Source organism: Neodiprion fabricii, chromosome 5 (assembly GCF_021155785.1).
Source record: "Neodiprion fabricii isolate iyNeoFabr1 chromosome 5, iyNeoFabr1.1, whole genome shotgun sequence".
NCBI lineage: Eukaryota > Metazoa > Arthropoda > Insecta > Hymenoptera > Diprionidae > Neodiprion > Neodiprion fabricii.
This window is the reverse complement of record NC_060243.1, coordinates 19,963,512-20,182,005: the sequence shown is the minus strand read 5'-3', so window position 1 is coordinate 20,182,005 and position 218,494 is coordinate 19,963,512. Positions and strand designations below refer to the sequence as shown.

General features: G+C 37.5%; 11 protein-coding genes and 4 long non-coding RNA genes across 34 annotated transcripts; 7 read left to right on the top strand and 8 right to left on the bottom strand.

The window, feature by feature from the left end:
* Positions 1 to 3,489: 3,489 nt before the first annotated feature.
* Positions 3,490 to 7,164, top strand: LOC124183465 (elongation factor 1-alpha). Its single transcript, XM_046571996.1, has 4 exons — positions 3,490 to 3,672; positions 4,267 to 4,875; positions 5,489 to 5,764; positions 6,351 to 7,164. The coding sequence occupies exons 1-4, from the start codon at positions 3,529 to 3,531 to the stop codon at positions 6,705 to 6,707; spliced, it is 1,386 nt and encodes a 461-aa protein (XP_046427952.1). The 5' UTR covers positions 3,490 to 3,528; the 3' UTR covers positions 6,708 to 7,164.
* A 12-nt stretch (positions 7,165 to 7,176) lies between these two features.
* Positions 7,177 to 9,829, bottom strand: LOC124183467. The gene is made up of 4 exons (XR_006870984.1): positions 9,716 to 9,829; positions 9,070 to 9,350; positions 8,580 to 8,959; positions 7,177 to 8,416 (listed from the first exon to the last, which is right to left on the bottom strand). It is a non-coding gene; the product is annotated as an uncharacterized LOC124183467 (long non-coding RNA).
* Positions 9,318 to 17,229, top strand: LOC124183464 (integrator complex subunit 9). Of its 2 annotated transcripts, none has more exons than XM_046571995.1 (10): positions 9,318 to 9,449; positions 9,824 to 10,018; positions 11,665 to 12,069; positions 12,982 to 13,228; positions 13,387 to 13,567; positions 13,954 to 14,189; positions 14,739 to 14,950; positions 15,421 to 15,606; positions 15,699 to 15,899; positions 16,004 to 17,229. In XM_046571995.1, exons 1-10 carry the CDS (start codon positions 9,441 to 9,443, stop codon positions 16,121 to 16,123), a joined length of 1,992 nt encoding a protein of 663 aa, XP_046427951.1. In that variant the 5' UTR covers positions 9,318 to 9,440; the 3' UTR covers positions 16,124 to 17,229. The 2 variants fall into 2 exon arrangements, with proteins under 2 accessions (XP_046427951.1, XP_046427950.1); XM_046571994.1 differs by having other exon boundaries at positions 15,687 to 15,899.
* Positions 17,230 to 18,613: 1,384 nt separating this feature from the next.
* On the bottom strand, positions 18,614 to 24,839 carry LOC124183466 (FUN14 domain-containing protein 1A). Of its 5 annotated transcripts, none has more exons than XM_046571998.1 (4): positions 24,686 to 24,839; positions 22,952 to 23,122; positions 21,535 to 21,730; positions 18,614 to 19,716 (listed from the first exon to the last, which is right to left on the bottom strand). In XM_046571998.1, the coding sequence occupies exons 2-4, from the start codon at positions 23,113 to 23,115 to the stop codon at positions 19,534 to 19,536; spliced, it is 543 nt and encodes a 180-aa protein (XP_046427954.1). In that variant the 5' UTR covers positions 23,116 to 23,122; positions 24,686 to 24,839; the 3' UTR covers positions 18,614 to 19,533. The 5 variants fall into 5 exon arrangements, with proteins under 5 accessions (XP_046427954.1, XP_046427957.1, XP_046427955.1 ...); XM_046572001.1 differs by having other exon boundaries at positions 24,770 to 24,838; XM_046571999.1 differs by having other exon boundaries at positions 24,681 to 24,837.
* A 7,734-nt stretch (positions 24,840 to 32,573) lies between these two features.
* LOC124183849 (polyadenylate-binding protein 1) lies at positions 32,574 to 44,110 on the bottom strand. 2 transcript variants are annotated; one of them, XM_046572925.1, is made up of 5 exons: positions 43,150 to 44,110; positions 39,810 to 40,120; positions 38,480 to 39,044; positions 37,601 to 37,981; positions 32,574 to 36,165 (listed from the first exon to the last, which is right to left on the bottom strand). In XM_046572925.1, the coding sequence occupies exons 1-5, from the start codon at positions 43,352 to 43,354 to the stop codon at positions 35,723 to 35,725; spliced, it is 1,905 nt and encodes a 634-aa protein (XP_046428881.1). In that variant the 5' UTR covers positions 43,355 to 44,110; the 3' UTR covers positions 32,574 to 35,722. The 2 variants fall into 2 exon arrangements, with proteins under 2 accessions (XP_046428881.1, XP_046428882.1); XM_046572926.1 differs by having other exon boundaries at positions 43,162 to 44,109.
* Positions 44,111 to 44,692: 582 nt separating this feature from the next.
* On the top strand, positions 44,693 to 65,389 carry LOC124182150 (tudor domain-containing protein 7). Of its 2 annotated transcripts, XM_046569033.1 has the most exons (17): positions 44,693 to 45,044; positions 50,824 to 51,004; positions 51,636 to 51,850; positions 52,022 to 52,140; positions 52,393 to 52,513; positions 54,553 to 54,918; positions 55,473 to 55,625; positions 55,841 to 56,212; positions 58,717 to 58,884; positions 59,020 to 59,277; positions 59,356 to 59,595; positions 60,145 to 60,498; positions 60,785 to 61,008; positions 61,229 to 61,448; positions 61,685 to 61,803; positions 62,093 to 62,244; positions 62,980 to 65,389. In XM_046569033.1, the coding sequence occupies exons 2-17, from the start codon at positions 50,911 to 50,913 to the stop codon at positions 63,204 to 63,206; spliced, it is 3,402 nt and encodes a 1,133-aa protein (XP_046424989.1). In that variant the 5' UTR covers positions 44,693 to 45,044; positions 50,824 to 50,910; the 3' UTR covers positions 63,207 to 65,389. The 2 variants fall into 2 exon arrangements, with proteins under 2 accessions (XP_046424989.1, XP_046424990.1); XM_046569034.1 differs by lacking the exons at positions 44,693 to 45,044; positions 50,824 to 51,004; positions 51,636 to 51,850; positions 52,022 to 52,140 and adding an exon at positions 53,617 to 53,654 and having other exon boundaries at positions 52,416 to 52,513.
* A 985-nt stretch (positions 65,390 to 66,374) lies between these two features.
* Positions 66,375 to 86,598, top strand: LOC124182149 (adenylyl cyclase 78C-like). Of its 9 annotated transcripts, none has more exons than XM_046569027.1 (21): positions 66,506 to 66,605; positions 66,903 to 67,034; positions 68,016 to 68,182; positions 70,847 to 70,924; positions 74,370 to 74,647; positions 74,760 to 74,917; positions 75,305 to 75,494; positions 75,888 to 76,075; positions 77,070 to 77,262; positions 80,091 to 80,249; positions 80,490 to 80,719; positions 81,195 to 81,331; positions 81,827 to 82,163; positions 82,251 to 82,460; positions 82,570 to 82,667; positions 83,134 to 84,054; positions 84,526 to 84,763; positions 84,905 to 85,031; positions 85,098 to 85,204; positions 85,548 to 85,856; positions 86,151 to 86,598. In XM_046569027.1, the coding sequence occupies exons 4-21, from the start codon at positions 70,863 to 70,865 to the stop codon at positions 86,361 to 86,363; spliced, it is 4,155 nt and encodes a 1,384-aa protein (XP_046424983.1). In that variant the 5' UTR covers positions 66,506 to 66,605; positions 66,903 to 67,034; positions 68,016 to 68,182; positions 70,847 to 70,862; the 3' UTR covers positions 86,364 to 86,598. The 9 variants fall into 9 exon arrangements, with proteins under 9 accessions (XP_046424985.1, XP_046424983.1, XP_046424982.1 ...); XM_046569026.1 differs by having other exon boundaries at positions 66,903 to 67,182; XM_046569028.1 differs by lacking the exon at positions 66,903 to 67,034 and having other exon boundaries at positions 66,512 to 66,605; positions 68,060 to 68,182.
* Positions 86,599 to 88,755: 2,157 nt separating this feature from the next.
* Positions 88,756 to 92,409, top strand: LOC124181999 (ionotropic receptor 21a). Its single transcript, XM_046568775.1, has 9 exons — positions 88,756 to 89,175; positions 89,491 to 89,690; positions 89,794 to 89,916; positions 89,990 to 90,151; positions 90,322 to 90,563; positions 90,639 to 90,779; positions 91,234 to 91,426; positions 91,508 to 91,712; positions 92,025 to 92,409. Exons 1-9 carry the CDS (start codon positions 88,756 to 88,758, stop codon positions 92,331 to 92,333), a joined length of 1,995 nt encoding a protein of 664 aa, XP_046424731.1. The 3' UTR covers positions 92,334 to 92,409.
* Positions 92,410 to 92,618: 209 nt separating this feature from the next.
* On the bottom strand, positions 92,619 to 93,743 carry LOC124182151 (28S ribosomal protein S14, mitochondrial). The gene is made up of 3 exons (XM_046569035.1): positions 93,527 to 93,743; positions 92,970 to 93,110; positions 92,619 to 92,889 (listed from the first exon to the last, which is right to left on the bottom strand). Exons 1-3 carry the CDS (start codon positions 93,599 to 93,601, stop codon positions 92,707 to 92,709), a joined length of 399 nt encoding a protein of 132 aa, XP_046424991.1. The 5' UTR covers positions 93,602 to 93,743; the 3' UTR covers positions 92,619 to 92,706.
* A 1,579-nt stretch (positions 93,744 to 95,322) lies between these two features.
* On the bottom strand, positions 95,323 to 96,964 carry LOC124183963. Its single transcript, XR_006871097.1, has 3 exons — positions 96,770 to 96,964; positions 96,317 to 96,320; positions 95,323 to 95,782 (listed from the first exon to the last, which is right to left on the bottom strand). It is a non-coding gene; the product is annotated as an uncharacterized LOC124183963 (long non-coding RNA).
* Positions 95,776 to 152,959, top strand: LOC124183960 (histone demethylase UTY). Of its 4 annotated transcripts, XM_046573187.1 has the most exons (16): positions 95,776 to 96,142; positions 98,120 to 98,388; positions 98,510 to 98,618; positions 134,910 to 135,088; positions 137,132 to 137,260; positions 139,914 to 140,097; positions 140,340 to 140,555; positions 140,786 to 140,947; positions 141,272 to 141,458; positions 142,076 to 142,390; positions 143,883 to 144,285; positions 148,913 to 149,251; positions 149,901 to 150,625; positions 150,896 to 151,151; positions 151,919 to 152,256; positions 152,339 to 152,959. In XM_046573187.1, exons 1-16 carry the CDS (start codon positions 96,075 to 96,077, stop codon positions 152,549 to 152,551), a joined length of 4,092 nt encoding a protein of 1,363 aa, XP_046429143.1. In that variant the 5' UTR covers positions 95,776 to 96,074; the 3' UTR covers positions 152,552 to 152,959. The 4 variants fall into 4 exon arrangements, with proteins under 4 accessions (XP_046429143.1, XP_046429145.1, XP_046429144.1 ...); XM_046573189.1 differs by lacking the exons at positions 95,776 to 96,142; positions 98,120 to 98,388; positions 98,510 to 98,618 and adding exons at positions 107,058 to 107,394; positions 110,626 to 111,125; XM_046573188.1 differs by lacking the exons at positions 95,776 to 96,142; positions 98,120 to 98,388; positions 98,510 to 98,618 and adding exons at positions 107,058 to 107,506; positions 110,626 to 111,125.
* On the bottom strand, positions 111,269 to 113,857 carry LOC124183964. Its single transcript, XR_006871098.1, has 2 exons — positions 113,560 to 113,857; positions 111,269 to 112,300 (listed from the first exon to the last, which is right to left on the bottom strand). It is a non-coding gene; the product is annotated as an uncharacterized LOC124183964 (long non-coding RNA).
* On the bottom strand, positions 128,087 to 128,809 carry LOC124183962. Of its 2 annotated transcripts, none has more exons than XR_006871096.1 (3): positions 128,527 to 128,809; positions 128,246 to 128,407; positions 128,087 to 128,152 (listed from the first exon to the last, which is right to left on the bottom strand). It is a non-coding gene; the product is annotated as an uncharacterized LOC124183962 (long non-coding RNA). The 2 variants fall into 2 exon arrangements; XR_006871095.1 differs by having other exon boundaries at positions 128,644 to 128,809.
* A 4,971-nt stretch (positions 152,960 to 157,930) lies between the features above and the next one.
* Positions 157,931 to 164,055, top strand: LOC124183961 (very long-chain specific acyl-CoA dehydrogenase, mitochondrial). The gene is made up of 8 exons (XM_046573192.1): positions 157,931 to 158,126; positions 159,150 to 159,360; positions 159,453 to 159,671; positions 159,787 to 160,218; positions 160,411 to 160,674; positions 161,273 to 161,629; positions 162,747 to 162,959; positions 163,501 to 164,055. Exons 1-8 carry the CDS (start codon positions 158,056 to 158,058, stop codon positions 163,636 to 163,638), a joined length of 1,905 nt encoding a protein of 634 aa, XP_046429148.1. The 5' UTR covers positions 157,931 to 158,055; the 3' UTR covers positions 163,639 to 164,055.
* A 19,735-nt stretch (positions 164,056 to 183,790) lies between these two features.
* On the bottom strand, positions 183,791 to 218,064 carry LOC124182460 (putative uncharacterized protein DDB_G0277255). Its single transcript, XM_046569773.1, has 6 exons — positions 217,292 to 218,064; positions 215,742 to 215,961; positions 187,755 to 188,011; positions 187,321 to 187,384; positions 185,524 to 185,772; positions 183,791 to 185,063 (listed from the first exon to the last, which is right to left on the bottom strand). The coding sequence occupies exons 2-6, from the start codon at positions 215,940 to 215,942 to the stop codon at positions 184,704 to 184,706; spliced, it is 1,131 nt and encodes a 376-aa protein (XP_046425729.1). The 5' UTR covers positions 215,943 to 215,961; positions 217,292 to 218,064; the 3' UTR covers positions 183,791 to 184,703.
* Positions 218,065 to 218,494: the final 430 nt, after the last annotated feature.

The window sequence follows — 218,494 nt, the reverse complement described above, 5'->3', positions numbered from 1 at the left end:
CATACTGACAAAAATTTTTGTATCAGGTGAGAAAAAAATAAAAGGCTCAGAGTCTCTACAGCCCCCACGTGCCTCATGAAGGGTTAAAAAGACAGATTTTATACGATAAGAGATGAGTTTTATTACAATTTACTACCACTTATCACAAACACTCAGAATACTTCATAAATCACATAAGTATACCTATGCTTATCAGAGAACGGCTGGAAAAGTCGATTGATCTAAAATTATTATTATTATTACTGTCAATATTATTAAAATTACTACTGTATACAATAGCCTGTATAAAATCGGTTAACCTTATCAAATATTGGACATCGATATCGTGCAGATAAATGTTGTTTACTGAATACAGAATCTGTATTTTTTTCTCTCTACGCAAAATTATAGCATACATAATGCTTACGTACGATGAAATTCATCTCTTTCTCCCTCTCTCTCTTTCTCTCTCTCTCTCTCTCTCTATATCTGTAATACATTGTTTTATTGTTTTTCCAAAGACAAGCCAAAGCATAATATGAAATCAATCAATTAATAAATCAATCAATCTGTCTCTCTCTCTCTCTTACCCCCTGTCATTCTCGTTGATCTCTTGCAAGACGTAGTTGGAGATGTACAATAAACTAATTAATTATATCACGTGAATTTTGCGGAAAAGTGAGTGTGTATGCGGGTACTCAGGAAATAAATAACGAAACGAATAAAATTTATAAGTAAACAAAATAGATAAATGATTAAATAAATTGAAACGAAATAAAAAATAATGATTCATATAAATTTAATATATATATATATATATATATACATGTATATATATATATATGTCTGTGTGTATATGTATATATATATAATTATATACATAGTTGTATAGTAGTCATGTATAATAATTTGTTTATAATGAACTTCGAACGTTATCGCGACAAACCTGATTATGGGTTTTGTATATATACATTAGTCATTCAATGCATATACGTACCAATAAAAAATATTTGAAATACATCATATAAATGAATAAATAAATTAATGTACATAACATGTGACCGTATTTAATGTAATATACCTATACAACACATAATCCGAACTGCATGTATAACATTGTGCAGGAGTAAAATAGAATATGATTACTGCATATTATATAATTAAAAACCAAATCCGCACGTCGATTTATAGATGTATTCGTTATCATACTTTTACTGGATTGAAAAGGTAAAATAATTACAAATTTTTTCCTGATTTTTGTCTTGACGCTGTATCGACATATCTCGCTGAACTCGACATCCATAAGATGCCGTTAGATTGACTTGCAGAAAACGAAAACAAATGAGCATTGTAGGTATGCAATCAAAAAAAAAAACAAATAGTTAAGTAAATAATTATTGGTTTCGTTGCAGCGGAGTCACGATATTTCACTCTTGTGAATTTCTGTTTCTTTAGTTGAAGTTTCGAATTCAGCGGTGAAAAATACTTATTTGAAGCCGTGCTCTCACAACATTACGAAACATCTTGGTAAATTATTTTAACGGAAATCCAATAAGTTTCTTTTCATTTCAAACTCTACCATTTTAAACACCGTAATCTGGAATTTCTCAATTTGAACTCCACATTAAAAAATCATAGCCATATTGTGAAGAAGATGAAGTAAATATCTCATTGTAATATACGCTATCTGAAATCTGGCCATTTCGAATCAGTGGCCTGGAAAAACGAGACAAACTGGTTCTTCTTTTCACCGTTATTGATCAGACGGCCCTCCGGCACGATCCAAGCCGCCGATGACTTACAATACACGACTGTAACGCTAGTTGCCTCCCTTAAAAATTTTACGGCGTGGCATTCGTGACACGCCCGCATCTCGCGATCCTTGAGCCCCGGGAATTTGCAGGCATGTATTGCGGTTCAACGAAGAGTAAAAGAAAGTACTGTTATTCTACAAAACAAATGCAAATCCGCAGTTCATGAAAAGCTGGATAAAATCTGTTAAAATGCGTTAGAACAGTCGAATAGCGTCGTTATTTATCCTACAAAAATCAGACCAGACTAACGAGAACAGTATAAAACTGCACTATTAGTTCAGATAGATCAATCAAGATCTGGCCCTCAAATCTGGAGTAAACAGCCCGGGTCATGCGTGTCATCTCGATAACAATCGCGAAAGACTGCCAAGGAAAAGCGGGGAACGACGATTGCGCCCCGGAAGACACTGGCCCCAAACGTCAGCCATGCAGGTGTAGATTGTATGCGCCCGAAGCCGGCGGTAGCGGATACGCACCTGAAGAATCGAAGGAATCGAAGCCTCGAACCCAAAGCCGTGCCGAGATTAACGTCCAATTGAAAATTCTCCAGAATCGAATGTTGCAGCGAAAAGTGTCGATCAATTGGCCATTTAAGACCACTGTAAATTCCGTAAGGTAAAAACTCCAAATGGTGATAATTTTTAGAAAAATTCAGATCGCACAAGGAGCGAGGGATCGATAGTCGGCTGTCGCTGGGTTCGAGGCTGCGTCGGTGAAGCCGTGTGCGCATGTCACTTTCCTACAACGATCTCTTTCTGTCGTGGCATCTGGAGGTGAGTGGTCGTACGTGCGTGCTCTCTGTTACCGTTCAGTAATCCGTCGAAATCACAAACAAAGTCCAGCCATCGGGGCTCGGATTAAGGCCAGAACTGAACCTCAAATTCCCGGCAACGTCGCCCTCGGTGTAGTTTAACGAAATATCGCCTACTTCGGTGAAAAAAATTTAACGATCCCGACCGGCTGCTGCTTCTCACCCTCGGCCGCATGCCGACTTCAAACTCTCCCTGTACTAGACACCCGGCGAATTCCCGGTACTTCGGGAAATTTGAACACGATTAAACGCACCCACTTCTTCATCCTTGAGCCCTAGACCTCTATTTCCGTGACATCCAGCCCTCATCGGCTTCTCTGCCTCGTTCATCGTTCCACGTAATGGCGGTGAGTTGTCACCGCAATTCGGGTTCCCCTAGGTCACTATACAACCTTCTCACTTTTGCGTCATTCGTTCATTTATTCAATCTTCCTTCCAGGCGAAGAGCTTCGAAATATACCACAATGCCCGTTTCCTTTCCGAATTCTCGTAACGAATCACTGCGTAGTCTGATACACCTAATCAAATATGTACATATGTTGCAACGTGACGCAATCGCATATCGACGTATCCTCTCATAGTTTCCAACTATGTTCATCGAACTGCCGTTATATTGTTTGGAAGCAGGACTCGCCGCGTTGTTACCGGGTCGGTATTTAGCTGCAATGCTTTCTTCCCTTTCTCTGTGATTCTCTGAAGAAATGTCCTCCATCTGCAGTTCCAAAATGGCCGCGCGATCCCGTAAATCCCGCAGGGCACAAGCAGCAGTCGGTCTTTTTCCTTCTGAAATCTGGACGCATGACTTTCGGGGTGGCCACGTGGTATAAGAGTTCATGTTGAAGAGCGGATTTTTTAACGGCTTCTTTTGTTTGCACTGTGTTTCAGCTCTTTTGACGAACTCTTTAGCAACGAAACGACGCAAACATGGGAAAGGAAAAGGTTCACATCAATATCGTTGTCATCGGACACGTAGATTCCGGTAAATCGACCACCACTGGTCACCTTATCTACAAGTGCGGTGGTATCGACAAACGTACCATCGAAAAGTTTGAGAAGGAAGCTCAGGAGGTGAGGTTTCTACTCTGTTTTTTTTGGATTTGCTTTTTCTTGATATGTATTCCGAAAATCTTTATACCTGATTCAATAGCTACACGTAACTTAAATTTTTAAATGGAGAGCTCTTTAAGCTTGTTTAATCATATCTCTCAACATATTTTTCCATAAATGAAAGCTTAAATCTACATCAAAACAATGAGCATGTGTCTATTTCTGAACACTTTTGAACCCAATTAGTACAAAAGATTGTGATTTTTTTTCTTTGGATAATTAATTTGCTTGATGATCGATATATTTCATAAATTATGTAAAATATGCATTATCTGCCCCAACAAAAAAAATTCTCGTTAGCAATCTAAGTTTGAATACCAATTGAAATATGTATTGATCAGCAATTCGATATTGTTATAATCTTATGATGTCACTGATAAAAACAATCTGGATTGGCACAGTGATGATAACCCTACAACTTCATTCGCGGTTTCCACCGGAGGACTTGAAAAAGTCCATTGATGGCTGAAGGCGTCTGAGTGTCAAATTAATACCATCTGGAAATTGAATCAATGGCTGATGAGAGCACAAAATTAATATTCATATTATTTGCAGATGGGTAAAGGTTCCTTCAAGTACGCATGGGTCTTGGACAAGCTGAAAGCCGAACGTGAACGTGGTATCACGATTGATATCGCCCTTTGGAAATTTGAAACTGCCAAGTACTATGTGACTATCATCGATGCTCCGGGACACAGAGATTTCATTAAGAACATGATCACTGGTACGTCTCAGGCCGACTGTGCAGTGTTGATTGTGGCTGCTGGTACGGGAGAATTCGAAGCTGGTATTTCCAAGAACGGTCAGACCCGTGAGCACGCACTACTTGCCTTCACCCTCGGCGTCAAGCAGCTCATCGTTGGTGTCAATAAAATGGACTCCACTGAGCCGCCATACTCGGAGGCTCGTTTCGAGGAAATTAAGAAGGAAGTTTCCTCCTATATCAAGAAGATTGGTTACACCCCAGCTGCTGTCGCTTTCGTTCCCATCTCAGGGTGGCACGGAGACAACATGCTCGAGCCCTCGAGCAAGATGCCATGGTTCAAGGGATGGGCCGTCGAACGCAAGGAAGGCAAAGCTGATGGAAAGTGTCTCATTGAGGCACTCGATGCCATCCTCCCACCCAGCAGACCTACCGATAAGGCTCTGCGTCTTCCCCTGCAGGTAAATTTTGTCCATTCGCTTCATTCCGTCCATTCAAAATTGAAAAATAACTATTTCGATCAAGAAACTCTGGCAGAGAAATTTCAACCATTGTCAAAAGTTTTGTAAAAAGGTCTTCTTAACTGTTCCTGGGTTTATATATTTACAGGACATCTACTGCTCCTTAAGTATCCTTAAATTCTACAATTATTCTGGAAAACCAAAAAATGTCCCTGAAGTCCTAGAAAAGTTCTGAGATATTTTGACTTATCCTGGAAAAATTGACATAATATATTTTTGAATGAAAACTGCGACATTTCATTTGTAATACTTAGCGTTCAATGCGTTAAATTTTAGTAGACCATGCAGTCGTTAAAAAGTCTATCAATCATTAAATTGGATCACATACTTACATTCGAAATTATTGAGATAAATTATCCAACAATTAAAAAATCTTACAAAATAGAATAATTTAAACTCAAACATATTTTCTATGTTCCAACATGTTTATTATATTCTATTGATCGTCATTTTAATTCCTTTTTCGAAAGAATTGAAGGTGAAATTTCAATGTATATTTCGCTCTATTTTCCATTACTGAAGGTTAACTGATGCTTGTTGAATTTGTTTACAGGACGTTTACAAGATTGGAGGTATTGGAACGGTGCCCGTAGGCCGTGTAGAAACTGGAGTTCTGAAGCCAGGTACCGTCGTAACCTTTGCTCCAGCAGGTCTCACGACTGAAGTAAAATCCGTCGAGATGCACCACGAGGCTTTGACTGAAGCCGTGCCCGGCGACAACGTTGGTTTCAACGTAAAGAACGTTTCCGTCAAGGAACTTCGTCGTGGATATGTTGCCGGTGACTCTAAGAACAATCCGCCCAAGGGCGCCGCCGATTTCACCGCTCAGGTAACCACAGATTCATTAAATTTCGATAAAAATTGTTATATGTTAATTCATGTACTTTTCGTTTGTGAATTATTCGACACTATGATGAGACACTTTAATCTTCATTCGCGGTTTCCACCAGAAGACTTGTGGGTCTGTTGATGGCTGAAGCGTCTGAGTGTCTTGAAAATTACGCTCTTCTAATATTCACAGTGTCCTTGATTTTTATTAAATTGAAACCGTGTATAGTAGGTAATTAAATATTCGTTAGGCATTCTGAAAAGTTACCGAAACTTTATTTTTTATCGTAAGTACTAAGTTTCTCTTTGCTATCTGAAATTCAGTAGAGTTGTAATTCTTTTCATATTTGTTTGATACAGTGGTCATTAAAGTTCGTTGGACTATTATCATGAAAATTCATGGAATAACTAGAAGCCGTTTTCTTAAATCATTACAACTGCAATTGAATTTTGTATTTCCGATTTTTCGTGGTTTCGATTACGTAAATTTACGAAAAATATCTTCCAACTTAGCAATTTATCGCAGTAAACTATATGAACAAAATTATTTTCATTGATAACTAATTCTTGCTTATTACGTATTGCAGGTAATCGTTTTGAACCACCCCGGTCAGATCAGCAACGGTTATACGCCAGTGTTGGACTGTCACACGGCACATATAGCGTGCAAGTTCGCCGAGATTAAGGAGAAATGCGACCGACGTACGGGTAAAACGACTGAGGAGAATCCAAAGGCGATAAAGTCGGGAGACGCGGCCATCGTGACTCTGGTGCCGAGCAAGCCGATGTGCGTCGAAGCCTTCCAAGAATTCCCGCCATTGGGGCGCTTCGCTGTGCGTGACATGCGTCAGACTGTCGCTGTCGGTGTTATCAAGGCAGTCAGCTTCAAGGATGCCACAGGCAAAGTCACCAAGGCCGCCGAGAAGGCACAGAAGAAGAAATAACTAGCTACTATAACGGATGACCACCGTGAGGTGGCGCCGCCGCCTCCCTGTCCCGTGTCTCAATTAATTGATTATTATTATTATTATTGCGATAGTAATAAGTCGGCTACTGCCGCTGCTGCTTCTGCTACCCTCATGGTAGTTAACGTTGCTGAGATTATGATATCCATTATTATGATTATTATGACACGGAGGACTGACGTCGCGCCATGCTTATTATTCACGAAACGTTGTTTATTATTTCTTTTACTATCTAAATCCGAATGGCTGATACAGCAGCACTGTTGTTTCCACCGCAAGGAATTTCGCAGGAAAAAATATTACCTATCGTAATAATGTAATAATAACTTTTTAAAGATGGCAACCGAGCAACATGAATTACTATCAGCAAAAAACATAACAACAAGGTAACTAATTGAACAAACTACAAGTGCTGATTAAATTTATGTTTCTTTTCTTTTTCTTTGTTTTTATTTTTATTTGTAATGAGAAACCATCTGGTTAATTGAATGATTGATTACATTGGTACGGTGAAAATTGAAAATAAAAAAAAAAAGATTTTAATTTAATCAAGCAGCAGCGACGACGACGATATATCTTTTACCACCACGTGAAATATTACAAACAACAATATCATTGAATTTTAATGATAAGAAAAACAAATATTGTCAAACTTCTCGAAATAGTTGATAAAAAAAAAACCGTCTCATTGGCAACTTTATTATTCCGACTTGCATAACGTAATTATTTACTACCTATAATAACTATTATTATTATTAATAATACTAAATAGCAACAGAAACTTCACCCCTCCTCCTGTTTTCACAACAAACAAAACTAGAAACGAAAAACTTATAATTATTTAGCTCGGCTTAATTATATTTTCTATCTAATTATTTACGGAAATAAATTCTTATATCGTGCGATATTCGAGAAAATAATGTTATTATTATTTTGAATTTTTTTTTTTTTTTTTAACTAAACTTTGTACGTTGTGTCGCAATTAATGATTTTATTTTTCTCAACGCGAGAATCACGATGCATAATTTTATTTATATTTAAATGTACTTATTCTTATTATTTTAGCCTAATTTTGCTAAGCGAGTATTTAATCAATTTTCGTGGTAGTTGATAACGAACTTATTTCGCTCAACAAATTGATGTAGGAGATGATTGAATATATATTTTCTAGAGTTGAGGTTCGAAATGGAGGGCTTTCTTGGAAATGAAATCTTGATTTGCTTAATTATATATTATAAATGACAATTGGTTGAACGGTTGATTTTCAAAAAAAAAAAAAAACGGACGTACCATCGATGAGAATAAGAAAATGCAAAAGTGGAAATTGCATCATGCTGCAGAATTGGATGAATACGAAATACAGCAAGGTAAGTGCGGTCTTAATCAATTCTAGTATAGTCTTCGATTAGAATTATTGCAAATAATAAGCCTTTACAAATTCAATATTTATATAAATTTACGGTTTTGTATGTAATGTACTTATATTTTATTCCTGACATTCTAATTATGTTCAAATGTAGTCCAGTTGATGGGGAGTAAAACAAACCTTTGCACTACAAATGGTGGGATAGTAGTGATTGTCGTGTATGTATTTTCGGCCTTTGAAGAGAAGGGTCCGTGCGATTCGCCATCCTGGATTAAAGTTGCAAAAAATTGGTCTTGTTATAATAATTCCTAAACGGTTGATCCTGCAACAAAGAGTTATTTTAAAAAAAAAAACAAATTTTTGTACGTTTGATCCGAAATAGCGGATCGCGCGACCCCTTCCCCCTACTCAGGAACACACAGTTACAATTATTTTGTAATCAAACAAATAAATTGTCATTATAAATACAACGCTATCGAACTCACTCTCGCATGAAATTGATGAATAATGATCACCTAGGAATGTAATTCAGAAAGGGATAAGAGAATCAGGCATTCGCAATTCTTAGAACTTTGACGTCACCGAGCGACTGCTGAACGCTTGACGATCCGCCAAACCGCCTCTTATAAAAGCGCTACCACGGAGCGAGCGGCAGATCTCGTCCGACCAGTGCGCCGGGTTCACGTTAGCTACACTAGTTAATTCTAGCGTCTTTTGAAATACGATAGAATTTGATGGAATACGGTGCTGACACACGGTGCTAAATGTGGTTCGCAAAATGTCCCTCGATTCTGCCCCCAATTTCCACCACTAGTGGCGCTAGTAGTTAGTTGCCCAGCATGTTTAAAACACCGCCAAAAACGAGCTGAAAAAATACAAGGTTAATCTATTTTTTAGCAAAAAATCTTTAGTCTCCGAATCAATTTGTATGACCCTTTTTTGACTAATTGGACCCCCAGAACACAGAAAACCCACCAAAAAGAGCGTAGGACCAGCAGCAGAGAAATTGCCAAGGAAATTTTCGGTTTTTGGCTGTAACTCTTGATCTACCCTGGAACCTGTCTAATATCCTCAGTCAACAGCTGTCTGGAAACGAAGTCTCATTTCAATGAGACCGTGCACGTGTGCCAATCAGAAAGCTTCAAGCGGAGAATCTTCCCTACCACTCAAATTAGGTCTCATGCTCTCTAGCTAGTCTTCTGCAGCATGCTTGCACCGTGTAGCCGAGTAATACCGAGGATTCGGAAAGATTATGCCTTGTTTTGACAGCAAGATTGTGTTTTGGGTTAGAAAAATTGAAAAAACACCGGGAGAAAATTACGATATCGTCAATTCAAATCATTCAAATGAAGCTGGTAAGAATGATTGTAATTGCGTTATATTTCCTTGATAATAAATATGCCATTGGCATAGAATTTCAATCTTCGAACGGCTTTCTAAGCTTCTAATTGAACATAACTTGACCTAGCCCCATAAACTTACAAAAATCCAATTATTGAATTATGTATCACGTAAAAAGATATGATTTCGATAAATAAAATACATAATAAATTTCAGAAATTCAATTATGACAAATAAAATGGTTTTTCAGAAACAAATTTCACCAGATAATCATAAATACCTTTTTGTTCTTATATTTTCTTGACAAATCGATACAACTACTAAGTATTCATCATGTGTTTTTCTTTCTACATTTATTTCAATTTTATTTATTTCATTATTATTCCAGTACTGCCTGTCCAGCGAGCCGACAAAGCCATGCCTGGTCTTGAGCTTCAAAGGCATAACGCTAATGTTGGACTGTGGTCTGAACATGCAGTCAATTTTGAATTTCATGCCGATGCCCATGGTGCCTAGTGCCAAGTTCAACTCCCTTCCCAGTTGGGTTCCCAGGGATAACAATCAGGATTGGCAAATTGAAGGGGTAAGACCTACATTATGTCACTGTCTCGATTTTCAATTACTATTATAGACTGATAAATAAGAATTCTCGACCTCGCATTTAATCTATTATAGAATCTTGGTGATCGGTCAATTAAGTAAACGTATTTTTAGTTAACGTTTCGACCCGGATATGGGCCCTCCTCAGAACGATTTATTTTTTTAACTGTCAAGAACAACAAAAAGATTTTTTATAAAATAAATAATAGTACTAGAAGTAATCAGACTTAAATATTGTAGATGTAATACTCTTAGAGCTATTATATATTATTGATTAGTAAGAACCTTTTGATTAATTAATATAAGAATGTCTTTAAGTGTTATTTACCTTTTTTTTTTGAATTAAGTAAGTGGACTAAGATGTAGTCGAATTCACAATTACAATTGGTGAAGACAGTATTCTTTTGAGTGACGGCAGTCAATGTCAATCTTCAAGTTATTTTACATGTGGGAGTTAATAGTTGGAAATCATTAATTAAAAAGATTAAAGAACTATGTTTCTTCACAGTCAGTATGTCATTGTGTTAAAAGGTTTTTAAAGAAGGTCTTTTTAGCAATAAAATTAATTCGCAAGTGTCAAAGAAGTGGAGGTAGGCTCTTTATAATTAAGTTCCACATGTCTAACGAAAAATTATTGTTGGTTGAACCGATTGAGTCAACAGGTGAATAACGACTGATGGGAGAAAATAAATATAATCCAGAGTGAAGGTGAACCGATTATAAACAATTATACAGAAAAACAATAAATATTTTGTGAGAAAAGCTATGTAGAAAGGACTGTGTAATGTGGACAAAAAAAATTTTTTTTGTATGTAGTTAAGGTTAAACAATATTTGTTGTGTGGGCGGAGATTAGAGGTTTGTAAATATTACTTAAATGTTCAACATCTTGTCTAAGATTAACGGAATTGGTGTGACCTACAATATTGCACATTTCTAGTAACAGTCTTCTATAATAATTGTGTTCTTCACAAAGGATATTTGTGTTGTCCTAATTAAAAGTGTGTTGTTTATCGATACTATATTTCGTTAGAGCTGTGTGACGTTCTTCAATCTCATGTTGAAACTGTTGAAACTGAATTCCGATTTTTCCACCTTTCAATAAGTTTCCTTGGTTCTATTATTTGATGAGTAATGCTATCATTTTCCACAAAGAGAAAATTTGTAAATTTCTGAACATTTGTTATCAGAAGAATTGATTGATCCAGAAACAAATGAGCCAAGGTGAAAGGTTGTTCGAGTACTCGTAACATCAAATTAAAAGTATGAAATAATCAATTACCCAAAATACTGCAGATTTATCAAGGATACCGATGAATCGATTAATTGAAACAATCGATTGAGTGAGAACATCGATGATTCCGTTAATCGAAAAACTGGTCAATCAAAAACATTGATGAATCGATTAATCTGAAAACCAATTAATTAAGAATACCGATGAATCATTTTATTAAAAAACCAATTCATTGAAAATTTCGGTTAGTCGATTAATCGTTAAACTGAATTGAAATATGAGTGAATCGATAAACAGGGAGAAGAATTAATCGAAATGTCAGAAGAATCGTTTGAAAATTCTAGACCCAGATGCAAAAATTGCATTAATGAAATTGGTATTTGAACACATTGCCAGGAGCTGAAAGAGAACTGTGGAAGAGTATTCGTTGATTCAACGCCAGAGTTTTGTCCACCGTTAGAGAAGATCACGGATTTTTCTGAGATTGATGCGATACTGATATCGAACTACACTTGCATGCTCGCACTGCCGTTCATAACAGAAGGTACGGGGTTCAAAGGTATAGTTTATGCGACGGAACCGACCCTGCAAATCGGTAGATTCTTCATGGAGGAGCTGGTTGAATTTATCGAGCAGACACCTAAGGCTATGCTGGCCAAACACTGGAAAGAAATGCTCCATGTTCTGCCTCCGCCACTCGCCGATGCCATGAAACCCAAGTCTTGGAAGCACCTCTACTCTATGGCCGCTGTCAACTCTAGCCTTGCCCACATCCAGATGGTCGGTTACGATCAGAAACTGGTGAATATTAATCTATTTGGAGTCCATGGGACTGAATTAAAAGTTGGGAGCAGAGAAAAAACGTTTAGAAAATGTCCAGCAGTGTTGGTTGCACCCATAACGGTATCTACTACGTAATTGAAATGATTCCGGGCCGATTTGAATTGCACAAACTGGCATATCAACAATTTGCAAAAACGGTTTCATGATTAAGACGTTCAAGGTGCTCAAACTCTTGTGTTTTAGATCTGATCCCAATGTTTTTGGGTTGAGTTTATTCACTATAGAAATCTACGGTGATCCCTTAAAAAAAATACCGCTAATGGTTATCTCCAAAGTCGATAAAAATAGATTTTTGTAAGTACGTTTCCTAAGATTTTCGTCCATAATTACATTTATGCGTTATAACTATTCTATATTATAAAATTTCTTGAATGTTTTTTAAACGAATTGTAAGGATCTGGTCAGTGAGTAAAATATCCTCAAAAACGTTAGAATCGCATTAAAAACAACATCAAAGTTCAAATATTTCGAACGTTCTATTGTAACATCTTTTTTCAACTGGTTGATAGCTTATGTTATTCAAATTCACTCAGAATCGTTTCTATCACATGGTGAAAATGTTGTTTCATTCGTCTTCACTATCATTAGCACCAATACCACTTGTGGAAATTTTTTGAACTATTTTTCCTCTTATCCAAACTTTAGACTCAGACATTACAGTACAATTAATTGCTCAATTATGAGGCCAATAAGCGTCAAACATTTGAATCTTAGTATAATTAAAACCATCCCACTATTGTGCAAAAATTTAAGAATTAGAATGAGTTAAACTCCGATTGATAGCAAATGTACCAAAAAAGCACAAGAAAATTGAGAGTACAATACTTGATAAATAAGGGAGCAAAATGTGATTATACTTTTTCCACTCAGGATATATACGGCGCCTTAACGGTGACTCCGATAAGTTCAGGTTACTGCTTGGGTAGCAGCAACTGGCTGATATCCTGTGACCATGAAAAGGTGGCCTATGTGAGCGGCTCCTCAACACTGACGACTCATCCACGACCGATGGAGCAGACGACACTGAAGCATGCCAACATGTTGATACTCACGGGCCTGACGCAAACGCCGACTGCAAATCCGGACACGATGCTTGGCGAGCTTTGCATGACCGTCGGTAAAAAAAATTGAGAAACGAGAAAAAAAAAACACAGATTAAGAGTCCTTGCTCAGATATTGAAAGTATAGAAATTTCTGTAGTTTGAAACCTTTTTTGTGCCTCTGCTGAGTTCTTCCTGATGTTTTCTTTGTTTTTTTGTCTTCTCAATCTTACAGCGATGACGCTCAGAGCCGGTGGCTGTGTTTTGATTCCCTGTTATCCGTCTGGTGTTGTTTACGACCTCTTTGAATGCCTCAGCACACATTTGGATAAGTCCGGCTTCTCTCAGGTTCCACTTTTCTTCATATCGCCGGTCGCTGAAACATCTTTGGCATATTCAAATATTCTGGCCGAGTGGTGAGTCCATTTTGACGATTAACTGATAACTTGGACAAAGTAAGAAAGTAGAACTATGCTTACATCATTAGGGTGCACGAATAGTTGTTGAATCGAATCGAATCGAATAGTTACTACCAGTTCAAACAATTCCGATTTTGAAAAAATCTGTATAGTTTAAATTATTTTAGTAATTCAAACAGTTGAAATACCTATTGCAATGAGTTAAATACTCTGAATTGTTCAAATTAATCGATTCAAACCGGGAATTTTCCGTTTTGTTTCATCTGCTGTGAAAGATACTTTAAACACTTCGCATAATTTCAGTAATTTAAATAACTCAAAAACTCAAATTATTCGGTTTATGTCGAATTGTCGAAAATGTTTAAAATCCCTTTGGTTTTAAGGTTGTCGACGAACAAACAAAACAAGGTTTATCTCCCCGAGGAGCCATTCCCTCATGCTTTCTTGGTCAAGAACGCCAGACTGAAACACTTCACGTCGACATATGCTGAAGGATTTAGTTCCGACTACAGACAGCCGTGCGTTGTTTTTTGCGGACATCCGAGTCTCAGGTTTGGAGATGCTGTACACTTTGTACAGATGTGGGGAAACAACTCTCAGCACACAATTATTTTCACCGGTCAGTCACTCTGTTCCCTATTTTTTTTTATTCATTATCTTTTAAGTCGAGATGATTCGAATTTTTCGAATAATTTAGTCACAATCGCGAATCTTTGATTCTTATTTTATTCGTCCCTCGCGTAGACTCATTGGAATTTTGTCGATAAATGAACGTGCCATGAACGAAAACGTGACTATGCATCTGAAAATTGAACAATTATGTATTTACTAAAATGACATTTAATATAAGTTGGAAATTCATCAATTTCTGTTGATAACGATAATTTTTGAGAAAATTACGCTTGCATATCGTGACTTTTTCTCGAGCTCTCCACCCTTGTAACAAAGCGTGACGATTGCACAGACCCTGCAGCATCACATGTTTTATAAACGGTCCTGAACTACTTGAGTTAACAAAACGATTCAAACCATTAAATATTACCAAAATGATTCGAATTAATTTGGAACATTCAATTCGATCTTCAAATTAAATTTCATTGTTCGATTCTACCTCTATTCACACATTGAAACTTGAGAGTAATTTTTTTTCGTCTCTGGCTTTTCACAGAGCCAGATTTTCCTTATTTGGATGCCTTGGCACCATTTCAGCCGCTAGCCATGAAAGCTGTCCACTGTCCAATAGACACGTCGCTGAATTTCACCCAGGCAAACAAACTGATCCGTGATTTGAAGCCTGATAATCTCGTTGTGCCTGAATGTTATACCCAGCCGCCGATGACTGCGCCTCACAGGTCTGATTTGGTCATCGAACCTGTTGGAGTAAGTGATGCAAAACTAATACTGAAAAAGAGAGGACAATAAGACAGAGAAAAGAAACTAATACCTGAAATAGCCACATGAACAAAAAAATTTAGGTTTCGGTTATTTATTTTTTAATTTTTAAGTTTTGCGATTAATGAAACGTATTTCGAAATTTTTCTTTCTTAAACAGACGTTTTTGTGATACTGTATACACAAATTTAAGCACTTCGCGTTATGATCTCGTCCGAAAATTAATGGATAATAAGACGAAAAGAAACACAATAAATCAAAAAGAAAATTCTACGTCAATAATCAGTTTTCATAATTATCCTGTAGGTCATTTGGTGATTAATTAGGCGAAGTTAAATTTGGATTACTGTGCTAAAATTCTGACTGCATCGATATTGATTGTAGATAATTCATCTGGCTAATATGATCCTGACGAAACAGTAATAAATGTTCGAAATTGCGTTTATTCAACATTCCAGGAAAGACCTTTGATAACTTTCAAACGAGGCGAGGTAATAAAGCTGCCCCTGAAGCGGAAGAACGGTCGAGTATTCATAGAGCCAGAATTGGCAGGAAACATCGTGCCGAGCGAAGTTAGACCAGGACTAAGTTTGGCAACGGTTAGTGGCGAACTGGAAGTAAAAGACAACGTTTACACGATAAAGGTGAGCGCGAGTTTTTTTCTCCGGTTTCAATGTCCCCATTCACCAAGACTCATTGTCAGCATACTCGAAACGCTACCAAGACTTATTTTCAGACTATCGAGGACCGTCAAAGCGCGAAACGCAAGGCGTCGATTGTTTCGGGATCAGGTGCGCCGAGTAAGGAGGAAGTTCTACGGGAGCGCAAACACGAGTACGGAAACGTCGACCCACAGGAATTGATGCAAAAGCTGAATCAGGAGGGAATTCACGGCGCGAAATTGCAGCACAGTCCGACTTCGACGAATATTCATTTGGTAAGATATGGGGAAAAAAACATGTTAACGTTTCGAGAACTAATTGAAAAGGTTCTTTCCGATATCAATGTCTACTACAGACGCCATATGATCTAATTTTTCAGCAAGATGAGGACACTTTGATACAGATAGGCGACAATTCGACGCACATATTCTGCAATGGTGATCAAAAACTTCGAAGAAGATTGAGAGCCATCATTATGCAGTGTCTCAAACGATTTTGACTCTAATCAACTACCGGAAACTTTCAAAGTCTACGTTGAAAAAAGCAGAAGGAAAAAGAGAATGTGTAAAAGAATTCAACTCCTATACATGGTTTCTTTTTCCCCAGCGTTTCCCGTTTTTTCGACTGATTGAGTATACTTATAATTAATTATTATCCATGCGTTATTTGTATATAATAAGTATGTATATAAATTTGAATGTAAAATCTAGGGTCATGCAAGATTCGATTTTTGTCGTACAGCAGTAGTACTATAATTCATTTTATTGCTTCATTCTTTCTTTACCATACATAATATTACAAAAGAGTTTAGCGTATATTATAAATACTCTTGAATTATTTCCAAGCTTACTTGTGCATAGACTGTAACGTGAAATCAATCAATCCATCCATTAACATGGATCTTTAATTATTTTAAACTTTGGTATCGCTAAAATTTGAAAGAGGTCAAGTTTTCTACATACCTTACAAGGTAATATCATTCTTTTTTTTCTGTATAAACGCAGTCAACGGGCATATGTATCAATTAGTAGAACACTCATTTTCATTTATTTTAATGATAATTCTAATTTCAGATAGGTTTGTACACTTACTTAGTTCGTAATAAATTATTGGACCACGAATTCGGGGTTTTCTCCAAATCCAAAATTTTATTGAAAAAACACATAAGTGTAGTACCTAGTTTGACAGGGCGTGAGATTCTTTAAGAATTCGTTGCTGACATGGTTTTCACCAGACACCTTGTTGGGGGATGCCCTGGTCGATTTCGATGTTGACGTGTATACTTGTTTCAAACGCGAAAAAGGCTTCACAGTCCCATTCTGTCCGCAATTATGAACAAAAATACACTAATAAATTTTCATTTGATGCAGAAATACAGAAATGCAACGGACTTTACAAAATCGCAATAGTAAATTCATAGATTGAATAAGAAGTTTCTTCTCTGCAAGCACTGTGTATAAGGAGACTCTAATGTGTAGATGTTGTGTTTACCCTTTTTGAATCCTTGCTTCCGATGAGAAGCCACGTAAGACAAGCAATGCCGTCTAATGAATGATATGCGGATGTGCAAATCATTTATCTACGAGAGAATATTTGTTGAAAGAATGTAAATTCGAAAAATTAACGACGGAGCCAGGAATCGAACCTGGCGTCTAGAGATGCTTGACCGGAGCCTTACTCCACTAGACCACCTAGCCGCCCTGACTCTGTTGTCGTTAATATCTCTCATCACCAGTGAGTTCGAATTTGTTTTCCTGTCCCCGGTTTATGTGTGAATAAGAAGTATCAAGCATCTCTAGACGCCAGATTCGATTCCTGGCTCCGTCGTTAATTTTTCGAATTTACGTAAATTCATAAAATTCGTGCCATTTTTTTCATTTCTGCGTCAAATGAAAATGCATTGGAGTATTTATGTTCAGAATTATGTATAAAATGGGATTAAGCCTTTTTCGCGTTTGAGATACGTGAATTTCAATATTTGGCGATATATACATCAAACGTCGAAATCGACCAAGCCCCCCTTTAAAAAGAGTAAAAACAAGGCGTCTAGTGAAAAAAAAATCCGCAACGAATTCTTAAAGAATTTCCCATATAAAGAATCTCCCACCCCCTTAAGGGGGTGCCCTGGTCGATTTCGACCTTGACCCTTATATATATCACCGAATATTAAAGTCCACGATCCGAAACTCAAAAAAACCTTAATGGCTAAAAACTTAAAAGCTCTCAACTTAGCGCACTACTCACAAGAAACCCTAGGTCAGTTGAACCCTCCGATTTTGAGCTAGTTCATATGTGTTGTAGTGCATAGAAAACTAAGAGACACGTATTTTTTTTTATCTGTCAATCAACAGGTTAATGGGGTGAAAGTGACTCCCAAAGCTGAGCACCCAACAGGGTTCTTTCTTGATGCGCTTGACGTATTTTAATGAACCCGGCGCTGAAATGTTTCTATTGATGAATGAAACTTCAACATTGATTTCCATTCAAATACATCAAGTGCTTCTAACCGAAACGGAAAAACCACCTCACTGGGATTCAAATATTTGTCGAGGATTCAATTTTTCCACACATGGATTTCAATATTTGATACGCATGTGTAGTTGGATAAACGGACTCATCGTAAAAGGAAAAAAAACAAATAAACCAGAAAAATTCAAACAAATTCATCGGCAATTAATTTCTTTTTTAATGATCTCGCTAGTTAATTTACTTTTTTTCAATTTTCATAATAAAACGTGATATTAACTATTAACTTTCTTTTTCTCTTGTTTAGAATCTTTCTAAATCATTCATCGTTTACGAACAATTTTCAGACTACATATATTTAAATAAAAAGTCGTTGAATCTGAAACTGCAATCGGAAGAATTCAGGGATAATTCACAGACATATGGTAGAGAATAAATTGGGTGAATGTCGTATGTGGTAGAATTAAAAATAAATAAATGATAACAATAATATTTCCAATATAAATAATAAATATAGGAGAGATCAAATGACGATGTATATTTTAATATAATATAATATTTGAAGAACAGTATTTTTATTCGTATTCTTCATTTTATACGCTCGTTTCACAAAATCGTAAGACTTTCACGATATAAGTGGGAACGAACGACTACCGCGCCGTAATCATAATGAATTACTGTGTCACAAACATTATACAACAGCAACAACAATATAGCAATCATAGTAATGACAATAGTAACAATACTAATAATACTATACTATAATTATGTGTCAATTGATAATACACATATTTTTCTTTGTTGTTTCACTGTTAGTTGGTTTGTTTTTTTTCCTCCTTGTAAACTTAATACTCGCGTAAATGCGATTTCTAAAAGCTATAGGTGAAGTTGTAAACTACTTGACATCTGCGTCTTTACCAGTCTAACGATGACTTCCGTGTGTGTAAACATATATATATATTGAACAGTTTCTCGATATTCATTTTTTCTTTCTTCAGGTATATACTATATATTACTATTAAGTAATATTCGACGTACTTTCTTCCACTTGCATTTCGATTTTTCATCTGATCAAAAATTTTTACTTGCTGTATTCCAAGGTGGTGGAGAAAAAAAAAAGAAATAATAGTTTCAAAGGGTTTTGTTCACGCCGATCGCTCTTCATCTCGTCGGAAATAATCGAGTATCAAAATACTTCCGGAATCAATGATTTTTTATATCGTCAATGAACCGACTAAACTTTTCCAAAGCTGGCTGATAAAGATCGTTGTTAAAAGATCTTACGACGTCGTCCAAGAACTCCTGAGAGAATACTCTCGAGAATAATTCTCTGGCGGCGTCGGTGCTGAATTTTCTTCTCGCACCGTCAACCTTTCCGCCGTTTCTGGGACTGAACGGAATTTCAGCTTTGTTTTTTACCCTCGGCATACAGCAAGTTGCTACCTAATTGGCGGTCGCAAAACCCAGTGCTAAACCGGCCGCGAACGAGGCAAGGAAAAAGTGTATCTCTTTAGGCTTGAATGCGTCGTTATTCGTCATGACATCGTACCAGCGACGCGTACGAGACTCGCCGTTCTTCAACAACTGCTCCGCTTTGTCCAATTTCTTGTCAACAAACCTTTCCACCTGCAACAAAAATACTTTTATTCAACCACTATTACACCACGCATTTTTCTTTGCCATGCTCGTGTTGCCACGTACCTCATTTGTTATAACAATTGGATTTGTTTTCCATCTCATTTATTTGCACAAGTTTACAAAATATGTTAGAAGTTACGTCATGTCTAGCTTTTTTTACTTGTTAACATGACTTTGTGTAACGTAGGTTCTTTCATTATCTTTTATTTTTGTTTTGTAGAATAGTCAAGCAAATCTTTTTGTATTTCTATTATTATTATTCTTTTCAAATATTTTTTTTTCATTCTGTTTCTGCATTCACTACAGATTTTTTGTCACCCTCATAAATCGAAGCATTTTATTTATTTGTTTTTATTTCTGACAACGTCTGTCTTTGAATATAAATAATAACGCTAAATATCTACCCGATAGATTATTATAGATTCAAATAAAATTCAAGGCAAAGAAGAAAAAAGCAATTCCATGCGAGGTAAATTATTTTTTTTGTGGGGATATATTTTTTCCAATTTTTCTTTGTTTTTTTTATTGGGTTTAAAATTGACGTGATATAAACCAAAATACTAAATTATAATCAACTAATTATCGAGTACTTTTGCAGGTCATATGATATTTCTAAGTAGTATTATATTTACACATTACACGTATATTTCTCGCATTATATACGCACATATTTCGGTGCTTTTTCTTCTATTTTTTTTCTCGCGTAGGCAAAGACTATTATATAATTATTAATATAGAAATAAAACACAGGAGTACCGTATTATATATTTTATCGACAAAGTGCAGATGTGAAGAAAATACGCAAACGAATAAAATATCAGCGAATGAAAAGAGGAAACAGTCACAAGTCAAAATAAACTTAATACGAAATTACGAAAAACGTTGTTTTTTCTGTCATAAAAAAAAAAAACAATGCAATATAATATCTATTCGATGCAAAAGAAAAAGCATGGAACAATCCTGAATGAATCCGCAACTCGCAGTTTTTATTCTTAGTTTAAATTTAGAACAGAAAAAAGGGCAAGAACGCAAAAAGTGTCGCGAAAAAATGATTTCTATACACAATATAATGTATATGTACCGATGCACAGTTGAAAAAATAACAACGGCCAGAAACAAAGCAGGATAATCCTGCGGATCTATTCCAGATTATTTCATTGGTTTTCTTTTCTTGTTTTGCATAACTTGAAAAAAGAGGTGGGAAAAGAATCAACAATAAAAGAAAAAAAATGATCAACACGATTTGAATTAAGACGCTAGACCGATAAGGAAACCACCGACGAAACCTGTCGCCAGATATGTGTTGTTTCGAGACCATTGCCCTACCTGCGAACAAAAACGAAACGATAGACTTTACTTCAAATTTAATTCAGAGTTTAAATTTGTGCTGTGAATGTTGAATTTTGAAAAAATCTTCCTTCATTCCTTCTTAATTATTTCTAGATATATTCTAATACCGATTGAATCCTTATCTTCCTATTAGTTTGTGTAAAATATTTTTTTTCTTCCCTCCCTTTTCTTCATCGTTATTCAATTCTTGCCTCGTAAATTTTTTTTTAAATTCCGTATTTTTAAATTCCGTATTTCTTTGTTCAGGAGTTGCTTTCTTTTTTACTCAGCTCTTTCCAAGCTTTTTTTATAAATCTTTCCAGTACCTGTTCTTTTTTTTCACTGTCATTTATCTTCTCAGTCAAATTGAAATTAGCATTCATAAAAGTTATATCAATCGTCATTCAAGTTCTATGATTCTGTTTGAAGAAAATTCAATTTTTGCTCGTCTTCTTGCGTTTTTCAAAGTTTGCTCACCTTATCCATGAATTTGGGTCCTTCGCCGGTTACTTTTTCTTCCACCTTGTCGGACAATTTTTCTGCTTTCTTCTGTATCTTATCCCAATTTACTTTTATGTATCCCTTATGTGCGGCTATTTGAAGAATGATAATTCCTCCACCCAAAGCGAACGCAGCCACCTTTCCCACCTTCATTGTGAGGAAACCGGTTGTCCTATTCGAAAATTGAAAAAAATGGATCAAATAATGCAACATCAATTTTTGATGTCCATTATCGAATCAAAAGAAAATGGAACAAACAGGAAAATTAATAAAAAGAAGTTTCAATCTTTACTATTAAAAAAGAGTAGAGAATTTTCAAAGTTTCATTTTATGTACCTGAAGTTTTCTTTTTCACATAAACGCTACCTTTTCGTTTTTACTGTAACACTAGAGTATTTAGCAGTGACGTCAACGCTCAAGGATTTTAAACACCTTGGAAATAAACAAAACTGTTTGCAGTAGTGATTGACAATGATGACGCAATTTTGGTCTCAAAGCGTCGCTAATCATGCTTTTGCGAGAAAGATAGCAACAATGTTGCTGGAGGAATGATTTTTAGTGGAAAAGATGATTGTGTAATAGACCGTTACCATGATCCAGTTGTGGTGACGGTCAAATTAGAGACTTGGTAATTCTGACACAGTCTATAAGTTATGAATTTCTCGTGTGAGTGTTTGAATAATATTAAACATGAATCAAAAGTATCGGAAAATAGAGAGTAAATCGTTTAAAAAATCTCCAGCGGTGTTCCTTGCGCCAATGACAGTGAACACGATTGACATAATACTTCTAATATGTAGTAAAACCGGTTCTAAGCTACTTCGAATAACAGAAGTTAAGATATCAACAATTTGAGAAAAGTTCAGTGTTCAAAATGCTTTTAGCTTTGATGTTTTTGATTCGATTCTAATGTTTCTGGGCTCATTTTGCTCCCCACACAGATCTCCAGAGATCACCTGATGGAAACTTCACAAATAGTTATCTCCAGAGTGGATAAAAATAGATTTGTGCAAGTATTACACAACACATGTTAGTCGATTATAACAATTACATTTGCACATTATAACTACAATATAATTTAAGATTCTTTGAATGTTTTTAGACAATTTATGAGGATACAGTCACCGAATTAAATGAGAATCAAATTAAGAACACCAGAATTTAAAAGTTTATAGCATTCGGATCATAAAACCTTTTCTCAAAGTATCATTGATATCTTAGTTTGCGTTATTTAAATTTTTTAAGATTTGTGTCTGTTAGAGAGAAAGAAATATTGTTCCATTCGTGTTCACCATCATTGATACGAACAACACCCCTGACGATTTTTTGAATGGTGTTTCCTCTTTTCCTAATTCTTAATTCAGGATATCTATTTTATTCATCCCCAACTTACCATCCTGAAGCAGTGCCGATGACGATTTGCTTAGTAGCCGAAGTCTTGCTAACGTCACCCAAAATTTTTTCAATCATACTCTTCGCCTCTTTGGAAACGTCCTTAAGATCGATAATCTCTTTGTTAGCGTCGTCTTTGCCTCGCTTCGCAACAGGAAGACTCATGTTATTTCTGTAAAGAAGAAACAAAGTGAAATTAAATTGAATTGAACGAAATTTGATCAGCTTTTGATTTAAGGAACATAAAATTTTATTCTACTTCTCTCTCTTGTAAGATTAATAACAGAAGTTCTGTTATTTTTATTCTTCTTATTCTCTCTTTCATTTCCAATAATTACAAGTGTTCGCCGACAAATCTGGTTGCATAATCTACTTTATTATTGCGAATTTTACAAATAACAATTGGAGGAGGAAATGAAAAAAGAAAGAAGTAACGTAAGAACTGACGGATATATAATGAACATAATGACGTGTTATAGTAATATGCAGATCTATTTTCATTTTCGTCTATCAACGTGTATAATATATTTGTGGATATTTGAATGACAAATGTTTAGGTGGGAGGGACAAAATATATCTATGATGAGATAATTTCTATTATAGATGCGAAGGATGTATAGAACGTAAGTAAACTGACTATGCAGATTGTAATCGCTTATCTATACCTATGCATCATACATATTTGTACTGTGAGTTGTATGATGCATATACAAATTAGAAATACGTGCAATAATAGAACTGCTATTTTGTCAGAGTTTATTTTAGTTTATTATAACGAGCAAAGAAATATTCAGCGAAAAAAAAAAGATGACAATAATAATGTTTAATCACAAAAATGTGAGTATATTCACGAATGAATGAATAAGCAAATGAATAAATTATTTGTAATGAATGAAGAAATGAATGATTAGTAACTGGATGCATGAAATAAGTAAATAATGATTAAATGGACAATTGAATGAATTAATGAACGAATTAATTGAATAATTAATGAATCGAAGAATGATGAATGGATAAAGGAATTATTAATAATGAATGAGAAAATAAGTGATTACGTGATAACTGGGTGAATGAAATAAGCAAAACAAATTAATATTTGGATGATATAATGAATGAATAAACTCAAATTCTTCGATTGATGAATGAATGAGTGAATAAATCAAATGAACGAATCAAATTTATAGAAAATGAACTTACAGATGAATGATCAACGAATGAATTGATAACTAATTGATGACTAGTAATAACAAAGAAATGCTGCTAAGTGCTATACATGAAATTAAAAAAGCGCAACGTAAATAAATTAATGAATATATGTATATACAGAATATAAAATGTATAAAAATAACAATACCGTTGTAAAAAAATTTGCAGTTCACGTCGGTACGGCATATTTAAATGATAGTGTGATTTGACCTATAATATTTAATATACCAGTTGCCTTGCCGAGATGAAAAAAGAAATGATTTTCAATATATTGCGTAATTAAAAAATAAAACTTAGCGAAAAACAAACGGAAGAAAAAAAAATTGGCAACTGCAAAAAATATATCCTAAACTACCAGCTACAGCGAACGATGAGCGAGTATGGCAACGGCAAGGCGCGCCCGAGCGAAAAGTAAACGGAAAAGAGGTGAGAATAGATAGTAAAACAAAAAAAAAAGAAACAGATGACAATTGCGTAATTAGACCGAATTATAAACGAATTAAGATAAGCAGCGTCCCTCCTACCTTACCGTTTACCCGATTTGTCTATCGAGTAGCGAATAGCGAGGTCTGCGATTTTTTCTTTGTCGCGCCTTTGATTGTATCTTAATCACCTGCGACGTCGAATCTGTCTCTCCTGGCTGACAGCTATGAAAAATCTACACCGCTGCGCCCTCCCCGCTCATTCGTTCTCTCTCTCTCTTCCACTCGCCGATACCATAGACTTCTATATAACATAGACTGAGCATTAGGTCGGAGCAAACGTCCCCTGAACGTCGATTCCACCGTTGTGGTGCTATCCTTGTCTTACACCCGCAGTTGATATAGCTATCTCTGTCTAGCGATCTCGGGGTGGGGATATGTAGGATGGCACAACCTGCAACTGCCCCTCACTTGCTTTTCTCTTTTCCTCTGGCGCTTGGTTTCCGTGCCATGGCCGGCATTGAGGGAAGAGTAGGACGAATACCTCATAAGAGAGAAAGAACAGCACCAAGAACGATAGGCGTTCAGGGGACAAGGGAAATCGCCGGCGTACACAGTCTATTTTATATATAAGTTTATGGCCGGTGCCGCTCGCTAGTTTGCTAAAGAACCGCCGCGCTGTTACCCACCACCCACACCACGGAGTAGAATCATAGACATATAAGAATAGACCACGTGAGCGGGCTGAGAAGGCGATAGCGCGGTAGAAAGAGAAAGCTGCATATAGGCCCCCCCTCTATCCTTGTCTAATTGGGCATGCGCGGGACACGCGAGTCGTGTATGCCAGTATACTATACTGCGAGAGAATGCAGAGCGCGCATGCGCGCGATTGGACAAGGATAGTAGGATGGGCCCACATGTAGCTTTCTCTTTCTACCCCGCTATCGCATTCACCAACGGGTTACCTCCGAACTCGCGCGGTCTATTCTTATATGCTATGAGGAGAATACCCTACTCCGTGACACACACATCACACACACACACACACACTCAGCCACGCGCGCGCGCGCAGTGATTTATTCAAAGTGTTATACAATGCGTTGACTGAAGAACATAAAGACTGATGCCCCTGGGTAAATTTTTGTGACAATTTTTCGGCGGGTAGGTGGGCCCAGGTGGGCCTGGGAGCGTAGGAGAGTTCTGCTCTATCGAGTCTACCTATCGAGCTCGTACTCACATTCGTAGCAGCCAAAGTAGTGTCAGTATGAAAGCTTGAGATTGAGTCGGTACAAAGTGAGTCCGTAAGACTACTTGTAAAGTGCGACTTAGAAATGTCAATCAGCTCGATCATCCCCGTGAGAAAAAGCGTAACCGCGTCCACCACGGCCCACTCCGCCGAGTATGCATATGCGGTCTATATACGATATTGATATATATGATCCATTTAGGATTGATACGCGATGCATACTATAAATTTTATAATTTTCCAGGAGACAAACTAGATTATCTACGATAATCGGCTATAATATGAAAGTAGAAGAATTATTTATTTCGAAATGGGATTCTATTCGACACGCGCTCGATGTGTTCCGTAACATTATTATTCATAATTATTCCAGCAACTTTTCATCTCCTCTCGCGATCTTGAATTTTCGTAGGCATAGAATCGAAATGCTGTTTTAGCTAGTCGCAAGTGAAGTATCTACGTTGGGTAGAGAAGCAAAATTGTTTTTTGAAAAGTGTTCGAATGGAAAAAAATTTAGAGTAACTGTAATACACGGATGCGCTAATTTTGATCGAGATGAACTCGATGCTCCGTATATGAGACAGTATTTAACGCAGAGTAGTGATTTGAAGACCTGAAGACGTGATAGAGAGAGAAAGAACGAAGCGTCTTAAAACTTCAAGTGCATTTTAACACACATTTGAAAGGTACGAGCAAAATTTTTTATCATCTAACTGTCGCAGACCGGCAGCGTTATTAGCTGACCCGTTAACTGAAGAATATATCTTTAGGCAACGGCTGACTATCGAAGGGCCTGGCCGCTTGAGTCTGGAATCGGCAGCAAAGATAAAGTGAGTATTTCTTGTATGAAATGTGAAAAATAAAATCATTATACATCATATGATATCATCATACGTTATACATCATACACCATGATACATAGTATTAAAGTTCGAAACCAAAGATTGGATGTTCGGACGTTCAGAATATGACGTCACCCAAATTTTTTTTTCTCTTGACGTCTTCAATCTAAAGTCAGCTAGCCGAATTCCTCAGTCTGGATACAACCGCGCAGTAGAGCGGTCGGTTGAGAATCGCGCTCCGCAAATTTCGAGTACCGAGTTTGCGGTACCTCCTGGACCATGCGCACCGGATCCAGTTCCTGTTGCAACTCGACTTCATATCCGCTACCTGGTGAAGCTTGACTTCGGGGACAAGCGCTCCGTAGTTTCTGCGCTCAAGGTCCACTACCTGGTGAAGCTTGACTTACAGGACAAGCGCTCCGTGGTTCCTGCGCTCCAGGTACTTACCTGGTAAAACTCGACTTCCAGGACAAGCGCTCCGTGGTTCCTGCGCTCCATGTCCGCTACCTGGTGAAGCTCGACTTCGGGGACAAGCACTACGTAGTTCCTGCGCTCCAGGTACGTACCTGGTAAAACTTGACTTCCAGGACAAGCGCTCCGTGGTTCCTACGCTCCATGTCCGCTACGTGGTGAAACCTTGAATTCCAGGATAAGCGTTCAATGGTTCCTGCGCTCCAGGTACGCTACCTGGTGAAACTCGACTTCCAAGACAAGCGCTCCGTAGTTCTGGCTGTCCAGGTGCTTGACCTGGTGACTTTTGAATTTCAGGACTAATTTTCGGTAGTTCTGACTGTTCAGGTCCTCCACCTGGTGCATCTTGACATCCAGGAAAAGCGCTGCGAAGAGCTGGCTGTCCAAGTTCTTGATGTGGTGACTTTTGACCTAGCGCTGCGTAGTTTCTGCGCTCTGTGGTTCCTGCACTCCTGGTCCACTACCAGGTAAAACTCGACTTTAGGAACAAGCGCTCCGTAGTTTCTGCGCTCAAGGTCCACTACCTAGTGAATCTCGACTTCGATGGAGGAGGAGGAAAAGGACGAGGTGGACTAAGAGAACAGAGGTAGTCGAAGGTGATTGAAGGTAGTCGGAGGTGGCAGGAGGTGGTAGCGGGTGGTAGAAGTTGGCTGGCGATGGTATCAGGTGCCTGGGGGTGCTGAGGGGGTGGCTAGAGGTTATTGGTAGTGATAGGAGGTGGACGGAGATAGTCGAGGACGATGCGGTCGACGCGGGCTGGGGGGGGGGGGGGGCGGAGTAGAGGAGGAGAAAATGGCGAAGAGCGACGAAAAAAACTGCCGAAGTATTTAAACTATCCCTAGATGGTATGTAACAATAAGAATTATTAATCCGAGTTTAAAACCATATTACGAGATCCTCGCACTACCCCGAACTATAAAATTATTAATTTAGTACTATAATTAACTGTTACCATTATATGCAATCGTTGTTTAGCAATGCCATTCATGACACGCAGTTGGAGCCGCATTATAGGCAACTATGCTGCACCACATACCTTTGGAGATAGATTACACTACAATACAATAGACATGGGTATAATCGATACAATATAGAGCTAAACGGAATCCTTTCCGAAACGCGGTATTGTGGCAACGCGCACGAACGTTTGGGAGGCAATGTAGATCTCTAATGCGTAACCATGACTGCACTCAACTACACTAAAGTCTACAACAATACACGAAATATGGATACCGCGAGTGTGTGGGCTGTGGTCGTTGACAGGTGGCTGCCCTAGCATGAGCGGCGTTGTCGGTTAAGAAAATTAGAGGAAGGGATTAGAAGAACATGACTACCGGTTTCTATAAATAAGGGCATCGAGCGCGAATTTGCTCTCTCGGCTCGTACCCCCAGACTTGACATCTTGTACTCGATTCAGTCTTGCGGCATAATACCTTTATTTTCCTGCATTTAAAATTTTTCCTACGTGTTAAAGACTTTCATTTTATAGAACGTTACTCTTGACTCGTGCCTCAGGTCTCACCTCTCTCTCTCTCTCTCTCTACTCTCGTCTTTAACCCAGTCTCTGGTATTAAGCCAATTGCATATCATCGCTACGGTCTAGGATTGCTATCCGTTCAAAAATCCGCCATCGTTATTCTGAGCAAGTTTTCCCTGCCGTGCAATTAAAACACGCCATTTTGTGCATAGAATTTTGTTCTGGCCGAACAGTTAGATAATTTCACCATTCTAATTTTCAATTAATTATCTAGTATCCACTATTTGTATCTGGTCTATAGAGAGAATAAATACTTTCAAATATATCGCCCAGTTTTCTTGAATAAAATTAACCACGAGTAAATTCCAGCTCACTCTAGCATTGTAATCTCAACAGAAGAACATCTCGCCGGAGTTCGACAATCTAAAAGGTAAGTATCTATTATAGAATCTTGGTGATCGGTCAATTAAGTAAACGTATTTTTAGTTAACGTTTCGACCCGGATATCGGCCCTCCTCAGAACGATTTATTTATTTAACTGTCAAGAACAACAAAAAATTTTTTTTTTAAATAATAATATTAGCAGTACAATCAGACATTAAATATTGTAGATGTAATACTTTTAGGGCTATTATATATTATTGGTTAGTAAGAACATTTTGATTAATTGAAAAAAGAATGGCTTTAAGTGTTATTTACCTTTTTTTTATAAGTAAGTGGACTAAGATGTAGTCGAATTCACAATTTACATATAGTGGAGACAATGTTCATTGAGTGACGGTAGTCAATGTCAATCTTTTAGTTATTTTACATGTAGGAGTTAATAGTTGGAAGTCATTAATTAAAAAGATTAAAGAACTATGTTTCTTCGCAGTCAGTATGTCATTGTGTTAAAAGGTTTTTAAAGAAAGTGTCCAAGAAGTGGAGGTAGGCTCTTTATGACTATGTTCCACATGTCTAACCAAAAATTATTGTTGGTTGAACCGATTGGGTCAACAGGTGAATAACGACTGATGGGAGAAACAAATATGATCCAGAGTGAAGGTGAACTTAATATAAACAATTATACAGAAAAACAAACCATATTTTGTGAAAAAAATTTTTGTAGAAAAACTGTGTTATGGGGACAAAAATTTTTTTGTATCTAGTTAAGGTTAAACAATATTTGTTGTGTGGGCGGAGATTAGAGGTTTGTAAATATTACTTAAATGTTCAACATCTTGTCTAAGATTAACGGAATTGGTGTGACCTACAATGTTGCCACCAAAATATGGTTTGTTTTTCTGTATAATTGTTTATATTAAGTTCACCTTCACTCTGGATCATATTTGTTTCTCCCATCAGTCGTTATTCACCTGTTGACCCAATCGGTTCAACCAACAATAATTTTTGGTTAGACATGTGGAACATAGTCATAAAGAGCCTACCTCCACTTCTTGGACACTTGCAAATTAATTTTACTGCTAAAAAGACTTTCTTTAAAAACCTTTTAACACAATGACATACTGACTGTGAAGAAACATAGTTCTTTAATCTTTTCAATTAATGACTTCCAACTATTAACTCCTACATGTAAAATAACTAAAAGATTGACATTGACTACCGTCACTCAATGAACATTGTCTCCACTATATGTAAATTGTGAATTCGACTACATCTTAGTCCACTTACTTATAAAAAAAAGGTAAATAACACTTAAAGCCATTCTTTTTTCAATTAATCAAAATGTTCTTACTAATCAATAATATATAATAGCCCTAAGAGTATTACATCTACAATATTTAATGTCTGATTGTACTTCTAATATTATTATTTTTAAAAAAAAATTTTTGTTGTTCTTGACAGTTAAATAAATAAATCGTTCTGAGGAGGGCCCATATCCGTGTCGAAACGTTAACTAAAAATACGTTTACTTAATTGACCGATCACCAAGATTCTATAATAGATTATATACGAGGTCGAGAATTCTTATTCATCAGTTTAAAAGGTAAGTAACTATAGTTATTAATTTTCAATTAGGAATTAATCCCAGTTTATCTGGAACAAGTGATTGAACCGAAACCCAAACTACCGACTGCAGCGCGTCTAGCTGCATTTTCACCAATGGGTTCCAGTGACTATTCTGGAATTTTGGGGAACTGCCGCACTGACGTCACACTTGAAGAAATACGATGAGAAAGAGACACTAAATTTTCTGTCAGTACTGCCAGCTGATGATTAACTAGAATGCACAGCAAAGGTATATAGTCATTATTAAGACACTAATTAACGAGTTTTTACTTTGTGACAGTTGACCGTTTTATAATACTTTAAAAATTGAAAACTCTCATTTCAATTCACCGAATTGACACAAGTTTCAATTTTAATATTGATGGTTTCTGGTTATTTGTTTCGAAAATTTTTTCGCTATTTCACTGTAGTTTTCAAATTTTTCCGTACAATGGAAAGAATCCAAAAGTTATACAACGCATGCCAAAGTACATACATGCATACAGCGATGAATAAATTAAAGGAGACAAAGAAATATCATGAAAAATGATCCCATGTTACAAACATTACAATTCAATTACAGCGATGTATCGAACCACTAATAATAATGCGTTAAATATTCGACGTAGACTGAAAGAAAAACTTCGCTCTTCTGCAGACTTTCCGTTATTCTTCTCATTTCTTACCGCATCTTCAATCAAATAATCATCTTCTAGTTGGTTTTTCTTTCATAATTTCTTTCATCGCGGTAATCGTTATATCGCACTACTGACAATTATTATTCATAGCAAACAACCTTACCGTAGTTGAGAAGAAAAAATAAGAAAACCCGTGCAGTAATTTTAACGTTTTTTATGTTGTTGACTTTGCATACAATAATAATTGTTAACGATAGTAACCGTATGAACAACACAATAGTCATAGTATTAATAACGTTATGAAATATATGGTATTGTATATAATCAGTATTCATCATCAGGAGGCTATAAAAATTCAGCATCTGATATATTGTATTTGACCCGTTGAAATTGCGGCTTTCTCTCTTGTAAGGTTACAATTTAATTTGAAAAATTTCAAACAGGCGTGAGTAAATCAATAACAAATTAAAACGAAAAAAAAAACGCAGAATGAAAGAAAGTGAAACAACTATTTATCCCGGTTCTTTGATAATGTTTGTAATTCCCAGTAAACTCGTCTTGCTCACGTTTTTTTCATTTTTCTCTTTCCTCTTGTTCTTTTTAACTAAATTCTCATATCCTAACAAAGAATATACCATATTATTACGTAAGACTGAACCTGATAGGTGAGAAATTCATTGTTTCTCATATGATCTCAAATAGATAACTCATCACAATGTAATGTTGATGTGCAGTTTGGTAGTTTGTCTATCTTTTTTTTTTTAATTCTTTCTCTGTCTACTTTCGGTAGGTTTTTTTTCAAAATACAATCAGAGCGCGTAGAAAATTACACACTAGATACCCTCTAATATCTATGTAACGTATACTCAATATCGTTACTCAACACGAATTCTCGTATCATTATAATATATGATCACTAGATATATAACAAGTGTGTATAGCATATAAAGTAAACTTACGCGTGTGAACACAAGGAGTTTCATGAAAACAAAAAACCAAAGAAAAATGAAAAAATATGGGATGTTGCGTACACATATTTAAGGATTATCGTCATCATCATCGTCATTGTCATTGTTAAAAATGTGTGTATATAATATTCAATTTATGTATTTATATTTTCTTTGCGTAAGTTTTACGTTTACATTATAATATCTTACATATTACATTATATAATATATAATAATTGTGTGTGGTGAAAAATTCAAACGGTCGAATTTAATATTTTTTCCATGTATTATTTCGTTTCTGTTTACATTGTTTTTGTTTTTTCTTTTTTATATCAAAGATACTCGAATGCTGTAGTGATAGCATCATCAGCAGCACAAGGTCCACGTTTATATTATTATAATAATGTTATAGTTAACTTCTTTTTCAATTTTTTTTTCAATTTTTTTTTACTCCTGTTTATCAAATTCATCTTTATACTTATTAAACATCGTTCATCACGTTTGCCAAGCGCGTATATTTAATTAGTTTCTTTTTTTTATTTTAGTTCTTATTTTCGTAACAAATTTCAAAAAGGTGGTGAAACTATAATCGAATACACATAGCAAACGCGTTTTCGACGAACGTTGACAATTATGAACGACATTTTACTTTTATGGTTGAAGGTTTCTTTTCTTCGTAAATGAAGAGTATTTCTGCAGAAGGAGAAAAAAAAATTTCAACCATTATCATCATCATCATATCATCATCATCATTTTCAAGTAACCCGTGCGACCAGCGGTTGTACAATTATACCGGAACCCAAGATGCTGAGCAACGATTTTATTTGTTCCTATAATATGCTCGGAGTTTTTGTTTTTCCTCTTTCTTCTCGTTTTTATCTACAAAAATACCTCATTTTCTCATTATTTATCTTTTACGAATTTTTTGTTACCTTCTTCCTCTTTTTCTTGGATACTCGTACTTCGGTTTTGGTTTCTTTATGGACCACAACCAAAGAACACAACCGGAACCGAATTTAAAAAAAAAAAAAAAAACAGAAATGATGGAACCAAGAAGGAACGAACGTTCCTTCTCGCTGGCGCACGGGATTTAAAAAAGCAAAGAAAATAGAACAAAACAAAAAAAAAAAAAACCACAAGTTGATAACTCAATTATAAAAATAATGGCTATTCTGTAATTAAGAGAATAATAATACTACAGCGTAACATAGATAGAATCGCAAGAATATTATTCACGCATATACAGGGTTTTTACTTTTCAACTGATGATAATAATAATAATAATTGTTGTTGTTCTTACTTGCGTGTTTTCCTTCCTTGTCACGAATTATCAAGCAACGAAATTAAAATGATGTAAAACTGCTTCGCTGTCGCATAAGCATACATATTTACTTGCGTACTGATTGTGCAACAATCCTCGTACAACAAATTGTTAGAAATGAATTGGGCGAAGCGTTTGGGGGAAAACAGAAAAAAAAAATTATAATAAATGATCGAATTAAGCATTATTATTATTACACATTAAAAAAAACCCTGTACATTTGAAACCTCCATTTAGTTAATATTCTCGATAATATAATGTTACACGTCATGCTGAACGTGAGATGTTGTTTCAATTCATCATAATCTTCAATAAGAATAATAATAATAGTGTTACAATAACGTGGTGTTATTAGGATAATAATAATAATAGTTACAAGTTTGTTTCTTGATCTTTTTTTTCCTTTTTCGTTTTACATTTTTTTGTTTCTCTATCTCATTTCTTCATACTTATTCACTCGCATTTACGCTTTCTCATTGTCGCACTCTCGACTCTATATTAATTTCTCTCTTTCTCACTTTCACACTCATTGATCTTTAACTCACATACTGCGAAGAGAATTACTTTTCTGATGCGTACATTCATTTTTTTTTTTTTTTTGTTTTATAAAAAAATGTTCAAGGAAAGCGAAAAAGCAACCCTAACAAGACAATAAAACAAGCGATCTCGAACGATTCTCTTCGTTTTGAGCACGGAACTTTCGTTTGCACACACGCGTATACACACACACACACATGCACACAAGTGGTGAAATTTTCATTATTATTCAATTTTTTTTTGTTTTTATCAGTTTTATTTTTTTCCATTTACTCGCTTTCCGTTTCTTCTATAAGTTGCGTATGTTTTTGTTTCCTCTTTGTAAGAAAAAAAGGTTTTTCTTTTTTTTCTCTTTTTCTCGTTTTCACATTATCTTCAATTTTTGCTGTCGTGTTGAACATGGAATGAACAAAAAAAAAAAAAGATAAAACAGTTTAAAAGCAAGAAAAAGAAATACTAAGAGAGACTATTATTAACGAAATTTTCAATAACAGTTTTCGTTAATAATAATCGTCTCTCACCGTATTTTCGTTTTTTTTTTTTGTTTTTAAACCAGTTTTTCTCGTTTTTCGATGAGCTTTTCGTACCGCGTTTCCATCTTTTCTTCACTTTTCTCTCCTCTGTCTCTCTCTGTACTTGATAATACGTATTCACGTATAATTATTTTACACAGATTCTTTTACGATTTTTCGCATCTTTTCTTTGCATATCTATCAAGTTAAAATTATATTAGGTATATTGCATGTATCAGAAAAGAAAGACAGAGAAGAGAAAAAAAATCCGAAAAACAAACTAGACTGAAACAAGTTGAAACAGTTGCCAATGGAGACAACAATCGGACGAGAAAACTCTGAAAATTTTATAGGAAAAGATAAGGCATATTTTTCATTTTCAAAATGAGGGAAATTAAAAACAATGAGTTGCAGAAATATCGTCTATTTCGTTGTTCAGACGATATAATTTTCTAATATACTCAGATCGACCAAAGAGAAAAAATGACCAAACAAAAAACAAGCGTGGAACAAAAAGAACAAATCATGTACAAATAGAACGAATAGTTTCAGTGCAGTTGAAAATCTACCTCGGGGATAATAAACTGTTGACAACAGTAGTTAATAAAAACGATACTCGTCGACGTCGCGTTATCATTATTGTTTTTGTTGTTCTAAGGAAAAAAAAGAATAGTAATAATAGTAATAGCAATAATAATCATATTAATAATAATAATTGTAATAATTGTGAATCGTATTGAATTGTGAATCATAGGAATTATAGAAATATCGGTAATGTTACAAAAATATGAAGGAAAAAAAAAACAGAAAAAAGTACATATATAAGGAATTAACAAGCCAAAATGACCAAGGCAAAAATATTGAATATAATAGCAAGAGATTATTATTATTTTTTCTACGAACAGTAGAAAAAAATGACGGGGTATTTTTTTTCTTTAAATGATGTTCGATTTCTATTTTCATTTATTATTTTTGCGCCCTTTCGAAGGCGTCGTCGTCACGTATCCGTAATATAAAACAGAGATTTAACCACCCCGTTATCGTATTTTAATATTAACGACAAAAACCGACGACGTCAAAGATAAGATAGCGACGAAAAATAAAAAATACAAGAAATCTCGCATTTCTCCTCCGTCAAAGTTTTTGCGACCAAGAAAATCAGCTCTACTCCTTTTTGGTGGCAACTGCCTGTTTCGCCTGGTGAGCCTGAAGCACCGCGACGGCCTCCTCGACTTTCGCCTTGAGCGACTCGTTGTGCTCGAGCATGTGAAGCAGTTCTGAATTGTCAATTTCCAAAAGCATTCCGGTTATCTTGCCGGCAAGATCGGCATACATTCTTTGGATCAACGGGAAAAGCCGTTCTCCCAGCATCTGTTTCTGTTCTTGAGGTGGAGCTGCTGCCAACATCGTCGCAGTCAGAGGCTCTTGACCCTGGATGTGGACCGCTTGCTGAACCGGAGCTGGCGCTGGTATTGCCATCGCTTGTGGAGGGTTTCGCATGTTAGCCGTGTACTTGTAGTTCGAAGGGCGACCCTGAGGTGAAACTCCCACTGCTGGTCCAGTCATAGTGCGACCCTGCATATTGGCTCCGCCGACAGCTTGTTGCCCTGCAAGAATTTTTTTTTGTTTTTTATATAATACAAGCATTGCGCTGTAGGATTTTCAGTTATTTTTATACAACAGTAAAGATCATTATTGAAAATTAAAGTAGAGAAAGAATTAAATCCATCAACTGTTGATTTGAAGACTAATTTAAAATGGATTAAATATAACTTTAGATCAGAAATATGATAAACTGATTGAACAAAGTGTTTAAAAACCTTGACGGAGTCATTGAGAAAAGAGCAAAACAGTAAAAACAGAGGTAATCCAACGAAATTAATCAATAGGAAAATAAGTGTGAATGGAAAAAATGATTTTGCAGTTATTTAATTTTTTTTCATCATTTACTCGTCACTCTCAGATTTTCGACTATATTCATACATCTGCGAAGACGTTTGTTGAAAATTGAACCGGAGAAGAATTTAACTGGGTCGAAAAAAAAGAGGTTCAAATTAATTGGCATGATCTTAGATTAGAAGTATGGTTACTGATTGAAGTGCTCAAAAACATTGACAAAATTAATGAGAGTAATACAGTGAGATCAGAGTGAGTTTGATGAAATTGATCAAAATTTGGTGCCAAAGCCACGGTCCACAATGAAGAAGAAAACTTAGAAATCAATTGAATGTGTTTGGTCCCATCAGTAGGGATATTGAATTAATTTTGTAGTATTAAAAATTAAACTGTCGATTCTATAAAATATCTCAAAGAACTCTGATAGAGTGAATAGGAAAACAGAAAAATATTGATCATAGTAACTGATAAACGTTTCGCCCAATATCAAAGTAACATATTTGTCGTTTTAAACTCTGAATCTCTGATAACCAGTGGCAATCAACTACACACGTCATATTCTTACTAGTAATGGTCTAAAATTGATTTTTCTTAGGTTGAATAAAGTATCAAATCAAAGTCTATGTGAAGATTAATAAACTAGGAAACCAGTAAATTGTGAAGCGAATTTTATAGAATTGATCACTCTGACAGTGCGGACAACCCAAAATCCGTAAAACCTTTTTTTTTCCCCACAAACAACGGATCTAAAGAGAATTTTCAATTATAAAAAAAATCTTCGATTGAATAACTTTGATGAAACAGTAAAAAATGAAAAAAAAAAAAATTTTTTTAAACTGGGAAATACCAAAACTAAATAGAAAATTTTGTAAAACTGATGAATTCAGTGGTGAAAATACACCAAAAAGGCATTTCATCGGTGTCAAAAGCAGCAAAACAAGTATTTTTCTAAGCAGAAATGGATCTAACAATAATTTTTAACTCGAAATCAACTCTTTCATGGGATCAAGTATCCCATAACAATCAATAGCTGAAAAAAAAACCAGCAAATTGAAGCAGATTTTGTGAAATTCATCAATCCAATGATGAGAAAAGACCAAGAACATTTATAAGTATAAAAAATAACAAAACAAGTTTTTTTCTCACCAGTAATTGGTCTAGCGGAAAGAGCATTGCGCATACCGCCAGTGGGAGCAGTCGGTGCCCTAGGTGCTGCACGGAATGGACCCTGCATAGTAGCAAATCCAGAGTTTCCGGTTTGGGCATTGGGTCGAACTTGATTCGGCTGAGCAGGCCATCGAGGAGTGGCACGTATTTGGGCCATCTGAGCAGGGCCGTAGAATCTCTGGGGCTGAGGGATCGTGGGAACAAAGTAGCTGCCGGCTGCGCCGGGCTGGAAGATCTGGCCCATCTGTTGCATCCGCATATTTGCCATGCGCTGCATGTACTGCGAAGCCAAATGTGCCTTACGGTCTTCCTTGCGCTGCGCCAATGCCACATAGAGTGGCTTTGTACCGACGATGCGACCTGCGGCAGGGTAAAAAGCCTGAATATCTTTCTGAATTTGATATCGGGGACAAAACAATTATACAATAGTACAATTGATTACAAATGATTCAACAAGAATCAGAGTGATATATTGAACTTCTTTCTTTGGATCTTGTGACAGATCCAGACTCATAAGACAGAATGTGGAAGTTCAAAAAATCTAGGGATTTTAGGACCGTTAAGGCCTGAACTTTTAAAGTAACGGATAACTTGAATTCTTAATTAAATTCGAAATTATAAAACATAATTATATGAAAAAGGATGTACAAAAGAACATGAACTATTTTCCAAGTTAGAAGATGAACGTTACATAAATCTTATTTGCATAAATAACAATATTCGTTCCATGAAAACGCTCCTTAAAAATAGTAGGAACGATATCCCAAGTTCGAGAATGCCTGTTACTATTGCTTATTAAAATTAATAACATGTATTGAAAAGTATACCAACAATGGATAGAAATTCTCAACAACATACCATTCATTTCAGTGACAGCTTTGGTCGCTTCCTCTGGAGAAGAGAAACAGACAAATCCGAATCCCTTGCTGCGTCCCTCCTCCATCATAACTTTGGCAGAAGTGATAGTTCCAAAGGGGGTGAATTCTTTGCGGAGGCGTTCGTCGTCGATGGTGTCATCGAGGTTTTTCACATATAAATTGACCCCCTGGTAGCGATTGAGTCGTTCAATTTTAAGCTGTTCAAACTTGCGCTTCAGCTCCTGCTGGCGCTCCGCCTTTTTCTGCGCTCTGCCAACGTACAGACATTTACCCTCAAGTATCTCCTTGCCATTTAGCTCGGTGACGGCCGTCTCAGCTGCTTCAGGATCCTCAAAAGCAACGAAGCCGAAGCCTCGCGACTTCCCGTCATCTTTACTCATCACCTTGTGGCTGTTTATCGGTCCATACTTTTCGAACATCTCGCGAAGCTTCTCGTCGTTCATATCCTCTCCAAAGTTTTTGACATAGACGTTCGTGAACAATTTTGCTTTTTCTCCCAATTCCTTTTCACGCTCTTTTCTTGGGATGAATTTGCCGACGTAAACCTGAAGAGGATATTACCATAGAAAAATAACCCAATTGAAATCGTGGTCGAAATGTACAATCAAGTGGACAGATCCAAAAATGGTCGGAATTTTCAGAGTCAATATCTTGGCAACCAGTGATTCGATTTGGATTTAATTTATTCAAAATTATGCAAACCGAACATTGTTTACATATTTTTTTTTTTATTTAGTTTCGGGTTCGATGGATAGGAAGCACTGTTATTTAGAATTAACGACAACCATGTTTAGCAGTGATGACGATGTCTTGAAAATGGCAAAACCGATTTACTTCAAGTTTGCAGATATTTTTGTACAGCTAATCTTCTTTTCCACAATTCGAAACTCTTTCATTTGTTTAACTTGACAAGATGGGGACAATTTGAAATTGTAATTTGATTTTTCATACCAAATTCACTGGTATATTGAATTAACGAAATATATGGCAAATAAAAAAAAATAGTGGGATCATGGCAATAAGGATAGGCTATCTCAGAATACAGTCGCCAAATTTCAAGACAATCTGTCGAGTCATTTTTAAAGTACATAGGCACCACAAAATATATCACAAGTAAAAATTATTGAAGAATTTATTGCCAGTATTTTCATTCAATTGATTTTAATCAAAAATATATGTAAACGAAGCTCGATTTTCATACTTTTGAAGCACCACAAAACTCCAAACATTTTTAACAGCATTTTTTAGCAAACAAGCTAACTCTTCCCATTCGACATTCACTTTCAGTAATCCTTAAATTGTATACGTACTTTTTTTCCGTTGAGCAACATGCCATTAACTTTATCGATCGATTTGTTCGCTGCTTCTTCGGTTTCAAAATGGACGAATCCATATCCTTTGGATGCACCTGTTTCGTCCTGCGCGACCTTACAACTCAAAATATTACCGAAGGCAGAAAATGTGTCGTACATCGCTTTGTTGTCAATGTTCTTATCCAAGTTTTTAATGAACACGTTGCCCACTCCAGATTTTCTCAACGACGGATCGCGCTGTGACCACATTATACGGATCGGCCTTCCCTTTATCATATCGAAGTTCATTGTGTCTAAAGCTCGTTCCGCTACAAAATTAGAAAGAAGAAATCAAAAGTTACAACAAGCTTTACATGAATTATTACATTATTTTTTTACTACTACTTCGCGGGAAAAAACATTTGTTACTGATGGAGATTCAAATTCAATTCATTTGATCGAGTATATGCAGAGTATAAAGGAAAGGGTAAGCAAAAATATAATTATATTCTTTAAAAGCACTGAAATTGATGACTTTCTATAAACAAAGGTGAATTTTAGCGTAACCTTTTTCTCTCTCTTGGAAAAACTCCGAAAAAATGTCCGAATTAATTTTTAACAATGATTGAACGCTGTTGTAACAAAATTTAATCAGGCTTATCGAAGCCTTTATTTTAAACAGATCGCTGTAACTTTCACTATTGTGTAATACTGAATTACATTTTTAGTTCGAGAATCACAAAAAATTTTCCTAGTACAGAAGTTGGGTAGATCATAACAAATAATTATAAACGAATAATTTCGCACTTATTTCACATCATATTCTGAACGAGACAAATATTAAGGGAAAAATTTGTAAAAACTTTACTTGTTCATTGTACAACTATATGTTTAAACAGATTATCGCAGATCCATTGCGGGACTCTCAGGCCTATGTTAATAAAATGCAATGGATCGATTTCTGGGTCTCCAAGTTTTACCAAAGAGCGTTGAAATCATGAAAATTGATTGTATGTCACCATTGGAGAGTAATTTAAATAAACTGTAATCAGGGTAATTTTGATCAGTCAAGAAGGAGTGAAGAGATACTTCAAAAGAAATCGCCCGTTATTTTCCAGATGTTTGAAAAAAACTTGTAGAAAAACAAGGAAAACTTTCCAAGTTAAAAAATTAGTGCTGATACCGTTGGAAATAAGAAATTAATCATCTATCAGACGTTCAAATGGCTGGGCATTAGTGCTTAATGAATAAGAAAAATAATAATAATAATAATACAAGATCCAAGGCGAAATGCGGAAAAGAAATAAAGGAAAAAAACCTAAGCATCTGTTCACACAGTGTGTGCAACTTATACATATGGAGCATTCCACATACAATTAGCCTGTACCTCAACCCCTTTGATTTTAATCATTTTCGAGTATGATATTCTTACCGACTCAAAAGGGTCTCCGAATTTTGTTCACATTTTTTTAGCATAATTTTTTTTTTACACAATATTGAAGAAAGGGGGAAAAAAAAAAAAAAAAAAATCTAAGAACGCCAATTTCAAAAATCTGAATAAATTCATAGATTCTATTATTGGAAATGTGATTTTTAAGTACCACATGAAAATCAATATATACTATTTTTGTCGGAAGGCCCTACAACTGATGACTGGGGTCTGAACGCACCTCCAGGCGAACTTTGAACTGCGCTCAGCGCCACTATCGCTACATGGTTATCAGTTTTTGAATATATATATAATCTAATCTAATCTAATATATATATATATATATATATATTAGACTGTATAAAAAAAATCGACTATTTTTTTTGAAATTGAAGCCGAAAATAGATACTGTTTAAGTATCGGCTCTTAATATTAATATTCAGATGAGCCTCATTGCAATTTTCCATTTCCCATTTAAATAACATGGGAAATTTTTTTTTAAACTCCAAAATTTTATGACTCATCAACACATTAGTGTATTGCTAAGACCAAAACGTATGTTTGTAAGGAATTGCACGTTTTACAAACAAAGGTCTCTTATCATTTTATGATAAATTTACTCTGTCAAAAGTTATTTAATGTCAAAGGTCAATAAAGGACCTTATATATACTTACAGTTACATATGCACACACAAACACATATACATGCAATATATGCATATATATATATATATAACAATTTCGACATGGAAAAACTAAAAACTTGCGCAAAAAATAGTAAATATTGAGATCCCACAATCGTGTGGTGCTTAAAAATCACATTTCAAATCATGGAATTTCTGTGAATTTTTTCAGATTTATAAAAATGGCTTTTTTGGAATTTATTTTGCAATTTTTTGTAAATATCACCAGTGGCTGTAGTAAATCAAAAAATTCCCGAAACTCTTTTGGATTGGAAAGAACATCACATAATAATTAAAAATGATTAAAATCGAAGGAGGTGACATACGTTGGCTGCTAATTTAACGTGGAATGCCCCATATACATGGAACGTCTGTGGCATACACGAGTGGGTCACGTGACATATCCACCGGCGACCGTTCGAATTATTGTTATTCATTCCGCGACACACATCAGGCATTTCTCTTCTTTCTTTCTCTCGGATTATTCTCCTCGTCGATATCAAGCCGTGTTGTCGCCAGCATGCGAAGTGATTGCTGAATTAAGCAGCACGCATAATTATATAAGGCACAAGCGGGATACAGGGGCCATAGTACATCGCCATTCATTTCCTGCATTCTTGTTATGGCTTACGGAATTCAATCTGTATAAAACTCTACACTTCATGAACGAGAGTTCGCGATCGGATCTATTAATTTACCCGCAAAGTGTGGTTTTTTTCAATACTTAAACTGGAACCTCAGATAGAAAACTGCGATGCTAATTCCGCATTCTGCTTATGGCTTGTGGGATTCAGTCTGTAAAATTTTCATTCCGTCGGCACAGGTTTCGTAGTCCGGTATGCTCACGAAGTGTGAATTTTCGTGCATAATGAGACACTAGTGGCATAATTTCAGTTCTCTTGGACCGGTAAACGGTTGATAAACGTCATATTGATGCATCAGAAATGAGGACAGACCGGAAAAAATGGCGCAACGGCTGCTGCATCCTGCTCATGACTTATGGAATTCTATGTGCAGAGGCCGTAAGGAGGGAGAGTATAGGAGCATATAGGAGGTTAACAGGGAGGGAGGAATCGACGCCATTGTGGGAGACAGAATAAAATCCAATATGGCGGACGAAAACGACAGAATGCACGTGTCACGGCTTGGAGACGGGATGAGGACGCGAAATTTTCAGGAAATCTGGGACGGACGGATAGCCTCGTAGGTTCTACAAAACTACGAACAACAATCTAGCGTCAATTACCGAAATACTGACCGTCGGCTGGCTGCTGGAAGTTAACGTATGCGTAGCCAAGGGAGCGGCGAGTGATCATATCTCTGCACACGCGTATCGACAGCACTGGGCCTGCCGATGAAAATTTTTCAAACAGCATTGCTTCGGTTATATCCGAGTGCAGATCACCGACGTACAGCGATGCCATCGGATAATTAGGCGCTCCTGGATTCATTTCTGTTCACTTTCCTACTTATCACGATCGTACGATACTTCTCGTCTTCAATATGGCTTGTTATTTGCCCGTGTGATTTTTCCCCATGCAAATTCTCTCCAGACGTTTCTTTTCTTCCTTCTATCAGCAGCTGGTATCAATGATTTTTTCACCTTCTTCTATATGCTGTATCAAAACCAACAAGGATATTTATTAGGTGTCTATTTTATTAGCGACTTTTCTTGGCCTTGGTTAATCTTCTTGATTTTAATAAATTTAATTTCCTTCCTTTTGCAAATTTTGTATATTTTTAGATATTTTTAGATTTTCTTTTTCTTATAATAAAACGCAAATAATTGTCACACACACGTTGTCTTGTTTTATTTCCGTTTCCTTCTTCTTCTTGTTAACACCTTTATTGGCTTCTTCTTTTTTTTATTATTTTCAAATCTCTATTTTTTCCCTTCTTCACACAACTTGATATATCAAGGTGTTTATATCTTTTTTTAATATCTTCACAAGTTTCGCGATTTTCACACTACGGTTTTACGATTTTTTTGTTTTTTATTTTTAAAGATTTTTTATAGATTTTTTTGGGGTGGGGGATGAGGATGAGGGTTTTTTTAGTAGTGGATTTTTTGTTTTTTTTGTATTTTATGTTTTTTTAATATAGAAGAGTTAATTCACGAATGGAGGTGGGTTGTGTGACCTATTTTTTTTAGGAAAAAGGAGACACAACCACACGTGAAAACAACTCTACTCTTAATGACGAAGAGGCAGTAAGGACGTCTGCGGCACAGTTATATACGAAACCGTAGGACGCCATTTCCTACGCCGACAAGTAGTTCCCCGATACGCACAAACCTGGAATAGTACGGTATTCAACGGTAAAAATTTATCTCGATACAATTGTTAATGCAATTGTATTTGTTTTATCAGTTTTCCATTAACTCTACAAGCATCAATAAATATTTAATCCCATTTCAATCGACTCGCGTCGTATCCAAAATTCGTCGCTATTGGCCACGCGACTGTTACGCGCTTGTTTTCAGGCACTATTTTCATTTTCACCGGACGCTGTATGCTTGCGGCGCGGAGATAATTACAGTTTCCTACGCCTACCGACTTTATAAATGAATTCGGAATCATGGTGAAAATTCAGTCAATAAATAAAAAACATTGTAATTTCCATCGTCTCTGCTATATCAGCGAAAATTCGCCACATTAAATAAGCTGTTGAAGAAATTGCCCGATAATTTGTAGCCACCCTCAGTAATCTTCAGGCAGCTCACAGCTGTCGCGTCTAGTTAGGCATCGGAATTCACAGCAGTCATGAACTACGCAGTGACGCAAGAATGTCTGTTAAAGGTGTTCCACAACACCACGGCGAGAAAAAGAAATACCAAAATGGCAAAAAAAAAGCAAACGGAATCTAAATTGCGTTCCTCGCGAAAAAAAGGAATAACCTCATTTGAAATATCGCGATGGTGGGAGATCGAAACCGGAAATGATATGTAAGCAGTGGGAGCTGCTGCGAAAACGGTAAATACCGGGACGTGAGAATGTCAGAATCCTCGGGTGATCGCATTGTTTGACTTCTGCCAACTGTTACCACTGAACGGTTGATTGGATAAATTCTTGTTCTACTCGGACTACATCAATAACCGTTCTTCTGAACAGTGGACCAAATTAATTTATCACCCTGCGTTGTGTGAGTATTCATTATTACATACAATTGCCTGTTAACCTAATTCTCGCGGATTTCGGCTTTGCTTTCTATTTTCTCACCACCCTTCCGTGGATTTTATTCTACATATTTTCTACGTAGCCTATTTTCACGTGACCATTCGTTCCGTAGAAAAATTGGCGGCTAAAAAATACCTCTTGCCCACGGTCTCTCTTGCCATTTGCATATCGTAGTTATATTTTTCATCGTCAATTACATTAACGCAGACAGGCAGACACACACACAGATGTCGCTTAGAAAAACCGCCACACGGCAATAATAAAACTAGAAAAAGAATAACAAAGATGTGTTCTCAAAACCGATAAAAATGGATTGAAGAACGCGGGAAACGTGTTGGAAATTATTGCGTGTCATATTTTTTTTCTCGGATAGTTCGAAATTTCAATTCGTTCCATTCTTATATCTACTTTTTTTTTGCCGTTACGTCGACGATATGCCGCCTTATTCTTACACCGTGGCCGTGCGGAATTTCGTTCGTTGGGGAAAAAATGTTATAATCATAATCATAATGGCGATTGTAAAGCTATAATCAGAGTAGTAACGTTAATTTTCTTTCACTGTTCCGATTGGGCGCGAATTTCACTCCGTACTCTTACTTAGCTTAAACACGTTCGAATTTATACCTGCTGCTTACATATGGTAGCCGTGAATAGAACGGGTCTATCTTTTTCTTATTCTGTATTATTGTTGATTTCGACGTTGTATATATTTCTAAATATCGAAGTCGACGTAGCTCAAAAAGGGCCTAACCGCCCCATTCCTTATACAATTCTAAAGGAGAACACTCCAATACATTTTTATTTCAAGTAGAAATAAAGAAATGGCATGAATTCTATGAATTTACTATTACGATTTGTAATAAACCTTAAATTATGATTTATTTTCTTCGTTGCATGTAATATGGGATTATTCAATCGGAATATACTAATTGTTACTCATATTTTCTATACCATTGGACGAATTTTTCATCAGCACAATTATTGCTATCGTTACTGCCATTGTCATTCCAATTATTTGTATACTTGATGTTTTCGCTTAGAAAATTAATTATTTCTGTCATTTCTTGTCTTTTTCCTCTTAGGATTATTACTATAGATATATATATATATTATCACGAAAATTGCAACTACTTATTGAAATCAAGAATGAGAAAACCAAGATATAGCTTCTCATTCATGTATAGGTTTGTTTTATACTTTGTATTTTTGTTCTTTTTTTTCCCAAGTTACAAGAATATATCGAATGATTGTTCTCTCAATCACTATTATTAATTCATAGCATTATCGTTTACCAATGTTACCTGTTTGAATATCTGTAATGTTTAAAAAAAAACTTGTATAGAACTACTCAAAAAGAGAGAAAAATTGCATTATCACTTTCAATAAACTTCTCGACCAAACAAATATGAAATAAAAAATCCTTAGCAAGTGTTTTTTTTTAATCAGAAATCATCACCCTCTCCCCTATCTTTTTTATATATACAAAAATAGAAAGATGTCTTCTCGTTAAGTGAAGAATAAAAATACTTGATGCATAAAAAAAAAACGTCAAAATTTTATACCTACCACTAATGAGTATAATTCTGTATAGAATGCAATATTCACAGAATCCATTTCATATCCTCCTTGAAGAATCCCTTGGCCTTTGTCTAATTTTTTTTTACATTCTTGTCTTTCAAACACATTTGTATATGCATATTTAAATGATACCTAATATTTGTGTTATTCTTGTCGCAATGAATTAGATTTACTGTCTTGAGAAAGGAGAGAAAACTTTGAAATGGGACAGTCTGTTCCGAATGATGTCAAGATAATATAAAAAAAAAGGATTCAATTTTACCCTTGATGATGACTGAAATGTAATTAGAAAAAAATTAGACAGGATTGAAACTATTTTCATGATTGTATTCTGAGTCGTTGCGTTTTTGGAACAAGCTTTCTAATCGGATAGTTTTAAAAATATTGCATCCTGCATTATTTCAAGTTCTAGAAAAACGCAATGTGGGTTTTATCCCCTCCAAAAAAAAAAAATTTTAAACGAAAAATTTGGATTTTGTACATTTTGAGATCTATGATTAATTTTTCGCACCATGTTGGAAGTTTGCCATATTAATTTACCGATGCATTTTTATGAAAAATCGTTAATTTGCATTCTCACGAGTGTTCGAAATATAGTAAATTGTAAAAAAAAGTAAAATGATGTACTTGTGTATTGCAAATTCAACTTTGCACCTTGAAAATAGAGAAAAAAATTTAACTACAAGACTGTTGAAGGAAAATGGAGAAATATGCAGAAAAGAACTTCTTCCTCCCTTTCCAAAATGTACAGAACAAAGTGTTTTCTTAGGATTTCAAAAACAAGAAGGAACAATGGGTTGAGAAGGGACAGAGATGTCATAAATTTAACTGTTTCTTGGATTTTCCCCAGGCCTGCTTAACCTCAGGTACAAAAGATTTGGAATTTCTACTCTGTAGGGTCAGGAGGGGAAGGGAAACTGAAATATGCAAAAGGCCATAAAACTAATAAACGGAACAGCTCATTACTCACGTTTTCTGAGAATATTTGAGGGTCATGCAGTCTTGAAAAGGGACCGTTTATTTTCAATTCCTGCCCCTTATAAACCATTTCCCTAATATACTGGGTGGTACCACTTTTCCCTACAATATTTCTGACCAATTACCTATTTGCAAAACTTTTTCAGTTCTGTTCGAATTTTTATTTTATTGTTTTACTGCAAAAACACAATTAAGTGAAAAGATTATCACTTATTGAACACGACTCAATAATCGTGCAAATTTAACTACAATACTGTTGAAGGAAAATGGAGAAATATGCAGGAAAGAACTTCTTCCTCCCTTTCCAAAATGTACAGAACAAAGTGTTTTCTTAGGATTTCAGAAACAAGAAGGAACAATGGGTTGAGAAGGGACAGAGATGTCATAAATTTAACCGTTTCTTGGGTTTTCCCCAGGCCTGCTTAACCTCAGGTACAAAAGATTTGGGATTTCTATTCTGTAGGGTCAGGAGGGGAAGGGAAACTGAAATATCCAAAAGGCCATAAAACTAATAAACGGAAAAGCTCGGTACTCACGTTTTCTGAGAATATTTGAGCGTCATGCAGTCTTGAAAAGGGATCGTTTATTTTCAATTGCTGCCCCTTATAAACCATTTCCCTAATATACTGGGTGGTACCACTTTTCCCTACAATATTTCTGACCAATTACCTATTTGCAAAAATTTTTCAGTTCTGTTCGAATTTTTATTTTATTCTTTTACTGGAAAAACACAATTAAGTGAAAAAATTATCACTTATTGAACACGAATCAATAATCATGCAATTTCAAGCTAATTAAACTTCTCTTATGTAAATTATTTCGCAAATTAAAATTACAGATGTTTTATTGAATATAAACCAAATATGGTTGGGTGCAGTGGAATACCAAGATATTGCTGTGAATGTGAAAATGGACTTAGGACTATTGGTTGTTATTCACATGTTGCTGCAATAATTTTATATTTAGCACACGGACGATATCTGTCTAAAATTCCTAGACCTGTTGCAATAGTCACTACATTATTTAATAAAGACATGATTACAACCGTTATTGACGAAAATAGGGACAAAGATTAGTCACGAAGATTAAAACTAGTTTTATTATATAAAAAATGAAAATTAATCTGATTGGATCAATATATCGATAAATAATATTTATATTGATGTTTTCAAATGCAAAGGATATTTTGAATAAAAATATTAGCATCTCAATATAGTTTATAATTATTTTTTGAGTATTTCGATTTGTTAATTAAAAAAAAAAAAAATTTGCTTTCACATCATTGTTTTCGATATTTAATGTTACTTGCACTTATAAATTTATCAAATAAGCTTCGTCTCTGTTGTTTCAAAAGTATAAACATCGAAATAAATTCGCAACACATTCTTGAAACTTCAGTTATCGCTTTGAGCAGGCCTTGTGAAGGTACAGTATTTTTTTCAGATTCTTCAATCATGTCCTACATCGTGAAAATGACTCTAAAATAACGCTGCGACGCCACCGCGGGGTAGCGGTGGACGGCAACCGGCCGCTCGCCATTACGTAGAGACTCGGCGCGCCGCAATTACGTGTGCATCGACACCTTTAATGATTTTTTACTCGAAAACGAAGAAAAACACCCCTCTGGAATTAATTCACAGGTTGTAGTACAGTTCAAGGAACATGTCAGAATTTAAAAAAAATTTTTTGATCGTCTCAGTCACTGTTTTAAAAATCTTTGAAAAATTAATTGTTAAATAAACAATTGATAACAACTTTTTTTTACCATTTCGTATTTTTTTTAAAATTCTATGGAGCTTTCCGCGTAATTTAAAAAAAAAAATATATTGTATCTAATTTTTTGCCAAAGTTATGAATTTTTGAAAAAAATGGGAGTCTAATTTGTTATTGTTAATAAAAAATCGAATTTTGCATTATGAGGTTCGCGCTTTGGCACAAAAATCTAACTCTCCCTACACAATCCACATGCCAAATTAAAAAAATATCTGAGAGATGACTGATCCGGTTAACGCGGAATAGCCCCTATGCATTCCCGTGTTTGGCTGCCAACTTTGACTGCTTGCCAACTGCAGCGTCGTACTTAGTGCGTAAATTATGATTCTTTTCTAACGATATGAGATAAATGTTTATTTGTTTGAAAAGTATAAATTAAAAAATGTTCTTGACTGTAATGGGTTAATTTTAGTCTGATTCTAACAGTATGAAGCGAATTTAGATTATTATCAATCTTATTATATGATAAAATATTGAGGTTGAAATTTGCAATGATAATTTAACTTTGCAATGATAGTTTGGTCTTTGAGAAAAAATCGTTACTCCACGACTTTAGATCTGATTTTTATCTGAAATTTAGTAAACCAAACCGAAGGAATACAAACTCATAAACAAATTCTACAAAGTCAACACCTTCAAAGTCGATCGAAAGTTGGAAAATAGTCAATTATATACCGATTTCATAGAAAATATGATTTCATTGTCGACAGCAAAACTGGGATTGTCTGGCGAAATATTTTGAATTTTGGCGAATTTGAGTAATTTCAAATCTTGCGGATTTGCGAATGAAAAATTTCAAGCACAAAGACTTTTAAATAAACTGGAATATCTTATTAATTTCAATGGACATGAACGGTGTCTAAAATATAACAACTTTGAATCTGGAGTACGTAAAAAAAGTTGCAAAATCTTACAATTATCTAAAATGATTGAGTCACTGTGAATACGGACACCCTTTATGGTGAGAAAAATTTTTGTTTTGAAAAAAGCATCACCCTCATAAATTATGTACGTGCTTGTGGGCACATGTTTACATTTGACATAAGAGTGTAACTATGAGCAGGAGAGAGAAGAGGAGAGGAAAGGGAGGCAATCTCTGGGTGAAATAAACAGTCTGGTCCCTACTAGAATTACTGTTCCTCTTGACCCGTAGAAATTTGAGAGGTCGCAACTCATGCATACTGCTAAAGTAAAAGCATAAACACTTCATTTATAGCACTTCCTTCCCTCCCTATCTCCCTCCTTTTAACTCTCATATCAGTGAGGAAAAGAAATATTTTGCAGAATAAGCTGCACACTTGTTCTCCGCCCTTCCTCACGTCAAGTTACTAAAGTTCTGTGACTCAAAACACGACTCGACTCCTTGGAATTGTTAAATTTATTTCTGATAAACGCTTTTTGAAATTAATTTTCAGGAGAAATAACAAGACATATCTGAGAAAGAAAATCGGAGCCGAGGACAAGACGAGGGTTAAACAGAAAAGGACCATTTTCCTGAAATAATGGGGGACAATGCTGACTATGATGAGGCTGTAGCCAACTTACGGGCCTGTCTGTTGTCAGCTAAAGGCGGTGTCTCGCTGTCTGAATTAAATAGTAAGTTAATTCTTATCCATTTAGCTATTAAGAATGAATGGACCTTAAGAATTGTGACCAAAAGTTACGGGACAAGAGAAAAAATCGTTAAAAAAATTTCCAGCAATGTTATTTTTGCCAATATTGGTGAACCCGAAAATAAAAACTTTTCTACTATTTAATAGAAATAATTCTGAGCAAATTCAAATTACACAAGTTAAGATATGGACGATTGGAGAAAAAGTTTCATAGTAAGAACCGTCAAAATGCTTAAACTCAGATTTTTTTAAATCGATTCTGACGTTTTTGAGCTTATCTTCCTCGTTTATTGGATCCTGACAAATTGACTGAGGAATATTCCAGAAATCTTCCATTATATTATAGTATACTTATATAGGGGAATTGCAGTCATTGGAAGATACGGTTTTACATTTTACAAGATTTCGAAAACGGTTGTTTTATCTTTTCCTAACTTTTGGTTCAGACAATTCAACCGATTTATCCTTTCAAGAACCAAGATATCGTGGAGAGTCAATGAATTTCACTGAGTTTCAGATAACCGTTTTTCCTTATTTAGCTTCATTCCTTTATCGAAACAGAATGCCCGCTGTTGTTATCTCCAAATAACCCACCCCTCCTTCAATCATTTTAGATGACTATAAGAAAATAGTCGGGGAAAGTTTACCCTATAGAAAACTGGGTTATCCGTCCCTTGAAGAGTTCCTCAATGACATTCCCGGGCTCCTTATCACCAAGAGAGGGAACGATTGGAATATTATCGCCAAACCGACAGAAGACACGGTTCACCTGGCACAGATGATAGCAAGACAAAAGTCCTCGTCATCCAAGAATCGCACGCGAGGATTGGTGAGTGATTATCTTCAATTTTCACCAACAAATTTCCACAACGTTAGCGATCGAAAGTGGCTAGAAAGTAATGCCAAATGTTCGACTTTTGCTTTTCACTTTCGTTTTCTCCAGATAAGTTAATGGGGAATAGAAAAGTAAACTCAGTGTTTGTTTGTACAATTTTTTTAGACCGCCAAACGCAGAAGACCTGCTGCCAGGTCAGGCAGAACACCGTCGCAATTCGACATGCCGTCTATGAACTCGCAGCAGCGAAAAGGGTCTAGCACAAATTATCGAGCTGTCCAGAGGTACTAGATTTCAAATATCGCCACTGTTCTCATGTATGGGAGTTTAATTCTCCGATGATTATATAATTTGAAAGCTTGTTCATGGTCGAAAGATTCGTTGCTGTTTTTCTTCAGCTTCTTTCTTTTTGAAAAAATTATTTTAAATTCATATAAGTTTGACTATATATGTGTATCTATCTCTGAAACTTTTATATATTCTGTTTCTAATATTGGTTTTTTCGTGTTTTCGATGATCCATTCGCAATGCTTTAGAGTGCCGAGCTTGCCACCTTTGATGCAGAATCCACCAAAGAAAACTATACCACCGCTGATAGAGAAACCACCTCGATACATGCTACCAAATCCAGGAATTCCGCAAACCTCTCCGAGCAAGGTGAGCATCGTCATAACGATTTTTATTCAGGGTGTGTATACGATTAGAAGACTCAAAAGCGTAGGTGAACTTTGGCAATTTATATTTTGATAACCAATTATACAATTCGATTGGGGTTTGTTTTATTCGAAAGTACGTAGATTGATTTTCGTTTATTTAATTTTCTCATTAAAATCAAGTAATAGGTAGCATAGTTTCTCGTCACCATAACATTAGGCATTTTGCTCGGTGACATGTTTTGCGATGTTTGCGATTTCTTGAGAGGTAGTATTCTTGGGTAGTTTGTCTTTTCTGTCACGACGTGGAACTTCCTTTTCTCATTTTTTTTTCAACAAAATGGCAACCGTATCAAGCCGAATCATGATTTTTTGTGAAAAATCTATTTTTTTTACCTGATTAACAGAAGAAATATGGTGATTTGAATAAAAGTGAAAACGTGGGATAAAAATACTGTCTCTAAATTTGATGAAGTGAATTGATTTAGCCGTCTTCGAAATATCGTTGGGGCTGCAAAAAATGTCACTGAGGGAAATAGTTGATGTAATCATCCATAATATTACTTCCTGTAAATTAATTCTAACAAAAAAGTTTGGAAATGAAGTTTGATCTGTATACTTTTTAATAATACAAACCTGAAGCGAATTGAATGATTGATTATACGACATAAATACCCAAATTTCAATTTCTTTTTCAGTTTTTTTCTACTCCTATTCACACCCTATTATCACCTAAACTACAAATCGCTTAGCATCTTCAGCGACGCTAAGCTGTGTGTAGGAGACTTTTAATGACATATGTACAAGAGTTTTAGATTAATTATGAATCAGTTCCCTGATAAATCCTACCGTTTCTTTGGTGGATATCTAGTTTTTCTAATGATTTTACTTGAAAAGTTTTTTTCTCTAATCACATTTATCAAACTACAGTGTTTGCAGTTCTACAAAGTTGGCGTTTTGCGGTGTTGAAATATCTCTGGTTAGTTTTGAAACGATTGTATTTATTATCATGAGAACACAAGAATAATTAAGTTTAAAATCATCTCATTATCCGCACACAAGCGTCGTTTTTTCACTATTTAGAAACACTTTTTTGCAATTTGCCAGATTTTAGTACCGGGCAAGAAGACATCCTGCGATTTTTGGTAAGCATCGTTCCGTCGAACTCCGCCAAAAATGATCATCCACGCTATTGCAAATCGCCTCGTTATATCATTCCCACCGAATTTCATGTAACATCAGACTATTTTCTCTCTTTCACATCACTTTTCACCCTGTTTCTTGGGCTTTTGTATACTTTGATTCATTGGTTTGATTTTGTTTATCTGTCATCACCTGTCTAATAGGGTGCAGCAAAAGTGCAAAATTCTTACAATCAACCTAAACTGGTGTGCAAAATCTGTGCACATGTATGAAGTTGAGAAACGTCTTTGGAATCTTTTGTTAGTCAACATTTTCATCTCCGGCAAGAGCCTTTAAGTTATCACGGTTGAAGTGAAAAAACGCAAAATCCAAAAAAGATTTTCATTTGGCATTTGTAAGGCTGTCTAATTTTTAAGTCATCAACACAACTAATTAAACATATTTTTACATAGTTCGTGAGAACCCTCTGCTTTTTTTTCGTACTAGCTAAGGGCTGTTAGTAACAGAGTAATATTTTCTTTATAATTAAGATTTTCTTGTATCTTTGTTTAAGAATTTCTCTCTCGGCTTTGATGATATTTTTCAAAAATTTTATATTTTCACTCGATCCTATTGTTTAATTCGTATTTTACTCTTTTTACTAGCTTTAAGCATTCAAATTCGAAGTTTGAGTAATAAATTCGTTCCTGTTGTTCTTAAATTGACGAATTATAACTATTCATTCTATTTTCTCACTTATCCAATTCGTTCAGATTGCATTATTCTTAATTCCTGGTCCTTCTCGTTTACACGCACAATCACCTCTCTCTGTCTCTCTCTCTTTCATTATAAAAACCAACTTGCGACAAACTATTTGATTCCGCTCTATTCCATTCCATTTCGTTTCATTCTCACTTCCAGCAATTGTCAGACCGAATGGCAAACAAATCGGCGAATTTGAACACCAGAAATCAGCCGCCGACTGTCGCGTACAAGAATAAAGTTACGACGCAGAATTTGCTCAGTGAGAAACGCACTCCGCCAACACCGACACCTCTGATTCCACCGAAACCGGGCCTGTCCATTCAGGAGAGAAATTCCAAACCTGTTCAAACGCAGTCAAAAATTGTGAAATCGATCAGCGACCGGCTCAACTTCAAGCCTCAGACTAGCCCTAGTCCACCGACTATTCTTTCACCGCTCTCGCCCAGTCAACTAGTCGCAGCTGCTGCCGCAGCTGAAAGCATCGCCTCTTCGACCCCACCTGAAACACCAAAAACTTTGCAGGTAAAGAGGTTTTTTTTATGTCGTTTTTAAGTTTAGTCACGGCTAAAAGATGAAGGATTTAGTTTATGGTCCGATTTTTAAGTCTCGATCTGTCGAATTGTCGATCGTTGAGTTGTAAAAATGATGCTGTGTAAATTTGAATTTGGGAAGTTGAAATATGAACGATTTGAGGCATGGTTTTATAATTTGAATTTTATTATTTTCACAGAATTTGAAAGGGTCTGGTCAACAAGCAAAATAAGCTAAAAAATGTTTGAATCTGGTCGAGAACACAAAAGTTGATGCATTTTCAATATTCTGATCATAGATGGTTTCTTCAAATTTTTGATATCATAGTTTATGGGTTTATCGAATTCGCTTAAAATCATATCTACTGAATAACAGGAATGTCCTTTCATTCGTGTTTAGCATCAGTAACACAAACTGCACTTGTAAAAATGTTTTAAATAGTTTTAACTCCTTTGCCATTTTCATCTCAGATTGTACAAAACCCATTCATTCATATCAAAGCTTTATTTTTGATCGTCCGCTCAATCCGCGAAATGTTTTTACAGGTCAAGACAATGTGGCCTCTAAATTCTCAGCATCAGAATCCGTGCAAGCAGCTGGAAATCTACGCGCAAAGCATGAAGCTCCCGAAACCCTCGTACAAGGTTGTTAAGTCCTCCGCAAAACGACAAGGTTCCTTCTTCTACTGTAAAGTAAAGGTGAGGATCTCTCCGCTTCATTAATGTACCAATAATCTTTACTTCACCATTGTTATTGAAATCTTTTTTCATTCTAGAAACTAGCTTCAAAGATCTCCAAAAAATTCAAACTTAAGTCGATTTTGTTCTCCTCTCGCTTTAATGTGAATAATTATTCTGAAAACTACCCAATCCAAGATGAATAGGCGATTCGAGTGAAACAATTTGGATTTCAGATCGGTTCGTACGGCTGCACGAGTTATCCGGAAGAGATAGCCACATCTGAAGAAGCGACCCGAGCCGTGGCAGCCAAAGCGCTGCATGAATTGTTGCAGATAAACGGTCCTCTATCCAGCCTTACGGAGACGACTAACAAGAATCTGGTTAAGGATCGTGTGGTTGCGATAGTCGCTGAGCACTCGAACGGAGTTTTTATGCACCAAATACCGAAGTATTACCAGGAGCAGTTCAGGGAAAATTTGCCCGAAGACTGGGAGAAGATAATCGTCGAAACCTCGGAAATTTTCAAGGAGAAAGGCGCCCACGATTCGACGATTCTTTGCCTACCGTATCCGAGCCCTCGATCCAAACATCGCAGCTCAGACAAGGTATGCGTTTCAATTCGTGCTTTTATTTAGGGTGCAAAGAATAACAATGTCTCTGCTGTGCAATGTACAGTAGGACCTCAATTATCCAAACCTTGACTTGATTTATTCGAACTCTCAACTACCGAACTTTGGTTCAACAAATAAATTCTTGTGCATGAAATTCACATTGTTACTCGCTGTGCTTCTGTGAGAACAACGCATGTTCGAGTAAGCACATGCGCGTTTCTCATCTTCCAGCGTTAATCCACTTGTAACATTGCTTCTACCAATAAAATAGGCATTCGGTGTTTGAAAAAGGTTTAATATGTATTTGGATGTTTAATACAGATTTTTTGTGGATTCAAATTTGTGTTGTATGTGTTATCATCCCCTAAGATAAAAATTGCTATTCGGTTATCCGAACTAGGCTTGGTCCCAATCAGTTCAGATAATCGAGGTTCCACTGTGAATTATTCTATGCAAATTTGAATCACACAAATCAAGGAATCGACAGGTTGAGTTGAGTTTTTGTACTTCAAACGTTCGAAACAATTGTTGTTGGGAATTTTTTAATGGCTAACTAGATCCTTATGAAGTGTCTGAAAAATATTCTAGAAATCTTATATTGTAGTATAGGTAAAAAGTGCAAATGTGATTGTTGATGTGCATTTGTTCTACCATAAAGACACAAATTTATTTCAAATGACTCTCGAGATAAATATTTATTTATTTATTTGATATCAATGGTAGAAGCCCAATTACAACACTATATAAACTATAGTAATAAATGTGTTTACTCGCCACTACGGACGCACAATGCTTTAAATTCTTAGATTCAATTACTTAAAGCTTCAGTTGTACTCAAACGTACATTTATATTTCTTCTTAACATACTAAAGATTTGGCTCGTAAATGTCAAGCCAATCAATGTGTTTGTTACAAAAATCCCCGATCGCACTGATGGTGAAGCGAGCGAAGAATTGTTATCCGTTACACAAAGAAAAAAGTAACGATTATTATATCTTGAAGATCTGTTTGGAATGTGGCAAGTAAATTTTGATAACAATTTGCTGCAATAGACAAAGCTGTTGAGTCCTAAATTTATTGTTAAAATCTCTTCTATCATCTTCTTCAAACTGTTAATGACCTTGAATTCGATAGTTGGAGAAAAATTCTTCCACTCTTGTCTCCCCAATATAATTTAAAATGTAAGAAACGGAACATTTATTGTTAGTTCTGTTTAATATTACCCAGTGTAAGGGGATAGTCATACAGTTCGTTAAGTTATTCTTTCTTTCGTTTTATTTTTGTAGTCTGAAGACAGTCCACGGAGTCTGGTTACAACGTGTTGTAATAAATACTAACTTAATGACCATCTCCAATCGGAATTTCTGCTGTAATTTGAGTCGCTAGATTGTTGTCGATTATTTAATAGCTAACAAAAACATTTCAAAGCACTTATAAACCTGAAAGTTTGACAACTAATGCCGAAGGTCACCAAGTAAGTGTTTGCAACCTATGACCCCATACTAATGCAAATGCTTATGTTATTTCCAAAAAAATAATGGAGATCTTTATTGTTATTAGTGAATAACTAAGCCATCGAAAAAATGAAAGAAACAATTCACATATGAGGTTTATACTCTACCCTTAGCAGAACCCAACCGAGGGGATTATCTGTATGCTGACACAACCGCACAGGAACAATCTGCATTACAAACACACGTCAACATTAAAAAATTTATGATCACTAAAAAAAGCCCAAAAGCATTACAATCTGATCAAAAACACCAGAGTTGTAACTCCTAGAACTTTCCGAGTGTAAAAAAAATTTTCTCAAATTACTGATATCTTAGATTGTGTGTTAAGATTTGCTCAGTACCATTTTCATCTAATATTAAAGATGTCTTTTCATTCCTGTCCGCTATTACTGGCGTTAAAAACACTAAAAGAAATGTTTTTTCCCTCTGTTACTACTTTTCCTTTGGTTATTCGATTCGAATTTTGATTAACTACCGATCATAGTATCGCAGCATGTACTGTCTAAGATTGCGGAACAGGAAGAACTGAGTTCAAATTTCCAGCCTGTTCAGGAGAAGCTGAGCAGCAACTTGCATAAATTGTAAGACGGATCAAGTCTCTCAGGTGCCGAATCTGCGAGCTTAGGATTGAACTCGATCCAGCTACTGGGCAAGTTTGTCTGCAGATTTCCTTGTCCCTGATGTGAATGCAGGTGTTTTTGCCGAACATCTTAAGATGGCTGCAGACACATAATGTTGGTTTCTAATATATCCCTCCCTTAACCGCGCACAAGCTATTTACTTATGGGGACATACCCAAAAGGGTATGGCAGGTTTGGAAGTAATTATTATTACTATTATACTTTGGTTTGCCTTAATTTCATCTTGAAATTATTGCGTATGCGGTAAAACGAAACAGTATAACATGTTAGTTGTTTCAAAATACTGAAAATTAAATACTATTAAATTCTTCCCCCCTGTCTATTGTATATTTCTATTCCAAAGGTAGCAGAAGCGATATCACCCAGGGTGGAAAAGATCGAGCTAAATCCTATCGGTCCTCCAGTTCCTGGAGTTCTGAAACCACCTGTCGACGAGTACTGGGATCTTTGCATCACTTGCGTTTTAGACACGACAGACATTTGGGCGCGGCTAATAGGTGAAGAGTACAGCGTGAGTAGAGATATGAAGCATTTTGAGTGTCAATAAACATCCTTTAATCCCGAAAAGGAGAATAATATGAAATAACAATACAAGAAAAAAAGTCTTGTCGCACTCAATTTTGTTTCTGCTCCTTCTTCCTTTCAGGACAGAATTGAAACCATGCTGAACGAGCTGGAAAGCTACTATCAAAAGATCTCTAACGCTCCAGGAGTAAAAGACATCGAAGTTGGAAAGTATTACGCGGTTCAAGTTGAGGAATACTGGCACAGAGTTCAGTGCTTTGAGTATAACGCGAAAACTGGCATGGCCGTGGTTTTCTTCATTGATCACGGAGATGACGACACCTATCATTATAGCAAACTTTACCCGTTGGAAAAGCAGTTCTGCAAAATTCCTGCACAGGTAAAATATTTTGTTTGAACCGTTTTGAATTTCGTGGAGGTTTTTCACTTGTCGTTTGTTATTGTTTCGCTTTTTCAGGCCATCAAGTTGACGCTCGCCAACTTGGAGGTGTTCAACGATTGCGCCGAGGTGATCGAGTACTTGGAAGAAGTTTTACTTGGACAGATACTCGTTGCTGAGGTCCTGAGCCGAGAGCTTGGGGAGGAAGTGACTGCGTCTGTCATTCTTTACGACACTAGCAAAGAGCAGGAGGTTAATTTGAACGATTTTCTGTTCAACAAGATTAGCGAAAATATACTTGTTCCGAAGCTGAATCAGGTAAGGAGACATCGTTTTACATCGTTTTAGCCACATCGTGTGGACTGATCATCTCGTCAATTTTGTTATGTGTAGTACAGATTGTGGTGAATCCGAGTGATTTTTTTCAAACTTTGAATATCAACGCACTTGGAGATCCGAATTTTTCGAGAAACGAAACGCGGTTTTTTTTTTCAATTTTGCGGTTGTGGAAACAAAGAAAAATTGAATTTTCGCTACCAGACAATGTTGTCGATTTACCTGAACTAATTTTTCATTGATTGTGCAATCAATCACAAGAGTTTCAAGTCTAACGAAATTTGCACTTCAAAAAGTATGCAAGTTACGGATTTTTTTACCTACGCGCACGAAAAACTTGGATTCGTTCAACTTCGAAAATTCGTATCTCGTCGAGCTTAGTGACAAAAATCTGAAAAAAAAACTGAGCGTCCGTTTTGGTCCGAATTACAAGATGAAACATTTACGGAAAAAATGTCAGCGTAGATTTCCTGTTTTTCACGTTTTTCTGACCCTTTTCAAATTTCATCTGACGACTTTTTTCTCCACCAGGGTCATGTCTCCGAGGTTTACGTGTCCCACGTGACTGAGAGCGGCGACGTGTATCTGCATGTGAAATCGGACAGCATGAAGTACCTCGTGAGCCTAATGAACACGTTGATACAGACGGGTCTCACGAGTGAGGACATACAGAGGAGTGAAGTCAAGAATATAGACAGAAGCAAACTCTATCTAGTCAGATGTGTGGAGGACGGAAATTGGTACCGGGGAAGCGTAGCGAGCATCGAAGCTCACAACAGGGTCGACGTGTTTCTTGTCGATTTCGGTAAAACTATCATAGTCAAGAAACAGGACCTTCTCGCCCTCGATCAACTCTCTGAAGTGCTTCCGAAGTATCCTTATCAGGTGAGATTCAGAGTTTTAGATGTAGATTATATCGGGCAAACAGGATGAATTGGTCTTAAATCAAAGACGTTCAAGAATGAATGGGTCGCGCACGGTCTTGATCAAAAGTTAACTTAAGAGAAAAAAGCGTTTGATAAAATAAACACAAATTACGGTCGTGAAAATTTTTTGAACTTTTTCTTCTCCTGTTTCAATTTTTGATCCAAGCCCATTCAGCCTTAAACCCTTAAATTTATTTTTATACCTATATACATTATTTTTTTAATCCCGAATTTGTTTTCTTCAGGCCTTCAAAGTACGACTGCACAACATTCCAGAGGCAATGTTTAGCAGTGAAATGGCGACGAAACTGACTTTGCTTGCTCCACCAGATCAAGTGATCCTGGTGAAGATCGTCACCCCGGCTTTAGCGTCAAGTCCTCCGATAGTCGAGCTTGTCAAACGCTGTGAGCCGAACAACATAGTTGTATCAATAAACAGCACATTAGCCATGGACCCGAACTTAGCAGGGTGAGTAATACTATGTATAAAATATTTTTTCCATGTTTTAATCCTCTTCTATTTATATCACCAATTTCTTTTTGGAACTCAATTCGTGAAATCGATCATTTTAAGTCTAATTATGTAATTCATGTAATTTGCACAAAAACAGCAAGATACATTCCTTGGTTACAGCTTATTTTTAGTTTATTTTTATGCTTGAATTTTTCTTTCTGCATCTTTGTTACAGGTCCAACGGGGATGGTAATAACAATACTACGCGCCCTAAGAAACGACTCGAAAGATCTGTCTCGAGGCACAGTGCAGCCAGTGATGGAGAATTGGTGACGAGGAATTTGAAACCGCCAGTGATACCGGATTTCGGTCGCTACTTCGACGTTCATATCACGATGGCAGCCAGTCCTGGAAACTTTACGGTTCAACCTTATGACGACAGGGTGCATCTTGAGGTAATTGAAGTTATAGCATTTGAATCCTCAGTTATTGGAATTTAGTTGAATGTGAAAGTATATTTCAAGAGCTCTAACTGCCAAAATTGCAGGAAAAAATGGGTGTTGTATTTTTTTTTTTTTTGGGAGGAACTTCGTACTTCCTCATTTGCAGAATTCAGACCATGCAAGATCCAAAAAATACTTGAAACTGAAAGATAACAACACTAAATTCTCAATCTGTTCGTTTATCTCAGGCAATGATGGTCCAGCTTCAGGAAGTTTGCGTTAATTATATGGGATCTGCGCCACTGTCGGATTCAATCAAGGAAGGAAGTTTGTACGCTGGCAAGCATTTCGACGGTCATTTTTACAGGTGAGAAAAGATCGTGGGATAGTTAATAAATAAAACGCACTAATCTGTGATTCATTAAATATTGGCCTTTATTCAATAATTTCTGGCGCAATAACTGATACTTTGAATAATTTGACACGGAAATTGTCGGGAAGTTGTATAAAAAAAAGCTACATAGAGTGAATATTTTGCAGATAATTTTTCGACTCAGTGATGCTTTGGAAATGCTCTGAAGGAATTTTCCGAAGATAGTTTTATAAATTCCAACATCATCAAAAAAGTTAATCCCCCTGCTTATCCGTTATTTCAGGGTATGCGTATCCAAGATAATAAATGACCAAATGGTTACCGTCTACTTCTGCGATTTCGGGGACTTCTCTGTTCTTTCTACAGACAAGTTGCAGCCGCTGGGACGCCAGTTTCTTGATTTGCCATATCAAGCGATCAAAGCCAGACTTGTGGGTAAGTGAAATATGCGAATTGGATTATTTTGAGAAATTTTTTGACCCAGTCATTGAAAAAATATTCAAACGTATTAGAACAGATTCATTTTCGTACCTGTCAATCCAAACTTCATAAGAAATCAGTGATTTCATGATAACAGAATTAATCTGATTGAATTATTTTTATATGTTGTGGTTTCTTCCCATTATTTATTTTTACTCCTCCGAACTGAAGTGCAGTTCTAATTTGATCTAATCTGTAATTTACAATCCTGTCTATCCATTCTTGTTCGATTTTGTGGAACAAGTTTAGATCCACCTAGTATGTAGTTGTCATGCGTTTTGAAAAATTACATTTCTACCAATTCGTTTCTATTTAGATACCGCAACGTTCTCAATTCGTGTGACTCCGTGAATAGCATTCGCGCTTTTATCATGTTCAATTGGTTTCTTTATTTTTTTTTTTTCTATCTCAATCCATGACGCTTTCGTTTGAACTGCTTTCGCGATTTGAAATACAACCATGCCTCAAAACATTTCAAATCCACACTCTAGTCATAAATACTTGATTCTAAAAGCTGTTAGAATACCTATCAATTTATCCCTACAAATTCAGTTATACAGTCGGGCTATTGTTCGTAAATTCTGAATTTTGAATCCTCAAAACCGGATTCAAATTTTCCATTGTTTTCAGTTCTATTTCCGTGCAATTTCGTTGTTTTGAAATCTTCAATTTCCTGAATAAAACTTGCAGGAATTCAGCCACTGAACATAGATTGGTCGGTGGAGGATTGTCTGCGTTTCCAAGAACTTGTAGTCGAGAGAAACTTCGTCTCGATTGTTGTCGATTCTGGACCTGATCAACTATCTCCAGGTGACACGGTACTTGGATTGAAACTTATAGACGTCAGTGGGGAAACGGACATTTACTTGGACAAGCTTCTGATAGCCGAGGGGAGAGCGACAGCCATCGAAGGATGAGATAATGGGGTGACTGAAAACATTTACTCGACATGGACTATGTTCGCAATTTTTTTTTCTCGTGTTTTATTTTCATTGAACACGATGACAGAAGCGGTTGCAAGAAATTGCGAACTGTTACTAATGGTAAAAGGTGAGATCTTCATGCTAACAAAATATTAGCGTGTTATTGTATTTAACCATCGTGGTTTCACTATGCAAAGCTGTGATCGGAATTCGGAATTTTCGAATTTTTCTCTGTTTTTGAGAATCCTTTAGTGGCGCTATGTATTTTTATTTTTCCGTTCTTATCTCATCTGACGACTGACTCAATCAATAATGTTCCGTAATCGCGTTTATTGTCCTTTTAATTCCGGTGACGATTTTGTATTACGCACTGCAAACTTGTTTCTTACCCTGCTTCCTTTTAATTTTGCATTAATAGTGAATGAATAGTAACTCGCGATATGAGTGTGTTGTAAAAATTGACTAAAAAGACAGATGAGAGAGAACGAGGGGTAATTATATAGTGAATAAGATAACCTGGACAGACTGCTAACTCTCCCATTATTATTTTTGTTTTTTCTTTTGCGTTTCTATACCTATACGCTATATTGTATATGATGAACTGACTTTGTTATTAGCCTGGGTTTATTTCACGTTGCTTAACGTAAAACTGATAGTATCTATCGTGACTAAAGCCACGGCGAGCTTGAATAGCAAAAGAATAATAAAATCGTTAAATTGCCACAAAAAAACCAACGCTTTACACGAAGAAACGAAAACTTCCTCTTTAGTAGACTGTCGTGTTATACCTATATAACATTTAATACTAATAATAATAAAAATAAAAATTATGTATTATCTGTTGAATAAATATAAGCAGGTTAGGCGTTAGTTTTCGAAACAATATAGATATACGTATAGGAAAATATTTTTCTAAATACCGTTACTACGTTACAAGTTTTTTTTTGTTTTTTATTATTAAAATTTTTATATATATACATGTAGTTAGCTATATATTTATACAGATATGTGATGGATTGCATTGTGGAAATACATACACACAACATTCATGTGTATGCATAGGATAAAAGTAACTATGCTATTCGTACATGGTATAATTTTTGTCATACTTCGGGTATATTTTATTTCCTTCTCATTTTTATAACTGGCTACAAAATTGAGAAATATAAAAAAAAGAAGACAAAAAAAAAAACAGGATTTATGGGAAAACATCGATTTCTCCCTTGTCGTCATATTGTTATTATTTGAGGAAAAAAAGACAAGAAATCGTCCGCGACAGGTTTCCTAATTTTTTTTTGTTCAAATATAATTATGCTACAATGTTTTCTCTTATCGCTGCTTTTAAAATACATACAACCACACATCTCGTTCCATTTTTGTTACATAACATTCCTATGTAAAATAGTTAAATAATCAGATATTTTGATTTTTGCTTTTCTTTTTAAATTGTATTTTTCTCTAATTTTATTTCACTCTTATCACTTCTTACTAGTTATTTATGATGAATATATTTCTTTAATTAATACCTATTACTTGGTGATAATTAAATACATACCTATAATATCGCCTTGTAAACAGGGTTTTTTGTTGCGACTTTCGTATCTTTATTTTCTTATTTCCTAATTCTTATGTATGTATCGAAAATTTATGCAATAGGTACAAGCAATACTTGAAATATTTGTGAGCATTTCGATACAAGCGTGCCAAATTGTTTATTCCTATGTATTACGTATATCATTCCTAATAATCACATCCACCTAAATGTGGGGTGACAAAAATGAAAAAACAAATGCGAGAATGGCGCAGAGTTGTGAAATTCTTTTCCGTTTCTCTTCAATTTGACCTTTTCTTAGTTTTTTGTTTTTCCTACTTTAATCATTACAGTGTAAAAAATTGTTCCCTTATAATCCGATAATTACAGTGTTACAATTATAACGTGTGACTACTTTTCTTCCTTAATCTTCTAAGTTCATTCTCGATTTGTTTCCATATCGTGTTTGTGCATGTTAATTAATTGATAGAAGAATTATTATAGTTACAGTTAATATTACGAATAAGGCAAAGCAAGTTACGGTGAGACTACAACTATGTAGTTTATGTGTGCATACAATATAGGCATACAATATTAGTTATGATTACATCATATTGTTGGTATTAAACGAAAACGGAGAAAAGAATGAAAAAAAAGAAACGTATAGTAATAATAATTTTATTTTTCCAAGTGTTACAATATCATGTATTTTATATTACCTAACATTTGTTATAATACCAGTATTAGACTGGCGCGCAGGAGTCATGTAAACCGCCAAAGCTATTAATTAATTATAATAATGAATCCCTTTTTGCAAATTTTGTTGGTATAATGAGTTGACACAAGTTTTTATTGCTGTTATTATTATCACCATCATTACCATAATGAGTGATAATAATTTTTCTAACAATCGTTAAATGATATTCTTATCAATAATATTATACTAATTATCCCAACAAATAGCAAGGAATAAGTGATAACTTCCTCTTATTATAGATACTCAAAAATTGTTGCGATTCTGAATTCGACGTTATTATTTTTTAAGAGAAGATGATTGAAGAAAGAAATGAAAAAAACCTGTAAGTTTTCGGTAAATAAATAAAAACAATGTACAACGCCGTTAAATCACTGATCTGCATCGCATCAATATCAAGGATAATAACCTTCGAATAATCATAATAAAATTGAAGCAAAATAGTTAGTTTCCCGGTACAAAGTCAGTCGATTTTACTTTAGTATCCCGTTGCGTACATACACATTATACAAAATGTCACTGTATGTATTTTCTTTCGCCCTTGGGGGTTAGGAATTGACGTCAGTCGCGTAATTTCCGAAGGCTACCTCATACCTTATTTTTCTCACCCCGCCTATACACGGCAAACAGAATTTTCAGCAGTATGATCATGATTCACATGCGGTTGCGGATAAGTGGAATTCTCGAGTCTGATAGGCCAACGTGTGTGCGAGAGTGGCATTTTTTCTACAGCCAATGAGAGAGTGTGGCGAGCGCCGTTCGGCAGGCAAATCTGCCATACAGATACGCATCACGAAATGCGGTTGTGCAGGCGTCGAAGCACGTGAAAAGCGTGGAACTCGATCCTAGCCTCGGATCTTCTGCTCTTTTATACCGGACACATACGATTCGGTCGCTGTTGGGTGCGCGGCCGCTTTCAAGAACAACGACGCCGCCGCCGCCGCTGCCGCCGCCGTGGTTTAAAGTCTTGACTCTCCGATCACACCACGCTAGTTTATAGAGGTACGTGGTTCCGTCTATACGTATCCCTCTACCTATAATTCGCACGTCGAAAATCTTAACTCGCCGGTCTGTCCTGGCACATTTCCTCGTGTCGACACCGTGAATTGTAACATAACGAAAAATTTTGTTTCTTTTAATTTATCATGTATTTCAAGGACCAACAATTCATAGCGTGTAGTTTCGAATCTAATAAAATACCCTAGAAAGTTCACCGTCTTCACCTTCATCGTAGTTGTTTATTTTTTATGGTTTTTAGTCAGTTTCTTTCTCTTTTATTTACACTCTCAAGATCCTAGTTTATTTTTCCGATTTTTTTTTTTTTTTACTTTGCAATTTATTTTTATCTCCCTCATTTATTTACCCTCCTGCATGCCACTTGTAGTGTTTTTTCTGATTATACCAGACGTCTGTCTCATCGCGGTGCGATGTGTATTATACGACGTTGATGAAAAACGAAAACTTGAAAAGAACATCGATATTATATGAATGTTTGATTGATATTTGAATCATAATCACCGCACGTTTCATACAAAAGGTCTAATACAGTTAGTAATAATAAGAAATAACATTGATGATAATAACGACCATAACAATAATGATGATAAAGATCGCAACAACAATATAAAAAACTGATTCTATTAATTGACGTGTTATTGTAACGAGATATAATCACAACCGGACGAGTTAGTTATTTTGTCTCGTATGTTTATTTACAATAATTACGTGTCTATAAGCGTTTCTACACATTCTTTAGGAATGTTTCGGAACGTTATACAGTCTTATAGTTTGAAATGATATTATAAAATTTTTTGATCATGAAAACAATTGAGAACCAATATAGTTTTACCAATGTCATCGCTTCAACCAAAGAACAGACCGAGTATTAACAAATTTAGAGAGATTGCATAATTATACTACGGTTTTATTTATTTATTAATGCCAGCAATGTTACGCTGCGATTTTAATCAATTAAAGCTAATTAATATTGCTGGTAAGTTATAGGTGGGTAGATTTTCAACGAAAGCATCGTTTCTAAAATCGTACCACATTATATCGTTCAGAAACCAAAAAACATATGAATGTTTACACAAACCGATCTATCAATTAGGCGAACCTAATGAAACACCGACGAACAAAGTGAGTGTGTAAGGAGGAAAAAAAGTCTATGAAAAAAAAAAACTTGTGTTTCTTTAGTATTTCAAGCGGTGATATTGTGAAAATTCCATCAATCCTGGTAAACATCTGTGCGTAGTTGCATGGTTTTCAAAATTGTCGTTGTTCAGTAAAAATAACGATCGTTCCGTTCACGTTCATTGGAACATCGACGCGTATAATAAATTATATTACACTCATATTTCGGTTTCAAAAAAGTACGTCCCATACACTGCGCGTGCATATTGAATAACAGTCAATTGGATAATTTCACCCTCTTTGGTTTCGATTTTGACGCTGATTGCAATTAGTGCAATTCGATCGAATCAATTATAATTTTATAGCACACTTTAACGCTGTACAGAAAAAATAGTGAAACAAACTAAACATTTGATCAACCAATGACAGGAATTGTTAATGATATCGTTTTTTTGGCCGGTTGGACGTTTCAGTAAAACAGAGTTAAGTTCGTCACTATTCCCAAGTTACAGTGAAGTTGTGCTACCGCGGGCGTGAAATGTGTAGTACATGGTACGTATTACAATAGACCAATTATGTTTACCGTATACACATGTAAATACGCCGGCACTGCATGTATGTATGCACAGCAATATTATGTGAAACGTCGAGACGTTATACCGTAGTTTGTTTGAATGAGCGAGGATCGAGTTATGCCACTGGCGAGCTCTAATGACGCGCGCCCGTTTACAATGACATTCAACTCTCGCATTATACCTATGCCATGTATACATCACATCACGTTGGCTATTCTCTTTTCTCTTATTTTCTCTTGTTTTCTCATCCCGTTGACAAACGTTCTATATTTGTTTGTTGGTCCATCTCACCTAAGTATATTATTGTAATTCTATTTACAACTCTAGATTTTCTTGTACGTAATGCACGGTTCAGTTTCTCTTAATTCTTATTCTTTTTCTTCTATTTCTTCAGAATAACGTAACTAGTCAAAATTATAATACCGACTGTATCATCTTCAGCTGTTGTACATGTGTGTTATTACTTTATACTTATTAGTAATTAAACGATTCAAACACATTTAAATATACACTTAGGGTATATAGTATACATTATATACGTGTACAGATTGAACAATAAATACCAATTATACACGCTTGTATGCACAAGTGTACAATTTACATATTTCGAGTGTGTATTGTCATAACGAGCATGCCGGCGCGATGATATCTGCGATCCACACTTATTTATCTAACGTACATATACGGTATGCAGCTTTGACGAATGCGTGCGTAATTAAGTGTACATGGTTAGAGGCAATCAACGCGGTTACAACCATTTACTGTACTGTAAAGGCGAAGAAATAATCGATTATATCCATCGAAGATTGAGCTTGTCTTATACCGTCGATAAAAAGGATTAATTGATTTTGATTTGGACCTATGGAATTGATGAAAGGATTTAGATTCTCATCGACGTACAAAAGATTTCTACATTTTTCCGCAACTGATGTACGAAATATATTTTTAAGTTTATTGACACTTACTGTCGAAGCAGGGCTTTCGCTACTTTTCAAAACCGTCGATGCTACGTGTGTATTTTTGTTATTTTTGAAACGTCCTAATAAATTTCAACGAAGACACCGAGAAAGTGTTTGATCAATGTTTCGAAAAATGTCTACAAAGTACCTTCAAATTTTTGTTCAAGTCTTGTATTATTTTATAGATTTATTTGAGACGTCTGTATTTCTGTAAGTTTGTTTAAAAAAAAAAAAAATTACACACACGCGTCCATAAAGCGTATGCGGTAAAAGACTTTAAAGACGTAGACTTCCTACGATGCCCATAAATCGTTTTTGCATCGTTCAGAGGTGTTGAGTCAAATTGTTGAGTCGACACTGTACGGCTGACATGGACGTCTTATATTCAAGGAGTCTATAGACTGGCATTGAATTTACCTAAATACGTCTGTAGTGTGAATTTTTAGAATTTTTCAAAGACATCTTGTAAAGATGCAACGTGTTTTGGTGGCGTATAAAATGGCAATAATAATACAACGTGGCGCTTAATTATAACGATATATCGAAGTGATAGATATGTAATTGAATTTGCAAAAGCGTCGGTAGAGTAACTTGAGCATATTACGTGAAGAATAGTGCGTATCGTAGTAGTATGTTTGTACACACAGAGTAAATGCATTCCCGCCGCATTCATTTACTCGCAACTGACTGACTTGACTGCAGAGGATTATAAATATCTACTTTGTACGTAAGACGCGGTGCGCAGGGCACATAAACGTAGGTGTTCGCTGTGGCATCTTATGCTGACGGACGTGAATGAGTGCTAAAACAAGAACAGGAGTAGAAAAAAAAAAATAAAAAAGTAAAAAATAAATAATAAACTTATCCGCCGAGCCAACCGCACACTGCAGATTCAAGTTGAATAGTCCAGACGTCTTCATTAATCTTACAATTAAATTTGTCCGATAGAATTCCCTGAGAATTTTTACACGCGGAAAGACGTCTTGTCCGAAAATATTGCCAACATCAGTATTTCTGACTTGAGACGTTTCAGGGAGGTCAATAAGACGTCGGGACAGGTGAAATAAGACATTGACACTTTTGTATTTGAAACTCGTTTTTTTGGTACTAATGCGATAACTGAAAATAATCTTGCTAATTTTATTAATAGATCCCAATGATACGTTGTTTTTTTCTAATCAAACAACCCAGTTTTGCTATCTTATAGGTTAATACGTTGAGTTATTTGCATAATTGGCGCCTTTCCGAATATTTCAGCAACGTGTTATGTCAGGTTCAGAATAAGTCTTGCTAACTTTATTTATTTATTTATTTTTTTTCTTGGCGATGTCAACGAGACATCGGAATCGGTGACATGATAGTTTAAACTTTTTCGTTCGGAAAGACGTCTTGAGGACTAACGTACTAGCTGAAAACCATTTTGTATATTTAACCAGACTCCAAAACGGTTTTTCTAACTAAACAATATCGTTTGGTAGTTAGGTTAATATTTCGAGTTCTGTTGCATAATTGGACGATTCAAGACGCGGGCTTTCAGTACGTCTTAAGAACGATACGTCTTGTGTTATTAATTCAGAACGCGTACGCTTGTGACGGAGTGTACAATTTCTATAATACACCACTTAGGGATACGAGCAAGCCGACTAATTGAATCGTTGTGTACCTGTATTGTTCCATTACAGATATTCGAGTGGGATAATGATTACGGAGCAGACCTGGAGCATGATGCTTGACTGCAGTGACGGTTCAAGCGTTAGCGAGTGAGCAAAATTATACCTAATTACATCTTCATCCATTATTGACATCGTATTTAATATGCCCCGTCATTCATTGATCATTATGCAGTACGCGTGTACTACAAATACATACAAATTATTTGTAATATTAGGGATATTAAGGATGGTCTGGTAACAGCCTGGTAGGAAATGGAGAAACAGGATAAAAAAATTATAAATTCATTCCACGCAGGTCTTTAAAAGGCAATTATAACCGTCGCATTTTATCGCTTCGAGTTTAATTTGAACGCTATCTCCGGAACAGGGTAAAAAAGAAAAAAAAAAAAAAAACGAAAATGCTCAATTGCAGAATTGATCGACAACTTTGACGTAAATCGTGTCTCATTTTTCCATCATTCATTTTTCTAGAAATTTCGGGTAACAGATTTTTTCACATTTATTTTTGGCCTCGTTTTTAATTGTGCATAAATTTTTTATGCACAACGTAAAAAAAATTTGACACAAGAACGGTCTTTTCTTTATTTCCCACTATAATCAACCGAATTAAGCTAGAGCTAAAATGAAATTATCTATGTCAGACGATTTTTGGAAAATTTTGTAGTATCGATAGGCGTTAAAAAAAAATGATGGACGCGTTACCATATCTTGAAATTTCTCAAAGCATCGAACTTCTCGAGATGATATTCGCGGTACCTTTGAAACAAATTTTGCACAGCTCTTGCTTTTGCTCTCGAGAAAATATTGGTATGACCAAATTCAGCTGCGTTGCATATTTTTAAATTTTCTTACATTTTTTTGTTCCGTTTCGAGAGGATAATTTACATTATCCGTACGTTGTTCCCAGCTGCATATTTAAATTCTATTATACCTCGTCTTGTATACTCGCGATGGTATCTCGTCCTTGAACTCATTCCATGCTAAACTATATGACTTCGGTACTTATATTCCATGCATGGTAATATATATTATATAATTTCGAGATCATTCACAAAAGCAGACTGCACGTTTTCTCTGAATAATCGTTACTCTGCGCGACGATCTCCTTTTCGAAAGTCTTTAAAAAAAAAAAAAAAAAAAATTGCATAATACATCTGCCGCTTCTTTTCCACAATCCTTCCACATCATAAAGCATTCGTAGAATTTCTAATTTTCATGTATAATTTTCTCCTAAAATTCCTTCGCGTCAGTTTGTAGTTTTATTTCGTCTTCATTATTCTCTTTTCTTTATATCGTATAATTTACGTGAGGTGTTACCATAATTTTATATTATATTACAAGGAAAAAAGTATTTCGCGGTAAATGAGGTTGAAGACAAGACAAATGAATGTTGTAAGCGTAAGTGAATTTTTCTATAAACCCACGTTTTTCGTTTCTTTTTTACACACGCGCGCTTCACGGACGAAGTAATGATTTTTATTTTTGTAAAATATTCTCGACGAGATTCGTGATGTCTTTCACGCTGTTATTACAGACAAATGTATCACATGTCTCAATTGGGAATCGCGTATTTTATATAGTTACATAGTATACCGGTCATATCAGATTTATGGATGAATTTTAGATGCGCGGGATAAATAGACAAGCGTATAATCGGCGCACCTTGGCATATTTTTATACGTATATAGCTTCTTACACACACCGATAATATCCAAGTATTGGGGACCGCAGGCATTAAATGCCGAAAATAAATTCACTTCGGGATATGCTGGAGTGGCACCCCCCTGCGGGGGATAAGTAATGGGTTAAACAACCAAAACGTTATTTTAGCTATACAAAACGTGTAGGAGTATAAGTACAAGTATATGGGTGTAAGTATGTGAGAGCTGATCATGTCCATATATCTTCTTCATTTCCTTGTACATACATATACGCACATAGGATGTATGTTTGTATAATATACATGTTATGTAGTAACACCGTAAAAACTTTATACATACGTCGAACAACCAAAAATAAAAAATAGTCAGAGGTTAGTGTTATTTACGTACATGTATAATTATTCGCGGAAATTCCTCTGGATCGAAATTTTCTCCCCGATACTCAGTTATTATACATTCTGAAACTCTCGATTCTGCACGGTCAAAATCTAGGGGCCATTCAATTCGAAATGAAATGAACGCTTTTAATTGGCTGACAATGATTTCGAATGATTTCTACGGATTTCCGATGTTACTCTTGATTTTCAATCATTTGCGAGTATTCAAGACGATTTCCAGTGAATTCCGGATCAGGTAGAATCGCAAAACATCACTCGAAATCAGTGCAAATCATTAAAAACGCTGGAAAATCGTTGATTGTTGATTGCAGTTATCTCGACAGAATGTTCTTTATTTTGATGAATATATAAGTCCGTTAATAATAATAACAGTATTAATGATGGTGATAATAATAATAATGATAATTACTTCCGAACTCGCCATACCTTTTCGGATTTGTCCCCATAAACGACTAGCTTTTGCGGGGAGAGGGAGTGATGGATTAGTAACCATCATTATGGGGCAGCAGCCGACTCAAGATGTTCAATGAAAACATCCGTTTAATTCCTTCAATTTACAATTCGACTTACAACTGTTAGATTATTGATTTTTAAATAAACCGCCTATCGGTGCAAAATTTGCGTTTCGCAATTAATTGTTATTTCGATAAATTTTTAAGCTCGTATAAAGTAGTAACGTCGGAGATAACTTATAAATAAATAACTTGTTTATTTTTTTATTTTATTGTAAACAAAACAAGACAGACGTAGGTGCGACGATCTTTTAAATGGCCCGAATCAAAATTGTGCGTATACGATGATAAAGTCAAGCAACCGAACAGATTGCCATGTAGGTTGACAAAACAATGTTTTGTTTACTCACTGTAGTCGTCAAAAATGAAGTTGTCAGTTGTTTCTTTAAGAACGATGGCGCGTTAATATTTTTCAGAATCTCTGCAAAAATCGAAAAATCATGTTTTCAGCCTTTTCTGACGATAATTTGAAAATAAAATTGAAGGTAGATCTGAACGAAAGCTGGAAACGTATTGGGCTGACAGTTGTAGCTGCACTTCGAGCTGTGTTCAAAGTCTTTAGTTTACCATGTTCACCAATTATAGTATAGATACCGACTTTATCGACATAAAAATATATGGAAAATGTATATTATCAGCTAATTTTGGTATGCCAGAATAACACATTCAAGGGGTTCAAGGGGAATCTACGCGATCAGTGACGCGGTGACACAGAGGTCGTTAATAAAACTGATAACTCTCGCTAGGAGGTCGGATGTTAAAAAGATACAGTATCACGAACAGTTGCATTGACAACAAACCGATAGAGCTAGCTCTCGAAATTTTTCACAATAATTCGACACTGTTTTAATTTTGGGGTGATAAGAACAATAAAAATAATAATTATCAATAAACAAGGTTGAAACGGACCAGTCTACGTATGCTTGTAATAGTAATTCGATTTACTTCCGCACCGATCTAGGCTACAGGGAATATCGCCGAGGAAACAGTTGTGGATAAAGGCGGTGAAAAAATTAACGTCCGAACGATTGGGAAGAGAGGCTTTGGCTGCGTGGGAAGATCCGAAAACCATAAGAAACGAAGGAGAGGATGACGATGGAGCTGGGACAGCTGGTGCTAATAAAATTTATTCGCAATCAGCGCGTGGAGATCAAAATGATGCGGATGATGAATCGTGCAGTGAGACGAAAGCCGACGAAGCACAACCGGTCCAGGACGAAGAAGCACAGGCTGAAAGAGGTGTTTTGCATTTCATGTTGGATATTTAAACGCTAGAATTTTCACTGTTGTAATGAAATGGAATTGATCAAGAATTAATCTGGCAACGTTTCGTTCTTTTGCAATTCCACAGACGTCTTCAAACGCGGTGTTTTGTACAAAGGGATATTCTGCCCGTCATTGACAAACAGCTTTCACAATAGACAGCTGGAAATATCCTATTTAAACTACTCGAACCGTCAACGACAAAAGTCGCTGATAATGCTGAACGTCATAGATCTCAGTCTGAAGGTAAGAGACGCTGTAATATGCGTGGAAATACCAATTTTCAGACGCAAATCAATGAAAATCAGTCGCAGCATGTACAGAAAATCTTATTCGTTCAGAGCATTACAGATTCTCGACAAGCAAGCGTGTAGCGGAAATTGAGACGAGTTAAACGACATGTCACAAAGTGTGTTTTCGTCGAGGCAATCGCGTGTTATGCGCCTCAGAAGCTGCACAAGAATCTTGAACAACCCTTGTGCAGCATTCGGCGTTGACGATTCGAAATCGGTTCAATGGGAAGTATGCTTTGTGGCATATCGTTGAACTCGTCTCGACCTCTACACGTTGAATATTCGAAGAGCACTCAGTTCTGTAGAAAGAAATTATGCGTTTTGTTCATTGTGGCTCCAGATTGCTCTGATGACGATATGGCTGTGGCGTCGAAACAAAAATTCGGGCGGACTGATCGAGTCGCTCTCATGGATAATCTGTTGCGTAGTGGCGAACCTGGTTTTCTGCATATTGGGCTGGTGGCGGTGCTTTTCCAACAGATACCTCTACTGGGCATCGATATTCACGTTGCTCCTCGTCAACTCCCAGGGTACGAAGCTTCAGGTGCTCAATCCAAGACGGCATTAAAACTCCCCCATCACCTGCATGTCACCTAAAGTCATCTCCTGAGCTCAGAGTCGGAGTCGATTCACACTCTGGGGTGTTTCACTATCTCCTCTCGATAACTCATCCTACCACATTGCACTGCGGAGTGTAGACTGCATACACCCTGCGCTGGGGTTAGTAATTACTTGATAAATTGGACAGATATCCATTGGTATGTGACTCCCCCCTGCAGTTACGAACGAACTGACGTACGTTTTGAACTGTATCTGACATGATGCTGCGATCAATAAAATACATAGACATGCAGCCAGTTGTGCGGTTGAACCGTGTGCAGAGTTGGATTAACCATTGTGACAATATTGAACCTGATCGACAGGTTACATCGGCGCGAGCTTCGGGTTTTCGACCCAGCAACGACTCGTTTGGTACATTCTGTTCGTGGTCTACGCTCCTTACGCGATGCTACCGCTGCCCCTGAGATGGTGCGTTATAGCCGGTTCTGGTACCGCTTTGGCGCACACGATAATGTCCGTGATAACGCTGAAGAGCGACAGCGCCGAATACGTAAGTTCAAAGGTTCGCGTGGTGAAGCTGGTGAAAATAATTTCTACGATATTCTACGGAAGAACGGAGAATCGTGGCTATTCGTTATTTTCGCGACAATATTCGTAGAAGACGATTGAATTTTGGAAAAACTGCAATCGTCTGCAATTATCTACATCAAAATGAAAAATCAAACGCCTCGATCAAAAATTGAAATAATCAAAGCTCAGCGAGTATTTGTTAAAGGGTAAAAACTTTTTTAAGAAATTATTTCGATCGCTAGTCTTCTACGACGAAAAACACATAACCACTGCTTCAGTGACCTCTTGTTTGGATAACTGCACGAGTTCATACGCGAACCTATAATTGAATTAGAAACAGTTATAGTTTCGCGTAGATGATTAAAGAAAACTGAGAATTCTTACAAGTCTTGAGGACATTTACAACTCGAAAATAGAGAATTTTTTTTCTGCAGAATTTTGCAGAATTAGATGGGAATTTCTATGAATGATTCGCTATAAACTTAAAATATCTATGAGAAAGTTTGAAATATTATTATTGAAACGTCGCTCGATGTCGCATCTCTCTTAGAAGGAAAACCCATAGCAGATAATCTATATTTACAATTCAGAGTCACTGCTCATTTCTAGGATTGATTTCGGCGGATTTAGAAAATCTGTTGTATACTTTTGAACTCACCTTGTCTCGATAAGTGAGTATTGTGAAAAAAGAACATGAATATTAGTTGTTTCTCTAAGATACGAATTGGGCGATGTTCTAATGAAGTTGATATCCCTTTCATTGATAAAAAATAATTGCTAAAAAGCAAGCTAGTATGCAGCAACTATGTACGAAAAAACGTGTAATTCTACAAAAAATTTTATTCATACACTAATACCGTGTTCCAAATGTTTTAAAAAATTGTGGAGATTTTCGTAAAAAATCATAGGAATTGTTTTTCACCAAGGGAGTGTTCAGTGACGTTTGTGTTCATAGAGCAGAGTGTACGTTTCAGGATGAAGTCTGCTTCCCTCGTCTCCTCGCCACAAACGTCCTTTTATACGTGGCCGTAAATCTTGCCGGTATGTATACCAAGTATCTAACTGACAGGGGTCAGCGTCAGGCATTCCTGGAGACCCATCGCTCCCTTGAGACAAGACATCGGACACAAAACGAAAACAACAGGCAGGAAAAGCTGCTTCTTTCCGGTGAGCTGACACTTTTACCCATGTATTTTCACTCCGACTCATAAATCAGTCCGTTCTAAGTTCGGGGCTTATCACTCAGAGGTGTCATAAATTTGGCAACTGGACATAGAACTGTAAATCAAAGAAATTCAATCGTGACTTAGAAATTCTTTTCAAATCACAAGGAACCGATAGAGATTGTTTAAATTATTGGAAATCATGGCAAGTATTATTGCAAATCATATGATAAAAAATCGCACAGTCAGCATCCGGAAATCATCGAAACCGATGCAGGTCTTGCGGTAAACGATAAATACTTTCAATTCATAAATATTATATTCATTTATATCTTGTTACATGCTTTCATTTATTTTCAATTCATACAGCAATTTCTGACTAATTCCCAGCGGTGTAGGTGATTTCTGCTGATTGCATTAGTGATTTTTTGGAATTTCCCGTAATTTAACCGGTCCGAAAATCACTGAATATCGCATTGAGCGCTCTGAAATCATGGGAAGTCAGAGATATCATTGGAAATGAATGAAAATCGGTCGAAATCAATGTTGACAAATTGGAACCATTCACTTGATTTTCAATTGATTAGCCTTTGGGCCCAAGTAGCCAGAAATAGAAAGTAAAAAAGACGGCAAAAAGTAAAAAATCGACCGATCCTCGTATCCATTAGCTTTCCATCATCACACGACATGCCTGTTTACTCCTCGTCAATTTCATCCCTGTCACTATTTGACGTTTAATGTGATCCGCGTTTCGTTCTGCCTATATATAATCGTTGAATCGTTGAAAAACTGTTGGTTTAAACAAAAACGCGTCTCGTATGATATACGTACCCAATAGAGTTTCAGAATTCAACAACAAACTTTGGTATTATGATTCTCGTAGTTTGGTAGAAAGACTTGAAAAAAATTTCACTCTTTTCAAATTTCTCTTCAATTAGACTTTGTATTTTGTTTCAATAGATCTCTATTTTTGGGGGTGTAAATTCCAAACCACCGGCGCTTTACGATTCATTCGCTCCCTGATTCAATGTAGGAGGGTATATAATAAAAAGGTACGAGGGTGCGATCGTAGGGGGTAAAATTTCGATGAAACCGTAATAACAACTGCTAACAAAAAAAAAAACTTCTCTTTGCATAACACCCGAAGTGAATAATTTTTTTCCTCGATTTTTAAAAACATGCAATACACGAGTGTGGGAATATAAATTTTATACGTACACCGGCAGCACCGGTTTGGTCAGTATTCGCAAAATTGTGCGATCCCGCTTTCCACTTGGCTTAAAGTATCGTTGCACCACCGAAACTATTGATCTGTTTGTAACGAAATATCGGCCAGACCTTCCAGAAGATAGGCCAAGCCTGGCCAGACGTTTTAGCTATCCGCAGTAAAAAAATTTCGAAATCGGTTCAGCAGTTCTGGAGTTATAAGAGACAAACAGACAGAAAAACGTAGAGTTTTATACGTATATACGGAGAAAAGATAATAATCATTCTACGGTACCTGTAACTAATATAAATTTCAGAACATGCTTAATACGGAATGCATAATTAGGAAAAAATCGAAGGTGCACGCGGTTGACAGAATTCCTGTTATTATTTACGGTTGCATGAAATACCGATGCTTTGTTATATGCATGTATCGCGGAGATTTAATCCCCATAGTCGTGTGTATGTACGTATATACATATGGTGTATCGGTGGCTGAGCGGCACCCCTAACTTGGTCTCAACGTCTCGTTGGAGAGTTACGTGAACCGTGTGACGAGTTCATCGAGGTGTTCTTCAAAGGGTCCGGCCCTCTCTCTATGCATATAGCTATAGCATACAACATATTTTCACCCGATTGCTCAACTCCTTGATTTACATACATAAATACATACATGTATAATATGGGACAGTGTGCACACACAATGGTATGGATTGAAAAAAAATTTATATATGTATGAACCTCCCACATGTATTATACAATATGGATGCAGGAAAACAGGACTATGGACGATTTTCGACAAGAAAAATTATCTTTCACCTACCTAATATTGATCGATAATTTTTTAACCGATTTCCAGATTACAGGTTACTTCGATTTTCGCCGTTATCACGATTCTCCAACTTCAGATTATAACCGAGCAATTTCTTTTCTCATCGTTTAAAATTTTTAGAAATATCGTGTCTTTTCAATTCATCCTAGTCGGGAAATAATGTTTCACCCTTTGGTTATAGGGAATTCCATGCGAACCCAACTGAAGTCTAACTCTGAATATTATAGATTTTGTTAAAAAAATTTTCTACAATTGCCCCAACTCTCAAACAGTAACCTGAATTTTTTCAGATTTTCTATTCAACTGGTTGATTATTCATAATTATTGAGAGTGATTTCGAAAAGGACCTTTCTTAAAATTCTCAAAACGTGTATTTTCTTTTCAACTCATTTGAAGACCGGGCCCGTAATGGGCCAATTTTTTTGACTTTTTTTTTAGCACTTTTAGTGTTGCTGATCAACTAAAACATGAAGTTGATAAAAAAAAACGAAATAAAATGCGAAGATAAAATCAAAATGGCCGCCGTTTGCACGCCTGCGAATGAATTTAGGCGTTAAAATTGTTATCGGGACTCAAAGATGATATTTTATTGGTTAATCGAGAGCAGAAAATTGGCAAAAATAATTGACCCATATTGGTCCACCTCGAAAAAATGCATTAGAACCCAGAGTTTAACAAAAATCTTGTAACACAGCGGCGCTGTAGTTCACCGTTGCAATACCTACATTGTACTTTCTTGTAATGATAGGTTCTCATTCATCGAAAATAAATCAGGAACCAACATTCGATTTCAGTATTGCCGGACTTTGTTGCGAGGGAAATGATTCGCGACATCGCCAGAGAGGAGGAAAGGGGTGGAACCATCACGTTTACCCCGAATCAATTTCACAGAATATACATTCATCGGTACGAAAATGTTAGCATACTCTTTGCCGATATCAAGGGTTTCACAGGTAACGTTTTAAGCCGAAGTATATCATCTCATAGGTACACTTATATATTATTATCATCATTTAATTAAATTCACAATTTATAACACAAAATATGTACGTCCATTCAATGCTGGTGTTAAAATATCACATCGGAACGAGAGATTGGTTGTGCAAATATTTTCATCTAAATTCTTATTTCCCATTTCACCTGTTCACCTTTCCTTGCCTGATATTCGATAACTAAACTCTGAATTTCTTCAGCATTGGCAAGTCAGTGCAGCGCCCAAGAACTGGTCAAAGTATTGAACGATCTGTTTGCAAGATTCGACAGACTTTCGTCAGAGAATCACTGTCTGCGCATAAAGCTTCTTGGAGACTGTTACTACTGCGTTTCCGGTCTACCCACGGCTAGAGTAGACCACGCGCATTGCTGCGTTGAAATGGGACTCAGAATGATAAAAGCAATTCGCGATGTCAGATACACAACTAAGGTACGTTTTTCTATGAATCATTGATTTGAAATCGAATTTATGTAATCCTGAAGCCCGACGATTTCCCTAACAAAATACAAAAAATGGCTGGGACATTATTAAGAAGCGCTTAGATATTGATTTGTCATTTCAAATAGTTTTGAAAAAGAGAGAAAACCTGGTTTATGCGTAATTCGATTTTACTCTTCGCTGACAACGTTTATTATAAAAATTATCTTTCACAACATCATCATGTTGATATTGTCAAATATTTATATTTTCAAAATTGATATAAATTGTGGTAAACGAATATCAATGTTAAGTTGATTATTCATTGATTATTACGGTTACATTCATTTGACAGACATTCTATCTATAACTATTTATGACTTGAATTTAAAAAAAAGTATTGAATTTCGAACAGCCGTAATTAAAAATCGTTTCATAATAATATCAACACATATGGCATCGCGCTATAAATTTTTCCCGAATTCAGACTGATTTGAACATGCGAATCGGGATACATAGCGGTTCTGTTCTCTGCGGTGTCTTGGGACTTCGAAAATGGCAATTCGACGTCTGGTCCTATGATGTTACCCTCGCAAATCATCTTGAGAGCGGAGGAATACCAGGGCAAGTATTTTCGCAAAATTGTGCGAAATTTTGGGCGAACATGGAATACAATCTTCGCGCTTTATACCAGACTCTCGCGAGTTTGAATTTTGAATTTCGAATACTGTACAAAGAGTATATTACAGGGAAAAGCGAAAGCTGTTCAATAAGATTTACAGCGACACATGGTGAATAAGATCCTATAACTATTCCGTTTTTATTACGAGTTATTTATTAAATTCTACCAAATGTAATGACGAAAAAATTGTTCCAAAATCATTGCTACCTTGGTGAATTATCTTCTTCATTAAAAATGAGTAAGGGATCATCTAAAAAAGTTTCGGGGATCTGATACCTCATGGCACTAGTGAGAATGTTACGCACTTTTGCACGGACTCTTGTGGTAGCTTCCATTTTTTGTTTTACAGTTTTCACTGTACAATTAGTTAAATACGAAAAAATGAACCCGTCAAAGATCTGAAACATGTGAATTGAAATTCTTTCTTCAACCTGTAGCCGAGTGCACATTTCACTCGATACCCTCAAGTGTTTGAACGACGTCTACGAGGTGGAGCCGGGCTACGGAGCGGACCGGGACAATTACCTGAAGAACAGGAACGTCGAGACGTATTTGATAAAGCAAATCGAGCCGTTGAGCACAAGGCGACGCTTTTCGTCAAGGCCAAAAGCGAGCAGTAATTCGGAGGACGAAGGGGTGAACGGAAAGAGTAGGAAGAGCTTTAAGGGAAGCAACGCAGGGCAGCTGCCGGGTAGAAACAGCAACTCTTCGGGGGCTGCGAATGTCGAGGAGGAAATCGGGGTCGATTGGACACCGGAAATACCATTCGAAAATGTGAGAGCATGAGCCGAAAAAATTTTCCACACGCTTCCGACTCGTCGCCGATCACCTTTTTTGAATTCCGGTTATAAATTATTTCAGTTGAACAATGCCACTTCCATCAGCAATTTGGAGTCCGAATACCTCGAGGATGACGGCTCCGTTTCGAAAACCCGTAAAGCTGCATGTGGCACGACTGCGGAAAAATCTACGACCGATTTAGCGATAGAAACAGCGAGCAACAAGCGAATGAGATCGGCGAACGTCAACACCTGGACGCTTAGGTACAACGACGAAAGTTTGGAACTTAAGGTATAACAAAGATTTTTTCTTCAGCTTTTAACTGCACTGTTCGACGAGCTCCTTCATTTTTTAAAGCTACACATTTTTTATCGGACCATCGTTTTTACCCATGACACAGTTTGGACAATTGCGAGAGGACATGTTCAAGTCGAACATGATTTGCTGCTACGTGATATGGCTTTTCATCGCTGTATGTCAAGCAGTAATATCACCGAGGTGAGTGAATAGTGTTTATACATTTTCGATGAACATTCGGCTTGTCTATTATCAGAGATGTTTGATTACGACTTATTGTTAGTGTAAAATTAAGAATTCCGCAGTCCATGCAAGACTTAAAGATATGTCTCACAATTAGTGAGTGTAGAATCAATTATCCTAATACTTGAGGAATCTTTAAATAAAACTTACTCCCGTCCCATTTCACCCTATTGTTAAAATTAAATGTCCCAGTGCTCGGAAGATCTTTAAATAAGACTCGTAGTATCGAATTAGGTATCCTATTACTTGAATGAATTGACCGATGGTTGAGAATATTTTCGTAAACGTACGGATCGTGCTCACGATATTTAGTTTATGGTTTCATCAATTTCCTCCGCGACCAATCACCACCAACAACCCATTAAACAAAACCGAAGTAGATGATATGACTTTCGGCTAACGCAGTAAATTATTTGCGTTATAGTTGTTTACCACTTCTGATCTCCCTGGTTTTCACGACGTTCGTATTAACGGCGGCCTCGATACTGGTGATGGCCGAGGAGTTTAAGAGCCTGCCATCGATACTGCAGCACTTTTCCTCGGTACTGGCCCACGACAAACAGCGACGAACGGTCTTCATATGCTGCGTGATATCACTCATGGCGTTGACCTCAATGCTGAGCGTGATCGCGTGTCCTCGAGTCGACTGCAATAACGAAAAGACAAGTCCACTTCCGGTCCAGAAGAAGGGATCTCAGGAGCGACGTTCGGTGCCGGAAGCCGGTGGCTCGTCGAGGAGCCTGGATGAGCTGATCCTCAGCTTCCTTTCGGCGGCACTTCGAGACGACGTTGTGGCGAAGGATGACAGGAGCAAGGGTGACTCGAAAAACCACTCCAAGGGGTCTGAGGGCGACGAAGCCATTGAGACTAGCAACATCGAGGTTAAACTGACCCACGTCGTCGACGGCCAGGCGAGTCCAGCCCACCGCAGAACCAGGAAGGAGATTTACAGGTTCTACAAGTACGAAAAGTACTCGAGGGACAAGTTGAGGCACCTGCACCATAACAAGCGGCTCAAAAATCCCCCGAGTTTGTCGAACGAAAGTCCGTCTACCAGGGGAAGACGAAAAGTCCCAACGAGGAAGATCATGTCAATATTTTCCGACAATGAAACCTCCATGGCAGCCATGCGGTCATCGTGCGAACCTGGCACGTGGATCGACTGCATGCATCCCGAGTACGCCGTCTTCACATGGATACTGTGCCTTGTCGCTCTCGCCTCTGCTCTAAAACTTTATTACCTTTTCAAAACCGCACTCGCTACTGTTATTGTACTCGTTTACGCTCTTCTTATACTCGTGCTGTACCGAGACTTGTTCACCGTACGAATTGACGAGGAGAACACGTGAGTTTGCACTATTTTCTTACATGATATATTATACTCTTATTAGACTATGTTTGAATTATTATTACCATATTACTACCACGTTTGAAGGTCCGCAGACTTGTCAAAGTTTATTTGACGTCATCTTAAGTTGTATAGAATCGATTGAAACTAGTTTCGATTCTTAAAGTCGTGTGTCGTCTTTGTCCTAAACTTGTTGACATTTCTTTTTCTTATCACAGGACGACTCTTTTATGCATCTCCGCTTCCTCTGTCTCATCGTCGTGTTCATTGTATCCATCATTATTTTCTTCAAATCATTCTCAACGCGTTCTTGCTGATCATGTCGTTCGTCATCGTTCTCAAGAACTTCTGCGACGTGTTCTAACTCTAGACGAGATCCTTCGTCATGATATTCCAACCTTTCTATCGTCCTGCATATCATCATTATGATAATCGTCTTCTTATCTTTGTTCTTCATAATTTTTTCAGCCGCGCTATACCGTTGTCAGCGCAGATGCTGATATTCCTCGGTGTCTTTCTTGTGATGGTCACGTATCATGGAAGGCTAGTCGAGGTGACATCGCGGTTGGATTTCCTCTGGAAACAGCAGGCTGAAAGGGAACTCTCCGACATGATCGAATCCCGGCACAACAACATGCAGCTGCTTAAGAATATCCTTCCAGACCATGTGGCGCATCATTTTCTAACACAGGACAGAGCGCCTGAGGTATGTAAGTGCAATTCGTAAACAAGAACAAAAAAAATAATACCGTTCGATCAAGTCAAGACTCCGTAAGATTTTTTGTTGCATCCAAATCACGGCACTTCAGAATACAAACGATGATTTTTTATTGCTTGTCCCTTTCAGGAATTATACTCGCAGTCGCGGGACAAAGTCGGTGTAATGTTTGCGAGTGTACCCAACTTCACGGAGTTCTATTCCGAGGACGTCAACAAAGGAATGGAGTGCATACGACTGTTGAATGAAATAATTGGTTAGTATTTGTCATTTGATAAGCCTGGACTCGAGATTTTTAATGAAATTGTCGACCGTTTTTCAGCTGACTTCGACGAACTTTTGGACGAGACGCGATTCCACTGCATAGAGAAGATAAAGACGGTCGGTGCAACCTACATGGCTGCTTCCGGTCTGAATCCTTGCCAAAAGGTGATTATAACATCTGTTTTATAAATTCGATGATTTACGTAATGATTTGTTGCGATATTTTTAATTGTCATAAATCGTAAAATACATGGATGGTTTTAGGTAAATTGTGCGACTAGAGAAGTATAGGCAACTTATTGTCAGTCCAAGCTGTGAGCCTTTAGTTTTCTTTTACACAGAATCAATCTACTGGGAAGACGATATGCTGAAATAGTTCTTTTCAAATTGAATATGACTGGGTTTGAGCTGCGCATTTTTTGGTACCAGATTTCGCAGCGCCATATTTCCATTCCCAATGGAAACCGAAAATGACTAAAGATTGCTTATATCGTCTCCGGCATTGTAGAATAAGAACGTTGACGATATGGAGCACCTATGCAGACTGGTTGACTACGCGGTGGCAATGAGACTGCGGCTTCAGGACGTGAATATCCATTCTTTCAACAACTTTGACCTGAGAGTCGGCATCAGCTGTGGTCCGCTAGTCGGTGGTGTGATTGGAGCAAGAAAGCCGGTATTCGACATATGGGGGAACACCGTTAACGAAGCATCGCGTATGGACTCGACTGGCGAGATGGGGAAGATTCAAGTTCCTCGCGAAATAGCCGAGGTAATCCGAATACGGGCGTGGATAATACAATATGGCGTCGGAACGGCAAATCAGCTGATCGCTTCAGGCTTATTTTACAGAGATGCATGCACGGAAAGCGTCGTGCGAGCTGTTGGACTTCAATTTTGTGACACAATGTCGATGTAGAGTGCCATTGGCGATAAATAACCACTTTTATAACCAAATATGACGAAGCCGCTGGCGTGATATATTTCCTACCACCAGATGGCGTCTACTGATTAGTTGAGAATATTTTATGCCGAAAATCGAAAAATTTAGAATTTCGCGATTTTAACCTAATAATGATTTTTTTCCACTTTCTTCTGTCTCTGTACTCAGTTCCTGATTGCACGTGGCTATCAGACCCAGAAACGAGGTATGATCGCGGTCAAGGGTAAGGGGACCATGGAGACGTATTTCGTGCTAGGAAAAGGTGGCCTGAAATCAGAGGGGACCTCAAAATTGACGAGCAACTGCCGAAGTCTGGCTGCCGTTGTTTACGGAGTCGTTCAGGCTCGCAGGAAGCAGACGCGAGCTCTACGAAGAACCTGAACTCCACCATAGAAAATTAGAGATAATAAAAGCGTAATGAGTTTGATAGAAAAATATGAAGATTCAAGTTCTTCGTTTGGCGTTTTTTTTTCTCTTGAGTGTGATGCGGCTCGTTCGCTGCGCTATTTTCAACCAATCCTTCACTTAAAGATGATAACGATGACGATCACATTTGATGGTGAGTAAAAAAGTCAAAAAATAAATAGAGAAATCGAACTCATCACCCTATGAGTAGTGTGATAATTAAGTCAGGTATCAATTAAACGCTGAAAGAGATTTGCTGTAGGTCCGAGGTTCGGCCGAGACTCTTATTGATACCTGAACTCGCGCCGAAGTCTACGGTGGTAAAATCTATCTACATATAAATGTAACAAAATTCTATTGTGCCTTTTGATCATCTGAGATTTATATAACAATCGCCAAAATTCATTTTTAGAAATTACATTTGCTTGAACGATTATTCTTGGATGTTATCAATTTTTACGAGTTATGAATTTTAATGCCACTATACAGCGAGATCTGGGAAATTAGTTTTCGTCACCATTTCTCAATACATATTATATATATATTTAGGTTTTGTTTTGATACAGTATATTTAACTTGTCGCTGACCCACCGCATCGGCCTGCCGAATATGCATCCTTTACTTTTGCGTATAATATTCTATTATCCGGTATACAATACTGCACATTATATAACACGTCATTGGTTACATGAGAAAGCAAGAATACATGTTATAAACGTAAATAAAACTGCAGTTATTGAGATTTTCATTTAAAATACGGATGCGCTCAGGATTCATACATTTATTAGGTACGTGTAAAATTTTGTTTCACTTCTTTAACGCTACGTGAATGATTGTGATAATTAGTTGTTCTTTATACTTTACATAATTTTCAATGAATAATAATTATTCATCGTTTCCCTATTCAAACATCATAAGTATAATGATACCGACAACTACGTGGTTTTATTGTGGTCGTAACACATAGCTCGTTATATGTATAGTTATTGGTACTCAATCCAAAAAGCAAAGAATAGACAAAAAAAAAAAAAGAATAAATCAAATTAATCAAAAGGAATCAAAGAAACGCCTGTATAATCGTATTTAAATATATAGAGATAGTTTTTCAGATAGATTTTTGTCTAAAGTTTTAGTTTTTTCTCCTTTTTTTGCTTCACGTTTAGATTACTTGTCATGCGTGTATGTTACGTAAACGTGTATAATAAGTATTGTTAGTATACCTATATTAATACTCATGCTATACCATAATATGAATAATATTAAGTGTAAAATGTATAAAGATTATATGTGAAACGATATGTCTGTATGTACGTTTGTATGTATTACCCCGAAGTAATGCATGAAATAAAATCGCGATTTGAATACATAAATATATAATATATGTGTAATATGATAACTTACAATAGGTATGTTATATGTATTATGTTGTTAGGAGTAATTAAAATTTGAAAAAAAGAAATTGCGAATGTCGTATAACGTGCGCTAGGATATTTAATTTATAATTTTAAATAAAATATCATTATACAGGGTGTTGAAAAAAGGTGGATACACCTGGATAGCCCGAAAACGAAGTAACTTAGAGATAAACTGATAATAGATTCCCGAATGACCCCGGCGATGGTTAATACGTATTCGGACGTAAAATTTCCCGCTGAATCCAAATTCGAACGAAAAAATTGGGGTTTCCATTTAAAATTTCAAAGTTGGGCCTCATGAGGCCCCCCTGGGCCCATCTGGCCCAAAAACTAATATTACCATTGGATTCCCAGGGAAAAATTATTCGGGAATCTATTATCAGTTTATCTCTAAGTTACTTCGTTTTCGTGCTATCCAGGTGTATCCACCTCTTTCAACACCCCGTATAACCCATTGAGTGATCATACTATATAACATTTTATCTAAATTGATTCGCGACTTGTCGGCAAACTTCAAGAAAAATATAATAAATATTTGATAATCACAATGATAATAATAATTAATATAAAGTAAGCATATAAAACAAAATAGTGAATCTGATAAATCAATAGCCAATAACCCGAGGTACGTTGCTTATGCCTCATCGTGGGTGGTGATTCCACTAACATCATTCTGTAGTAATGATCAATAAAAATTAATACAGGTATGATGGTATATTAGAGGCGATTCAGGTGCCCTTCAATTCTTTTATTTAGTTCTTCGTTTGCCATCTGCAGTCGTAGCGTAGCATTCCATAATAACTTATATCTAAGCAGGAATGAAAATTTCGGTGAAAATTGGTGAGATGTGGATTTTCTCGGCCACGAATTTAATGATACTTGGGATGATTTTATCGGGATCAAAATCGGTATGGACTGCAGAAAAATTTGGGAGATTTGAGACAAGGGAAAGAATGCTAACGGCTTTAAATCCAAATCTTGAATCTGAAAGCCTCTTAGGACTTTTGACTCACGTCGGTGAAAACTATTTCAACGATTGCAGTACGACGGTAATTTTGTACGACGATGCGTTCGAAACAAGATACGGAACAGTGTTGGAAGAATTTTTGAAAAATCTCCCATCAACTTACGTGAAGAAGCGAGTGAAACTGACCGACGATTTTCTACACGCTCTCGAAGCCTGCCGGAATCACATTTTGTTTTTGGAGAACTTAAACAACGTACGAAATGCGTTAGAGCAACAAAGCGACGGAAAGGTTGTCGTAGTTACCGGTGCATCCACCTGGGATGTTCTCGAGTTTTTAAAAAGCCCGGTTTCAAGGTTATACAAAAATTTATTAATTATCGCACGCAGCACGAGCAGAACAGCCAAGGTAATTAAAGGATGCGGCTTGTTAATCAATCAAATTTGCACTCTGCAACCAAAATCGTCAAAATGGCTGTCATAGAATGGCCCGTGTCTTCACCTCGTGACTTTAGTCCTCGCGTTCTTTCAAGCGAGTTTTATAAATGCGAAAATTTGAGTCCTACCGGATTTTTTAGTTCGGACGTAGTTGAAAAACGTCAATAACTCAAATTTTGAAATGGTACCCACGTCGCGAAACGCAAATTAAACTTTTTATCCTTCAACGAACACGCCGTCATGTTAATTGATGTCCGTTTATCATTTTTTCCTCGTCTTCAAAAAGGAGGGATCGTTTGTGCTTTACACGCACGAATTGTACAGCGATGGAATTGGATCAAGTCGCCCTGTGATACTAACTTCATGGATCAAGGATCGTTTGACGAAGCCTGAAAAAGTTCTATTCCCACAGAAATTGGAGTCTGGATTTAATGGTCATAGATTCCGCGTATCAGCTATGCATAAGCCTCCCTTCGCATTTCGACGGTGTGTAAATAATAATGGAAAAGTAAATATGGCAACAAAAAAAGATTTACTGCAGAACAATCTCGTAAGAATATTCTTCGAATACACTGTTTTTATTTTTCAGGGTAACTCCGTCTACCGATACTGTCCAGTGGGACGGTGTGGACATCAGAGTGATAAGGCTACTGAGCAAGATATTAAATTTCACAATCGACGTTCGAGATCCTACACCTAGGGATTCACTAAGGTGTAAATTAATATAAAAATACGCTGTATTAACAGATACATGTACAATGGCAAATATTCCGGAATTTTTTCAGCCCCGTCAACGCAGTTATGCGGGATATTTCTTCGGGTAAAGCATCAATGGGTTTGGGTGGTTTGTACAGATCAGTCGACCTGATGAGAGGTTTCGACACGATGTACCCTCACACTCACGATTGCGCTGCATTCATATCATTAACCTCTACCGCATTGCCAAAGTAGAGCGACTATAATTATTTTTAATTAATGCATCGCTAGAAAACTTAATTAAATAATAGTACATATTGTTTTTGTATTCACGAATCCAGTTTCTACTGAGGAAGAAAAAATGGTTTTCTATCTACCAAACCGATAATTATTCCGATTACTTTGTGTCACTCTACAACAGATACCGAGCGGTTTTGGGACCGTTTCGTCAGTCGGTTTGGGTCACCCTGATATTCGCATATCTTGGAGCAATCATACCTTTGACGCTGAGCAGCAAGAGTAATTTACTAAGGCTCGTGACGCGGCCTAAAGAATTGATGGAAATGTTCTGGTTCGTCTTTAGCACGTTTACAAATTGCTTCACCATCAGAAGTCCCCTTGTTTACGAGGGACTCGCACAAAATGCATCTGCGATTCTGATCGGTAAGAATTTATGGTGATTATTCAATGATACAATGAAAATTTGACGATATCACGCCCTTGTCCTTCTTGCTACAGGTCTTTACTGGGTATTTACGATAATTATAACATCGTGCTACACCAGTTCGATTATTGCCTTTATAACGATTCCCGCATATCCAGCCGCCATCGAAACGAGCGATCAGCTTCTTTACTATCGATATCGCGTGGGAACTCTGGGTAATATCTTACCTTCTTTACTGTAATTGGCGCGAAACTCTATCGAGTCTCTTCCACACCATGTTATTAACAGTCGTGAACACAGAAGCAGTTTCAGTTACGAATTACAGCCATTCGCTAACTTTGAAGATTCGAATTACATCGTCGACTACATTGAAACCGATTCTAAAATATTGAACGTCGATTTGTCTTAGCCTTTCAAAATACGTACTATAACGATCTATTCGAAAAAGTTTATCTACTAGATCTTAATCTGTATTAAATTTCTGTTTATGATTCTTACCTGTTACGTTGGATTACTTTGATTAGAAGGATGTAGGGCGAAAACGTCTAACTGTATTCTATAACCTTAGTACTATGATATTTCGGTTTTTTTTTGAGATTACAATATCTCTTGCGTTATAGCTATTCAAAGGTAAATCTTTTCTTGGAGTTATTATCTCGTTCGCTGCAGATCACGACGGTTGGGAGTACTTTTTCAAGAACAGCAGTGATCCGAATATAGTGAAGCTATTAAAGAATTTAGAATTGGTACCGACGCTTGCGGAGGGTATACGAAACGCCAGTCGAGCCTATTTTTGGCCCTACGCTTTACTCGGCTCAAGAGCAATGCTTGAGTACATTGTACAAGCGGATTTTGCCCCAAAGTAAGGATGAGAATACACCAATAACGATAATGATGCGTCATTAAGAACGTGAAACTGATGAGTACCGACGATTATTCACAGCTGGAAAACAAAACGATCATTGATGCACATAAGTCGCGAATGCTTCGTGCAATTCGGGGTCACTATAGCCTTTCCGAAGGACTCAACGTACACGGAATCGATGAGCAAAGTCGCTCAACGAGCTAATCAGGCTGGACTCGTGCAGAAAATAACGTCTGATGTTAAATGGGACGTTCAACGATCATCTACTGGTAAACTTTTGCAAGTGGGTGAAATTTTTATTTCATGCAAAATGGCACAATATATGGTGAACTAAAATTGGGAGAAATTTATTCAAATATTCAGAACTGTGTGAAAATTGATTACCGAGTATTTTATAAAACGGGTGTTGAATTCGAATGTCAATTCGAAATTTGATTATTGAAGATGAGCATTTCACTATGACCAAGATAATTGCAAAACAGGATGGATTCGGGTTCTCATGAAAATTGGTTTCTACCAGTTACAGCAATGGTCAGATGTTTTCACGATGTTGACGGTGAATGAAACCTGATTGAATTATTTTTTTATATTCAAGGTCAGTACTGAGAAAACATTGCATATACCGTCAACGGAAGAGCGACAGTTGACGCTGGATGACATTCAGGGTATGTTTATAGTTCTGGGATCAGGCGTCCTGATATCGCTACTTCTTTTAATCCTTGAATGCATCTACCGAAAATTAAGCAAGGGCTGTAGTGCTAAGTCCAGAAGCCGAAACGCCAGCGAAACGGACGCGAAATCAAACGATGACTTATCTTACGGAGTCCAGAATTACGGAATCGACGATTATCCGTTGGAATACGAAATTCAAAACGTCACGAGATATTTTAGAAACAGCATTTAAATTGAATGTAATTTTCTAATACAATCAGTTATTCCTATAGTATTATTTTATATTGTCAAGAATCAATGAAAACTGATAAAGCATCAATCGCTGTTGAAATAAAATATGTCATTTTCGAACATCAATATTCAAATTTAATGACATTCTTCGAGCAGTTTGCAATGCGTTTTGGAATCTTATATTCTATAATTACCTACCCTAAAATTTAACGGTTTGCACATTAATAGCAAAAATATTTTTCATTTGCATACGGATGCAAGACAATAAAAGACAGAAAAATTAAAGTTGGAGTTATCATTATCATTATTATTATTATTCTATTTTTAAAGAAATTTTATCTACAAGTTGCAAAAGCTGTTACAGATATATAAATCTACCACATGGCACGTTGAACGCCAGATAGCAGGTTGTGATCTGCAAGGTCACGAAAAACAATACGAGAAACTCTCCACCGCGGAATAACACTTCTCGCTCTCGAAGTAATGACGCATCGATTATGAATCCTTGTGAAGCCAGAATCACGTGGGAACGCCGCGATTTCTTGATCTGCAATTTCCTGCGAAAAAATATTAGAAAGATGAACGACATGGATGAGATTTGAAGATATACCATTATCGCAGGTGATAAAATATTTACCCTGAGTTCCGGAGGAAGGATGTTATTTTTCCTGATAGAATTGATCCTCAGCCTTTCAGGAGCATGTTGCTTGACCAGGTTCCTCCGCTTGACGTCACGTATCATTTTCCATCCGACCCATTTGTTACGAACTTGCTGAAACTGATAATAAAAATAATATTCCAGTTACTGTCAGCAATACTTTTTGTTATTCTAAATGGGAATTTTATTTAGAATATATTGTACGATGAATGAGAGCGAAAAAAGAAAGAGAACCACAATATAACTTTGGTCACAGGTCGCTTCCAGGGATTAAGTGAAATCTTTGAGTCGTGAAATAATATAGTCGCCATGAAGCTGGTTCTTCTATGATTCCGGACAAGTGCTGCGAATCGTTTACGCAAAAGAAAAAAAAAAAAACTAAAGGTAACGATGAAAGGTCTTTATTAAGTGTAGTAAAAACAGAATTATGCTAGAATAGGTTAGGATAGGTTAGGTTAAGTTTTATCAAGTTTGAGCGATGGCATTACTCGGTTTATGTTTTCACCTCATGATCATTTTGGGCTTCGGTAACTTACGCCAAATCCTGCAAGCTCGGGAGCTTTCCAAATGTATTTTGACAAGACTGAGACTCCGGTGCCTAAGGCGGACATGTTTGTATCGTGTAACAACTCTGAAATGCTCTTAAACCCTTTTACTTCATGGCCCAAACCACTGATATTTCAGTGGCCTAGAGGCACTTTCGAACACCCCACTGATGCACAGCACTCTTTTGCTCTGACGGGTAATGTTTTTATACGAGGTAGTAACCACGTATTAGACAAGTGCGGACAGTATGAAACACAATTATCTCTCTCTCGCTGCTGGTCACTGCACTGAACATAAGCCCGCGCACGTTTCCGTTTGTAAAGAATTAAGTCGTTTGATGTTATCGATCTGACCTGCCATATTTTGAGGACATTTTCGTGGCACGAAAAATAGAATTATTACTGCAATCTGCTTGCTGGCGGCAATCGTTGGCTAAAGGCTGTTAAAGGCGGTTGTTCGAAGGGATCTTGTGTGGCCGTGGGATTGCGTATTAAACGGCTCCGGGCGATGGAGAAGTTACCGCATCGCTAAAAATTTTGCCGGGAACAATCGTCTGTAAATTTTTCCGTCTCGTGGCAATATTTTAAAGGCATTTTCGCACACATATAACACACACGCGTAAAATGGTTGGAATTACATTAGCTTCCGAGTGTCTCCTTTGGTCTTACCTACTCTGCGGTAGAATGGGTAGATACATGCATAGTTTCAGCTGCAAACACAGGAAGCGCTGGAGGTCGGCATCATTTTAATTTTATCTAGTGGTTTAATAGCCAGGCGTCGTTCAGTTATATTTCCTACGTCCGTGATCGCTCCCAATCTCAGTTAGAGCGCAGTTTAAATTCACGCCTTCGGGATTTCGTGTTCCGCAGTTTCCGGTGTTAAGTCGAATCAACGTTGCCAACCGTACGGTCAGGACCGTATTTGTACGGTAATATGCTGGACTGGAAATATTTTAGGAACTTACGTAATTTTTTGTTAACCTCTGATATTGCAAAAAAATCAAATACAGAAGTATAAAGAAACTGTTCCAGTAATTCACAGTTCTGGTTATCTGTTTTCAATTATTGAATCAAAAATAAAGAAAACGATGTTTTCTTTAAGTCTCCAGCAACTACTTCGTGTAATGGAAAACCTTTATCGTTAGTTTAAAATATTCTTGAATGTAAAAATATCATTAATTTGGTTAAAACCTGTCTGATCCTTGATTAAAGAAGTAAAATCGTGGTAATTATACGACCATAAAATATAAAGAACAAAAGTGTACTCCGCCAAATCTTGGTACGGTCCTGGAGGTTCAAACTACGGTTCAGTTCCAGTTTAAGTTCGACCTGTTGCCACCAGAGAGTTGGCAAGGCTGAGTCGAATAGTCTTAGATTCGAGCTTGGCGGCATCAGACGGCAAAGCCAGCGAGCCGAGTCCGTCGGTGTTGTTGAAAATGGTGTTCGGTGCTGCTCCGTCCAAGTCGTGGACGTGGTCGCGTGTGTCGTCGGTGGCGTAGCCGAAAGGGACACGGGGAATTTCGACCTTCTTTTCAACCTGTTAGCAACAATTGGAAAGCGAGGCCGAAAATTTGGCGGCAACAAGATCCCAATAAGAAGAGCGCTAATCACAGAGCATCGTTTGTAAATAAAATATCGTATTATCATTTTTCACTTCTGCATATGCGTGCATACATCGGTACGTACATACATACGTAAGCACATATGTATAAACCGAGAGGGAGCAGAAAGAGGAGAGAGAGCGCTAAATTGTTTGAAACGGGGAAAAAAAAACGTTTCTCAGTGTGTGAGAGTGAAGAACAGCACATGACAGCTCTGTGTTGTTTATTAAATAATATAAATATGTAACAGTATAAAACTAATGAATAAATTTAAAAAAGTAAACAAATACTTCATGTTACACATATTATTAGGAAAATGTGTCGCCACATCGTACCATGCGATTTTAGTCACCAAACGCCGACAATTATCCGCATTATCTTAATCGCGGTCGTGTATTTACCGTAAATTTACCAAATTTATGCCAACATTTTGCTGTGTATATCGTTTATAATACCGTTTCTGCCGGTTATGTTTCGTGTGTGAGAGTTTGCATGTACATGACTTTAAAACTGCAGCAACGATACCACAGTGGTGTATGGTATAGCAATAATGCAATCATGACGATGTGGGAAAAATTACTTCTTCAATCTTCTTAGTGTTTATTTTTCTTTCTCTTTTTGGCATCTTTTCGCTTCATCTTTCGTTCTGGAAAGTAAAAAATAAAAATTATCTGCCAGACTTTCTCGTGCGATTCACGTGAAAGACAATGTTAATTATCGCGATAATAACGATAACAAAGTTGAAAATACAGTGTATTACATATACAGTAATGGCTACATGTATATCGTAATAATGGGTACCTACTATAATAACAATGATAACGTTGAAACTGATAATAAATAAATGAATAGATAAATAATTGTATAAAGTAAAACGCAATTGACAGCGAGTTAGTCCGACTGCAGGTGTTTAATAAATAATTGTGAAGTGCAATAAAATGGCCCAAGAGACAGACGATATTAATCTGACTCCACAGGAACTGCAGATCCTATCGGAGCTCGATAGGTATGTGCATACATTCGCGTTTATAAAATACATATGCTCTAGTTGTTGGTAGGTGTTTCAAAACCATTCATCAATAATAATTTAGATAAACGAAAGAAAAGGAGGGACCAGAAAACATGAAACGCAATGGTTTTTAACAAATTGTTGCTATCGCAACAATAATGTTCTTGCAACTTCTCTTCAATGTCTCGTTTTTCTCCTGTTTTCCCGGTTCTGCTGGAATATTCCGCTGACTAAGGAATGCAAAAGACAATCGGCCAGGATTTACTGTTTTAAAGAGGGCAAAAGAGCGCCGGGAGTGCAAAGGTGACATCGCAGTATCCTATATTCACACTTTCATATGTGATTGCGGCGTTAATCAAAACTGTTAATGGCAGAAAATTTATGCTGCGTCTATGTTCAATGGCTCACATTTGGCTGACTGTCTTGAGCAATCCATAACCAATTACACTTAATTTCCAATTTCTCGAACATAACCTGAAACGAGCTAACCTAATCTCTGATCCTAACCTCTGTCTGATATCGATATCGTCTAATATTATCCTGATTCGAACCTGTCTACAATATAGTTTTTTATTCCTTATACAATTATTTGCAATCAAGTATAATGAAATCCTCGATTCTTACGTCCTTAACTTAATATCGCCTGATATCATCCTGATTTCAATCTGTTTACGATAGAATTAATGTATTCTAACCTGACCTGACCTAAACCGCGCGTGATTCTAACTCTAACCTATTTCTAATTTGGTGTCATAGAAGAACAGAACTCATGATTCTAACCTCCAATATAACCCAAGCTAACCTAGCCTGGCCTATCTTTGAATTGACTCGAGTCTCGGAACTTCTTAATTAACGTACGCGAGGACAGAATGAGCGGGAGATTTGATAACACAACGGGACTTCATCCTTGTTTCTGCTATGACTTCTCGCCCGGCAACAACCTACTGACACCCTTTACCTCCCTTTCTCCGGCTCTATTTATCATTTCTTCTTTTTTCGGATCGCTTCCTCGTCGCGTTCTACATAACCGCGTTCCGTATATTATCATTGCAGGTTTATCGTATTAATTTTCGTAGAATTTTGTTTCAACAAATTCGCAACCAAGGATTAAATAAAAAACAATAATCGAGCACCTCGTCGCGTTCGATATTTAAAATTAAATCGTTCATATGTGTATATGGATATACATTAGGGTGTTTCTCATTTAAAAAAAAATTCGATTTTTATACATGCACATGCAAAAAATGTTCATCTCTGGTTGAAAAAGGAACCTGCAAATGACTGAGCACTGTAGTACCAATTTTAGAGTGTGCGAAAATGATTTTCTTATTAGAGTGAAAAATCTATTTTAGTACCCCTTTAACATGTATTATCTTTTTTATATTTTACAAAAAATTTGCATTACCGTTCCGAAAGATTATCTAAAGCGCATTACAGCGAAATGCTGATATAAAAGGATCGCAAAAAATGTCATACTGTATTCATTTGTAAATATAAAAGAGATAATACACGTTAAATTATGTATATTGATAAAGGGTTGCTAATATCGATTTTTTTTCTTTCCTAGAAAAATTCTTTTCGCACACCCTGAAACTGGTGGTACAATGCTAATGTTTAACCAACCCAATGTTTACGCAACTTGTTTCTGTGGTCGATATTTGAAAAATAAATAGTTGTCAATATAACATTTGCCCGTTATATTATTTGCTTTGCAAATAGTAATAGATAGATGCCAGTACTGAAATACGAATCGAATGAAGAATTTTTGAATAATAAACAAATGAATGAATAAGACAAATTACCGCATTTTTCTTTACTTCATTTCTCAAACATGTAACATCCTCTTACTGTTTTATTTAATTTAGTTGTAGAATTCCACGTATGTCATATCTCGTCGTATATTATCGTTTTTATTTTATTAATAAACTAAGTCGTTGATTTCATTCTTTTTCTGCTTTTCATGTTTTGATGCAGTCGGCAATTTGGTTTTCTAAAATTGAACTCGCCGGAACAATCCAAAAAGAAGGCTCTAGTCGTCAGAGCGATAAAATACCTTGAGAGAATGCTATCGCAAGCGCAGGCACAGAAACAGAGAAGAAGAGCTGCCGATAGTACCGAGGTGAAATCGAGCATAAACTCAGACGAGTTTAAGGATGACGATGATGAAAAAGGGATCAGTATCGATCCTAAAACTTACTGCAAGCTGGGCCATTTTCACTTGCTGCTCGAAGATTACACCAAAGGTGAGAAATATTAGGATCTACACATGCCATTTTCCTTGTTTGTAGAGAAATGTCTTGCGAAATCCATATGCCAGTCAATTTCTACTACTCAATATTTCGTTTTTGCTGTTTACTTTCACAGCGATGTCTGCATACCAAAAGTTCTACGCTCTGAAAACCGACTACTGGAAGGACACATCGTTTCTTTATGGACAGGGGCTTGTTTATTTTCACTTCAATGCATTCCAGTGGTGAGTAATAACTTAAGTAATAAAACTTCCCAAAATTCAGTATCTTAATCTGATGCCTGGACAGTTGTTTGAGCGATCGGAAAAATAATGTCTCGTTTGGTCAGCAAATTCGTATCATTTACTGTCACCATCGATATTGTTAAATATTTGTATTGTAGGTCAACTTTTGTGATTTTTAATCACAGCTGCGCTTTCCCTTCCTCTTTTCGTCTTCCTTTCGTAATATTACAGCATTTTGTTCTTTTCACGAAAACAAGTATATACATATATATATGGGGCATTTTATGCCAACTCAACTTACCATAGAATTTGGTCCTAATTTTATCCAGCCATTCACGAGGTGTGAATTTTTCACAATTTTGGATTTATTTTTAAATGCTCATGATTTTTTCAAAAATGAATCAATTCGAATGTTTTTTTCCCTCAAATTGTGTGTTTTTCAATGAAGTTTTCAATAATTTGATCCAAATAAATATCAAAAAATTATTGATTAGATTTTATTCCATTCATAGATTTCTGATTTTAAATATTGTTTGTATCCTTTGATTGTTTTGAAAAAATTTTCACTAAAACTGCTTTTCATATCACAAATTTTCGGCTTGGTCCGTCGTGGTTAACAATCTTTTCTATGTTTTCAGAATTTTTTTTAAATGATCGAAATTTGAAAAAAAACCTAATATAATATGACTTACAATTAGTGTGATATGGGTATGATTTTAATAAAAATCAAATGATAAGAAAACTCGTGAAAAGTTGTTGCGATAATGCTTATTAAATATGTCTCAGCGGGTCAGCGTCTGAAGAGTGGAGTTGAGTTAGGTAGTCGTTAGCCTTGAAGTAGAGTCATCGGCTCGTGGGCATTGTTTGGATGGTTCATGCACGCTATTCACAATATTTAATGTTATAAGAGATTGAAAGAATATGACAGAGTTCGAGTAATTTCAGCTCTTATTGCTTATACTTATGTAGTTTCCTACATAATTAATTATCTAATTTTATGTTCCTTTATTTCTCCCGACCCTCGGCGTCGGTTGAGTTTTTTTCTCCCATTTCCTCTTTTGTGCCATTTCTCTTGATGGACAGAGAGGAAAGAAGCGAAATACTGCAAAAATTTTGTTAGTAAAAAAAAGGGGTCGCACTTATATTTGTTATCTTCCGATGATGAATTTTAATTACCGGCGATAAATAGATACCGATCGTTGGCCAAAGAATCTTAGGGCCTTGTTACCGACCGACGGTAAAAAGCTTTCGTTACCGACGAAGTCGCAGTTCTCTTGTCTCGCATGCTTTTTTTCCACTCAGGTCTTCCTCTTCTATTTTTTCTCCCCTCTCACGGGGTTTGTTTGAATCAACTGCGGAGCCGCACGCGCAGAGCGGCGCGACCGTCGAAACGAGGCAAAGCAAAGCAGCGTACGTGACAAACTCCACACGCCCGATGGCGAGATAGGCGCGACGAAACGAAATAAAATGGGGGATGAATAAAACACGCGGTTTCCGTTTCGTTCTACTATTCGGTGCCATATTAGTATCGAACCTATGTATTTGTCGACAAACGGGAAGATCCTAATAAACTATAGAATTGGACACAATAATTATTATTCCACAATTCTATATTTTCCCTCCCTTTTTCATTATTTGCATGCCGATACAAAAATTCACTCCTTCGTTTTTTAAAGGCTTCTCATCACTCTTTATCGGGAATTCAATACCCTCTAGAGCTTTCCCTTTATCTTTTGTCCTTTATCCTATAATTACTTAGAAGCTTGAAACTTTTCAATTTCCCTAGCGTCATCGCAGATTCTGTTCTTTTTAAATTTGAACAAAATTTTCTTATCATCCTTTGATTGACCTGACGTTCCTATCTCGCTTCGATTTTGGTTGATTTCAGATTTCCTTAACGATTCCAGTCAGTTTTTCAATTTCCTATTTTCTCGATCAGCATATCAAATTTCATTCTTCGTTACCAAGAATTTTCTTTTAAATTCTGAGAAACATTTTTCAAGTCTTAGATAGGAATTTTGCTCTTTTCACTTTTCATTTTCTTCACATTGCTACAATTATAAACTTTAGAAATAGAAATAAAAATTTTCACGATTGATGTTTCCGCTTCCGTCGACCGCATTTAATTATACATACCTAAGTATATGTGACTTCAAACTCACCCACGCGCATGTACAATAAAACAATTAAAAAATAAACCACATACGTACAATTCTTTGTATAGATTCTATAACTTGAAAGAAAAGAAAAATTGTTTTTCTTTCTACCTCATGTAATCTTCTCTCTCGTTTTTCCCCACCAATTTCTTTTTTCCTTCCTTCCATATCCCTCTCTGTAGATTGCAGGCGTCGTCGTTTAACCAGCGGTTCTCTTTATACATATTCTTGTCTCTGTATATATGCTTATACACGTTTAAGTTATATACACAGAGGGGGAATATCGATTTCCGGTTTACCTTTTCTTTCTAGCTTCGTTCCTTCGTACATATTGTATGTATGTTTAACTGTACGCACACACACAGCTATACATCCTATAAACTGAATTTTACACAGTGTAGGCGAGAATATAGGAAAGTCCGTGACGGAGTCTCTGTAAAATAGGGGGCAGATTTTTCTTGTCGCATTATTCTTTTCTACCACCTTTTGAAAAAATTGTGACTGCATTCCTATTTTGAGACAAGATGAAACGAGAAAAAAGTGGAAAAGGAACTGCAGAATTTATTTATTTATTTATTTATTTATTTTTTTTTTTGAGATATCACTAGTATATTTAGGCTTCGAACTTTAATTGTGAATCTACGACACATTGTCTATTTTTTTATGTCTCTTCTATTCTTACCAACCAATTAAATGTAGAAAATCATTCACTTTACCTTCAGTGTACCCTTTCTGTGCATACTTTCTATTTTCAAATTTTTTGAAATCTCTTTCTTTGTCGTATATAATATATTTTTCATAGACATATTTTAAGTACTGTAATTATTGTATGGTTTACGATACATCGAGTATAAGCTGTATCTAAACACTGCGTTGTGCATCGCAGGGAAAGTTATATTATATCGTACACTTATATTTGCTGAGATCTAGGACGTCGAGTATCGAACGTTTAAGAGATCTGGGTCAGAGGTTGATGTCATGTTGGGTTAGGGAAGGTGCAAGACTACATAAGTCCCTAGTGGTCATTTTACTCGAAAACTTAATGAAAAATTTCGAAATTTCGACTTCAAAATTCCTTTAATCGTATCGTCAAAAATACTATAAATTGAAAGCTTACAGGGTTTTTCCAAAACAAAAATAGTTGTAAGCGAAAGTTGCACGTTCACCTCACTAGATGAATGTACAATTTTTTTTTATTTATAAACAAAATACATATCTTTTTATAAGTGAAAAAGTAGACATAGAAATATTTTGAATTCCTAGTCAACAATTTTCAGTTGAAGTTTTTGGAGCTTACTTACAAATCTTTTTGTAATTTGATTTGAGTTGGATTCATGCGAAGTCACTGAATTATTTAAATTTACTTAGTCTTCGGAAATCACTTGAACTCTGGAATTATTCACTTATGCAAGTCTTTGTATTGTTGAATTAACTTATTGAAGTGATTTCAATTAAATTGAGTTATTTCGATTGAATTCACGTGGAGTCACTAAAATTCATCTGCATTTACCCGACGTCTTTGGAATTAGTCACTTGCAAGCCTTCGTGCGATTTAAATTGACAATGAGTCGAATTCGCACCAAGTCATCGCAAGCCATTTACATTCACTTAACGTACATATTATCTGGAATGCACTTAAAAAGTCTGTTTGAAATTACTTCAAGTTTTTAAAACTCATCTGAAGTCATTCGAAATTTATTTGAGTTAATTGAAATTCATATTATATTCACATAACGTGTATACATTTTTATATATCCAATGGAGTAGGAGTAAAAATGGGGCCACAATATCGAATTTTTAAAAAAGCGAAAGCTTGATATGTAGAATTTCAAAATGTTGAAAGTCCAAGCGTGGACAGTAAAAGACTAGAAAGGTCACACATAGAATACCATACTCTAGAATCTAATTCTATGTTTCGACCTTTCTATATTTTGTCTTTCAGTATTTCGAATTTCAATATTCTCAATTTTCGTTACTTGGACTTGTCACATTCTTAAATTCTACGAATAAGATTTTCGGGTGCATGAAAATTCAATATTTCGGTCCTTCTGTCAATCGGTAATTCCGGTTTTTTTTTACCCCTACCCTCCATTACGCGTCTATATTATAATGTCGAATCGAGAATCGTTAGCCCAGGTCATGGTCAGCCACGTCGTCGCGTCTCGTCGCGCGGCATCGCGTTGTGCTGAAACCGAGAGTCAACAAACTCTAGAAGGTATATAGATATCTGCATTTACTTATATATACCCGTCGCACATACCCGTATCACGTATAGATGTACAGTGTACACAATATTGCAGTATTGCCGTTGGTACCAGCTTACAGTTAGTACTTGGCGCAAGTCCCGTCGCTGCTCGCCCGGGGAATCTCTGCATGTACACATACAAATACATAGTACATAAATTTATACATGTATGTATATGCATCGGTATGTAATACCTAGCGCCGCGGAAAAAAATTTTACCGTTAAATTGATCCAGACGCGGCTGACTGGCTGGCTGGTTCGTTTGGCTTATATTGCAATTATTTATGGAGTGTCTGAATTTTTTATTTTTTTTTTTTTTTGATTTTTATTTTCCATATTCACAAAGGTCGATACACCGATATATCTATGAAGTTTTGTATGTATGTATATGCATGAGAAATTACTATACAATATAACTTGGGTAAAAGATGAAAATTTGAAAAAATAAGATAATAGAAATGGACAAAATCTCAATATTTCAATACTAAAATATGGTGCACTGATCGTTGCGTGTGTGGTGTCGACGTTCATTATTAGACGATGATGTACTATACACCACATAACGAGATCCGTTGTACGTTGTACGTGTACGAGCGTAGCTGTGACTGCAAATTTTCATCGAGATGCCAGAAAGTTTCGTCTTACTCTCTTTGTGAAAGAAATTGCGTCAGTTTCACCATAACATCCTGTGACCTCATGATAACCAACCTTGGTCATAATCATCGTTACAGATGCCAATCGGGATTCAGAATAATCGAGCATCGCGGGTAGTTTTTTTTTTATTATTTTCGTGCGTCACATTAGACGCACGTCAAGTAACAATTCTAATATCGGTGGGGAGTTGCTCGGTCTGACTCGGCCAGGGTCGGAATCGCGTAATGGCCGACCAATCAACGCCCGCCACGTCACAGCCGGCCCCCTAGTTTACGAGCAACACCCCTTCCCTTCACTCCTACCCTCGGGCCGCCAACGTTACAGGAGCGCACGAAACCACGCGCTCACCTCTCATCACCGCGTGCGCTTCTTGCAATTGCGATTGCGCGCATCGTTCTTCACGCATACTTGCGACCTCGCTCTATGCGGCGTGCGTTGTACGCTAGGCACAACTACGTAGTCGCCTCTCCTCCACGTGTGACGTCACGTCGTCACGCAGTCAGTCGTCGTCGACGCTACGTAGTTGTCGCGGCGGTTGCGCGATGCGGGATGCGCGCCAACCGCACGAGCCTCCTCGGCGACGGAGAAGGTAAAAAGAGAGAAAGAGAGTTAGCGACCGACCGAGCTTGTGGGTTTAACGACCCCGCGTGCTGGGTTCAATATACGAACAACTAATATCACCTGATGCTGCTGATGTTGCTGATGCTGCTGCACTAATATCACCATGATAAATAATAATAATAATAATAATAATAATACTAACGTCCGCTATGTATGTACATTCATTCGTTGTTTCGTTCTTCGTCTGTTGCATACGTGCAGCGCACTTGGCATCTCGCATTTCGATTTCATTGGCCTTTCGTATACCTATATTAAACTGTTTCAAACTGGAGCAATATGTTCCTGTTATTTTCGTTTTAGTTCTTGCCGTACAAAAATATCGTTTCGAAGTATACAAGAGTTTTAGATCGTGTGAAATTATCGTTTGCACCTTGTTCAAGCGTAAATAAAATAATATTCCCCTTATCCGGAACAATTAGTATGACACGGACACACACACACGCACACACACACATGCGCGCGCATGTTTTATTATAGTATATTTTGAAAGTTACGAATTTTCGACACAACATGTCGATATAAGTAAATAAATTAAAAGATCAACTCCGAAATCTTAAAAAAAATCTCGCATCATGAAATTCAGAGTAAAAAAAATATTTCTTCTACTCATAAGTATTCCTCTTCTGCGAATATATATAGAAGCAACTTATATACTAACATTATACTCTGGTAGAATCATTTATTGTATACTTATAGATAGTGGTACACAAGATTCAAGATTAAGCTACAATACAAGGGAGTAAAAAGACTGCAGCGGGTCAGCTGCAACACATGTGCAAGCGATGCAGCTCGAACTTCCATTCAGGGTACAGGTATATTCCTAGATACTTACCTAGGTATACCGGTTGTATGGTTGACGGAATAATAGAGAAGAAAGAAGCAACGAAAAAAAAATAAACATTGAAATAATAATAATGGTAAACAATCACAGCAACATAAAAAGAAATTCTTCCTTTTCACAAATTATTGAGTGTTCCGAAGCCTACGTTCAAAGACGGGAGAAAACAAAATTGTAAAGGAAAACGTATACCTGCAGGATTAAGTTCAAGAAGACGGAAGAGGGAAACAGAAGAGAGACAAAAAGGGAAAATTCTTTGTACACGTGTAATTTTTTTTTTTGCATCCACGCTCTATCGTTTCTTATTCGTTGGCTCTGGTATATACGTGTATTATATGATGTACAATAGTTTGTACAGAATTTAGTATATAATGTCTTATATACTATTATTATTGGTGCATACTTATATATATATACGTAGGTCTAGATCTGGATACCAAAAGTCAATAATAAAATAAATTACAACAGGAAATGGCCAGTATACAGTACATCAGTATAGGTATAGTTCACATATATGGAATGTCGAGAAATTATATGATTTGACAAGGATTCCTGAAGTAAAGATGGAAGAATTCCGACAATAAACATTGTTGTGTATCAAAGTTGCTTTAAAGTTGTTACGAGAGGTCAAGAATCAAAAACCAGGAAAAAATTAGAAGAAAAAGCAGAAGTAAAAAAAAAAAAAATCAACAAACATTGATCGAGAAAAGTAAAAACAGGTACTAATAAACGAATAAAAACTGTGCATCTGAAGAAAGAACGAGAAACGGATCCGTTGAAAATCGAAATCCAAAAATCGATATATTCAGAACTGATAATGCAGCTCAGAGGTGTATTCTGAGGCAATAGAATCCCACGTGCAAACAACCTAGAAAAGGTGGGTTCCGACCGTCGTCCTACGATCCAAAGAAAACACACTTCCATGTGCCTTCTCGTATTTCACTCGTCCCTTCTTCCGCCCTTTTCTGAGGGTAGCTTTGTAGAGGGTTTTTCAGCGACGATGGCAACCGAATGTAAACGATGAAGATTTCATGAAGATCATATTATGTACTTGATCACTAAAGAGTCACGATCATGTGCTTACTTTAATAAAAATTTGGTTAAAAGATCAAGTCAAGCTCTTTCAAATTTTTGTCAAATTCAGAAGCCTTGAAGATATTGTTTCGACCATTTCAAACTTTCACACGGAATTTTCACTTGAATTCAGCGCACAGGTATGATATAAGCTTTCAATGTTTGTTGCTTTGTTTCAAATTTTTCAAGTATTCTTTCTTCTGTGCGTTTTACTGTGTATACATTGGCAAAATTCAAAGCTTCTAACATAGTTACTTGGCCGAATTTGAAAAGAAAAAACGAAAAAAAAACATGTATATACAACATTGAATTACGCAGCTAGTGCAATTTAGAATTTGATTATTCGGTAAAAAAAAAAGAAGAATACAAATCAAAAAAAATTCGCCTCATAGAGAGGTCAACCATCGGCACGCCATTAGCGAGGAGAGTCAGCGCGCGTCAGTCGAGCAAAGGTGAAGTCACGTCTGAGCGGTACGAAACAAAGGCAACGCGCATGCGCGTAACCGGTAATATAGGCTCGTCGTCGCGTCGTATCCTCAGAGCTAGCGGCGTATATCCATAAAACGGGTCGTATCCTCGTCGTATGTGTTTAGCGGGTCGGTCACCGCTGCAGGCAGGCATCCAGCGCCCTACGCGGGCCCTCGAATTCCCCCCCCCCCCCCCCCCCCCCCACTTCTTATTTCGCCCTTCTCCCGTCAATTCCGTCCCTCCACGCGCAGCGCTTCTTCGCTCCCCCCCGCATCCCAAATTCCCCTCTTCCTCTCTCCTTAGTACAGATCACGTACCGCTGCGCCGCTGCCTGTCTGCCCGTCCGTTTGGCTTGGCTTCGCTTGAAAATGGGGAGCGAGCGAGTCGGCTGCGAGTCGCGCGCGCTCGCTCCACCAGCCAGCCACTGGTGTCAGCGTCCCACCGCACACTTTCTGCCCGTTACCTCAGTTCACTCAGTTGTGCGAGTGCCTTCGTCGGAGGAGGAGAGCAGTCTCGCTCTTACACTGCCAGTAGTTTATTGTATCAGTAATAATAATCATAATCATCATCATCATCGTAGTAACATCAACAAAAATAATAATAGTAACGATATAATAAAATTTAGTTGAAATGAAAAGCTGACGAAGATTGTATGTTCGCAAACGGCAAAAATAAAAAATGAAAAATAAAAACTGCTGATTCTTATTTACATACATCTGTGTACGTATATATTGTGTACGATTAAATAAATAACAATATAAAAAAAAAGTCGTGAAATGTAACGTTATGTATCGTGCGTACATAATTAAGATTCATCTAGTTGCATAGAAAAGTATGTGTATACACGTATCATGCTATAATATTGGTAGCGTTAAAGATCGTAAATAATGCTTAATAAATAATATACGCAGAGGAGAGAAAGAGAGGGAGAGAGAGAATGAGAATTGGGAAAGCGTGGAGAGATATATAGGGGGAAGTGTTTTAAATGGACGATCGCCGGATAAAAAGAAAACGAAAATTTAAAAAATGTCTTAACGCCTCGTAAATTGTGTGTACTGAATATCAATGATAATAATAATAATGATTATCTCATAGTAAACAAACACTGCTTTGACACATGTGTTGAGTATCGTTGATAATTGATATGCATTTTATCATTATACGAGTATAATTCTTTATATATCCGACGCTACGGTTTATTCAATGATGATTTAAAGTTAAATATGGTCATCGGGTAATTTTTCATATGCATGCAACAGTACAAAACTGCATATTATAAGCGTCAAACTCGAAGCTGCAATCGAAAACTCTGTCGATAGTTGAAGAAAAACAAAAATAATAACAAATACGCTGTTTTCGTAATTTCGTGTCATCATCATCGTCGCATAATCAGTTCGTGGTCACTCCTCTTTGTGCACTGGGCTACGAGACGCGCAGTGTGCATCGTGGAGTGACTATAGTAGTAGAAGTAGTAGCTGGTGGGTAGTGGTGGAGTGCTTCGTTTCCTATACCGCGTGCTGTTATTTTTATTTGATTTTTTTTGTCGAGTCCCGCTGCTACGCTTTTTTTTAATAGGTATAATAATTAAGATCGGATACGGTACCGGTCCTCTTTTTCGTGAATTGATTATTTTAGTGTATAGTTGCGTGGCCAATTACGTTTTCAACACTACGCGCAAAATTATGTACTCATTTATATACATAACCGTTGCGTACGTACGTATGTATTGATCTCACTCGTATAACGCACAGACATGACGCTCGCACCGTCGAATTGTTAACAAAGATAAGATAACGAAATAGGAACGAGGGAGACGTGAAGACAAGAGAAGAAGATAGGAGCTGGCTAAAAAAAATAATTAACATCGCCAGAGTGTAATTGAAGGTTGTAGCAGAGATTCAGAGTGATTATTTTTCGTTAAGTACACATTGAAGTAGAATTGTTGTGAATTCAGGAATATGATGGATATTACAAATTGAAGGTTGGAGAATATTTCGACTTCGAGATTAGCGAAAGAAGCCTCGTTTAAGATTGGAGAATTCCGACGTTGAATCACGCTAAATCTTCCGAAGTCAACCTTGAAAATATTCTATTCTTCGAGCTGGAGGATGTTCTGTCGGACTAAAAATCAAAGAATATTACCAATCTAAGGTTGAAAAATATTTTATTACTACGTTTGGAGGAAATTTTGATATACTAAAAATTGGAAAACATTCTCTATCCAAGGTTGAAAAATAATATATTCTGTACCGAAGATTGGATAATATTCCATATTCGAATCCGGCCAAAATTCGTAAAATCCAGAATTGAAAAGGGGACATAGGAAATTGGGATTGGAGAATAATTCAGCCTAAATATCATGTAATCAGATGATCCAAACTCGAAGAATATCGCGGACCGTAGCGCAGAGTCCGTTGATATCGAATTGCCTGCACCTAAAATCGTCACGATGCCTCTTCTTCCGCCGTCTGTTCCATGATGCAGCGCTTACAAAATCGAGAATTGACTGGCTGTTGCCGTTCAGTTCCTCATTCAGTGTTTTCGTGTTGTCGCGCTGCGCTGCGTCGCGTTGCGTTTGCGTTGCGTCGGCCGTTGAGCGAGCGAGTTTGGAACGCAACTGACAGACTCGCGCGCTGCGTGCACTGCACTCTGCACTCCGTGCCTTAAGTTCCATAAATACAAAGCCGGAAAGCGAACGCAGAAAGAGAGAATAAGAAATGGAGAGAGAAGAGGACATGGAAATATATATATTTATACATACGGACGAGACGCTTCGGGCTGAGTCAATGTTTCCTGAGTTTAGACAAACCAACTTTTGCCTCAATGCTACCACCACTAGTTACACTCTCTAGTTTAATGAATCGAGCGGGAGTTGTTCACGGTGCTTTCGCTATAGCGTTACTTCTTCGCTTCGCCTCGCGTCACACCTTAGATTCTTACTCGCTTGTCTTGTGAACGTGAAGATTTTAAATCTTGCCTTTCTCGCAGCTTTTGAATCAGTCGTTTTTTGTTTTTTAACCGATGGTACAAGCAATATTATGGTACAAAGTCGTTGCAGCCGATCGTCGTTCGCAGATCATTATTATTATTATTTATTTTCGAACTTCCTGTAATGGTGGTGATGTGGTCGGTGCGAAACATAAGACCAAAACAGATAGGAACCGTTGAATTATCGGGACGAAACAAACGTGTCGGTGTTGAAAAGTAAGAACGATGCAAAAACACAATTAAAAAGTCGAGAATGAAACTAAAAGAAACCGTTGAAAATTCAGAACAAGGCAGAAAGAAATTGATGACAAATGAGGATGAACTAGAACGAAATAAAAAACAGAGTGTTTTGACAAATAAGAATTGAAAACAGAAACCGCGGCAAGCAGGTATTGCGAAATGAGAACAGGAAAATATCAGACTTGAATAATCACAACGAAACAAAAATAAACTCTGTTGATTAATTGGAATAACAGTGGCAACGATATAATAAAATCGATAACAAGATCACATTCCTGTTGTCTCTATGTGTCTGTTCGATTTTCAAAAAGTTATTGAATACGTCGAGCAGTTGAAAATTTTTGTTTTCGTTTCTGGTCTTCTTTCAAAGCGTACGATAATAATTGTTATACGAAACAAGTGTTGAACAGATTTGTATCGCAGTAATATTCATTTCTTCAAGAATTATAAGCGTAGTTTTGGATGTTTTTTTTTGTTGTTTCAATTTTAATTTCCGGTGGGTTGGCAAGGTTATCTGGGGTGATCTTTTATTAATTTATTAACGTATTTATTCTTCGCGGGTGCGAATCAGTGAGTGAAAAATCTTTCTGCTTCTCTTTCTCATTCTCTTTCTCACGTAAGAGCTCGAGCGTCGTGTTCTTATTCCCTGCGTTTAAAATACAACACATGATGAATGAAGAACAATATATAATAACAGATCGAGTGTTTCTTATTTATTTTCAGTGGTGAAGATTGATGTTTGAGTTTCGTGAATAGCCGCAGAGCTTTTCGTCAGCGATTTGAAAGGAGCAAAAGTTTCGGTATACGTAAATACGTAATTATCAAACCAAATACGTAATTATTGCATTAAGGATATTGCACTAAAAATGAAGTGATCCGAAATTATTTTAAAATCCGCAATAATATATCGATTATAGAAAGACTGCGGGATAATATTGTAAGCGATGCTTCTCAGAGGGTGATTTCTATCATAGTGCAGAGCCAGTGATAGGTAATTTGATTCGTGGCAAATATACACTCGACATACATATAACAATAAATCTGTGTGCATTACGTGGCATTTATGCCGGTACTCAAATACTGTGTCGCATCTCTTGTATTGTTCGGTGTCAACGCACTCTGTCTATCAGTTTGTTTTTCGTGTATCCGCTGCCATGCTCCACGGATGCTCTGATATATCTGCTGCTGCCACTGCTGCTGGGACCTTGAACGGTTTTTAAATGGTGAGTGGAAAGCGACATCATTTCCGTATGCTTGCGTCGACGGCTCGCTCCCGCTTTTGCGTGCGCGAGTGCGCGTGAGATAAGAAAAAGGATGATAAAATAGGTATTCATAACTGGAGGGGGGGATCAAAAGAGCGGAAGAATCGCTTTTACAGGTGTTTATTTTTTTCCTCATTCCTGCCACAATACGCTGTCTTTATATTTATGAACAAGGAAATTTCCCTCGCTCGTATCAGCATTAACGAGAATTTTTCTGATGAATATATTACATCTAAATTAAATGTTGGAGAAAAGGAAAAACTGTTATAAATATTTCCAGCATTTTTGTTTATGCCAGTGATTGTGAAAACGAATAAAACAACATCCCTCATATGCGATAGAAATGATTTAAAGCGAATTCAATTGATATGAACAAATATAATTGACAATTTGAGAAAATGGTTTACGATTATAACGTTGAAAATGGTCAAACTTGGGCGTTTTTCATTCGATTCTTATGTTTTTGAGCTCATTTTTCTAGCTTATCAAATACCTAAATTGTCCGACAAACAATAAAGAAATTTTGCATTATGACCTAGTTATAACGCACAAGTGTAATTTATAACGAATATTTTCTCCACGGTGCGTACAAAAATATATTTTCATCCACTCTGGAAGTGACTATACAAAATTTTGTTCAGGAAATCTCTGGAGGCCTCTACATAGTGATCAAAAAAGTTCAAAACCATTAAAATCTGATCAAAAGCACCAGAGTTGAAAAATTTCTAACGACTAATCGTAAAACCTTTTCTCAAATTGCTGATATATCTTGGGAGCTTGCAGCATACGAATTTGCTCAGAATAATTTCTATCACACAGTAGAAGTGTTGTTTCATTTATGTTCAATGTCATTGGTACGAATAACACTGCTGGAGATTTTTTAAACGGTCTTTTTCTCTTTCCTTAAAATGTATATAGTATCATCGCTCCACGCCACGTTGTAAATATTTTATTGAGAGGAAGTATGTAGAGTATAAATACGGCAGCATTGCGCAGAATCGCTGTGAAAGCGAGAGCTACGTACGCTCTGAAGCTAGCAGTTGATAGTTGCAAGTACCTGTCTTGCAACGCGTATCCGTTGCTCTTATCAGGTGTGCTCTCTTCCCCTCTTCTTTTCTCGTCTTTCGTTTCTTCACCTACATAAAATTCCAACTATATGTATATTATAGATATGCATACGGGGCATTCTACACCAACTCAACCAACGTTGAGTGTATTAAGTTTTTTAAATTACGGCCAAAGGCACGTCGGTTTTCGATAATCGAAAGTAAAACAAAATCACTCAAAATACTCGGTAAAAATTCGAGGTACTGTTTTCGAGTTGGCACAATTGCATAAAAAAAATTTGAACAAAATCAGTAACGGTGAGGGTCCGCCGTTGGTTGAGTGGGCGTGGAATGCCCCATATAATACATAACTAGAACACACTGATAAAAAATTAAAACAACTGAAAAATGCTAATACTAATGGACGAGAAAATGTCCCGTCAAAGTACATATCCCAAAAGGATAATTGTCGATTTTTTTTTTGACTCTCACGATTAGTTTATTTTCTTCTGTTACTTTCTTTTTCTTTATGTTCAATTTCAAGTATAAACTCCGGCATATAATGATAATGTTAATGCCATATCTGCATGCGCGTTGTAATATCGTTTAATATTAGCGACGAAGAAAAGCGCATTTACGTTATATTTTCGTCCGACGTCAATTTCTGCATATCTGCCATACGTGCAGCTGCAACCCGCAATATATCGTGTTTGCATACATGTTTATGTGTATGTACATATATATATATATAAACGACGTGATAACAAGCAACTGCAGAAAACATGTTTTGCCAAATGGTGCTCCGAAGACGGAATAAAAGACGAATTGTGAAAAATTAATCGACGAAATTATGTACTGTAAAATTGCAGAATTGAAAAATCGCGGTTCCCAATCGTGAATAATTGCTAAATTTCATACTCAAAGATCGCAAATATGTGTGCATATATATTAATATGTGTCGAATAATTGAACCGTTGAAATAACTTGACGAAATTGGTACCCTGAAAAACTGATAAAAATGTTCCAATTTCAGTTTTGATTTTGCGAAACTAAGAAACCAGACGTGAAATGAATAAACTCTACGCGAAGAGTCCAGTTTGGGTTACAGTATAGATCGATAATAATGAGAATAATAATAACAATGACACCGGCGACGATGATGATAATTATGATGATAACGACAACAACAATAACAATAATAATCGACGTGTCTGAAAATTTATCTAAAAACTTTCTACGTATCCTAAAACATACCTATAGTTTATAGATGCATTCTGCAATAACAAGACATACGTATGTGTACGAAATATCGTGCAAGTGTGTTAGAATGTGTGTGGGTGGGTACGTACGTATTACGGATAATAATAGATGAGAAATACGACAATGCGAGATGCTTGCAAGACGGCGGCTTGCGTACAGCTAGCCAGCAAGTCGGTTGCGCATCAGAAGACTTGCAGGGTATTACGAGTAACGGTGCCTCTCCGCTTCCTTCCTCCTCCGTTGAAGATGAGGTTGAGGAGGAGGAGAGGAAAAAGGAATGGCGGAGCGGAGAAGCGGAGGAGGAGAAACCTTGGTATTTCACAACTTGCAGTTTGATGCATGTGTATGGGGACGCATATAACAGATCTTGTACGCCTTGCGCATATATGTACGCACAGCGTGCATGTAGGCATGCATAAGCGAACGAACCTCTCCGTAAACATCCGTGCACACAGAGGTTATAACATACGTATATGTAAAGTCTTTGGAAACCAAGAAATTTTAAATAGAAGTTGTGTGAACCGCGATCTCGACGTTGACGTATGTATATACCGGGACGATAACTTGAAACTTGAAAATCAACCGCGCATGCGCCAAATAATTCAGTCTCCATTGGTTGGCGAAAGCTTCCCGCGGCGATATTTTTGTCTGCGATGCAGGCTGGCCAACGTACGCAAAATGTGTACGTTGGAATTTTCAAAGAGCGTAAGCATTAAATTCCGACCGTTCTTTGAAGAATCAACTTTCCGACCCAATAACAAATGCTTATCAAACCTTTCCGAGTCACTAGCTCAATTATTTGAGATTCTAACCTCGAAAATTCGTGTCAACTACATCGCCGCCAGAAACAGTTTGACAGTTGAAAACTCGGGATGGCCAGTCTGCACGAACAGCCGATAAAACTCGAGCGTGCGCGGTTGATTTTCAAGTTTCAAGAGATTGTCCCCGTATGTATATCCAAATATCGAAGTCCACGTACACCTACAAAGCTGAAATTAGCGGCTACGCGCAGCACGTGATTGAGCACCGCTGACGCTCGTATCGTCGGACGCCAGAAGCAAAACGCATGCGCGGAGATGCGCTATGACTGATCTAGACAGTCGTTGCATGCAAATTTTGCCTTGTCGATTTGGGAACGAATTCAGAACTGACACTCGAACTTGGAAATGATTTACCAATTCCGGGGATGCCCGTTGCAAAATTGTTAAATTCAGGGAGTTTAATATCTCACTTATGTGACACAATTACTCGGAAAATTTAAGGTAAAAAAATTTAGTCTGTGTAGAATTCTAGACTCTACTCTCTAGAATTGGCACGGAGTGCCTTATGTGGAGACCGTTTGGGAGGCACGCACAACACTCGGTATATCACTATACAGGGCTGTTGAACTTTCAGGGTCAGTCGAGGGCCTTTGGGCCCTTTTCACACACGCCCACACGAAAAAGCAGTAAGCAAAAAAAAAAAAAAAAAAAAAAAAAACGAAGAAAATGAATGAAAATAAAATGAAGTAAAAACCAGAGAAAATACAACCCACTAAAACTTCCCTTCGCTCTTTTCCTCTGTACAATACATATACGTATACGTATATGTATAAAGCCACTTCAAAGGGTCAGTTAAGGAGTGGAAAAAGGAGAGAGGGGAAGTGAAACCCAAGTCCAGTGGGATATTACATCTCTTTTTATGCTTCTTCTTCTTCTTCTTTTACTTCTGATATTTCTTACATTTCCTTTTCGAGCACCAAACTACCTGTACATTTTTTCTGCTTGACAGTTAGAATCGTTTATTTGTTCAGTCATATACCATTATAAGTATTTATTTTTTTGTTCTTTTATGGTTATCGGTGTTTTTTTTTTTTTTTTGTCCTCCTTGAAGTTGGGATTTCATAAATTTCACTAACTTGAAAGGTCAAATTAAAAAACAAAAAAGCACATCATACACGACGTTGAATAAGTGTTTTTTTGTTTTGACCGAACAAAATAAATGATTACTTTCTTTCGTTGTTATTTTTTTTTGTTCGTTTGTTTGTTATGTTGAAAATAATCCACTAGGAACGAAAAAAAGAAAAGAAAAAGAAAGAAAGTATTTTTCGAAGAATGAAAAATTCAAAATACCCGTACAGTGTATATTTCACTTGTGTTCTCTGCCGTGTAATTTGAATAATGTTAAGAGAAAATTTTATTTATTTCGAGTAAAATTCTCTCTTCATTGCTCAATGTTTTTTTGTTTTTGTTTTTTCCTTGAATTGACCAAAGTTCCCTTTCAACAAATGAAACAGGGGCTATGCTGTAGCTTAGAATATTGCAGGTTAACTAACACATACCGAATATGAGAACATATTATGCAGTACAGGGAATAGCGAATCGAACAATGATTTTATAACCCCTCAGGGGTTAGTCTCTCTCCTCTCCTCGCTTCAACCCTTTTTCAATTCGTTTTTTTTTTTTTTTCACACGCTCATCTCCTTTGCTCTATTCTTCTCTTTCTATCCCACATGCAGCAGCAGCAGCAGCAGCAGCAGCAGCAGCAGTGCGATATAAACGCCCTATGCACACACAACCTTACCCTTTGCATGGCCCTTCCCCTAAATCTTCTCCCCCTTCACCTTCTCCTTTTTTCTGTACCTACCATGCTGCATCATCGTGACGAACCGAACTCTTCTGCAATATGCGCAGGCAAGCGGGCGGTGATTAGAAGGGGGAGATTTCACTCTCCCTCTCTCTCTCTCTCTCTCTCTCTCTCTTCATCTATTGTGTATTGTTACAAAAGAGAGAGAGAAAGAGAGATTGCTTCTAGAGCCAGACTGTATTAGCGAGACTCGATTGCAATCGCTGCGCATATAATTCAGCATTATTCGTAACACTGCACAACTTGATAGATTCATTTAATTTATTTCCGTCGATTCTAGTTACTTTTTCGAAAATACTAAACGAATCGGAAAGAAAAAAAAAATAAAATAAAAATGCACTTTCGACACCAGTGGGGATTTTTTTTTTTTTTTTTATTCAACTCGGTTTCTATGTTTTTCCTGTGTTTTTGTTATTTTTGCTTTTCATTGTATAACGAAATTAGAACTACCCTGTCCAATTGTATCTTACTTACGATTAGTGAGGAAAGTTTTTTGCTTTTTTTTTTCACCCCATCGATGCGTTCAGAGAGTTTATTTCGATTTAGTGTAAGCAATATATAATTTATGATGCAAAGGGATCATTCATACTTGTGTAATCGAAGTTTTGTGAGACATTTTAACGGTAGATGAGTGTAAAAAATTAATTTTTATTTCGCAATTTTGATAATCTCGTAACAAGTATATGAAAACAAAAAAAAAAAAAAATAATAATCCAAGTATGCTAATTTACATTATAAAATGAACCCGTCAACGCAGATCTATCATCGTATTTTCAAAGTGGTCGCCGCGATGATCACACGTGCGCTTAAAAAATTTCACCCTGATTTATTCATCCAAGTGCGAAATACAGATCGAGATTATTGGGTCAGATTCGATGAGATTGCGGGGAATTTGATCAGGTCCATCATGAATTTTTCGTGAAACGAAAACGGTATAACGTGCAGCGTAGATTCAATAATTCATGGAGTAGCATTATAATGGGTAGAAAAAAAGAACACGAAAGAAAAAACTGCTGATCTTCTCGGTAATCCTTCATTGTCATCGATACGTTTTTCACGAATTCTTTCTACATCGATTTTCAAGTTTTCAACCACCTTTCCGTTGCACCTTTTCCACTGCAACAGCAGCAATAGTAGGACAACGAAAATACAACACCTGGCGCATCTTTCAATGCGCATTGCTTGGGGTGGCGAATGAAAGAAAACGGCGAGAAGAAAGAACGCCAACGCGTCTTCTCCTTCCGGCAACTTATTCCTCAATATCTTCTTTCCGTTTCTCTTTTCTCTTTTTCGTTGCGCTCGTGAAGCGGTCGTGAAAAAGTGTAACGAACTAATCACGGACCGTGTTAATTAATATAACAATTCTCGGAAAATTTCAAATTAACAACTGATATTGCATACGTATACAATCAAGAACGATTGTTTTACTTGGATCAGATTTTCTTACAGTTGTAACGGTGTTCAAAGGCTGTTGTACGAGTATCACGATCACGTTTCAGGTGATTTAAAAACAATTTATAGATTTGAGACGATTTCAAATGATTTCAAATGATCTTAAATGAGAATTTCAGATGATATCCAAAGCCCTCACATAGAGTTTTAGGAATTCCAGATGGTTTGAAATAATTTCACTACAGTATTTAAAAAAATTTCACAGTAATTCGCGTAAAATTTGGAGTAATTTCAATATGATTTCGATCAATATGATTCAAGAAGATTTCCAATGATTTTGGACGACTTCACTATCGGATCTCAGGGACTTAATATGATTTTGAACATTTCAGATGATTTCAAACAAAATTTCGTATTATTTGAACTCTGGGGAGTCGTGCAGTTTCAAAGATTTCAGTTGATTTCAAATGACCTTACAAGGTTAGGTAAAAAAAATTGGTAATATTTAATGCATGTGACATTAAAAATTTCAAATGATTTAACAACTGGACTTGGCGAGCGGTGTATAGCATAAAATTTGAAGTTTTTCAACCCCTCGCGTGCTAACTAACACAGTAAAAACCCGAATTTTCCCGGCCTGGGAATCCGAGTTGCCAGAATTCGCCACCCGGCGTCGCTGCTGATGCGCCGAGTAGGCTCCGCACTGCTGTCTGGCTTACGTGCCTCGGAGCACGTAGGCTGGTAGCGTAGAACCGAGTGCTCGGCAGCCAGCCAGCAACCCCTGCAGGGTGCGTGGGTCACGCCGAACCCCGAATGCCGCCCCTCAACATCAACCCAACCCTCGATCCTCCGACCCGCCACGGCAGACGAGACGCAACGTCTTAAAGAGGAACGGACGTTACGAGTATTGACCCGGTTCAGACTCTCTCTCTCTCCTTCTCTATCTCTCTATCTCACTCTCTGGTTCCCTGTCCCCAAAAATTCTATCCAGCCATTCTGGTCCCGCGGTCTCGATTGTACCAACAGAGGTTTTCAAACATAAACGGTTCTCAATCGCACGTATAACTCGTCGGCGCGGTTCTTTTCTCTCTCCTGTTTTTAACGTCAGTTATTATTTTTTTTTTTTTTTTTCATTCATTGGTCCTGATTGAGAAAAATTATATTGATAATAATATCAACGATAACGTGCAGGAATAAAAAAAATTTTTAATTCAATGTCTATAGCTTTGACATTATATTTCTAATCGGTCTTTCTTCTTCGATTGTTTTTCTACTCGTCTGCATCAGTGATGGATCAGGCATTTTTTTTTTGTCGTATGTATCGTAATTTTATACGAGCTAGTGAAGTGAAAAAATTTAAATAAAAACTGTACCGTCGTGAAACACCGTTGCTCGTCAACTGACAATTTTCTCACTTTGAAAACCTCAAATAAAAATAACAGTAAATATTTGAACGAAATAGGATAAATTGATAGAAGGAAGAAGTTTTTCAAAGTTCTCGTTTTTGCATTTCCAAAATCATAAATAAATCAGTTAATCAATCGATGCAGAGTGATGATATATTGAAGACATTGAAGGGTTGAGAGTTTGGTTGTAATATGGTGCTGATACAAGTCACGAATATATTTCCAAAGGCTTCAACAGAGCTTTAGCTTTAAACCGTGGATCGGAAGACTGTACAAGCTGGTTCTGGAAAAAAAATAAAACTTGGGGGATTGGTTTGGTTAGTCGTTTTTGAATTATGGGCCGGTAAACAGATCTTGCATAACCATAACAAGAATAATAATACAACAATAATCATTATACCAATTGTTATACATGTTATCTAAGTGGTAATGTTAAATTGAGTATTGTTATGATTTGATCAGCAAATTGAGGTGATTTTTTTTCCGTACACGTGGCTTTCGATTGAAGCGATAAATCTTATAGTTGACTATATACATATTTGGGGTGTTTTTGGGATTATAACAATAACAATAATCTGTAATTGTGTTCTATAATTCTCATTATCAATGCTATAACGAATGTTGAACTCCTTATTGAACAATTCGGTTATGTCATTTGAACAAAGAAGCCAGAAGAATATCATCTAAGAATGTAGAATTATACACACCTACGAAGTAAATTTCTCTCGTTTTCTGTCTGCACTCGTATACTTTAATCTTCTAGAAATTGGTGAATTCACAATGAATTGATTCTGGTCACCAAAGATTCTTGCATGACTTTTTGTTGGGTCATTTTGATTCTTAGATCATAAAAATAAAAAAAAAAACACAGTTTTCCAGATTATGATTTTTGCGTAAATTGGAAATCTGTCAATTCTCCCCAAAATTCATGTCCTTGATGATCGGTTTACTTTCATTACATAAATGGATGGAAGAAGATCAACACACCCGTGCCAGCAGAATGGAAAGTAAAACGGTTCGTTTTAGTAGGTAGTCGGTCGGTCGAAGAAAACTGCGAGCCTTCAGCTCGTCTCGCGTAGGTATACATAGAACTTCTCGGCTCCGCCAACCCGACCTGAAAATCCAACCACCAACCCCGGCATGCAGCTGCACTAAGTGCATCAGGCCGTTTAGAAACAACCTCCGTAAAGCACCCTGCCGCAGGAAACGAAATGGCGAAGGTAATAAGTGCCTCCGGCGACCTTGAAAAGGGCCCCCAAACCTTTTCGTTTCAAGTTTCCAACGACACGGTAGAAGAGGTTTACTGTTCCGAGGTATAGAATGAGTAAATGTGCGGTCCGATTCAGTTTTATCCAATTCAATATGTATCTGAAATTTTCCAGTCGATCAAGTTTCATCGAACAATAAATCTTTCGGTAATATTGCGATTCGTTGATGATCTTCTGAAGAGTGAATCAGTACTGTGCGTTTTGAACATTTGTAATTATACAACACATTGAGACAAAATACCGAACGGATTGTGACACTATTTAACAAGCTTACCGCGGGCAAAGCTTAACGACTATATCGTTGATTACGAATCCGGAATTAGATTTCCGAAAATCAAAATGGCGGACCGAAATCCAATAAGTCATTCGATTGGGATGAAACTCGGTACTCGGTACATTTATATTTTGTTTTTTGGAAATTTGTTATTCAGATAATTCAAAAAGGACCGAACCAATCAAAGCCAAAATCTAATCAATTCTAAATTTGGAAAAGCCGCGTCGATTGAGACCAAAATTATGGAAATCTAGTCACTTGTTCTTGAGATATTGTCGGACAAAAAAAAAATTGATCACATACATACGTGCATACATGCATACACACACACGTACGTCCATCCGAAATGGTCGGAGGTGATTCTCTAGATCTTGAAACGTCGATATGTAGTTAAAACTAAACTTTTCATTTTCGGGGTGATTACAGTAACTTCCTTTTTTCTTCGAAAACGGAGAAACGGGAAGTTAAAAATTTAGTGGGAGTTTAGACGGTGACTGTTATGAGTTGATCCGACATTTGAGACAGTGATTTTACACTAAGGCCAGCCAGTAAGTCACTGTTTCTCTCATTTGGTAAGACGCAGTTTGCTTTTCGTGCGTTTTGGAGTGAGAGACTAAAGTCGCAATGTCGAATACACTGTTCAATTTATTGGTAAGTTGAACGCAATGTAATACTCGATATGAGGTGGTACTATTATTGAATAATCTGCTTGAATTTTTTTTCATATTCAAAGTTTTATTTTGCTAAAGGTAACTAATTTGCCTTGAAATGTCATAGTTAAAGAGTATCTCAGAATTTTTTCAACTTATTTGCACCGATATCTCCGTTGACGTGGAGTCTTTAGCGACCTCGATGTGATACCAGTGTTATACATAGGAGGCATCCAGCGTAATGGATTGAGGATTGAGAATATGTGTCAGAGTTACAGTCAGAAAATCATCTCAGAAAGGAAGGATTAAGAAATTAAGACTGAACAATTTTGCAGCTGAGGTCAATCAAGTACATACAGATTTTGACGGAATGAACTAAGTTATTAACAAATTTAGTGACATACTGTTCAATTTTTTTTCTTGATTGAAACACTGTACCGTACATCAAATTTCACTAAATTATAGCTATAATTTTTATTGTCAAATAATAAATTGTCCATGAATAGTCTGGACTCTCAGTTTACGTAAAAAAACAACGTATAAAAAACCGATACAGTTTGAATGTAATGAACTAGCTCTTTCTGTAAAAATGTATTCATGTTATCGAGAATACATGCCAGCTGATTTATATAGAGTTCTATACAAAATTGACACCAGCAAAAAATGATTGACAATGTAATCGGTTATAGATTATTAATTAGGTACCGAACCATTTCGATCAATCTTCATAGTTTTAATTTTTTCCAGTTTTTTCATATCCAAAATGATAGTTTTCTGACAAATCTCATCAGAATCTCATTCGTTGATTGATTTCAAGCTTATTGTGAGTCGGAATATCGTTGCGTTCTGACACTTTTCGAATGGACTGTACACCTGATACAACCCTAATTAACTGCGAGACCTGATGATTACTGCAGGTATCTATAGTTCTTTTAGATATTCTGGCAAAGGTTTCCAAATAGACACTAATTTTCCATACGAGGACGTGATGAAAACGTGTGAAGTGAAAAGATGTGAACAGGAAAGGAGATGAGAGGGACTCCGAATGTCGGAGTAGGTTCGTTCTGCTCTCCGTTTCGCTTCGCTTAGCTTTGCTTTGCTCTGCTCTCCTCTTCTCTTCTCAGCTCTCTTGCAGTCTGGGAATTCCGAGAACCTAAATACTGGTCCATGGTCCATGGTCCCTGGGAGCTCACGTAACTCACACCCTCCCATATCGTTCACTACCACAACGATGTGGTCGTCGTCTTCGCCGTCGCCGTAGTTCAGAGATTTTAGTTGCAGTCTGTGCGTTGCAGTCTGTGCGGAGGAGGCAGCAACCGATGACTGGGCTGCATTGTTATGGCATCCCATAGCCCGAGGTGCGCTGGAGCTCAGCCTGCAAATCATGGTGATCGGAGGATCCATCCTCTGCTGTAAAGTAGTTTGCTTCGTTTCGAAACATCCCTCCATGCGTTCCGCAAGGGGTGAATATTCCGTCGTCTGGTTGACACGATCGTAAATTTATTTATCCAGACTATGGGAATATCGTCTTTATGGTTTTACCCATCAATTAGCTTTATAATTACGGAAATGAACCGACAGTCCAGTGAAATCGGAATCTGATCGGAACAAACGATAATTGTATTGCTAACCAACCGAAGAAACTTTAGCCTGATGACATTCTGCGTACCTCAAACATTCCAATAATTTGATGGGTTTTTCACTGACTGTCTCAAAAGTCACGAGCTCACTTCGATGAAATAATAAATTGTCCACGAATTGTAATAATCTTCGCTCGGTTTAGTGAGGTCAAAATAAAGTTACAACGAACTCTCTAAAAAAAATATCATCTTGTGAATCGTTTTCACTTCGGTATAATTTTCTGAGTTCTCCTTTCGATAGTTGGATTGAAAGCGAGACTGGCGTAGCACTTGAAGGCAAAAGTAACGGTGACTTTGTTCCCGTGACCTTGAGTATTTGGGAAGCTGAATGAATCAGAATTTTTGCGCGTACGGTATGATCAATGAATGTACCTACCGATATACAACACCTCGCATAGACAAGTCGCTTGATCTCTTGGCACCGTGTTCTAGTCGTGCTATGACGAACGGACTATACTTATATAACTGGACATGACCGTTATAATCTAAACTCGACGAATGGAAACGGTCTCTTCTTTTTCTCCTATTATGTTCTATAGTGCCCCGTGATTTCTAATTCGCCGAGTATGCTTAGCCCTTTGTTCTTGAATTCCGTGCCCGGGTCTCGTCGTCGTTAATCTAGACGCCAAGGACGTCAAGGTCGGAGTCTGCGCGAAGGCGGCGATCCTGCTTATGGTGGGTGGGTGATGGTGGTGGTGATGGTGGTTGTGGTGGTTGTGGTGGTGGTGGTGGTGGATAATGGTCGCGGCGGAAACCCTTCAAAATAATCCTGCATATGTATCCTGTAGTGATCTAATTGGAAAGAATTAACATTAGATATAATCATGAGCCAACCGAAGTTGGACCGAAGTTGAAAGAAGTTGACCACAATTGACCTCAAATTAAATGGTAACGTATAACCGAAGGTAATCGAAGTTGGACTACGGTACACCTAGGTCAGAGAACATTGATGAAACCTGACTGAAGTTTACTGGAGTCGTGCAATGTTACTCAACCGAAACTAACCGAAGTTAAAGCGTACTTAGCTTATCTTTAGAAAATTCGACAGAGATCCTAGACATGAAATTAAAGAAGAAAAAAGAAGCAGCAAAGAATTTATGTTTCGGATGACGAGTGTGTATAGTATATACCACACTGTTGGATTGTACTGTGCACGAGACGTATATCACCTCCTTACACGTCACGTCACATTACCTTTTCTCTTTCAGATTCCTTAAGTTCCATTCTATTATCTACATTCTACGGTCGAAGGATCGATCCAACAAACTCCCAAGAGTTTCAGTGTGGACAATTTCGATTATAGACACAATCAAGACAATCTAGTTATGCCACTTGATTCATTGTTCACGAAGCAAACGAACGACGTTAAGGAAGTGTAAAACTGAGTAACTCCGAAATTTAGTTAACTTGAAAGCACCGAAATCCACACCGCAAACTAATTCCTATACTGCAGCGTTTCTTTATTCCTTAGAGGAAAGTTGTTCACATAGCGTAATGAGGACAACAGCACAATAAAAGACGACTATAATTTTATTCTCTGTGGTTGCATGTAAAGTAATAAAAATGAAAATGATGAACCACCAAGTTAACACCTTGTACACGAACGATACATACAACGGTGGAGAAAAAGGAACCTGATCATGGGCTCCGCTACGAAAAGCAGCGCTGCAGTCATGCGATAAGTGCCTAGATAAGAGACTGCCTGAGAGACTCACTGCCGGATGCAGTCAGTCAGTCAGTCAGTCAGTCAGTCAGTCGCCAGGCTTGGCCACTCCTCGATAAAACTTAAAAAAAAAAAAAAGGAGCAAGAGATTTTTGGTCATCCTTTATGGATGAAGAAACACCTGTTGGGGCACGTGCTGGTTGCTTGCTGGCTAGCTGGTGCACCGGCAGCGACGCATCTGCTTACCTCACTCACTCGTCTGACCCGCATTCAATTCACGACGACATGGACACGACGCCAACGATATGACCATTCGATGCGGCTTGCCAGTCCGGAGATTACGCGCTACGGCCAGCCAATGCAATTATATAACGAACAGCAGTCGTTACATACGGTACATAATTGCAATTCTGCAGTTGTCCGGATGCCATGTTCGTTGGTTAATGGGAACCAAACCCTTTGTTGGAATCGTCGGATTTTGAAGTGCAGTGGTCTCAACAGGCGATTTTTTTTCAGTCATTCGGGTGATCATCGGTTGGCGAAAATCGCGGTTAGAACATTTAAAATTTACCGATGGCATATTCAGTTGACCCTAGTAGGTCACACCTCGGTAGAATCGCACAAAGGTCAGACTGAGTGAAATTTACCCCGAACTTGATATTTTGCTTCAAACGTGAGTTTTAAAAATCTACAAAAAGATTTCTGGGTATTGTTTGAAGATCGCAGAAAAAGCTCCATCTGTTTTCCTAACCAAAATTGATTGTTTAAATATTGTAAAACATTGGCAAAGTTAAAGAAAGTGCCAAAAATGACAAAGAAAAGGACTTTATTTCGCACGAAGAATGGCGCCACGAGGCCTGTTTCCACGAATAAGGGACTTTACGAGGAGTTTGAAAAATGTTCGGCATGAAATTCACCCCCAAGTGACCTGTTAAGGTTGTTCCATAACTTCGTCGATAACTGAACGAATATTCGATGATTCGTGAAATCCCACCAGCAAAAGACTTTTGCAATCTCGTGAGATAATATTCTTTTCTTTTGTATAACAGAATTCTGGATGGTGCCAAAATGTATTTTCATGAAGAAATTCGTTTATTATTTTTTTTTTTTCTCAATATTGTGAGGAATGTTCAACTGTTATAATCCACAATTAGACTTTTAATGTGGGTTATTATCAATTTTCATTCGTTTATCTGCCTATAAATTTAACTGTCAGTTTACCAGTGATTTGTTTCTTCAATTATTTTACAATTTTCAAAGTAAAAGTGTGCAAAATTATTTAAAACTCGACTAGCGAGGATTCGTTTCTCATCAGCCAATTCTGACACAACTGAAAAATCCGTTGAGCCGATTAGTTTTTATCAGGTTTGACACTCTGACAAAGTGAAGTATAAAACGGAAACTGACGAAAAACTATGATAATGCTATCACGGTACATATTGGATAAATATTGCACTTGAACCAGTCATACACCTATCCATTTGTCACAGATCTCACGTGCAGATGAGGTGCATCGATAAAAAATAAAAAAAAAGAAAGAAAGAAAAGAAGGCAAATCACAAGGTGTTTGCGTGCGATGCATGCGGTTTAAAATTGTGGGGCTTTGACACAAAGGATGCTCGCTAACCCTCGTCTACCGCTGTTGGCTGCTGCAACAGCAGCACCGTCGGGAAGAGGAAACGCCGTCCGGTGATCGTCGTCGTCGTCGTCATTGAGAGGTGGAAGTGGCGGTGGCAGCAGCCCTGTCGCATAGGTAGGTATAACAACATGGACGCGTTTGTGAGAACAGGATGTGGGCAGCTGTTCAGCGCCGAACGACCAGCTGGACTCCGAAAGTGTTCGGTGTGGCACTGCCACAAACACAAACACACACACACCTGGAAGTCGATGCACCGCGTGGCGTCCTCGTCGAATGCAACGCCACCATTCCGGTTACTTCACGAGCACGGATACCTTTGTGTCTGTACGGAGTTTGGCCGTGTTGGCAGAAAGAAACGAAAGAGAACGCCCTCTCAAGCTGCACATCGGGTTTCCTTAGAGAAACTTCTACCTGTCTGAACAAACGATGTAGTTTTACTACACGTGTGCACGTGTACCGTTCCTCCTCGATTCTTGAGGAAAAGGGACGAGGAGAAGGATTTCCGGCGAGATCGTACTTCCGTTCAACGCAACCGCAAATAAATACGAATACAATGATTATTTTTGACGATTTTACGGTGTACGATATCGGGGATTTATAACGGACGGTATAAAGGGGAAATGAAAAGTTACCGATGTATCGAAAAATCGAATGCTTCTTTTGGGTTCTTTGTTGATCCGCTGCCGATGATTTTGAATCGTTAATTTTCAATGCCGATTTCAGATTCACCGTTTCTAACGATTTTGAAATCGGCAAGTTATTGATCTTTGGGAAGATGAAACCAATTTTTAATCGCTCGCGATTACGGCTCTCGAACCGACAAGTTCGAATCCCTGTGTCATATTCACATTATCGATCTTTAATACACCCAATCAAATATATATACATATGTTATCACTTGACTTACCATCTTCGATTTGAAACTAAGAGTTTTGAAATTCTGACTTTATGAATATGATCGCTGGTGTTTAACTCTGCAAATCACCGATCTCCGAGAAAATCGAATGTATTTTGGTCACTTGCGATGTTATTATTACGTCTGAAGCTGTGAATATTTAGAATCTGATTTCAGATTTCAGATTCCCGATTACTAAGCTCGAAATTTGTAAACTTCTATCGATCTTCGATAAAATCGGATGACGTTTTATTACGTCGCCTCTGAAACAATGGAATTCTCAAGTTCTGAGATTAGATTTGCGATCACGGATCTCGAAACCGGTGCGCAACGAGCGTTGCACGTATTAGATATATTGTTTCCCGTTGCAGCAGCAATGACGTTATATGCAGCAGCGTTGTACTTTTGCAATTGCGGTTATGCGACGACGAAGGCCGTAGGCAGCTATAATAACGTTGCGCACACTCCTAGCTATACGTCACACATAGAATACTTGGAGGTGAACATCGTCTCCGTACGTATACAAGAACATTACACCATACATACACACGTTTAATCTGTTTCTGTGTCGTAACTGCAGCGATGCAGTTTGAAAGTGACGGTTCTCAGTAGGCTGCCTATGCAGGTATAATGCAGCTTGTTATACTAGGCATGATATAAAGTGTGAGCCAGCTTGTTGCAACAACCGCTAGTATCGCTTCCACTTCCTATAAGCTTAAAAAGTAAGACAAACGCCTTTGTCGTAGGTATATACGTGGCTTTGCCACGTCATAACCACGTAGAGCTAGACATTCTTCTCATTGTCAGTGTTATAATACGGGCCTCTTAATCGTGTCTTGAAATTTCGTTTTAAATTACAAAATTCTTTGATTTTAATCGTCAATCACTCGACTTATTATTCTTCTTTGTGCGTTAATCACTCGGTATTAAGGATGTGTAGCAGGTGCAAAGTCCAGTTGAAAATTTGTCTAAATGGAAAAATTTCGAACTATCCAAGGCTCGGAATCAATCAACGAACGAAAATTGATGAAATTATTCAAAAAACTGTTCCTGTGGTGTAGGAAAAAATTGAAGAGTGAAATTTTTTGTCCATATAGTTGAATAACTGGCAACCTGAGACAAGGCACGTTATCGAACACCGTTTATTAATGCTTAATTCGTACAATTCTTCCGATTTCCATAGATAATACGTAACTCATTTTGGCGGTAGATAAATTCTATCCAAATCACCTGAAAATAATTTTTGATAACAGAGATATATTTAAAAATAAAGCATTAGTTTAACGTACGAAACTCATACGGATGTTGTATAAATTGTTTTACTTTGTGGTCCATTGAAGACGGACATTGTTTTAACCTTGTTCGTCTGGATTGACCTCAGCTGCACTTGTACAGTCTTAATTTAGAAAATCATTCTTCTTTTGACCGTTGTTTTTTCTGGACCGTAAACCTGCCACATCCTCATACCGTAATATTCCCAAGTACCTGAAACACAGTGCCTTATTTGTAGAAAATATGGACTGACATGGAAATTTTTTCGTGGTAAATTTCAACATTTGTAAGATTGTCATCAGACACTGTTAATTCGATTGACACCAAATTACCGTCTACAGGAGTCAACAAAATTGGAACTGTTAACCAAACACGTGTCGAAATTCCGCTATCCCAAAATTTCCATAGGTAAAATCGTTAATTGTATAGGATTTCCTCAAAAGTCTCACCCTCTACAAGTCATAGCTACGGGCATTGAATACTCGGGCAACACATGATGTGTAATGTATGTTTCATGTATGGTAGTAGTAGACGTCACGACGACGACGGATACAAAACACGCGGAAGGCCACATTCTGGCATGATGGTGGATGGATAGTGCTGCTACTGCAGACCAGCAATTCTTACAACTAACAAACACGAGAAGTGGAGGTGGTGGTTCAAATCTGGGTCAGAGTGCCCAAGCGCTCAACGCAGTCAGCAGTAGCACCAGCAACAGTAGTAGTAGTAGTATTGGTAGTGGTGGCGGTAGTGGTAGTGGTAGTGGTAGTGGTAGTGGTAGTGGTAGTGGTAGTGGTAGTAGTGGTCGTCAGTTGGGCAGTACAGTACCTCCGTGTTCGTGGTCTCACACTCATTCGCATTTAAGACACGCTGAACGATGGAAGCTTGTGCATATCTATAGACGGATATGCATATAATATTAGATATATGCCAACCGACTCCTCGATGCGTGGTGCAAAAAGAGTTTGTTCCTTATTGCTCAACGCGTGAATGCCTCATTCCTCATTCTTCATTCTTCATTCCTCATTCCTCATTCCGCATTGGTTCGTTGGTTGGTTGTCTGTCTGTGGACCGACTTACTGCCTTCCGCCTATCTACCCACACCTTTTACCTTTGGCACCAATTTTCTTCCTTACATACCTATGTAGGTATCAAGCTTCATGTATGTAAAGATATAACCTGATACGTACACACTTCGTTCGGTTAATGGTTAGTCGGTTCGTTTCACGTTGGCAAATTGCAACCAACCTTCGCGATGCTTAGAGTGCTTCTTTACGAATGTCAAAACGTCAAAGCACTTCTCCGATTTCACCAGATTTCTTGATATTTTTGAAATAAATTTAATCGTGTCCAAAAAGTGTATCGTTAATCAGAAAGGAAATCAGCTTTATATCAGCATTCTGGATAATGTTCCGTTCGATATTAGAGTTGATTCGATAGACCGGAATATTCTCAAAAGACAATATTATCTGAATTTGTAATCCATACACTGAGAAAAATTTCATTTGTTACAGTAATTAGAAAATTTCGGTCAAACAGGTATCGTTAAGAAAAAATCGTTCTTCTTTTGTTAATTGCAACGCGAAATCAGTTTGTACGGTTTACAGTACTTTTTTTTAGCTAAACAAGGCTTTAACGTCAATTTATTCTTGCACAAGCATTAAATTTTCGCAACAGTTACAAGAAAAAATAGTAACGGATACCATAGTTTCTGGTAACAGCTACAAAACTGATTTTCATTTTCTATCTAGAACTATATATTTCGATTGTGGTAAAAAATGAAAATAGTCAAGGACCGAGCGGTAACCGGAACTAAAAATTTCTCTCACAATCAGTGTATATAAGGTGTAGTTTTGTTTCGGGTCTCCCCCTTTTTTTTTTTTTTCTTTCCCCCTTGAATTAATTTTCGGTCAAGAGTTTGGGGGGCGGGGGAAGGGGAGGGCGAGGAAGGGTGTTGAGACTAGCGTTTCAGATTTAAGATTATGTACTACATCGTGTGCTTATACATTATACACGTAACTACGTAGCGGCATGCACCACGCACGTGGCTTTGGTAGTTACAACATTGATGCGTGTACTGCTTTGCACCGCACCACCATAAGCAGCAGCATGGAACACCCTAACAACTATGGGCGCGGGTGCAGCGCTAAACTGCTTAATTGACCTTATCAGCGCTCACCTACGGCATCCGGTTAACCGCGTGCAGGTTATTTCCTAATGTCTTGATTCTTGTCTTGATGCTCGCAGTGCATCTTGCGCCCTGGAGTACCTATATTAATGTCAGCGGCACTGGGGAGGAATCGAACGTTGAGGAAAGTCACGAAACAGTTTAGAAAATCACCGGCGTTGTTATTTACGCCAGTGATCGTGATCGCGAATCCAAACGACATATCTGCTCGTACGATGAATGCTTGTGAAATGAATCTGAGATAATTTGATAACGTAAGTGAAGGTATCAACAGTTTGAGAAATGATTTACAAACTGAACGTTCACTGCTCAAATTTTGGTGATTTTTTTTTCAACTCTAACGTTTTTGCGCTCAATTTGCTCGCTGATCGGGTATCACGTATTGCCCGAAAAACACTCGCGAAATTTTATAGTACAGAATAGTTGTAACGCGGAAATGTAATCGTTGACCGAATATCCGTGGAACTGTATTTAGAAAAATATATTCTTAACCACCAAGGAGACAACTTGTTGGGACATTTTTTTTGACCGATCTTTGCAGACCACAATGGTGAACAAAAAATGACCTCTAATACTTTAGAATCAGATGCGTCATTTTCACCGTTCTAATCGTAAAACCTTTTCCTATATTGATGATATCTTGGCTTGTATCATTAAAATTTACCAAAAATCACTTCCAGTACATAAATAGGGATGTTGTTTCGGTCGTCTTCATCATCCTTGGTACAAACAATAGCACTGCTGGAGATGTCGTAAACAGTATTATCCAACTTTTCATTGATCGTTGGAACAATTGGATCCGTTTATCGTAACATTTGCGCTTCTCTTTTTGTATCTAACGAGCAGTAGGATACAAATTTGTTTGAGATTGTACGATTATCACACTTTACTATAATTATAACTACTTTTACGAGCATAAACTTGCAGCGATGCATCGGTTGTATGTAAACTGCAGTTTTCTGCTTCCGTGACGACGATTATGAACTGGTTACAAATTGCATGTCTTACGTTACATATCTGTCTATTATATATATATATATATATGTGTGTGTGTGTGTACATACATACATATTTATAATGTACAGACGTGGGGTGCATTCTAATTTTTCTTACACACGTGCGTAAAGGTCGTCTCGATGCAGTGCAGGTAAAATAAATAACGTGTGTACCGTACCTTGTATAACATCTAGACAGGTATGTAACGTACATACGTACCGTATAATTTATGTGGGGCACTTCACAGCTGATCTGCGGCAGTTTGGCTGCTGCTCGAAGCTGGTTTGTGACCCTCTCACTGAACGTTCTTCGATTTCATTCGTACCAGCTGACTGCAGCCGACCTCTAACGTAAAGACCGAAGCGGATCTGCGCTTATTGCAATTCCGGGTTTCCAACTGTAACCAAATTACGTAGATTTTCATATTGCAAATGGTTTTTATTTTTTTTCTCTGTACTCGTCTTACGTGAAGTCGGGCTAATATTAATCTACTAGTATGCGACCGATTGTAAAATAAACTCGAATTTGACTCGACGTCAAACAGAAATCACTGAAATTTAAGATACGGAGGTTGTAAAAAATCTTGTATAATTACGAACAGTCGAGTTTCGATATTCTTAAAATCGTTTAAAAAAAAAAAATCTTATCTCATGACAGATTAAGGTTTATGACCGACAAAAAATGAAGGAAAACAAAAAAAAAAAAAAAAAATTATCTCCAAAATCACAAAAAAACTGTGTCACGATAATAAAAGCTTAACCTTAAACTTGACATCATTTTTATTACACCGTACACACTTACGTATGTACACAACACAACACTGTACGTATACATACGCGTAACATAAACCTGACCCATGACAATAATTACTTTCGCGAGTCGCGAATACGGTATGAGAATCTGTGTGTATGTATTTGAAATATTTGTATATATCTATATTCGTGGATGACGCTGCTTAAAGTCTTCTCTCTGATGTGTAGGTATATGTATATGTATATGTAATGTAACATGTATGCAATGGACGTATACGTCATAGTCCGGATCCAAGCAATTGCGTAATATAAGCAGCATGAGTCGTTGACATAAAGAGCTTTGAGAGCGGATGATGGAGCGGAAGGGGGGGGGGGGGGGGGGGGAGAAAAAGAGGAGTATAACTTGTTCGATGAATGGACTGCAAGAAGACGAAGAAGACGAAGGAGGAGAAAAAGAATAAGAAAGCTGAATCTGTGAGTGAGGTTGTGCGGAGGTTGTTGGTTGAGGATAACAATGATTTTCTCTCCATGACGTATACATTGTCATATCTAATACACGTATATTACATGCATATGAATACCGTGCGCAATGGCGATACGAAAAATGCGTCGCGTATACGTTGTAGTTTATTTTCTAGCGAGATCATGAACCGTATCATGTGTTTTTTCTCCCTTGTTATTTATATTCGAGCCAGAATAAAATCGGATGACATTTTCACGCGAAATATGTTGAATTGTTGATATCTTTGGAATGTTGTATGTATAAGTTGTTTCAAATTGTTTTTTAAATAATTTCGAATCATTTTTTGGATGCATATTAAACCGTTTGTAGGTAATTAGTGGAAATCGTCTGGAAGCGGTAATTTCAAATCTATCCCGATTCCGATGGGAATCAGATATGAAATCGTTGAATGCTGAAAGTTGTAAAATTGTAGTCGTTTGAAATCGATCGTAATCAGTATGATTTAAAAAAATCGAGATCATTTGTAATAGCAGCGAGAATAATCGAAATTCCCTTGAAATCAATCTCCATAATCCCGAACTCAAGATTTAATTACGTAGTAAGAAATCATATGAAATTGCGTGAAATAAAATAGCTGTGTAAGTAGCAATCGCTATAATGAATCGAGAGACGAATGAACGAATGATGAATATATATATATAAATAAATAAATAAACAAACGACCAGATCAATTTTCTTTCGTATTCATTCGATTCGTTTTATTTCTTTTTACTTTTTCACCTCTCCTATATAAATTTTTTTTCGAGGAGTTTCCCACGTTTCTTTTTTCCTGCATATAACGAAATTCACGATGTACGTCAAGTGACATTATACGCGAACGAATGAATCAATCGACTCTCTAACAAAACCTGCTGGATAAGAAATACGTGCCGCACGACACGGCACATATATTAATATTATAACACATATACATGCATTATTCATAGACACGTCGTCGTATTGGGAGAAGAGGTGAAAAGCCAGACAAAGATTGTAAAACGCAATCTTTCATTACGTGTAAAATATAATTATCATTATTATACTTGTATGTCTGTGTTTGTTGTGTTATACGTATATCTGTAGAAGAATTGCTGCTGCTAATGCGGATGTTGAATATAATTCGTGGACTCGTATTACGGTTACGATAACAGTAATGAAAACAATGATAACAGACGTGGTTATATGGTACATACAATACGTATAGTGAGTAAGCCGGAAACCTAAAACCGGAAACAACATTCTTATGTATATTACATACACGTATACGTGCGTACAAATTACAAATGAGAGAATTATCTTTTTTTTTTTTTTTTTTTTTTTTGTTCATTTACTAATTAACTCTCGACAAGTTCTCCTTGTTATTCTCACTCCTCTGTTTTAATACATGTTATTCAATAATGGACACGTACATTCAGTTATTGTGCTTCGCTTATCTGTAACACATGTTATACCCGGTATATCTGACGCACGTACGAGTCTTTTTCCTTTATACTTTCTATCTTGGATGATTTACCGCGCCACTTGTGTCTTCTAACATGGTGTTCATTATTATTACAAACTAAATATATTACAAAACAAAAATATTTACAAACATGCGCGCGTGTGTGTGTACCAATACAAATATTTCCTAACCACTTGAGGATAGAGAGGAAACTGGGTCATTCGTATTGTGTGCGGGATAAGGTTAGGTTACACAAATGCATATATGCGCACATGGCGCGTATGCATGTGTGTCTGTATATATATATACATGCAGATGTTTAATGCGCTGCGTTGTGTCGAATGATGATGTTGTGATGTCTGATTATATGCGCTGCAGTGACTCAGACCTTCTTTTCTCTTGGCTCAACGCCCAAGAAAAATTTTACACTTCTTGTCGAAAAATTATTTGTTTTATAGAGCGTGGCGTATTAAAAAAAAAAAAAAAAAAAAAAAAAAAAATGGGATAGAAAGTGAGTGTAAATCTGTGACGTACCAATGAATGAACGAACGAACGAATGAATAATCGACAAATGTTTGAGTGAATGAGCAAATGATTAATGTATGAACTAACGAATGAAGATAAAATTATTCGGACGAATGAACGAATGAATGATGAATGGTTGGATAAATTTTTGATTTAACAATTGAATAAATGTATTAAAAAATAAAGAGGCAATTACCACATTAATAGTTCAACGAAGTATGGTGGAACTTACAATAATAATAATAATAATGACGATGGCAATAATGACAACAATAATAACGTGTTTTTATTGGTGAATATTTTTGTTCCAGGGCAATAAAGGCGTTTCAACAAGTATTATGGGTGGAACCAGGTTTCTCAAGGGCCTGCGAGGTTCATTTACGGCTTGGATTAATGCTCAAGATAAACGCTGACTTCGAAGCAGCCCTGAAACATCTCACCTTAGCTCTTATCGACGCAACAACACCCGCATCGTTTTCTAAACTCGAGAGTGAGCATAAATTTTTGTTTCACGAATGAAGAAAACATTTTTAATCTATGATTTTCACCAACTACATAAACGAATGGATAGATCCTTGGATGAATGAATTAGATAAACGAATGCAGTCGTGAAGCTATAAGCAGTCACGGTGTTGGCATCAGCGGAACGTGTAAAACTTTTTGAAAAAAGAAAAAAAATTCGCTCCAATTTTATCCTCATAATTTTATAAAAGTATCGGTGGTTCAAGGTGTTTCACAAAATTTTTATTTTCGAACTTCGCTACCTTATTTGAATGAACATTACAACGTTTATCGATTTATGTATATACATCACATATTAATCATACTAGCAGCCAGAATTATATATATATATATACGCAGGTAAAAATTAAAACGAGAGTACCGTTACGCATTATACGTACCTAGGTACATATGTAGTAATATCTATGCACACAAGATGCTCCATACGCGGAAACGTCTTTCTTTTACTCACTTTCTTAATTGAACTTGACCTGGATAAAGAGACTCTCTTGCGGATGAACGTGCGTATGCATACGCATGTAGGAGCAATTCGTATGTGTATGTACACGGTACGTATAGCCGGTAGCATAAAACGGCTGGCGCTTTAATCCTATTACGTCACTAACCGCTGCTCATGTGCCTGTATGGATTGTTGCGTGCGTGTGCGTGCGTGTATAAATATGCGTATACGTATACTTGAGTAAGAGTAGCGTAAAGCAGGAACAACGCGACCGCATGTTATATCACGTATATCTAATACGTATCCCCCTAATTACTTAATTAATTACTCGCACGTCTGTTGATTATACAATGTATACGACGTATGTACCTTACATACGTATAAACTGTACGGAAATTGGTGGAAAACCGCGGGGGAAAGGGGAAAAAAAAAAGGTAGTATCGATATTCTTGTTTTTACTAATTATTTTTATGTTTTTCATTCTCTTAAAACTGGCCTGTTTTAGCGATATTATGACATGTTGACGAGTCATTTTCGGTCAGTTGAATCTTAGAATTATACAACATTGTACGTGCGCGCGTTTTTTAATTGATGCCTGGATGATGACGACAATGATGACGCTTTCTAATTAGAGATTAGTCATCGATGAATTCGCGGGAAAAAATTACGACGACGGATGTGGGTATTTAGTGAGGAAAAAAAAAAGAAACAAGCGAAAACGATTATTAAGAAAGAGACAATTAGAAAAAAAAAGGACAATAATTTCATGGTACGTAGAATTGTTACGCATGTATAACATGAGATAATATGGCTTAAATGAGTACCATCATTTTTAATTTACCGCGAATTTCAAATGATCTCATTCCATGTATAATTGTATTCATTCATTCATTCATAGATTTTTCATTTGCGTATCTTATATCATTTATATATTATATATACAATGTACATATACGTGTGTTTGTGCGTGTGTGTCGTATGTAACAATTTTATCACGTATCTTTATCACATCCGCATCTGTTTTATACTTATGATGTATGTCTATATATGCAAAAGTTAAATTTTGCAATAACGCTCCATTTTCTTAATTCGTATATCAGTCAGTTTTTTTCTTTCATCTTTTACTTTGAGTTTTTTTGTCGTGCATCTGTAATAAATTATTCAATGTTAGGAGGCTGAAATTAGTAACGTTAACGCAACGATACATGATGGAAAAAATTATTATTCTCCAACTTTAGAATGACTTTCAAGGAGTTGGCCTTACAAAATACGACCATTTTTTTTTTTTGTTTTTGTTTGTTATGGTTTACTAAATTTCAGACAATCCCGTGGTTATAAACATATTGCATCGTTTCGGTAACTTTATTAATTTCGACCTTATCGATATATGATGTTTAAAGAATAATTTGATAAGGTAATTGAGCGACTAATTGCAAAATTAAAGAATTATATCTTAAGATAAAAATCTCTCATACTATATATTTTGATAAATGTTTTTCAGAACATATTTTTTTTTTCCTCTCAATCTAACCGACTTCTAATTTTATCATCATGATTTGAAATTTGTTACAGTAAAATTTCACATCGCTCACTTATACGAGGTGCAAGGAAAGTATCGACTAGCCAAAGAGCACTACGAGGGTCTCCTCAAGGAGAAGGCCTTACCCTCGCATTTGCAGGCTGATATATGCCGACAGTTAGGTAAGTCAACCTATTTGTTACATTGTATCTATGTATAACCAAAATTGCACGGTGTTATTCGTCACTTTTATCCCCCACAAGTAGCACCAACAGGGTTCGTACGCACAGGGAAAACCTGGAAAACCGGAAAAACTCGGGGAATTTCTTACAGCAGGAAAAAGTCAGGGAAAAGTCAGAGAATTTCGAAAATAAGACTGGAATTTTAAGTTTCTTGAAGAAATAAACTCGTTCTTATACGTACGTTACTTGATATCTAACCTTCTTTCGATTTTTTTTTTTTACTGACAATCGCTGGCTGTTGTTTGTAAATTAGTAGTCGGACAGTAAATTAATTACTAGGTAATATTGAAGGTATTAGTATTAATAAGCAAACAAATTTTCATTAATCAGCGGCATATTTCTTGGAAGGTTACTGAAAAAAATCCTATTTTCAGGCTGGTAGACCTGGAAAAGTCGGGGAATTTCGGGTTCCAAAAAGCGTACGAACCCTGACCAATATTCGCTCGAGTCTTATTGACGGGAAAGAATATGAGAAGGAATATAAAAAGCACAGTAGCAGTGGCTAAAGATAAAAAATATATATCGACCAAATTTGAGATGATATCGTCATGTTTAGGCTTTGATTGAACTACCGTGGAATTCCCTATGCATTCGTGTGGCTGTAACGAGAATATTTCTAGTAAATTTTCTAAGTTTCGTTCGACTTTTTATCACGCGACGACGAATCTCATAGCGTCGGAAAAAATAGCAGCAGCGACGAGGCGAAGATAGGTTGAGATAGACAGTGAACGTGAGAGGTTTAGGGTTTTGTCGACACCGAAGTAGCTGCAGACACGTGTATTGATTTATTCCACGGGGGTGGCCGTGGCGGCGACGGTGGTACAGGGCGCATCAACGAGCCCTTTTCGACTTTGCGATTATCTCTAAGACAAATTTGAAGTTCGGGTATTTTTAAAGTTTTAAATTTAATTCCTTCCCTGATTCGAATCTGCGAATTAGGTATGAATTTTGAACGCAGTGAATTTAATTTCGGTGCAAGCATTGGTAAACGAAATCAAAAAAATTAAAAGAAAATCGAACTAAACAAGGAACTGTGCGTTCGTATTTCGTTTGCTTGTTTTTATATCACTTTTTCCCTGTTTACTAGAACGTCAAGGGTCCAACCGTTTTCAAACTGGAGCGATTCGAAATCTGCGCCAATCAGGATTCACCTATTCGTAACGGTCACGCGTTACCCGACGCGTCGATTAGCGCGGGAACTTCAAATCGCGCTACTTTGAGAAGACGATTAGACTTTGGAAATTCTAGTAAATCTTACATAAATCCACTGCTAATGAATACGCTCGTTAGCATATAATCACCTCGACCATTTTGGAAAAAAATCTAAAACTGATTTGCTCCGTCAATTTTATTCAAGTCCAACAATTGTCGGTAGTTTTCCGAAGGATTAACAACGCTTGGGGAGATTTTTTTTTTTTCGAGACAATGGCATATACCTTTGGAGGTAACATAATTCATCTTTTTATATGCTCGGGTACAGTATATATTGCCAAAGTACAGTTCTCTGCACCTCGGTCTACCGTAAACTTTATTTAGGACTGTAATTTTACATTAAATAAAGTTGTAGTCACTGACTAAGTGATTGAGTCGATTCTCAGTCAGTCTGTTGGATTCCTGGAAAGTTCTCACTTGACGTAATTTTATTACACTATATTGTATTATTACGGTACTCAAAATTTCGGCAGTTCGGAATTCCCCGAAATTCTGTTAATCCTGATTTGTCGCGTAAATGAAAAAATTGAGCAACGTTGATATCCATTAAACACTATACGAGAAGCGTCAAATCGACATGAGCTTAGTTTCACAAGTTGTCGTGAAAATGTACCTATTATAGAGTTTGTAAATGGAGTTGCTTTCTTTTGTTTTCTCTTTTGCACGAGTCTCGTATATTCAGCCTTTTTTTTTTTACCCACAACTATCCGAACTTCTCGCTAATTGAAATGTCACGCGATCCTTACGAAAAGGTGAATCCTGATTTGCATAGACTTAAATCGCCCCAATCTGAAAATCATCCGAACTTCGGTAAATTCACTTTGACTGAATCGACTCGATTTTTCACGGATAATAATATCCCGCCGATCTTTTCTAAAAATTATGTGTTTGATATATTTCTCTAAAGACGATTTCAATTTTTAGCTGTATAATTTACCCAAATTTCCACTCTCTAGTCACGTGTGGAAATAGTTATGCTGCACATCGCAAGCAATGTAGTTAAAAGTTGGAAATCGTCTTAGGAATGGAATTTATACCTGTGCAGAAATAATATTTCTCCCTTCCTCGTCTTGAACGAAGCGTACCTTAAATATGGTTCGGTTTATAATGTAACTGAGAGCTAGGCGATCTGAGCAGCTGCAGTTCTCTCGACTTAAACGTAACAGGGTGAAAATTTCAGCTCAAAGTTATACAACATGCGGGTCTTCAAACTGTAGATATAAATTTCAGGATATAGGTATTTCAGTCAGTCAGTTTTGATGTGATTATAAGCAATTTTGTGGCTTTTTCTATTTTCCTGGAGCAAATGAGTAATTAGTTATATAAATTTGATTGGTGTTTGTGATTATTATCATTGTTAGAAATGCGTATTGTATTTCAGGATGGATGTACCACGTGGTTGACTGTTCGATACTCGGCGTTACCAGACCGCAAAAGCAGACGATAGCGATAAAGTGTCTACAACAATCAATCGAAGCTGAACCAAAGAGTGGTCAGAGTTTGTATCTTTTGGGCAGGTGTTTAGCCGCCTCTGGAAAAGTTCACGACGCTTTTATAGCTTACAGGTAAAAATTTACGAATTCGTTTTACATCCGATTACTACAAATTAAAATAAAAATAGTTTGTACATAGAATTATTTTTTTTTAAATTAATATTAATAATAATAATAACAACAATAATGATTGACCGAACAAATGGAGATGATTACATTTGCATTAGATGATCACGAATTCGAATAAAAGTAGCTAGAATATTAGAAAAAAAAACAATAATCAACGAACCAATAAATGGAGGAAACACTTGCAGAAATTCGGTGGAAAAATCTGAGGGCAATGCCGACACTTGGTGCAGCATAGGGGTTCTTTATCAGCAGCAGAATCAGCCTATGGACGCACTTCAGGCTTACATATGCGCTGTACAGTTGGATAAATCACATTCGGCCGCTTGGACTAATCTTGGTATACTTTACGAAAGTGTTAGCCAACCGAAAGACGCTCTTGCTTGTTACGTGAATGCGTCGAGGTGAGAAAAAAAATACACAACTTTCGATTTTGTTTCATACGAATCGCCTTAGTTTTTTTTTTTTTATTTTATTCATTTTTCAATCCTTGGCATCATTCTGATTTTACTTACATATAATAATAGAGCAAAAATATTTACGATTATTGAAGACCTTCAATTCTTTTTCAGGGATGAATAATGTTCAGACTGTTTTTGTGATTAATTTTTAATTCGTTTATGGTTATTTTCAGGGGAAACAACAATACACCAAGCGCTGCAGTTCCTCTCACGGGTATTGCTGGTGCGAAGAAGGGCAACGGTGGTGGGACACCAATGAACCCATCGCTCCAACACCGCATAACATTTCTTCAGAATCATTTAAGCCAGGCACCGATGCCTTCCATTGCTACCAAGTGAGTTGAAAACATATTCCACGCGTTCCTCTTGATCCCATTCAAATCAATTTTTAAATCAAGTTGAACAAAAGTCTGATCGAGAAATGTCGTTTCTGTTTGTTTTTCTTTTTTTTCCCTTTTGCTTTGGTCTTTATTCGCCGTACAGTTTCCTCTCAACTTTTCAAAATTATTTTCACGATCATAAAATGACTTCTTTTTTGTCAGAGATTGAATTCTATTGAAAAGAAACTTTCAGTTTACCTTTCACCTCTCATTATTTCGATTTTCATTTCTTTAATTTAAGTTCGTTTAATTTTGGTTGTTTTTCATCTTGTTCTTCAGAAGGCGGCAGTTGCCATCAATCGAGGAAGCTTGGAATCTACCGATCAGTGCTGAAATGTCAAGTAGGCAACAGCAACAGCAACAAACGCAGAGCGGCGTCGGTTACAAGTATAATTCGGCACCGCCGGGTCCTCCGCCTCCGTATCCTCAAGGACAGGGGCAGAATATCAACACAAAACGATTCAAAGTAAAATTTTACTACTCAAACTATTATTCTTGCAATTTTTCCACTGTATCTGTTGTGGGGAAATTTATTTTTCAGCGCGCTGTTTTTTTATATCAATAACTATTCCTTTCGAATTTTGAAATTTCGAGTTCTGTCCGATGAATACCGAGAGAGAAAGGTCAGTTCAAAATCACAAAAATTGATCGAAAGTTAGGGAAAGTAAAAAATCCAGTTACTTTTTACAAATTAAGATTTTATCATTAGCGTTAAATTTGTCGTAAGAAAAAGAAGAAATTTTGATGCTCAAAAAACTGAAGTATCTGAACGATCGAGTTAAATTTAAAATCGAACGTATTGTTTCTACTCTAAATGTCTAAACCTAGAACGAAAGTAAACTTATATAGATTATTTAAATAAAATACAATCCGATAGCACTTTAAAATCCTGAGAAATCTCAATTTTCAAACCTAAATACCCAAAGAAAATGTAATGTTCGTTTCAAAGCTAGGAAGCCAGGCACAACCTAAAATTGTATGAAATTTTACTAGTTCTACGTTTTTTCCTTTTCGAAAATGTGAAATCACAAAAACGCAACGATTCAATAATCTGCAAATACTGAAATTGCTTTTCCATCGTAGCCTGGAGAAGAGCCGATATCTCCAGCAGCTCAGCAGCGACCGCCTCCGTTTTACCTATCTTCGCAGCAACTTCAGATGCTCCATTTCCTCCAACAAAATCACGGTAGCCTAACGCCTCAGCAGCAGGGTTTGCTAGCCCAGTTGCAACACTCGTACAGAGCAATGCAGCAGCATCAACAACACTGCAGACTGCAACAGCAGCAGGCTGCACAGCGCGGACTAAGACCTGGACAACCCGGTTATCCGACGCTTTACGCTCACGCGCCGCCCGGACAGCCCGGGGTTGTCAAAAATTACGGAATCCCACAGCAGCCGGTAAGCTTTGCCGATTTTTAAAAATTAATTATACTGGCAGAATTTGTGGAAATTTCTGATTGGCAATTTAAGAGAGGGCAAATTCGCCTGCATTTAAACAATTCAGGGTACATTTTACCGATCGAAAACTTTCTTTTTTTTTTTTCATTCTTCACGATCAATCGATTTCCATAGTCTCTCCAATGATTTACTCCATGAATTAACCTGGTCTTTTTTCTTCAATTGTTTTTTTAAACATTCCGAACATTCTGTATTATTGTTGGACAAGTTTGAATTATTTCAATAAGGGCCTATCTATAAACGATGTAGCTAGTTTAAGGGGGGAGGGGTTTTGATGAAAGACTACGCTAGGCTAGATGGGGGGATTTTAGTCTGCGATAATGGATTTATAATTGATGGATTGTAATTCATTTTCTCGAGTGCAATATTATCTCTATTGCAGTCACGGGTTTCAATGACGTGCCTTCGTAATAGGTACACTTGAAACTCAGCTTGATTATCACAAAAAAGCTGAAAAAAAATTTTTTTTCCTGTTAATAATGATTTGGATGCCTGGTTAGTCTTCGCTAATAGTTTCTTGGGATGTCTTACAATAATAAACGTAAAAAAAAATTACTTGTTCATCATTTTTTTGAACTACGTGCCTTTCGGGGGGATCTAGGAAATATCCACCAAAATCGATATGGGGGGGGGGGTCCAGCGTGGTGAATAGAGGCACGTAATTTATGAATAGCCCTTAATGTCTGAGAGATTTCAAGAAATTCTAGAGAACATTCTGGAAAGAACTTAGATATTCTTTTGGAACTTCTTTTACTGTTGAAAATCTTCAGGATTCCCAAGGTTTAGCCTTCATGGATGTTTCTGTCCTACGTGCAGTTAAAACCGAAAATCGAAACAATGTTTACAGGAAAATCATAATTTTTCAGAATTTTATTTCATATCGCAGATTTGAAGAAAAGAAAACTGATTTTCGATGTTTCCGCAAAGTTTCTGTCTGTGTGTTCTGAGAAATGTCAGAAATTCACAATTTCAGTAAATTGATGCCTCCGTTTCTGTAACAGATGACAAGATTCCAGTCTTATGATTCAGGTTTTAGTGTATTAATCATACGCTACAGAGGATTGTTGCGTAGAAAGAAATAATCATCGATTTCAAAGAAATCACGACAAAGTATTCAATCACAGAGTTATTTCTAGAAAAAAAGAACACACATGTTTGTTCAGAAACTATTTTTTTTATAAAAATTTTTTCAATCCGCGTAATGAATACATTTTGTAACACGTCGAAATGATCAAATTACAATTTAGCTGCCAAACTTTGATTTCTTTGATCAAAATGAAGTTTACGTAAGGCCACGTGACTCAAAATCAGACAAATAACGAACATGGAATCTCGGAGAAACGTTCAAACCCTTGCCTGAATTAGTTATCAAGTTCGCATTGTCCCAGTACTTGAATTTCCTCCAACTTGGGACAATTTGAAAAACTTTCAGCAAGGAGGAACGGTCGCTCTTCAGACCGGTTTCTCGGATTCTAACATCGGTTACAATGCGGCGGCAACTGGAAACGCTCAACAATCACCAGGCATGCCTTATAAATCAGCCTCAGACCCGAATTACCCTCAACGCCAGGTTCCAGGCAGCGGGCAGTTCAACCAGTATCAGTCTAATCAGTACGCAGCTCAGGGTTACACTCAGATATCGTCAACGACTAACAGCTATCCCGAGGGATCGGCAGGGAACAAGGATCTCGGTGTCACAGATCAGGAACTCCAGGCTCTTCTTTCTCAGAAAGATATTGCCACTTCTCTAGCTGAGGATCTTCTAAAACACTTTGGTTCTGAAGATCTCGACGTGAAGGAGGATCCAAATACGATCACGAACCACGGCACACCCGGTAAGTGTTACCATTTGATTTGGACTTTTTTTTTTGCTAAGTTACAGGTTTCTCTCAATTTTAATGGTAACGTAACGGGATGATTTCTACGCGCACTTAATGTATTTGAATGAAGCGCTTCTATCCGAAACTGAGAAACCACTCCATTGGGTGTCCATCTTTGGGAGTCGTTTTCACCTCTTTAAACCGTTTTCCGCCGGTAGAAAAGAATTTGGTGTCTTTCAGTTTTCAATGTTCTACAACATACAAGAGTTGCACCGAAATAGAAGGGGGACACCTAGCTGATGTTCCTTGTTAGAAACAAAATCAAAATGGCCGTTATTAGACACACTTGAAATTTTATTTGGGCTTGAAGTTGGTTTTCGGAGCTCTTTAGATATTAAATTTTATTTTTTTGTGTTTGATCTAACTCCATTTTTGTTCACAATCCGCCTGGGTAGTCAATAAGCTGAATTTTATGTACATTATATCAAGTACCATTAAACGCTATTTATATTTTTATACATTAAGTACATTTTTATCAATTCATTTTATTATTGGACAGTTATAAATGAATTTAAATTATCATTGAAAATAAAACTCATACTTCTTAAATCTTGATGCACTTGATGATTGTTGTAGTAGTTTTATAGCAAGACGATTTGGATGTTGGTATAATCTATCTTTGTATCTTTGAGAGAAAGTTTGCACTTGTTGTTTGACTGTTGATATGTTTGTCTCTTTCCGTAATATCTCATTCGATACAAACCACGGCGCGTTCAATAAGTTTCTCAGAGTTTTGTTCCGGAATCGGTCGATTACTTCTATATTTGAGTTAGCGGCAGTTCCCCACAGTTGGATACCGTAGATCCACACTGGTTTAATTATGGTTTTGTACAGTATTATCTTATATTCAGTAAAGAGTTTAGATTCTCTTCCTAACAACCGGTACATATTTATAATCTTGAGGCTAAGTTGTTTTTGTTTTGTTCAGATATGTTCTCGTCATGTTAGGCGCCGATCTAGATCCATCCCAAGGTATTTTGCTTTATTTGATTGCGGTATGGGTTGGTCGTTTAAGTATACTGCAGGACATGTATCTTTTCGTAAAGTAAAGGTTACCTGCTTTAATTTGTTTTCATTGATAGCTACTCTTCAGACTTCATACCATTGTTGTACTTTTAATAAATACTTTTGAAAACGAAAGGAAGCAATCGCTGCACTTGTGTGGGATGCCAGTATAGCAGTATCATCGGCATAAGTCGTATTTGTTATTCCGTCCATAGTAGGTATGTCGGCAGTGTAGATTAAATACAAGGTCGGACCCAGCACGCTTCCTTGAGGAACATCAGCATTTATTGGATAAAGTTTTGTTATCTCGTTTTTTATTTTTACCTGGAAAGTTCTATTGTTTAAATACAATCGTAGTAGATAATATAAATTATTGGGCAACATTTTTCTAACTCTAAGTAATAAACCCTCGTGCCATACCTAGTAGGCATAGGTAGTAGACTTATCGGCCTGTACGATGTAACGATCTCTGGAGCTTTGCCAGGTTTAGCAATTAGGATTATTTGTGCAACTTTCCATTGGGTAGGGAAATAACATAATCGTACAATTGCATTTATTAGAATGGTGATAAAACGTATTGCCTTAGGCGGGAGTTCTTTGATCATTCTAATACTAATGCTGTCGTAACCAGGAGATTTTCTATTTTTGAGCTTTTTGACTATGTTCATTACTTCTTTGATTTTGCTCTTTTGGTCTGCTATTTGATTTATTTGCATATCCTTGATTATGTATAGTTCTTCTTCTTTTGTGATTTGACGGGCTAGCGTGTTAAAAACGTTTTGAAGGTGTTTAGCAAAGGTTTCAGCTTTTTCTGCATCCTTTCTTGCCCAATTTCCATAGTTCGTTTTTATCGGAAGAACAAACTGCTGTGGACGATTTATTGTTTCATTGCTTTCCAAAGTGAGTAGTCAGTAGTCTCAGCGACTCAGTCACCTTTTCCAAGGAATTACGGATGCCCTCATTTTTGTCTTCTAACAGGTACTTTTTAAGTTCTTTGGTCGCTTTGTTTAGTTTAGTTTTATCCAGATCAGATCTACTCCTCAGCCAGATATTCCTCAACTTTCTTTTTACTTTTATTTTTCTGAGAATACTTTTCAAACCATTTAATTTTGTAGTTTGCTGTTCAATTGGGGGTGTTGCTAGATTTATGGATTCGTGTAATTTTATGTTAAATTGTTCAATCAAATTTTCTATGTCTTCCAAAGTTCGGATGGGTATATTAAACGTCATTGTGTCCTCTAAGATTGCTCTGTAATTTTCCCAATTAGTTTTTTTATTGTGTAGAAAATGGTTATTTTGCACTCTTGTGATTTGAGAAGCCGATTTAATTATTACCGGTGAGCGATCCGAAGTTAGATCGAAACGAGATTCTGCAATGAAGCGACTTGTATTTATACCTTTCACAACTGCAAAGTTAATTAAATCAGGCATCTTACTTGTGTCTGAAGGCCAATAGGTAGGCTCTCCCGTAGATAATGCCATGAGATTACCAGCTTTCATAGATGAGTACAATTGTCTGCCTTTGAGGTTTGGATTTAATGACTTGGATTTTCACCAGGGGTGTTTCGCTTTATAGTCTCCGTGTGCTAGGAAACGATTTCATAGCCTTTCAAAAAAGTTAGTAAATTTGTCTTTGCTGATCTCATATTTTGGTGGTCAATATACAGCAGAGATAATAATAGGTCCGTTCCTATCCTCTTTCGTAACGTTAGCAGCTTATAGGAAATCTTACAATAATTTTCATTTTCGTAGCGTTTAATCTTTTTTTTTTATTATTACAGCTGTACCGCCGTGCGCTTTCCCTTTTGTATGATTTGCAGAATATACTGAATAATATGGAATTTTGGAGTAGTTTTTCTGTGTGTAGTGAGTTTTCGATATTAAGACTATATCGATATCATGATTTATTACAAATGTTTTTGATTCCAGTTTTCTTTGAGCTAAGCCGTTTGCATTCCATAAGGCTATTTTGATTTCTTCACTCATTTTATTTTGTTTATCAGTGTGGTGAGGAGGTTTAAACATGGTATCCATTCTAATCATCAGCTAACTCATCATTTCTTCCAGGTACTTTTGTTTTTTGCAGTTGAGAGCTCTTGAGCCTGTGTTTGTTTTGATTCTTGAGTTTTGTAAATGTTGTCGTTTACTGCCTGAGCATAAGAGAGGTTTGGGCCAACGGTATTATCTTGAATTTGGAAATTATCAGTTCTATTGTCAGTATTTTCATTTAGATGTCTTGCTCTTAATGTTGGAAACATGTTTTTTTTTTGCCCTCGCATTCGTACCTCGCATTCTCTATATCTTGCCGAGTGGTTCCCGTCACAATTTGCGCATTTCACTTGCTTTATTATTTTTTTTTTTTTGTCGGGCAGTCTGTTGTCAGATTTTTTTTGCGCATTTCACGCAGACAGGACTCTTGAAATAGAAGTTTCTAGTGAGACCATATTTCCGACACTTCATACACTGTCTTATTTTGCTCTTTGTTCTCGGAGGTTCGAAACGCACGATTAGGTGAAGTAATTTATTAATCTCATATATTTTTTTCTTATTTCTTATCTTTTGTTTCTAATTCAACAAAGAATAGTGGCAATGGCTTTTTTGTTATACTTTGCCTTATGTTTGTGATTTTGAACACCTTGTAATCATACTTTTCAATTTCACCTTTTACTTCATCAGTGTCTATTAACGGGTGCATATTTCTTAGCCCTGTTTTGGAAGTTTTGTCCTGTTTTCTTTTTGATAGGTGTAAAAGTCAGTATTTCCCTTCTGTAATTCTTTGACGATAGGTAGATATTTTTCACTGAGGTGCGGTTGAATTTAGACTTCATTATTTGCGAGGCTTTTTAAGGAGTAACTGTCTTTTGAGATATTATCAAGAATAGTTTTTAGAGAGCATATATTATAGACACCATTTACGAAAATTGGCAGTGATTTTTGCACTTCGACTTTGTTTGTTTTATTTTCGGTTTCAACGGCTTTGTTGTTTCTAGCCAAATTTTCAGTCTCTTGAGTTTCTTCAAGCGCTTGAAACTTGTTATTGGTGTAATCCTTGATCCATGTTTGTCTCTTCTTTAGTTAATTATGGTCTTCGAGGCTGCTTTTGTTTCTTTTTCTATTCCCTAGATTCCAGCTTTTTCCATTTGACGGTTTAGAAAATTCAGTGTTTTCTGCAGCATTTTCCTGTGGCTGTGTAATCACAGATTTATTTATAAGCAAGGCCATAATGGCCAAGCCTTTTGTTAGTGTGTTTTTCACTCTCTCACTATCTTGTAATATTACGAGTTTATATACAACATAACTAGAGTTCAATACAAGGTGCGTGCTTTGTTTTTGCACTCAGTAAGATGTTCAGGTAAACACATCTAACCCTGGCCAACACTCAAGCGAGACTCAAATATTATTTAACGCGAAAGAAAATTACAGAAAAAGCTGCTGAAGTAAAGTTAGGCAAGAGAAAGAACCGGTAGAAAAAAAAGCAATTTCATATAATACTTGTTATTTTTTCCAGGTATGTTATCAGGTAATTGAATTTTATTTATATTCATGTGTCTCTTTTGTTTTTTGTTGTCAATATTAGGGACGCTGAGTTCTGGACCATTTTCACCGTCAAATATAGACGAAGCGACGAGTGAAAAGGTGAAAGACATAAAGGTAGAAAAATTGGACGATTCTCATCCGCCGGCGTCGGCAATGGCATCCTCGAGGCCAGAAGGTCATTTAGCAAAGCGCTATAGAAAATCATCGCCAACAGTAGAAACGATAAAATGCGAGGCCACTTCGAGCACCAGTAAAATTGAACCTCACGTCAGGGTCGAACCCGTCCTCAAACTTGAAAGCCTCTGTGAAACCCAACCTGAGAACGAACTTAGCATAGATATGGACGCGAGATCTATCCTGGATAGTTCCATCGGTCAAGGTGAGTTTAAAGGACATTGCTTGGTTCCATTTCTTCCTTTTTCTTCTTTTCTTCACCTCATACCTATATCGTCTTCTATTGTTTTGTTAAATTAATTTGATTTTGTTGACCGCTTTTTGTTATTCCGTTCATTTTCAGCTTTGTTTTTTTATTTCTTGTTTTTTTTTTTTTTATGCCTTCTACACGTATTAGTATCTTATTCTGCAAGTTTCTCTTTTTTTTTTCTTTTTTTCCTTGTCTTTTCCTTGAGTGGGAATCAACGTGTAGAAGGTTCAAAAAATTGAAGGTTCGCAAAACTTGAACAAAAATATAACAAGTATTTAAGTATTCAATAATGTCACCTTGATAAGAAAATAATCGTGTTTAGGCGATCAATTTGTAGAAAACAATCTTCTACATGAAATGAGCCATGGTAAAGGAAAATCGAACAAATTACCGAAACTTTAAACAGTTTTGAATCGATTTTAAACAAAGGAACAATATCTGAGGTTTCTTCCATATATTTCCAATATAATTTTCAAAATTTGTATTATCAAAGAGATCTTCGAATAATTTGAAAATTTAATAATATGACAAATAAATAACCAATTTCAAGTATATCCTCGTTTTCTCCTAATTACTGGAACTAACTTCAAAAATATCTTCTAAGGTCTGAAAGGCGTTCCCAATTGCTCGATACTCAGTGACAGATCGTCACCACCGGCGCCTCCGGATCCGCCGACACAGCGTCTAACCAGAGAACAGTTGTTGCCACCGACGCCAAGTGTTTACCTGGAGAACAAAAAGGACGCGTTCGGCCCGCAGCTCCAAGAGTTCTGTCTGAAACACCCAATAGCTGTGATCCGAGGGCTTGCTGCTGCCCTGAAACTGGACCTCGGCCTGTTCTCAACAAAGACGCTAGTCGAGGCAAATCCTGACCACGGGATCGAAGTCAGGACGCAGCTACAACAAACGAGCGATGAGAACTGGGATCCGGTCATGTCACGGAAGGTTTGGGGCTGCATAAGCCACCGAAGCCACACGACAATAGCGAAATATGCGCAATATCAGGCCTCCAGTTTTCAGGACAGCCTGAAGGAGGAGAGGGAGAAATCGCAGGGCGTTCACACCGCCAATTTATCCGATTCCGACTCTAAGGACAGTACCGGTGTCGTCAGAAGGAAAAAAAACGTTTTTGGATTGATGGGAAAACCAGGATCCAAAATGCTCAGGTTTGGCACCAACGTCGATCTTTCCGACGAAAGGAAGTGGCGGATCCAGCTTCACGAACTCATGAAGCTCCCTGCCTTCGCCAGGGTCGTTTCTGCTGGAAATATGCTTAGTCATGTCGGGCATGTCATTCTTGGAATGAACACTGTTCAGCTTTACATGAAGGTGATTATTAATACTCACATCTTCCTACCTTTTTTTAGCACTGCTGTTCATCTTTTTGCGCTTGATATTTTGAAGTAACTTTTAATAGTTTTTTTTCTACCCATGCAAAATATATTTTGAACCCTTGAAAGTTTTCCTATTTTTGTTTATCGAAGTTCTGTGAAACATGATCGGTTAATACTTTATTATTGATGCTTTTATCCCTTTGTTTGAATACTTTGAAAAGTTTAAGTGGATAATCCTTGGAGTTTTCATAATTTGTTAATTCAGGTGCCGGGAAGTCGAACGCCGGGTCATCAAGAGAACAACAACTTTTGTTCGATCAACATAAACATTGGTCCAGGTGACTGTGAGTGGTTTGCAGTACCGGATGCGTATTGGGGTGTAATATGCACTCTCTGTGAAAGAAATAACATCAATTATTTGCACGGGAGCTGGTGGCCTTCTCTGGAAGATCTTCAAGAAGAAAATATCCCTGTTTATCGGTTCTTGCAGAGACCTGGCGACCTCGTTTGGGTCAATGCCGGTTAGTACCGACACCTTAGCATAATTTATGGTTTCATTCAACCCTTTCGAATTGTCTAAAACACCTCAAATACGGTTTCGATAGATTTAGAACGGCTGAAACTAGTCTTTGAACCCGTTTAAAAGTGTTTTCAACAGTTCATAAAGTTTCTTTGTCATTTTAGATACTCTTTTAACTTTGTTGAGCAGGCTTTTCATGTGTTTGAAACAAATTTTTACCATGCCAATAGTATTTCCGACCATTCTCAAAGAGTTTGTAACTGTTTGCAGAGAGTTTTCAACTGTTTACTAATGTTTTCAACCATTTATAAGTGTTTCCAATCGCCTACCATGTTTTTGAACCCTCGAAAAAGAATTTTTATTATTGTATCAATTATTCGAATACAGTTTTTACGTGTTCAAAGATATTTCTTACCATTCCAATAATATTTTTGCAACGATTTAAGAAGAGTTTGTCGAAGTCTGGAGAGACTTTTCAAATCTTTAAGAGAGATTCAGTCCGTTGAAAACAGTTTTTTGATCTGGTATAAAAAGATTTTCATCCACTGAGCGATGTTTGTTGCTATTACTAACTGACGAACATAAATTTTGTGTCCGGTGGAGAATTACCTCCCAACATGCTTTGAATATAAGGAAGTTCACATTTTCCTTATAAAATTTCTGGGAATTCCTGTTATGACATAAATCAGAAACGTCAATCAGTTTCAGTTACTTGAAACCATTCTCTCTATTATATGCATAATGTTCTATTTTCTTTTGTTCATTCAGGATGTGTTCATTGGGTCCAAGCGGTCGGCTGGTGCAACAACATCGCTTGGAACGTCGGTCCTCTCACACCGCGCCAATATCAGCTAGCGATCGAGAGATATGAGTGGAACAAGCTTCAGTCATTCAAGTCCATAGTTCCCATGGTTCATTTGTCATGGAACTTGGCAAGGAATATCAAAGTCTCGGAACGCCGACTGTTTGAGCTTATAAAAAAATGCCTTCTCAAAACGATGAGGCAGTGCTACTTGATACTGGAATTCGTAAGGAGCAAAGGCGTTGAGGTCAGGTTTCACGGCAGAGGGAAAAACGAGGCGTCTCATTATTGCGGACAGTGCGAGGTAAGTTTCACTTCTCTGCAAATTTTTTCGTCATTTATTTTTCATCTTGTCCCTCAATGACACGCAAAACCATTGATTACAGATCGAAGTATTCAACATACTCTTCATCCGTGAGCAAGAAAAAAGGCACGTAGTCCACTGCATGGACTGCGCGCGTAAACAGGCGCCTTCACTGGAAGGTTTCGTGTGTCTAGAAGAATACAGAATGTCTGACCTGATGGCGGTTTACGACAATTTCATCCTCCATCCTTCGCCGTCAGCGGCAACATCTGTTTCGACGAGTCAATCCTCTTGAGGTTACACTCAGCGCAGGTACTTGGATTACCTGGACACGCTGCAGTATTAGTGCCGCCGCGCCCCCCTCTGTTCTTTGTTTTATCTTTATCGCGTCTATTCTTTTATGTTGTTTATCAATTTTTTTTCAATATATTTATATATGCGTCTTATTTTAGTAAGCGCGTCGAATTGTAGATTAATGAATTCTGTCGATCGACGGTAAAAAGGACGATTAGGTGTACAAAAATAATAATGAAACGAAACGCAAACCACTTCTGTAAATGTATGAAAGAAGAGAAAGTGATCTTCAACAAATTTATTGCGAAGTAAGTAACATTAGGACTAGAAAAAAAAAAAAAAAATTACATTAAACTCAGAAATGAACGAACGACTATTCGTCGGATAGAGTGACGCAACGACGTTAAAATAGTATATGTGTAATGAAATTATCACAGAAGAGAGGTGTGTCTTTGATCGTATTGTTGATATTATTACTATTACCATTATTATTATCATATTATTATTATTATTATTATTATTATTATTGGTGTTGATGTTGTTGTTGTTATTATCACTATCGGTAATAATCACCATCTTCGGGTTTGGGTTTTGAATCACATATAAAAAGATGAGAATAAATTAACAATCCTATTGTGAACATCATTAATTATCGCATATGCTAACTAATTGATACAGTGCCATACACAGGATAATGAAGAATTTAGTTAATTTAAATCAAACTATTGCAATCGCTACGTTTATAATTGTAGGCTGTTTTTTTCAACTAACGAATAGGTAATATGTATATAATTGAGAAGTAGAAAAAAAATTAACATCCGTTTATTATGACGTGTATAAGAACATTAATAATAATGATGATAATAATATAATTTTTCTTTTTTTTTTGTTTTTGATCTTTATTTATTTCTATCTCGCACACTCTCTCTCTTTCTCTCTCACTTTCTCTGCTCTCTCTCTCTCTTTGCAGCTCGAAATCTGATAAGATTTGATAATAAGCTAGTCAGCGTTATTATATCAATATCTCGAGACTTTCTTTCTTGTATTATTTATTTTTATTTTACTTGTTATTGTAATTTTTTTCTCCAGTTCTCAAATTTTGTCTTACTACCGAATAAAAAATAAATAAATTTCCACGAAAAGATTGAAAATTGCGAATTATAGAGAATGAAGTACATCGACGAAACAGGAAATCCAACCGGAGTGAAAGCGAAAGAAAGAGAGAAGATACGTGAAAAGTAAAAATTGTACAAATCGCAATCGAAATTGAACGAAAAATAAGAGGAGGAAAAGAACAGGAATAATGAAGAAAAATTAAAATTAAATCTAAACCCTCTATTTTAACGCAAAAAAGAAGAAAAAAATTGTATAAAGGATATGATAATATAGTATAATATTATACATACATATATATACATCGTTCACTGCCAAATTGTGATACAATTTATATATATACATATATTAATACACGAATCCCACCGGGAAAATTTTTTCTTTCCTCTCAACTTTGGATGCTCAGAAAATTGCGATGATAATAAAATAATTGTAAATTGTAATAAAGTTTTTTTATTAATATTATAATTATTATTTTTATCGTTATTATTATTATTGTCAGTATATGATACACATTTTCATTGACCTGTATAGCATAATAATTGATTCAATCGTGTCTCGTCGAAATGACGTATTATGTATGCTTATATCATACGGTCCAATTACAAAATGATTGAAAGAGCATTTTTAAGCACAAGAGAAGAAATATTCACATATAATTATAAATATATATATATATAAATTACAATACAGTTAAAAATCACTGCACACACAATTTAGTTTAGTTTATATCACATATACACATATAATTGTATATGAAATTTTTTTCCATTTTGATAACAATTATTATCATTTGTCTTATATAGTTATCATTGTTATTTTGATCAGTTCATCCGTTCATTTTATTGTTCGGTCCTTCTTTCGATTCATTTATTTATTTATTTTTTTTTCGTTGCGTGAGGTTACTAATCGAGAAGAAGAATAACAGAACGAAGAAGTTAATGATTGACAAAGAAGAGGAGAAAAAGTGGCGTTTTTTACTTAGTACAATTTTCTTTCCCTGTTCTCATAATTTCTTATTTGTTTTGTGTATACCACTGCGTCTGCGCATCCGAAAGTTTTGAGGGGCTTAGAAATGACACTCGTTATCTTAAGCTATTAGCTCGCGTTCTTAACTACACAGCAAAAAGTAGATTCCATATATATATATATATATATATATATATATATATATGTTTATGTCATATAATATTTTGTGAAATACGGACGTATCTATAAAATATTATGTAACAAACGTATCTAAAAATGACAAGCGACACGAAAATTCAGAAAGATAAAAAAAAAAAAAAATAATAATCATAATAGTATTAATAACATGAATTATACATACATTTAGGTGTGTGTATATATATATTTTTATTTTTCTTAATAATTCAAATTTGAAACAAATGACCACCACACGCTGCTCTGCCTATTATAATGAATAACTATGTATGTACATAATTTATTATTGTATACATGTATGTATAGAATATTGTACATGTATATATTAGATAGAAATTACTACATATTGTAATTATATATATGAAATGATGATGATGATGATAATGATAATATTGTCTGTTCACCCGAATGTGCGACTTTTGTGTGATTGTGTGCGCGCGCGTGTGTGTACAGTGCCTTTTACAAAACTATCGCAGATCATTATTGTTTTTTTCTTAAATATTATTATTATTATTTTTTTTTCGTTGGTATGCTGATGGTAATGTTTTCGAATTTGTCGTTGCGCAAAAATTTCAATTGATTGAGTGTTTCGTTTTTTTATTTTTTAATTTTTTACTGGTTAATCGTTTGATAAATCAACACCATTTCATTACAACTTATTATTAAGATTCTGCGTCAGCAGTTAGCTGAAAATTTATTGTACCGATTATTCCTATAGGTGTAATATATAATTCTATAAACTGTATACACCTCTATTGATAGTACAGGCATAATTAATTGTAAATATATTATGCAATATTGTCAGATGTGTCTGTGTACACTGTTTTTTTAAATCTTATTTTCAAAATGAAACGCTTCATGATTGTTAATCAATTTTAGCCGACAGTGTTTTTTTTTCCTCATTCTTACTCTTTTATCTCCATCCCCCCTCTGTCTTTTCTCTTTTTTTCTTATTTGGTATACAGTTGATCTAGAGGATTGCTAATTATAAAATATGCATGCGAATAAGTAATTATTGAATAGGTAGATAAATTGATAGATAAAATTAAATTTCGTTAATGTTACCGCCGCAGCGTCGCAGAATCTGGAATAATAAAAAGTTTAATGGAATGAAAAACCAGCAAACATCCCTTCTACTGTCGTGATGATCATCCCCATTTTTCTTGCGATCTTGATGACTTAAGTAAGTTTGAAATTATGTAACAATTATTCCTTATATTATCATTATTATAGTATATTGTGTGACAAGAGACGAAAGCTGGCGATTGCCAACTTTTGGTCCGAGTCACATAGGATAGTTTTTATAACAGGTGAATGAAAAGTGTTGGGGCTTTTCTTCTCTCCAGGGATGAAAGTGATCTTCCAATGGATGAGAGCGAAGCAATTCTGGACTGCACATGCGTCAAATTACCTTTACAACACTGAGATGAAATTGGTTACTTTCGTCCCACTAAACTGATACGCAAAGCCCCACTTTTCACGCGCATGTGATAAAAGTGATAATTGTATATCTTACCAATTGGATTGACTTTAACTATTATATTATATACGTTAAGTATATATATATATATAATATCTAAAGTATTGTAAAACTGTACAGTGTTCAAAAGAAGAACAAAAATGTATTATGAATTGAAAAACGATGGGAAACTAAAGGAAACTATAATTACGAAAATAAAAGTATAGAAAATAGATGTACAGGTAATATTATACTATAAATACATGCATACACATTTTACATACATCATTAATGTTATTTTATTATTCTAAAATTGATGACGATTATGATGATTATTATCATTATTATTGCTATTAGATACTACATTAATGATGATAAATATGATTGATATGACTGATTGTAATAATATTTTCGTTTACAATTCCCATAAATAATATTGTATGCATGTAATATAATAACAGTATGTAATATAAATACAGTTATTACAACGGAAAAAATCAATTTTTGTACGTGGTCTTTTTGTGAAAAATTTTAGTATCTGTTATAGTTTTGACTAGTATTCCAATTATCTGTAATAGTGTGTCAGAAAAAGGAACAAAAGATGTAAAATAACAATCCAAGGTGGGTGTTTATTTATGATTCATATCATTCAATTTTAATAAGATCTTTAAATAATCAGGATTACAGTATGAGCCTAAAATAAACAGTGAAATTTTATAGCTGCATACACCAATGTTAGTTAATTGAAACATACGAACTATCAAATCAAGTACATAGACTTATCGCGATAGATTATTTCTCTGCGGTCCTAATTCATAATAGTAATAGTATCAGTGGATAATGACAGTTAATTATTATCATTATGCTTTAGTGAATGGAATTTTCATTATATTCGTATCTATGTATCGTAATATTATGTTACTTCAAAAAATACGTTCGACGGGTCAAAGTCCCAAGTCCGATCCCACACGTTACGTTGAAAGTTCACGTGCTAGACAGAAAATTTCATCATATCTTGATTGTGAATCAAGATTTCATTGCTTCAGTGAAACAATCTCTAGTTTCATTCATTTATAACTAATCGAAGAAATTGCACGGTTACCGATCTACGTTATTCGCGGGATCTGTCTTCAATATTTCCGCAGTTACGAAATTTGTCAGATGGATAGTCGGATTTTGAAATATCCCGACGTTCATTGCGCATCGTATTCTAGCCTTGCTGTACTCTTATTGGTCAGCTACTTTCCTCGTGCGCCCTGATTGGCTGGTCTTTACTCATGATCCGCTTTGGTTGGCCAGTCGTTTCTCACCGAGTGCTGAGATTGGCGGAAATGATAATCAGGCAAAGGCAAAGTGATGACATTGCGTTGACTGAATTTTTGTGAGTATGTGTGTTGGACGCGTGGCAGCAGTGGTTGGCAGCAACCTAGGGTAATTTTACACATTTCAACATTACACGTTATCTGTGTATGCACGACTGCACGGATTAACGAAGTGAATTGAATCCGTGGCTGACTCTCGAGACTATCAAGTCTAGGACAACCCACTGATCCCAGTGTTTAAAGTTCACTGGTCGTGACTCGGTTCCTCTTTATTTCTCGTTGCTAAAAATTGATTGATATATTCTCGATACGACAGCATAATTTTCATAATTTAACAGTGGACTTTGGTGTTTTTTTTTTTTATAAACAGTTATACAGATATTTTAGTCTTTTTTCTCAAATTCTCCTAATTCTCACACCAAAAAATTAAATAACTGAACAAAAATCATGATACGTGTTTCGAAATATATTTCTCAAACTCCGAAGTGCCTCAACAAATTCATCGAAATAAATTCAAGGTTAGTTTTTTAAGGTTTTTATAAGGTTATAATAATAAATATGCCGAATTTCAAACATTCTGTGTTTTATATTCTCTCAGATGCTCGGTTATTTTCGTTTTGTGTGTACGTAATACATTCAATAACAACAATAATAACTATATTTTTATGTGTCAACAACTTTCAGTTATATTCCGTTATCATTATGCATTCGACCTAATTCCATTCCAATTGCATCCAGAGAAAACGAGCAGTATTATGAGTAATGTGACGAATGACAGTATTGTGGAACATATCCACATCCCCAATACGGCTTTTATGTTTTTGTTATCTGCCCTTCGATGACGGCCTTCACACTAACTGGCTCTGATCCAGCTTTTTCGATGCTCGATTTCAAAATAAAATTGGAACCACAATATAACAATCGCGTTTTTAACATCGCAATTGCAATTCCTCAATTATTAGTTATGAAAATCGTTAAAGTTCTTCAAAGGCTTTGATTTTCTCACATTCGCTCGGTGAATCTGCATTTTCTTACTCACTTTTCAGTTGTTTTATTCACCTTTTCTCACCTTCCATTTCTTACTTCTATGTTTTTCACATTGCTAGCAGTTATTTTTATTTACGTTGATTCATTTGTTTTGCTCACTTCTTTCAATCTCCCTTACCTTTCCTCACTTTTATATATTTTCAATTGCCTACTCACATTTTCTTTTGATTCCTTATTTCCAGTTGTTTCTACTTGTTTATACTGCATGAATTTTCTTACTTATACTCACGGTTGGGATCAAAACAACATCTTACTTACAGTTTGCTCATTCTTTTAGAGCGATTTCATTGATTGCTGAGATTTGAGTCTCCTTTTTTTTTAGCAAAGTCATTTCATAAGTTATTCAGTTATTAGGCTGTTGTTATATAATTCAGATTCTCTTTTTATAATTTAATTTCCTTAATTTGAATTCTAAGGTGCAGTCAGTTCATCTTTATTCTAATACGTAGAGATGGATATGGTATATGCTCCAGCTGATAGAATGTCACTTTCAGATGTTTGGCGACTCAGGCTTCGCCAAAAACAGTGAAAGCAGACGAGAAGAAGCCGGCGCAAAAGCCCGCCAAAGAATCTCAATCATTTACCATGAACATATTTCGTGGGCAACTTCAGCCCAATCAGGTTTTTCCATATCCAGAACCGCTAACAGAGGAACAGAGAGAAACGATCGTCATGCTCATGGATCCGATGCAAAAATTCTTTGAGGTAGGTGAAAAGAGCCATGCACATTCCAGATTTTATCCTTTCCTCAGTCGTTTCAATCATCCGCCTTCATTTCTTTGCAATAATCTTTCCAGGAAGTCAACGACCCCGTTAGAAACGACGACGAATCATCCATAAACGAAAAAACATCGGCAGCACTGTGGGAACTCGGAGCATTCGGGCTTCAAGTCCCCATAGAGTATGGTGGCGCGGGTCTGACAAACACTCAGTATGCTGCTGGTGTCGAAATCGTTGGGGCGAATGACTTGGGAGTTGGAATAACACTTGGAGCACATCAGAGTATCGGCTTCAAGGTGATTTGTGTCTTGTTTTGTAGATTTTTGAAACCGATACAAAAGTTAAGCTGATATTTTCACGCTTTATTTAGTCCAGCTGGGTATTCTTCTCACATCTTTTTCTCTGTTTCAGGGAATTCTGTTGTTCGGAAACCCGGAACAGAAAGCCAAGTATCTTCCGAGAGTAACGGAGGGTCGTGAATACGCCGCTTTCTGCCTGACTGAGCCGACTGCCGGCTCTGATGCAGGTTCGATAAAGACACGAGCAGTCAAGTCAGCCGATGGAAGTCACTATGTCCTCAACGGCAGTAAAATTTGGATATCCAACGGAGGTCTGGCTGAGATCATGACCGTTTTTGCTCAGGTACCTGTCACTGATCCTGCGACCGGCAAGACCAAGGACAAAGTCACCGCCTTCATTGTCGAACGATCATTCGGCGGTGTCACTAACGGACCACCGGAAAGAAAAATGGGCATCAAGTGCAGCAATACTGCTGAGGTTTACTACGAGGATGTCAAGATTCCTGCCGAAAATATTCTTGGACAGGAAGGAGAAGGGTTCAAGGTAATTTTACAACTTTACACACCAATGAACTTTCGTTTGCTGGATATCACTCTGAGGTTTACTTTTTTAATTCATGGTCTCAGTTTCTTGCTAAATTTGTTCAATATTTTAGTTTTTTTCTCAATTTTCTGCTCATTTTCGATGATATATCTTAATTATAATATAAGTTATAAAATATAATTTCTTCTGTAGGTGGCAATGAACATTTTGAACAACGGTCGGTTTGGAATGGCAGCTGCGTTGTCTGGCACGATGCGTTCATGCATCAAAAAAGCGACGGATTTTGCGACTCAAAGGCTGCAGTTTGGTCAGCGCATCGACAGCTACGGTACTATCCAAGAGAAGATTGCCCGCATGTCGATGGTTCATTACGTAACCGAATCCATGGCTTACATGATCTCAGGCAACATGGACAACGGCAGTCAGGACTATCATTTGGAAGCTGCAATCTCAAAGGTGAGTCTTGTATATGAAATATTGTCTTTACTACATAATTGAAATAAATTTGATTAAATTCGAATATAATAAGCTAAGATATCAATAATTTGAGAAAAGGAAAGGCTTATCAGATCTCCACAAATTGTATAAGAAAAATTAAGAAATTTTGTGTCATGTAAAAATGTAACTGTTGACAAACAACTGTACCGTATTAGCACAAATACATTTTTACCCACTCTGAAGACGATTAATTGTAAACTTTTCATCAGGGGACATCTGAAAAACTTTATGGTAATCAAAATAAGTCTAAAAACACTAAACTTAACTAGCGAAAAACACCAAAGCTTAATAATTTTTAATGTTTTGGTGGCAAGATCTCTCAAATTGTCAATATCTTACTATTAGCTTGCAGTATTCAAATGTGCTCAAAATCATTTTTATCGCACAGTAGAGATGTTTTTTGATTCGTATTTAGTATTAACTGCGTAAGTAATACTTGTAAAGGTTTTTCAAACTTTTCTTTTTCCTTTCCTAATTGTTGATTCATCGGAAAAATAAAGCGTCACAGAGTTCTTCGTTGCCCGAACGATACAAACCGTATTTTTTGTTCCTTCAGTGCTTCGCTTCAGAATCAGCATGGAATGTATGCGACGAATCGATACAAATTATGGGAGGAATGGGATACATGAAGGGCACAGGACTGGAGCGTGTGATGCGCGACTTGAGGATCTTCCGTATATTTGAGGGGACGAACGACATTCTCAGACTGTTTGTTGCTCTCACTGGAATTCAATATGCAGGAAGCCATTTACAAGAGCTTCAACGAGCCTTCCAGAATCCTACAGCTAATTTGGGCCTTCTTGTTGAAGAAGCGACCAGAAGAGCTACCAGAGCTGTTGGACTCAACTCCTCGCCCAACTTTTCACACCTTGTGCATCCCGAATTGCTGGAAAGTGCTGCTCTTTGTGCAAAGGTTGGGTTTAATTTCGTATAATTTACTTTGTTTACTTAGAAACCATGTTTTCGTTTCAATATTGTTTCAAGATATTTAACAGGGCTGTACTTATGTGTTCATGAACAGTAAAAAAATATGTCGCAGGAAGTTAAGAACAGTATTCCATTAGCTGCTGTTTGAAAAAGTGTTTCTATTTTTTAATTACTTCATTTTTAAACAGTACCAACCATGGTTAAAAACGGATTTACAATTTGTTCGCTCATAGAGTATTCCGGATTCTGTTGAGATCCCTGCTTAAGGTAGTTCTTCCCAAAATGCGTTTTCTTACAATCGTTCTAAAAAAAAAAAAAACTTACTTTCATTACAATATTTTAAACGAGGTGTCAAAATCTGAGTAAACTTAACTGTACCAGTCTTGAAATATTAACTGTCAAAGTTTCAACTCTTAACACGTTATTCCGTATCTCGAGTCTCCGCTGACTAGCTTACAGATCTACGTTTTGGTGAATTTCTTGAAAACTTGTCTTAGAATCTTCATGAGAAACGAGTATTTTATAAAGGATATCATCACAGAAACTTCCCTCAGTGAATGTATTATGCTCCATCGTACCGTTACAAATTAATTTTATTCCAAAGTTGAGGATTTTATAATGTGTGAATAACGCGAGCCAGTGAGAGCGAGAGGGAGCGCCATCACAGCTTGGCGAGCTAAGTCTGTGCCTGCGCGTACATGTGCCATGTACGTGTGCCCCACATATGTGCGTGTACGAAAATGGGAGGAATTACTTTCAAAAGGCTTATATGATTTTATAGACCACGTTTTGATGACAAATATCGTAAAATGGGATGCAAAAACACGATAGAAAATGACAAGTTTAGCATGTTTCTGATTCCCATTTTATAATATCTGATCAGCACACTTCATTTCCCCTCGAACAGATAACAGTAAATTTTATTCTATAACGTCAAGTTCTTCTGTGCTGATTACCAGTGAAAAAACTCGTCTTTGTATATTGGACCATTCGATTTTTCTTTTTTTCTTCTTCAATCTTGTTACTTATGAGCTTACATGATGAGTTTCAAGCTCTCAGTATCCAAGATGCAAATTCTACTAGAAAATGCTTTTTGTTCACAGAGCATCCAGTCTTTTGGTCAAGCAATTGAGGCTGCTCTAGTTAAATACAAACGTGGTATTGTCAACGAGCAGTTCATTTTGAACAGGTACGCTCAGGCTGCGATGGACACTTATGCGATGGCCGTCGTTCTAAGCAGGGCTACAATGAGTCTGAACAAGAATTTGCCCAGCGCCGCACACGAATTACTAATGGCTCAGGCTTGGTGTGCGGAGGTAATTTACTTTTTTGATTATATGCTCATTTTTTACACGATCGTATTTATTTCGATTTGAAGTAACACGAAATCTGATTCGATTCAAAATTCTCTATGAGGTGGTTCAAAAAAATTTTTTTTTGTCCAGCTTATCACAGATGCTAGATAATATGTACCTTTTATTGTAATTTTTTATCTTTTCATCGAACTGTGTAAAATACAAAAGTTACAGACCTTTAAGTTTCACTCTTACATCACTAATCGGCATTGTGACGCCATTATTCGATAATTTAAAACTGGGAAGAATTTGTAATTATCAAAATTTTCAAAATCGAAAAATACTTGACAATCAAACTAGGATACCGTTTTCAAAAATATGCATTAAGAAAAAGTCAAAAGAGTCTTACTTGACAACCGAGTTGATTCCGAATCACTCGAAATCTGATTCGATTCGAAATGAGTCGAACTCCGAATCGATTTTGACTTACTTGAAATCTGACAATGAGTTAATTGGTTCTTTTATGATTTCCTAACAAAAATATCGTGTTTTCTCATTTTAGGCATCAGGCAGAGTTGCGTACAATCTAAAAGTCGCCAGCGCTGGAAAACATTTGGACATATTCAGTAAGTTCGGTAAAATTTCACGAAATGTTTGCGAGTCAGGCGGAATCGTGCAGTCGAATCCCTTGAATTTGTAAATTGGTGAGAGACCGGCACCGGAGAAAGAACTGCGGACAGTGTTCAGCGTACGAAATAGTGATGATCGTCCAACTCTGAGAACTGAGAAAATATTGTATAGGTAGGCAAATTAAAAAGTGTCTGGCGATTCCTGCTTCGAAAGTTCATTGAATTTTATCAAATGATCGCGAATTAATTAATGACTGGGTTTTCGCTGGACTGAAAATAGAATCATGATAGCAATGACGGTAAAATGTAAAAATGCATCGTTTATGCCCTACTTTGTGCCTTTCAGACGGCACTTCATCCCGCCGTCTGTGTGTAAACTGTGTAAATGTATATATATGGAGCATCATTCAATGCAAGTTAGGTATAAATATATAAGTTTAATATGCTGACTTTATAAGAAATAAATAAATAAAGAGTTTTTTAACCAATGGAGCTCGTATAATATGTAATATATAATAAACATTTATTTTTTTCTACAATTATAATATGATATTGTTATCGCTGTGGTTATTCTTATGCCATCTATTGTAAGAATCGTAAAAATGATTAATGGTGTGATCAAATGACGTGATAATATCACTTGTTCTGAATGAACACAAATTGGAGAGAGTCGGCGCTTCGCAAATGATGAAATATGAGTTTCAAGGCGAATGGTTACTTTACAACTCAGTAAACTAAATGAATAATAGGATAAGGCAATCGGCGATTCATTTTCGCTTTGAAAGTATTCAGTTACAAAATTAACAAATGATTGGAAAGGCTAACGTCGTGATATTTTTTTTTTAAATTTGTGCAATCTCTTAAAAACAATAGAGCCAAGTAATCCAGACCTTATAACGACATAATTTTGAGGAAAGAAGCGAATATTAAATATCGTCTAAGGCGAGTCGAGGATTTTGATATATGCAAAATAACCACTTAAGGTATGAGTACGGCTTAATGGTAATTTTTGGAACACGCTTATTTACTAAATCATATATGGAGGTTGTCTGCTGCAAATCAAGAAAAAAAATTAACGTGTGATGAAAATGATGTTGAAGATACGACAGATGTTACCGTGTTAGGTGATGGCACGTGGAAAAAACGTGGGTTTGCATCATTATACGGTGTAAGTACGATTATTGGCTACTATTCTGGAAATCTTCAATCGTGTTTTTCTCGAAACTACATTTTTGAAATCGGTAGTCACGATTTCTCGAAAACTTATGAACCGATCTCTTTCAAATTTTGCACACTTCTTCAAAATAACATTATCTCGTGCTTCAACGAAGGAATTTTTTTTTTTCTGTTCCAAGTGATTTTTCAAGGCCATGAAGGGTGCAAATTTTACTCAAAATAAAGGTTTTTTGTTTTCGACGCCGCCAAAAATGTAATTTTTTTTTTTTTTTTTCCTTCGTCCAAGCACGACTTTTAAACATCTACTAACAGAAAATTTTTGGTTTTTGCATTTCAGATGAATCTGTCATGAGTTATCCTGACTACGCCGAGAGAACTTTTTTTTGAGGGGTCATAGCAGACGACGTGTCCACGCCTTAATTTTCAATATTTTTCAATGAAAATTTCACCAACTACTGATAAAATATGTATCTTTTATGTGTTGAATTGATGGAATGAAATATTCTGTTGATTAAATAAAAAAAAATTCATAAAAATGTACCTATTTTGAGCTTTTGAAACCCACCTAACCCCTTAAATCTGAAGTAGATGCATCTATGAAGGAAATTTAAAAAAAACCACACCCAGTCGTGATGGTATTACGGCCTATTTTGGGTTTGCAATCCGACGACTACACGTCCGTACGAAGGTGAATGGGAAACGAGAGGAACTGGTATTGAAGAGTTGAATGATTGGCGATATAATCGATTCATTGTGAATGATCTGGAGAGTACGTTGAGAAAATGCCGAAGAGGAATTGTTCATAGAATATAGGAGGCAAGAGTTCAATATGGTTTCAGGGCGAGGGGTAAATTTAGATGTAGATATAAATTCGGACAATTGGTGATTCCAAAAATTTAACGACGGAGCCAGGAATCGAACCTGGCGTCTAGAGATGCTTAGCCAGAGCCTTACTCCACTAGACTACCTAGCCGCCCTGTCTCTGTTGTCATTAATTTCTCTCATCACCGTTCAAATTTTGTTTTATTCTGCCGTGATATATGTGTAAATATGAATTCTTCTCTTCAAGCACTATATATGTAGGGATGTATGTAGATGCGGAATGTTTACATTTTCGATTCTTGCTTCTTATAGGAAGTCAAATAAGACGGACAAGCCGTCTAATAATTGATATGGTAAATTTAGATGTTGGCTGAATGAATGATGATTAGCCTAACTTTTTTCTCCATTTTTGGAGTGGGAAATCGTTTGATCTCAAATATAATTTGTATGACCATTTCCTGACTAATTGGACCTCCAGGAACTCAGAAAACGCAGCAAAAAAAGCGTAGGACAAACAGTAGAGAGATGGCGATGAAAATTCTTCGTTTTTCGGCTGTAACTTTTTATCCGTTGCTCGCAGCATATTGAGACTGCGCTTAATCGATTCCTCTCGCAAAATTACGCCGGAATAGTGCCAGAATTAATTTATTTCAGCACTTTTCAAAATCGCGCAAATTTTCGCCAAAAATGCAAAGGGGTTAGCCTTACTTTTTTTTTGGGCAAAAAACTTTTGGTCTCAGATTCGATTTAAACGACCCTTATCTGACCAATTGGACCCTCAGGAACTCAGAACTCGCAGCGAAAAGAGCGTAGGACCAACAGGAGAGAAATGGCGAGCGAAAAAGCACCTGCTGAAAAATGTCGAAAATTCAGGTTCTGGTTTTTTGGCTGTAACTTCTGATGCGTTGATCGCAGCGTATTGGGACTGCGCCCAATCGATTTCTGTCGCCAAATTACGTCGGAATAGTGCCACAATTAATTTATTCCAGCACTTTTCTAAATCGCGAAAATTTTCGTCAAAAACACAAAGGGGTTAGCCTTACTTTTTTTTTGGGCAAAAAACTTCTGGTCTCAGATTCGATTTAAACGACCCTTATCTGACCAATTGGACCCTCAGGAACTCAGAACTCGCAGCGAAAAGAGCGTAGGACCAACAGGAGAGAAATGGCGAGCGAAAAAGCACCTGCTGAAAAATGTCGAAAATTCAGGTTCTGGTTTTTTGGCTGTAACTTCTGATGCGTTGATCGCAGCGTATTGGGACTGCGCCCAATCGATTTCTGTCGCCAAATTACGTCGGAATAGTGCCACAATTAATTTATTCCAGCACTTTTCAAAATCGCGAAAATTTTCGTCAAAAACACAAAGGGGTTAGCCTTACTTTTTTTTTGGGCAAAAAACTTCTGGTCTCAGATTCGATTTAAACGACCCTTATCTGACCAATTGGACCCTCAGGAACTCAGAACTCGCAGCGAAAAGAGCGTAGGACCAACAGGAGAGAAATGGCGAGCGAAAAAGCACCTGCTGAAAAATGTCGAAAATTCAGGTTCTGGTTTTTTGGCTGTAACTTCTGATGCGTTGATCGCAGCGTATTGGGACTGCGCCCAATCGATTTCTGTCGCCAAATTACGTCGGAATAGTGCCACAATTAATTTATTCCAGCACTTTTCAAAATCGCGAAAATTTTCGTCAAAAATACAAAGGGGTTAGCCTTACTTTGTTTTTGGGCAAAAAACTTTTGATCTCAGATTCGATTTAAACGACCCTTATCTGACCAATTGGACCCTCAGGAACTCAGAACTCGCAGCGAAAAGAGCGTAGGACCAACAGGAGAGAAATGGCGAGCGAAAAAGCACCTGCTGAAAAATGTCGAAAATTCAGGTTCTGGTTTTTTGGCTGTAACTTCTGATGCGTTGATCGCAGCGTATTGGGACTGCGCCCAATCGATTTCTGTCGCCAAATTACGTCGGAATAGTGCCACAATTAATTTATTCCAGCACTTTTCAAAATCGCGAAAATTTTCGTCAAAAATACAAAGGGGTTAGCCTTACTTTTTTTTTGGGCAAAAAACTTTTGGTCTCAGATTCGATTTAAACGACCCTTATCTGACCAATTGGACCCTCAGGAACTCAGAACTCGCAGCGAAAAGAGCGTAGGACCAACAGGAGAGAAATGGCGAGCGAAAAAGCACCTGCTGAAAAATGTCGAAAATTCAGGTTCTGGTTTTTTGGCTGTAACTTCTGATGCGTTGATCGCAGCGTATTGGGACTGCGCCTAATCGATTTCTGTCGCCAAATTACGTCGGAATAGTGCCACAATTAATTTATTCCAGCACTTTTCAAAATCGCGAAAATTTTCGTCAAAAACACAAAGGGGTTAGCCTTACTTTTTTTTTGGGCAAAAAACTTTTGGTCTCAGATTCGATTTAAACGACCCTTATCTGACCAATTGGACCCTCAGGAACTCAGAACTCGCAGCGAAAAGAGCGTAGGACCAACAGGAGAGAAATGGCGAGCGAAAAAGCACCTGCTGAAAAATGTCGAAAATTCAGGTTCTGGTTTTTTGGCTGTAACTTCTGATGCGTTGATCGCAGCGTATTGGGACTGCGCCCAATCGATTTCTGTCGCCAAATTACGTCGGAATAGTGCCACAATTAATTTATTCCAGCACTTTTCAAAATCGCGAAAATTTTCGTCAAAAACACAAAGGGGTTAGCCTTACTTTTTTTTTGGGCAAAAAACTTCTGGTCTCAGATTCGATTCAAACGACCCTTATCTGACCAATTGGACCCTCAGGAACTCAGAACTCGCAGCGAAAAGAGCGTAGGACCAACAGGAGAGAAATGGCGAGCGAAAAAGCACCTGCTGAAAAATGTCGAAAATTCAGGTTCTGGTTTTTTGGCTGTAACTTCTGATGCGTTGATCGCAGCGTATTGGGACTGCGCCCAATCGATTTCAGTCGCCAAATTACGTCGGAATAGTGCCACAATTAATTTATTCCAGCGCTTTTCAAAATCGCGAAAATTTTCGTCAAAAACACAAAGGGGTTAGCCTTACTTTTTTTTTGGGCAAAAAACTTCTGGTCTCAGATTCGATTTAAACGACCCTTATCTGACCAATTGGACCCTCAGGAACTCAGAACTCGCAGCGAAAAGAGCGTAGGACCAACAGGAGAGAAATGGCGAGCGAAAAAGCACCTGCTGAAAAATGTCGAAAATTCAGGTTCTGGTTTTTTGGCTGTAACTTCTGATGCGTTGATCGCAGCGTATTGGGACTGCGCCCAATCGATTTCTGTCGCCAAATTACGTCGGAATAGTGCCACAATTAATTTATTCCAGCACTTTTCAAAATCGCGAAAATTTTCGTCAAAAACACAAAGGGGTTAGCCTTACTTTTTTTTTGGGCAAAAAACTTTTGGTCTCAGATTCGATTTAAACGACCCTTATCTGACCAATTGGACCCTCAGGAATTCAGAACTCGCAGCGAAAAGAGCGTAGGACCAACAGGAGAGAAATGGCGAGCGAAAAAGCACCTGCTGAAAAATGTCGAAAATTCAGGTTCTGGTTTTTTGGCTGTAACTTCTGATGCGTTGATCGCAGCGTATTGGGACTGCGCCCAATCGATTTCTGTCGCCAAATTACGTCGGAATAGTGCCACAATTAATTTATTCCAGCACTTTTCAAAATCGCGAAAATTTTCGTCAAAAACACAAAGGGGTTAGCCTTACTTTTTTTTTGGGCAAAAAACTTCTGGTCTCAGATTCGATTTAAACGACCCTTATCTGACCAATTGGACCCTCAGGAACTCAGAACTCGCAGCGAAAAGAGCGTAGGACCAACAGGAGAGAAATGGCGAGCGAAAAAGCACCTGCTGAAAAATGTCGAAAATTCAGGTTCTGGTTTTTTGGCTGTAACTTCTGATGCGTTGATCGCAGCGTATTGGGACTGCGCCCAATCGATTTCTGTCGCCAAATTACGTCGGAATAGTGCCACAATTAATTTATTCCAGCACTTTTCAAAATCGCGAAAATTTTCGTCAAAAACACAAAGGGGTTAGCCTTACTTTTTTTTTGGGCAAAAAACTTTTGGTCTCAGATTCGATTTAAACGACCCTTATCTGACCAATTGGACCCTCAGGAATTCAGAACTCGCAGCGAAAAGAGCGTAGGACCAACAGGAGAGAAATGGCGAGCGAAAAAGCACCTGCTGAAAAATGTCGAAAATTCAGGTTCTGGTTTTTTGGCTGTAACTTCTGATGCGTTGATCGCAGCGTATTGGGACTGCGCCCAATCGATTTCTGTCGCCAAATTACGTCGGAATAGTGCCACAATTAATTTATTCCAGCACTTTTCAAAATCGCGAAAATTTTCGTCAAAAACACAAAGGGGTTAGCCTTACTTTTTTTTTGGGCAAAAAACTTTTGGTCTCAGATTCGATTTAAACGACCCTTATCTGACCAATTGGACCCTCAGGAACTCAGAACTCGCAGCGAAAAGAGCGTAGGACCAACAGGAGAGAAATGGCGAGCGAAAAAGCACCTGCTGAAAAATGTCGAAAATTCAGGTTCTGGTTTTTTGGCTGTAACTTCTGATGCGTTGATCGCAGCGTATTGGGACTGCGCCCAATCGATTTCTGTCGCCAAATTACGTCGGAATAGTGCCACAATTAATTTATTCCAGCACTTTTCAAAATCGCGAAAATTTTCGTCAAAAACACAAAGGGGTTAGCCTTACTTTTTTTTTGGGCAAAAAACTTCTGGTCTCAGATTCGATTCAAACGACCCTTATCTGACCAATTGGACCCTCAGGAACTCAGAACTCGCAGCGAAAAGAGCGTAGGACCAACAGGAGAGAAATGGCGAGCGAAAAAGCACCTGCTGAAAAATGTCGAAAATTCAGGTTCTGGTTTTTTGGCTGTAACTTCTGATGCGTTGATCGCAGCGTATTGGGACTGCGCCCAATCGATTTCTGTCGCCAAATTACGTCGGAATAGTGCCACAATTAGTTTATTCCAGCACTTTTCAAAATCGCGAAAATTTTCGTCAAAAACACAAAGGGGTTAGCCTTACTTTTTTTTTGGGCAAAAAACTTCTGGTCTCAGATTCGATTTAAACGACCCTTATCTGACCAATTGGACCCTCAGGAACTCAGAACTCGCAGCGAAAAGAGCGTAGGACCAACAGGAGAGAAATGGCGAGCGAAAAAGCACCTGCTGAAAAATGTCGAAAATTCAGGTTCTGGTTTTTTGGCTGTAACTTCTGATGCGTTGATCGCAGCGTAATGGGACTGCGCCCAATCGATTTCTGTCGCCAAATTACGTCGGAATAGTGCCACAATTAATTTATTCCAGCACTTTTCAAAATCGCGAAAATTTTCGTCAAAAATACAAAGGGGTTAGCCTTACTTTTTTTTTGGGCAAAAAACTTTTGATCTCAGATTCGATTTAAACGACCCTTATCTGACCAATTGGACCCTCAGGAACTCAGAACTCGCAGCGAAAAGAGCGTAGGACCAACAGGAGAGAAATGGCGAGCGAAAAAGCACCTGCTGAAAAATGTCGAAAATTCAGGTTCTGGTTTTTTGGCTGTAACTTCTGATGCGTTGATCGCAGCGTATTGGGACTGCGCCTAATCGATTTCTGTCGCCAAATTACGTCGGAATAGTGCCACAATTAATTTATTCCAGCGCTTTTCAAAATCGCGAAAATTTTCGTCAAAAACACAAAGGGGTTAGCCTTACTTTTTTTTTGGGCAAAAAACTTCTGGTCTCAGATTCGATTTAAACGACCCTTATCTGACCAATTGGACCCTCAGGAACTCAGAACTCGCAGCGAAAAGAGCGTAGGACCAACAGGAGAGAAATGGCGAGCGAAAAAGCACCTGCTGAAAAATGTCGAAAATTCAGGTTCTGGTTTTTTGGCTGTAACTTCTGATGCGTTGATCGCAGCGTATTGGGACTGCGCCCAATCGATTTCTGTCGCCAAATTACGTCGGAATAGTGCCACAATTAATTTATTTCAGCACTTTTCAAAATCGCGAAAATTTTCGTCAAAAACACAAAGGGGTTAGCCTTACTTTTTTTTTGGGCAAAAAACTTCTGGTCTCAGATTCGATTTAAACGACCCTTATCTGACCAATTGGACCCTCAGGAACTCAGAACTCGCAGCGAAAAGAGCGTAGGACCAACAGGAGAGAAATGGCGAGCGAAAAAGCACCTGCTGAAAAATGTCGAAAATTCAGGTTCTGGTTTTTTGGCTGTAACTTCTGATGCGTTGATCGCAGCGTATTGGGACTGCGCCCAATCGATTTCTGTCGCCAAATTACGTCGGAATAGTGCCACAATTAATTTATTCCAGCACTTTTCAAAATCGCGAAAATTTTCGTCAAAAACACAAAGGGGTTAGCCTTACTTTTTTTTTGGGCAAAAAACTTTTGATCTCAGATTCGATTTAAACGACCCTTATCTGACCAATTGGACCCTCAGGAACTCAGAACTCGCAGCGAAAAGAGCGTAGGACCAACAGGAGAGAAATGGCGAGCGAAAAAGCACCTGCTGAAAAATGTCGAAAATTCAGGTTCTGGTTTTTTGGCTGTAACTTCTGATGCGTTGATCGCAGCGTATTGGGACTGCGCCCAATCGATTTCTGTCGCCAAATTACGTCGGAATAGTGCCACAATTAATTTATTCCAGCACTTTTCAAAATCGCGAAAATTTTCGTCAAAAACACAAAGGGGTTAGCCTTACTTTTTTTTTGGGCAAAAAACTTCTGGTCTCAGATTCGATTTAAACGACCCTTATCTGACCAATTGGACCCTCAGGAACTCAGAACTCGCAGCGAAAAGAGCGTAGGACCAACAGGAGAGAAATGGCGAGCGAAAAAGCACCTGCTGAAAAATGTCGAAAATTCAGGTTCTGGTTTTTTGGCTGTAACTTCTGATGCGTTGATCGCAGCGTATTGGGACTGCGCCCAATCGATTTCTGTCGCCGAATTACGTCGGAATAGTGCCACAATTAATTTATTCCAGCACTTTTCAAAATCGCGAAAATTTTCGTCAAAAACACAAAGGGGTTAGCCTTACTTTTTTTTTGGGCAAAAAACTTTTGGTCTCAGATTCGATTTAAACGACCCTTATCTGACCAATTGGACCCTCAGGAACTCAGAACTCGCAGCGAAAAGAGCGTAGGACCAACAGGAGAGAAATGGCGAGCGAAAAAGCACCTGCTGAAAAATGTCGAAAATTCAGGTTCTGGTTTTTTGGCTGTAACTTCTGATGCGTTGATCGCAGCTTATTGGGACTGCGCCCAATCGATTTCTGTCGCCAAATTACGTCGGAATAGTGCCACAATTAATTTATTCCAGCGCTTTTCAAAATCGCGAAAATTTTCGTCAAAAACACAAAGGGGTTAGCCTTACTTTTTTTTTGGGCAAAAAACTTCTGGTCTCAGATTCGATTTAAACGACCCTTATCTGACCAATTGGACCCTCAGGAACTCAGAACTCGCAGCGAAAAGAGCGTAGGACCAACAGGAGAGAAATGGCGAGCGAAAAAGCACCTGCTGAAAAATGTCGAAAATTCAGGTTCTGGTTTTTTGGCTGTAACTTCTGATGCGTTGATCGCAGCGTATTGGGACTGCGCCCAATCGATTTCTGTCGCCAAATTACGTCGGAATAGTGCCACAATTAATTTATTCCAGCACTTTTCAAAATCGCGAAAATTTTCGTCAAAAACACAAAGGGGTTAGCCTTACTTTTTTTTTGGGCAAAAAACTTTTGGTCTCAGATTCGATTAAAACGACCCTTATCTGACCAATTGGACCCTCAGGAACTCAGAACTCGCAGCGAAAAGAGCGTAGGACCAACAGGAGAGAAATGGCGAGCGAAAAAGCACCTGCTGAAAAATGTCGAAAATTCAGGTTCTGGTTTTTTGGCTGTAACTTCTGATGCGTTGATCGCAGCTTATTGGGACTGCGCCCAATCGATTTCTGTCGCCAAATTACGTCGGAATAGTGCCACAATTAATTTATTCCAGCGCTTTTCAAAATCGCGAAAATTTTCGTCAAAAACACAAAGGGGTTAGCCTTACTTTTTTTTTGGGCAAAAAACTTCTGGTCTCAGATTCGATTTAAACGACCCTTATCTGACCAATTGGACCCTCAGGAACTCAGAACTCGCAGCGAAAAGAGCGTAGGACCAACAGGAGAGAAATGGCGAGCGAAAAAGCACCTGCTGAAAAATGTCGAAAATTCAGGTTCTGGTTTTTTGGCTGTAACTTCTGATGCGTTGATCGCAGCGTATTGGGACTGCGCCCAATCGATTTCTGTCGCCAAATTACGTCGGAATAGTGCCACAATTAATTTATTCCAGCACTTATCAAAATCGCGAAAATTTTCGTCAAAAACACAAAGGGGTTAGCGTTACTTTTTTTTTGGGCAAAAAACTTTTGATCTCAGATTCGATTTAAACGACCCTTATCTGACCAATTGGACCCTCAGGAACTCAGAACTCGCAGCGAAAAGAGCGTAGGACCAACAGGAGAGAAATGGCGAGCGAAAAAGCACCTGCTGAAAAATGTCGAAAATTCAGGTTCTGGTTTTTTGGCTGTAACTTCTGATGCGTTGATCGCAGCGTATTGGGACTGCGCCCAATCGATTTCTGTCGCCAAATTACGTCGGAATAGTGCCACAATTAATTTATTCCAGCACTTTTCAAAATCGCGAAAATTTTCGTCAAAAACACAAAGGGGTTAGCCTTACTTTTTTTTTGGGCAAAAAACTTCTGGTCTCAGATTCGATTTAAACGACCCTTATCTGACCAATTGGACCCTCAGGAACTCAGAACTCGCAGCGAAAAGAGCGTAGGACCAACAGGAGAGAAATGGCGAGCGAAAAAGCACCTGCTGAAAAATGTCGAAAATTCAGGTTCTGGTTTTTTGGCTGTAACTTCTGATGCGTTGATCGCAGCGTATTGGGACTGCGCCCAATCGATTTCTGTCGCCGAATTACGTCGGAATAGTGCCACAATTAATTTATTCCAGCACTTTTCAAAATCGCGAAAATTTTCGTCAAAAACACAAAGGGGTTAGCCTTACTTTTCTTTTGGGCAAAAAACTTTTGGTCTCAGATTCGATTTAAACGACCCTTATCTGACCAATTGGACCCTCAGGAACTCAGAACTCGCAGCGAAAAGAGCGTAGGACCAACAGGAGAGAAATGGCGAGCGAAAAAGCACCTGCTGAAAAATGTCGAAAATTCAGGTTCTGGTTTTTTGGCTGTAACTTCTGATGCGTTGATCGCAGCGTATTGGGACTGCGCCCAATCGATTTCTGTCGCCAAATTACGTCGGAATAGTGCCACAATTAATTTATTCCAGCACTTTTCAAAATCGCGAAAATTTTCGTCAAAAACACAAAGGGGTTAGCCTTACTTTTTTTTTGGGCAAAAAACTTCTGGTCTCAGATTCGATTTAAACGACCCTTATCTGACCAATTGGACCCTCAGGAACTCAGAACTCGCAGCGAAAAGAGCGTAGGACCAACAGGAGAGAAATGGCGAGCGAAAAAGCACCTGCTGAAAAATGTCGAAAATTCAGGTTCTGGTTTTTTGGCTGTAACTTCTGATGCGTTGATCGCAGCGTATTGGGACTGCGCCCAATCGATTTCTGTCGCCAAATTACGTCGGAATAGTGCCACAATTAATTTATTCCAGCACTTTTCAAAATCGCGAAAATTTTCGTCAAAAATACAAAGGGGTTAGCCTTACTTTTTTTTTGGGCAAAAAACTTTTGATCTCAGATTCGATTTAAACGACCCTTATCTGACCAATTGGACCCTCAGGAACTCAGAACTCGCAGCGAAAAGAGCGTAGGACCAACAGGAGAGAAATGGCGAGCGAAAAAGCACCTGCTGAAAAATGTCGAAAATTCAGGTTCTGGTTTTTTGGCTGTAACTTCTGATGCGTTGATCGCAGCGTATTGGGACTGCGCCCAATCGATTTCTGTCGCCAAATTACGTCGGAATAGTGCCACAATTAGTTTATTCCAGCACTTTTCAAAATCGCGAAAATTTTCGTCAAAAACACAAAGGGGTTAGCCTTACTTTTTTTTTGGGCAAAAAACTTCTGGTCTCAGATTCGATTTAAACGACCCTTATCTGACCAATTGGACCCTCAGGAACTCAGAACTCGCAGCGAAAAGAGCGTAGGACCAACAGGAGAGAAATGGCGAGCGAAAAAGCACCTGCTGAAAAATGTCGAAAATTCAGGTTCTGGTTTTTTGGCTGTAACTTCTGATGCGTTGATCGCAGCGTAATGGGACTGCGCCCAATCGATTTCTGTCGCCAAATTACGTCGGAATAGTGCCACAATTAATTTATTCCAGCACTTTTCAAAATCGCGAAAATTTTCGTCAAAAATACAAAGGGGTTAGCCTTACTTTTTTTTTGGGCAAAAAACTTTTGATCTCAGATTCGATTTAAACGACCCTTATCTGACCAATTGGACCCTCAGGAACTCAGAACTCGCAGCGAAAAGAGCGTAGGACCAACAGGAGAGAAATGGCGAGCGAAAAAGCACCTGCTGAAAAATGTCGAAAATTCAGGTTCTGGTTTTTTGGCTGTAACTTCTGATGCGTTGATCGCAGCGTATTGGGACTGCGCCTAATCGATTTCTGTCGCCAAATTACGTCGGAATAGTGCCACAATTAATTTATTCCAGCGCTTTTCAAAATCGCGAAAATTTTCGTCAAAAACACAAAGGGGTTAGCCTTACTTTTTTTTTGGGCAAAAAACTTCTGGTCTCAGATTCGATTTAAACGACCCTTATCTGACCAATTGGACCCTCAGGAACTCAGAACTCGCAGCGAAAAGAGCGTAGGACCAACAGGAGAGAAATGGCGAGCGAAAAAGCACCTGCTGAAAAATGTCGAAAATTCAGGTTCTGGTTTTTTGGCTGTAACTTCTGATGCGTTGATCGCAGCGTATTGGGACTGCGCCCAATCGATTTCTGTCGCCAAATTACGTCGGAATAGTGCCACAATTAATTTATTTCAGCACTTTTCAAAATCGCGAAAATTTTCGTCAAAAACACAAAGGGGTTAGCCTTACTTTTTTTTTGGGCAAAAAACTTCTGGTCTCAGATTCGATTTAAACGACCCTTATCTGACCAATTGGACCCTCAGGAACTCAGAACTCGCAGCGAAAAGAGCGTAGGACCAACAGGAGAGAAATGGCGAGCGAAAAAGCACCTGCTGAAAAATGTCGAAAATTCAGGTTCTGGTTTTTTGGCTGTAACTTCTGATGCGTTGATCGCAGCGTATTGGGACTGCGCCCAATCGATTTCTGTCGCCAAATTACGTCGGAATAGTGCCACAATTAATTTATTCCAGCACTTTTCAAAATCGCGAAAATTTTCGTCAAAAACACAAAGGGGTTAGCCTTACTTTTTTTTTGGGCAAAAAACTTTTGATCTCAGATTCGATTTAAACGACCCTTATCTGACCAATTGGACCCTCAGGAACTCAGAACTCGCAGCGAAAAGAGCGTAGGACCAACAGGAGAGAAATGGCGAGCGAAAAAGCACCTGCTGAAAAATGTCGAAAATTCAGGTTCTGGTTTTTTGGCTGTAACTTCTGATGCGTTGATCGCAGCGTATTGGGACTGCGCCCAATCGATTTCTGTCGCCAAATTACGTCGGAATAGTGCCACAATTAATTTATTCCAGCACTTTTCAAAATCGCGAAAATTTTCGTCAAAAACACAAAGGGGTTAGCCTTACTTTTTTTTTGGGCAAAAAACTTCTGGTCTCAGATTCGATTTAAACGACCCTTATCTGACCAATTGGACCCTCAGGAACTCAGAACTCGCAGCGAAAAGAGCGTAGGACCAACAGGAGAGAAATGGCGAGCGAAAAAGCACCTGCTGAAAAATGTCGAAAATTCAGGTTCTGGTTTTTTGGCTGTAACTTCTGATGCGTTGATCGCAGCGTATTGGGACTGCGCCCAATCGATTTCTGTCGCCGAATTACGTCGGAATAGTGCCACAATTAATTTATTCCAGCACTTTTCAAAATCGCGAAAATTTTCGTCAAAAACACAAAGGGGTTAGCCTTACTTTTTTTTTGGGCAAAAAACTTTTGGTCTCAGATTCGATTTAAACGACCCTTATCTGACCAATTGGACCCTCAGGAACTCAGAACTCGCAGCGAAAAGAGCGTAGGACCAACAGGAGAGAAATGGCGAGCGAAAAAGCACCTGCTGAAAAATGTCGAAAATTCAGGTTCTGGTTTTTTGGCTGTAACTTCTGATGCGTTGATCGCAGCGTATTGGGACTGCGCCCAATCGATTTCTGTCGCCAAATTACGTCGGAATAGTGCCACAATTAATTTATTCCAGCACTTTTCAAAATCGCGAAAATTTTCGTCAAAAACACAAAGGGGTTAGCCTTACTTTTTTTTTGGGCAAAAAACTTCTGGTCTCAGATTCGATTTAAACGACCCTTATCTGACCAATTGGACCCTCAGGAACTCAGAACTCGCAGCGAAAAGAGCGTAGGACCAACAGGAGAGAAATGGCGAGCGAAAAAGCACCTGCTGAAAAATGTCGAAAATTCAGGTTCTGGTTTTTTGGCTGTAACTTCTAATGCGTTGATCGCAGCGTATTGGGACTGCGCCCAATCGATTTCCGTCGCCGAATTACGTCGGAATAGTGCCACAATTAATTTATTCCAGCACTTTTCAAAATCGCGAAAATTTTCGTCAAAAACACAAAGGGGTTAGCCTTACTTTTTTTTTGGGCAAAAAACTTTTGATCTCAGATTCGATTTAAACGACCCTTATCTGACCAATTGGACCCTCAGGAACTCAGAACTCGCAGCGAAAAGAGCGTAGGACCAACAGGAGAGAAATGGCGAGCGAAAAAGCACCTGCTGAAAAATGTCGAAAATTCAGGTTCTGGTTTTTTGGCTGTAACTTCTGATGCGTTGATCGCAGCGTATTGGGACTGCGCCCAATCGATTTCTGTCGCCAAATTACGTCGGAATAGTGCCACAATTAATTTATTCCAGCACTTTTCAAAATCGCGAAAATTTTCGTCAAAAACACAAAGGGGTTAGCCTTACTTTTTTTTTGGGCAAAAAACTTCTGGTCTCAGATTCGATTTAAACGACCCTTATCTGACCAATTGGACCCTCAGGAACTCAGAACTCGCAGCGAAAAGAGCGTAGGACCAACAGGAGAGAAATGGCGAGCGAAAAAGCACCTGCTGAAAAATGTCGAAAATTCAGGTTCTGGTTTTTTGGCTGTAACTTCTGATGCGTTGATCGCAGCGTATTGGGACTGCGCCCAATCGATTTCTGTCGCCAAATTACGTCGGAATAGTGCCACAATTAATTTATTCCAGCACTTTTCAAAATCGCGAAAATTTTCGTCAAAAACACAAAGGGGTTAGCCTTACTTTTTTTTTGGGCAAAAAACTTTTGGTCTCAGATTCGATTTAAACGACCCTTATCTGACCAATTGGACCCTCAGGAATTCAGAACTCGCAGCGAAAAGAGCGTAGGACCAACAGGAGAGAAATGGCGAGCGAAAAAGCACCTGCTGAAAAATGTCGAAAATTCAGGTTCTGGTTTTTTGGCTGTAACTTCTGATGCGTTGATCGCAGCGTATTGGGACTGCGCCCAATCGATTTCTGTCGCCAAATTACGTCGGAATAGTGCCACAATTAATTTATTCCAGCACTTTTCAAAATCGCGAAAATTTTCGTCAAAAACACAAAGGGGTTAGCCTTACTTTTTTTTTGGGCAAAAAACTTCTGGTCTCAGATTCGATTTAAACGACCCTTATCTGACCAATTGGACCCTCAGGAACTCAGAACTCGCAGCGAAAAGAGCGTAGGACCAACAGGAGAGAAATGGCGAGCGAAAAAGCACCTGCTGAAAAATGTCGAAAATTCAGGTTCTGGTTTTTTGGCTGTAACTTCTGATGCGTTGATCGCAGCGTATTGGGACTGCGCCCAATCGATTTCTGTCGCCAAATTACGTCGGAATAGTGCCACAATTAATTTATTCCAGCACTTTTCAAAATCGCGAAAATTTTCGTCAAAAACACAAAGGGGTTAGCCTTACTTTTTTTTTGGGCAAAAAACTTTTGGTCTCAGATTCGATTTAAACGACCCTTATCTGACCAATTGGACCCTCAGGAATTCAGAACTCGCAGCGAAAAGAGCGTAGGACCAACAGGAGAGAAATGGCGAGCGAAAAAGCACCTGCTGAAAAATGTCGAAAATTCAGGTTCTGGTTTTTTGGCTGTAACTTCTGATGCGTTGATCGCAGCGTATTGGGACTGCGCCCAATCGATTTCTGTCGCCAAATTACGTCGGAATAGTGCCACAATTAATTTATTCCAGCACTTTTCAAAATCGCGAAAATTTTCGTCAAAAACACAAAGGGGTTAGCCTTACTTTTTTTTTGGGCAAAAAACTTTTGGTCTCAGATTCGATTTAAACGACCCTTATCTGACCAATTGGACCCTCAGGAATTCAGAACTCGCAGCGAAAAGAGCGTAGGACCAACAGGAGAGAAATGGCGAGCGAAAAAGCACCTGCTGAAAAATGTCGAAAATTCAGGTTCTGGTTTTTTGGCTGTAACTTCTGATGCGTTGATCGCAGCGTATTGGGACTGCGCCCAATCGATTTCTGTCGCCAAATTACGTCGGAATAGTGCCACAATTAATTTATTCCAGCACTTTTCAAAATCGCGAAAATTTTCGTCAAAAACACAAAGGGGTTAGCCTTACTTTTTTTTTGGGCAAAAAACTTTTGGTCTCAGATTCGATCTAAACGACCCTTATCTGACCAATTGGACCCTCAGGAACTCAGAACTCGCAGCGAAAAGAGCGTAGGACCAACAGGAGAGAAATGGCGAGCGAAAAAGCACCTGCTGAAAAATGTCGAAAATTCAGGTTCTGGTTTTTTGGCTGTCACTTCTGATGCGTTGATCGCAGCGTATTGGGACTGCGCCCATTCGATTTCTGTCGCCAAATTACGTCGGAATAGTGCCACAATTAATTTATTCCAGCACTTTTCAAAATCGCGCAAATTTTCGCCAAAAATGCGAAGGGGTTAGCCTCACTTCTTCTTCATTTTTTGACCGAAAATCTCTGGATCTCAGACTCGATTTGTATGACCATTCCCCGACTAATTGAACCCTCAGGAATTTAGAAAACGCAGAGAATATAGCGTCGGATCAACAGCAGAGAACAGAATCGATTCGTTTAACCCTCGGCAGCAGCGAAATAACGAAGGAGATCTCTGGTATTCTGGGTATAATTCTTCATTAGCTGCACGCAGCATATCCGTACTGCGCACAATAATTAATTTGTCTCACAAAATTATGTCGCTGTCGAGCACGAAGAATTGATATCAGCATTTTTGACATTCAGCTCCACTCCTATCTACTAGGAGGGCGGACAAATTTTATACATGCTGGGATTCTGAAATGTACTATCACATTTGTACCGCTTCTTGCAATTAGTCACATGATCAATGTATCTCTGTAAAAGGACTTTTGCTTTCACCAATATGAAGGAGCAGAAGTTATTTCTATTCATTAGCGTGGGGATGCAAAAAATGTCAATAATCATTTTCTCATTTCTCTTACATCTCATCTAGCAAAGGTATCAGAGAAAATTCTCGGCTGTTGCTGTTGACTTCCTTCTGTCACGGTGAATAATATCCCAATCATTAATCTGGTTTCCTAAAAAATCTGGAGTGTTGGAGTGCTCAGGTTGCAATTACCGATTTCATATGTTCAGAACTAGATAAAATCTGCCGACTGGTATTAATTTCTTAGATCTCTCAAGGCATTTGACACTGTGAGTCATGACAAATTGTTGGACAAGTTAGAGAATCTTGGCATTAAAAGCATCACTCTTCAATTGGTCAATCATTATCTGAAGAATAGATTTCAATGCGTATAGTATGAAATGCTAAGAGTAGTTTTAAAAATGTAAATGTGTATATCACGTCCACTGAACAGACGTAAATATGCCAATGAAAATTGTTGCCGATTCTCAGAACCCGCTGCGACTGATTGTTCAATAGATACAGCTGTAAAGTGACCAAATCTTCTACCCTACCAGCGGTTTGTCGTAAGATGTTTTTGCGGCTTTTTTTTACATATAGTCCCTGACGCATTTGTTACAGAGATTTTGCACCTTTGTAAAGATCCAGGGATTCGAAATATCCTTTCGAATAGAAACTAAAGTCTTCGATGTTCATTGTGCAAAAATTAGGGCAACATTTCGAAGCGTTAGATCAGGATGCAAGCGTGTTTTCTTTTCAACAATACGGTTTCGATCTAACAATAAGATCTATCTACCTGGTTATTCAGTTAACTTGAACTCATTTCGCAGACAATATGACTTCACAGTTGCATGTATTTATGTCTTCATTTATTCATTTATTTACATGCATATATAACAGCATTACACATACAATTATATGCATAATCCTAAGAAGCACTATGCAGGACTAAAAGATTATCCAGGACAGAGTGACTGGACCTAATTAAAGGGAATTTTCAACCCCGACGAATCTCATTACACTTTTCGTGGATATGCAAATAACAATCAAAATTGTGAATTCCTCAGGATCATCGATGATCACTTGGTAATTATTGCGGATGATTTTTAGATATTTGCAGATGTTCGTTCCAACGTGAATCCGGGGAATTATCATACGCATTCTAGATATCTTTTCAGCTACCCGGAGCAAAAAAACATCAAGGTTGCATGCGTAAATCTTATGAATTACGTATACAACATTATTATTCTAACATATTTTAATCTGTATACTATCAATAATTATGATCTAATTATCGCACTATTAACGTAATTATAAATTTTTCTCTTTGGTAATATAATATAAACACGCGCACAAAAAGTCTGGTAACAGTTCTGTGGTTCTTATTATGTTTTTTCCCCTCTGTTTTCCACCATAATATAACCTAATCCTAATGATTTTGTTCAGTGTTGAAAAAACGTTTCAATTTTTCGACTTTTTTGAAGTCTTGATGTAATGATTAGATATTCTATTTCTAGTAAGGTAAATCTACGTTCCTTCAAGCAGTTTTATGTACAGTTAAATGCGAAATTCTATTTCGGGGAACATATAAAAAGAGATGAAAAAAACATTTACAAAATGCGTACAATCAATAGATCTGAATCGTTTTTTCGACGCTGGAAACAATTTAGGTACTGAAAGATTACATATTATACTCAATTAACATAGAATTACTTATATTAATAATCCAAGTTCTTCATTGTGTATAAAAACGACGACATTGATCGCAAGTAGCGTATCTATTATCAATATTATAGAACCTTATTATTATAATTGAATTTATAGCGACTTTAGGACACATAAATTAGTGACGAATGATATTCTATATTTGATATAACAGCAAATTATGTATATGTATAATATTCCATTGATACTTGATACTTGAATATTACGTACACATGCAAAGCTGCGCGAAAGGAACGCTTAAGAAATATATATAATTTATACAACTTTAGATTAATCTTTTAAGCTACAGCTGCTGTTTGTTTTTAAGAACAGACCAGCAGCATAAGAGTATCTTTAGCTTACGTTGACTTTGAAGTACTAAGAAATATAATTGGTATTACCTTTTAAGAATTATGTATTCATTTATTCATCCTAAAATTTTCTGATTAATTGTCTGACTGTTGGAATATTTTTTTTTTTTTTTGCTCTTCAATATCGAATTATAAAAACAGAATTTATGCTGTTGACAAATTTCACTTTAAATACGTAATATAAATCTTTACATTGATAATAAATAAATAGTATTACAGAATATTAATAATAATTACTGTAGACGTATATTAATTCTATATCGCACATGGTTCATAAAATTTTCTTTCATAAGTGCACAATTCATCTACATAATTCTCATTGAATATCGAATTACGATATATCGTACCAAGATATCATGTATACTTGATAATCGTAAACTGAACGCAGATCAGCTAGTTTAAATTCGATCAGAATATTTCGATCGGAAATTTGCACGAGATGTTATGTTTTCATTTTTGCTTACTTTGATAATGTTGTTTTCCAATCAAAAAAGAAAAAATTCTCATTCTAAATCTTAACATATTCTTGAAAATTCAATGAGAGGAAATTTGTCGTCAATCTAATACTGTGATACATTAACTTTCCCGTTTTTCTTTTTCGATATTATTCGTGAGAAACTTAAATTGATTTACTGTTGCATTTAATAATAAGTTAACGATTTGCTATGCACGTTTGGACACCACAATCGCACATGAGTCGAGAAGGACTTAAGATAAAAAATAAATAAAACAAATGAAAAAAATGGACCCTTCTCGACTTGCCAGGTTTTGGCGCGCTATAACGAAGCGCAAACTAGCCGTAGGTACGTCTAACTTTGGTTCTAACATTTCAACATTTACTCATTCGTCTTTTACCTACACTGATATACGTTATACTGACTAAAATCCGTTGCTTACAATTATCATCTATCACCTCATAGACTTAACTTTAAACCTCAATCTCATTCAGGCATCGATCTTACAGGAAATTGAGAACTGCCATTCGGATTCTGTTTGCGGATCAATTCTTTATTCTGCAGGATCAGATTTGCCTGAATTCGTCAAAATACGTACGCATCTCTTTTTTTGTTGAAAGAAATGTTTAGGTTCATTCGCTCTGGGCAGATTAAATTTTCGGTACCGATCAAGATTCGTTATTCGATATATTATAAGTTACACAATATTGGTAAAATTTTATTTCAAACTCTGGGGTTTTATAGGATTTTTGAATCTTTGATGTCGAATACTAAATCCGATTGAAAACCTTAAAATGACGGCTCCAATATGGCGGGCCAAAATCACTAAAAGTAATCCGCAGATTTCCATAACATTTCTTTCTATGATTTTTCAATGTTTGACATTCCAAATTCGAGATTAAGGTACTATTCTGAATTGAGTTTGGTTACAATTTTTTAAAAACTGCATCAACCACCGAAAGGTTGACTCAGTGACCATAATAACTTTCCATCAATTTCACCGTCTTTTTGTATTGATAATAATCATCGCTTGGTAACCGCATCTATATGTAAAAGTAGTTTTCGTAGTCGGCGTAAGCGGAACTAGCTGATACATGCTTTCCGGTCAAAGGTGTCGATGGCACGCTTTTGGTGATCTGCGAAACATGAGGAATAACGACACGGGATTGCTGAACGGGCAACATTTGCACGTGACCGCCTACGTTATTATTCTGATGAATTTGACGATGTACGTTGTTGTTGTGATTATTTTTGCTACTGCTGTTGTTGTTGTTGTTGTTGTTGTTGTTGTTGTTATGGTTATGGTGGTGCAGGTGTTGGTTGTGATGATGATTTTGCTTGTTACTGTGCAGCTGGAGCTTCGACATCGCCATCGTTATACTTGAATCCGAAGTCCACATACTCTGGAGAATAATGAGAAAAAGAGAAAAATTTGAAAAATACGTACGGACAATGAGGCGATGAACTGTAAGAGATATTCAACTTTGTGATTTATTAATTCGAATTTCAAATTTAGAAACCACCATCTAGCGGCAGGAAACATATACTCCACTAACTGACTCGCATTTAACAACAAAATTGGTTTTTCATCGTATATCTTAGTCTGCGTGGGCTAAATGCCAGAAAATATAAGTCCAACAGCTTTGACGATGTTTTTTGTGCGCTGATATTTGTAAAATATATCTCAAACGTGAATCAGCTTTTGCGCAATTCAAACGCTATATTAACCTAACGATTTTTCTTTACAGACAAAAAAAAACTACTTCCATGTGCCGTGCAGATCACAAAATTGCTATCACTAAACGATTAGAAAAAAATACGTAAATAAAAGTAGAAACGACAGCATAGTGTTATATTTATTACCTTTCTCCTGTAAGGATTGTAGTCAGGATTTCGTCTTATGCGAAGGTGCCTATCGATGGATGTCCATCTCTGTGTAACCTTGAGAGGTGAATCGTCCGGGTGAAGTTTTCTTTGGTACTCTTCGCCCTCGCACACTTCGTACAAAGAAAATTGCTCCACCCTTTCGCTCGAGCTGTAACAGCTCAGGAGCATCTGGATGAGCTCGTCAACTGTCGTGTGCTCGGAAACCAAAAGGCTCTTGTACTTTGACTGCAACAAAATCAATCAGCGATCCAATTTATAGCGGATTAGGAAATCAGAGAGTAAGAAATCAACGGTTCATTTCATTCCGCGTTTAATTGCGCAATTTTACAAGTTACACGCGGAGATTATGCGATTCATTCAACTCGTTTGACCATCGGTTTCCAGGTATGCGTCTAGGTACTACAGGTTCAAACGATGACTGAACTAATCTTGTCATATTTCTCCTTCGGGTCAAATTAGTTTTGATCAGTTTTGAGGGATGGAAATGATTTCATAAACGGAATTAAATCGCAAGCATGCAAACGGTGTCCATGTTGATTTTTCGCACGCGCGTGTTCATTTGCCTGTCAAAACGGATGTTTTTTCTTTACGATTGAAACTTTTTTTAAGAACAACCTTATACACTTTTTCAAACCTGCAGAAATCTCGACGTTTAAAAATAATCATTTACGCACTTTGCATACATCGTTATTATTATCGTACAAAAATATACCGCGTAGCTAGCTTTAAATATTTTCCAAGAAACTGCAGCGAGCAAGGCGTTCGACTTTTCATAAATATTTATCGGCAAGTGCCTGAAGTCGCTCTCCATCGGTTTGCGATAATAAAATTCGTAATTCCTATTGTATGATACATGCTGAGAGACTGCGGATTGGTGAATAATTTAAACGCAATCAATTGGTTACTCATTTTCAGCTCACGTCACCTCTGATCCAATGTATACACGAAACGGCATTATAAATGGATGACGAATACATACAACACACGTGGTCGCCGATTTTTCACTCGGTTTTCCATCTTCTGTCGACTGTTTCCCCTTTCTTAGTTTAGAGGGATTTTAAAAAGGGGGAGACAGCACAAAGGCTATAACCTGCTGCTGTTTTCATCGGGGTGGCTAGATTTACTGTTTCTGGGTACCGCGAGACACGGGCGGTGCATTGCACCATCAGCGAGACAAAATATACAAGAATTCCTGTTTTTAAACTTCCGTGTAGCTGCGGTAGCTCATACGCCTGTACGTATACCAAATGGTATTATGGGTACTATACGTGTATAACACGCAATGCCGAGAAATCCTCGTTATTTATTTTCCCGACCGTGCCCCGTAGTCAGACACGGATTACGCCTTACATACACACACACACACGTGCACAGCGCTCCCACGCAGTTTTTAGCGCCTCCTGCAATATCTGTGTTGTATATTATACCTTTCGGCCTTTTTTCTACCTTCGCACGTTTACACAGAAGGCTTTCTCAATCGGCTCTCTGTACGATTGACAAAGGAATATATATATACATATATAAATAAATAACAAGATCAAGAAGAAGTCGCCATCGAAAAGGTGAATAGAACGCTGGTCAGAGAACCAGTGAAAACAAAAATGGCCTTTACAACAATGAAATAGTTCCAAATCAGATTGTTCAACGATGTGAAAATCAATGTCGCGTTTCAATTACACGCTCGTAAATTTTATAATATATACGTTGTTCGATAATTATTATTACTACTTTTACTAACAATATTACTATTACTATTGTTGTGTATAAACTTACCCCAGACATCAATGCACTATCGTATATCTTGACCAGACCTCCTCGACGGGTTTGTAGCGAAAATCTATAACAAAAAGAAACGGACGCAAAAAATTAGGTAAGTTTAATCAGATTGAATAAGTTCGGTTGTGAAAAGTGTTTTTCAATTTTATTATAATACAGTTATAGTTTCAAGTCCTAAATGAGTAGACACTATTTCCGATTCACTCAATATTCAATCTGTTGTCTCAAAAACTGAAATTTTTTGATTAATACGATTCATAAATTTAACAAACAATTCGAAGTTCCGAGCTTCCAAGTTTGTTTAGTCGATCGAATTAATACAACAGGTTACAAATTATATTCTTCAGAAAGGGCAAACTGACAGGCAATCGTTTTTACGTTTACATTATTCTTTCTCAGTTGCGTTTGAATTAAAAAAAAATTTGACTCACCTCGAATCGCCAGGGGGATGACAGGACTGCAGGACTGCAGGGCTGGCATCTTCGTCAAGGGGTAAAACGGTCCGAACGTTTGCCCTCCTCACGGTCACCTCCATCGTGAGGTAGAACAGGCGAGGATCTCTGTGCCTCATTCTGTATTTGTTCAACAGGTTTTGAACCACTTCTCGACAGGTCGTTTCGTAGCTGATGCTTAGCGTTTTGTACTCGATATCGGGCCGCAAACAGTTCGCGTATACTTTGATGGTGGTCTAAAATCAGAAAAGGAATTGTTTTTTTAATGTTTAATCGGTGAGAATTTTTTCATTTCTTATGGTTGCATATTTCATCTGGAAACGTTAAAAACAAGTTTTATTGAGTCTTCAAATTATGTGGATCGTTATAAATACCTCACTCAAATTATCCGATCTTAACAGAGGTGGAAATTTTTTTAAGTGCAGTCGAGTCTTACAGCCAGAAATAGAAAATGGGGTGTTGGAAATTGAATATATTGATAGATGCCATCATATTTGGTTATAAAAGTTGCTATTCAACGTATACTTCATTCTCTAACAACTCAAAGTAATTAAACAAAGTTACGAGCAGTTGCCCCCAGTTTTCTGACCCGAAATATCCGTGTAATGTATTTGAAATGATCAGCTTATAAAAATTTACGACGTCATATTGCTCTAGTCACGTTTACACTTTGAATCCCAATATCACGAACATATCTCGACTACTTTTCACAGCAAAAACAATTCATTATGCGCTGTCAGCAGACAAAGGATGTAAAAAAAATTACAGTTTATGTCATCACAGCTAAAGCTGAGTTAACATCACAAGGATTTAGAAAATAATCCAACTTTAATTGGGTTCGACTGCAAGAAGTTAGATAAGGTTAGATTGGCTTGGAAAGGCGGGAATGAAATAAGTTGCAGGTTAGGTTAGATCAGAGATACAAGAATAAAAAAATTCCAGGTTTTATTAGGTTAGAATAGCTCAAGTAAGACAAAATTAGGTTAGCTTAAAAAGCCAAGACTGAAAAATCTGCAGGTTAGGTTAGGTGAGGTTAGGTTATGTAAATTTAGGTTAAGTCAGGGTGGAGAGAGAGAGAGGGGGAGAGAGACAGGGGTGAAAAAAATTCTCGAGACATCCTCGAGGAGGAGGTCGACAATTAGCCGCCAATTAACCGAAAGCGAGGGCTGGGAACGTGCTTTGTGTTCCGTGTTTAAACGCGCGACATACGCGGAAGACGCCATCCCCTCGCCTCGGTGTTTGGGTGTCGTTTTGCCGTCAACCCTTTGCCGACAAGCCCCGGTGAGGGTGAAGCCAACGGGTTACCATAAATAGGTGCGGATGACACGGGCCAGAACACCCTGCATGCACGCCTCTCTATTCATAGTATCTCCTCCTAATATTGCGCTGCGTGCCGCTCATCTTACTTCCATATGCACTTGCGGCCCAATTGCAGCTGTGCGTTGTGTCGGCCAACACGCGAGGAACAGACGGTAGCTCTTCGATACATCACTTGTCGCTACTCAAAAATGGGAGTGATATTCCATTGTTACTTCAATCGTAAAAACTTTCGAATCTGCAACGCTAAATTTTACTTCAGCAAGCCCCAAAAGTCGAAAAATAGTATTTTAAGATTCATCCGATAATTTGAAATTTGCATTTTTATCGTAGGATTTTAATTTAATGTATGCATCTGCATATTTGAGACGAAAAATCACTATACTTCAAAATTCATGTTTTTGGAACTGCAACTTAAAAATTGTACCGTTATAAAACACGAAGAAATTTATCGTCAGAAAAATCGATCACGCTCATTTAGGCTGAGTAAGTTTATTTTGAATTTTCGACATCAGGATCGAATTCGTCGAGCCGAAAAACCCGAACATCCGCGATTGCATTATAGAAACACTGCAGAACAAATCGAACATTGACTTTTGACTCGGTATGTAATTCCTGTTCCGTTCTCCACCGTGTCCCAAAACATCTTGCACGAAGTTAACTCGAGCAGAGCGTTGATGCGATGACGTGTGCAGAAAAGTAAGGATGACTCGAGCTGGGTTAATGAAACCTAGCCGCAAGTGCTGCACCCAGAAAAGAACACCGCACAACTTTTGTATCCTGTCTCTTGATTCCGCGTTTCTTAATCACCGTGATAAATTCCACAGCGATTATTATACGGCGCCTGGCGTCGCGGTCGCCGCAAAGAAGTCATCGTAATGGTCATCGACCAGTGCTCGTGCACTCTGCGGAATGAACGAGGCTAACTTTTCCACGCTCCACGCATCGCCGACGATAACGCGACACTGCCGGAGAGGGATGAGAGCTTTTTTCACGACCGCATCAAGGGTAATATATTTTCATCCCGCGTATCGTACGCTTCTTATCACGCCGAACAGATTACGAGCTATAATTATAACCACTTGTTACCACAACAGTGCAGTGCGGTCATTAATGTGCGGTAAATTTACGCTCAAGTCTTTTCGGACAATAGCCGCAATCATCAGTGCGGAGCTCGCTATAGTATCGACCGTTCGTTTTACCGCCGCAGAAAGTCGTGATCGCTTGTTTTGGGCCCGCTGTCAGTGACCGATCACAATCGGTACACTGAAAGAAGTTTTTAGTTCCGGTTACCGCTCAGTCCTTAAGTATTTTCATTTTTTACCACGATCGAAAAATACAGTTCTAGGTACAAAATGAAAATTAGTTGTATAGCTGTTACAGTATTGTTAACGATACCTGATTTACCGAATTTTTCTAGTTACTGTAACAAATGTAATTTTTCTCAGTGTAAGTTTGAGAGCACAAAAGGCGCCTCATTTTCAACGAGTTGTTAAGGTATCTCTCTAGCTGTAAATGGTTTGCTCGCAACATGTTTTAGAGGAAAGTTGTGACGATTCTGCACTGGCGGCAAAGCTGCGATATTAGTTTGTCTGTACAATTGTTGTTTTTCCGCTATAATTTAACTTCCAGCTGTTGACATGGATTATTGGGGTTTTGAATTTTTTACTGATATACAGCTTGCTCCAAAGTTTGAAGAAAGCAGCAGCTAAAAATCGAAAAATTTAGCACTTAGCTATTTTTGATTTGAGGAGAATCGTACTTGAAACGTAAAAGCGAAACTTTCAAACTTCGGTTTTGCATCATAAATCAGTCTGAAGGTATCACTCGCAAGTAGTTTACGGTCTTGAGGTCTCGAACTAAATGTCCTCTTTACTACTATACTTATTCAAAAACACAAACGTTACCAGCATTTTTTTTTTTAAATGTGAAGTTCAATTTTCAACTCGATGGAAAATCATCGATTAAAAAAATTGGAAACCGCCTAAATTTGTAGCGAAGGAAGTTTGATCGTAACAAAACGATTTCCCTTGCATCAATTTAGCAAAAACAACCTATTTTGAAAGAATAACCGATGTTCCGATTTTATGTTCGTAGTCGGAACCCTAAAACTTTGAATCGATTGTTTTGTTCTGTTTAAGATAATACTTCCATCAACTTGAAGTATACACGTTTTAACGATTAGTTTAAAACGGAACACCCCGTGTAGCATGTCGCCCTAAGTAAACAGCGATAACGCGTTATGCGAAAGCCGGGCTGCCATATCAGCCATGGCCGTAAACACAATTCCGTCTGGCATGGGCTGCTTGAAGGAACGAAACGTTACCTGCAACGGGCGACGCGGGACGTGCAATCAGAGACGGTGAGGCGTTCAGAAATTGCTCCGAATCGCAGGGTTCATAGGCGTGTTAACTTTGGGTTAGGCCCAAACCCAGCGGTGTCGTTTATATCCGCGCTGAGGCAGCACGTAGGCTTCCATGCAGCCTGCACTACGCTGAGAAAGGTGCTGCCTGTTGCTACCGAACAGTCCCCGAGCGGTCCCCGAACGGTCCCCGAAAGCGATTCCGTGCAGCGGCGCAGCTCTCTTCTTTCTTCTCTCTCTATTATCTTGAGGAACCACCGAGACTTCAAGAGTCGAAACGGACGTGGGCGACGTGAGCAAACGAGCACCGAACCGTCTGTTGCTTGTCACTACTGTCCGAGTCGAAAACTTTACACCCGGTGGAGATGCGACTGGAGACAAGCTGGAAAACCACGTCGACTATTTTTGTCCTGTGCGTTTTTTGAGTTATTTGTTTATTTTTGTTCGGTACTGAAACACTATACGCACTTCATCGACTATATTTGGATGGTGTAATTGTCGGTTAACCGTTTCAAGATGACAACAACATTTGGTCAATGATTTTCTTTAACCATTCTTTAACCATTTTTACTACATTCTCATCGGCTCTTTTTTAAGTTTTCAAAATCTCAACACCATTTCAGAATCCCCGCAGAGCGTAATTGAGGGATAATTCATTGTATTCATTGTGTCCTAATATTTTATTGGATGCCGAAAGTGCCTTGTTCAAAGATTTTTTCACGTGATTTCCAGAAACTTAAACAGAGAATTTGGGTCTCTTTTTGGACTACTGTTTTCAGAAGATTTCACGTGATCATTCCAAATGATTTTTCTCTTAGTTCATGAATGATTCGCACCATTCATATAATCACATAGGTATCCAGTAAGGTACGACTAGACTTGACCATCCATATTCTCTAATGATTTTCAAAAACTTTGAAGGTTTCAGCTAGTTGAAGGAACTTGAAAAGGTTTTCACGACTATTGATCAACACTTCCGCAGTGAGGAATGTTCAATTAAAAACATTGTCAAAAGTTGACTGTGACTGAAGTAAAAAAATATGACGGAAGAGAAATTAAAAAAAGAAACAGTTTGGATATCTGTTGGTACCAGACCCGAGGATCGGGCGCGTGCCGAAGAAAATGACCGGCGATCCGGCGTCACGGATATGAGCCATAAAGTCTGGCCTTAAGAGTTCTCGCAATCCCTTGAAATACGTGCCGCAGTATCGTAATCAAAAGCTTTCGCAGAACTAATTGGCGACGATTCCCGTTTCTAGATTCTGATTCACAGATGATCCTGATCCCCTATCTCGATTCCTCGTCACGATGGAGCCGCACATCTGCTTTTCGCACTATTAGTAATTCGGAATTAGCCGACTCTCGTGCTCTTGAGGGGATGAGCAAACAGCACTTGAGAACACTCGGCAGCCCGGGGTTTTTAGAACCCTGTACAAAAGTCTGGCGTACATATGCTCGGCAACTGTTTTTCGGTATGATGTATATCAGGTACCCTTAATTAATGGAGGTACAGGAGATAAACCCACACCGAGGAAAACCGAAATTCGCAAAGTAGATTGCAGCTTTCGGCCATACGTCGGTAGTTACGATGAAAATTCTTCCAATTCAAAAAGTTTTCATTGTTTTCTCAAGTCATATTCTTACTTAAATACTTGGAAGTGTGATGCAATATTTCGACCAAATGGATGAATCGACGCCATCGACAAAGTGACCAATGTACCATTTTTCAATTTGCGTCGACGTTGGAAGAAACTGATGGAAAAAAATTTACCGTTGAAATATAAAAAGAGTACTCTTGACTTTTTAAAGTAAAGCTACTCTCTCTCTCTCTCTCTCTCTCTCTCTCGTTCTGATTAATGAACCAATTCACTGATCTATCGATCATTCTGAACTGATACCGATCATTCAACCATTCGTTTCCATTGCTACACTACTGCGAAAGTGAAATTGTGTAATTACCGGTACAAGGCGTGTACCGCAGCAGTAATGTCGATCACTTCGAATGATAAGTGAAACAGCTGGAACTGAGAACTCGTACGAAGTTGTCCTTTGAGATGGTCTCGAAATATTTCGTATGGGGTCCATATGTCGCCACCCTGTTCACGACCAGTCGAATCGCTATAAAACGCGTGAAAATTTGTGGTTCCAAGGCGGAGAAGCACCTCTCTCGAGTTTCGTATGACCGCAACTATTTTCAGGCACTTTGAGGCTTCCAGCGACAAAACCGAGAGGCCAGACTTAACTCAGTTTTTTGCTTTATCTCCGATACGTGTTTCGAACAACCTGGACGATAAAATCCAAACTTGTGATCGTTAATGGCGTGAATCAAATCACGGTTTAGTGCTTATCTTTTTTATATGATTTGAACGACCTTTGGTGGTTTTTTAATTCTTCTCCCACATCCTTGGGTTCTTGATCTCTACTTTTTTAAATGTGCTTTAACTATTTTTATACAGCCGTACGAAACTGGGACAACAAAAGGTGCAACGAAGAAGCTATATTAGCCAACTGGAGGCTGAATTTTAATGGCGCTAAGAGGGCCGGATGTCCGCGGGAATAATTCAATTGTCATTTGTTAAGTCGGCGTAATAAGCGGCGACCCTCGGCCGCCTGACAAGGTCGCTTTTTAATATTTTCATTTTTCTATATTCATTTCAGTGTTGTTGTTCTTCGTTAAGGTTTTTTTTAAGCCTTTATTTCTAACTCCTACTCACCTCAATTTCACGAGTTTTACAATCCAGCTGCGTTGCGTTCAACGCGGGTCATTACTGACAATATCAACCGAGTTGACTCCCACGATTCATTTAATGTGTAATCCCCATGCGAGTTGCATGTTACGTAGAACACGTGTACACGTATAGGTATGTACCATAATATGCACGTGTGAATTTACGAGGGTTTCACTTTGTTTCTTTTTCTTCTCTATTCGCCCTGAATTAATACGACCGCAAAACACAAGGTGAAGTAAACCCTGGCATAGATTCGAAAGCTCGCTTTCTGACCACTCGGACAATGTACTGAAAATTACAGCAAAAATCCTTTAAAAGGGAAAGTTTTTTTATCGTTAGTTTTATGATTTCACTGTAACATTTTTAAACAATTGGCAGACGCAATTTTTGTCATATCGAGTTGGCCTGCCTTATGGTTCTTAAGTATAGCAGAAATCAAAACACATCCAACGAGCCCAAACTTCTGAATTTTCGACTACCCGTTTATGAGTTAGTACAATTTGAAGTTTGACTTGCACGCAACTCGCCTCACTTCAAACCGCGAACAGCGTTTCGTGCTCGCTCCAAAATTCAAAGGATACCTCGTGAACGGTCTGTCCGAATTCTACGATCTAGATTTCGCTGAATTTGTCTCTACGCCTTTTATCAGATAGAAATATAACACTTCAAAAATCCGTTGCACAAATAGCCGCCTCGAAATTTTCCAAAAATGGTGTAGCATGTGTTCTCAAAATAGTGTGACTTTGGTGGAAAAGACTTTCCTCTGACACGCATGGTACGACATTTACTTCTATGATGAAAATATGAATTATTTATCTATTCACCTACTTGAACATTTATCTATTCTGGGTGCCAAAATAATGAATAAATGTGAATCACACTGTAGGGACAAAATCGAGATACTATAAGGAAGAAATAAGGAATAATAAAGTATCAAACCCTAATGAATTGTCGTGGAACTTCCCATCTGTACACTAAATCTACATACATAAATACGATGAAAAAAAGTGATTTGTATCCTGCGACGAATTGATTGTGAAATGAATTGTAATTTGTGTTACAAGAATACATCTGCAGGTTTCACGGTTGACAAGTGGCGCGCCTACCAACCATTTTCTACCCTTTCCTCTCATTCTTCTTTATGAAAAAAAAAAAAAACATACATCTATATATCTATATACATATATATTAGAATTTCCATAACTGAGAAAAAAAGAGAAATACGAATAAGGGAGTTGGACAGCGTACAGTGTCAAGTAGACAATGGTCGTGCGTTCTGCTGACATTAAATTATGCGGAGCCGGAGAAGGAAAAAGAGAGAGAAGGATACGCGACACATGTCACGCTTGTAGACAAATCCATACATACGCGTGTACATACATACATCATCGAGGAACGCAGGCAGGCATCCCTGCAACTGACGATGAGTAGTAAATAGTCGCCGGGGTCTGACCAGTCAGTCAGTCACTCACAATCAGTCAGCTAGTCGAAGTTCTTTTTATGCTTTCGTTTCGTTTCATATTTTAACAAACCGCAACGTACACGCTGTGCATTGAAAACCGAATCCCCCTAACTGGACAACTTGGATAGTTCATTCACAAACTATGCGAAACCCACAAGCCGCAGTGTAATCAGTAAGATTTATGAGAAAATAATTAATTCACCGGTGGCAAAGGTGTGAACAAAAATTGATATTAGCCTGATATTCTGAAAGTCTTCGACGGTTTGTCTATGGACTATCCGAAATCTATAAACCATGTGAAGTCACTAAGAAATATGTAAGAATAGTTAATCGATTGATATACGAGCAGATTTTCATTTCACAAATCATATTCTTTGCACAATTTTGCGCAGAGATTCAGATGTGTTCGCAGTTTGATACATGCGCTGAGTGTATACCTCAGCAATTCCTGAATAAGAAAATAATGTTAGTGATGTATGCGATGGGGTTTTTTGGAATGGAGAATAACGCCGCAGCGGTGTTGCAGCGACATGTGTCGCTGTGTATACCCAGGTACGTGCCACCTACCTGACTAGGTATCTGCGTCTCTTCCTATCTCCCTATCTGTCGACGTCTTCAGCCGTACTGTGTGTGAATAATAAAATCTAGTCGCCCTCCATCTCTCCATGAATACAAAATCAGGGTTGAATGAGAGAGGGGAACGGGTGAATCTATTTTTTATCGCCAAGCAATTGCTGGGTTTTGGTTTAACACCGTGCGATTGAATTCTTAAGACATCATTTGTTGCTTAAACGTTAATCATAGTAGAAGAGTTGAATAAAATACCTTCGATTTGAAGTCGGAACTGGGACATGCCAGTAAAACATAACGAGATTGAATAGCCGAAGGCTGAATATATAAGGGAACCAAACTGCTTCCGTTCCTAGAAGCGGAATGAAATAGCACAGGATGTAAGTCCTGCGGTGAGTGGAGCCTGAGGGATTTTTTTTTCTTAAAAGTCCGCGTTTTTGTTTCTCTTTTTTTTTCCATTCCTTGTTTTTGTTCAGTAGAAATCTAGGCGGACACGTGCGCAGCCTGTCTTACATATAGTCGGCCACCTGAAAAGGAGAGGAACCCTCAGCGACGGTAAGTAAAAATAAGAGGGATAAAACGGTGGGCTGTGCAAACGTTGAGGATTATAAGTCGAGTCTGAAACGGTCAAAGCAGAGTACACAAAGAACTGAATAAGTCGTTCCATAAAATCTTTCCACCCTTATCGAACATAACTTTCCAAGGAGCGTGATCGCGAAGTCGCAGTTTGCTGAGACGAAAGAATCCGAGACGATAGATTGACTCTGCGTGTAGGAAGACTAAGCAACCGCAGTGGCGTCATATTTGATTCGGTGCCGCTCAATGCTGCACGATGGACAGAATTCGAGCGGAACAAAGTCATCGGAGCTGCGGCATTGTATGTATATAGACCTAGTCTACTATTCCTGGAGTCAGCATTTCGTCCGTCAGCATTGTGACAGAAAAGTGATCCGTTGATTTCTGCCGGCATGCTTTAAACTGGTGAAAATCATTTTCGTCGCGACTTATAAAAAGGTAAAATGGTATGGCATTTTTCGTAGTCCAGATCGTATGGTGAATATCGGTAACCATGACTTCTTCCATGGACTATAGGCGCTGGAAATGTTATTATACAACTTCACTGTTCTCATTCGAATGTGGCTCAACGATTGCTAAATGCGTTACTGCAGAAGGAGCGAAAAGCATTCCGCGTGGATTCGCGTTTCAGGATTACGTAGACACATCAAAGATGGTCTGCTAGTGTGAGTTGGAGTTGAAGGGTCGGCTCTCAGTGGGCGACGTGCCGAGTTATTGTTCTTGAGAGTGTCGCTTTACCTGCAGCTGTCGTTCACGTGCAGCGAAGTCCGCTTATAGATCGATGACGGAATGCTCGATACCGGTAAACCGAATCATGCGAGGAAATCTTATACTCTGATCGTCTTCGCGCGATGTGTGTGGGTGTCATCTGAAGTTGCATTACCGGCACGTATGCGAACATTGGAAAGAATATTATGCGCGTGTGTCAACTTGCTGTAAACAAAGGACTTGAGCTTCTGTAATATACGCCGTTGCAAAATCCCGATAAGTACTCCATCCTTGGCTTATTGCACCGCCGATGATTCATCCCAAAGAGTCGCAGCTTTTTACCGTCTGTCACGTCCGTGTTGGGTGACATGGATGGATTACCGATCCTGGACGGTCGTCATCAAAATCCGTAGCGTCGATGCCTGGATTCGTGATCTACGTGTTTTGGATCTGGTTCATCAAACTCTCGATGCCCGGTTCCGGGGAGAGTTCTCCCGTCCGCTCTTAACGTTCGGAATTGAAAGTAATAAAACCATTTTCTTTACACTGATACGGAGAGGAAACGGTGAAACAAACACTTGCGGATTCAGAATGTCGAATGGTGGTTATGAAGTTTTTCATTCGTTGCGAAATCTAGCTGGAAACTTATCGACACTTCAACCATATTCAGAGAAGCTACGAAACTTTCTTTCTGAAGAGTTACTTGAATCATTTTATAGAAAAATATTCCTTGTTTAGTCTCATCACTGTCACCAATCGGTGTTAATCAAGAAACTAAACTGGTACTCGTTACCACATTACCACATCTCCTTATTACTCAGTCTCCTCGTTCTTATTTCCGTACAATAGACGGAAATTCGTAAAGAATAATAAACAAATAAGGAGACAGAAGAAGGAATGAATTATTTCCTTAGTCGATTTTCATGGGAAAGTACTCCAGCCGACAACGCCGGCAACAAAGCCAACGAATTGCAAAAGTTGGCGTAGGATTTTGAGTAACCGATTAAGCATATTTTCCGTTATTCATCATCACCTTTTTCTCTTTAATTTAAGTCTCTGCTCGTTCTTTTTCTTCACTACACAAAGAGAGAAAACGCGGTTCCCGCTTGCGTGGGATCTCACCAGCTGGCATGGTCGCATTGTTTTTCTCGTAACGATGCGGCGCTGGTGTGATGTGCCCACTTACCGTACTGTGGCATAATCGCACGTCCCGGTTTACATAAGTCTCCTACAGCAGCCAGACGCCAGACATCAGAAACGCTTCTTACAAATGGAACATTGGGCAATCGTTGCTCCCAGTGGCCCAGATTTTTTTCCTCAAATCCAAAGTTCACCATTTTTCAAGTCTGCAGATGTCCTTTACTCGATGCTTTGTGACTCTGGTTTCGCCGGTGAGAATCCACTTCACGGCTTTCAACCTCGTCTTGTAGAGTGTGATGAAGTGTTGTGATGAAATTTTAAGTATAGTCAAGTCATTCGAAATCGTTCAGTTCCATTCTTCGTAAACGAAGATCGCTGTAATTGAAAACTGGTCATTCGATTTTTACTCCGCTCAGTAACTGTATGAAACACTGAGAAAATATTTCTTGAATACTAGATTCAAATGTAAACAGAAAATACGTATATACCTATTCGATTAGTCGAATATTCTTGTGTTAGGCATCATTGTTGTCCGAATGAAAAATCATCAGAAAACGTTAGCTACAAGAACAGAATAATTCTTTCGAATCAACTTTCGATGATAAACGTCATGATCATTTTGATGACTGTACCGTGAAAGGATATCCTGCATGAAACAATCACCTCCTTCTTCAAAGACGGCTTCTGGGCGGTCTGAATGGTTGTTGTGCGAGGAGGAAAGGTGGGGAAAAGGACGAGAGGTAAGATCCTTGAAGTACGAGGACAAGAGGGTGGAGAAGGGTGAGTGCTGAGTAAACAGCCAGGGTGGCGCGTGCCCTATTTGCCAGCCCGCACCACGTGGCTCTTCTTCTAGCCCTGCAGCGAGGGGCTGGCGTCACGTTCCGGCTGTGCCGCATGTCCTCATTACACCATGGAACATAATACTTTGATGGTAGATTCTTCTCCCCGTTCCTGTGGGTCTCGGGGACCCATATGGTCTGGAGAATGCACGCGAGGTACGACTTCCGCAGGAACAGAGAGCATGGGGCGTCTTTGATTTCATTCTCATTCAAATCTTACTACCGAGGAATAACGTCAAGCTGGTCCTCTTGTTTGATCCTCGACTGACAGGAATCTCGGCATGATACTCGAAGTATCAAATGTCTTTCTTTAAATTTCGTTCAGTTAATCATCACTGGTAAGAACACGCTTTACAGTACTGGAAGACCTACGTTCACTGATTGATCGATGGCGTTTTATTAGATTCTAAGATTTCCAATGATCAATAACTGTGATGTTTGCCCATTCAACCGTTGACGAGGGTACTCAAATTTAGGAACGCATCACTTGGTACAAAATTATTTAAACTCGTGGGCCATAATCGATTCGTGACGCTTCATCTCGAAAACTGCATTCCACAAGGGATCCTGAAGGGTATGGACGAGCTGGATTGAAAAACACCGCTGATAAATTCTCAGGTGAGTAGTTTTTCTTGCCTTTGTGGTATTTGCGAAGCGAATTATCCCGATGAGAATGAAGAGGATGAAATATCCGTGTAAAGTGAAAACTACACGGTTCGCAAGGCACGACGACTTGACCGAAGACCCATACCCGCCTGTAGCCAGTTAAATAATTAACCAAAGGCTGATAAAAGACAGTTATTTTGAGAAGTCGTTTAGTAATTATGAAGATGGTATTCTCACGGGGTTAGCAAGAATCGAGAGATTCAAGACAAAGTCCCTGTAGCAAGCATTCCCAATAATCGATCGAGTAAACACTTAAGGCGTTCAATCAAGCGTTCGGTAAAATGTCGGCTAGGTATGCAGGCAGCGATGATCATGAGCCGAGAGTTGAGACCGTGCAGTTTTTACTCGGCAGGTTCAGGGCGGAGGCGATAAAACAGCGATGAGGAAACCCTGACGCAGAAACGCGAACTGTACAAGGATAAAAAACCGGCGAAGACTTGACCTGACATGAGATGATTGCTGAATTGTCTACCGGAGAATGTGGTCGATGAATCCCACCCGAGAATATCTTCGATGCACTTTTCCATCTCATACTTTGAGATCATGGTCCGAGAGATCATTCGAGGATCGAGTTTCGAGAACTGAAGATGACTTGAGATTCTGCGGTTCTTCCTGGACCGAGAATCACCGGCATGACGAGAGTCTCTCCGTCTCGCTATTTCTCTCTTGCTTCTCGTCCTGGTCGCCGAAGCACGTGCCAACGACGGTTGGGCCGGCACCCTGAGCAGCAAGAACAGGATGTCCTTTTCAAGTGCACATTGTCCACCGTTCATGACAGGGGCTGCTGACCCTCCGCGAGTTCCGGGACTTCACCACGCGTTTGCCCCCAACTGGTGTGCTCTTCCATTATTATTCCCACCGGCGGAAGTGAGTGAGGTTGGAGGGCATCGCCTCTCTGCAACACCTGACGGCACGCAGGGTCTTCGAAGAAGGTTAAACGGTGTCGGTGGCACGTGCCGAGGAGGAGATTTCGCATGATTTTCTTACGCGGATGTGAGAGAGGGGCATTTCATTGCAGAGCGGGTAAACCGTATAGTCGACAGTGTGGACACTAAAGGCAGGATGCATAATTGGATCTTCCTCCGGGCGGCGGTTGATTGTTCTAAATTAGAACAACTCGTGTGTAATGCTCAAGTTCCCGGCACTGCTGCTGCTGTTGCTGCTGCTGATGCGGCAACAAGCTGATTATCACAGGAGACTAACAGCCGACTACGACGAGGACGCCAAGTCGTGACTGGAAGCCTGGAACGCGCACATCCGGCTGCTTGAACTACACCGGCGTGGCGGCAGCTAGCTAAGTAGACACATTGCCTACTCCGCACGAACGAGAAATAGACGCGGGATTCTGTACTCGGATTTTTAGTAGGCATTTTAGATGCACTGCGGTAACACGTTTTGAGTATTCTATCGATGGATCTTATTATTCAGGAAAGTACTATGCTGTGGATCATGTTGCTTCTCGCTTCGTGATTTCATATCGAATGACTGAAAACATAGTTCTAATCGTAAGATTGAAGTATATATTATGGTCAAAACTCTCAAAAAAGAAATCATCACGCGAAATATCTTCTTGCATGGAAATGCCATGTTTCTAAGTCTAAGGAAATACGTAAGAAGTAAAAGGTTCATCTCTCTCTTTCTCTCTCTTATCTTGAATATGATCACACAAAATCATAGAAGCAAGTAATTCAAGAGCGGATAAAATTGGGAGAGTCGAGTAACTTCAAGATAGTAGATGAAATAACTAAAATCAAGTGCACGAAAATCAAATTATATTTAATGCAACTCAAACTCAAACTTACATATCCTAGTGAAGGGAAGTGAACTCGTTTTTCGCTTAAAATACAATCCCCTTGAAAAATAAAACAAAATCATAAAGTAAAAGCAATTGAAAGCATAAATATCTACAGGAAAACGAAAAAAAAAAATCTGCAAAAGTCATAAATTACGAATTGTGTTCACCCTGAGGATATTTCCAAATATATCCACGCGAAACGTGACTTAGCGTCAGCTACTCAATGCCAAGATGTATAATAAATTTATTCATAGAATGAATTTGTTCTCGCTTGAAACGACTGCAGGGGGACAAAACTGCAGTAGCAGCACCTGCAGCCACGGTTATAGGTAAAGGTGATAAATATAATCTGAACATAGTAGGTGTTCCTAGTACTCAAGTCGAGATAAGATTATCGGTCAACTCTCGTCTACAGGCCGAAATATTCGTTCGTACTCGATGGTGTTTGCTTCTAGACTTTTCTGGTAACGCGCGGTGTTGTAGATTTATTATAGCTCAAGAATAAGGAGAAGGAGTAGGAGGTCATGGCGGTGACGAGAACGATCGTTTGACCCACGTCACTAATTGACTTCACTTGACGCTTCAATGCGTATAAGTCAAACCTGATGCTCCACCATCCAATCGGGTAATTCGACCATGTACAATACTGTAGTGAAAAAAGCAGAAAACAGTGGAAACCATGTATAGGTATCAGCTAGTGTTAGTCATTTTGGGATAAAAGAGGTAGATCCTTTTAAGATCGACTCCCAACAAGTCATCATCGAACTCTGAGTTTTGATAGTACGATCACGTTAAGTTACACTTCAGGGACTCTACTATTGTCACTCAGGTGATTCGAGGAAATGTCTCCTGCAGAACAAATGTCGTTCAAACTTGAACTTTGGGCGACAAGATTATTCCAGGCACTGGACAGAGACAAGATCTAAGAACGAGGCTGGCGCCAAGTGTTGTTACGTTGTTGAGCACATTCACTATGAATAATATGATACTCTGCACCACTCGAACACATGTGGTTTAAATACACTGTTGATTGCCACTATGACGAGTACGCCATCGTTCCGATCACGAACTCTGGCCCAATGCAGCAGACGAACTACAGTGAAGAGAAAAGTGCTTGTTCATTGTCCAAGCTGTGCTCTTAGGATTGAGATTTATGCCGGACTTTCAACCTTTTGGCACTGTATACTTTTGTCGTCGAATGGTTATCGCGAAGAACGCAGGTGTTGGAAAAAGAAGAAACCGATCATACTCCTGAACGCTTTAATCAAGGACACAGTGTCTTGTAATGACAAAGTGAAAAAGTTCCGTTCGCACTTGCGCTTCATGTGCCATTTTCGGTACTCCAAATTTAAGTTTAGAATATCGTGAGCGCGGTATTAGGGTAAAAATGATGAACATGCGGCAGATGCATGATCTGCAGTGTGTATGGAGAAGAGGAGGAAGAGGATGCAGGGAAGTGACGGTAAATAGGATGCAGCGTGTTTGTTCATACGGTAGAAACCGGATGGGCATGTGATCACTGACCGACCGGATCACTCAGTCGGTCTCTTTTGACCGGAAATGACCGGAAAGAAGTTTAGGCACAGCGTTGGGGTTCGGTAAGAGAGGAAGCGAGAGAGAGAGAAAAAGAAATGCAAATGGTGCCTGCATTTACTGAGACGTAATTATTGCGCACAGTAACCCACACATTTCTCGCTATTCCGTGAACCATTTCCGGTACTCCACTCTCAGCGTCATCGTGCGCATCTCTCACCTGTTTCGATTGATCCTCGCGATTATTCTTCACGAACAGAGCAGAAGCGGAAACGGTGAAATTGCGGTACTTGAAAAAACCGTTTCGGAGAAGAGACGAGACGAGCAAGAAAAAAATTTAAAAGAAACGACGAAGAAGAAGAATTAGTGAAATTAGTGAAACGGAGACAAGAATCTCGGTTTAATCTGGATAATGAATTAGCCGGAGACGGCTATTTTCGCTATGCACGTAAATTGTTGTTTATCTCCATTGTACCCGAGAGAATGAAAGAAAAAAAGACGTAATATAAAACAACGAATCTACCTGGTATCTTTTTTCAACTCAACAGAATAGTAAACTAGAACTAGCAACGTCAAAATATGAAGCAAGAAAAAGGAGATGTTGTTGAAACGAAACTTAAAGAGTACGAGATAGAGAGAGAGAGAGAAGAGAATATATCTTAAGATGCTTTGTTACTTCTTAATTTCTTGTTACTCGGGACTGTTGCGGAACTTTTTGCAATCATGAGCAAAGAGGCTCAGAGATAATTAGTACCAGTATCCATGTGTGTTTCTCTATGTATGCCAAGTTATCAGATTGTTTTTAATAACCCAAAGTGTCCCACGTATCATGTGACTACACTCTAGGTACATGGGTATTAATTTTGATGTTCTTCTCTCTTCAATCTACCAGAATAATATTTTGTTTTCTCAAATTTTTGTGCCTTTCATGAAAAGTCAATTAGAGTTTGAAAAAATTGGCAATTTAACTGGAATCTAATTATTGTAGCCATAGTGTGAGTTCTCCATATTTTTGTATGTGAGACTACTTCCTAGTATTGGTGCAGTTCTTAACACTTTCACTGCTAATAACTTAATCATTTGCAAAAGTAAAAAAAAAAAAAAAAAAAAATAAGAAATTAATTTACGATTCTGCGCGACGGTTTACATGCCTGCCAAAACAGCACCTGTGTATGCTCGAAGCTTTAGGATAAAAAGAAAATCCTAACCACTCTAACCTAACAATTCATTTCTCGGCAATGTTCCGTGTAGTTTGCAGTGGAAAACCCGTTCGTTCTCAACGTAAACATCGTTCCTTTTCGCACGTACCTTAACCTGACGTGTTTAGCAAACACCCTCTGAGATACGTTGACGACAACGACGCTTTATCCTGCAAATATCCTGCGGTTCTGCAATGAGCGCATAAACCGGCGATAGCGGCGTGCGGGCAGCCATATTGCTGCGAGACACTCCTCAAACGGAATGAAAAGTCCTGAATAGTGATCAGTGTGTGCGTCTCAGACTGAGAGCAGCGAGGTCATCGATGATGATCGGTAACTGGTGCTGCAATTACCGGAAACTAGAATTTGCGTTAGGTTGGGTCAAGTTAAGTTACGCAATGTATACAGGACGCTCTCTTCTCTCGTCATGAAGCCTTCCACTGTGGGATGAAACGCTTTATTCAATATACCGGATTCATCTGAGTAGACAGAGAGATAAGAATCCAATCTTAAAATGTCATTAAAATTTACGTTAACATCAACTCGTAGTTTAAATAAACTTGCATTAGTGTCATTTTGATCGTAAGTGGGATGAAATCACCGTTCTTGGAATCGGAAAAACCGTAAATTGAGGTTAAAAACGAACGTAAAGTCACGCAGATTATTTTGCCATAGTAACTTACTTGAGTTTTTCACGTACCTTCAGTTGCGTTGCAAGTCTAACAATAAGACAGGAATTGGCTAGTGAAGAAAACCTGCGCCCTACACAGTTCAAATTACCTTCATCGTAACCAGTGAAAATAAACCTCTGGTGTACGCAAAACTCAAAGCTTTAGAGTGGAGACAAGCGTTCTGGATAAGATAAACACAAAGCAAAAGAACAATCCCAGTCCAACCTAACCTAAATTGATAAAATACTTTCTGAAATGATTTATTCGATTAAGCTTGATCGCCAGCTTCGATGGTTCAATGATTCTTGAGCAATTCGCGGTTGGCGCGACGGCCTCGAAGTTTCTACAACCTAACCTACGTCAACGTTACTCCAACTTAACGTAACCTAACCTTACCTCACCTCACATAATGGAAAGAGTTGGAGGAGTTGGATAGGCAGAGAAGAGTTTGCGGATACGGCTCGTTCCTGCGGCCTAGCCGACTAGTGAGGAACTCGACACGCTGCGCTAACCTCAACCTCAACCCTTCTCGTATACCGATGCAGTGTGCAGTTTCTTTGGCTCGTTTTAATCCTGCAATAATCACAGCGCCTGCGCTCTTCGTCCTCTGTATTAATGACAGCTAAGATGGCGAGAAAATCTGAATCCTCTTTACCTCAAGGCATTCAGTTAATCCGCTGCATAGTTCATAAAACAAGAATGTTGAGTATAAATGAAGGGTATTGCTCGTTTTCAAATTTTTTCTTACAACTTTCATCGTGGTTCGCACAGTATTGAAAACGTTCTTTGTTTTTTTTTCTGTACGAGACGCAGATGAACGATTTGGTCGAATTTAGCCGAATCGAATATCTCGACAACAACGATCATAACTATAACCGCAATGCACAGTGTATCGAAAGATCGAAATTCGAATGAATCACGCGATCGCAAATTTCCCCATCTTCAACGTCGCACGCTACACTCAGAAGGGGTCCCATCGTTTTTGTATCACGGACTCTATGCATTCATGCAGAAGCAGCTCGTGTGCTGCATTGCACATGGCGTAGGTTTCTTCACGATCGCTATACAGGGCGTCACATTTTAAACACAAATGCATAATAATTTTTAAAATCATCTAGGCAAGAAAAAAGTGGCGAAAGTTTTAGGCTGGTAGAAAAGAATAAGACAAATCGTATCCAACGAGCTTTGGCTCGTCAATTTTAGACTATTCGTTCTGGAGATATCGCAACCTGAAGGGTAATTTGCGCGCGATCAGCTCTGTGACTTGAACAGTATAAAATCGCGCTTGTGCTATTTGCAAACTGCTAATGTGTCATCTCGAAAACGGCGAGTCCGAAATTGCTGATTGTGGGCTGATTGGTTTCGTCGTCTCTTTACCTGCTACAAGACGAAAATTCAAAACTAGATAAAAAAAATGCGTACTACACGTCAATCTCTCAAGAACGGAACATCACACGGTGAAATGATTAACACCATCTCGTGCCTGTCGCAAAACTTATCTAGGGATCTTTCCGGTTAATGGATATACCTCAGAGGTATGAATTTGAGAAAGGGAAAGGATAAAAAAAAGCGTAAGCAACAGCGGTAGCAGCGACAGCGGTGGTGTGAGGTGATACAAAAGAGTTCTTCCCTGAGTAAGAGCCAAGAAGATATGGTATTCAACGATCTCGACAATAAAGCGAAAACGAACGAACCCTTCCCCAAGCTGTAATAACGTATGATCAGAATGTTAAACGTAACAATCATCGTCGCCATTGCGCGGTTTGTACCTGCAGCCAATCCACGGACGAAGCTCACCAATACATGCGGTGACCGGATCGTCACGCACAACGTACCATATGGCGGAATGAGGAGGACTGCAATTAGACGCATGGACACACATGGCACGCATGCCTATATCTGGTACATAATGAAAAGATGAAAAACCCACAGCTTCAGCCCAAACCGAATGTATATTGGCACAAAAGCTGGATGGTGCACGGCTTTGTCTTGTGCGACTCGTTTCGTGCACCTGAAACAAGAACGGTAACTCTTTCGACCCTTCGCTGCATGCTACGTCATATGGTACATTGTGCTGCGCACAGTGTAGATCACATGACACATGCTTCTACTACAACGATGACTGAGGTCTGAGGCCGCCATACGATACGACTCGACGCAAGGATGTCGATGTTGTCTCACTCGCTCGACCAAACGCGGATCTACAGGCCCAAACCGTGACCCTGATGAGTGTGATAATGTAGAGCACACAGTAGTAAACCCTTCCCCCCAGTCATCCACAAACCGGATACATGAAAATGTCAAATGACGAAAAACCGTTCCATGTTTAATTACAACCGAGAACGAAGACTACGACTATTTAACTGCGTTGAAGTGTGAGAATGAGTGCTAAAAAATTGACGGCGACGACAAGTGTGCTTTCGTTTCGTAAGTTTTTTTTTTTTTCGTTACTTCGTAAGACAGGAAGACGAACTTGAGAAAGTTCTCGTATTCTGTTTCATAATCGCTCGAAAAAAACTTGCACACGAAATGCTTTAGAACATTTAGTATCAAAATCGAGAAATTTTCGATATTAACATTCAACAATTGGAGTGAGAACGTGACCAAAGTTTCGCCACAATAGTAATATGGGGAGAAAATTTATTCAAATTTTCAATAGAATTCAGGAAAAATTCTAAATGAAAACCAATATAGTAAGTATATAAATCAAAAACCTCTGATGGAAGATGAGGCACTTTCGAAGAAGATTTTTCGAACAGTTGAATCGTACAGAATTCAAAGTAAAAAAAGAGATTAAAAATCAAATTCAACAACTCGAGCCATATCAAAGGCTGCAACTCGTATAACTTGCTCTTTCAGATAGCGTTACTGGAGTTCGGATAAAAACCGCAAAATCGAGTCGTCCGGACGACTTAATTAATTATACCAAAGGATCAGAGATATCGATGGCAATGAGAACATAAATAAGAAATTAAGTATCGAAAAGCAGTAATTTTTATCCCAAAGGTGAATAAATTGAATGAAATTGCTTAAAAAACTTGTGTCGGTGAAACATGTCGATACAGATATACCGATATACGTAGATATTATGTACAGCCCAAGTTCCGCGAACGGCGACACCCGTACCGTCGAATTCCCTGATCAATTTATTTATTCTCTAACCACGAACAAGGTTAAACACTATCGCTACCATTACTTTGTCTTGTGGGAGTTTGAAAGGAATGGTAGAAGAAAATAGAAAAACAGAACCAAGAACAAAAACAGACAACGCACAAAAATAAAAAAAGTACTTATACCTACTAGGCAAAGTGCCGGGAAATTTATCTGTGTCGTTGATGATTGAAATTTCCATATTGAGTCAGATTTTTACTCAAAATACAACCAGGTAGGATAATTATTATCCACGCGTCCATTGTTACGAACACCGGCTAATTCTCGTGTGTGTGTGTGTGTGTGTGTATTAATACGTATGTAGCATAAGTAGACAAGTAGATAAACACCGGTACCAAGGTGGAACGCGTAAGCGCATGGCATATTACAAATTCTACCAGGCGATATACTACGAAATAGCCTTTGGCTGCAGCGTGACTCGTACCTCCGGATTTGTATTCAACTATCGATGCTTTCACTGTTCACCAGCGGCGGCTACCGCCGCAGTCGTCATTATTTTTATGTCACGGAGCCCGCATAATCGTGTGTGAACGTAGGTATTCACGGGATCGGAATCTGCTCAATTACGCACGCCTGATCGATCGATCTTCGATCGATCTGTGTAATTTTTCCGTACATCGTCGACGACCGCTGCATGCGATTGCGTGTTGTCATAACCCGTCTGACTGCGGCGTTCCAGACGAACCCAACGAGCCCTTACTCGTCGAAATCCGACCATCCGAACCCAAGATATGGCAGTTTGAAGCATTCAGAGGTTATGCGCTGCATTGGACAAGTGACAGTCGCTCGGCGGCTGCACTTCGAACTCCGATATCTCGGGTTCAGATGATCCAATTTGGACGTGCGAGGGCTCATTGGATACGTCTCGATGTCAGCTATGCGATGAGTTACGAAAGAATGTTGTCACGCGTGTTGTTCTTTCGGTAGATTTTTTTCCGATTAATTGTACTGCAACGTTTAGGCAATTCTTCGTAATTGTTTCAACACCGCGTGCGTATAAAATTGTTTCTTAGACGTGAACACCTTACCTATTTGTTTGATGTTTCCGAGAAGAATTTTTACAGGTATAAATAGTTCGCGGTATAATTTCACCGAACGCAGTTGAATCGCGGAATACAGTTGAACAAGGCAGTACAATCCGATCGAGTGACTAACGTAAAATAAGCAATCACTCGAGTGGTTGAAATAGTCGAGAGAGTAAGAGGCTGAAAAGCGTTTCTCAAGAAATCCGCATTATAAGTCATGAACGGATCGTTCAAGAAACTAATTACCATAAATTTTGGGTATCGACACCTTTATAATTAATTCGGAATTCTTTAATGACGCAACGATGCAGTTAGCGACGGAATTCCAGATATTTAACGCAGATAGCAAATGAAATATAATTTCGTCTATGTCACACTCTGGATCTATTCACTAGGATAATTGCATCGTTTACAGATCCACCGCGGCGTATAGCATCTAATATGACAATTCAACATAACTGACCTTCGTAAAATAAAACGGTCCGATATACATAGATGATTCAAGTTGTTATTATACGCATTGTATAACAAATGTGACCATATAACATTACGGAGTGTTGCAAATTTTAGAGGTGACGTGGCTAGACACGCAGGAATGAAGTATATAGTGAACGTTATATACCCCAATCGAGCTAATTGTAATAATTGGAAGCTATAGGTAGCTGCGTGGCTATCGTATGAAGTAATTTACACTTAAGTATAAGTAATAACGATCTGTTGAAAAATTTTATATTCTCCCATTGGTAAGTAAATTTTATACATGCGGGCTGTCGCATTCCGGGTCTCTGGAAGTAACGCGAGTTTCAGTTTGGTCACACAATTTTTCGAAATTTATTGATCACATGAGGTACCTGCAGTGGAAAAGACAAATCGTTCAGTTATCAAATGACGACAAGATGTTACGTTATACCGTCTTTCACATGTATACGTATACAGTACAGCAGACGAACTAGAAGATAACGAACCGTGCTACTGGTTTCACTGTATGATATATGTGTGTACGTGTTATTTACATCTACATACATCACTGCCATGTGTAGTAACTAGTAGAGATAGAAGAAAAGGAAGAGGAAAAGATACGGGCTCGCGTAACTTCTCATATAAGCTGAAAGGGTCAGTCGGAGAATGATAATTGGTTATCTTTATTTCAGGCCGGATATTGTGTACCTTGTGCGTATACGTACAAGTTGGGGTATAGCTGTCAAGGATAGTTAGCGCAGCCAGCGACAATGCTGTACGAACCACCCGAAGTTTGCACTATTTCACCGTACGGGACGTACTAATAATACTAGTAAACATAATACAGCGCGATGGTCAAGGAACAGCGAGAAGGAATACGGACCAACAGATAAAAAAACAAAATACGTGGAAGAGAACGAAGATAAACTTAGTTAAAAGTATGTTGGAATTTTTACCACGATAACTTTGATCATACACTATTTTTTGACAATCTGTTTTCATGTTTTATTTAAAGTTCCTCTGCACCACGTATTTCTTCGTGCAAGAACTAGTTGGAAAAAAAAAGCTTCAAGATATGTCTCGATGATTATGTACAAATATATAACATCGACTTGATGCACCGTAAAGATAGGCATTGGGCAATATTGTGTGTGTATACGATACAGGTAGGTACGATACGTATGTATTGTACGATAATGTGAAATGTGGATCCTTGGACGTGGCCACAGACCCCATAATTATACATACATGTACGTATGTAGTTTCATGGATATGTTGAGAAAAGTCAAGTGTGTAGATACATGATTGTATGTATGTACGTATATATAACGTGGGCGTCATGCACGTATATCCTGATTAGCGGCAATTGTGTTCCGCTCTACTGGGTGACCACAAATAAAACGAATGAAAAACTGTTTGAGAATATTGTTTGAATTAGTTATCCAAGGTTCAGACACGAACTTCGAAACTATTTACAACGTGTGACAAAAGTTTCAATGTTGAACTAGCTTTGCGGAATTAAAGCGAGCGGGATCTTAACGAGAGGACTTTAAGCAAGCGAATTTTCAAAAGATGACGAACGATCTCATAATAAGCGGAATTATAACGAGCGGGCTTATATCGAAAAGAGCTTAAAATGAGAGATATTTTAACGATCGGATCTTGCGACGACTTGTAATCGATATGTTTCATTGCGACGATGTACTTTTCGTCACCCTGTATACGCACACGTCACGCATAGGTACATTGAAACAAGGAGACGAGGAGGTCGACGAAACACGACCAACCTGCGCACAAGTATCATGTGTGGAGACATATTTATGGGTGTACGTGCAGAGTGTAAACACTGGATGGGACATGCGGGTGGTTCGCAACACTGACAAACCGAGCGACTGACACTCGGCTGAAATGATCGTCCATCTCCCAAGTGACACAGAACGATAGAGAAAATTCGTTCTTCCTTTAATTTAACTTTTTAACCAATCAGACGTGAAAACCTTATCGTCAGTTTCATAAAAAACGGGGTAAAAATCGAGTTCAAGGACGACAGAATTAACGGGAGACATTGTTAGAGAGGAAAACGGAAGATGTGGATGCGAAGCAGCGAAAAGAAGTGAAAAGAAAAGGGCAAAACAAGATGAAGAATACCGAGGGAGCGAACCGGAACTACGGACGGCAGCACCGGATGTCGCGAGATCAAACTACGCGCGATGAAACAAACCACCGTCGTTCTCTTGTACAAGAACCGGAGGAATAACAGAGGGACGAATAAGACAATAACAATTGTCTATGGTGAAACAAATTATGACAAAAGGAGCAACAAAAAAAAAATATGGAAAAAATTTAAAAGATGACGGAAATTGTAAGCTTTAGAACGAAAATTCGAAGTACCGTAACCAAAGAAGAAAAAGACAACAAGGAAAAGAGACTCTTCATTTTATTATGCAGACCGAACTTGTTTTCGGTTGCATGTAGAATTTATGCAAATAATATTTTGGGTATTTCTATAATGACGAGATTTATATAACAAGTTTGGGGATCGTTATAATTATTCTGAGAGATCGTTAAGTGATTCGATAAAATGGAAGAGGATGAAAAACAAAACATAACGGGTTACATGCGTTGTTATAAAGGAGTAAGAATTAAAATAGGTGAAAAAATAGAACGAGATGAAGTGCAGAAAAACTAATGAGAATCCGGGAATCGAGGTAAATTGGACGTGTAAAATTGGAATTAGAAAACTGTTTGTCGACACGCTGGGAAATTCTAGAAGACGTCAGCGAGCGATAAATAGAGAAAGATGGATGAATTACACGAAAATCAGTATCTACTGTGTACCTATCTAAAGTACGGTGTCGAAAAATTGTTGGGGACAAATTAAACAACTATTGTATAGCCATCGAAGCTTGTTGTTGCAGCGCCGTTTGAGGATGAAAGAAAGAGTGAGAGCAATTGGTCGTTAAAATTTAAGAGCTATTACGAGTTAGTCTCGGCGCCAAAGTTTATAAAACTAATGTACAATGTACATCATGATATCTATCTATACGTATACATACGTAAAGCGTCTAGTCTGCAACTGCGGTTGAAGCCTTGGATACACGTCTAAAACGCACGAGTAAAAACAGAGTTCAACAATTAAATGCTGATGTATTTTTTTCAGATAATTTTCGATTAATCGATACTGATCCCATATTCTTGTTCAATTTTTATTTATTTATTTTGATGATGAGATAGATTTCTCGTTAAATCCGTTTCACGTGAAGGTTTGATCTTTGAATTTGTGAAAGTCAAAGTATCGAATTAATAAAATACATCGTTCTAATTCACACGTTCCAAAAAATCTCCGCGATCGTTAGCATCGAGCAAGTAATAGTGAAAAACGGACTTGATAATCGAATCTTTGCGACGCACAAAAACAAATTCGAACAGCTTCCAGCAATATTCGAACTATAGAAACAATATAAAAGAAAAGTAAACAAATAAAATGACTGATCATCGATATTTCTCGAATGATTATCAATATCGAGAACAAAAACTGAAGTTTCGACGTATTCAACACCGCAATATTATTCTTGCATCGCCGAAATTATATATAATATATTTTTTTTAACAAGTCAACTTTATTACTTGCACTACAAATGTTAAATTTGTGTTACTATAACATGGGATTTTTCTCATACGGTGAAAATTGAATTCTGCGAATGTTGAATTGAGTACGAAAAATACGTTAAATATGGAATCAAGTTTAACACCTCTCAAATTTCATTAATTCTCTAGAAATGTAACGCATTTAACGTAAATCAGCACTGAAAGTATTCACACAAACACAAGGTATTCAGATACAACAGAACGGGGTGAATCATGACATAATTCAAACATTGTCGACTGTAGAGTCATCGCAAGTTAACACAAAATTTAATTACGGATACACGTATGATAATTAAATTTGTCTTTGTTTCGAGAGCATTAAAATTTCCACGAACTCGTATAACGCATTCGTGTATGCATACACTCGAAATTACACACACATATATATATATATACATACGCGGATATCGTAGATGGACGGATAGGTGTATAAAATATGAAGATTCCCACGTTTCTAATTGCAGTACGTCACCCTTTGAAAATAATACACATATATTCGAGTGCGTATATTATCATGAAACGTACAACCAATTTGCATGTATATATGCGTCAAAGGAATGAAAAATGCAGCTTATAACGGAAAGGATACCGGGAGAAAGGGAGAGAGTGAAAGAGCGTGCGAGAGGGAGAGAGAAAGTGATAGATGGAGGGTAATTTTTTTATCAGAAGCTCATGTGCCTATGTATATTGGTATTGTATAGCTGTCGTAGTGCAGTCGACTGCAATGTGCAGCTTATGCGACGTCCTTAGAAAACGAGTTTCCCACCGCTTGTGTTATTCGGAGTGTTGGAGAGAAGGAAAAAATAATCGAAGCAAAGGCAAGGAACAAATCGAGTGGCTGGTTAAGGGTGTATAATACTCGTATAATACTCCACGTATTTATATAAATATATATATATATATAAATATATACATATATTCTCTCCATTATTAAACACTTGAGCGCATTTTGTTAATTGGTATTATCTAAGTCAGCACAATTGATTATTTGGTATTTCAGTTTTTAGTATTTTTAGTATTTTCGTTAATAATTTTTTGTCACTTTCTGGTGCATTCATTTTGTTTTTCATCAAGTGTATTCAACTGCTTAGTATAATTAGGCAGAATAAGTATTTTCGAATACTTTTCAACAACTGTATAATTGTTTTACGAATACTGCTGTGTCCATCGATATATATATATACATATATATATATATTTTTTTTTTGTATTATTATTTTGTTAGAAGATCGTAGTTTGTAGGTTTCGCTTAGTATTGTGATAATTTTGATTATCGGTATCAGTATTTTCGTTAAGAATTTTGTGAAATTTAACCGTTTTTATTTTATTCGATAAGCAATATGTGCAATATCTAGTATCAATCAAAGTTTTGTCTTTTGATATTTGTACCGGTATTTCCTAATTTTTCTTGAAAAACACGTTACAGTACCTTTCGTCATGAAACACGTAATATGTACTTAGTATAGAACAGATTTTCGTTTTTGCTACAAGTAGGTATTTCATTTGGTATTTTTGTAAAAGTTTGACATTTTTTATTTCGTCCGACAAGTGAAATTTACAACATTTAGTATCAATCAAAAAGTTTTCTTTTAGTATTAGTAATTTGACTGGTATTTTCTTTTTCCATCGCCGTGTTGTGCCGGTATTTTTTAATCTCTCGCGTAAAATGCTATAGAACGCAATTCTTGATAGAAGAAACAAGCCGAACAAGAATAAACAAAAAAAAAAACTTAGTATACAGCAGATTTTGGTTTTTGCTACGAGTATTTCGTTTAGTATTTTTGTAAAAATTTGATATTTGTCATTTTATTTAATAGGTGAAATTTACAACATTTAGTATCAATAAAAAAGTTTTCTTTTAGTATTAGTAATTTGAGTGGTATTTTTTTTTTCCATCATCGCGTTATGCCGGTATGTATTTTTTAATATCTCCCGGAAAATGCAATTCACGATAAAAGAAATAAGCAGAACAAGAATGAACAAAAAGGTAAGGCGCGAAAACACCGGTACTACAGTTCGATCAACTGCAGCAAAAAATGACTCTAACGATTACACGTAATAAGCAGTAACAAGTTAACGTTAATCAATTAACTCACCTGTTGCGGATTAGTGTCGGCGGGTGAAAAACTCGACAGAGAATTTAGGGGTGCGAGTGACGCGCATGACGAAGCTCTCGAGGGTGGCGGTGTGTGTGCGGGGGTCGGACTTCCGCTTCCGCAGCTACTAGCACTGCTGGATGCTAGACTAACGCTGTCCGCCCTTCCCCGCCACGGCGAAACTGAAACGTGCTTGAGCATCCTTCGCTCCGCCGATCTCCTGAAAACAATAACAAATTCATCGTGGTAAGGGTATGGAAAGACAAAAGGGTGTGAAAGTAGATTCGCAAAATTAATATCTAAATGCGAGTACTAAAAAGTTTATTTTATAAATAACGATAACCACACCGATAATAATCATATTTTGTAATACCGTAATTGTTGTTAAAGATTTTTGAAAAAAATTAAGGCGATAAAAAAAGATTTTCGGCATTACCGTATCGGTAAGAAATACTGATTAAAAAATGCATCGTGACATTAAACTTTCGAAATTCTCCCCATTGAATGTTTGTTTCATTGAATTGTAGAGTCAGAACAAGGGGGAAAAAACAATTTTGAATTTTGAGTATGAAAAAATAAAAAATAATGAAGGTATAGAAAAATAATTTTACACCGTCGGAATTATCATGCTTGTTTGCGCATGATCGTTGTGTAATTGGAATATAATTGTAATACTATATTCGCGACAAGAAATGATTTCCATCGAACAAATGTAAAAATTATCGAATAATTTGAAGACTAAACCTAAGAAGTAAGACCTAATTTGCAAAATTTAAGTAAAGGGTATCGAAGAAAATGGAATGATCGTAAAAATGAGAACCCGAATGATCGATAAAAGTGTAGTTTTCGCAAGGGCTTCGTTTACCTAATTTCTATCATATTTATAAATTGTAATTAGAAAAATAAATGTCGCAAAACAATTCTAGAACGGAATGATATATTGAAGGAAACATCAATGTTTCTCAAGAGTTTCAGCGGTATTTCCCGCGTTTACCTGAAACACGTTCTATAAATATTACATGATACGAAAAATTTTAAGTGTAAAATAATGTATTTTAAATGTATTTTAAATATGTGTACATACACTTGTACATATCTGAACTCGGGAAAACTTTCCGGATACCTAACTTGCTTTCCTACCCATATTAAATTAGAAAACTTCCCCATCGATTGTCATATTGTTCGGAGTTTTTGTAATTTCGTCATTTGCGTTGAAACCATTTGTATTTATAAGTAGCTTTAGTGCGATTTTTCAGCTTTTGAATGTAGTTTTTGTTTTCACAGTTTTCAGAACAAATCGTTTGTTTTTTGAAATTTAGCTATTCGATATCGTATATATTCCGCAGCTTGAACAGTAAACAACAAACGTCTGTGAATTAAAACTAATGCCATAAAAAAACGTGCACAGTGAAGGAAAAAAAATAAATAAATAAATAAAAAATAAGCAAAACGAAATCACCGATTACAATTTACAATTGTCGATAGTTTTGTTTTCACCTAAAATTTTGGCGTGTACATATATCACAATTCATAGATCAGCTGATACTCACTTTGCTCCAATTCAATCGAAGATTTTAATCCAACGATTTAACGGGTGGTGGAATTGAACATGTTTACAAATCTTGTTTTAAACATGCAACCAACACAGAGAGAGAGAGAAGCACATACACTAAAGCACACACACAAAACTGCACATGCACCAAGTGTATTATATGTATATACGGATGTATATGTGTATCGGAACAATTACTTTGGAGAAATGTACATTTAGTTATTTGTCTGATTATATACCGGCAAACACTGTGTGTACATATACATTAATCATTACAAAGAATTCACACGTTTATTATACCCCCGGTGTACAATATACACCAGCTTACAGATTATTGCAACTGTATAACGTACGGTAGATATTTAAATTTTTTATAGAGCACAGAATTATGAAAAATTGACAAACGATCAAGTAACAAGTGTCACGTCAATTTCACTTCAGTGTCTTCTGCGATAATTTTACGTAAGAAGAAGATGGAAAACTGTACCAATTTGTCGAAAAAAAATATGTACGATCAGTTTTTTTTTTCTTCGATTACGAAGATTTTTACAGTTTTTTTAATTAATCGTTTGAAAAATTCATTCACAAATTATGCATAATACGTAATTTTCGAATACGTAATTACGTCGTATTTTGTTGTTGTAGTTTATTAATTGTTAAATTGTTAACTCGTTGTCGTTCGAATTTGAAAGAGGAAAAATAAAAGAACAATGTTTTACACCGAGTTTCGAGACCCTTTCGCTGCAAACGCTTCGCTACAACTGAGCGGCGGCCGGATGGCGCGTATATTTCAGTTTGTGAGTAGGATACACGACGACCTTCCGTTCCCTCTCCTCTACTTCCCCCTCTTCCAAGCTCTAAACTACACGCGTGGCTTCTACGGTACGTAGTAATCGCGGAATGCGATTGTGTGTGAGTCCGATTGGTACATCCGTCATCACGCGTGTCGATCGGTGCAATAATATTATGAATTGCGCTTCGGACTAAATTCTAGGGATTTTAGTTTTTATACGGGCGGACGAAATTCCCCAGAATTTAATCCAGAATCGCCAACGAAACGTAAAGTGGAAAAACTTCACCTCGTGCTCCTTTGGAGTTGTACAATATTGGGAAAAACGGACAAGTTTGATTTTAGTAGTGTTGTTTTTTTTTTTCTCTGCTTTTTCTCGAAACAAAATTGGTTTCGACTTACACGTTCGAT

Excerpts from the sequence above, each read along its gene's own strand:
- LOC124182150 (XM_046569033.1), top strand. The coding sequence starts at position 50,911 with ATGGGGGACAATGCTGACTATGATGAGGCTGTAGCCAACTTACGGGCC. Across the intron at positions 52,514-54,552 it reads CGCAAACCTCTCCGAGCAAG|CAATTGTCAGACCGAATGGC; the intron begins GTGAGCATCGTC and ends TCTCACTTCCAG. Across the intron at positions 61,009-61,228 it reads ATGGACCCGAACTTAGCAGG|GTCCAACGGGGATGGTAATA; the intron begins GTGAGTAATACT and ends TCTTTGTTACAG.
- LOC124183961 (XM_046573192.1), top strand. The coding sequence starts at position 158,056 with ATGATACGTGTTTCGAAATATATTTCTCAAACTCCGAAGTGCCTCAAC. Across the intron at positions 159,361-159,452 it reads CGATGCAAAAATTCTTTGAG|GAAGTCAACGACCCCGTTAG; the intron begins GTAGGTGAAAAG and ends TAATCTTTCCAG. Across the intron at positions 160,675-161,272 it reads TGGAAGCTGCAATCTCAAAG|TGCTTCGCTTCAGAATCAGC; the intron begins GTGAGTCTTGTA and ends TTGTTCCTTCAG.
- LOC124183464 (XM_046571994.1), top strand. Across the intron at positions 13,568-13,953 it reads TCAAATATTCTGGCCGAGTG|GTTGTCGACGAACAAACAAA; the intron begins GTGAGTCCATTT and ends TTTGGTTTTAAG. Across the intron at positions 15,900-16,003 it reads CTTCGACGAATATTCATTTG|CAAGATGAGGACACTTTGAT; the intron begins GTAAGATATGGG and ends CTAATTTTTCAG.
- LOC124183849 (XM_046572925.1), bottom strand. The coding sequence starts at position 43,354 with ATGAATCCAGGAGCGCCTAATTATCCGATGGCATCGCTGTACGTCGGT. Across the intron at positions 37,982-38,479 it reads AGCTGTCACTGAAATGAATG|GTCGCATCGTCGGTACAAAG; the intron begins GTATGTTGTTGA and ends ACCCTGCCGCAG. Across the intron at positions 36,166-37,600 it reads TTCCGCTAGACCAATTACTG|GGCAACAAGCTGTCGGCGGA; the intron begins GTGAGAAAAAAA and ends AAATTCTTGCAG.
- LOC124183960 (XM_046573187.1), top strand. The coding sequence starts at position 96,075 with ATGGCCCAAGAGACAGACGATATTAATCTGACTCCACAGGAACTGCAG. Across the intron at positions 149,252-149,900 it reads GGATAGTTCCATCGGTCAAG|GTCTGAAAGGCGTTCCCAAT; the intron begins GTGAGTTTAAAG and ends ATATCTTCTAAG. Across the intron at positions 151,152-151,918 it reads CCTCGTTTGGGTCAATGCCG|GATGTGTTCATTGGGTCCAA; the intron begins GTTAGTACCGAC and ends TTGTTCATTCAG.
- LOC124183466 (XM_046571997.1), bottom strand. The coding sequence starts at position 24,342 with ATGCCGTACCGACGTGAACTGCAAATTTTTTTACAACG. Across the intron at positions 21,731-22,951 it reads ATCGGCACTGCTTCAGGATG|GACAACCGGTTTCCTCACAA; the intron begins GTAAGTTGGGGA and ends ATTTTCGAATAG. Across the intron at positions 19,717-21,534 it reads GACCCAAATTCATGGATAAG|GTGGAAAGGTTTGTTGACAA; the intron begins GTGAGCAAACTT and ends TTTTTGTTGCAG.
- LOC124182460 (XM_046569773.1), bottom strand. The coding sequence starts at position 215,942 with ATGCTCAAGCACGTTTCAGTTTCGCCGTGGCGGGGAAGGGCGGACAGC. Across the intron at positions 188,012-215,741 it reads CCGACACTAATCCGCAACAG|ACCACCATCAAAGTATACGC; the intron begins GTGAGTTAATTG and ends TTCTGATTTTAG. Across the intron at positions 185,773-187,320 it reads ATAGTGCATTGATGTCTGGG|TCAAAGTACAAGAGCCTTTT; the intron begins GTAAGTTTATAC and ends ATTTTGTTGCAG.
- LOC124181999 (XM_046568775.1), top strand. The coding sequence starts at position 88,756 with ATGCTAACGGCTTTAAATCCAAATCTTGAATCTGAAAGCCTCTTAGGA. Across the intron at positions 89,176-89,490 it reads GCACGAGCAGAACAGCCAAG|GAGGGATCGTTTGTGCTTTA; the intron begins GTAATTAAAGGA and ends GTCTTCAAAAAG. Across the intron at positions 91,713-92,024 it reads CTACTGGTAAACTTTTGCAA|GTCAGTACTGAGAAAACATT; the intron begins GTGGGTGAAATT and ends TTTATATTCAAG.
- LOC124182151 (XM_046569035.1), bottom strand. The coding sequence starts at position 93,601 with ATGTCCGCCTTAGGCACCGGAGTCTCAGTCTTGTCAAAATACATTTGG. Across the intron at positions 93,111-93,526 it reads CCGAGCTTGCAGGATTTGGC|TTTCAGCAAGTTCGTAACAA; the intron begins GTAAGTTACCGA and ends TTTTATTATCAG. Across the intron at positions 92,890-92,969 it reads TCCTTCCTCCGGAACTCAGG|GAAATTGCAGATCAAGAAAT; the intron begins GTAAATATTTTA and ends ATTTTTTCGCAG.
- LOC124183465 (XM_046571996.1), top strand. The coding sequence starts at position 3,529 with ATGGGAAAGGAAAAGGTTCACATCAATATCGTTGTCATCGGACACGTA. Across the intron at positions 3,673-4,266 it reads TTGAGAAGGAAGCTCAGGAG|ATGGGTAAAGGTTCCTTCAA; the intron begins GTGAGGTTTCTA and ends TATTATTTGCAG. Across the intron at positions 4,876-5,488 it reads CTCTGCGTCTTCCCCTGCAG|GACGTTTACAAGATTGGAGG; the intron begins GTAAATTTTGTC and ends ATTTGTTTACAG.
- LOC124182149 (XM_046569029.1), top strand. The coding sequence starts at position 70,863 with ATGATTACGGAGCAGACCTGGAGCATGATGCTTGACTGCAGTGACGGT. Across the intron at positions 75,495-75,887 it reads GCTCCTCGTCAACTCCCAGG|GTTACATCGGCGCGAGCTTC; the intron begins GTACGAAGCTTC and ends CCTGATCGACAG. Across the intron at positions 84,764-84,904 it reads CACAGGACAGAGCGCCTGAG|GAATTATACTCGCAGTCGCG; the intron begins GTATGTAAGTGC and ends TGTCCCTTTCAG.